At 34.6% G+C, this 288358-nt stretch overlaps 13 protein-coding genes and 1 pseudogene across 31 annotated transcripts in view; 8 read left to right on the plus strand and 6 right to left on the minus strand.

The window, feature by feature from the left end:
• The first annotated feature begins 12818 nt into the window (after nucleotides 1-12818).
• On the plus strand, nucleotides 12819-83719 carry LOC306887848 (M-protein, striated muscle-like; annotated as a pseudogene). The gene is made up of 34 exons: nucleotides 12819-12896; nucleotides 14709-14893; nucleotides 15059-15200; nucleotides 16150-16274; nucleotides 28247-28561; nucleotides 31788-31914; nucleotides 36453-36557; nucleotides 38950-39139; nucleotides 42248-42402; nucleotides 42966-43101; nucleotides 46769-46912; nucleotides 47001-47074; nucleotides 48337-48425; nucleotides 52456-52596; nucleotides 52804-52965; nucleotides 56123-56267; nucleotides 57834-58033; nucleotides 58123-58176; nucleotides 61990-62117; nucleotides 65032-65215; nucleotides 65626-65800; nucleotides 67139-67244; nucleotides 73791-73917; nucleotides 74721-74902; nucleotides 77079-77212; nucleotides 77278-77421; nucleotides 78386-78492; nucleotides 78822-78866; nucleotides 80967-81032; nucleotides 81900-81938; nucleotides 82027-82132; nucleotides 83205-83227; nucleotides 83321-83376; nucleotides 83453-83719. The product of its transcript is annotated as an M-protein, striated muscle-like (transcript).
• A 2411-nt stretch (nucleotides 83720-86130) lies between these two features.
• On the plus strand, nucleotides 86131-87040 carry LOC306887951 (fatty acid-binding protein 10-A, liver basic-like). Its single transcript, XM_079446011.1, has 4 exons — nucleotides 86131-86253; nucleotides 86424-86596; nucleotides 86770-86859; nucleotides 86942-87040. Exons 1-4 carry the CDS (start codon nucleotides 86187-86189, stop codon nucleotides 86990-86992), a joined length of 381 nt encoding a protein of 126 aa, XP_079302137.1. The 5' UTR covers nucleotides 86131-86186; the 3' UTR covers nucleotides 86993-87040.
• Nucleotides 87041-87836: 796 nt separating this feature from the next.
• Nucleotides 87837-96158, plus strand: srsf10a (serine and arginine rich splicing factor 10a). 5 transcript variants are annotated; one of them, XM_079445156.1, is made up of 6 exons: nucleotides 87837-87987; nucleotides 89071-89170; nucleotides 91271-91377; nucleotides 91570-91741; nucleotides 92417-92467; nucleotides 95418-96158. In XM_079445156.1, exons 2-6 carry the CDS (start codon nucleotides 89118-89120, stop codon nucleotides 95662-95664), a joined length of 630 nt encoding a protein of 209 aa, XP_079301282.1. In that variant the 5' UTR covers nucleotides 87837-87987; nucleotides 89071-89117; the 3' UTR covers nucleotides 95665-96158. The 5 variants fall into 5 exon arrangements, with proteins under 5 accessions (XP_079301282.1, XP_079301286.1, XP_079301283.1 ...); XM_079445160.1 differs by having other exon boundaries at nucleotides 87841-87987; nucleotides 89071-89184; XM_079445157.1 differs by lacking the exon at nucleotides 87837-87987 and adding an exon at nucleotides 88838-88979.
• A 1909-nt stretch (nucleotides 96159-98067) lies between these two features.
• LOC306887710 (E3 ubiquitin-protein ligase UBR5-like) lies at nucleotides 98068-150683 on the minus strand. 4 transcript variants are annotated; one of them, XM_079445681.1, is made up of 58 exons: nucleotides 150472-150683; nucleotides 145453-145497; nucleotides 145254-145335; nucleotides 143015-143091; nucleotides 141811-141930; nucleotides 140453-140723; nucleotides 139382-139541; nucleotides 139141-139290; nucleotides 137733-137926; nucleotides 135380-135499; nucleotides 135182-135292; nucleotides 134880-135034; nucleotides 134678-134795; nucleotides 132752-132936; nucleotides 132549-132658; nucleotides 131540-131652; nucleotides 131176-131319; nucleotides 129420-129531; nucleotides 129178-129332; nucleotides 128895-129092; nucleotides 127691-127901; nucleotides 126790-126916; nucleotides 126149-126300; nucleotides 125965-126063; nucleotides 125740-125863; nucleotides 125559-125656; nucleotides 124869-125023; nucleotides 124577-124668; nucleotides 122732-122878; nucleotides 122489-122607; nucleotides 121663-121789; nucleotides 121443-121572; nucleotides 121092-121252; nucleotides 119002-119241; nucleotides 117653-117776; nucleotides 117448-117559; nucleotides 116881-117012; nucleotides 114841-115098; nucleotides 113312-113580; nucleotides 111763-111974; nucleotides 110551-110784; nucleotides 109548-109621; nucleotides 109191-109357; nucleotides 108974-109087; nucleotides 108101-108303; nucleotides 107901-108021; nucleotides 107003-107348; nucleotides 106704-106791; nucleotides 105612-105756; nucleotides 105389-105519; nucleotides 104537-104597; nucleotides 104170-104348; nucleotides 103151-103235; nucleotides 102028-102183; nucleotides 101841-101954; nucleotides 100855-100999; nucleotides 99701-99786; nucleotides 98068-99141 (listed from the first exon to the last, which is right to left on the minus strand). In XM_079445681.1, the coding sequence occupies exons 1-58, from the start codon at nucleotides 150531-150533 to the stop codon at nucleotides 98929-98931; spliced, it is 8433 nt and encodes a 2810-aa protein (XP_079301807.1). In that variant the 5' UTR covers nucleotides 150534-150683; the 3' UTR covers nucleotides 98068-98928. The 4 variants fall into 4 exon arrangements, with proteins under 4 accessions (XP_079301807.1, XP_079301806.1, XP_079301805.1 ...); XM_079445680.1 differs by having other exon boundaries at nucleotides 126790-126913; nucleotides 137733-137944; XM_079445679.1 differs by having other exon boundaries at nucleotides 108101-108318; nucleotides 137733-137944.
• A 3820-nt stretch (nucleotides 150684-154503) lies between these two features.
• klf10 (Kruppel like factor 10) lies at nucleotides 154504-160270 on the plus strand. Of its 2 annotated transcripts, none has more exons than XM_079445374.1 (4): nucleotides 154504-154586; nucleotides 155262-155426; nucleotides 157162-157615; nucleotides 159084-160270. In XM_079445374.1, the coding sequence occupies exons 1-4, from the start codon at nucleotides 154566-154568 to the stop codon at nucleotides 159356-159358; spliced, it is 915 nt and encodes a 304-aa protein (XP_079301500.1). In that variant the 5' UTR covers nucleotides 154504-154565; the 3' UTR covers nucleotides 159359-160270. The 2 variants fall into 2 exon arrangements, with proteins under 2 accessions (XP_079301500.1, XP_079301501.1); XM_079445375.1 differs by having other exon boundaries at nucleotides 154519-154586; nucleotides 155265-155426; nucleotides 159084-159493.
• LOC306887545 (antizyme inhibitor 1-like) lies at nucleotides 160271-171638 on the minus strand. Of its 2 annotated transcripts, none has more exons than XM_079445373.1 (12): nucleotides 171415-171638; nucleotides 169467-169588; nucleotides 168751-168936; nucleotides 168484-168657; nucleotides 168142-168314; nucleotides 167669-167803; nucleotides 166723-166804; nucleotides 166491-166565; nucleotides 166211-166376; nucleotides 163116-163234; nucleotides 162040-162254; nucleotides 160271-161950 (listed from the first exon to the last, which is right to left on the minus strand). In XM_079445373.1, the coding sequence occupies exons 3-12, from the start codon at nucleotides 168877-168879 to the stop codon at nucleotides 161836-161838; spliced, it is 1383 nt and encodes a 460-aa protein (XP_079301499.1). In that variant the 5' UTR covers nucleotides 168880-168936; nucleotides 169467-169588; nucleotides 171415-171638; the 3' UTR covers nucleotides 160271-161835. The 2 variants fall into 2 exon arrangements, with proteins under 2 accessions (XP_079301499.1, XP_079301498.1); XM_079445372.1 differs by lacking the exon at nucleotides 171415-171638 and adding an exon at nucleotides 170458-170658.
• A 4632-nt stretch (nucleotides 171639-176270) lies between these two features.
• Nucleotides 176271-185156, plus strand: LOC306886933 (V-type proton ATPase subunit C 1-A). Of its 2 annotated transcripts, none has more exons than XM_079444313.1 (13): nucleotides 176271-176435; nucleotides 177498-177654; nucleotides 178376-178443; nucleotides 179856-179941; nucleotides 180022-180116; nucleotides 180388-180479; nucleotides 181180-181278; nucleotides 182358-182426; nucleotides 183072-183164; nucleotides 183269-183362; nucleotides 183457-183554; nucleotides 184312-184438; nucleotides 184545-185156. In XM_079444313.1, exons 2-13 carry the CDS (start codon nucleotides 177523-177525, stop codon nucleotides 184641-184643), a joined length of 1152 nt encoding a protein of 383 aa, XP_079300439.1. In that variant the 5' UTR covers nucleotides 176271-176435; nucleotides 177498-177522; the 3' UTR covers nucleotides 184644-185156. The 2 variants fall into 2 exon arrangements, with proteins under 2 accessions (XP_079300439.1, XP_079300440.1); XM_079444314.1 differs by having other exon boundaries at nucleotides 176298-176435; nucleotides 177521-177654.
• A 1954-nt stretch (nucleotides 185157-187110) lies between these two features.
• Nucleotides 187111-190453, plus strand: LOC306886881 (uncharacterized protein). Its single transcript, XM_079444236.1, has 3 exons — nucleotides 187111-187229; nucleotides 189123-189247; nucleotides 189944-190453. Exons 1-3 carry the CDS (start codon nucleotides 187115-187117, stop codon nucleotides 190013-190015), a joined length of 312 nt encoding a protein of 103 aa, XP_079300362.1. The 5' UTR covers nucleotides 187111-187114; the 3' UTR covers nucleotides 190016-190453.
• Nucleotides 190454-191781: 1328 nt separating this feature from the next.
• Nucleotides 191782-223661, minus strand: LOC306886882 (protein spire homolog 1-like). The gene is made up of 17 exons (XM_079444237.1): nucleotides 223547-223661; nucleotides 222175-222472; nucleotides 219572-219603; nucleotides 214986-215225; nucleotides 212023-212148; nucleotides 208630-208704; nucleotides 206873-207037; nucleotides 205709-205795; nucleotides 205417-205546; nucleotides 201053-201201; nucleotides 200876-200969; nucleotides 199539-199681; nucleotides 196395-196532; nucleotides 195543-195613; nucleotides 195416-195443; nucleotides 195084-195232; nucleotides 191782-194456 (listed from the first exon to the last, which is right to left on the minus strand). The coding sequence occupies exons 1-17, from the start codon at nucleotides 223577-223579 to the stop codon at nucleotides 194198-194200; spliced, it is 2217 nt and encodes a 738-aa protein (XP_079300363.1). The 5' UTR covers nucleotides 223580-223661; the 3' UTR covers nucleotides 191782-194197.
• A 200-nt stretch (nucleotides 223662-223861) lies between these two features.
• On the plus strand, nucleotides 223862-230730 carry LOC306887928 (centrosomal protein of 72 kDa-like). The gene is made up of 14 exons (XM_079445975.1): nucleotides 223862-223953; nucleotides 224030-224157; nucleotides 225306-225498; nucleotides 225594-225708; nucleotides 226340-226512; nucleotides 227227-227300; nucleotides 227705-227738; nucleotides 227865-227981; nucleotides 228139-228266; nucleotides 228340-228433; nucleotides 228509-228687; nucleotides 230224-230350; nucleotides 230427-230514; nucleotides 230592-230730. The coding sequence occupies exons 1-14, from the start codon at nucleotides 223881-223883 to the stop codon at nucleotides 230650-230652; spliced, it is 1584 nt and encodes a 527-aa protein (XP_079302101.1). The 5' UTR covers nucleotides 223862-223880; the 3' UTR covers nucleotides 230653-230730.
• Nucleotides 230731-234739: 4009 nt separating this feature from the next.
• Nucleotides 234740-250702, minus strand: LOC306887929 (tubulin polymerization-promoting protein-like). 2 transcript variants are annotated; one of them, XM_079445976.1, is made up of 5 exons: nucleotides 250580-250702; nucleotides 246498-246581; nucleotides 245235-245567; nucleotides 236291-236444; nucleotides 234740-235254 (listed from the first exon to the last, which is right to left on the minus strand). In XM_079445976.1, exons 3-5 carry the CDS (start codon nucleotides 245561-245563, stop codon nucleotides 235048-235050), a joined length of 690 nt encoding a protein of 229 aa, XP_079302102.1. In that variant the 5' UTR covers nucleotides 245564-245567; nucleotides 246498-246581; nucleotides 250580-250702; the 3' UTR covers nucleotides 234740-235047. The 2 variants fall into 2 exon arrangements, with proteins under 2 accessions (XP_079302102.1, XP_079302103.1); XM_079445977.1 differs by lacking the exon at nucleotides 250580-250702 and adding an exon at nucleotides 249764-249883.
• A 3295-nt stretch (nucleotides 250703-253997) lies between these two features.
• On the minus strand, nucleotides 253998-267894 carry LOC306887037 (palmitoyltransferase ZDHHC11-like). The gene is made up of 10 exons (XM_079444503.1): nucleotides 267629-267894; nucleotides 264855-265076; nucleotides 262495-262673; nucleotides 259000-259101; nucleotides 258751-258875; nucleotides 257681-257836; nucleotides 257495-257607; nucleotides 256366-256424; nucleotides 256225-256288; nucleotides 253998-254935 (listed from the first exon to the last, which is right to left on the minus strand). Exons 1-10 carry the CDS (start codon nucleotides 267635-267637, stop codon nucleotides 254645-254647), a joined length of 1320 nt encoding a protein of 439 aa, XP_079300629.1. The 5' UTR covers nucleotides 267638-267894; the 3' UTR covers nucleotides 253998-254644.
• A 1146-nt stretch (nucleotides 267895-269040) lies between these two features.
• On the minus strand, nucleotides 269041-279538 carry LOC306887889 (bromodomain-containing protein 9). 3 transcript variants are annotated; one of them, XM_079445900.1, is made up of 17 exons: nucleotides 279378-279538; nucleotides 278240-278457; nucleotides 277562-277651; nucleotides 277337-277472; nucleotides 276439-276496; nucleotides 276214-276358; nucleotides 275990-276100; nucleotides 274662-274780; nucleotides 274449-274581; nucleotides 272898-272970; nucleotides 272110-272205; nucleotides 271823-271955; nucleotides 271619-271730; nucleotides 270983-271033; nucleotides 270801-270897; nucleotides 270532-270702; nucleotides 269041-269236 (listed from the first exon to the last, which is right to left on the minus strand). In XM_079445900.1, exons 1-17 carry the CDS (start codon nucleotides 279427-279429, stop codon nucleotides 269136-269138), a joined length of 1896 nt encoding a protein of 631 aa, XP_079302026.1. In that variant the 5' UTR covers nucleotides 279430-279538; the 3' UTR covers nucleotides 269041-269135. The 3 variants fall into 3 exon arrangements, with proteins under 3 accessions (XP_079302026.1, XP_079302025.1, XP_079302024.1); XM_079445899.1 differs by having other exon boundaries at nucleotides 274662-274783; XM_079445898.1 differs by having other exon boundaries at nucleotides 274662-274954.
• A 19-nt stretch (nucleotides 279539-279557) lies between these two features.
• Nucleotides 279558-288358, plus strand: part of LOC306887890 (pachytene checkpoint protein 2 homolog) — a 9055-nt gene continuing 254 nt past the window's right edge. The window contains exons 1-14 of one of the 5 annotated variants that reach the window (XM_079445901.1): nucleotides 279558-279618; nucleotides 280390-280490; nucleotides 281126-281279; nucleotides 281435-281561; nucleotides 282523-282578; nucleotides 283265-283355; nucleotides 283461-283533; nucleotides 283615-283678; nucleotides 283759-283845; nucleotides 285253-285359; nucleotides 285680-285833; nucleotides 285920-286032; nucleotides 286111-286180; nucleotides 288188-288358. The exon at nucleotides 288188-288358 is cut by the window's right edge and continues 254 nt beyond it. In XM_079445901.1, coding sequence (XP_079302027.1) covers nucleotides 280408-280490; nucleotides 281126-281279; nucleotides 281435-281561; nucleotides 282523-282578; nucleotides 283265-283355; nucleotides 283461-283533; nucleotides 283615-283678; nucleotides 283759-283845; nucleotides 285253-285359; nucleotides 285680-285833; nucleotides 285920-286032; nucleotides 286111-286180; nucleotides 288188-288283 — 1275 coding nt within the window. In that variant the 5' untranslated portion in view covers nucleotides 279558-279618; nucleotides 280390-280407 and the 3' untranslated portion in view covers nucleotides 288284-288358. Of the gene's footprint in view, nucleotides 279619-280373; nucleotides 280491-281125; nucleotides 281280-281434; nucleotides 281562-282522; nucleotides 282579-283264; nucleotides 283356-283460; nucleotides 283534-283614; nucleotides 283679-283758; nucleotides 283846-285252; nucleotides 285360-285679; nucleotides 285834-285919; nucleotides 286033-286110; nucleotides 286181-288187 lie in introns of all 5 variants that reach the window. The other 4 variants (XR_013785704.1, XM_079445902.1, XM_079445903.1 and 1 more) reach the window with 4 other exon arrangements.

A 288358-nucleotide genomic window follows, 5' to 3' on the forward strand; every position in this document is an offset into this window, starting at 1 on the left:
GAACACACACACACACACACAGAGCAGTGAACACACACACACCGTGAACACACACACACACACACACACACACACACACACACACAGCAGTGAACACACACACAGAGCAGTGGACACACACCCGGAGCAGTGGGCAGCCATTTATGCTGCGGTGCCCGGGGAGCAGTTGGGGGTTCGGTGTCTTGCTCAAGGGCACCTCAGTCGTGGTATTGAGGGTGGAGAGAGCGCGGGACATTCACTCCCCCCACCTACAATCCCTGCCGGCCCGAGACTCGAACCCGCAACCTTTCGATTACGAGTCCGACTCTCTAACCATTAGGCCACGAAAGAAAGAAAGAAAGAAAGAAAGAAAGAAAGAAAGAAAGAAAGAAAGAAAGAAAGAAAGAAAGAAAGAAAGAAAGAAAGAAAGAAAGAAAGAAAGAAAGAAAGAAAGAAAGAAAGAAAGAAAGAAAGAAACCTAATGAAAATGGCAAAAAAAAAAATAATCTTAACTAAAATTATGAAAACAGAAAGAAATATTAGACAGACAGACAGATGTACAGATAGATAGATAGACAGACAGACAGACAGATGTACAGATAGATAGATAGATAGACAGACAGACAGACAGACAGACGGACAGATGGACGGATAGATAGAAAGAAAGAAAGATTATTTTAATATAGTTTTTTACATTACAGAAAATCTACACTTAACTCAGTTTTTTTATTTAATAAAATATTGTCACAAAAATAATCATTTTATTTCAATAAAAATAAAAGCAAAGATATATATTTTAATTTTCTAATTGTCCTATTATTGATTATTGTTACATTAGATTAGATTATCATTGCTGTAATAATGTGAAGCAATTTTTTACTTTTAAACTTTTTGACTGTAGTATTGATATAGTATTGCTAATTATTGTTTAACTATTGATATTAAAATAATTGTTTATATATATATATATGCAATTTATCGTGCAGCCCTAATATATATATATGAATAAACATACTCATACATACATTACAGAAAATGTAAATTTTTAACTACTTTTTTTTTGATTGATTACAAAATTATCACAAAAATAGGCTTCTTGTTCTTGAAGCAAAATACAAAGAAAAAAGATTTTGATGTGACCTCCTTTCAAGTTCAAGTCCTCAGTATCAGATGCACATCGCAGCACATTATCTCTCTTTTTATTATCTCTTTCTCTTTTTTCTTATTTGTAGATATAAGGTGAAATGTATATTGCATAGTTGCAGAAATAATGCACACACTCTTCCACTGGTCAGACACACAGATAACTTGGCAAAACCCATGCTATAATAACAACACGTTAAACTAACAGGTTGTAATTCCAGTGTTATGCAGAAATGACACACTTGACCTCCAGATCTGAGTTGAGCTGATTTTGATAAGACACAGCTTCAGTTGTGACTGAGACGAGGCTCCAGGTGTGTTTGTGTGGTGCGTTGGAGAAAAGTCAGCAATGGTTTTTGAGGAGCTCAGATCTCCGTCTCCTCCAGAGCTCGATGACTTCAAAGCTGCATCTGAGTCAGGACACGGTGGCTTTGAATCGTCTCAGTGACGGAAGGGGAGATGATCCACAGCCTGCAGATCAAACTCAGATCAAAACCTGATCTGAAGTCAGCACACACATTTGGCTTTTGTGTCATCTGGTTTCTTATGTTTCCGGTCTGGAGTTTACAATGCACTTAAATTAAATATGCAATTAAAACCTTGCAACATCTAGTTTAGAATGTGTCTCTTTTTATTGTTATGCATATAAAATAGTGCTTGTGTGAGCTCATATCTGCTGAATAGTGGACCAGGGTTATTATCGATAAAACCATTAAAACTATTTTGTTACTTGAAATAAATGTTATCTGAAAATATAAAATAAAATATATATTTTTAAAAACCTTAAAACAAAAAATTGACGTTGAAACTAGAAATAGAAGTAGAAACTGAAACAAAATGTTGTAGTACCAAAATAACAGAAATAGTGTGTGTGTGTGTGTGTGTGTGTGTGTGTGTGTGTGTGTGTGTGTGTGTGTGTGTGTGTGTGTGTGTGTGTGTGTGTGTGTGTGTGTGTGTGTGTGTGTGTGTGTGTGTGTGTGTGTGTGTGTGTGTGTGTGTGTGTGTGTGTGTGAGTGAGTGAGTGAGTGAGTGAGAGATTAGTAAATGAAGAAATCTGTTCTGTTGGTGTTTTTCTTTTCTTCCCTAATTTTTTTTTTTTAAGTCTGCGACCCTCATGGCTATAGAAATTAAATTGTAAACAGAAACTTAAAATCATAAATACAATTATATTGGAATTTATAGTTATCATAGTATATATACAGTATATATCCCAATCCAAAATAATGCAGTGCACCATATTCCTTGTTCTGAATTCTGTCTCATCACTGAGAATGTCAGATTATTTTCTGCTCATTGTCTGGACCTTTGCCGTTATCCCCTGTTTGAGATTAAAGCTTATAGTGATTTTTTATAAAATAGCTTGCAGAAAATGACAGATCTCGGTGAAAAAGGTGTCGTAAGGAATCCCATATGTCTCTGTGACAGAACTCAACTCGACAGCAAATAAGAGCTGGAATGACGCTATTGTTCAGATGGACATGTTAGCTGGCATGTTTTTCAATGGTCTAAAGCCTGGAACATACAGCTCTTCAAGCTTTCTTACATTGTTGTGTTCTGAAAGCACTCGTTGCATCATGCTGCAATGGTTATATGGCGTGCATTAGCATAAATGGTCTTCTGTGGTCATGGTCAATGTTTTTAAGGTTTACTAGGTTTTTGTTGTCTTAATTGGGCTTAATAGGATTGCTGTTCCAAAATCACATTACAATGGAAAATATAAAAATAAAAATGTTATACAAAGTATTAAGAAAAAAAATAGTATCTCAATGACACTAAAATACCATGCTTTATCATATTTTTATTTTGGTGGCATAATGTGAGGGATATTCTGCATGTAAACAAAAAACATGTTTTTCTGCATGTTTTACATTTATAAAAAAATATATATATTTTAAAATCATTTGAAATATAAAAAAAAATCTGATTATTGATATTTAATACATTGATTATTATTATAACCATTTTCTATTATTTTTATACAAAAAAAAAATATTTTTAATAATAGACTCACTTTTAATTAAGGGTTTCATCTTTAGAAAGCCATCTTTAAAAAAAGAAAAGAAAAGAAAACTGAAGTCATTGCATTTGGAAACAAAGATGAAGTTCTCAAGGTGAATGCATACCTTGACTCTAAGGGTCAAACAACTAAAGATCAAGTCAAGTGGAGAGTTTCAGTAGTCACGTCAAAGCAGTAACTAAATCATCATCTCAAAAACATTGCAAGAATTAGATGTTTTGTTTCCAGTCAAGACTTGGAGAAACTTGTTCATGCGTTTATCACCAGCAGGATGGATTACTGTAACTGTACACTGGCTTCCAGTTACATTTAGGATTGATTTTAAAGTTCTTTTACTCGTTTATAAATCACTCAATGACCTAAATATATTGCAGATATGCTCACTGAATATAAACCTAACAGACCACTCAGATCATTAGGATCGAGTCAGTTAGAAATACCAAGGGTTCACATAAAACAAGGGAAGTCTGCTTTTAGCTATTATGCCTCTGACAGTTGGAACCAGAGATCAGATGAGCTGAAACATTAGCCACATTTAAATCCAGACTGTTTAGCTGTGCATTTGTTGAATGAGCACTGTGCTACGAACTAACTGATTGCACTGTATTTTATGTATAATCATTTTCTATTTTTAACTGTTTTAAATACATTTTTATATCATTTCCTTGTTTTTATTGTTGTGATTATTATTTTTTTAATGACTACTTCCTTTTATGTAAAGCACTTTGAATAACCACTGTGTATGATATGTGCTATATAAATAAACTTGCCTTGCCTAGGTAATATAATGCAGCACATGCCAGCTGAATCCATCCACGTCCCGCCCGAAGGTGTGCTTCATTTCTCCCGCACCTTTCTGAGAAATGCTTCATTTCCAGTTTCAGTTTTTCAACAGATAAAACCTGAAATTCAAGATGTGTGTGTGGTGAGGAACCTTTATAGACGCCCCTAATGGGTGGAGGCCAACAGCAGAAAACAGGAAGGTGCCGATAAGACGCTCCAAAGTTCACCGGCACACCTGAGGAGCGCTAGATCTTCCTCCAGACCAGCTGCAGATGGACAACCGGGGACGGACTCTAATTGCACAAATGACTGAAATCAAAGAATGTCCCACCGTAATGTGATTTTTCTCATTTGTGGATATGAGATTTTAAGGAAGAGTCTCGTTGAAATAATGAGAGGACGGTGTCTCTGACCATTGGATTTTTATTGGAAGCTTCTCAATTGGAGATATTTTCACTCGTCTGGATATGTGGCCTCTGAGAGTTGCCGTTTTCTTGCTCTGCTTTACAGGTGAGTAATAAGAATCCACGTATTTCTTTAAAAATATATTTTCTTTTTCTTTTTTTTCTTTAAGTACTTAAAATAATAGTTTTTTTGTTTATTATTTTTTTAAACATTTTTTTTTTTTTTTATGTTTTTTGTTTGTTTTTGTTTTTCAAAATGACAATGAAATTAGCTTTTTCCTTGTGTGTTTTAAACTGTTTAGAAACTGTACAGGCCATAAATATTGTTCTTACTGACCACGAAACTGTATTTTCCATTGTATATCTATAAAAAAAATATTTTTAAAAACTAAAAGTATTTAAATAATGAAGTTTTACTTAATTTTTTTTAATGATTTATTATTATTATTATTATTAATTCAATAAAAAATTACAATGGGTTTGTGACAGTCAGCCAAGGTTATATTTATAATTAACTAAAACATTTAAAAGATTGAATGAGGCATTTATTGAATGAATGATTAAAACATTTTTAAAAAGAATTTCAGTCAATATAAATAAACTATAATGAAATTATTAAACTACAGCTTCCAAGCCAACATTTCTCATTTTTATTTAGTTTAACTTGATGACTAAAATAATATTAAACTACATTAATGACTAAAATAAAAAGACTGAAATAAAAAATTATAAAATATATATGCATATTTTAAAAAAATAAATAAAAAGACAAAAAAATGACTCAACCTCAAAATTAAAACAGAGATTATGAAAATAAAAATGAATTAAAATTATTAATAGAAACTGTAATAGTATCTAAATGACACTAAAGTGCTATTTAAGTCAAATTGTAATTTTAGTGGCTGAGTTTGAATATTCTGCATGTGAGAATCTTTTTCTGTAAACAAAAAGACTTAGAGTTAATAGAGTTGATAGATGATGCCATTATGTGATTTGCATGTGTTTAATTGTGAATGTTATGTCAGGCTGTACTAGATACGATCACAGATAAACGACTTCAGTTTACACCTTGTATTATGTTTCTGTTTCTAATTATATTACACTCCGCATGGCAAGTTTCATTTACCCATTAAAACCTATTTTATTCACATTTACTGTGAGAGTTCATTTTTCACCATCTGTAGAGGTCAATCTCTTAACACGAGCAACACTTTCTACAAAAATCCTGCTGGTGTATCTGGAGCCGTTCAGTTTTCCTCGAGGAAAATCAAAACGTGCAGAGATTATTCATCCAGGTTCATAATCGATGGAGAACCATGTGGATCATCATCTCGCTGTCAGACGTGCGTCAAACTCTGTCCATCGACCGCTCAAACTAGAAAAGGAAAGTTGGTCAAGAAGAAAGTTTGAAAAAGAGGTTATATATATATATTTATTGATTGATGTCAAACATCCTGAAGAACTTGAGCGGGTTTGTGGATGCCGTTGTTTCCTCTGCTGGTAGTGTTTTAAACCATCATCTGAAGAGTCAAAGCGCTTGAAGCTCAAAGACGGCATCAATCTTCAATAGAGGAGCTTCTGTCTATGTTTGTTATAGTGTGTTATAACAGTGATGTGCAGTGTTGGGGAAAGTTACTTTTATAAAGTAATGCATTACAATATTGTGTTACTCCCTAAAAAGTAACTTTTTAGTTACTTTTTATGGAAAGTAATGCATTACATAATGCATCTCATCTGGGATGTGCTTGCTAATTTGTTTTTACTATAAGCCTAAAAATGTAAAGGCCCTTTCACACCAAAAGTTAAATGAATAAGCCTCAGCCATTCTGGATTGCATGAAGCATCGAATGACGGAGAAGAAAGTTGAACACTCTTCAGCAATTAAAAAAAGAAAAACAAATGTCATGTTTATCTTAAGTCATTTTTGCTTATTAATATGGTTGAATTGGATCATCGAAGGTCGGCAGCAAAGATATTGGTTAATAAAATGTGATTAAATGCATAAAAGATATTTGTGTTATTTAATACATTTAATTATTGCAGGTTTGCATTGCACCGTTTCCATTCATCCATTCTTGTTACATACTAGTTACTTGAAAAAGTAATCTGATTACGTAACGTGTGTTACTTGTAATGTGTTACCCCCAAAACTGGTGATGTGTCGTTCATGAACGATTCATTAAATTTTAATTAATATTTAATATACATACACGGGAACATCGAGTCGTCTCAGCGAGGGATTCGTTCATTTCGTGTTGACCGCACAACTTCCTATTGATTCTTTACAGGAAACAGAAATAATTAGTTCCCCTCTCCAGTCTTCCTTCGTTCTTTTGTCACGTGACATGACTGCAGTATTGGATACAGAAATAATTCCCAACCTTCCTTACAAACACGTTTACAGTTATGGTCTCAAATTGTAGCTTTTTTTTATTTCTTACAATTTATACATTTGCGAATTTCTGTCTTGATGGTTAACATTGAATGTGGTAACAAAGAAGCTTTAAACTTTATCCATATGATGAGGAAAAATCACTTTGATAAACCAAGATACCTATATAATAACAGCAAACAGTAAATATGTCATTTTTGTGTTTGTTGTAAGATACTGAGTTGGGAAGCAGGCAAGCGACAAAAGAACGAACAAAACAGATCGGGAGGTGAGGAAACAGACTGCATTACCTGAATTAATCATTTCTGTTTCTCATTATTTAATTTGGCCGTGGTTGCATTATAGTTTTATTGCATTAACAGTCATTTTGTAATATATTTTGTCATTTTGATCAAGGAGATTCAAAGATACGAGTCAGTAGAATGATCCGATCTTCCTGTCACTATTATAAAACAGTTAGCTCGATTCTGATTGGTCAGCAGGTGTGTTTTATTCATGATGTAGCATGGCTATGACCGCTTCACCCAACGGTTTTGTGTATCACCGAGCAACATCCTTAGCAACATAAACAATCTATAATATAGCATCAAAACTGAATATTACTGTATTTATTAGTTTCTGTTTCAGGTATGTTACTGTATCAGTTTACACTGTAATGATGCTTCCTTGCACGGTATCGCGAATCGGTCTGCTTTAAACTAAAAGGAGGGAAACAGACATTTTCTCCCACATGGAAAGAACCTATATGAGGATATATGCGCATATATGAAACCTATATGCAGTATATATGCACATATATGATAATAACATATATGCTGCATATATGCGTATATATGCCACATATAGGCAAAATTGAGGTGCATATATGTGCATATAAAGGCCATATAGGTCTCCTGTATTGCTTCTTTATATCCACATATAAGCCCTATATGTACATGTAAATGTAAATTTCGACATTTCGGGCTTTTATTTATGTTGTCTAGCAGCTATGGATTTTAATAATTTTACTAATATATAGGTAAACATATAGGTGCATATATGCACACATATATATATACATGCATATATGTACCTATATAGGTACATGTATGCACGTATATGTGTACATATATGTACACATGTGTTCATATATGTGCATATATGTACATATATGTACATATATTATAGGAAAACGGCCAATTTTATATATGTCACATATATTAAAAACATATATCAAAACCTATATTAAAACATATATGTTTATATAGGTTATTTCCGTGTGGTGTGATATAAGCAGATGTGTGTGTGAGAAAACATCCTCCTTATTCTTCAGTGCAGAAGTAAGCCTATGGGCGAGACTTCCGGTTCATTAGCTGCTATAGGAATATAACCAGCCAAATTACAACGTACGGTAAAACTGTTTGCACTAAAACCAGTGTGTTCATAATTAAGATAATGCATTGAAATAATATGGTAAGACACATCAATTTGCAATATCAAGCAGTAAAAGGAGCAGTTTTGTACAGCTAAAAATAGTTGGAAGCGAATGAGACTGGAAGCAAGACCCATAGAATTTACAAACAGCGGAAGGTGGAATGGTATTAAAAAATAAATGAGACAGCGGATGAAAACAGTTCCTATTCTGTGTTTTTATTTGAGATCGATAAGATGAGGAATGTCACACCTAAATATTCTCTTTTTACATTCTCCGTTTACTGTTATTATTTTTTAGCGGAAGGGTGGCATTTATTGAATTTACTTCAAAGAAGTAACATCAATGCATACATTTTTGGTTTTAATATTTGCATTGTGTGGTAATCATTTCATAAAAGCAATAAGGTACTCGAGGCGTGCTGTATTGTGAATAAGTCACACCTCGAGCATCTTATTGCTTACTGTTGTAACCGCATCAGCTGTGGAGTAGCTATAAATGGAAAAACTTACCTGAGGGACAAAGTGTCCACTTTGCTTTTAGACAAAAGACATTCAGACCAGAACATCATTAGTTTATTTATATATAACTAAGATGGTCACAACACAAAGTAAGATGTCCACAGACCTCTAAACCATCTCACTTTTATTGTTCTGTCTTGCAGGTTGCTGGGGTCAGAGCTGTAACGGGACGAAGGCTTATTTTGAGTCCAGGAATTTCTTCAGCGTTCTCCGTTGGGATCCTGTTGAAGTTCCAGGTCAAGCGGTTCTCTACAGCGTCCACTACAACCTGTGAGTGACAGAGACGAGAGCAAAACAGGGCTGGACCTCTGCTTTTCCTTTTTTATATATATATAGCATGCTAGGTACAATTGCACAGATGAGGAGATTTTTAAATATATTATCATATTAATATATTAGAAGTACATTCTTATTATTATATTTCATGTAAATACATTAAGCTCTGTTAATATATATATAGAAAGAGAGCACTGATGCATTAATATATATTATTAAAATATAAAATTGATAAGAAAACATTAACAATATATTAAAAAGCTAATTTTATTTATATAGAGAGAGAACGAATGTTTGTTGTATTACATTATATATGATAAAATACAACAATGTTTCATATAATATATATTGTTTTTAATAGGTATTATATATATATATATATATATATATATAAAGAAAATAGATATATATATAAAGAAAATAGATATAGATATAGATATATAGATAAATTGAATATTGTGAAAAAGGTCAATATTTTTTGTCACTCATTTCAGGAAAGTGAAACCCAAATATTATATAGATTCATTAAACATAGAGTGAAATATTTCAAGCCTTTATTTCTTGACATTTTGATGATTATGGCTTACAGATAACGAAACCCAAAATTCAGTGTCTCAGACAATTAGAATATTACATAAGATCAATAAAAATTGATATTTTAAACAGAAATGTCAGGCTTCTGAAAAGTATGTTCATTTCTATGCACTCAATACTTGGTTGGGCCTCCTTTTGCATGAATTACTGCATCAGTGCGACGTGGCATGGAGGCAATCAGCCTGTGGCACTGCTCAGGTGTAATGGAAGCCCAGGTTGCTTTGATAGCGGCCTTCAGGTCATCTGCATTGTTGGGTCTGGTGTCTCTCATCTTCCTCTTGACAATACCCCATTCTCTATGGGGTTCAGGTCAGGCGAGTTTACTGGCCAATCAAGCACAGTAACACCATGGTCATTGAACCAGGTTTTGGTACCTTTGGCAGTGTGTGCAGGTGCCAAGTCCTGCTGGAAAATGAAATCAGCATCTCCATAAAGCTTGTCAGCAGAAGGAAGCATGAAGTGCTCTAAAAGTTCCTGGTAGATGGCTGCGTTGACCATGGACTTCAGAAAACACAGTGGACCAACACCAGCAGATGACATGGCAGCCCAAATCATCACTGACTGTGGAAACTTCACACTGGACTTCAAGCAACATGGATTCTGTGCCTCTCCACTCTTCCTCCAGACTCTAGGACCTTGATTTCCAAATGAAATTCAAAATTTACTTTCATCTGAAAAGAGGACTTTGGACCACTGAGCAACAGTCCATTTATTTTTCTCCACAGCCCAGGTAAGACGCTTCTGACGTTGTCTCTGGTTCAGAAGTGGCTTGGCAGCTCTTTTCCTGAAGATGTCTGAGCGTGGAGACTCTTGATGCACTGACTCCAGCTTCAGTCCACTCCTTGTGAAGCTCTCCCAAGTGTTTGAATCAGCTTTGCTTAACAGTATTCTCAAGCTTGCGGTCATCCCTGTTGCTTGTATACCTTTTCCTACCCAAATTCTTCCTTCCAGTCAACTTTGCATTTAATATGCTTTGATACAGCACTCTGTAAACAGCCACTCCTTTCAGTAATGACCCTCTGTGACTTACCCTCTTTGTGGAGGGTGTCAATGATTGTCTTCTGCATCATTGCCAAGTCAGCAGTCTTCTCCATTATTGTGGTTTCAAAGAACAAGAGATACCCGGAATTTATACTGTAGGGATGGTCATTAATTGAAACTCAAATGTAAATATTCTAATATTTTGAGATACTGATTTTTGACTTTAATGAGCTGTAAGCTCTAATCATCAAAATTAAAACAAAAAAACTTTTGAAAGGTTTTACTTGACATATAATGAATCTAAAATATATGAAAGTTTCACTTTTTGAAATGTTACAAGAAAAAATTTACTTTTTCACAATATTCAAATTTTTTTAGATGTACCTGTATATAATGCATATACATATTTTAATATATGGAGTAACAATATACTTTTGATATGTTAATCTTTTCATTGGTTTTCCTTTAAAAAAGAGACTATACTGTGATACAACAGACATACATTTTTTCACATCATGATATTAGATTTTGGTACTGTCGAGCGCTACTGAGAGGAATTAATAGGGGTTTGACACAGTCATTTGTATTAATGGCAGCAATTTATAGTAAGAAAAGCACAAGCACTGAAGTTCGCACTGAACGCACACTTTCGACACAGTACATTGCCTCTGATTTTCCTCTCTTTATGCATTATATTTCCATTCTTCTTGTACCTGTTTTTAATGCTAATGTCTTATGCCCCTGCTCACATGGCATTATCGTTTAAAAAAACATCTGATATAATCAGCAGTGTTTTAAAAATATAATCAATTATTTGGCCGTTGGTTTAATGCTTTCCTCTCAGTCCTTTGGTTTTCTGTGAACACTGTGAAGTCTGTGACTGACTTTGGTGAAGGACGCGCTGTGGTCGGCCGGCTGTGAATCTCTGAACTGCAATTAGAAACAGAGCAGGAAGAAGCTGCGTCTGCTGAATGTTGCCGGCCCTTGGCCTTGGCTCCGAATCTTCTGCACCAGTCACAGTTACGCTTTACAGAGAAACTGATGGGGAAAAATAAATGTGATGGGAACGGAGGGAGCAGCAGTGCATGCTGGGAGGGTCAGTGGGGCAGACAGCAGATGACGGGATGAGAGACGAAAGCTTCAGAAGCTCCAGATAATCCCACATCAGTCCAACCTCTTAACCTCTCTACCCATATTGAAGCTTTTGAGCTTTGAATGGTTTATTTTTGCTCAGTTATACAGTAATATATAAATGGTTACAGCAAAATAGTATTCCTCTGTCTACTTTTTCTAAATATTTATGATCAAAGATATACATATACATGCATATATGTGTGTGCGTGTGTGCATGCGTGTGTGTGTGTGTGTGTGTGTGTGTGTGTATATGTACATACACACACACACACACATACACATTTATGCATCTACAGAAACAGATGCTTCATCTGCATTACAGATGCTTCAATCCAATCCAAAGTGACTTCTAAATTCTATGTATAATTAAATTAATTAAATTAGTTAGTTAATTAAAATGAATTTAATTTAAAAAAATATTTAATTTAATTTTAAAATACATATAATTTAATTTTAATTAAAATAATTTAATTTTAAAATTAATTTAATTAAAAATAATTTATACTAAACTTATTTTTATATTAAATATTCTCTTTTTAATATTTTAAATCTAAACTTTTTTTCTATAAGTGCATTTTTTTATTTGCTAGAAATAATAGTTATTTTCTTCATTTTAATTTTAAAAATTATTTTGAATTAACTTGGCTGCATTTTTTACATGTCACTGACCAAGTTCAACGAAAACACTTTTCCCCAAATTCCCCAAAGTTCATTGCACTGAGAATTTGCATTTATTGACTTTATGACTTAATATGTTTATAACTTGATGAGTTGTTCCAAAGATAACAATAAGCATGCAATATCAGATACACGATGTAACGCCTGATATGACATATGCACAGTAAACAGGGTGTGTAATGATGTACCAGGTGAAGAGCAGGAGAACTATTATAATTAGAATCTGGTTAGTCTGGTCTATTTAAAAGAGTTTCTGTGTGCGCTCACTGCAACTATGATTAAACCAGATCTGCATTAAATGGGTGCTGATTCATTTCCTACAGAGTCTGTGTATGTGTCTGTCACATGCAAATTAATTTGATTGTGAGTATCTGCTGTTATTCATCTGACTGAAATCTATTCTGCTGCAGTTATGGGAAACCGTATGAACCAGTGACGTGGTGTCAGAACATCTCCACTCCTGTTTGTGACATGACGGATGTGATGACCCATGTGATGAGCGATGTGACCTCTAAATATCATGCCAAGGTTAGCGTCGGTGGATGGTGTCTGGGAGAGGTGATGTTCACTCCGTTTTGGGAAAGTAAGTTATTTTGGACTTTCATTCTTCAGATCAAATTATGTTTGTGATCAAGATAAAGGGAGAGTTCCCCAAAAATAAAAATGTGCTGTTAGTTTGTTCACCCTTAGGCCATACAAGATGTAATACATTTTTTTCTTCAGTAGAACAGTAAAGAAGTTTTTAGCTGAAACCGTGCACCTTGGTGATTCATAAAATGCAAGTCAATGGCTAGCACTTTAAGAGCACATCAGGCAACACAAAATGAATCCCTGTGACTCCTGACGATATACTGAAGTCTTATGAAGCGAAACGATCAGTCTGTGCAAGAAATTAAACATTATTTACAGCATTGTAATGCAGAGCCTTAGGTAAACAGTCTGTTCTGTACACACATGATTCACTAAAATATGGGAGTGACAACCGCATCCGACAACCGCATTAATTCCCAAAAAAATGCCAACCGCATTTACAGAAATTCTACAGTGTGTATGGAACTGAACTGAACCACTAGTTGTTAATGACGTTTTTGAATGTGCATCAGAAATGTGTCTTCATCTGTATGCGAGATGCAAGAAAATAACAATGAAAGAAGTCTTAATCTTAGCACATTTTGACAGGGGGCTAGTTGAGCTCACGAGCCCTGCGGTAAAGTGTCAGTGTTGCCAGATCTTCATAGAAGAAAAAATAACAACAAACAAGCACAAAAACCATTAAAACACCCAAATGCTTTGTTTTATAACACCACAAAATCTCATATCTGCAACAGACCACTCCATAAAGTGCCTGACTTTATGAGATAAGAGCAAACAACATGCTGCCTAAAAGCACTTGTAAATATAAGGACATGACAACACTGCAAGACATCGCTCTCTCTAAAGCAGCCTCCTGAGCATCAACAAAACACAGCACGTCTATAAGCGGTAGTTTAGTTAAAATCGACGGACAAAAAGAGTAGCAGATACCAAACAGTCTCTTATTCACTCCCGCAAACTGTTGCTATGGCTACAAATGCGAGAGTGACTGCTTCCGTACACACATACGATAATTTACGGTACTCACTCCCGCATTTAAGTTCAAGTTATTTGTATAGAGCTTTTTACGATACAAATCGTTGCAAAGCAGTTCTACAGGAAATTACGTTTCTACAATATATTTATATATTGCAGAACCTTAATATATTTAATTTATGGGAAAATGCGGATTTAAATGCGGTTGCCACTCCTGAAACATGCAGTGTGTATGTGGCTTCTTTTGAACCGGTTCTTTGTAGTGAACTAGATGAACCAGATCAAATCAAAACTCACTTTCAGATGCCTGACAGTCACTCATGAGCCAAAATACTGCCGTATATCTGATCCTGAGATGAATGAACTGATTCAAGGCTCCAGTTCCTCCAACAGTCATTGAACTTAGGAAACAGTTCGACTGATGAGCCTCTGATGCATGAACCGAGAGCTTGAACAAACATTTTTATAGTTTCTCATTGTTTCAAAGGTGAGCTTTCTTGCACAGACTGATCGTTTCGCTTCATAAGACCTCAATATATCGTCAGGAGTCACTGGTATTAATTTTGTGTCGCCTGATGTGCTTTTTTTGACTCTCAAAAATGTGCAGCCGCTGACTTGCTTTTTATGAATCGCTAATGATCACGGTTTCAGCTAAAAATCTTCTCTACTATTCAGAAATAAACTCATCTACATCTTGGATGGCCGTAGGGTGAGTAAATTAACAGCTAATTCTCATTTTATGTGAACTGTCCCTTATAACAACAACATCTTAAACAGCAAACATCATTTCTCAAAATCTGTCTCTGTTCTGTTTTCCTCGTTTCAGCCACATTCGAAGCTCCACAGCTGTCAGTAACGTCAAACCGAACCCATCTGAATGTGACGGTTCTGCCGCCGATGGCCGCTTGGAACTGCTCTATTGCGAATATTAGCTTTTGGGGAAAAGGTTTCCTGAAATCCTCCGTTAAGTACACAGTTCGTCTGACACATCCCGAGTCACTGGCTGGAAAGGTTATTATTCCTGCTTCTCCTTCAGTCGTTATTAGGATCCATTAGGATTCATGTTATTATTTACTTACTTAACTTTATTGTCCTTAAAAGCTATTTTTTATGTATTAGTTGCTCTCTCTATATATATACTGTATGTGGAAACATCTGCATTTTGTATTTGTGCAGGTATTTCAGGACACGTCTCGCTCAGTGTTTATTTGGCTTGTGGAGACAGACGTGCAGTACTGTGGTGAGGTGTTATATACGCTCACACATCCCGGTCTGTCCAGTCCCAGTCAAAACGCCTCCTTTTGTGTGACTGTCTCAGGTAATTCAACAGTTTGTGCTTTAATTGATGTGTAGAAAACTAGTCCACACTCCGATGACTGAATCTGAACACCCTTCATTTAGGAAAACAACTCATGTTTTCAATGTTGTATTGTTTCCCTTCATTGATACCCTACTAAAGCTACAATTTACACATTTATTATTATTTATTAATTCATTAATTTTTGTGCTTATTTTTTTATTTATTTAATTTATGAGCATAAATGGCCAGTATATAGAATGCAAAATAATGATAGCAAATGAGACAAAGTAATTTTCTGTTACGATTATGTAACCGAAAATGTGTGCTATATACGATTGTCAAGTATTTATTTATTTTTATTTATTTTTCCCTAGACATAAATGGCCAGTATATTTAATGCAAAGTAATAATAGCTAATGAGACAAAGTTACTGAAAATTAATGAAAACCTATTTCAGAGTGTTTACTATTATATATATATAACAGAAAAGTTGGATTATATAGAAATATCAAGTATTTATTTATTTTCCATTCATTCTTTATTTTATTTTATTATATTTTACTTTATTTTACATGAATTATCAGTGTATATAATGCAAAATAATGAAAGCCGTTGAGACAAAGTTGCTGAAATTAAATATTAACCTGTTTCACAGTATTTACTATATAATATTTACTATATATCACAGTATTTACTATATATAACAAAAACTGTGCATATATACAATTGCCAACAAATTATTTATTTTTAAATTTTTTACTGATTTATGTATTTATTTATTTATTTTCTTAAACAAAAATGGCCAGAATACGATGCAAAATAATGATAGCAATTGAGACAAAGTTGTTGAAATGAAATAAAACCCTATTTCACAGTGTGTTCACATCATTATATACGATTGCCAGCAGATTTTGTAAGTGACACCAGACTGAACTCTATATTCATCTGCAATTTCTGTGTCTTTCAGCACCTAATTCCTGGCTTCATATCTTAATATGGCCTGGTCTGCTGGCTCTGCTGTTGCTGATCATCCTACCCATCATGTTTTGCCAGCTGTCAGTAAAGGAAAAGAGCCCCTTACCGAAACCACTGGTAAGTGATTGTGTCATATCCACTGTGGGAAATTCCAGGTGAACATAGCTCCAGTCTTACCGGCAGTGAAAAGTCCTGTTTGACCAGAGTGTCATGTTTCTCTTGAGCTCCTGAAGGAATGTGTCTTATCTGCACATTGCTCTCGGCAACACAAAATGAGTTTATCATGACGATTACGGTAAGCACAAACATCTGCTGCCAGATCAACAGTCACAGAATTTTCTTGGAGCACTTCCGCGCTTTCATGGATTATTGACCCTGTTTTGGATTTTGAGATATTATAAAAAGTCTTATCCGTTTGTGAAGTGAAAAGATAAATCATGCATGTTGATATTTGCTCAGTGAATTGGCTCAGTTTGGGTTCTTGTGTAACCTTGTGTTGATTAATCAAGTCAATATTTGGCTTCATTGACAAAACATCTTTCACTTTTAAACTTCCCTATGGACTCCGACTCGCTTGATGAATCAATTCTGTTTCAAATACATGGAATCTAGAATCAAATATGATCACATGTGAATTTAATAAGTCAGGGATTTCCAAACATTTTTGTCAGCCAAATCTTTGACCTACAATATTTACTTGAAGTAGAGTAAATATTTCAATAACTTAATAGCACATTCATGTTCATGGTTCTCTGGTGTTCACACGACATGCTTTAACCACTTTTTTAGTGTTTTATTTGTATTTTTTTATTATTTTATTTTGTTTATTTTCAGGGTTTGATTGTTGGAAAGTATTACTTTGATTGTTTTATTTTTAAATTATTTATTTTAATAAAATTTTTATGGTTTCAATTGTTTTTTAGTAAGTGTTTAGATTATGTTTGGACATTTTATGATTTAATTAGTTTGCAGTGTTTAAATTGTTTTTATTTTGAAATGATATATTTAATTCAACATTTTTCTGATTTAATTCATTTTTAATTAGTGTTTCGTTTTAGTAAAAAAATTATTTATTATTTTAATTTTAAAATACTTTTATTAGGTCTTTTATTTTAAAATCGTTTATTTTGATTTTAAACAAAAGGAGTCAATGGGAACGAAGCGAAACTGTTAAAAAAAACTGCCCCTGGACATCAGTTTACTGGTTTGTTTCTGATGCTGTCAATGTTGTTTTTGGTTTTTGGTTACTTTAAAAAAAAAGCAGTTAGCTCAAAAAGCTGAGGGCACACGGCAGGCGCTGTTTGGATGAGCATGATTGATGTTCAATGCATGGCGTGTGTGTTTCACTAGCTTCGTTCCCATGGACACGTGTGATTAATCCGTATCTAAAGTGTGTCTACACCAAGAGAACCCATTATAATCAGTTGATGCGGTGACTGTCCACACGGGAAGTGGCGCGAGGCGACAAATCTTCTACAGTAACTGATGCCTCCTCCTATTCCGAATATTGGAAACATGCTTTGTAGGCTAGGCGTTGAAAGTGAAACTTAAAAAACAGCTATTGCACGCTTTCGCGAGCATCAGAAAATGCATGCGGTCACAGATTGCTCGCTTTAATAACCCGTGATATTTTAGCCATCTAAGTCATTCATCCCACACTATAAACATGCGCGTCATGTAGGCTACACTTCTAGTACTTCGTTTGGGCACCACAAATTATCACTGTGGCCTTAAAGCTTACCCCTCGACTACTCTGGCTCGATTGCTATTCCTGACGTAAAACACGCCCTCCTCATTACCCTAAAAATGTAGAAATAAATAAATACATAAATAAATGTATAAATTAAAAAAAAAAAACATAAGGAAATAAAATTATAAATTATTTATTTTTGCTTTTTTTACTTTTCTTTGTATATTTGTATATTTATTTATGTATTTATTTCTAATTACAGCAGGATTTGCATTCAAAGGAGGACAGCAGTCCTGCGTTTTTTCCAGGTCCCCGAGTCGACTTCTCTAAAGTGGAAGTGTGCTACGGATATGTTTCGCTGCTTGAACCACAGCCTGTTTTTCCTCTGCCAAAGTCAGAGATGACTTACATATCCCAGGAGTCCAGTGACCAGGAGTGGACACGCAATCAACCGGACATCCCCGTCCAAGTCAGCCCAGGGTCTTCTGTCCACTACAGCTTCTGTGTGCCTGACCAGATCTCCAAACCATCATCTGATGGCATGACAGATGAAACCCGCTCGGATTCATTTGGTCCAGAGTCCAGTTCGAGCTTTTTACTAGGCCGTTCAGACACTGAAAACAGCAGCGGGCCACTGGTGGTACCGGTCAGAACCGCTAAAAACGGTGCGCTGCAGATTCATGGCTGTTTATTCCAGTCTGACACTGGTCAAAATTCTCCAGCACCTTCCCAGGACTCAGAAGGTTTATCTGGAGAACAAACTCATTTACCATCTGACCTCGTTCAGAAGGACTCCGAGTGTAGCTCATCTTACCTGGCCATACATGTTTCTGACCCCGTGACGTCAAACTACAGGCAAAACTGGCTGCCAGGGATTCCTCTGGAGGGACAACGAGACCAGAGGACTTATGTTAAGAGGACAGACAACCTGCAGAACTCAACTGAACCTGATGAGAACTTCATAGATGAAGAGGGACCTAGAGTTGATGTGATTTCTCTGGACAGGTGGATGATGGAGATGCAGGAATTGATTTTGTCTTGAAACTAACCGGCGGAGCTTCTTCTCTTCTCAGAGCTCATCTTATTACGTCCATGTAAGATAAAAAGATGTTAAATGATCATCTGTTGGGTTTTGCCAGCTCATTGCGTCAGGTAGTTGCTTAGGAAGTGGCGCAAGTTTGAGAGTTCATACAAAAGCATTATAAGTTCACTAGCGTCACTTAAAGCAACACTCCACTTTTTTTGGAAATAGGCAAATTTTACAAGTCCCCTAGAGTTACCGTTTTACCGTTTTTGAATCCATTCAGCTGATCTCTGTGTCTGGCGGTAGCACTTTTAGCTTAGCTTAGCATAGATCATTGAATTGGATTAGACCATTAGCATTTGGTCATCAAAAATGACTAGTTTCGATAATTTTCCAATTTAAAACTTGACTCTTCTGTAGTTACATCGTGCACTAAGACTGCCGGAAAATTAAAAGATGCGATTTTCTAGGCTGATATGGCTAGGAACTATACTCTCGTTCCGGCGTAATAATCAAGGAAGTTTGCTGCCGTACCATGAGTGCAGCAGGTGCAGTGATATTAGTATAGAGTTGTAAAATGAGCCTATTGCCAAAAAAAGTGGAGTGTTCCTTTAAGGGTTTTTCCGTATGAAATCAACCAAACTTCAGAAACCTCCCCAGCTAAAATGCTTGATTTTAATTTTTTCTGAAAGACAAACATAAACAGTGATGAAAGCCAACATATTACATACCATAGATTAATGTACTGATAGACGATAGATAGACGTACTGAGTAATCCACTATTTTGTCAAAATGTGGGGTCAAAATGACCCTTTTTACCTCAGATTTGGAGCCATATTACAGGTGGGAAAAATGGCAGCTACATCATGTTAATTTTACACAGAGATTGGTAGGTCTATTAGTAAAATCCATTGACTTAAGCAGTCTTTGTTGCATTATGTGCCAATGGTGACCATTCAAAAATGGGAAAAATTCACTTTTTTGTGATTTTTTTCCAAAGTTTGCATGCCTGAAACTCAAGAAGTATTAAAGATATCTTAATGTTCTTTTAGATGTTGGTTCTTAAGAAAGGTTTCTTTCGTAAACTTCATTTTTAAGCCCCAGTATGGTTCAGTTCCAGAGATATTGGGGTCTCAATTTGGCTCCATGAGTAAATTGTTAAGCTCTACACATTAACAGTGGTCAAAAACCAAATACAAAATAGTGGATTACTCAGTAAATATTCATCCATAGCATATAATATTTTGGCCTTCTTTCACATTTATGTATTTCTCTCAACAGAAAAAATAAATAAAAATAATATATATTTTTTTTTTTTTTTTTTTTTTTGAGTTGAGTTCACACAAAATGACCCTAAAGGGAATTTCAAAAGCAATGAGTGTTTTCAAACTGGCGCTTTGACTGAAACTAATGTTATCTGTAGCATTGCCATTTTTACAAGTGTTATACCATTTGTTTGTCAATATGTCTGTTTTAACTTATTTGACTATTTAATTAATGCATAATACATAATGCATGAGTCAAAATGCAGACAAACCTGAAATACATGTTGTAAATGCTGTTGTTGCTGCATTTTCAGAAACATTTTTACAACATTGACGGTATTTGTTGCGCTAATCTGAATAACGTGAAGGTCAGCATGAAATACCATTGAAAACCCATTTAACTTCTGATGCATTTCTCAGGGAAACAGGATATTCGAAAAACGTTTGCATATCCGTTTATAATCGGATTTATGGCTCAGTTGGTTCATGTTCACACCTCAATCGATCTGATTGAGCTTGATCTGAATTAAAAGGAATAGAAAATTTTTAATAGCATGGAGTAATGAATCACTTACAGTAAGGCAATGGATGCATTAAGAAAGTTACATTTTGATTTCATGCTGACTTTTCTAAAAACATTTTAACAATAACTTTGAAGGGTTCGGTTTTATTTCATTGTGCAGCTCTATACAAACAATGATAGACCTGCAAGGCGTGTCTGCAGAAGCACGTTTTAAACTTAATGCTGGAAATTTCCACACTCGTGAATATATATTTGCATACCAGATAAAAGACTCTCATGTTCCTTGGAGTCGGCTTCATGGGGATTTTACAGTCTGCAGCTATGAGGAAGTTCTGAAGTGTGTTCGGTGCTGCAAAATACCTCAGAAACACTGACAAAAGCTCTTTATTATGGAGGAAACAAACATATAATTGCAAGTTGAAGTCACTGCTGTAATTCAGACTGTTGTTTTGGGGAAAGAAAATCAGGAAGAACAACCCTAGTCTAAATCTTCCATAATCTTATGGCGAGTCACTCAGTTACAGTTACAGACACTCGATCCTCAAACATGTCAATTGTGTTATTTAAATCATGTACTGTTCATCTCATATTGAACTAGCAGTGTATTGATTTGACTGGCATAGTAAACTTTTTTTAAATATATGTTCTTTCACTTTCATTTTTGATGTGTCATTGTGAATATTACAGTATATTGGTGCTCTACTGTAAGGTTTGTTGTGGTAAATTATGCTTTTGCCCGAAACATCACCTGTTTTGAAGCACAGATCTCTTCCACATTTACATAACACTGTACAGAGAGCAAACAATGCAAAGGTCAGAGTGATTTTTATTGCACACTCATAAACTGTTCACAGTGATATGAGAAAATGATTATCTAAAGGTGATAAAGTTCCTCTGTAGTTGCGTGATAAACAGGTCACGTTTCACCAGGAAACAGGAGGAAAAATATATGCACTGCTGTTCAAAAGTTTGGGTTCAGTAAGATTTTTTATATTTTTTTAAAGAACAATGCTGAATTTATTTAATCAAAAATACAGAAAAATGGTAATGGTTTTCTGTTTTAATATACTTTAAAATAAAATGTATTTCTATGATGCGCAGCTGAATTTTCAGCATCATTACTCCAGTCTTCAGTGTCTTCAGTGTCAATGTATGCTGATTTGCTGCTCAAGAAACATTTATGATTATTATCAATGTTGGAAACATTGACATTTTTGACATTGCAACTGTAATTTCTTTCTGATTCTCATTAGATTCTCAGTCAAGTGAAAGTTGAAGTAAACTTATATCTCTCATCAGTTCTTCATCTCCAGTGTCTCTCTGAGGCGTAATTAATTCAGATTCCAAGTGCTGGAAATATAATTTGGAAGATGATCTTATTCTTTCTTCAAAAACACACAGATTAGATGTAATATATTTTAATTTTCACAGCTCATTATGAAGTTGGTGATTGTTTTAGTTCGTGGTAACTTGTTAACCTAAAGTTCACGTCTGTTTCATTCTGTGCTTGGTAATTAATTTAATGTCTGTTTAATGAGCCATAATCAAATAGAACAGATGCATGAAGGTTGGAATGTTAATTTTTATTTTACTTTTTTTAGAACAATGTGTAGAAAAGAGCAGTGTAAAGCACTGTTGTAGAGCAGTGCATTGTGGGCATTAATTTGTGATCAGTGATTAAACATTCACTCCTCGCAGGTGTGTAGATTACAGGTAAACTGTGAGATGAAGGACTGGAGGTCCTGGCCCTAATGGATAGAGAGTCAGACTTGTAACCCCAAGGTCATGGGTTCGAGTCTCAGGTCCAGCAGGGATTGTAGGTGTGGGGAGTGAATAACCAGCACTTTCTCCACCTTTAATACCACGACTGAGGAGAGACTCTTGAGCAAGGCACCGAACTCCCAACCGCTCCCCGGGCGCCGCAGCAATGGCTGCCCGCTGCTCCGGGTGTGTGTTCACTACTGTGTGTACACTTGAATGTGTTAAATGCAGAGCACAAATTCCGAGTATGGATCCCCATACTTGGCCACACACCACTTCCCTTTGAAGCATGAGGGGGACTTTGCACAGCTCCAGTGATCTGTTGAAGATCTGTGTGAAGATTAGATTATATTATATTAGATTAGATTAGATTAGATTAGATTAGATTAGATTAGATTAGATTAGATTAGATTAGATTAGATTAGATTAGATTAGATTCAACTTTATTGTCATTGCACATGTAAGGTACAGGGCAACGAAATGCAGTTAGCATCTAACCAGAAGTGCAATAAGCAGAGGTACAGGATATACAGTGGCTACAATATGTTACATATGTACAGAATATACAGATAAGGCAGTAGTACTATGGACATAATTTACAAGTTTTTAAATACTATCAGCATGATATACAGATGGGTGATATGAACATACTATACAGATGGATTGTGCAGTAAATGTACACTATGAGCAAAAACTATGAACATAATTACAAATGGATATGAATAAGCTATAAATTAAGATATATAAACACTAGTGCAATGAACATTGAAAGTGCATAGAATAAAAATTTACAGTACATAGTACTCAGTGTGTAGATTGGTTGTTGTTTTTTTTTTTTTTTTTTAATCGATTTAATGATGGGGAGGGGTGAAGAGTTTGTAGTGGTGTGTGAGGGGGGTATCATTGGGCAGAGTTTAGTAGGGAAACAGCTGTAGGGAAAAAGCTGTTCCTGAGTCTGCTTGTCCTTGTTCGGAGGCTCCTGAAGCGCCTCCCAGAGGGCAGTAAGTTAAACAGTCTATGGTCAGGGTGAGAGGAGTCCTTAAGAATGCCGCGAGCTCGACGTAAACAGCGTTTTCTCTGGACGTCCTCAATGGCAGGGAGTGGTGTCCCTGTGATGCGTTGGGCGGTTTTCACCACCCTCTGTAGTGCCTTGCGGTCAGCAACTGAGCAGTTCCCATACCAGACTGTGATGCAGTTGGTCAGGATGCTTTCAATTGCACACCGGTAGAAGTTCCGCTGCATGATTGGAGACAGGTGGTTCTTCTTCAGTGTCCTAAGGAACAAGAGGCGTTGGTGAGCCTTCTTGACTAGGCTGGATGTGTTGGTGGTCCAGGTCAGGTCCTCCGAGATGTGGGTTCCCAGGAACTTGAAGCTGGAGACACGTTCAACAACCATCCCGTTAATGTGGATGGGGTCATGCGTTCCACTTTTCTTCTTCCTGAAGTCCACAATAAGTTCCTTTGTCTTGCTGGTGTTGAGGAGCAGGCTATTGTCAGCACACCATGCAGCCAGGTGCTGTACCTCCTCCCTGTAGGCAGTCTCATCATTGACTCTGATGAGGCCAATCACTGTGGTGTCGTCAGCAAACTTAATTATGGAGTTGGATCCATGCACAGGCCTGCAGTCATGGGTGTAGAGGGAGTAGAGAAATGGGCTCAGCACACAGCCCTGTGGTACGCCGGTGTTGAGTGTGATGGTGGTGGAGCAGGTGAGGCCTGACCTAACATGCTGAGGTCTGTTGGTCAGAAAGATGGGGGCCAGGTGGGGTACCCGTACTTAGCCAGATACTTTTGAATGCACATCAAATGAGAATGGTGACTTTACTGTGGTTAGGCTATGTAGCAGCAGGGCCTAACCCGATCACCTTAACCTGTCAAACCCGACCCGACTCGATTCTGTCTGATACAAGTGAATGTCCTTTCATTTTACAGGATGTTTGAACCCATTAAATCACTTGTGTCCTGCAAAATATAGCTGTAGTGAACACTTGAATGTTTTATTAGTCTAAAAGATCTGCAACAATGGACTTGCTGCTGATTATAATTTATTGGCTTTCTGATTGATGTTCTTTGTCGAGAGAAAGCGTTTGCATCCCATGCAGAAGCAGGACTCACAGATGCGTGAATGCATTTAATTAGCATGTGAGCAGATTTGCTTTCTCCTCTCCTGTGCACTTTTCCTCTATATCGCCAAACAGCTTGATAGATGCGTCGTTTGAGTTAATTGGATGCACATATGCGCACACACAAACACACACTCTCTCTTCCTACACTTTTGCATTTTAATGTGATCTTTGACTCGCTATTTAAAGGGGGGGGGGGTGAAACAGCTGCATGCAAAAATTAAATTTCATTATTTCCTCGCCCTCATGTTAATCCAGACCTGTATTCTGGTTTTTCCTCCCGTAGCAGCACAGAAAGGGACATTTTGTACCTCTTTCAGTATGCAAAAGTTCCTAGTGACCACGACAGTCAAACTGCAAGAGGACAAAAATAACTTTAAGTATTACCGTATAACAGTTGTGCGTTTCACTCCATGCACAATATTTAATATCTTCTTAACTCTGCTTTGTGTGAGGAACAAACTTAAATTTTGTAAATCTTAACCTCTACTAAAGCTTTCACTTTTGCATGTGTTCAGATTCAAAACTTTTGCATCAATGGACTAGGTTTGATTGCATTCTTTGCAGATTTTCAGCGGGGTTATTATTGTTAACTAAAACTAAAACCATTAAAAAAATTACTTGCAATAAAATAAACATTAACTGTAATAAAATGGTTTTTTTTTACTTATTTCAGCAACTTTTCTCATTTTCCATCTAGTTTAAGTTGAGTATAACCTAATAAAAAAAATTTAGTTAAATTGAAAAAAATATATATACATTAAAAATCACATACACAAATTAATAAAAATAAATACCATTAATAATAAAACTCAAAAAAATATTAAGTTAAAAAAAAAAAAAATTAGGAAATATAAAAATAGAATCTAATTCAAAATATTACCAAAAACTATAACAGTATATCAGTGATACTAAAATAACATTGCATAAAATGCATTTAGCAACAATGCACCAGGTTTGACTGCATACTTTGTAACCTTGATATTTTTGGCAATAACCAAACTTATAATTTTTAACTTAAATTAAAACACTAAATAAATATGAAATAAAATAAAACAAATTATAAAAAATTTTTATAAAAAAAACATTATCAGTTGAAATAAAATAAGCATTAACTGTAATAAATATATATTTTTAAATTTTCATTTTCACATTTTAATTTAGTTTAAATTGAAATACTAAAATAAAATTAAATAAACTAAAACTTAAAAACTACTTAAAATATCTATACATGTAAAACTTAGTGATAGTGGTATATAGTTAATAACTATTATTATAAACTGAAACTAAAACCATAAAAAATAAATACTTGCAATAAAATAAACATTAAGTGAAATAAAATTATTTAAATTTCAAATATTAAATAAAAAAATATTTGAAAAAAAAACAAAAAAAAATTTAACTTATTTACTCCAGCAACATTTCTCAGTTCATCTGGTTTAAGTTGAAAATTAATACAATTTTAAAAACAAAACACATTTTCATTACTTGAAATAACATTAGCATTAACTGTAATAAAATATTACATTTTCATTTATTTAAATTGAAATGCTACAATAAAATTAAATAAACTAAAATGTAAAAACTATAATAGTGATATTATAGTTAATCATTTTAATCAGTGTCAAAAAAATGAATATAGTCATATGCACTACTGTTATGGTTAATGCTGCATATTTTTGTGGTGTTTTTTGTCCTTGGCAATCCTGGCATGTTTGAGACCACATGAGGGTTAGTAAATAAAGTCATTTTTCATGATTTGTTGAGCTCTTTGTATAAATGTGTGTGTGATTGTGTGTGACAGCGGTCGGCCGCATTATCAGACGCAGTCAGACTTTCGGATCGTGCGTCTCTCAACAGGACAGATTTGAGCGCATGTTTCTGGCCTGTGTTTCATTCGTCACAATGGGAACAGACAAAGCTGGCCTGCTGTTGTTCTGGTCATGCAGTTTATTCTTAGTCTCAATGTCACAGATGAAACAGTAGAAGGGGTTGGCATTGTTTACAGCAGTATTTGAGCTGCAGGTGTGTCAGTAAATGCTTATAAATAACCTGCTGAGTCCAGCGCAGCGTTCACACACTAAACTCTACCTCTATCACATATATACTGTACACTCAAACACATCAACGTCTGCTCACACTCAAGCAGGTGACACTCGCTAATCACTGCTATAAAGTCTCTAAATTACACAAACTGCATTTAAAGCCACAGATAAACACACATGAAACAGTTATGACACATCGCTCACATTGCACCAGTGATAATTGAGTTATGTATGTTACATTCTATATTTAAAAAAATATGTATATATATAAATTATATTTCTATTCACTGTAGCTCTATTTTAAGTGTCAGTACTTTCTCAGAGGGTTTTTCTTTAGAAAACTTAACTTCACAACATTCCGAAGCATTATATTGCACTTTTTATTGCACTGTTTCATATTAAATATAAGTATAAGTAAAGTAAAAAAAGTAAAAGTAATTAAAATATATACTTAAGTACTAAAAAGTATTATATTTTTAATGTTAATTATTAAAGTTTAAAAAATATATATTTAATTTATGAAATATAGTGCAGTAAAAATGATGACATTATGCTTTGGAATGTAGTGAAGAAAAGTTTTCCAAAGAAAAACACTCTGAAAAACTACAGATTTTTTACTTTAAAGTAAAAATCCTTCACTACTGTCCACCTCTGACTATTATAGTATCTATTCATATTTTGAATACGCTTTTATTTTTACATTTTCAGTTTTCATTTTAATTTTAGTTTGTTTAATCTTATTTATTTTATATAATTTAAAACAATGTGCTTGTCATTTTCATCAGTTTGTTGTTTCTAAATTCTTTTTTCTCTATTTTTATTTCAGTATTAGTTCCACTTAGACTTATTCATTCATTTCAATGTTATTTGTGTACTATTATAGTATCTATTAATCATTTTAATCAGCTTTTGATCTTATTAAATTTTCAGTATTAAATTTAGTAATTTTGTTGCTTTTATTATTTTCATCAATTTGGATTATTTATATAGTTTAGCTCTATTTTATTTTATTTTAGTTTCAGTGCTAATTTCTAATTATAGTATTTATGAATATTTTGAATTACCTTTTATTTTTAAATGTTCAGTTTTCATATAAATTTTTATTTAAATTAGTTAATTTCTGTTAAGCTCTGTTTTCAGTTCAGTATTAGTTTTAATCATTTCCATTCTTAAACTTATTTAAATAAGTCTTTTTATGTATATTTGATTTTATTTCAGTTAAAAAATATATACTTTTTTTGAATGCACTAATTTTATATGTTGCTTGCCAGTCTGTAGTAACATTTTAAAAAAAATTATCTAACGTTTATTTCAATTATAAATGTTCATAAAGGCAACTTTATAGTGAACACTGGTTTTATCATATTACTTTTATTAATACTAATATTAAAGCAATAAGCCACTCAATACCATGCATTATAGTGATTTTTACCATGGCTTTTAACTTAAAAACAGACTTGTATCTTGTTAAATGAGCACAGTTTAAACATTATTGAGATTTCTTGTGAGAAAAGCTTTATCTGGGGTCATTTCCAAATCGAATGCTGTGACTGCAAACAAACGTGAGTGTCAGGATCTCATCTGATCTCTACTTCAAAGGCTTTAATGCAGATCTGGGCATGTTTTATTGCTGAGATCTTCATGTATTGTTTCCACAGATCTCTTTTCCCACAGCTCCTCTATCCCACAATGCAGCGGCCCATTGTGTCATTCCAGGTCTTCTGTCCGCTGATCTCACTGAAAGTCTATCTGGATGCTTTGAATTGATCGCTGCTCCTGCTGTCGCTCTATATTTACCACCTTGAGGAGGAGTATGTGAGGTCATCCTGACCGCAGAGACACACGGCCGGAGGAGAAGCTGGGAGAGTTAGAGGAGGTGAGACAGTAAGGAGACTTGAACAGAAGAGGGAGAGACAGTGAAGGTCGAGGAGGAGGAGAGACGTTCTGCTGATCATCTTAAAGGCCTGAAGAACGTGAGTGGATTTATAACTCCAGCAGTTGTCTCTCTGCTTTAGTACGTACTTGAAGATCAGTGCTTCTCAATCTGAAAAACGCTGCAAAATACTAATAATCACAAACTCAAACTCGCTGCAGATTCACTGTCACTTGCTAATTTAACTAATACTAGTTCAGTGTTTGGTCCATGTGTTCAGATGGATTGTGCATTTGCAAAACTAGTTCACTTTTTCCTGTTCACTTTGTGTCATGCTGAGTATTGCATGTGGAAAAGCCAATAAGAAAGGCTGTAATTGGCTGATATATTTTTCCATTTACAGCCACAGGTCATTCAAACTAAAGAGTGACACTTACAATATATAGAGTATGTCCAAATCAAAATCAAATGAAATAAATTAGAAATTACATTTAATCATTTCTTTCTTTAAGGCAGTTGAAAGATGCCGAGATTAAAAAACTTAAAGGATTTTCATCTTAAAGTAAATGAAAATAAGACACATTGCCTTGGTAACTACTTGAAGTTTTACTGTATATTTTATTTTATTTCATTTCATGTCATTTTATTTCCTTAATACCAAGTTATGGTCTAAAAGTGCATACTGCAGTATATTAATTCATTTATATTTCATTATTTAACATTTTTAGTGTTATTTAATTAAATATTATTATTATTTTATTTTATTTTACAACATTTCATCCCAATAATAACAAATTGCATGTAAAACATGCTTAACTTTCCTGAAAATAATGCTAAATAAATGTAAAATAAATAATGTCTCCAGTATTATTTTATCAATTTTTATTGTTTTTTATTGTTATTATTTTATTGTTGAAAACTTTAAATTCTGAAATTCATTTTTATTTTTTGTTTTCATTTTAATTTTAAATGGCCAAAGTTTTAATCATTTTATTGGGTATTTTCAACTTAAACTAAATGATCATAAGAAATATAGCCTTGATAGCTACCTTAAATAAAGTTATAGTTTATAAGTTATATTTCATTTAATGTTTATTTTGTACCAAGTAATGGTATAAATTGCATGCTCAGGTAACCCTTTAACTCGTTTGACTTGGGTGAGTAAGCAACAACCCGAGCATGTTTTGAGCAGCGCTCACGTTTTGTTCATAAATTCTAAAATCCTAATTAACACTTAGTCGTGCCTCTTTGCATTCCCGTCTCTCTGAGCTTTTGGCATTGTAAACCAAGAGTCTGGAAAGCAAAGATTTTATGGCATTTATGGAGTTATTTCTCATGAGTCTGTTCATCCATCACCTCCAGAGTGTTTCTCTGAACAGTCTGTTTTCATTGAGAGAGACACTGGCCTATATGCCATCTCTCTCTCTCTCTCTCTCTCTCTCTCTCTCTCTCAGCTGATGACAGATCAGTTTTAGTATGCTGCAGAGCAACCTTTGGTAGCCGTGTTCAAACAGACTCGTGATGGGGGTTGAGAGGGAAGGCCGCTGTTGTCCAGAGAGCTGTGCTGTAGATGTAATCTGGTTAAAGTGGAGGGGCTCTGATGGTAATGCAGGTGGTTGCTGTAGGTCTGGGGTAAATGAAGCCATCCTTCAAACGCGACCTGATTCTGTTGGGATGGGCGAGGGGTGATTTATGACTGCGGGACTCTCACACGCCGCATCCAACCGCACAACTAATGAATTATTATTCTCACAATAGCTCACAAAGGGACTTTTAACAGGATTCTGACACAATGTGTGTCCCTCTTCTCCTTTTCGCCTCTCACCTGCTGTAGTGTTTGGATGAAACTCATCAAAACATGACCAAGTCACATTTCACACAAAAAACTGAAGAAAAATAATAGAATATGTTTCCTTTGTTACATTTAAAAGAGATGTATTTATTTTTTATGAATCAATTTATATTTAAGTAATTCATTTTTATATGCACAAGCATTTTTTTTTTTTTAATTTATAATTTTATTAAATATTTATTTTTTGCATTACAGTAAGAAAAATTAGGTAGAAAAAACTACTTTCATAAAATATAGCTACAAACAAAAGAACAAATAAAAATTAAAAGGCCCAAGTTATGTTAGTATCATTGATATACAATAACTTTTTATTGTTTTTTTTTTATTTTTATATACATTTCTTAATATAAATGTCTATAAAATGTAATCTTCTTAATATACATTTCTATACATTTTCATTACATGTTTGTGTGTGTGTGTGTGTGTGTGTGTGTTTAATACATCAGCTTAAACTAAGTAAAAATTTTAACTAAATGAAGAAATGTTTCCTTGGTAACTATAGCTGAAATAAAGTTTTATATTTAATTTTATTTCAGTTAATATTTATTTTATTCCAAATAATGAAAATTTTTATGGTTTTAGTTTTAGCTGTAGTTTAATTTTAACTTTAGTTAACGATAACAACACCGAATGGCACTTTATTTTTAGTTAATATGTATTTTATTAATAAATTATTAATAATGTTTTTATGGTATTAGTTTTAGCTTTAGTTAAGAATAATAACTCTGAATGGCCCTACATCATTTATTTTTATGTAAAATATTATACAAATATTTAAATATATTCATATTTAAATATTAATCGTTAAATATTCATATTTAAATACAGTATATTAAAAAATATGTTTATATATCAAATGTATTTCTTTCTTTCTGTTTGTTTATTTATTTATTAAAAACTTTTCTTTCCTTGGCAACTACCTGAAATAATGTTTTAAATTTCTTATATTTCCATTTATTTCTGTTTTTTTTATTATTATTACAAATAATACATGTTTTGTTTTAGTTAATGATAATAACCCTGAATGGCCCTAAGCAGGCTTTATTTTTATGCAAAATATTTCTAAAATAGAAAACTTTTGTTGGTTGGTTTGTTGCAACTGCCTGAAATAAAAGTTTACATTTTTTATATTTTATTTAATTTCAGTTAATTTTTATTTATTTTTTTTAGTTAACAATAATAACCCTGAATGGCCCTAAAATAGACTTAATTTTTACCCAAAATCTTCTTTCTTTCCTTTTATTTGTGGGTGAAATGTGTTGCTTTCTTGACAGGTTTTGTGAGTCTCACAGGTCCACATGTAGACTGTGATATGTTGCATCAGTCCTTCATATTGCACGTGTACTGTATGAATATGATTTCTGAGGTCTGTTTTTGGAGAGGCGATGGAAATGGGCCGTGACTCGTCCTGTTGTGGATGTGATGGCTGTGATTCTCTGTCCTTCTGACAGCTGTGTGCTTCTGCTCCATGCAGGTGCTGCCGAGAGCTTTGCAATGGCTACCAAAATAGTAACGGAGCGCTGGCAGGAGGAGCAGATGGAGCAGATGTCTCACGGCATGCAGATGTCGTCCCAGATCAAGAAGAGAAAGTTCAAATCCAGGTAGAGCCGCGCTGACCCTCCAAACACGCCGCCAATGCATTCACACGGCTTCAGGAAACCAGTGTAAATCATCAGCTGAGTAAGCAGTGTTAATTAGTGAAGCTCAGTCTGCTGTGCCTCCATCAGAGAGCAGCTGTGTCAACACACAAGCTCTTATCAGCTCTTCTGAGGCTTGCTAAAGGACGCCGGTCTTAAAGAGTTTAGCAGAACATTCAACATGTTTTTGGCGTTTACTCATCCTTGTGCTGTTTTAACCTGTAGGATTTTCTTTCTTCCATGAAACACAAAAGATATGGATGACAAAATCATAAAAATATATGTAAAATATAAAATGTTGGGGTGAGCTTCTCCTTTAATGAATAACAGTGATTGATTAGCGTGGCACATGTTTGGGATCATGTGTGTGATCGTCTGTGGAGTTAAATGACATTACTGATGGGGAAGCAGCTGTTTCTGGCTCACATTCAGGACATGTGCTGCAGTTATTCTGAGCTCATTCCCAGCTGAACACCGGCGGCATTCAAGGCCAGATTTATAACAATAGACACACGAGCTCCTCAAAACCAACTGCTCTGAAACCTGGCCAGGACATTCATGCATCATTGCTCTATTGTTTGTACCTCGTGCTTAATTTATCTTGTTAAAAATGCACATTGTAAGCCAGTCAAAAGGATGGAGTAATTGAGACTTTTTTAAGGTTTATGAAAGAAGTCTCTTCTGCTCACCACGGCTGCATGTATTTGATTTAAACAAATACAGTAAAATTTGGAAATATTATTACAGTTTAAAATAACAGTTTTCTATTTGAATATGTTTTAAAATGCAATATATTTTGTTGATCAATGCTGAATTTTCAGGATCATTACTCCAGGCTTCAGTGTCACATGATCCTTCAGAAATCATTATAATATACTGATTTAAAGAGGTTCTTACTTTTATTCATCAAGGATGCATTAAATGTGACAGTAAAGACATTTCTAATGTAAGACGTCAAAATGTCACAGAAATAAATTACATTTTAACAGATAATTACATAGCAAACAACAATTTTAAATTGTAATAATATTTCATAATTTTACTGCTATCACTGTATTTTTTAACAAATAAATGCAGCCTTGGTGAGCCAAATAGACTTCTTTAAAAATCTTTTTAAAAATTATTACAATCTTTTGACTGGTAGTGTACAACAGAACTTAATATATCTTCCTGTTTTTGTTGTTGTTGTTTCCTTTCTTTTGATTTTGGGCTCAAATGTGTCGTGGACTGACGGTTTCATGAGATTCCCGCACTGTTGGCCAAATTCAGAGACAGCGTGTTTTATTTTTGTTGAGAATTCACTGCAACATACAGTGAAAAAAGCAACATTTTAACAGCATAACTCTATCTAGATATTTGTAGGCATCACACAGGCTGTTAACTGAGTTCATGCAATAATACAGTAATGTTGGCCAAAGCTGGTGGGTTTCAGTTACTTGAACTTCTCTTCTGGCTGATTTGACAGTCAAAGTGAAAACCGACAGTGTTTGTTGTTTGTTAAATGAATCTATCTCACGCATGCTATTCTTCACTCAAGATCATATTACACAATTAAGAGCAATAACTTCCCTCTTTTCTTTTTTGTTGGCTTGTCAGGACGCATTTGGATCCGCAAACATACAGATGAACTTCTGCTTTTGTCATTGTGTCAGTCGCATGTTCCTCTGAGAACGGGATGGACTTTAATAACACAGATTAACCTCAAACTGAGAGAATAAACACTAGTGTGTGAATCTGGATTGACTGAATTTCTGCATTGAATCCTGTTGAGAAGATTGTTTTTATGAGATCTCATAAATACCAGTGGAAATTTTCTTTGAGTTTTTGTTCATTTTAATGCATCTTTACTGAATAAAAGTATTAATTTCTGCTGTTTATCAGTAGTGTGTATTACATTGTAAATATAATACACAAGCAGGACTCTGAGCTGATGCCTGTATGAATCGGTGTAGATCTCATTTTGTCTGATAATCAGAGTCTGTCTGTGTCCATCAGCTGATAGTGGAACATGCAGTGAAGACTGAATCCAGGCCGTTAAACAGGGCGGCTCCTGTGATCCCCGTTAAACCCTCGCAGCGTTACAGCCACAAACATAGATGTACACAACTAGATGAGAACGGCTGACATTCACACCTGTTCGGATTTACATTTGAATATAGAACGTGAAAATATAGACATATTCATGACATTGGACAATAGTGTTGAGAAATAGGGCTTGTATTGTTAAAGATCAGAAACCACAATATTCCATTCAGTAAAATTCAATTCAATTAAAAAATTAAGTAAAATGTTCAAATTAAATAAAAAATAAAAAATGAAAAATAAATATGATATTATATTAAATAAATAAAAAAAAAAAAATAATTAATAAAAATATAACTAGATTTGTACATGTTCTGAACACAAATATATTCCAAATATTTCAGTAAAATTAAATTAAATTACGTTACATTAAATTAAATTAAAAATCGAATTATTTAAATATTTTATTACATTTGAATATACATATAAAATTAGATAAATCTGCATTTTAAAATAAATAATAAAGATTCATTCTATTTAATTAAAAATAAAATAAAATAAAATAGCACTAGATTTGTGCATTTTCTGAAAACAAATATATCCCTAACCTTTCGGTAAAATTTAATTAAATTAAATGTTAAAAAATACATATACATTAAATCTAAATTTTAAAATAAATAAATAATAAATAAAAAAAAGATTAATTTAATCGACTTAATTAAAGAGAAAATACAATAGGACTACATTTGTACATTTCCAATAAATATATTCCTAACCTTTCAGTAAAATTTAAATGTAAATTTAAAAAGCAAAATAAATATAAAATTAAATTAAGATTAATTTAATTAAAAATAAAATAAAACAGGACTAGATTTGTGTGCATCTTCTGAATATAACCTTGAGTGTGAGTAACAGTAATAGTGATGTTTAACTAAATGCAGTAGATGAGTACAATAGTGCAGGAAAGTCTCTGTGAGGTTGTGAATGTTGTTTGTAACAGATGCAGAGCTTTCAGACACTCTTTCTTTCACTCCATCTATCTCTCTCTTTTCTCTCCTCTCCGTCTCAGGGATGCTGCTTTAAACATGTTGCGACAACTAACAGGGTCAATTGTAAGAGTTATATTATTTACACATTTGCGGCTGCATAAAATGAAAGAATTGGGCATGAAATATGCTATCTGAAGGAAGCATTTGTTGAGGTGTGAAGCATTATTTCATCAGTTCCTGTTCAACAGTAGCTTTGGCATTTAGTGTAAAGACTGTACATACTGTAACCTCCCATATCAGTTACACTTTAATCTATATTCTACAGAGAAGAGACAGAGCTTGATTTGTGCTCACAGCGCCCACTACTGTTTACTGAATTACAGCACAAACCACAATGACTTGGATTTTGGGGTAAAATAACATGAGCATGTTCTTAGTAAAATCAAATTATGTAAAATAACAAATGACACAATGAAAAAAAAAGGAAGAAAAGAAAATAAAGGGGAAAAAGAAAATAGTTGTAAAAATACAGCAAAATATTAATTCGCTTAATTCATTTTATTTGCATTTTGGGGTGAAATATTACCTGAACATTTTCTTAATAATATCGAAATATTACCTAAAATATTTTCAGCCTTTTGGTTTATTTATTGTCACAATGCAAAAGAAAAAATAAAATTAATTTTGTGGCAAAAATATTTTTGCATTACTCATTTGGACAGTAGGTTTATTTATTTATTTATTTATTTATTTATAGTGTATTCAAATGTGTTTTGCTGTTTTAAAACAGGACAAATATACCGTTCAAAAGTTTAGGGTCAGTAAGATGTTTTTGAAAGAAGTCTCTTTTGCTCACCAAGACTGCATTTATTTGATCAAAAATACAGTGGAAACAGTAAAATTGTGAAATGTTACTCAAATTTAAAATAACTATTTTCTATGTGAATATATGTTAAAATGAAATTTAAAAATTGAGTAAAATTTCTTTCTTTCTTCCTTTTTCTTCATTTCTTTCTTTCTTTCTTGATTTTCACAATGTAAAAAATAGTAATAGTTTTTTTTAAATGTCGCTTACATTTCTTTAAGCAAAATGTAATCAAAAAATTATCTAAAATATTTTCAGCCTATTTGTTTGTTTATCCTCACAATTAAAAAATAGCAATATTTTTTTGTTTTTGTTTTTTGTAGTATGGCTTGAAATTCTTTAAGCAAAATAATTAAATTATTCATCATTCATTTTTTCCTTCCTTCCTTCCTTCCAATCGATTTTGGCGGTATATATGAGCTGAACTTGATAATGTTGTCAAAATATTATGTATCTTTATTTATTTATTTGTTTGGTTGTTTAAACATGTTTAATGCAAGAAGTGAAACACAGTAAAATGGTAGTTGAAAGTATATTGTGAATATTCAGTATTTGACCTGTGGAGGCTCATCAGAACAGCTTCAGTCATGAGCGTGACGACTGTTTTTATCTTTGTGTTTTATCAGTGATGAAACAGCTTCTCTGAGCGAATTCTATCCCATCATTCCCGGTGACGTCATGTCTGTGAAGGAGATACTGACCGGACCCAAGTTCCCACGCCACCGGACATGGTACTGACACACTCACTTACACACACACACACACACACACACACACGTTTGTTTCTGTGAATTGTTGGTACTTTTATACTTTTATTACTTTTATACTGACCAAACAATATTTTCTATCCCCTAACCCTAAACCTACCCCTTACAGAAAACCTGTTTGCATTCTTACACTTTCAGATAAACATCATTTATTATTTTTCCCTAGTAGGGGCCGCAGGCACACAGACACAGACACGCACACACACACACACAAATACACACACACTCACTCACTCACTCACTCACAAACACTCACACATACACGCACACACACACATTGTGAACAAGCTTACATTATTGTTTTATGGCTTTGCTTTTTTAAACTCTTGTGAGGGTCACAGCTGTCCTGCTGAACATCTGAAAGGTTTAAATATAATATGATGGAGTCACAGATGCGGTCAGGACATGGCAGGTTAAGATATGATTTACATGGCAAAGTGTTTTTATAAGCGGCGAAGTGAAGTTTTCCACATCACATCAACTCATTGCATCAAAATCTATCAAACTTTCAGCTGGAGATTTACAGAAATAAACACTCAAACATAAGCACAGTTTTGGGTTTCATTGTGTTAAAAATAGGACACATGCAAATTCATCCAGCAAGAAAAAACCTGCAGGAAAGAACAGCAACAAACACTCAAAACTTTGCACAATCTTTAGGGAAAATACATCAGCTCCCAAAACATCAGTTCTAAATGCCTAAGGCTGGGTATTATATTTTTTTAAAAATCCAAAAATATAAAAGTGGATGTTCTGGAATATACAATAAGTAAAAATATGAAAAAAAAAATTTTTAAGTGTCTAGGTCAAAATCAAAAGAATAAAATTAGACTGTATATTTTGCATTTTCACAACAATTAAGCAAATTTCCCTCATTAAATCCTCATTATTGCAATGCACAAAACAATGTTTTATTTACATTGTAAAGTATTTATGATATAATAATATAATTTGTTATGGTATAACAACAGTGTGGTATATTATGGTATAAGTTGTTGTGCTAACTTTAAATTATATGATTAAAATATAACTCAAAATCAGTATGTCTAGATGCATTACAGTAAATTTTGTGAGGAAGAAGTGTTTAATGGTCATAGAAACCAAATCACAAAGCAAAAATAAATACTAATAGTTCTAAAAATATATGATATGGTTTAACTGTGTCTTTATACATGTTTATAATTTATCTTTTACAGTTTTTTACAATCACTTTGCTACTATTTTCAGAACCTTGATGTCATTTTTCACAACTCTAGACACAAAACTCACAACCAATGATCAAAATGCACATTTTTCAAAACTCTAACCCTTTTCTCAGTTGCTTGGATACAATACACATCAAACTTAGATCATTTGACAGAAATCACCTGTTCAATATGACACAACTTAACATCAAAGTACTACTATTTCAAAAGGCAATTCACACATTACATTTCAAATGAGTGTCTATTCATGTCCTTACAATGATCTAACTATCAATTGATACAACTGCTCAAAATGATAAGTAACTGTTGCATTACTCTTAATGCATCGTTGTATGGAAACAGACAAACAATCTTCCATGTTTAAATCATGAAAGTTTCAAGATACTGTAACGCGATTCATTGTCACCAATTAGCGTGGAGCATGAACCAATTAGACTATAATATCTATGGATGTAGCCTAATATTTTATCATAATGCTTCATCAGACACTGTGTCTATGGTCCCAAATACTGTACCACATTTTCAGACTATTTACAGTATTGACAGTACTGCACTGTATAGATGCAGGCCCTTGTAATTGCTTGTCCAATTCTGCCAACTCGTTACTGATGATTGAGTGCACATTGTGGAATGAGTATATAAAGAGTTGATTGGGATCCAATTGCAAGAGCATAGTGTTACGTAACATGGAGCCAGCAGGTGATCCAGGTCACAATGGAGGTCAAGCAGTGGTGGGAGGAAGACGTGTTGGTCAAAGGAATGGCAGGGGACAGGCACCTCTTCTGAGAGGTGGTCGTGGGCCTCGTTTGAGAGGTGTGGGGGAACGTGGTAGAGGACCAGGCCACGGACCAAGACAGCGGCAGCAACAGCATAGAGTGTCCAATGAAATTCAGGCAATAGTTGTAGACCATGTCATAAATCATGGCATGACAATGACTGAGGCGGCTACAATGATACAACCAAACCTCAGAAGGTCAACCGTGGCCTCAATAATCAGAACTTTCCGCAATGAGAACCGGTAAGTTATCAGCATGCACTAAACATTATGCTACTCTCAATTGTCAAATGATTGCATACCAATGTGTATCACAGAATAGGTGATGTGACCAAGTGTCTTCTTACTCTAATGTTCCCTGTAGAATTGTGACCAGGCCTAATAGTGGAGGCAGAGGCAAAATTCTAACTGACCAACAAGAGCAGGCTGTGGTCGATTTGGTTCGGGCCAGAAATGATATTCACCTTACAGGAATTCGCCAGCATATCTTGGACAATGAAGACATGTTCAACAATGTGGGATCCATAAGTTTGCCGACTATTGCACGCATACTGAAAAGGCACCAGGTATCTATAAAACAACTATACCATGTGCCTTTCGAAAGAAATGCAGACAGAGAGAAGCAAATGAGGACTGAGTATGTTCAGGTAAGTTCAGTTTCAAGATGCTGTTGTAAAAACATTCCCAAAAATTCTACATTGTACAGTAATCTCTTTCCAAAATGTATTTTTAGAGGGTGATGGAGCTGGATGCTGATGACGGCCATCACAAATTCATATATTTGGATGAGGCAGGTTTTAATCTGGCCAAGACTAGGAGGAGAGGTCTGAATTTCATTGACTAGCAGGCAACCATCCAAGTACCTGGACAACGTGGGGCCAACATTACCATGTGTGCGGCTATATCAGAAGATGGTGTGGTGGGACGCAGACCTCATATTGGACCATATAATGCAGCTCTCCTTGTCACCTTTCTTGATGAGCTCGATCAGGTTTGTAGAGCTGAAGGTGTGATCTATGTCATTGTGTGGGACAATGTCAGGTTCCATCATGCTCATGTGGTGCAAGCATGGTTTCAGGCCCATGCACAATTTACCACCCTGTATTTACCCCCATACTCTCCCTTCCTTAACCCGATTGAGGAATTGTTCTCCGCATGGAGATGGAAGGTTCATGATAGGCACCCTCATGAACAAGTCACTCTTCTCCAGGCCATGGATGACGCCTGCAATGACATCACAGCAGACCAGTGTCAGGCCTGGATTGGCCATGCCCGAAGGTTTTTTCCAAGATGTTTGGCTGATGAAAACATCCATTGTGATGTAGATGAGAACCTGTGGCCAAATCCACAACACAGAGTTGATGACAATGTAGAAGTACAGTAATCACTCCTGTTTTGTTTCTTACAGTACCAGCAAGTTGAGGAACACTGCATTTGATGTTTTACAGTACTGTCTTTTCTTTTCTATTTCATAGCTAATTACTGTATTTTTGCTTTGATTCAAATAAACCTATGTTGTGATTGTACTGTAGTGTTTTGCATCAATATATTACAAACTTTGTTCAATAATTCCACTGTGTCTGTAGTATTCTCTCTACTACTGCAGTACTTTTACAGAGATGTATTTACTGTACATGTAGTACCATAATGAAACCTGTATCACCTATTTTGTTCTACAATATTTAATGATTGTATGAACAATGACACAGTGAAACTATCGGTTGCTTGTGTGTGGGTGATCTATAGTTATGTTTCAATGGTATTTCACAGTAAATTTGTTTTTTGAACCAATGATTGTGCAAGATTTCTTTAAAGATGTGAATGCACAATGCAATGTTTTGAACATTAGACAGCCTGTGTTACAAGTGATAACCGTTTTGAGTTTTGTGTCTAGAGTTGTGAAAAATGACATCAAGGTTCTGCAAATAGTAGCAAAGGGATTGTAAAAAACTGTAATGTTATGAGTCTTGTATTTGTATGTGCAAAACATTCATACACTCATCCATTTGATTTTGAGGTAACATATGACATGAAAAATAAGCAAATATTGTGTGTGTGTGTGTGTGTGTGTGTGTGTGTGTGTGTGTGTGTGGATTTTTGGATATATCATAAACATACAGTTTTTCAAAACCTAAAACTCTTCTTTCATGAGCTCCTGTGTACATTTCTGTACAAGATTGAAAGTAATCGGCAGAGAGATGTTGAAAAATTCACAGTAAACATGAAAATCAGATTGAAAGCAATTTTTTTTTACTGTAAGCATTTGTGGTTGTGAAAACAGTATGACACAGTACAAAAGAAAAGAAGCACATCAAGCATGTGCAGTTGTGTAGATGTGTGTTTATTGATTGGTTGGTGTTCAGTGAAGCACATGTGAGGAGTTAGTGATGAATTAGTGAGGCACTCTGATTGGTCGTGTTTGGAAAAGGAAATCAAGATACTTCCTGTTAGATTTGTGTGTGTTACATAGAGAAGAATGTGTTGTGTTTTGCAAAAAGTGATGAGTCAAACTGAGTCAAAGGCTGAGAATTAGTTTATGGTTTTGCAGATTTGGTGTGCTTCTGCTGTTTGACCCGATTTTGTGTGTAAGCAGACCTAGTCTTGCAATTCTACACAAGATTCTCTTCCACTCTTCTTTTGCTGTTCTTTTGAACTTTCTAACTTTTTATGGTGGCCACAGAGAATCTGCTCAAATTAGGGTGAACTCCATGCACAAGAACATGGTTTATCCCAGTAGCTCTAATTTAGTCTGAAAAGTTCTCTGTCTTGCTCTTCATCGTCCTCCTCTTTCTCCACCTCGTATATGCACTCTTCCTCTACCTCTCAGGCTTATAGAAACAAGTGTGAACAATTTTCAAGAGTAAACCGTGTTGCAGTTGTGCTTAACTTTTGCATTCTTGTGTTTAAGGTTTTGCATCACAAGTTCATCACAGTGCAAATCGTATTTTAGTGAGTGAGAATGTTTAAAGTTTTGCAAAAAAAAATGCATGAGATCTGCAATCACTGTCAGTTAAACTACCTCAACTTCTTTAAGGTTTTGCCGAAAGAGTAATTTATTTGACAAACTGGTTTAGGGGCTATTGAGAATTTGGTTCAGAGAATGGGGTTTAGTGTCTCAGCAAATGTGAAAAACTGTAATAATAGCAAAGTATTATCTGAAACATTTTCAGACTGTATTAATTAATTAATTGATTTAGTTTGTGAAAAAGGTTTGGTAGTTCTGTTTTTTAATTTTAATTTGGGGTAAAACATGAACACGTTCTCCATTTCAAAGTATTTATCTAAAATGGCATTTTTAATTTATTTTTTATATTTATCATTTATGAGAAAAAAGGCTTAATGCAAGAAGTTAAAGACAAAAAATGGTAGTATGTTTGCTTGTTTATTTAATCATTCATTCATTCCCATTTGATTTTGGGGTGACATATGACCTGCACCTGTTCTTGACAGGTTTGAAATATCGTTGAACGAACTAAAGCAGCTCTTTCATTTTACCTTCAGGCCTTCAGTTTTTCTCTTCTCTCTGCGCTGCTTAGCATTATGGGAAGGGCACGTCTGCTGTGTTCACCCCTCATGCTTAACAGGTTTACCTGCAATTGACAGCTCGCCGGCAGCCGCTTTAGTTTGGTGGCTGGTAATCCTGTTCAGAACCCGGTCATGCTCCTCCGGTGGAGGTTACAGCACAGGAAGAGCTCGGCAAAACCGCTGAGAAAGGTCACTTCAGTAAATCAAGCCTCAAACGCAGGCCAGATGATGTGAGGATGAGTGATAAAGCCTGTCAGGACCAGAATGAAGGTCGAGCGGAGTCTCGCTGTGCTTTTGTGTTTAAGTGAAGGTGAGACGAGAGACAAAAGTCAGATCAAGTGTTCATCTTGCTCATATGAAGTAGTATCACGCTCCGTCTCGTGTTAAATAATATCTCATAATATCCTCGTCTGAGTGTTTCATTCTGTTCGGCAGCAGAAGAAACGCAGAACATTGTGAAATGTTTTCTGATATGTGACCCTGGACCACAAAACCAGTCATAAGGGTCCATTTTGAAGCTGAATAAATGAGCTTTCCATCAATGTATGGTTTGTTATGATCGGACAATATTTGGCTGAGATACAACTATTTGAAAATCTGGAATCTGAGGGAGCAAAAAAATCTAAATATTGAGAAAATCACCTTTAAAGTTGTCCAAATGAAGTTCTTAGCAATGCATATTACTAATCAAAAATTCAGTTTTGATATATTTATGGTAGGAAATTTACAAAATATCTTCATGAAACATGATCTTAATATCCTAATGATTTTTGGCATAAAAAAATGTATAATTTTGACCCATACAATGTATTGTTGGCTATTGCTACAAATATACCTGTGTTACTGATGACTGCTTTTGTGCTCCAGGGTCACAGATGTAAACTGGAAGAGACTGAAGGTCAGTGAAGGGTTTGAGATGAAGGAAGAGCAGGATCTGATCAAAATGCATCATCTGCATCAGACGGATGAAACACACAAACTTCAGGCGGCGTCCGATGATCCTGTACAGACAGAAAACAAGACATCAGTCCATGCAGTGACTGAACTATAGAACTGAAGCTGCGAGAAATATTAAATCTTTTTTTTTTTTTTTTTTTAATTATTAGTTTTTGTTTTGGTTAACAATAACAACACTGATATACAGAGTGGTCCAGACGTCCACTGTTTGAAATGCTTATATTTTGCATCATTTTTTAATATGTAATTTTCAGGTATTTTAAAATATCATTTTATATTATCAGATTAACCATTTGTGCCTTTTTTTTTCTTCTTCTTGTTTCCGTTAATGCCAGCAGCACTGGAGCTGCATCAACAAAACCTGATGATCATGTTCTCGAAGATCCAGAAAGCATCTTGAACTTCAATGGAAGAAAATCTCACATGATCAGTGTCATTTACATACACTTGATTAGTCACAGAAAGAGTGCATTGAAATTGTGGTGCACAAAATCCTAAAACTTTCAGCTTTAATTAGGATTATATAATGATCGGCTGAATAGAAATAACAAAAGAGCAGAAATGAAAGGGAACGTCGTCTCTGCAGATGTGTTTTCAGTCTCCTGAAACTGGATTAATCCTTTTCACATTCATGTGTAAATAAATTGGACCATTATGGTGTTTTTCACACCTCTCTGTCTTTCAGGCTTAGTTTTTAGACATAAATGCATTCATCTGAGTCTCTGCACTCATCCGTCTGACAGCGCCGCTGCACTAAAGCAAAACTGCAAAGTGTCAAAGCCAAGAAAGACAACTTCTAATTGCACTCAAATCACCTGATATCGACCCCGAGGATAACTGGCATTTCTGCTGATCTCCTCCAAAGCGCTGATGTGACGGCCGACCGGTGAAATGAATTCTGACTTCAGGGAAAGTTCACTTTCAAATCATCCTTCGAAACCTTTTTTAGAAAGTTTGAACTTTTGTGCAGTGCTGAAAACCCTTTGACTCCTATGGTGTTCCCTGACAGAAAGGACCGGCCTTTTAAAAGTTGCTTGTAAATCAATATCACTAAATCTTTTATTTTGTACAAAATGGCATAAAGTACAACCTGTGGTGTTTCTGGTCAAAAATGTTGGATTCAATCTTTTTTTCAGCTTGTTTTGTTTCAGTTAGCATAGGTTTTCTGTTTCTTTTTGAAACTGATTGATCGTAGGCCTTATTGATCTGAGCTCATACACCTCAGTTTTCGAGTGGGAAAAAAGTATTATTTGTGGATCAATTTTGTCAATATTAAGTAAAATATTTTAAAATCGCACTGTGTTTTAATGTTTAACCAGGAAGTTTGGTTTGAAATGCTTTTATTGTGTACAAAATGGCATAAAGTACAATTTGTAGTGTTTCTGGTCAAAAATTACCAGCCTGCAAAAAAAATATATGTTTTGCAATATTTGTGATAATATAGCATAACGAGCAAATTATAAGCTATTTTTTGTAGGCTGGTCATTTTTGACCAGGAACACAACAAGCTGGGAAAAAAAAAATCCCTGAAAAAGTTTAAAAATTATCACAAAAAAAAGAAAAAAGTTGTTTAGCGATGTTTGAGAAAAGTCAGTAAGTTTTAGTCCATTAAACCTCTGGTGTTGTTCATTGGGGAGTCACACTTGTGTTGTTCGTGGTCAAAAGTGACCAGACAACTGAAATGTAACTTTTTTTATTTTCGGTAAAATCAATGTAATATATTTTTGTTCAATAATATTTTTTATTTTTTATTTTGAGAGAATTTCATGGCACTAATTAATATTTATGCAATAATTATGATACATTTTTCTCATTGAAAATAATCCCAAAAACTTTTTTTCAAATATTTTCTATTACTTTTCAATTATGGCAGCATTTCATGTTAAAATAGAGACAATGCCTTTCAAATCCAATTATTGAAGTCAGATTATTATCATCTGGTTGGAGTAAAAAAAGAAGAACTTTTTCAATTCTATGGTTTAGCCACTAGATTCTTATATAGATCTATATAAATGCCTTATAAATTCTCTAGTTGTTTTTAGACATAAATTCATTTTTTTTTTTTTAAGTTGTGGATTTGGATACATATTTAGGCATTCTCTTTTTTTTTTTTTTTTTTTGTGGTCACATACCGACTGCCATATAATTCATTGAGTTTTGTACCATTCCGATTTTTTTTTTTAAATGTAAAAATTTCTATCTTTAAAAATTTTTTCAATCTAAATTGACCAAACACCACCAGGCTTTTCACCACCAGGCTTTTTCTCCAGGTATTACGTCCGCTAGGGGTAAGATGCAATAAATAAATAAAAAGGGACAAAAGATTTCCGACAGGCCGTCAGACCAAAAAAGGACCCAAACAAAAATCACAATAAATAAGGTAAATTTATCATAAGTTACAAAGGGGAAAAACCCCAATAATTAGTAGATCTCCTTAAGGGACCCACAGTCCAACCAAAAATAACATTAAACTGGAGATCGGTGTGATCAGAAACCAGCGTGTCGTCCGTGAGCGCGTGGATCGATGCATTCACTTCAGTGCATTCACTTCCTAGGAATAATTTATCCCAAAATGAAAATTCTGGCTTCATTTACTCACCCTCATGCTGCTTCAAACCCTACAACTATATTTTTTCAGACTATCCTGGTTACTTGTTTCAGTATAGTGAAGGGAAATGGGGACAGAGCAAAATACACCATAAAAGCATGATAAATGAGCTGTTATAGAATTATATTATAAAGCTTTTTATAATACGACAGACTGAAATGTAACAGGGATATTTTAGTAAGCTAAAACCATTAAAAAAATCATATTTCATAATTAAAAAAATAAACATTACTTAAAATAAACTAGATGTTAAATTAAATAAAATTAAAGTAAAATATAAAGTATTTTTTTTATTTCAGCTATAGTTGCCAAGACAACATTTCTCATTTCAATCATTTAATTTACTTGATGTACTAAAGTTGCTAAAATACCTGAAATAAATAAGCTACTAAAAATGAACTAAAATGAAAGCAGAAAATATCAAAAGAATTCAAAGCATTAATAAAAACTATAATAGTATATCAAGGATACTAAAGTAATAAATGGGGACAGAACACCATAAAATCATTATAAATTAGTCCATATAACCTGTTATATTCTAAAGGTTTTTATTAGCGTTGTGTGAAAAACAGACTGAAATATAGCAGGGTTATTATAGTACACTAAAATTTAAAAACAAAAACTTACAAATATTTTATTATTTAAAATAAAATAAACACTACTTGACATAAAATATAAAAATATATATATATTTGTCATTTTCAAATCATTTAAATTTAAAACTAAAACTTAAATAAAAATGAATGAAAATATAGACAGTTTAAAAATAATAAAAACACACAACAAAATTACAAAAACATTAACTAAAAGTAAAAAAAAGGAAACTATAAAAATATGAAAACTAATTTAAAATTTTAAAAAGCTTACGTTGATTATTTTTCTTGTCATAATTTATCTTCCACTGCTTTTAAATGTCTTTTTCTTCTTCAGTTTCCTTCATTTTGTCTTTCCACTGTGTCAGTAATTTGTATTTTGTATTTTTTCACCTTTGAAACTGTAAAATAAAGAAATAAACTATATTACTATGTCAAATATAACTGAAACGTAAGTGATTTTTCAGCTTTGGAGTGAGTAAATAATGACAGAAGTGCTTGTTATTCTTCAGGCCGAGAGAAAAGCTTCGTTTGCACATGAAGTTTATTGAGGATCTGAGCATGAAGGCTCCTGATTTCCCCATCCCGCTGCGGCCGCACATGGATGTCAAACTCTCCTGCTCGGTTCAGGGCTGCCCGGTTCCCAGCGTCACATGGTGAGAGTCTCAGCACATCTCCAAAACAAAAGAGCCGAAATTCTGCAAAGACAGACGTGCATCATAAGCGTGTGAATGTTGTCGACAGGTTTAAGGATGACCCCTGCCGTGGAACTACAAGCTGACGCAGAAGTTCGGCCTCAACGTTTTAGAGATCAGGAGGTGAAGCTAAAACAGGAGTCTTTCCTTTACTACTTTACAATACTATTCTAGTTTTTATTAATATTTTTAATTAAATTTTCATTTAAATCATTGTGTTTTTATTATTATTTATAGTGTTTATTAGTTTTTGTGTTAGTCTATATAATGATTATTAGTTTTAATTCAGTTTTAGTTAACTTTTTAGTGCTGTCAAATGATTAATCGTGATTAATAGCATCCAAAATAAAAGTTTTTGTTTACATATATATGTGTGTTCTGTGTATATTTATTATGTATATATAAATACACACACATACAGTATATATTTTTTAAATATTTACATATACATTTATATATTTATATTCTTATATTTTATATTATATATAAATATATTTAATTTATGAACAACATATTTTTCTTAAATATATACATGCATGTGTTTGTATTTATATATGCATTATAAATATACACAGTACACACATATATTATGTAAACAAAAACTTTTATTTTGGATGCGATTATTTGTGATTAATCGTTTGACAGCACTAGTTAAATTAAACAAAAATTAGAAATGTTTCCTTGGAAACTAGCTGAAATAAAATATATCTTATCGTATTTTTGTTATTTTAAGTTATTTTAATTAGGCTACTCTGCCAGATTGATTTTTTTATTAATTTATTAATTTATTTGTTGTTTGTTTGTTTTCATTTGTTAAAACTTTGGTGTTGAAATCACAACAAAAATACAATAATAAAATAACAATTCTATTATTTGAAAGGTAAGCATATTTATATTAATATGAGATATAAATAAAATATATTACAATATAAATAAATAAATACATTTACAACAAAAATCAGAGAAACCAAGAGAGAAAATTACAATTATATTGCCTGAAAGACAAGCATCTTTATATTAATATGACAATGAAAGAAAGAAAGAAAGAAAGAAAGAAAGAAAGAAAGAAAGAAAGAAAGAAAGAAAGAAAGAAAGAAAGAAAGAAAATTATTTCCATAAAAGGTTTCTCATAGCTTATTTTATTTTAAATGTTTTGTAATGGTTTTAGTTTCAGTTTTAATTAACAACAACAACAACGAAAGAACCTAAATAACACATTTTATTTCTTCCATGAAACACGAGGTCAATTAAGTGTGGATGTTCAATAAATAGCTGATTGTTTTTAATTCATTGAAATGCACTCAGAACACATTGCTTTTAGTTTGTACCTCCTCAGCGATAAAAGACGTCAGCTGTCTAATTTAACTTTCTTTCTCTTTTTTCAGATGTTCTGCTGAAGATGCTGGAGAATACAAGGTTATGGTGAAAAGCTCCCTGGGAGAGGCGATGTCCAGCGCCAGACTGACAGTCAACTGTGAGTTGATGTTTATCATTTTATTTAGATGATTGCTTGACTTGTTCAAGGTCTACAAAGCTGCTGTTTAATTGATTAGTGCTAAAAACCCAACGTATATCCAGGTTCAGGAAATAGTCCTCCATAAAATGCGCTGCACACACTCTAATATTTGGGTTGAACTGTTCTGGAACAGTGTTGTAAATGCAACTTAACCACTGATTTCTAGTTGTGTCCTCTTTTGGAAGCCCATACAAAGTACTTTTCGCTTTCACAATGAAACACAGCGTCTCCAGGACATGGCGCCGGCGGCAGCAACAATACTACAGCCAGAATAATAGCTCCGCCTTCTTTCACTGCGTATACATTTGGGCGGAGTTATGCAAATCTTCCCACACCGTGACGTAGACGTGTGGTGGTGTGTTTAAATGAGGCGTTTTAGGACAGTGTGGACAAGTCTTAGCTTTTATAAAGAATATCTCTTTGGTTTTGAGACTTTAGTCTTTGCAACTTCAGCATCTTATCTATGCACAAACAGCTTGTAACACTCCAAAGAGAAAGAAAAACTTGAAATCGCATCATATGACCCCTTTAAATTGTAATAATATTTCACAATTTTACTGCATTTTTACCCCATCAACAATTTTGTATCAGGAGAGATGCACTCTTTAAAATTTTCCATACTGACAGTGAACCCACCCATAACAGCCTAGCACTGTTGCAGTGAGTTTTGCATGCAAACATACTTTTTCATGTATTATTGCAGCGCAGCACACATTTAGAGCAAAACGACTTCATTAGTCCATCCAATGTAGCTACAGCATTTTCAAAAAAATCTGAATTCCCATTACAGCCCTTCTGCTTGTATTAGAGAACATCACAGTTTATTTGCAAGCGTGTGGAATTATGTTGTCGAATAACTTCCATCACTTCCAATTCCCTGCTCCGTCACTGAGAACCATAGCTAAACAAATAGCACGTCTTCTCAGACATCGTCAACATCGGCCCTCTGTGACGGCCCCAGAGCGGGGCCGTGGCATTTGTCTCATTACACTAATATTTGTCCTCGTCCTTGGGATGGTTGTCGGTGCTATTTGCCGGGAATGGAAACCTGAAGGAAAACAGAAAATTTTTTCCATTACACTCCAGTGATTTTCTCTCGCTCGTACAACATATGCCTTAATTGAGTCCTTTCTTACATTCATTTTCACAGCCTGCCGAAGGCAAGGAGGACATGAACAAAAGCTACTTACTGCCTGTCACTTCATAAATGTAATTAAAAGTGACTGAATTGAAACATTAAAGACTTGATTCCTGTAGCCTAACTATGCCAGCAAGGCTTCATTTTTTCATTCTGAGTTAAAAGTGGGCGGTGTAGACAAAAAAGTATGAGTAGTTTTATATCAGAGAAATTCACCTTGAATTTTGAGAACACCCTTCCCTTGTCAACAGTGTTGCCAAGTCCACGGTTTTACAGCAGAATTGGGTCACTTTTACCTATACATATCAATGACTTCTACACTTTTTGAAAAAACGCAATTTGGCTGGTTTTATTTTGCTGACTTGGCAGCCCTTTCTGTCACAGAAGCTGTTTTCGTTTGGGAGAAACATTGATATGTGCGTTGAAACATATGGCTTCCGAAGTGTGGAGAGAATTTTATTTAAAAGTTTTCTGTTTCAGGCACGGTTCTGTATGTTCATCAAGTTACTCTATTTAATGACACTTCCTATATGCAAACTCACGCTATACCGCAAACCGGTCTGGTTTAAAGAGAGAATAGCGAATGTGTGTCAGAAGAAATGTCATATATTGTGTTAAAATAATTAACAGAGCCTGAGAATAGTTCCTGTATCTGTTTTTGTGTGAGCTGCATCAGAAGGCATCCACTGATCTATTATAATGTTACAAAAACATTCTATTACCGTTTACTGTCACTCTGCCAGGGACTATTTTTCTAGCAGAAGGATGTCATTTAATTGGGACAGGTGTTCTCAAAATTCAAGGTGAATGACTCAAGCATTAAATAAAACCATAGAGTAATTTTGTTGAAATGCACAATACATGGAATCGCAGCACTGATGTAATGAGGTCAAAGGTGTGTGTTTGTAGAGTAATGTACAATGGCTTCGTTACGTCTTTTGGCCAAGGTCAAAACTTTTTTGAATCGCTCTGACTTTGAGAAAGCTATTCATGCTTTTATCAGTTCAAGATTAGATTACTGTAATGCACTTTATGTTGGTGTCTCACAGTCGTCCCTCAATCGCCTTCAGCTGGTGCCGTCTTCTAACTAATACACATAAATGTGAGCACATCACCCCAATACTTTATTCACTCCACTGGCTTCCAGTTTCTTTTAGAGTTGATTTTAAAATTGTATTGTTTGTTTTTAAAGCTCTCAATGGCCTTGCTCCACTGTATGTAACTGAGATGCTGGCTTTTCATCAGCCAAACAGGGTTCTTAGGTCAACAAATCAACTTTTGCTGGAAGTACCGAGGTCGCGGTACAAACACTGGGGTGATCGGGCTTTTTCTGTAGCTGGGCCCGAACTCTGGAATAAGCTTCTCCCCGATTTGCGCACCATTACTGACCTAAAGCTAAGCTTAAAACTCATTTATTTAGACTGGCTTTTAATATCTAGCAATGTTGTGTCAGTTTTGTTGCTGGTATTATATTTTTGTTTTATTGCTCTCTTTTCATTGGAAAGCACTTTGGTTCACCTTGAGTGTTGTAAAGGGCTGTATAAATAAATGTTGATTGATTGATTAATGATTTAACTTTAAAAAAGTAACGTATTAACAGAGCTGGGTAACTGATTACATGTAATCTGGGTTACGTAATCAGATTCCAAAAACTAAATACTTAGATTATATTACATTTTAAAATGCTCATAATCAGATTACAGTTAGTTTTTATGGATTACATGATTACATATTCACACAATGGCATTACATTTTTCATAATTAATTGATTCTCCTTAATTCTTTGTTTAAATGTTCATTTCTAAAAATGCTACTGTGTGTCATACCATTTAGTTTTGATTATATTCCCAAAAACCGATATAAATATTTAAAGGAATATATTTTCTTTCCCTTTGCTTTTTTTATGTCAGTAAAAAATTGCCGTGATTTTAACGGTAAATAATCTGTGAAAATGGTACAGTAAAAACCTGTTAAATGGTTAACGGTAAATTCCTGTAAAATTTACAGGGAAAAAACGTAAACTGACGTTCCCGGAATTCCCTGCGTTTGTTTCTTTGAAATAACTATGAACTATTATCTAAATTAACGTTTAATGTTATAATTAGTTTAAATTAATGCATATTTCAGTTTAATGAGTCTCACCATGATGGTGTTTAGTGTTTGTGTGAATGACACTGTGCACCTTCTATATATGTTATTATTTAAATGTTGCTTGTGATGGGCTTTGGTTCATCATGTGACTTTTTCATCAGTGTATTTCAAAGGTACAAAACAGATTTCAATACTTCAATAGGTTGGTATATTAACATTATATCAGTTAATGAAATTACGGTATTTATTTGTAAATTTAAGTTAAAACCGTAAAACCTAAAATGTAGTTACCGTATTTTTTACGGTAGAATGCCGGCAACCACAGCTGCCGGTTTTTACCATAAATTTTATGGATTTTTTTTTACAGTGTATGTTTAATGGTAAGTTTAAAATACATTTGATAAAAAGTAATCTAAAAAGTATTCAGAATAATACATTAAAATGAGTAACCTAGATTATGTTACGAACTACAGTTTTTATCAAGTAATCTGTAATCAGTAAAGTACTACAATTTGTAAGTAATCTGCAAAGCTCTGCATATTAATACACATATTTTGCCTTTATTATATGTATTGTGTGGAAACCATTTTATAAAAGCAATAAAACCCATGGTTTACAGTGCATTTAGAACAGCTAACAGTGTATTAGGTCCTCTGCTTTGTCATGCCTAGCAAACCCTTTAGCTTTGGGTCTTCTTGCTTTAATGAGTTATGAGTATGAAAAAAAAGTTTTGCTACATTTTCCTGTTTTTCATCCTAGTCCCAGTTCCAGAGCCGGACGCTCAACTGGCCTCCACCTTTCTGCCAACGTTTGTGAAAGAAGGTGACAACTTGGTTCTGCAGTGCAGTTTCACCTCAGCTTTACTGCCGTTCCAACAAGATGTGACTTGGTACAGAGACGGTGAGACAGTTTTATATCTAGTGTAAAGCAATCATTCATTTTTAACCAAATAAAATTGTACATTTACAGTAGCAGATGCTTTTATCCAGAGTAACATCACAATAAATTTATTTTACAAGACTCACGGTACAACAAGGTGCCAGGTTTACCTCATAGCCACAACCTGGCAACCACCCAGAACACTTTAATAGCATCCTATGTGCTCAGGGCGGGTGTTGCGTCAGTCCAGTCGTGTGGCGCTGCAGACAGGTCTGCGATCGGCCAGTCTCACCCTGAATCGAGTGCACAAGGAACATGAAGGCCTGTACAGCGTCCGTCTGCGCACCTGGGACGGGACCGTCGAGCACAGCGCATACGTCTATGTCTAAGGTCAGATCCTCAGAAACTCTTAAATATTAGAGCATTACACAGTTTTTGTTTTATAACAATTACCCCGACTGATAGCTACCAGCAGCAGTGTAAGAATCTATCATAGAAAGTTCATAACTTCAATATAGATATCAAATTATGGAAACCTGTTTCCCTACTGAATAAAAAATGACATTTTATCTCACTATTCTGACTTTTATTCCCACAATAAAGACATTTTTTCTTACAATTGCACGTTTGTATCACAATTCTGACTGTTTTTCTCACAATTCAGATTTTTTTCTCACAATTCCAAGTATATATATATATATATCTTAATTCTGACTTTTTTCTCGCAATTGCGAGTTTATATCTTGTGAGATACTGTATATGTATATTGTCAGAATTGAGAGATATAAACTAACTTCTATAAACTAGATATAAATGGCAAATTTATATCTCTCAATTCTGATTATTTTTCTCATAATTCTGACTTTTTTCTCGCAATTGCAAGTTTATATCTTGCAATTCTGGCTTTTTCTTGAAATTCTGACTTTTTTTCTTGCAATTCAGATTTTTTTCCCACAATTATGACCTTTTTCCTGTAATTATGACCTTTTTTTCGCAATTGTGACTTTTGTTCTTGTAATTCTCACTTTTTCCTCACAATTGCAAGTTTATATCTCTTAATTCTGACTTTTTTCTCGCAATTCTGACTTTTTTCCTGCAATTGCGAGTTTATGTATTCCACAAAATTCTGACTTTTTAATTCTGACGAGTTTATATCTTGTGAGATATACAGTTGAAGTCAAAACTTTACATACACCTTTCAGAATCTGCAAAATGTTAATTATTTTACCAAAATAAGAGGGATCATAGAAAATGCATGTTATTCTTTATTTAGTACTGACCTGAATAAGATATTTCACATAAAAGATGTTTACATATAGTCCACAAGAGAAAATAACAGTTGAATTTATAAAAATGACCCCGTTCAAAAGTTTTCATCCCCTTGATTCTTAATACTGTGTTGTTACCTGAACAATCCACAGCTGTGTTTGTTTTGTTTAGTGATAGTTGCTCATGAGTCCCTTGTTTGTCCTGAACCGTTAAACTGCCTGATATTCTTCAGAAAAATCCTTCAGGTCCCACAAATTCTTTGGTTTTCCAGCATTTTTGTGTATTTGAACCCTTTCCAACAATGACTGTATAATATTGAGATTCATATTTCCACGCTGAGGACGACTGAGGCACTCATTTGTAACTATTACAGAAGATTTTACATTTTGTATGATCCCTCTTATTTTGGTAAAATAATTAACATTTTGCAGATTCTGAAAGGTGTATGTAAAGTTTTGACTTCAACTGTATGTATATTGTCAGAATTGAGAGATATAAACTGACAATTGCGAAAAAAAGTCAGAATTGAGAGATATAAACTCACAATTCTGACTTTATTACACACAATTGTGAGAAAAAAGCCAGAATTGTCAAATAAAAAGTACTGGCTGGACATGTAAAAAAAACACTTTCACATCACAGAATCAGATTTTTTGCACTCGACTGATCGTTTGTTGGCTGTCATCACTCCAGATTATTGGCGACTGAAGAAGTTTAGTGTGTTACAATTGCCGCCTGTCTCTCCTAATTGAGCAATGTAAAACTTGAACTCATCAGAGACTTAATTCTCATGAATCTGTGATGTTCTTTCCAGAGCAGAGTTCCCCTGTCAGCGTAAGTCCTTAAAAGCAAGACGAGGACATGAATTAAATTTCCTGTCTCATTAAAGGAAGTGGGCCGCTCTGTAAGCCTGCAGTGTAGTAATTAGAAAGCGAGCTTCACTCTGCTGTGCGTGACGTCCTCGCCTAATCTCAGAGGAAAGATTTGCATTACAAATCTGCCAGGTAACAGGAAGGAGCCGGAGGTTGCTCTTATGAGTCTGTTTCATCCTTGTTGGTGGCGATTGAACAAATAAGAGCGTGAGAAGCCCTGCAGCTGTCCTCTTCTAAGAAACTTACTGAAGTAAGCTTAACTCTGCTGCGGAGAGAAGTTTTATTTTTCAGAGGCTGCTCATTAATAGGTCAGGGAAACTTAATGGGGTTCCCAGTCATTTATTTTGTATTATGAAATAAAAATAAACATGAATGATTATTGTTAACTAAAAGTAAAACTACTTAAAATAATTTTTGGTATTTAAATAAAGCTTAAATAAAATATAAACAAAATTAATGGATTAATTAATGGATTAATGAAGGAGTTCCTGGTTATATCTTTATTATTATTAAGAAATAAAACCAACTGAAACTATTAAAAGTAACTTTAATTATTGAAGTAAAGTTGAAATTAAAAATATAAATAATAAATGAAACACTTAATATAAAAAAGTTTAAAATAGAAAATCTTAAATGAAATTAATGGAGTTCCCATTTCATTTATTTATTTATTTATTTATGTAGTAAGAAATAAAAACAGACATGAATGGCAGTTTTGTTATTGTTAACTAGAACTAAAACTATTAAAAATCATTTTTGGTATTGGAATAAATCTGAAATAAAATATAAATATTTACTGTAATGACAGTTTTGCTGTTGCTAACTAAAGTTAAAACTATCATATCAAATAATGTTTCAGTAAGTTAAATAAAGCTGAAATAAAATATAAATATTAGATGAAAAATTTAAACGCAAGAAAATTCAAAGAACACTAAATTAAACTAACTGAAATAAAATAAGACGAAAACTGCAATAAAAATAAGTTAAAGCTGAACAGAAAAAAAAAAAATATATATATATATATATATATATATATATAACAAATAAATCAAATCAAAGCTAACTTAAATATTACTAAATACAAAAATAATATAATAATAATAATTAAATAACACTAATGAATTAGTATATTGTTGACATGCATAGAGCTAAAATAAATGTGGATCGCAGCTCAGATCATTTGATCTTGTAAGAGTTTGATGAGTTCATACTGAGATCTCATTCTTTTTGTTGTTTTGACAAATCTGAGCTGAGATTTGAGATTTGAGATCTTCTGAAACTAAAGAGGAGATGCATTTGAGATTACAAGGGCCTTTATTTCAGGAGAAACATCTGAAGAACATGAAAACTCAAGCTCAGGGCTATATGCTGAATTGTTCCCCCTCTCTCTCTCTGTCTGTGTGTAGATGGACCCGCGGTAGTGCTCAGGGCTCCAGGTTCTCCTCTGCAGCTGCATCAGTGTTCTGATGTGAACCAGGATTACGTCTTCCTCTCGTGGATTCCTCCCAGCGCAGACGGAGCCGCTGCTGTGCAGGGTTACTTCATAGAGAGGTGAAGCATTATCTGTGATGTTCTTCTGACGGTCGCTCTCATCTTGAGAGAGATCCCAGCAGCTTCGTGCTGTTTCTGGGGATAAAACTTTAAATGAAAGACATCGCGGTGAGAGAGTACGAGTGCCTAACCTTCCTGTCTCCTAGCAACATCCTGCTTTACTCTACAGTGTTCCGTCCTGTTGGCTTGTGTTTAGTTTTTGCAGATAATTGCATCTTATTATGCATATTTATGGAGTCCAAAAGTCTGAGACCACCAGTGAAAATGCTTCAGTTTTTTATAACAGTTATTTGTTTCATTACGAAACAGTTATATAAGCATAATAGTTTGAGTGAAAAGTTGACTGTATTTCGAAATATCCTAGAAGTTTGTCCTCCTTGTATTTTAATGCCAGAGTTTTAGAATCAGAAAGACATTTATTGCCATTTATTGTTTTGTCACACAAAAATAATAGCTAAGTCTCAGATAATAAATATAAAGATACATGAATTAAAAATATATGATATAAAAATACACAAAAGACAAAATAGACAATATTTGTCGAACTTTATATAGACAAACGTTGGTCTAAATGGTTGCTAGAAGTAGTTTTAATGCATTGCTATGCTATTGCTTGAGTGTTCAGAATGGTTTCTAGGGGTTGCAAAATTATGAGAGGTCTATAATGCATTCTTATGCTGTTGCTAGGATGTACGGAGTGGTTGCTAGGGTGTTGCAAAGTTCCGAGGAGTCTTTAATGCATTGCTATGCAGTTGCTAGGGCATTGCTAGGGGTTAAAAAGTTCAGAGGAGTCTTTAATGGATTGCTATTCTGTTTCTGGAGTGTTCTGAGTGGTTGCTAGGGCGTTACTAGGGGCATGATCAAAAGTTCTTAGTGGTTTTAATTCATTGCTAAGCTATGACCGGTGTGGTTTGAGTGGTTGCTAGGGCGTTGCTAAGGGATGCTCAAATATTTCGGGTGTTTTTAATGCATTGTTATGCTGTTCATTCAGTGTTTTGAGTGGTTGCTAGGGCGTTGCAAAGTTATGAGAGGTCTATGCGTTTCTGTGTATTTCTATGCTGTTGCTAGGGTTTACTGAGTGGTTGCTAGGGAGTTACTAGGGGTTGCAAAGTTCTGAGTGGTCTTTAATGCATTGCTATGCTGTTGCTAGGGCGCTGCTAGGGGTTACAAAGTTCTAAATGGTCTTTAATGCTTTGCTATGCTGTTTCTAGGGTCTTCTGAGTGGTTTTAAATAATGTATTGTTATGCTGTTCATTGAGTGTTTTGAGAGGTTGCTAGGGCGTTGCTAGGGGAATTGCTCAAATATTCAGAGTAGTTTTTTATGCATTTTAATAATGTTGTATGATTGTTCTGAGTGGTGGCTAGGGCATTGCTACGCGGTGCTCAGTTGTTCAGAGTAGTTTTTAATGCATTGTTATGCTGTTGTTTAAATGGTTGCTATGGTGTTGCTAGGTGCTTGCTAAGGTGTTCTGCATGATTTCAACGGCAACTACAAATAAATCATTAAATCAAATAATCACTACAATAACTTCTGAACATGCTCACAGTCTCATCTCTGTCGTGCAGGTGTGACATCGGTGTTGGGAAGTGGGAACGCTGTAATGCTGCCATCCACAGAAAGTGTCAGTATCCCGTCATAGGACTGAAGGAAAACACAATGTATCAGTTCCACGTCTGCGCAGTCAACCAAGCAGGCGTGGGCCGCCCGTCTAATCCCACCGACCCCGTCCTGACCTCTGACCCCCTGGAGCCCAGCAGGACTACGGGTAAGAGCGTCTACATGAGTTCTGAATAAATATAGAAGTATCTCTCTGTGTCTCTGATCTCCTGCTTTCCTCTCGTCTCTGTCTGTCAGTGGTGAAGGTGGAGCGCGGCAGAGAGATTGTGATCACTAAGGACGAGCTGGAGGGTGAGTAGATCACAGAGCTCCTGAGTTCACACTGATGCAGTCGAGTGGAGAGATAAGAAGAAATGCATGCTTCTACACTCACAGACGAGCTCAGATTTACTGTACAGTGCGGTGATATTCTCTATCATGTGATGTTTCACACTGCAAAAAATGCTTTTCTTAGATTTTTTGTCTTGTTTCCAGCCCATCAAGAAAATCTAGAAGGATTTTCTTGACAAGTAAAAGTTATTGTCTTGTTTTCAGAAAAAAACAAGTAAAAATTAAGTGAGTTTTTGCTTGAAACAAGTAAAATAATCTACCATTGGGGTAAGCAAAATAATATTGTTTTCTGTTTGAAATAAGATTATTTTGCTTACCCCATTGGCAGATTATTTTGCTTGTTCTAAGCAAAAACAAACTTAATTTTGACTTGTTTTCTCTGAAAACAAGAATAATTTAATAGTTTTCCTTCTTAATTTAAGAATTTTTAGATATTTTGGCTGGAAACAAGACAAAATAATCAAAGTAAGAAAAGCATTTTTTGCCGTGCATTGCATCAACTCACACTGTCGGGTTGAACATTTCAAGAACATTTCTGAGTCACGTTTCACGCTAAAATCAAAAGAAAAAATAAATGGTATTTTAGTATATTAATGAAAATGTTTTTTATGGTTTGAGTGTTAGCTAACGATAATAGCCTTGCAGGATGCATTGCATAAATGAGAATTTAAGGGAAAAATAGTAAAATAGTAGTATCGTATTATATATATATAAATAAGAAATTATTATTATTATTTTTTGTCATAGAATTTTTATTGTTGCAAATTGCATTTTTACATTTTATACCACACCACCCACCATATAAAATCCTACCAGCCCCAACAGAGCAATCCCCAATTAGAACAAAATGACATCTGAAAAGGGGAGAAAGAATATTAAAGAAAAATAAAAAAAAAGATTCCCCCTACCTCTGATATTGTACTTAATTTTTTCAAGTTTTATTTTTTTTTTTTAAAAAAGGCCAAATCGTTGAGCTAAACTGAAATTAAATTTTTCATAAAGAAACAAAGCCTACGGTATTTTTGGGCCATATTTTATTTATTGTAAAATTATGTTCATTACAATTAAGTAAACCTTCTTTATATAAGAAAAATAAATATTACAGTGGGGAGAATCTGATAAGATTCACCATTAAGAATAATGAACATTTTAAAATATAAAAAACTAAAATTAAATATTATATATTATATTATATGTTAGGATACTAGTTTTGTTTAGGTATTATTGATTTACTATTATAGTTTTTATTGGTATTTTATGTTATTTATTTTTATATTTAATTTCAACTCATTTTAGTTAAAAGTTTTAGTACTTTTTGTGTTTGTCATTACAATTTTTATATGTTTATATAATATTTATTGTTGTTATTATTATTATTCTGTTGTATTTTATTCCAGTTAACATTTATTTCAAGTAATGAAAATGTTTTTTTTACGATACGATGATAACCTTGCGGAATACATCACATGAGAATTTAAGGGAAAAATTAGACTAATTGTCATGCAAATAATTTCACAATGCTTAATTTTCTTTATGCAAAGTTTAGAATTTCTGTTCTTTGATTTTGAGGGGAAACATGACCTGAACATATTCTTGACAAGATTTGTGAGAGTCACCCTTAAACTAGATTTGTTGCTCTTGCCATCTTTTCTGAGACGTATTTTTTTTTCATGAATTAACCACCCAAAAAAATGTACAGCGCACAGTTACAATGATGAATTTGCTCTGTTTTAGAGGGCAGATCTCATATAAAGCATTCGCAGGTGGTCTGCACTCCCCTGTACAGCAATACCTATAAAGACTGAGGCAGTTTTATTGGCACTCAGCATTAAAAAGATGATGATATGTGTCTGAAGCTCAAAGATTTAAATGTCGTATGCTGTGCTGCTAAACTGCCATGGCAACACCAGGGACTCGTGGGCCATTATGAGCAGCTGTAAAGAGCCGACATCAACCTGTTCTTTATAAAGCATGAGAGGTTTTACCGAGTACTGCGGTGTGTGTGTGTGTGCGTACGTGTGTGTGTGCGTGCGTGTGTGTGCGTGTGTTTTGCATTCATGCATAGAAATTTATAGAGCAGCAAGATTTCCCAATGCAAACCAGTAGTTTAACTCTAATATACATTGCATGCATCCTCATCACTAGATAAATGAGCTCTGTTCCAAACCCTAGTGAGCTGCTTTGCTGTCTGTGATCTACATAGGCAGTTGTCTTCTAAGGAAGCATCCTAACTGACTGTCAATTGATTTCAGTACAGTTTGGTGACAAAGCCATACATAAAAATGCATCAATATGCATTCATATTGATTATATATTTTCCTCATGCATCTTGGAAGCACTGTTTATGCATATTTTGTTTTGGCTATATTTGTCTATGGTTTACTGAAAAAGTTTGTTGTACATTTAAAAAAAAAAAAAACATTAAAACTCACTATTGCATTCGTGCAACATTGTCATTTCAAAAGTTTTGAATTTTTGGAATATCATTTTTATTTCACGAAAACATGATGAGAAAAATATTACAGGTCAAATACTGAATGTCCTTGAAAAGATATTTTAATGGCAAACTTGGTTGCTATGACAAATTTTAGAGTGCTATGTTGGTGTATCCCATATTTAATGAAACACAGTAGTCTTTGTATTGCCTTGTACAGTTTTTTCTACAGTGGATCTGAAGGGTTGATACAAAACAGTATTTTAGTAAGCATACTGACGATTTATTTTCTTGGCCCTACTTGGAAATGCATTAAGAATCCACTAATTCTAAAATAAAAACCATGCATGTTTTGTTTTGGGAATATTTATCTATGATTTGCTGATCAAGTCTGTTGTAAGAATAACATTCAAAACATTAAAACATTGTCATTTCGCAAATTAATTTATTATTTTATTTACTTAAATATTAATTTTATTTTATTGTTATTTATTATTACTATTATTGCATTTTTTCTTTCACTATGAATGTGGGGGGAGGGGAATATTACAGGTCAAATATTGTCTTTGATCAGGTCAAATAAATGTCCTTAAAGAATTTTTAATGTTTGTTTTATGTTGTTTTAACCCATATTTAGTGAAACATAGTTTGGATTGCCTTGTTGTGCAATGTTATTTTAGTATCATTTATATACTATTATAGTTTTGTTCATATTTTGAATTTTTATTATTATATTTTCTGTTTTCACTTTAATTTTAGCTAAAGTTATGGTAATTTTATTGGTGGGGTGTCATTTGTTATTAGTTTTTATATATATGGATATGTATGTATAATTTTTATTATTTAGTATCTCAAATAAGACTGAATATGAGAAATGTTGCCTTTTTATGTATTATATTATATTATATATATTTTTTTATTATTTTAAATTATAACTTAATATCTTTATTTCAGTTAATGTTTATTTTATTTCAAGTAATTAAATGTTTTTATGGTTCTAGTTAACAAAAATTACTCTGGTCTACACTGAAAAAAATTATACTACATTTTTAGTTAAGTTAAGTTGTTGTTTTTACAATTTATTTTAGCTACATTTTAAATAAAAAAAATTTGAAAGTTAGTCAACAAATTTTTTTTTAATTTATAATTTAAAATAAATTGATTGCAACCTCTTACCTTAAAAAAAAATGTAGTAAATTCAGTGAATATTTTTTTTCAGTGTAGCATGACCATGCCTTTACCCGTTCTCCATGAGTCCCTCGCTCTCCTGCTCTTTTCTGCATGCAGTATGTTGCCAGCGTTCTGCACCATTCTCAGTCTCTCCTCTCTGCCGTCCGCAGGTCAAATCCGAGTGCCGTTCCCCCCCACCGATGTGTGCGTTCGTGAGCTTAGCGACACCTACGCCGTGCTGAGCTGGACTGAACCGGATCCGCGGGGCAGAGAGCCTCTCACCTACTCTGTGGAGCGGGTGAGAGTTGACCTTCATCCCACGCACTGCTTGCAGTTCAGCTCATTAAGACCGGCCCTGCAGGCTCGTGCAGGCTCCTGCGCTCCTGCGCTTGTCGTTTTTACCCTCGACTGCAGGCCTTAGAGTTGCGTTGGCTTTACACACCAAGCCAAATTAAGGCAGCACTTTGACTAGCTGGCTAATTAGAGACAGGGAAAGCTGTATCCTGGGTGGCAGCAGGTGCAAAGCGAATGGTTCATTAAAAGCACAGAGACCTTAATGCAGCTCATCCGTGTTATGTGACGGCCGCATAATGAGTTTCCTTTCCACTTCAAAGCACTTGCTGTAGATGTTGCTTCGGTTTGCATGTGTGACTAGACCAAATCGTCTTTTTAGACTAGATGCATACATGTTTGCAATCCATGTACAAAATTTTTAGGCACTCGGTTAAAAAAACCAGCAGCCCAAAGCTGAGTTAATTGGACAGAGCTGGTTTGTTGGCTTGTTTTATTCCACATTTGTAAGTTTATTTGGATAAAGCATATTAATGAATAAATGTACCAATGTAAATGTTGGGTTTGATGGGTTTAGTGTTATCTTACTATTATTTATTTACTATAAATATTATATATATAGTATTTATTAATATTTTAAATTAATTTATGTATTTTAAATATTTTTATATTAATATTTAGAATTTGGTTTTATTTTTAGAGTTTGTTTTACTAATTTTATGTGCTCTTTTCATTTATTTTATTGGTTTTCGTTTTTAAAAAATTCTGTTTTGCTTTATGGTTTACATTTTTATTTCAGTAATAGTAATTAGTATTAGTAGATATTAGTAATTTCAGTTAATTGCCCAGACAATCTATAGTTTTTTATTTTATTTACATTTTTATAATCTAATATTTATTTTATTTTTGAAATAAGTTTTTTATTTCAGTTTGTTTTTCAGTCATTTTATTTTAGTTAGTTGTAATTTATAATTTTAATTCGTAATTTTAAAGTAATTGTATTTATTTCAGTTAGTTGCCAAGACAGCATCTCTATATTTTTCATCTGATATATTTATTTTTCTTTATTTTCTTTATTTTATATTATTTTTTTATTTTTTATTTTTCATTGCAATTACTCTGCCTGTTACAAGAATAAAAACTACATTACGTCATCTTCACTGTTGGGCATTAAAGTTTAGCTGTCAACACTGCAAGCATTCATGATTATTAAAATGCATTCTAGTATAGTTGCATTGCGTCACTATCTGTATGTACGTCTGCATTCTGTGCAAATCCAGTTACCCTAGCCGACATTAAATTAACTTGGAAGAAAGTTAATTTTACAGAGCAAATAAAATGCCCCAAGAGGCTTAACACAAAAAGCAGTTTTTAAGTTTAGCTCCCCGGTTTCTGATGTCCATGGCCTCCAGCACTGGAAAAGGTCAAGATCCTTCTGGTTTTCGAGGGCAGTTTTAAAGTTTCAGATCATCTCGTTGTGACTCAGTGTAAAAGTGCTCGGAGTGATTCGTTCACAGAGCTGAGGAGGTCGAATCGTCCAATATCAGGCACAAGAAAGAGCTCCAGCCGCTCGCCGACTCTGTAATGAGCAGGAGAAAGCACACACTGCCACAGGACATACACTTTATTGGACTTTTTATAAGAAGAACCATAATAAAACTGTCTAGTTCATCGGGATCATCTGAAATTGTGGGGGCAGAAATACATATATATGAAAAAGATTTAAATTCCCATTTACCACCGGGCACGTTTTACTATAGAGAATATTGCAATACTTTATCTTCATGGAGACTTGCTACTTTGTGCGAGTGTAATTTATAGTTAAGACATAAAATTATATATATAAAAAATATGTAATATTAGACAGAAATTCCTAGGTGACACAAAAACTGCCAAAAACCTATTTTTGTCTCATTTCTGGAGTATATATCTACATCTAATGTGTGTGTGTGTGTGTGTGTGTGTGTATGTTTATGTGGTTTATGAGGACACAAATTTGTATAATGACATGGGTATGACAAAGGTATTACAATATGAAGGTGGTTTATGAGGACACTGCCTATGTCCCCGTAATTCAAAAGGCTTAAAAAACATACTAAATGGTGTTTTTTTGAAAATGTAAAAATGCACAAAGTCTCCTGTGAGGGCTAAGTTTAGGTGTAGGGTTGGTGTAGGGCAATAGCACACACAGTTTGTTCAGTATAAAAACCATTACGCCTATGGAGAGTCCCCATAAACCACAAAAACCAACGTGTGTGTGTGTGTGTGTGTGTGTGTGTGTGTGTGTGTGTGTGTGTGTGTGTGTGTGTGTGTGTGTGTGTGTGAAATTAAATTTTTTAACTATAAATTGTGTGTATGTAGACCAGTATGGCTGGTGTGATTTCTTTTCTCTTTTTTTGTAATTTATAGTTAAAAAATATTTGTAATTTTATTTTTTTTATCTGTATTTTTTTATATGCAATTTTATTTTTTTTATTTTTTTTACCTATAAAATTACACTTGCATAAATTATTTATACAAAAATAATATATTGAACAATAATTAGACAGATATTCCAAGGGAACACACATACTACCAAAAACCTAATTTAGGTGTAATTTCAACTGTAAATTGCACTTACATAAATTATATATACAATAGTAAATATACACACCAAAGAATTTGACAAATTATTTATTTTTTAACTATAAATTGCACTTGCATAAAGTATTAAGTGTGTATGTACGGCTGGTGTTTTTTGTTGTTGTTATTTTATTTTGTGCAAGTGTAATTTATGGATTAGAATTAAAATTACATTAAAAAAACATATACAGACCAGAATTTAGACAGAAATAGATTTGAATCAATGAACACACATACTGGCAAAATAATAAATAATACATTAATGTAAAGATGACTGTTTTGATTGTTGCTTATTTCAGTCCCTAACAGGGAAGGAGAGCTGGCATCTGGCCAGTATGGACATGACGGTTCTGTCTACGAGATCTGCTGTGTTCGACCAGCAGAAGGGAAAGTCATACACTTACCGTGTTCGATCTGTCAACAAGTACGGCATCAGCGAACCGTCTCTCCCCAGCGAACCTGTCTCACTGGGACAACCGCTAGGTGACCATTTTCTTACAGAAACAGTGCACCATAAAAATTAATCATTATTTACTCACACTCAGGATGTTCTAAACCTGTATGAATTTCTTTCAGCTTTTGAACACAAAAAAAGATATTTTGAATAATGTTGGTAACCAAACATTTGGCGGTAGCCATTGACTCCCATACTTTGGAAAACAATTTAAATACTATGGAAGCCAATGGCTTCCTTAAACTCTTTAGTTACAAACATTCTTCTTTTGTGTGCAGAAGAAGAAAGAAACACAGTTTTGAAACAAGTGGAGGGTGAGTAAATGATGACAAAATTGTCATTTTTGGGTGAATTGTCTTTTTAAGTGCACTTATTTTTTACAAGTGTGTATGTAAACTAGTACAGCTGATTGTGGGTGTATTTTTTTTTGGTGTTTTAGGAGTTCCCTCTCCGCCACACGGCATCCTGCCCATCCGAGACACCAACAGCTCAGTCCAGCTGCAGTGGAAGGAGCCCAAAATAACAGAGGGCATTGTGGGATACTATCTGTACTGTAGTGAGGTTGGAAGTGGACAGTGGAAGACCATCAACAATAAGCCCATCAATAAAACCAGGTCTCTTCTTGTATCCTGTTTAAGAGGCAATTAAAGGGATAGTTCACCCAAAAATGAAAATGTGCTGTTAATCTACTCATCCTCAGGCCATCCAAGATTACTTTTTTTAAGTGTTTATTCAGTATTAACATGATAAATGTACAATGTGCTTTCCAGAAATACAATCATTCAGCAAATCTTTTAAGATATTATGACATGAATTTTACTTCAAATAGACTACAAAAGTAACGCATTAACAATAATAACAAATAAATAAACAAATCCAAAATAAAGAAGATTAATTCAGTAGTATTGTGAAAAAATATTTTTTAGCTGAAACCATGGTTCTTGGTCATTCATAAAATGCAAGTCAATGGCAACCGGATCTTTGAGAGTAAAAAAACACAACTGGCAACACAAAATTAATCCCCGTGGCTCCTGATGATATATTGAAGGTCTTATGAAGCGAAACGATCAGTCTGTGCAAGAAACTCAACATTGTTTACAGCATTATTACCTGTAATCCAGAGCCTCAGACAAACAGGGAAATCCATATAATTCTCTATTTCATTTATGCAATCACGCAATGATGTAATTAATGCATACACAATTATATTATTAAAGCACCCAATAATGATGTGAAACAAAGCATATGAAGTGAATAAACTAGTCTTCATCGGCTCAACATTTTACATAAACATCCTAATTGTAAGTCACTTTGGATAAAAGCGTCAGCTAAATGAATAAATGTAAATGTAATAAACAGTGAGAAACCATTTGATATGGAACTTGGATCCAAGCTCTCGGTTCACACAGACACATTCATCACAGGATCAGATATACAGCGGTATTTCAGCTCATTTCCAGTTGTAGTGACTGTCAGGCGTCTGAAAGTGAGTTTTGATTTGAACTGGTTCATCTAGTTGACTAAAAAGAACCGGTTCAAATGAATGATTCATTTGTGAACCGAATATCACTCCAGACTGTTGTCTGAGGCTTTGGATTATAGGTAATATTCCTGTAAATAATGTTGAGTTTCTTGCACAGACTGATCGTTTCACTTCATAAGACCTCAATATATCATCAGGAGTCACTGGTATTAATTTTGTGTTGCCTGATATGTTTTTTGACTCTTAAAGTGGCGCTAGCCAATGACTTGCATTTTACGAATCACCAAAAACCACGGTTTCAGCTAAAAATCTTCTTTACTGTTCTACTGAATAAAAAAGTCACCTACATCTTGGATGGCCTGAGGGTGAGTAAACTAACAACTAGTTTTCATTTTTGGGTGAACTGTCCCTTTAAGATATGTAAAAGAACCTAATATTCTCACTAAAGCCAGTTTTCTTCTTCGCTCAGGTTCACAGTTGATGGCCTGTTGACCAATAAAGACTACGTGTTCCGGGTGAAGTCTGTGGGACTGACTCCGATGAGTCTCCTGCCATTCGAGTCAAATCAGCGATATGTAAGAGTCTGACCCGCCTGAGAACCAGACCAGACCCTGCAGGACAGCGGCTTTGAATGTGACGCTGTCCTGTCTAAAGTGCTGCCGTCTGTCTGCATGAGCTTGAGAAAACTGTTTATGGTCTCAGTGTGAATTTGATCATTCTATGAATGAGCTTCTGCATGAACAGATACAGCTGGTGAATTCTTTTGACTTGGACCAGTGAGCAACCACTCAGAACACCCTAGCAACCACGCAGAACACCTTAGTGACTATCTAAAATACCCTAGCAACCACTTAGAACACCTTAGCAACCACCTAAAATACCCTACCAACCTCACAGAACACCATAGCAACCACCTAGCAATTCCGTAGCAACCAACCAGAACACACTAGCAACAACCTAGACATGCCCTAACAACCACCCAGAACACCCTAGCAACCACCTAACAAAGCCATAGCAACCCCCTAGAACATACTAGTAACCACCTAGAAATGATATAGCAACCAGACAGAATGCCCTAGCAACTACCTAGAAATGCCCTAACTACCACTCAAACTGCTCTAGGGACCACCTAAAATACCCTAGCAACTATTCAGAACACTCTAGCAACAACCTAGCAATGCCATAGCAACCAATCAGAACTCCCTAGCAACTACCTGCAAATGCCCTAACAACCTCCCAGAATGCCATAGCAACCACCTAGAAATGCCCTAACAACCACCCAAAACGCCATAGGAGCCACCTAGAAATGCCCTAACAACCACCCAGAACACCATAGCAGCCACCTAGAAATGCCCTAACAACCTCCTAGAACACCCTAGCAACCACCAACAAATGCCCTAGCAACCACCCAGAACGCCATAGCAACCACCTAAAAATGCCCTAACACCCTCAAAGAACACCTTAGCAACCACCTACAAATGCCATAACAACCTCCTAGAACACCCTAGCAACCACCTAGCAACCGTCCGGAATACCCTAAACAGTCAAATCAATTTTTGCCATAGCAACCACCCAGAACATCCTAGCTACCAAATAGAAATGCCATAGCAACCACCCAGAACACCCTAGCAACCACATAGCAATGTGCAAACAATTTCTCAGAAGGCCTTGCGCACAACACTCTAACACTGTGTTCAGTAAATGTAAAGTAAATGTAAAGTGTAAAGTCTGCTTGTGTTTACCGTAGTATTCTGCTGTCAGTGAAGTACAGATGTCGTTTAAGCTTCGTTATATGGAGCAGAAGAGTTGAGGTGAGGTGAGCACATGATGCTCCTGCTCCTCTCAGTCGTGACCAGAGACAGGCTTGTTACAGCACAGAAAGGCTCAGTCCTGACAGTAATAGGCTGCTGTCTGATGCTTCAGCTTTTCTCTTAGTAATAACGGCTGATTCTGAGTCAGATGTTTTTGAGATCAGGACAGATGCTCTGTCTGTTAGCATCAAACATGTTCCTGCAGATCAAACCTGTGTTTTTTAAATCAATGATCACATTATTCTCACAGAAAATTATGGAATGGATTATGGTTTTCCCCCACTGAAAAAAAATATATTTTTTTTAATCTCACAATTCAGACTTTTTTCTCAGAATTGCAAAATATAAACTTGCAATTGTGAGTTGTAAAGCCAGAATTGTGAGAGATAAGAAGAAGTCTTTCTTCCCTCAGAATTGGACTTTATAACTTGCAATTGTGAGTTTATATTTCAGAATAGTGAGAGAAAAAGTCTCTATATAAACTCGTAATTGCAAAAATAAAGTCTGTAACATGTAGACTTGAATTGTTTGATAAAGTCACAATTACCTTTATATTTTATTCAGTGGTGGAAACTAGCTTCCATATTAAACACATTAGTCGCTTTCATGCATTATTAGGGTGACCAGGAAGCTCCGTTCCATCCATCATTGGCTGAAATTGCATTAGATTTAATATTAAAGGAGAGAAATGATCTTTTAGTATAAATCACATTAGTTTTATATCTTTAGTTAAAGCTCAGTGTGTTTCTGTTCTTTAAACGCGCTTCTCTTCAGTATTTCTACATTGTTTTGAACAGAATTGAATAACATAAAATAAACTAGATTTGAATTTCCTGAAGGAAGTAGTCGTGCTTGAAAGTCAGTAAAAAAAGTTTTAGGAAAGTTTACGTTTTAGTCTTGGTTTCTGTGTAAATTTAATGCTGCATTGTCAAATCTGCAATGTTTGAATCTGCGTGGATGTTCAGTGGTTTGGGCTGAATTCAACATAAACATAAATATATAACAGTTTGTGCATGCATTAATTTAGAGTTAAAGAGTTGCTGATTTCATTAAATACATTTTAGCACAAACTAATAACCTAAAACCAAGTGCAATTCCACATATAATGTATTTGTCCTTAGTGAGCTGATTTATACCTCCGTGGGCGACAGAAAATGTATATTAAAATACCTCATTTTACCAGGTTCTTATCTTTAACTAAAACATTTTTATTAATTTTTATTCATTTAAAAGCTAAAATAAAATAGAAATAGATAAAAACTAGAAATGATAAATTTTTCCTTGGTAACTAACTAAAATAATAACTTTGTTCAAAAAATTGTATGGAAATAAATTAAAATATATTATTTAATATATTTATTATAACACTGAAATAAGACGGTGCAGTCAGGTGCGGTTTATCTGTCAGTCAGGTGTGCATAAAAGTTATTTAAATATTATTTTAAAAAATAATAAATAAATTATATATATATATAATTATATATAAAATAAAATAAAAGCTAATTTAAAATATTAATAAAAGCTGTAATACTATATAAATAATACTAAAATACTGCTTCATTTTTAGTCACCCGAAACTGGTGTTTTATGGACACTCATGAAACCGGGACATCTGGTCATCTTATTAATTATTTATCAAATTATCATATGTGACCCTGGACACAAAAGCAGTCTTCAGTCGCTGGGTTATATTTGTAGCAATAGCCAACAATACATTGTATGGGTCAAAATTATAAATTTTTCTTTTATGCCAAAAATCATTAGGATATTAAGATCATGTTCCATGAAGATATTTTGTAAATTTCCTACCGTAAATATATCAAAACTTCATTTGTGATCAGTAATATGCATTAAGAACAAATTTAAAGGTGATTTTCTCAATATTTAGATTTTTTTGCTCCCTCAGATTCCAGATTTTCAAATAGTTGTATCTCAGACAAATATTGTCCGATCATAACAAACCATACATCAATGGAAAGATTATTTATTCAGCTTTCAGATGATATAGAAATGTAAATTTCGAAAAATTGACACTTATGACTGGTTTTGTGGTCCAGGGTCACATTTATCAAACAATTACTTATTTAATTCATTAACAATTAATACCAAACATGATGTGGTTGACTTTTGCAGTAAAACCCAGCAGCCTGTGACCTCTGACCTTCCTCTGTATGACCTTTGACCTTCCTCTGTCCGTTACTGCAGATGTTCCATCCCGTCCATCAGCCATCGCTCTCTCGGCTTTCTCAGCTGCATTTAACAATTAAAAAACAACAATAAATATATAAACAAAATCTATTGACTAATTATTCAGTTAATTTATTTATAGAAAATAAATATTTTATATGTGTGTGTGTGTGTGTCAGTATAGATTTTCTTTTTTCATTTTTAATTAATTAAAACAATTTTATTTTATTTGCTATTTTATATTCCTTTTTTTATTCCTTTTTATTTTTATGTATTTATTTATTTTTTAGATTTTTGTAGTAGTTCAACTTGAACTTAGCAACATTTCTATGAATAAAAATAACCTCTAAAATAATAAAAAAAAAATTAATAAAAACTGCGTAGACATATTTAAAAAACTAAAAACAAAACGGAGCACAAAAAAACTATTAAAAATGCTAAAGTTTCTGTTAAAGATTTTTGTAATTTTCTGTTATAAAAACATCTGTTATTTTCTGTTTTAAATATAAAAACAGAAAATATAAAAATAAAAGCAAATATAAAATATTAATAAAAACTCAAAACGATATTAAAATAACACTGCCCTAAATCTGAGCAGTAATAATAGTGTTGCTTGAAAAAACAATATTAATTTTGACCTCTTGGTGAACAAACAACATCTTTCTGAAGGTTTACTGAACGTTTCATGGTTTTCCAGCCTTATTTCTGTTCCTGTGTGAGGTGTCATGAGTGCAGAGCGCCTTCTGATGGACTGAAACGGCATCGGCCTCGTGTCTCTTTCTATTAACATGTCCTCTGAAAAGAGTTTTTTGGAGAGGAGGATGAGGTTGTTTTGCACTGTTTGCTCATAGGATGCCTCAAAGTACATTATGTCAATTAGAGAACATTGATCTTGGAGGGCACTGTGGTCATAGCATGAAGCCTATGTTAATGGTTTCCGCTTCTCATTGAGCAGTCAGAGACACATACACCTGCCCTGCCTCATTACAGACCGGCACAAACCTTAAAATCCCTTCGCTGCTCTGACCTCTGCCAGAGATGACGCTCCAGAGATTTGAGCTCCCAGATAAGCCTCTGATTTGATAAAAGGATTCAGGCAACAGTTAATCACGAGTCTAAAGGCTCTCGTTTTCCTAAATCCAATCCCAATTACTTGTGACTAGGTGGCCACTCGCCGTGATCTTTGCTTCTCATCACAGAAACATCATCTAAAAGCAATGTTTATCGGATAAGTAGCTCTCAGGCCTAATGCTCCTCGATAATATAGACGTCAGCCGGCGGATCAATGCACTATAAAAGGCTTTTCTGGGCAGGATTATTATCGTCAAGTATAATGAGTAACATTTATTTCATTTCATTTAATCTAATTTAATTTAATGTAATTTTTCATAATAAATTTAAATGAAAACTAAAACTAAACCATTAAAAAATATATTTTTTGTTACTCGAATAAAATGAATGTGTACTGAAATGGACCTGCTGCAATAGCTATAACTAAAACTGAAATAAGAATTCATTAAAACTATTAACATTTTAAAAAAGCTAATGACAAAAACAACAAAATTACTAAAACACAAATTACGATAAAAAATATTAAAAATAAAAACTAAGTTAAAATATTAATAAATACTAAAATAGTAAAATGACACTGTTTCTTGTTTCTCCACGGATTTCCACCAAAAAAGAGCGTCAGTCATAATTAGTTATTTTAATTAAATAAATGTGAACTGAAAATAATTAACACAAATAGAATTACTAAAATAGCTAAAGATAAAAATGAATTAAAACAACATTGGCATTTTTAAAATGCTAATAAGAATGACAAAATTAATAAAACTTTAATTAAAATTAAAAATATAAAAGGCAAGGCAAGTTTATGTATATTCATGTATATTTCATACACAATGGTAATTCAAAGCTTTACATGAAAGAAAGTAAAATAGTCATTTAAAAAAATTATAATAATATTGATCACAGCAATAAATAAAAATTAAAATAATTGTAATAATAATAATAAAAACAAGAAACTTAAAAACAAACATTCTCAAGCTTTGTTCAAACTCTTCCGCACTAAGCGGGAAAACTATTCCACTACTTCACCCCCTACTTACTTTGACCATCATATCTGACCTATTCACTAAAACTCGGGGTGCACCCCTGTCTGTAATGGAAGGAATTTAGAGTTGGTCGAGCGATGCATGACTAGAACCTCCCTTCTAGCGTCTCACATTCTCTCGGTATTTATACCTTCAAATGCACTAATTGCCTCTAGGGCTCTTAGTGCCTTAGAGAATGCATTTTGTCCCTCCCGGACTGTGCACATCTCCCAATCTATAGATGTGCACTTGTACACCTTTAAAGAAAAACATATTTTAAAATATTAATAAATAACATAACTGAAAATTAAAGAAAAAACAACAATTTAAGTTCTAAAATAAACTAAAAGTGAAATAATTTTTTGTTAAAACATTGACAAAAACACAACAAAATTAGTAAAAAATTTACTAAAATGAAATGAAAATGGTATTTATTTATATTTTTTAGCATTTAGCATTTATTTTATTTTGAATATATTAATATAGTATTTTAAATTTGTTTTATATTTTCAATAGTAGTAAAAACACACAACAAAATTAGTAAAAATGGAAAATATAAAAACAAATTTAAAATGCTATATAATAATATATTACAAATAAAATAAATGCTATAAAAATGGTATGAATAAATACCATTGATTAAAATTCCACAAAAAAAATGTAGTATGTAGTAAAATTCCACTGCTTCTGGGTTAAAAATTCATCTGAATCAAAGGACTTGTCAGATTTGACAGAATTCAGTCATCCACAAAGTTGTTTTCAGTCTCTTGTGTTTTAGTTCATTAAATATTTGAGTTATTTTGAAGATGTTTGCAGCTTCCATTAAGAGTGTAATCCTCTCCTCTGTGGCTTTAAACACAGACTGAACATGTTAAAACAGATTCTAAGCCTGCTTGTATATTAACACTATATGTCTCTTTTACAGATGTTTTATTATTATTATTATTATAGTTTTGTCTTGTATTTTAGGTTTCTCTTCTGTCCTTCCAGACACATCCACTTATTCTCCATTATGTGTTGGTTTTAGGTGAGTGGCCTTCAGGAAGGAAGTTTTTACCAGTTCAGAGTCTTTGCAGCCAATATTGTTGGACTGGGCGACGCTTCTGAAGCCAGTGAACTGTTTCTGTGTGAGCGCTGGACGATGCCTGAGCCTGGTAAGATCATGCATGATCAAACGCCAATCATAAGGGAATATGCATGTTCCTTCATTCATATACTTTCATTAACAGTTCTTTTAGCGATTTTGAGGAAGAAAGAACAGTTGGATGTTTAGAAAAACTTCTTATTGCATCTACATAAACTTGCAGAGAGGAAGGATATATTATCAAATGACGTTTATATGCATATTTCACATTTATGTGCATATTTATTGCATATAAAGTGAATTTTTATTATTGCACTATTCGTGCATTTATTTATTTATTTATTGCACAAGTTGTACATTTTTTACACTTCATAGAAAACAATAAATTTGATTTGTTTCAGTCATCTTTTATTGAATATAGAGCATATCTGGCATGAACTAACATGCTGTTCTTCTTTCATTAATCTTTCATGTGTTTCTGTTCTTTATAATTAATGACTTTAATCGTTATAGTGTGTCTTTCTGGCACAGAGATACAGAATTCAGAAATCGATGAAAGTAGTTTTTCTTCCATTGTGTTTCTGCTGTTTTTTGCCATTTCTGAGGGTTATTTGACTTACAGCACATTCGTTGAACTTGAAAGAGTGAAGACAGCACACTACATTTTTCCTTTGGTTATCAGTAATACGTACTTCTTTTATTTTATAGTTTCTATGTTCAAGAAAATAATCACAGCTCATTTAGAAATGAATGCATGGAATCTAGAAGTGAGTCATTTCTTCTCTAAATGAAGGTCAAATGAGTTGCGAAAGCATGTTTAAAAAGACCGCAATGATGGATGATTGTATGAATGTGTTGATTAATATCTGGCAGGTTGTCCATATGATCTGGAGTATAGAGAAGTGAGGCGGGACTCTCTGGTGCTGATGTGGGCGGGGCCTCTGTACAAGGGCCAATCAGAGATCAGCGGGTATATAGTGGAGATCAGTAAGGGGGCGGAGTCTGAGGATTGGACCCCTGTGACGAGTGAGCCGGTGACGGAAACTCACTTAAAGGTGTGTTTAGTTTCTCTTTGGATTGCAGTACATTTATCAGGATTGGACCAAATTCAGAATTTAAGAATGTGATTTGAATTTCAGTCTAATCCTACATCCTTAAATTCAAGTAAATTCAATTGTGCATCAGGAATCAAATAACAATTTAAGGCAAGAGACCACAGGTAAATAGGGTTCAAATAAAAATGTATTAACTAATATATATCACCATACTTGATTAATCACAGTACATTAAGACAATTGTTTTGTATCACAAGTTTTCTAAAATGTCATGTTTAAATATGCAAATGATGTATTATCTAATTAAATATACATGAATTCTAAACAGAAATCTGAACCTTGGATAAAGCCAGGTTCAAATTTCATCATATATATTCAGATCACATATATTCTATAAAATGACATGTATTAATCAGAAATGACTGTCAACAGCCAGAAAAATATACATTTTAACCATGCTTTTTTAGAAATAACATTTTATATAATTCTGGTCCAAAATGATATACAAAAAAAACCCTCTGTAAAAATCTTCAAAATATAGATAGGAGTAAAACTGTAAATTTTTGTGTATGTACAATCAAAAATAAAATAAGTTGAGAGAATCTGCTGAAGCTGGTTGCCTTAAAATTTTAAGTTGGCTCAATTTTTTTTTTTTTTTTTACAGTGTACAATGAAAAGAATTTGGTGTTGAAATACAGTAATCTTTTATTTACAACTTCAAAAAAATATTTTTTACAGCATAAGTGCTGCTGAAGCACACGTCTGACTCTTTTTGAGAAAACAGCCTTTAAAGATACAGATTGTAATTTAATTCTACAGATCCAGACAGATAAACCCCCGGTTTCACAGACAAGGCTTAAGCCTAGTCCAAGACTAAAATATAAGTCTAAGCTGTTTCAATTGAAAGAAATTGCACTGATTGATCTTAAAACATGTCAGTAATGTTTTTTTTTCTAAGGCACATTTATAAAAAATTACTTAAATGTCCTAATTCTTCCAACGCCTCTTCGTCCTGAGACGGCTGAGGAAGTTTGGAATGAGCCCCAGCATCCTCAGATCATTCTACACCTGCACTGTGGAGAGCATCCTGACCGGCTGCATCACCGCCTGGTTTGGAAACAGCACTGCTGGCAACCGCAAAGCTCTGCAAAGGGTCGTGCGAACTGCCCGTCACATTGTTGGAGGTGAGCTTCCCTCCCTCCAGGACATCTACACCAGGCGGTGTATAAAGAAAGCCCGGAGGATCATCAATGACTCCAGCCACCCGTCCCACAGACTGCTCTCTCTGCTGCCCTCAGGAAGACGTCTCCGCAGCATCCGATCCCGCACTAGCCGACTGAGGGATAGCTTTTTTCCTCAGGCTATCAGGCTAATGAACAGTCGAAATTAATACACCCTACAGCACACTCCCACTTTACAATATACCACGCACTGCACTTTAATTCCATACAGTTCAAACTGGACTACCAGTACACTACTGCACAAATACAACAATCTTTTTGCCAGCACTGGATACCATCCAATGCACATCCATGACATTTGCACATCCGGTTATATATAATCTGCTGCATCTTCGCATATTACTGTGTGTATATAACGTAGAATGTGTACTACATACTGTGTATAATGTGTATCGGTAACTGTATGTCTGTCTAATAGTACACTGTGTGTACTGAGTATATGTATGTGTATATTACACATTGTCATCTGTATAAGTCTGTACGTATGTATGGTAATGTCTATATGTAAATTGTTTATATGTAAATTGTCTATATGTAAATTGTTTCTGCAGTGTCTGGAGCACGCTCTCAAGAATTTCACTCACGAAGGCACACGTGCTGTGGTGATGTGACAATAAAAGTGATTTGATTTTGATTTGATTTTGATTTTAATTGAACTATGATCTAATCCCGGTTTAGTCTAAGCTTTGTCTGCGAAACCAGGCCAAAGTGTAATAAAATAAACATTTAAAAGAGTATTTTGGATGTTTTCCTCCTGCTGGGTTGAAATAAGACTTGCTATGGAAACAAAATAGACTTAAAATCTCAAACATGACAAACCTGCAGTGTCTTGCCTTAAAAAGCGTCTCAGTTCAATTCAGATTAGTTACATTGGCATCCAGTCCCACCAGAGCTTTGAAGGAGACGTGATCTGATTCTGGATGATTGTTGATCAGGTTCCAGGTCTGCAGGCGGGTCAGACGTACCGTCTCCGTGTGTCTGCCGTTAACACGGCTGGAGTCGGCATGTCTTCGGTGGCGTCAGAGCCGGTGGAGGCGCAGACTAAAGCAGGTCAGCTGCCTGGAAATCTGCATAACTATTTCACGCTCATTTCACAGCCATTCGCTTTTAACTTTATCCCACGTTTGCCACCAGGAACCAAAGAGTCGATAATGACGGCTTCATCTTTCTCAGCTTTGAAGCTCCTGACAGCACTGATAAAGACGTCTTTAAGTGGAGTAAGAACTACGGGAAAGCGATTGATGCTGGACGAGCCCGACTGGAGAACAAAAACAACAGGTCTGGGAGCTTTGGATCTGGAAGTTATTTTCTCCAACAGTCTCTCAGTAAAGAGCCTGAAACTATGAACCAAACCTAGCAACATACAAACTTTGATTTAAAGCAAAAAAGAACTTGAAAAGAAAAAATACAGAAGACAGTTAACTTAAATTATTTTATGAGGAAATTATATACTCTTCTCATGATGCATTGCAATATCAAAAATCAATGCTGCTACAGTATTAAACTATTATCTTAAATAAAACATAAAAACAGTATATATTAACTTAATTAAAATATTTAAGTATTTTATTTCCATGAAGCGTTGCAATTAGGTAATCAAAAACTAGTGCTACAATATTGAACTATTAACTTAATATTATTTAAATATAATTTATATTATAAATTATACATTTAAATATTTTAAATATTATTTAAAAATATTTAAAAAATGTTATGTCCATGAAGCAATGCAAAGTACTCAAAAACCAAAGCTATGACGTTACAATATTAACTTATTGTGTATAAATATAAAAATTATATATATTATGTTCATGTAATAAAAATAAAATCTTATTGCCAAGTTGGGAAGCAGGCAGTAAACTAAATTTAATTTAAAAGCACTGTTTGTTTACCTTTGTAGTGATTATAAGAGCAGTAATTCATCAAATGATGGTCAAATAAATTATCATTTATATAAAATTTTTCAATTGTAAATAGGCACCTTAAACTTTCTTAAAGGGATAGTTCACTCAGCAAAATAAATATATTTATACATACATTTTTTGTGCGCGTGAACTATTCAAATTTATTTATTTTATTGATTGATTAATTGATTTATGTAGGTAAATAGGCACTTTGAACCTTTTTGTTTCCACCATAGTAATAAATTCAAAGAGTTTTGGGTTTGAGTAAATGATGAGGTTAGTTTTGGGTGAACTGTTCCTTTAAATGCTCTATAAACCTGTCTAAATGTTCATCACAGGTCAGTACTTACCTTCACCGATGCCTCGGAGCAGGATTTGGGTCTTTACACGGTGGAGCTGAGCGGAAACCCTGACCTCTCCTCGAGTTTCACCTTCACTGCGGAGAGTAGACATTCATTTCATCTCTGCATAATGCATTACCTCAACACAGTGGCATGAGGCCTTGTGCATCTGTTCAGCATGAAAACTTGATGCATAACTCATCTTTTCTTAGTGCATATTTTATCATCATTCAGCCGTTGATGAATGTTTTGCCAAGCTCCTTTGCCCTTAACCATGTTGTACACGATCTGTGTATTTTCACCCTGCAGCAAGTGTGACAGAACATGCACTGCTCGTGTCAGAAACTATAAACTACATGGCAAACATCTTCCTATAGCTTCAAACACAGCAAGATGAAAAATGACTTTGTGATTGTGCTATTTTCTTTCTCAGATCTGGAGAGGCTGACAGAACTCAGCTGGCATGTCAGAAACCCATGTAAGTGAAGCAGATACACGTCAGAAACTGTGTCACTGCTCAGAGAACCTGAGATGCACTGGTGTTCAAAAGTTTGGAATCGTTAAGGTATTTTAATGTTTCTGAGAGAAGTCCCTTCTGCTCACCTTGGCTGCATTTGTTAAATAAATAAATTTTATTTTTCAGGATTCTTTGATGAATAGAAAGTTCAAAAGAACAGCATTTATTTGAAAAAGAAATATTTTGTAACATTATAAATGTCTTTACTGCCAGTTTAATGCATCCTTGCTGAATAAAAGTTTATCATTTCCAAAGAGCAAAAAAATCTTACTAACCCCAAACTTTTGAACAGTATTGTATTTAAAGAAAGAGATTATTTCTGCCACAGAATAATAATATTAAAAAGGACATTGCAAGTTTACATCTCACAATTCTGACTTTTCTTCTTTGAATTCTGTGTACAATTGTTTTTTTTCCACCACAGAATACAAAATAAATTCTAAAAATGTTCTCACCGCTGTAGTTTATATCTCTCAATTGCAAGTTATAATTACAACTTTACATCTCAGAAATTCAGATTCCTTTTCCTCAGATTGGTGAATTATAAATTCACATTTGCACTTTTTCTCAGAATTCTGAGTATGCATCTCACAGTTCGGAGTTTAAATCTTGCGATTTAGATTTTTCTTAGAATTCTGAGTTTAAATCTTGCCGGTTTTTTTTTTCTTTTTTTTCTCAGAATTCAGAACTTTACATCTTGTGATTTAGATTTTTTGCTTTTCTCAGAATTCTGAGTTTATATCTTGCCATTTAGATTTTTTTTTTCCCTCAGAATTCTTCTAATGTTCTAAAGCCATATTAGGCAGTGTGTGCCTTTGGCAACTAGCTGAAATAAAATAAGTTCATTTTTTATATTTATTTCAAATAATGTTTATTTATTTGAACCTGTTAACTGTCACCCGTCCCCTCTGTGAAGTTTACTTCACTATTTTACAATTAAATCCTAATCTAATCATGAAAAACTATATATCATTGGAAAGGTCTAAGACTCCTAAATAGATATTTTTCCACCTTTTTATGTAGGAAAATTAATAGATAAATTTATGACAAGAGTGCACCTTAAAAATCTACATCATAACAGGAGTTCTGACCTTTGTCACAGTCTTCCTATCACGCTTTACAAAGAAATTATATATCAGTTGAAAACTTAAAATCTCAAAATTCATCCTTTGAAACCCATTTTAAAATCAGACATTGCATTACCATGGAAATGATACGTTAAAATCATGTTACAAAATTTTTTCGTTCATGAATTATAACAATTTAAGTTTGAATAGTGCTCTATAATGTCTATGTTCAAAACTGTGAGTGACAGTTAAGGGGTTAATTAAACAATGTTTATGTTTTTTATGGTTTTTATTTCATTATCGATAGTTATAGATATGCTCACAAGCTACTTAACTAGCATCACTTCCTTTAAAAAATATAGATATTAAAATTATATTAATACAAAACGGGGGTTTCTGCATCATTTTCACAATGTTTTCAGTTCTATTGTTTAATTTAGGTTTGAAAAATCACATAAACATTTCAAATAAATAATCAGGATCGGTATCCTATCAGTTCTGTAAAAAGTATTGGTATCATATTGAATTAAAACGGTATGGAATTGCTCTTTCAATAATAATAATAATGAGACTAGTGTGATAGACTTGTTTACTGACCTTGTAAATGACCATGTAGTGCATCACATATTATTACGTGCAGCAACACTGCATGCAGAACATGGGGAAATATCTACAATAATTATTTAATGTTATACAGGTGATTTAACATTAAGCTCCAAATCAAGCACATGTTTACCCTGCATTTCTTGGAATTGCTTTGACTTGAACATTTCTGCTTTTACTCAAATAAGAAAAGGGACGAGTTGAAATCATTTTCTACATTCTGCCACAAATGCTGTGGATAAATCGTAACTCGTACTGAACCCGGAGCACGGCGTCTAATAGAGGAGAAATCCATGCACTAATCTTCCGGGCGCTGGGCGATTAAAGGGCTATTAGGGTGTAATTGTGTCTGGAATCACACTGACCCGTGTTATTTGTCATAATCGCTCAGGTGACGAGGAAGGAGCTGGGTGTATACAGAGCTGTAGTGAACGACAGCAGAGGAGAAGACGAGAGCGTCCTGCAGCTGATAGATGACGGCGAGACTCATTATTACTGTATATATCAATCATATAAATGTTGTTCGATTATTGGCTAAAATAATAGCTCATAGTTACCCAAACTTAACTATATATATATATGCTGTATATTTTATTTATTTTATGTATGTTTCATGCATGTATTGAGGTGCATAACAAAAAATATTAGATTATTATTAATTTAAAAAATTTGGTATAGTATATAAGTATATAGTTTTTTTGCATTAGTGATAGTACATTTACTCAACATGTATGACTTTGTCTGTCATATAGCTGCCGTATAGTGATTTATTTTAAGTTACAGTGCTAACAATTATTACAGTAATTGTACCAAAGTTAAGGGGATTTTTAATTCTCTTACAGTTACAATAATATTTACTAATTACATTTTGCAATGTCATTTCATTTTCAAAGCATTTTCGTAAATGGTGTTATATTTGAAGATTAACAGTATATATACATTTATATGTATTTATGTGTATATACAGAAGCCTTCCTTACATCTCTAATTAATTGCATATATATAATATATTGTGTGTGTGTGTGTGTTTGTGTATACATATGCACATTATTTATATATATATATATTCTCACAAATTAAATTAGTTTAAATAGTAGACATTTATACATTTACTGTCTTTATTAGTATCTATGTCATCTTGCTGCCATTTTATTGCAAGTGATATATTTTTGTTTAAGTGCTTACAGTGATTTTATCGCAGTTAAGGGGTTTTAGGTTCACTCCGTTTCTTTAGTAAAATCACTGTAATAAACTGATGTAGGCTACTTCGTTTGATATCTAGATGTTCAGTAGTAATATGATGTTTTGTTGTTGTTTCTCTCAGAGTTCGAGCGTCTCGTGCAGCAGCTCAGTAAACAGTGCGGTAGGTTTTTGTTGTGACTCTTCAGACTCTCTCAGGCTGATCTGAGGGCAGGTTCAGTGAAGTGTGTGTTTGTGTTTGTGTTGTAAAGCGCTCTCTGCTGGTCCGGTGTGCATCCAGTGCACTGCGCAGGGATTCGAGCTCTACTGCTCCCTCAAATACTACCTGAGCTACATCAAGACCAGCTGGTACTTCAAGTCAGTTTTCAGAACAGTATCACCAAAAATACTAATTCATTTGAGATTTAAGGAAGGTTTCTGTTTATACATATATGTTTCTGTATGTATATATTAAATTAGATATTTATATATGTTGTTAAACTTCAAATATGACACAAAAAATGCTTTGAAATAAAAATGACTGCAAAATGTCATTAGTAAATAATAATAATAAATGTAAGCAGTAAATTATAAATAATATATTATATATATAGACATACAAAGTAATATATATTATTATATAGCATAATTTATGTGTGTGTGTGTGTGTGTGTGTGTGTGTATATATGTAAATATATAACTATAAATAATAATAAATCTAGGATATTAAATATAGCGTCACAGCTATCATTATTTACAAAGCATTAATTGAAAATAAAATGCACACACTGTATGTTTTTTGCTATATTAAAATAATATAAACAGCACATTTCATGTTGTATATAATTGTATAAAATAATATACATTATATAAATTATATGAAAATATAATACAATTATATTTAAAATAATAATCAAATATGTGTATTTATTAATTAAATAAAATGTAATTAACATTTATCAACCACTTATTTACTAAAATTAATTTAAAATAAAATGGCATTGCAAAGCACTTTATGCATGTTTTTGCTTTTTAAATAAAAAATAGAAAACATAGTCAAGTAATTGTATAAAATAATAGATATAGTAGTATATATATATATATATATATTATATTTTATGACTTATTTACAAAACAATTAATTAAAATAAAATAACATTACAAAACACTTCATGCACATTTGTTTGCAGTTTTAATTTGAGCAGTAAATTATATATAATTGTACAAAATAATCAACAAAAAAAATCTATATAAAATACAGTATTATATAAAATAAAGGTGAAATATATATAATTGTGTGGGAGTTTATGTGTGTATAAAAATGAACCATTTATCTTTTTCTTTAGATTAATTGAAAGGTTAGAACATTAAACTAAGAAAGTTTTGTTGGTGTTCAGGTGAAGGTTTGTAAGCTCATTCTCTATATCATGGTATTTTTACTCATTCACAGGCAAGTTGAGTTTGCTGAGAAAAGTAAGTATTCGTTTGTCACTCTTCTAATTGTGTTTTGATGAAGCGATTGCTTAATGTAGACGACACACTTCATCATAACCGTCCATCTGACAGATCGAGCCCGAGTCACAAAGGGTCTTCCTGATGTAGTGGCCATAATGGAGAATAAGGTACGTCTATCCATTACTGCTGTGTCTCATTCAGCTCACATCAGAGCAGGCACTGAACTATTCTCTTTCTCTGTAGTCTCTCTGTCTGACGTGTTTTGCTGACGGCGATCCTGTGCCGGAAATGTTCTGGCTGAAGAATGACAGAGAAGTCACCTCCACCGGCCGGTATAACATTAAAAACGAGGATAAATCCTCCACTCTCACTATAAATCATGTCACTATGGAGGACTCGGGGAACTACAGCATCTTCGTGCGCAATAAACACGGATCGCAGACGGTCCTCGTGACCGTCAGTGTGTATAAACGTGGTGAAAAGCCTCGAGCAGATGCAGTGCCAATGTAACTGTAAGCACCACAGTGATAGTGTGCCACATCTATGATGGGTGAATCTCTTTTTATTAAAGTCAACAATGGTTTGGCCTCATTTACATGGTGTGTGTTCAGCCTGTATGCCAGTGTCCAAAATAAAACTATAGTCACCCTCAGGCCATCGGAGATGTAGATGGACTCTCATTCTGACGGCACCCATTCGCTGCAGAGGATCCATTGCTGAACAAGTGATGCAATGCTATATTTCTCCAAATCTGATGAAGAAACAAACTCATCCTAATCTTGGATGGCCTGAGGATGAGCACATTTACAGCTAATTTTCAATTTTGGGTGAACTGTTCCTTTATTGGTGCTTTAGAAGGCAATGTCCTGAAGGTCAGTGTCCTGAAAGCCTGAAGCCTGAGTTGATTTGATTAGTGGTTTGTTTCCTCTGATTTATCTTGTGCCACTTACAGAATAAAGAGCAAATGAAACCGTTTTTTCAATTTTAGCTAAATTTGAGCATCAGGGAATGCAAGTGTGCAGCAAACTTTGATTAAATAAACTGTGAACACACTTTCCAGCTGCATTTTAATAGGGTCGCGATTGATTTTTATGCTTGTACGTGGATGGATGGATGTTTTATCTGCTGATATTTCATAACAGAGAGATCGAGGCCCGTTTCAAATATCATTATGCAACCCGAGGGGGATTCTTTTGAACACACAGAAAGTAAACTCCACAGTCCACATAGGGTCATTCACCCCTCATGCGTTTAAACAGGATAGTATTTCAACGGGTTTCTTTTGCATAACATATAGCGAGAAAAGGATCTAGACCAGGATTTGGCTACCTTTTTGACATGAAGTGCCATGTTTATTTTTTCTTGTTTGTTTTCTGTACCGCATCACTCACAGAATGTAACTGAATGCTAAACTCTGCATGCAACATGAATAAATCGTGCAGATTGTGTCTTGTGCATTATTAGCACTGGTGTTGTCATGTTTGTTTTTGTTGATAACATCAGTGCATCTCCTCTTTTAACTTTGTAGTTTTGAGCGTCATTTGAGCATTGTCAGATTAAAAATCTTATATATGTGTGACCCTGGACCACAAAACCAGTCATAAGGGTAAATTTTTCGACATTGAGATTTATACATCATCTGAAAGCTGAATAAATAAGCTTTCCATTGATGTATGGTTTGTTATGATCGGAGAATATTTGTCTGAGATACAACTATTTGAAAATCTGGAATCTGAGGGAGCAAAAAAATCTAAATATTGAGAAAATCTCCTTTAAAGTTGTTCAAATGAAGTTCTTAGCAATGCATATTAATCAGAAATTAAGTTTTGATATATTTACAGTAGAAAATTTACAAAATATCTTCATGGAACATCTTTACTTAATATCCTAATGATTTTTGGCATAAAAGAAAAATCAATCATTTTGACCCATACAAAGTATTTTTGGCTATTGCTACAAATATAACCCAGCGACTGAAGACTGCTTTTGTGCTCCAGGGTCATATATATATATATATGTATATATATATATATATATATATATATTGGAATCTGGAATCTCATACATGCTCACAAACCCCATCATCCATCCATTGTGTGTTCATTTGTGAATTCAATGAAATAGTTTGGTTAATCTAATTATGCATTCAGCTATTAATTTAGTGTTGTGCTTTCAGCAACATTGAACATGTTTAAGTCCATCTCACAGAATCAGTGCAGGAAAAACATGCAGATTTCATCCAAGATATTTGTGTGTTTTTGAAAGAAGTCTCTTCTGCTCACCAAGGCTGCATTTATTTGATCAAACATACAGTGAAATTTGTTAAATAATTTTGCCATTTGAAATAACTGTTTTCTATGTGAAAATATGTTTAACTGTAATTTATTTCTGTGATGCGCAGCTGAATTTTCAGCATCATTACTGCAGTCTTCAGTGTCACATGATCTTCAGAAATCATTCTAATATACTGATTTACTCAAGAAACATTTATGATTATTATCAATGTTGAAAATGGTTGTGCTGCCCGATATTTTTAGGGAAACTGTGATACATTTTATTTTTTTGAAAGATTCTTTGATGAATAGAAAGTTAAAAAGAACAGCATTTATTTGAAATAGAAATCTTTTGTGACTATAAATGCCTTTACTGTCACTTTTGATCAATTTAATGCATCCTTGAGGAATAAAGTCTCCGACTTCGCTGAACTTCACAGATTTCTATTTAAGATTTAATAAATGAATGGATGCAAGTCAAATGCTCTTTTTAAAGGAAAAGATTGTATGCCCTAATCAGCTGCTGCCACATTCAGAGAAGCATGAACCCCAAATGATGTTAGTGAACTCTGGGTTGTTCAACCAGCAGGGAAAACTGCCAGAACGTGAATGATTAAACTCCTAGTGAGTATAAGTACAGGTCTGGGATGAACGTCTCCTCACATTGTGTTGAGCTCTTGCCAGCGGTCAGATCAGCAGCAGACATGGCCTTCAGTGGAACGTGGCAGGTTTACGTGCAGGAGAACTACGAGGAGTTTCTGAGAGCCATCTGTGAGTTTCTGTCAAACGATCAGGGTTGCATTTCCCAAAGCATTGGATATTTTTATGCATGCAATGCTTTTGGGAAATAAACTGTGAGACATCTGAAGTCGTTTCATTTGAATTCCCTGTCATGACTGTAGGTCGCTCACTCACTGTCTTTGTGCTTCTGTTCCCTTCAGCTCTGCCAGAAGATGTCATTAAAATGGCCAAGGATGTTAAACCAGTGACTGAAATCCAACAAAACGGCAACAACTTCACCATCACATCCAAAACCCCTGGAAAAACTGTCACGAACTCCTTCACCATCGGCAAGGAAGCAGAAATCACCACCATGGACGGCAAGAAGCTCAAGGTAGATTTGATCTATTATAATTTTTATATACATTTTTACAAATATTTTGTAATATTGCATGCAAATAAAATGATGAATGATGCATATATGAATAATTATGATTAAATTACATGCAAAATATATTATGAATAATATTTTCTGCCGGACGATGCTTATATTGTCTTGTGTTTCAGTGCATTGTCAAGCTGGAGGGAGGGAAGCTGGTCTGTCAGACGGATCGATTCTCTCACATCCAGGAGCTCAAGGGAGGAGAGATGGTCGAGGTTTGTACTGATGATCTGCTCATCAGAGCTCAGAACGCTCTTGATCTGTAAAATATGAACATTTGCCATTTTCTTTTTCCAGACCCTGACAGTAGGAGGAACCACCATGATCAGGAGGAGCAAGAAGATGTGAAGAGTTTGATCACCGCTGGCTATTTAAATAAAGCTCTGAGTCATCATACTAGTGTGTGTTGCATTATTCGCTCAAACAAACAATAAATAAACAAACATTTCCATCAAATTTGCTGCAATATGAACAAAAATGTAAACAGTAACACACAGAAATACCAAACCATTAGGCCAGCATGTACTGTAATTAATACATTATATGAAATTAACAGATTAAACACACATGAGGAATAATGACATGTAAAATATTTTGTCATGAGAAATCAGTCCAACCTTTCTCGTAGAATGAAAAGTTTTCAAATTGTACGTTTAAAAAATGTAAAATATTAAAATATAAACTAAAAAATGTTAAAAAAAATTCTGTGATGAATCATTCATAAGAACAGATTATTTATGGATCATATATGTTGCTCTCCATGAATAAATGAATATTTGTTTTAAACATATTCATAAACAAAAAAATATATAACTGAAATAAAACCAAAAGATATAAATATAATAAACCTAAAAATATTAGGAAAAACACTAAAATAGAACACATTCTACAGCTTTTTTTTTTTTCCGACTCAATAATGTTTTTAGATATTATTGAGCTTCTGCATACAGAACTTTAAACGCTTATTTCCGTAAATATGTAATTTTTTAAAGATCAGACAAGACGTATGGTATCGACTGTAAAAAAAAATCATCAAGTAATCATTTTTATAAAATATAAAAATATGTCATTTTTATATTCTGCGATAAATATAGGCCTATATAAAAGAAAAAAAGAAAAAACAATTATGCAAACAAAAATCTTTGTCTAGCTCGGCGGTGACGACATGGCGCGCATGCGCGTGGCTGTACGTGAGCACGTCGATCAGGACTGCGGCCTGCGCGCGCTGCTTGTGTCTCTGTGGTTTGAGGAGCTAAAGGTTGCAGGTTTTTTTAAATCATGGCGAGATACATGCGACCTCCAAACACTTCTCTGTTCATCAGAAACATCTCCGATGACAGCAGGTTAGTGCAGCGGTCTGCGTCGCTAAAATATCACTAAATCTATCGTGTGCATTAATATACTTCATAGTTCGACGCTGAATTCATAAACCAGCATACAAGTGTGCGGTTACTACAGCTAAAATGGATTAAATGGTAAATAAATACAGAATTGATATGTTTATCTCATATGTATAGTGTTTTTAGTCTAATATTTGAAGCAGGATTGGGTTTCTTGTATTAGAAGCATGCATATTAATGAGGAGCACTGCATATTAATGAGGAGCACTGCATATTAATGAGGGACTTTCCGAATATCTTCAGATTACTGTATCTTTAACCCAGTTTTAGTATGAAATGCTTCAACTAATCGATTCTTGTTGAAACTCCTGAAGATTTTCATGCATGTAAAAGGTTATTTTTTTGTTTATAATGTCTGGTGAAACTTTGCCTGAATATATTTCCCAGAATATCTCTAATAAGATCTATCACAAATATACCAGAGTTTGTGTTTGGATGAAAGTAAACCGGTTTGGATCTGATCTGGATTTTCTAATTAGTGCTTCTAGAGTGTTTATTGAGATTTTATCAGTTATTTTATTCTTTATCACTTGTTTACTAAGCTTTTTTATATTTTAGTGTGTTTATTAAGCTTTTGTCATAAGTATTTTTATTTTATTTGATCTTTTTGTTTGTATTTTTATGCTTTTTATCATTCTATCGCTTCTAGTGTTTCTCCATGTATTATTTTTTTATATATTTTTGTTTCACTTTTAGTTTTTTTTTTGTTGTTTTGTGTGGATTTTTATTGTTATTTTAATAATAGTTCCATTAATTTATTTTTATTTCAATGTTAGGTTTTATTTATTTCCAGTTACTCATTTTAATGCTTCAACTGAAACTAAATGAGTTATGAATGTTGCCTAAATCTGAAGGATTGGTGAGTCTCTTCATGAATTTGGGAATCAAGCATGATTGTTTTCACGCTGCCTTGTGGCTTCAACAGAAGCAAATATGTGAGTTTGCATCATGTGATTTTCCTCAAAGCACTCTGGGAAAAGCTCTCAGAGACACAAATGAATGTCCTGTGATTTCATGGTACTTTAGGCCAGAGGATTTGCGTCGTGAGTTTGGTCGTTACGGACCTATAGTAGATGTCTACGTTCCTGTTGACTTCTATTCACGGCGACCAAGAGGATTTGCATACGTACAATATCCTTTGTAGGCAAATGTGTAAACGAAAGAACACATTGTGAACTTTTAAAGGGATGTTTCATCCAAAAATTCTGACTTTTCCTTTTGTGGAAGCCAAAAAGAGATATTGAACCGAATGTCCAAGCTGCTCTTTTCCATATAATGGAAGTGAATGGGGACTGGAGCGCCTGAACGCCATAAAACTTCCCCCATGTGACTTATTCGCTTTGTTCCCATATATGTCCTTCAGAAGACTTGGAATATGGCGCACAAGCCACATTGTTCTGGTGTTTTAGTCATTTTTCAAAGCTCCGCCGCTCCATTCACTTCCATTGCAATCGGAGGATAATGATTGTGATTTTTGGGTGTAAAGTCTCTTTAAAGCTTGATTGGCCGTGGACATGTCCGATGTTTGTCTCCTAACCGATATTTCCTCTGTTGTTGTCTCAGAAAATGTAAAGACATACAGTTCTGGAGACCTTCCCTACAAAGAATATTTAAAAGGGCCGATGTAGAGTAGATTCAAGACAAAGACAATAAAGAGAGAGTTAAAGCTTGAAGATTCAAAGGGGACCAAAATTGGAGTCAAGGCCTCGTTCTGACCAAAGAAAGAGGAAAAGACTAAAGGTTATTGGGCACAGACATCCCCAAGTCCTTCTCGGAGGTGGTTAAAGACAATAAAGGTCAAGCTGAAGGTCAAAGGTCAAGCATGTTAAAGGTAACCCGTTTTAATGCTGTATCCTACCATTACAGAGCACATGATTTCTGTACGTAATCCAAGACAGTTTTACAATCCATCATTTCTTTCCCTTTGCTTCGCTCCTGTCCACTTCAACGTTTAACTACAGGAACTCTGTTATCACATTCTCACTTAATCATTTCAACATAGCGTTTTTACTATTCATTTTATTTCAATGTTATTTTTTATTTTATGTCCAGTTAGCAATTTTAGTGCTTATTAAATTATATTTAATGTTTTAGTAACTTAGTTGTGCTTTTGTCACTTTTATTGTTCTTTTTTTAAATATTTAATGTAGTATTATTTAATAAAAATGATTAATCGCGTTCAAAATAAGTTTGTTTACATACTATGTGTGTGTACTGTGTAAATATAAATACACATAAATCTAACATTTTTCCTTAATATATACATGTATATAATTTGTATAAATATTTATGCATACAAATATTTTTTTTTAAATATATACGTGTTTATATATCCGTAATAAATATGCACAGTACACAGTATGTAAACAAACTTTTATTTTGAATGCATTTTGCAGCCCTAATAAAAATAATTTGTTTAATATTACGTTTTTTTTTTTTTCAATTTTAGCTTTTATATATTTCTAGTTAGTATTTTTCGTGTTTATTAATATTTGTTGTAGTAATAGTCATTTTTATTTTAGTGTTCCTAGTATTAATGTTATAAATTAGTAAATAATTAATTTAAGCTTTTATTTTTATATTTTCAAATTTAGTTTTTTTAGTAATTTACTTCTGCTTTTGTCATTATTTAAATATTAATATCTTAAAATATATATATATTTTTAAATAAAACATTTGTTTAATGTTTAAAGAAATTGTGGTTTTCTCATTTTTATTTTTTATTTAATTTATTTTAGTATGAATTTTTTTGTTTATATATATAAATATATATATATTATTATTTTTTTTTTTTTTTTAAATATCCTTTAAATTGTTTAAGCTTTTTCCTTATTTCTATAAAATATACACAAAACATTGTAGTAATGAATAAAATTAATACACACAATTAAATTATATTTTCACATCTTTTTTGCATCATTGGATTGGAAATGACATCATTAATTAATTTTTTTCTTGATTTGTTCACACACAAGTGCCTGAAGTTGAAGAAACACCCTTAAATACATTTAGGACATTTTGTGAATTTCTTTCATAATTTGAGAGTAATTTCATCAAACACCTTCCCCTGTTGCCGTTTATCACAATTAATTCGGATGATTATTTGTTTTGCTTTATGATCTGTAATGTTTTGGTGAATATTGAGATGGTGAGTTCAGTTTCTGTCATATGAATGTTCATCGGTGTGTGTCAGACTGGTACAAATGCAAAGCCTTAACCGCATCAGCATGTTCGAGGACGTTCGTGACGCAGAGGATGCGCTGCATAACCTGGACAGGAAGTGGATCTGTGGACGGCAGATCGAGATTCAGTTCGCTCAAGGAGACAGGAAGAGTATGACGCTGGTTTTCTGCATGCCAAAAATTAATATAAAGTTTTTTGAACTGCAAAAATGTGAATTCTCTAGTGTAAATGCATTTAAATATTTATTTTTGAAAGTATTTCTTTAATTTAATTTTTTTATAACATTTAAAATATGACTAAATTGCATGCATTTGTCTTTGTCGTTTGTGTTGTCACGTGCAGCTCCTGGTCAGATGAAATCCAAAGAGAAACACTCCCCTCGCAGCGACTCGCGGTATGATGACTATGAGCGTGACGGCCGGCGCAGACGCTCACGCAGCCGCTCTTATGGCAGAAGCAGATCTCGCAGTCCTTCATACGAACGCCGCGCGCGCAAATCAGGAAGCCCCAGAGAGTGAGAACAGACACATACTAATCTGATTTCACATCAGTCTAACATACAGACAGAAAAAGTAGGTTATATTCGATTAGAATTGTTCATTAAAAAATCTATATTGTGACACTTTACAGTAAGGTCCTATTAAGTCGTGTCAATGCATTAACATTTACTGATGATGAGCAATACAAAAATACCCCCCCCCCCCCCAAAAAAAAACACGTCATTGAACTTTTTAAACTTAATTTTTATTGCACTGCACAAAGTAATTTATTATATAAAATAATAATTATCTAACATACCCATAAACCACCCTCGTTAAAGTTAAGTAGGCTTCTATTTATATTTTTTCACTTTTTAATAATTTTCAATTATTTTTAAAAAATAAAAAATTTAATAAAAAAACATTTTAACTTAATTTATTGAACTGCACAAACTAATATATATAATATTAATTTTAATAAAAAAAATCACTATCAGTTATTTTACTGCTTAATTCTTTTTACATTTGCATGTTGCTTAACATATCCATAAACCATCCTGAATTTTCAAAATGTTTTTTTTTTTTTTACTTTTATTATTATTTAATTATAAACTTTTGTATTACATTTATTTTACTTGATTAAAACAAACTTTTCTTTTTCTTTTTTTTTTTTTTTTTTTCACGCTGATGTTTTGCATGTTTTTGAACAGCTCTCGTTCGCACGGCAGACACCGGAGGAGCAGAAGTCGTGACAATGACAGGTAAAGTTCAGTGCATTCACATCCAAGAGGCTGTTTCTAAACGTTTGTTTGTAGGGATGCATGATATTATCAGAACGTCATCAGAATCGTCCGATATAGGCTTAAAATATAAACGTCTTTATATATCACTTGTTCTCAGAGTGTGATAGTGATAAGATCACGTCAGCTGTGTGGTCAGTCTTGAAGCAAACTTTTGCCTGAATGTTGATTGGATTCACTATCTTGGATCACCACATTTAATTTGAGAATCCAGATACAAAAGTGCAAGAGAGTGAACAGTTTCTAGCTTCTCCACGGGTCCTAATGCTCGTCCGGTAAGGCGTTTTTTACTTAGTGGGCGCTGTTGTTGTAAAATACACAAATATCATTAAGATACTTGTGTTTCTAAACAAATAAAATAGTATCAGTGACACAAAATCACGAGTCTGTATTGATTTAAAGGTCAGAAGCTATAGTTCATAGGGATGCACCGATATGAAAATGTTGCCCGATACCGATAATTCTTTATATTTGAAAGCCGATAACCAATATGTTGGCCGATAAATCTAAATCCAATTTTTTTTTATCAAATTTTTGAGAGCCTGATTACAAAAAAGGTCTCATCATTAAAAGCCGTGTCCCAAACACTTACGTAAGCAGCAGTGTATGTTTTAAAAATAATTTTACTCTCCTATTACCAAATTTCCAACAATAATGAAATGATTTTAATTACTAAACCATGTTTTTGATGAAAATAATAAGAGAAAAACAAAAGTGGTGGTTATGAATAATGCATCAATGATTTTGATAAAAGTAACAATTTGCTACCACTTTAAATAGCAGCAATGCTGTTTGAGCTGCGTGCGCTGTAGCTGAAGAGATGAATGAACACAGGTAAACTTTAGTGCTTGGAAACGGGTTAATTAGGCTAGATGAGAATCACATATACAACATAAACATAATATTACAACTTATATGTACAAAATGACGCAGTAGTCAGCTATAGTCAGAATGTGTATCTCCTGTTGTGGACGCGCTCTTGGCTCTTCCCATAACAACACTCTGAAACACAGCAACTAAACCCAAAGAATTCACAACGTTTTATTATAATAATGTTCTCGTTAGAATGTTATATACATGCCATTCCCAATCATAGTTATTAATGTTATGTGCTGCTGTTTGAGCTGCGTGCGCTGGGCTGAAGATCAGCGGTAAACTAAAGCACTCTATTACCGCTCTATTAACGTATCCAAACACATTATATATGATAAGGCAGATATACATAAAATAAACAACATTACAACGTACAAGTTCACAAAAGGCTGCAAATGCTCAAACGAACTTAACTGCCGTGGAGGTGTAGCTCCGTTGTGGATGCGCTCAACGCACGCTCAAAACAAAGATTCCACATTATTTACAGTAATGTTCACATTATAATTGTATGTAGTCTTTATGACAGACTTGCCCTGCACATGTTGCACTTAAGTGTATTGTCCTTTCATATCTCATTTCAAACCATCATGGCAAACGGTGCGCATCTGAGGTGCCTCTGAAGGAAATAATAAATTATTTATCGGCTTTAAGATATCGGCAAAAAGACCGATACCGATAACAGTAAAAATGAACATTTATCGGCCGATACCGATAACAGTAAAAATGACCATTTATCGGCCGATGCCGATAACAGTAAAAATGACCATTTATCGGCCGATGCCGATAACAGTAAAAATGACCATTTATCGTCCGATGCCGATAACAGTAAAAATGCCCATTTATCGTCCGATGCCGATAACAGTAAAAATGCCCATTTATCGTCCGATGCCGATAACAGTAAAAATGACCATTTATCGGCCGATACCGATATAGTGGCTGATATATCATGCATCCCTAATAGTTTACATGAATAAAAATCACAAACATGACACTTGTAAATTAAATATTTGAGTAATAGGTAATATATTAATATAAGTATAATATTAAATATAAAGAGCTCTAAAAGATTTAAAGAATTTTTACAGCTCTTTTGCTTTAGACCATCTATTAATGTTAAATCCACAAATAAAATGTTAAGGTTTCAACTACATCTGAGAAAAAAACACAGCAGAGGTTGATTTTATTACAGTTATATTTAAAGCTTTCAATGTACTCTCATTTTAATAGTTTATTACTTCTTACAAATACATTTTTGCTCAAAACAATTCTAATAAATAATTAAATTATAATTTCTGCACAGGAGAGACTTGATGTTGATTCAAAAAGGAAAATATAAATGTGACCCTGGAGCACAAAAGCAGTCATGCGTAGCACGGGTATATTTGTAGCAATAACCAACAATACATTGTATGGGTCAATTTTTTTTTTTTGTAGTTTTTATTTTTATGCCAAAAATCATTAGGATATTAAAGATCATGTTCCATGAAGAGAGTTTGTAAATTTTCTACCGTAAATATATCAAAACTTCATTTTTGATTAGTAATATTCATTGCTAAGAACTTAATTTGAACAACTTTAAAGGAGATTTTCTCAACATTTAGATTTTCTTTTTCACCCTCAGATTCCAGAACTTTCAAATAGTTGTTTCTCGGCCACATATTGTCCTATCATAACAATGTATAAATCTCAATTTAAAAAAATTGACCCTTATGACTGGTTGTGTGGTCCACAGGCTTTCAGTGTACTCTTATTTTAATGAAGTTTATTACTTCTAACAAACAAGTTTTTGCTCAAAACTAACCAAAAATAATTTCTGCACTGGAGAGACTTGGTGTTATTTCAAAACAAAGAGAAATGTATATCGGTATCGGCCAAAATGATTTGAAAAATATCGGCAAAAATCTAATATCGTGCATCCCTAGTTTATTGCACTCAAAGATTAAAATTCATGGCGCTAAAACAATAATGCATTAACCTCAGCAGCACAGATGATTTTCCACGGTGGAAACAGTCAGTAAATCTCATGTTTTGTGCTCAGACACAGGTCACGTGATCACGGCCGCAGACGCCACCGATCAGCCTCGCGTTCTCCGTCCCGTGACTCCAAATACAAGTCCAAGAGCCGGCGCTCTCGCTCCCGGTCCAGATCGGCCAGTCCGCCGGCGGAGGAGCTGCAGGCGTCGACCGGATCCCGTGTGGAAGAGCCCCGCGTCCGCTCCGCCTCCCGCTCGCCGTCCCGCTCGCGCTCCAGATCCTGGGCCGGACGCAAGTCTGGAGGCCGCTAGCAGTGCTCTGCTTTTAAATATAGTATCGTGCAGCTTTTCATCCAATCTTTGTGTTTAATCATGACGGCGCAGCAGCTTCTGCCTGTTCTCGTTCTTATTGGATCCCAAACAAACGATGCGACTTGCTTGAAAGCTTATGTTGTCAAGGCAGTTCGTTCTTTTGTAAGAAACGTGCTTTGATGCCAGTATAAAGATGGCTTTATTTTTATAGTCAAAGACAAGCAGAACACCAGCCGTTTTCTTTCTTCGTTTGATTTATAGAAAGATGCATGGAGAAACAGTTAATAATGGGGGGGAACGGGGGATTTACCTACCAGTTTTTGTTTTAAAGATTTGTTTGGCGTTTGCTCTGAAAAGTCGCAGTGTTAAGGTTTTTTTTTCCAAAGGTTATAATGTATTTGAAACTCAATTTGTATTAAGTCTTGATTGTAGCATCTGTTTATATTAAAGACGTAGTATTTTTGTCATTGCAAAATAAACATGATTTAAACATAGTCTCAGTAATGCTTTTTTTCTTTATCGCATCTAGCCCAAAACACATCTTCAATGAAAAACACATTTTTAGCTGACATGTTTAGTTCTTTTTTTAAACCTTATATAAAAACTACAGAAAATATATTTAGAAATATTTGTGGGTTTAGCGATAAACCTTATGTAGCTCCGCCCCTTTTCAGCGCTGCGCTCGCCTTGTACCAATTTATAAATGAACCGCTCGTTTTAAAATCTTGTCTACTTTATAACCGCTGCGAATATTACAATGCATAAGATAACATTTATTCATTACACGAAACCAATGTAGTAATATTAATTGTGTTTTATTGAAATAATGTATTTTAAAAAAAGTTAATACTGTCAAAAAAAATACTTGTGCTTTAATGTTAATCAAGATCTTATTTTCTAATTGAAATGTTAGTAATGCTTTGCAATAAGAATGAATGTATGGTAATTGTAGGCTTGAGTCAGCTGGTGGCTTCATTTGATAAAATAACACCAGCTTTAATTAAACTGTTAAGATTTTGGTTACACTTTACTTTAAGGTGTCCTTGTAACAGTGTAATTATACATTTAAGTACTGAGTAATAATTACATACTTTATACTTAGGTTTAGGATTACTTGAATGTAATAATAATTGTTACCAAGTTTTCTCTGACGTTTGATGCACTTTGCTTGCTCAGCTGACGAAACATCCCTGTCATAAACGACCATCTGTTTCACTCCATAGCTTTTAAAGCAGTATTTAAATGTGCAACAAATGTTTCAAACTCTAGTTAGCAATAATAGTAACATATGGTAAACTATATGCTGCATGTTTAATTTAGCAAGTAGCATTTAATTGTCATCTTGGACTTACACCGCTACTTTGCATTTTTAATAAAATGTTGCATAAAGTCTGAACACTTGTTGGTCTGATTCATTATTTGACCAGTTCCTACCATTTCGCTCTTCACACTATAAATGTAAAGTCATTGTATTTTAGTGCAGCACATACAATAGTGGGTCACCTGGATCAGGCTTGTGATCAGATACAGACAAAAAAAGAAAAATCTGACCACGCCCCCAGCACTTATTAAAATATATATATATTTGCACATTAATAAGAATACATACTATTGTCCTGTAAAAATTAAAAGCAGCACTTAATAATCGTACTATAATATATTATAGAAGTATATAGAATTAAAGTACCTGCATTACAATGAATTATTCTGAAATAAATATCTTCTGCTTATAAAGGCTGAATTTATTTGATTAAAATAAACACAACAGCAATATTGTGAAATTATGAATAAAAAGTTTTCAATTTTAATATATAATTTTTTTGTTATTTCTGTGATGCAAAGCAGAATTTTCTTCATTGCTCCAGTTTTCAGTGTCACATGATCTTATAGAAATCATTACAATTTATTTGACATTTCTGATTATTATCAATGTTGAAAACAATTTGCTGCTTCATATTTTGTGGAAATGATGCACTTTATTTTTTGATAAATATAAATTTTAATGAACCGCATTTATCAACTAAATTAAATGTTAATGCATTTATTAAATAGAAATCATTTTAAATGTCTTATCTCACTTTCATGCATGAATACAATTATTTTCTCTCTTTTTTTAAATCTTATACAAATGTTTGAGTCGTATCATTGTTTCCACAAAAATATTAAGCAGCAAATCAGCATAGAGTGATTTCTGAAGGATCATGTGACACTGAAACTTCTTTGTAAACAATTTATAAATGTTTCTAAAAATTAAAGCGGCTCGAACCAAGGAGTGAATCGAAACTAAAAATTTTATGACAAAATGACTAACGTGACCAGACAGTGTAAAATGCAAGTTTTGCACAAAGTTTAAATACTGCATTTAGTATATTGCAAGTATGCCTTTTCCAACAGTGCCATAAATAGTGAAAAAGTGGGACTTTTATTTGTAAAACAAATTACAATTCAAATTAAAAAGCCTTTCAAGACAGTGGGACACTCCATACACTTACAAACGTATATATAGAAGTACTGGAAACACTTTACAATAAGGTTTCATTTGTTAACATGAACAACTTTATACAACATTAATCATATTTTGTGTTAAGTTCAACATTTATTAGAACATTACAATCAAGAATTGTGTGTGTTAACATTAATGCACTGCAAACATGAACATTATTAAGCAGCATTAACAAAGGTTAATAAGTGCTGTAAAAAATAATGCGTTAACTACCGTTAACAAATGAGACCTCTTTGTAAAGTGTTAACTTTGTACTCAAAAAGAAGCACAAGACTAGTTTGCATCCAAGTTTATTTTTGAAATTCCCTACTCCCTCTATACAAGAAAAAATGACTTTCCACAAAGGCAGCAGTGAACTCTCAGTGATAGTAATATTTATGTTTAGGGCAGGAAAAAAAATCATAAATCACAGTGTAAGCTTTCTTTTTCTTTAAATACTCCTGCTGTCATCTTTGGCTGGGTTTGGCGGACAGTTTACCGTCAGGCCAAAGTCACGGGACGTTACAGTTCAAGCCAATGGAGCTGCAGGCTTCAACTTTACAAAAGCCAATGCAGGAATGTTGCGTTATACTCGGATAACGGAAATAAAAATTAAAAAGAAAATAAGAACAAGCCGTCCAACGTTTGTAACGCAGACCAAAAAAAATGACTGCCAGGGATGCGACAGCACTTTTAAATTTCATAAAATTGTATAGACAAAAAATAAATCTACAAAAATGGAACTAGTAATATTACACAACGATTAAACGGGTTTCGTTCGACTACACAAAACCGAAGTTCTTGGTCTTGATGGCTAGTAAAAGTTTCTGTTTGAGAATCTGTTTGGAAGAGTAAAGTGGCACATAGAGGCGAGAGATGCAGGTGTTGGCGGTGGGCAGGTGCTGGTCGTCCGGCGGCCGGATGGTGATGGAGGGCATGGGCTGGAATCCTTCTTCACTGGCCGGCAGAGACGGGCTGGACGTCCAGAAGTACACCTGCGGGCAGCACACACCAATGTGTTAACATCTGGCACAGGTTTACGTGAATTCATATCGAATAGGGCTGGGACAATGCATTCCTGGATCGATTCGGAGTAGGGCTGGGAAATATAGCTAAAAAAAAAAAATGCATCAACGATATAATGTTACATATCATTCGAAATAATCGACTTTATAACATGCTTTTTAAAAAAGCAATATAAAAAAAAAAAAAAGGTAATTTAACCACTGTATTTTTTATTTATCCAATGTATTAAGACAACAAATATTGTTTTGTTTTAACAGTCAAACACAATAAAATTAACAAATATTACCTTTCTTATGTGTGGAGCAACAGCCAAAAATACATTGTATGGATCAAAATCATCCTTTTTTTTTAAAAATGCCAATAATCATTAGGATATTAAGATCATGTTCCATGAAGATATTTTGTAAATTTCCTACCATAAATATATCAAAACTTAATTCTTGATTAGTAATATGCATTGCTAAAACTTAATTTGAACAACTTTAAAAGGTGGTTTTCTCAATATTTAGATTTTATAAAAGTTTTTACCAGGTCCTGCCGCTCCGTCATGCTCATCTTCTCAACGATGGACCAGAACCAGCGCTTGAACTGCAGCAGCTTCTCTGCATTCTCCCCTGGACGATCAAAACAACACGATTATCAATGAAGAACAACATACAAACTGCTCATTCTTCAGTTACCAACATTTGAACAACTGGATTGGATTTATTTCATGCCATATAAGCAGGAAAATCATTGCATAATATCATGAAAAACAACAGGATATTCCAATAAAATATGCTTTGTAGTCAATGACGTCTTCCAAAAACTCAAAATTATATAGAATGTAACTATTTTTCTTAAAACAACAAATATAGCAAATGTGTAATAATGAAAAAGTGCTTTACATTTCAATAGTTATGCTTTCATCCAAAGTTGCAAATTAAACTGGAATATCCCATTAAAGATTTGCAATTAAAGCTCTGTTTGCATCCCATGTGTTGAAGTTATTTTATTAGTATCACTGAGATACTGTTAGTTTTTTTTTTTTTTTTTTTCTGTTCTTTTGTTGTGCTTTTGTCATTATTATTAATTATAGCTTTTATAATGTCTATATAGTTTTTATTCACTTTATTTCAGACATTTATTTTAGTACTTCAAGTTAAACTTAATTAGTAATATTGCCTTTTGAAATATATCTTTTTTTTAATGTTTTAATTTTAAGTTTTTCCAGTAACAAAAATTTTTTGTTTGAATGATTTTAGTTTTAAATTTCTCAGAAAGCAAGACTTGATATCTTCATTTTGCATTTAAAATGTATCTCGATTTAAGAATTTTTAGATATTTGTATTAGAAAACAAAGAAATATTAATTTTTTGCAGTGCGTGCAACATTTAATATCAAGCCTTAATGAATTTAAGACCTTCATTTTTAAGACATGCACAAACCTTGTAAGATTTCATGTAAGACTGTAAGATTTATCTTTGCCCAAATTGTGCATAAATATACAAGGATGGAAATGCTTGAAGTCTTACAAACAAATACTATAGTTTAATTTTTGAAAATTCTAATTAGTCACAATGTTATAATTGTTACAAGTGGAATAAAAATTCCAAACGGTAACATTTTCAATTCATTCTGAATTCAAGATCTTATGAAAAAGATGTTTCAGTTTCAAGCATCTTGGAGATCCAAAGACATACCGGACTCATCATTGAAAGAGGTGAAACTAATGAGCATCTGGACGTTGACTTCTCCACAGCCGTTGACCAGCAGTCTGAAGTCCTCAGCCGTCAGGTCCTCCAGAGCGTTCTTTGGAAGCACATCCAGAAGACCCTTCCGCATGGCCTGCAAAACAACATCCTCTCTTACACTTCTGCATGTTTCTCCTTATTTTTGACAATTTTAAAAAGCAATGGCACAGATGAGAGAACACGTTCTTAAATCTTTCCTAGAACAGTAAAAGATGGGTTCAATTCTCAGGTAATGCATGCACTGAGAAACTTTGCTTGAATGCAATGGGAGTCGCACTGGATTTAAAAGCATCTGCCAAATGCACAAATGTAAATGAGCATGCAAAAAAAGCTCCAGAATAGGGTTGTGAAGTTAAGGAAATTTTCCCACCGGTTAATCGACGTGTGACAGTTAGATGAAGTGTTTATTACGTTTGAAATATGGATATTTTTCTTACAAAAACGCATGGATTCACTACAGGAGGCCTTTACTCACCCCCCGGAGCTGTGTGAGGCACGTATTATTATGGATGCGCGCGCTTTTATTTGACGTGTTTTGAACTGTTGAACAAACACTGATAACACTTGGAAGTGCCAGGACAATTTTTAATATAACTCCGATTGGATTCGTCTGAAAGATACACCTAGGATGCCTCAAGGGTGAGTTAAACACAGGCTACAGGTCACCAACTGGACAGGGGTGGGATTTAAAGTTATAAATTACAATAGATCACCCTCAGAGTAATCTGTCAAAGTGACGGACAGCCTTCAGATTTTTCAGTCACTGCTAAAAAAAATTCCGTAAAACGACAAACAAAAAATTTCCGGTTAACACTAACTCTGGTCCCAGCCCTAGTAAACACCGACTACCACAGCAAGCCTAGTCCAGATTAATGTTCCAGATGGTCAAATTTTGGCTCTTTGAGCTCTAAAAAGCAGGAGTGAAGTGCACTCACATGCAGAGGCTGTTCTGCCACCACCAGCATCCGGTGCTCTGCGTATCTCCTCACGTACTCGTACACGTTCAGAGGCGTCACAGGCATGTTGACCCCGCCGGCCAGGAGCTCCACCTGCAGATGCAGCAGGAAACGTTCAGTCGTGCGCACAAACTACGCTCTAATACTGGGAGAATGCAGCCGTTACCTGTCCAGATCCTTCCTCCTTGCAGAGGTCGATAGCGAAGGCGAGGTCCATCGCTGCAAACACGGCCTCCGCCTCCTCGGTTTGAGAGTGACGGATCAGCTGCCGCAAACTCTCGTACATCACCGGGTCGAAGAACGCAAAGTCGTGCCAGTTGACCTGCAGACAAGAAAACGCAAACCTCAGTATGATTTCTGTGATGGAGAACAGTATCCAGTCAAACAAATTAAACTTACAGTATAAGTATATAGATTTTAAAAGGGGGAAAAAAAAAAAAAGAGTTTTAATTAAAAAAAAAATTGTGTATTCATTTGATTACCACAATTTTGGATAATAGATTAGTATTACATTATATAAGCAGACAAAAAAAACATTTCAAAACATCAATTGTTACAATTTTATGAATGCAATTGATTAGATATGCTTTTTATTAATAATATTTAATTATACCATTAAAAAACTTTTAAAACCTTGGGACCTGTTAAAATAGTTTTATTCTGTCTGATTAATTGAAATCATGAAACCTAAACTTTGAATAAATAGATGTTGAATTAATTAAAATTAAGAACTTGAAATTTTGAAAAAAAAAAACATGCATTTGGGGGGAAAAAAGAAGAAAAAAATGTATTAAATTAATTAAAACTGCATAAATTATTTTAGGGCCATGTGAAAACAAATTTATTTTTACTTAAATTGTTTGATTTTTTCCAAATTCTGCTTTCAGTTTTAATTAAATGTTAAAATCATGTCAAATTAATTTAGTTTAAGTTTCATGAGTTCAATTAATTAGACATGCTTTTTGATTATTAAAAGTTAACCATTTAAAAAAAAATTAACACAGGCCCTAAAAAGGTTATTTTTGTTAAATATTTTAATACATTGATGTTAAATTGCTTAACGTTTTTTTAGTTCAATTAATTAGACATGCTTTTACAAAAACTTTATTTAACCATTAAAAAAAAAAAAATAATAATAATAATAAATAAAAATTGAACCCAGAAAAATTAACAAAATTGGGGAAAAAAATGAAAACAAATTTCATAGGGCCCAACCTCAGTAATATCCTGCAGTGACATGAGGTTAAACCCGTCACTATTACAAAGTGTATTAACATTTAGATATTCACCTTCCTGCCGAGCAACACCTTGATGACGTGTCTGTTGAGTGTGATGGGGCAAAGTTCATTCTGCAACAGACATAGGCCAAGTATCCTGGAGGCAGGAGAATCAGGGTTATTGTTAGATAGTAGTATAATATAGCGGTTCATAGGGATGTAACGATATCAAAATCTTATGATACGATATTGTGATATTTAAGAAAAAAGAAGAAATGAAAAGTGTACATTTTAAAGTTAATTTATTCTAAGCTAATGCACTTTGTGAGTTCAAAATTAAGAGCTCCAACCCATGTTTCTTAACTAAGAAAACCTAAGCCATAAAGTCAGTGAATTGACTTGTACCTGAACTTTAAAGGGGACTCAACCCTTTTTATTAGCGATATACTGTCTCAGTCTAAAATACATTCACATTTGAGGAAGCAAAACAAATTAGAATAGAACAATAACAACAATGACAGCAGTAGCCATATATTGTAAAACAACTGCACTGTAAAATAAGTGAAAGTTAATATTTCATAGGTATATTATTTTTTTGCTTTACACTACAGTAGGGAAATTACAATACTTTTATGCTAATTACCACACTTCACAGAGATATTTTGAATTTGGATTTCATGCATTTAAACTGCTAGCTGTCAGCAATTCATGTTTCCGTCAAATTTAAAGCTTTAGAGCTTAAACAAGTTCACTGCATTCATTCACTGTGAACGAGCATGAGGTACGGAAAACACTGGATCACGAGTTGATCACCTGTATGAAGTGCGTGCTTCGCTTTAAAACAAGCAGCAAGAACAGACTTGATGAAGGGATTGTGCTTTTGGTTTTAGTTCGTTTGACAGATACCGTACCAAAGCATAATGGCTCAAAACAAATATATTTAAAAAACTACACTTTTTGCCCAGAAGACCTCTCTTTTCATATCGTCATGGGACCACGATAATATCGAGACAAGTTTTGCTATCGCGATATTGATAATACCGTTACCCTAGTGGTTCGGTCTCACACAGACGCTCAGGTGTGTCTCGTACCTGCCGATGTTACGGAAGCAGTTGAGCCTGGCCTCTGTGTTCTTGCCTGGACGGGGCGAGTAAAACCCCCTCTTGCCGGGTTGATAGAACAGAGGAGCGTTATCGTCCCCGTCATCTGGGTCGTCCAGCTCCATGTCCACCACACTGCGGGTCGAACCGTGCCTCTTTCGGTTCTCCTGCTGGTGGAATATGGAAATTACAATTAAAATCAGATCACAGATGTAACAAGAATTTGTTCATGTCCGAAAAACCACAGAGCAACTCACCCTAACCCTAACAGCCCAAAATGATAAGAAGAGTTCTACGCTGAATCTAACCTGATGCTAAGGACCAGGGAAGAGTCTTTGGGGTTTTAGACGCAACATACCTGTGCTTTTTCAGGAGTGTCGAGAAGGCCAAGGTCCAGTATACTGTCAGCGCCATTTTCCCTGTCAAAGAGAGAGAAGCTCATTAAATATTCCACTATAAACAAAGAGACTGGGTTTATTTCACAAAAATATCCAAGTCACCATAAAATAAAATGCTAAACAATAAATACATATAAAACAATAGAAATTTAACTAGTTTTTTTTTATAGTACTGAATTATATAATTTTTTTTTACAGCATTTAATAATTGTAATATTAAATGATAATTAAACTGTTTGATAATTAAATGTTAAATGTATATTATTAAATATTAAATACTATAATAGTCAAAAACTAAATTATGTGCATAATTAAATATAGTTTATGTAATTATAGTATTTAATTATTAAAAACATTTAACAAAGTATTTTATTTTATAAATATTTAATCATGTAAAAAAATAATACATTTAATAACATTCAATAATTATGTAACTTTAGAAATATCTTATTCAAAAATTATTAAATATAATAATGTTAAAAATACACTAACTACTAGTTACATAATTGCATAATTATCTACGTAATTTAACTTATTTTATGTAATTATTATAGTATTTAATTATTAAATACATTTAATATTTCATTTTACTTAACACTATTACCATAACACTTTATCCACTAATTAGTAAAAACTAAAATGATAGATATGCATGTACATAATTATAGAATACTATAATAATTTCATAATTATGTAAGCGGTTATGTAATTCTTCATGCAATTATTTACTTTTTAAAATTTTTTATAGATGCTCCAATATTCATCATAGCAAGGAATTCATATTTTTTGTGTGTGACATGTTCTTGATTCACCTTCCGTGAGTTATGAGGAGCTCCATGGCTTCTTCCACACGGGCTCTGAGCGAGTCCTCACTGGCAAGAAGCAGCAGCAGCTGAGCGGGAGAGAGCTCCAGCAGCATCCCTGTGATTTTACTGGCAAATGCCTGTAGAGAAAAGCACACATTACACACTAAATCAGCTTCTCAAAGCCACATGTTCCTGTGATATGAACGCTGATGGCTGCGCTGGTCTGTACCGGCTGCATGGCATGCACTCGCGGGTAAAGTCTCTCTCCTAGAGCTTGTCTATGAGCTGGCAGCGGCTCCGGTTCATCACTCGGGTTCCCTTCTGATGCGGGTCTGAAAGGCCGTGTGTCGATTGACAGCTGTCTCCTTGAGTCCCTGCATAAAAAAAAAAAAAAATCTCTTTCAGGCGATGGTGTGACAAAAATAAAGCTAGGTGATGTTTGAAAAAAAAAAAAAAAAAAAAAAAAGGTTTTAGAAGATGTTTTTAATTTTTTTATTTTTATAATTTTAAATAATGGCGTCTAAAAAAAAAAAAATCCCCCAAACGTAATGATATTGCATAAATTATTTTATACATGAATGAAATATGATCATTTACTTTAAAGCATTAAATAAATTTTAAATAATTATTCATCTTAAATTTCAGCATTTGCTAATGCATTATTAAAATCACGAGTTATGCTTGTTAACATTAATGCACTGTGAACTAACATGAATAAACAATGAACAACTCTATTTTTATTAACTAACATTAACATTTATTGTGCATTGTTTGTTCATATTAGTTAATACATTACAATAAGGTGTCATTTGTTAACATTAGTTAAAGTTTTACCAAGATGGATTTTTTTTTTAATAAAAAAAAATAAAAAAAACACTATTTAACATTTAAGGTGTTTTTTTTTTAAGAAATTCTCATAAAATTGATATTACTTAAATTTATTTACCCAGAAAATAAATGAGTATACCATGAAGGATGATCATTTATTTTACACAATTAGATTTTTAATAATGGTATTAAAAAAAATCTCCATAAAATTAAATGTTACTGCTTAAAACATTTTGCCAGAAAAGATGTAATTTTAAATAATAATAAAAAAAAAATAATAATAATAATGCTATTGCTTAAATTTGCCTGAAAATACTTAAATATTTCATAAAAATTATCTTTTATTTTAAATAATTATTAAATAAACATTTTAAAATAACGGTATTTAAAAAAATCCCCATAAAACAAATGATATTGTTTAAATGTATGTTGCCAGAAATTGCACCATGAATATGATATATATCGTTCAGTAGGTAGGTTCAGGTAAAGCCACCTGTCACGGTCTCGTCTGGATGCAGCTCTCAGTCCTCCGCTCCTCCTCTCACGCTCACGGTCTCGGTTCCTCAGCCGCTGCATAAGATCTGCAAACAAACAGAAGCATCATGAGCAAAAAAAAAAAAAAAAAAAAAAAAAAAAGGTACAAAAACAAAACAAAAAAAAAGTTATTGAAGATGAAAACCATCAAAGTATGATTTAAAAAAAGAAATGTTTAACCTCAAAAGTCTCCAATAAAATAGTAAGAGGGACTAAAAGTAAATAAATACAAGAAAACAAAAGGAAATGGACACATACTGCTAGCCTGCATTCCCTTGCTAACACTCTGTACGCAGTCCAGATTGGGCAGCTTGTCGTTGGAGAGGAAGGCCTGGGCGATAGCCGTGTAAAAGCTCCGCGCCACTCCACTGCCCTCTCCAGGTTCATCCTTGAAAGTCACTTTTACGCGGTGCACTGCCATGGGTGTAGTGGTGCAGCGGCGGCCGAAGTGAGCGTTGATCTGCCGCATGGTCTGCTGGATGAGCTGCTCCCGGTCACGGTCCACCTCCAGGGCCAGATCACGCGACTGCAGGTTCCTCAGCTTCTCCATCTCACGCCGGAACTTGGACTCCTTCACCTCGAAACCACCCAGTTCAGTCAGGATCTGCAGAATCAAAGTAAAGGTTTATTACTAGTGGTGCTACGGATCACAAAATGACATGGATCAGATATTTAACAAGTGATTTGTTTAACATTTACATCATGTTGACAACATGTGTGGTGCACTTGGAATAGAGTTCTCTTTAACTAGAGGGTTAATGCACGGACCTAATACTGACACACAGCCGGTTTCTTTCTCAGCTGTTTACATTCACTTAAGACATAACCGACTATGTTTAGCAGAATACTTGCCAAAATGTGCATTTAACTTTAAGAGAAAATGGCACGAGAGTCCGATTCGACTTTTCACATGAATGGTCTGAAGTTGCTTGTGTGTGTAAATTGGCAAAAAAAACATGCAAATGATAACCTTTCACTCTATGATAGTTAAACTTAAACAGTTAATCCGTGAATCACATGTGTGCCAAACCGTGGGGGCTGGTCTGTACAGATCACGGATCATCTACGAACCGTTGCACCCCTATTTATCACTGGAAATAAAAAGCAGAAAAAGTGCTTACTCTCAAAAGAAACCGCAAAAATGAGCTGTACTTACAGATCCCGGTTCTGCTCCCACGTCCTCCATGAAGACACGGCCGAACAGCTCCAGAGAAAGCCGCCAGCGGCCCAGCAACATATCGTGAGAGATCACCATCCCCATAAAGCTACAGTGTGGACTGGAGGAAACCAACAAGAGATGTCACTAACGAAGTCATTCGCAGCTGTTTTATTGAATCTGTGAGTGTGTTGACTTACATAAATGTGGGAAGCGGCGGGCCGTCGCTCTCTGTCAAACCAATCTCTGCGAGAAGGCTGCTCTTTAACTGGGCTGCCAGATCGTGAGGCGAAGGGCCTGGTTTGGATGCGTCCATGTCCTGCTCCGCAGCCGGCTGCTCCTCGCCACCCCTCTGCCGAGACTCCATACTCATCACGTTCTTCATGTTCGCCGAATACGACATCTTTGTGGGTAGAATCTGGGATGAGAATTACCCGTAGTAAAATATTGTAAAAATATTGTTTTATTGCTCCCTGTTGTTGAGAACTGCTCAGAGAAGAATTTCTGACAGCACCGAGAAATTAATTTTATATAATGTTTATATAAAGATTTATATTAAAAAAAAAAATTTTTTTTTTATTTCAAATACAACTAAATATAAAACGAAAAAACTAAATAAAAAAAAAAAAAAAAAACTAATTAAGTGAATAGGATTAAGTTAAAATAAAATTGTAACTACATAGCTAAAACCCAATTAAAGTAATACAAAAAAAATAAAAAATTAACAAAAGACTATAAACAGACAAAATGTAAAAAAAATATATATATAAAAACTACAAAAAAAAACAAGTAAACAACTAATGTGTGGGGGGTTTTTTGCAGGTGAATTTAGCTTGCGATGGCACTTAAAATGATTATGTCTGACTAAAGGTTTAAATACTTAAAACAAAAAACTGAAACCAAATAAAAAAAAAAAATACATTAGCTTGAGATGCCACTTAAGAGGATAATTTCTGACAAAATGTTCAAAAACTTTTTGAATTTTTTTTACATTTACTTAAAATCCCTTTTTAAAAATTAAAAAAGGCACCAATTATCAGTATTGTAAGCAAAAGTATGTGAGCCATGTTAACCTGCAAACAATTCATGTCCACAGTCAGATCCGTCAGGCCTTTACTGGCCATGTACGAAGACGAATACAGACCCTGACTTGGTCGTCCAAACAAGTCCTCTTTTCTGGCATTGGGCTGTGAGATGAAGAAGAACAGCAGTGTTAAGGATTCAACCTTCTGGAATAACGTCACAAACCACCTCTAACGGAGGACAGCGCAGGTAAAGGGCATCTCTGACCTGCAGGAGATGCGGCAGGTCAGCCAGAGGAATGGCCTCGGCGAGGGGCACTTCGAAAGGGTTGGGAGGGATGCATCCCAGGAAGGTCATGGAGTCCGAGCGGCGGAAAAACGGATGGTGCTGTCCAGTCTCAGCAGGGACCGACTCCTCGTCCTGCAGGGTGGAGCCTGTGGAGTCCAGAGTAACAAAGTGGTTTGATTGGACAGCAGCAAAGCAGCTCTGCAAACTCCTGACACCAGAGCCATGCTGCAATGCATCACTATCTGAACCTGTGAGTTTCACTTCAGCTTGTGAGGCTCGTGCACAGTGTGCAACTGAAACGACTCAAAAAATAAATAAATAAATAAAAATACTCACTCTGATTGGTGTCCTCATCGTTCTCGTGCTCAGAGTCCTCATTGTCAAGGCCGAGCTCCAGCAGCTCACGATTCCTGAAACAGGATGAAAAAAGTATTTAGAAAACTCACAACAGACAGCTCTGAGCAATAAGTGCCATTTTATTACCACTGAGATACTCATAGTTTTATGTCTTTCATTCAAATTTTATCTAGTCTTAGTAAATTTGTCATTTTTAGTACTAGTCTTTTTTTTATAAGTCTATATAGTTTATTAATTTTTATTTCAGCTTTAGTTTATTTTAGTACATTAAGATTAACTAAATTTAAATGTGAAATGCTGCCTCAGCAACCAGCAGAAAAAATGTTTTATACCCCATTTAATTTCTTAACGTAAATTTTAAGTAATGATTTTTTTTTTATAACCTATAGCAGCCCTGCAATATAAAAAAAGCAAAGATTAAAAAAATTAAAACAAAACTAAGATAATAAAATGAGTTAGAAAATAAATATAAAACAAAAAAAACTGGTTAACTTTGTTGGCAACAAAATTGATCAACAACGAGAAGTGGATGTGGTTAGTGTTGATAAATCAGTTTTAGTATTGAAAAGTTGTGCTAACTTTCAGGATGCTAACTATGACAACTATTAGCTTTTCAGAAGTTAATTTCACTAGTCAGTTTTTGAACAAGTCGACCATTGTAAAACAGTTCATATCAATATCAGTTGTTTCCATTGTTAACTAAAGCTTTTCATCAATTGAAAAACTGAAAAAATAAAAAAAATATTCAATAAAAAACTACTAAAACTGAAATAATCAAAGCTAGAGAAAAATATATTTAAAAAATGATTAAAAATGTCAAAAGCACAAAATAAAAAAAAAATCTTAAAGCGATTTCAAAATATTTGAAATAATATCAAATATTACAATATTAAATATTATATATAAAATACTAAAATATTGCTGTCAAATATCCACACTAAATGTAACTACTAAAATCATGTTTTAAAGTGCAAATATTTACCTCTTCCTGTCAATCTGAGTGGTGTCGAGTGTTGTCTGAAGATTCATGGCTTTAATCCAGTAGATGAGGGCCTGGAAGACATATGCCACGTGTTTGAGCGAACACACGTCCAGCACAGGCAGAACGTCTGAATGCTCGTCATTATGGGAACGCATCAGAGACAGAGCGTAGTTCAGGAAGTCTCCTCGAGCAGACATCATCCCCTGACGAGCCGTCAAAAGTGTTGCGGCGCGTCTGGAACACAGAGAACTAAATTATTTTAAGACTGTAGAGTGCTGCAGGAATGACGTGTTTTTGTAGGCCCAACCCCGTAAAGCTTCTTAGCACTTCCAGTGTATATATAAATACTCATACAGTATATACTTGAAAATATTTAAATGTATATACATTTATATTCTTATATTTTATATTATGAATAAACATTTAATATATTAACATTTTTCTTAAATGTACACATGCATGTGTTTGTATTTATATATACATAAATGCACACAGTAATAACACATTATATGAAAAAATAATATTTTAGATGCGATTAATCGTTTGGCAGTACTAATTCTAATACAAAATACTTCACATAAAATTAAAAATACTAAATAAATTTAAAGCAAAAATAAAAAAACTAAATAAAATTAGATTAATAATATTAATAATAAAAGCTAAATAAACTAAAAATTATAAAAAAAAAAAAAAAAACTTTAAAAAAACAAACTAAACGCAGCTATAAAAAAAGAAACCAAATAACAAAAAATTTAAAAGAAAAAAAGAAAAAGAAAAATGAATTTATAAAATAAATTAAACCAATAAAGCTGAAACTTAATAAAAAAAAAAAACTAAAAACTAAAATAAAAACTTTTTTTTTTTTTTTTTTAATGTCTGCGGGTGCGAACATGTGGCTAAATGGCACTTCAGAGGTTGTCAAGGACATTAAATGTGATTACACCAAACAGATAAACTCATCTACTCACTAGTCGCTTTCACAGCGTGTTTATAAAAAGTTACTTCTGCCGATAGTATTTAGGCTTCAAAATATATAAAATTGGTTAATTTGTAAAGATTATCATGAACAAAACGTGTAAAAATCAATCTTTATTTTCTGTAATATTCTAATATTCAATGGAAAAATCCTATTGGGTTGTTGTTGAGGGAACCACAGAAATGAGAAAACGGAGGGGTGAATTTATATCAATTTTAACTGCTCGGACATCTTACCTTCGACCTTCAAGGGTGCGGAGACTGGCCTCCTCTCGCGCCGTCATGCGCTCCCTGCGGCCTGCGTGCTGTGAAGCGTGCAGCGGGTGGCTTGGGTGACCAGGATCCCCAGCTGATGACAGAGCGGAGCCGTAACGCAGCTGCGCTTCAGTGGAATCCATGATGGACACCATCCAATTCCAGGTGGGGATCAACTTGTCCTCCACAAAGTTCTGCAAAACAGACACCAGAGGTTGCATTAACCAAAAAGTTTCCATTTACAAATTTTTTTTAGCAGTGACGGAAAAATCTGAAGGCTGTCCGTCACTTTGACAGATTACACTTGAAGGTGATCTACTGTAATTCCACCCCTGTCCAGTTGGCGGCGACTGCACTCCAGTGTGGCAGAAGAACACGGGATCATCAGCTCCAGAACAAAAATAAAACTGTCACCAGTCTTTTGCAATGTGTTCGATTACGCACAGGTGAGTACCCACTAGTAGTGAAGTGAAAGCACTTTGCGCTGCCGCTTCGCTTGATCTGAGGTGGCTATAGTAATCTATCATGCCACATTAAAGAGCACCAAAATGGTATTAATTGCTTGAATTTCCTAATAAAATGGACAGAATTTGAAATCTGAGACCGTTTCATATCAAAAGTAACAAAGCACAAAGCCTGGCCTATATATGTACAGTTCATTCGTCAACTGAAAACACAATCGATTGGGATTTAAGAATCGATATTGGTTCATAAAAATATCATATTTTGTTGTTTTTAGTGGCCTCCGCCGTCACTGCGGGGTGTTGAACATGAAAAGTGACAGTTTCTGTTCATCTGTTCTCTTCATAAATAAATAAATGCATAAGCCTATGTCCTCGCCCTGTAGGTTCATTATATGAAATGAAAATGTGAACAAAAATAAAAGCAATTAAATGTGTTGTTATAATTAAAATATGAAAATTAAAATAGTTAATAGATTGCATTTACACGACCCTGTCTGTCAAAATGACGGATAATGTTAAAGTCTAACGCAACCTCTGACTGACACGTTCCTGTTATACGCGAGGGATAATGCACGGCTAGCTCTGCATTAAAAGATTTTAATGCACAACGTGGAGGCCAAGAATTCACTGCAAAGTACATTAAAATAATGTTATGCACAACTAGCTGTGCATTATCCCACGTATATCTTGGTCATTTGCCAGCATTGACAACTTAAAGCTGTTAATGATGTTCGTATCGTAATATTTGACCGGATGGGTAAAAATGACGGTTATTTTCGTCAGTTAGCTCTAGCATTCTGCCCGCTTCAAATCAGACTCCGAGATGAAATAGTGCAGTAAGATCACATTTATTTGAATGAATTATAGCAGAGACAGCTCCGACTCTCGATTAAAGCAGCGAATTAATACGGAACGGTGATTAAATTGACTTGGAACTACCTGTGTATTAAACAGTTTTAATGCATACCTGCCAGCCAGCCAATCAGAAACGAGTATTCAGACAGACCATGGTCTAATTTGCCTTTATTACAGTCTGATTCTGTTCGGGTAAAGACCGAACGGCTCACCTGCAGATTGACGGCGTCCTGATAGGTGAGTTTGACAGCAGCGGGGTACTGCGAGTAGACCAGGTGGTTGTATTTGGGTATGAGGCTCATGAGGTCGGAGATCTGCCGGATGACGATGCTGTAGGCTCGAGCCAGGCTGCTGGCGGACGTCAGGTAGCTGCTGGAGTTACTGGCCTCCAGGGCTGCGGCGGCAGCTGCTGCGCTCGTGCTGATGGCGCTGCTCCGTCGCAGGTTTGAAGGATCGATGTAGATGAGGCCCGTGGAGCTCGCTGGAGGACACATCACAATTATTGCCACTAATAATTAATTACTTATCATATTTTCCAGCATATAAGTTCTGTTTTTATCAACTAGAGCATGCTGTAAATTATGGTGCGTTCAAGTCCACCTGGGAAGTTTGTATTTGAGTTTAACAAAATTCAGTAAAATTTCAAGTCAAAAAGAAAGAAAAGAAAGAAAGAAAGAAAGAAAGAGAGAAAGAAAGAAAGAAAGATCAGTGTCACCATTGTCAATGTTGAAAAACTTGTTCTAAAATTAAATGGTTCTAAAATTAACCAACACTAACTTTTCTTAAAATAATATAAAAATGATGAACAAATAAATAAAAGTTGACAAGTAAAATTTTTGGGTGAACTATCCCTTTAAATTTAAGATGAAGTACTACAATTACAAAAAAAATAAAATAAAATAAAAGCAAAAAAAAAAAAAAAAAAAACACTTACTAAAATTAAACACTGAAAATACACAAAATCCAATTCAAAATATTAATAAATACTTCTATATTACATAATACTAAAATAAAACTTTAAAACATCAAAAGGATGAACAATAGACTTCTTTAATGACTTTGGGTTGGAGCAATGTTGGGCGATGTACTTTCTACAAAATTCAGTAAGATCTTTTAACTCTACTTCTACAAAATAATATACAGTCATATGAATGAATGCACATCAGGTGTTTTTATTTTTTAATCCAATTTACTAATATAAATAACTATTATAAATAAAACAGTATATATCCTGTCATAATTGTACAGAACTGTCATATTCTGTACATGCAACTTGGATTTATAGTAAAAAAAAAAAAATCATTAAATTCAATCAAATTTACAGAAGCTTGCATTTATTACATCCACCATGTTTTCTCACTGACTCGCCACCAACTCGAAAGTTTCCCACTTTTGTACTTTGTGGCGTTCATGTGCCTTCAACTCAACATCTTTCTGACACGACTTGTATTCCAAAGCGACAATACAATGCAATTATCGTCAAGCATGCAAAACATGTGGAAAAAGCACACACATTTGGATTTTTAATGCCAGTTTATCAGGAAGTGATGATTTTGTTTTCTTTGACTCGTTGGATGGAAACGGTGCTTTATTTGCGAATGTTTTATGCGATATTCCAGTTTTGCTCATAAGTTAAATTCGCATCTTTGGCTGGAAACATAGCTATAGTCAGGAGTGACTTGTTTTCCCAAAAACTGGGTGATTTTTATTTTTTTTTGGACAGGTGGTGGGAGATACTGACCAGCAGGTGTGGATGAGCTGGAGGGGGCGCCGCCGGCGGAGCGCTGGCTGGGTGTCGTGCGAACAGCCCACTGCATGGACCGCGGCGCCTGGGCAGCACTGTTAGCATGCGCTGAGCCTGTGGTTCTCTCTAGAGGCTCGTCCAACAGGAAAGTCTCCTGATCCACATCGTCACTCTGACTGCTGCTGCTGTCCGAGTCACTAGAGTCATTCGACTGGGAGTCATCCTCAGAGAAGAAAGCAGGAACGCTGCTGGCACCTTCAGGAAAAAACAGAGCGGAAGGTTACGCTAAAGTTGGCATCACAACACACGCACAACTTATTTTTTACATTATGGTTTAAAGGTGAAGAGTGTGTTTTTCTGCACCATAGTGGCGTCAAACAGAATTACAACACAGTTGGTTTGAGTGACGTGTTCAACCAATAGCATGGAGTTTTGGGCGGGGCTACCTATTTGTTTGACCCATTGCAAATGGGAGGCGTTACAAAAATGTTTGAAAATGAATTATTTGCAATTCTATTTGATGACACTCCAGGTATAGGAATTAAACATTTGTGACCCTCTTTGTTCGCCGTTGTTGTTTGATTTTTTTCCTTTTTTTTTCTCATTTGTATTTCCACAACATCAGGCAAAGTTTCTTTCCTCGGGCAATCTACCTCACGAACAGTTAAATGTTCTCTCATTGTGCAAAAAAAATGTGCAATAACCTTATACTTATTTATCACACTACATCCTAGTACATCCCATTTTATTCTATTCATATTCTATTTATCTATAGCACACCTGTACATATTTATGTGTATTTTATTCATTTCTTATTTTCATTATCTGTGTGTTTTTGTTGTCTCTGTGTACTGGAAGCTTTCGACACTAAAACAAATTCCTTGTCTGTGCAAACATACTAGGCAATAAAGCTCTTTCTGACTTCTGACAAAACATCTGCCAACAAAAAAATGGCTTTTTGGATAACTTGGGTACATCAGGGGAGCCAACTCGTCAGGAGTGAAAAATGTGACAAACTAAACTCCACCCACCTCACGATACAGCGATTCTGCGATAATCGATATATTGCTAGACAATCATATAATGATACATCACGATATCTGTCTATGAAAACAAAATGGCTGTGAAAAGGTTAAGTGCATGTCAAGTCCAAACGCTTAGAAAACAGCAAAAAAAAGTTCTGTAAATCAATTTTAACATGTTAAGTATATTAATAATCATTTTATTCTTGGCCTTACACTTTCCTCTGCATGTAAACCAACACATTTAACTGCTTAACATATATACATACATATAAACACACTGAGGAGCATTTTTGCAAAGGGTAGCGAACTAAATGTAGCGGTAACGAAACTTACAATCTTCATATCTACCGCAACAACAGCCTCACGCAAAACAAAACAAACAAAAAAAACACAGCCTCACGCGATTATCACCATTTAAACTGGAACACTTTACAGCAGATAAAAATGCATTCCGTCCGAAATATGGACAGTTGCCTGCAGCGTCTAAAAGTTAGGCTTCAGGAGTGAGATTGGTTGGATGAGGGAAAGAACATTAAGGTAAGCCAATCAGAGGCAGAGTACGATGGGTCCATTCCTTTGCCAACAGGGGAGAAAAAAAACCCCGCTACAGGTGACTTGACAGATGACTCGCAGATACGACTATCAACACGGTCATTTAAATAAATAAATGAAAATATTAAAATTTAAAATAAAATAAAAATTACATTTGGGTAAATTAATCAAAGTAAATAAATCTAGATTTAGATACATTAGTTAGACTACTATAGACTAGTTAGTCTGTAATTTCTGCCAATCGTAGATAAAGGCATCCGATTTGATAGGAAAAATTAAAAATAGGCTGTTTGACCTGCTAAATATAATTCTACAGGTGCCACATGGACAAATTCAAAACAAAATGCGTTTTATATCTGAAGCCATAAAAAGCTTCCTGTACGCTCAGTAGGTTATGTGGAGAGCAAAACAAAATAGGAGAGAGCACCACAATTGCTGCAATTTTGATAAAGTGAAGCACCTGCTTCAGATCCAGCGGTGGCGGCGGTCACAACGCTCCTGCGGCCGCTGGCGTTGTCTTGGTTGCTATGGTTACTCTCGCTGTCACTCTCGGTCTCAGCAGCAGCCAATAAATCCAGCTCCATGTCGCTCCCTGTAAGAAAAAAGATTAGCAATTATTTGTGACCTCAGCCTCATTTACAGAAGAAACTGTTGGCTTCTAGACAAAAGGACAACGAGCACCAGTGTTTCGAACACATGTGTTTTTCTTGTAATACAAAAATTCTGAATAGCACAGAAGGAAATGCACTGCTTTGGCCAACATGGGCAAAAATATCACAGTATTTTCCCATTAACTTAATTGGAAGGAAATGCATCTGACATGTTTGTTAGACGTGAAAAATGTAAACACAACTTGTTTGTTTACACATGAACTCCACAGAGTAAACTACCTTTTAATTTAAGGCCCATGATATCAAACGAATGTAAATAAAAGAATGTAAATAACACCTTATGAGATTAAACTAATTTCTGTGTCTCATTTGTGAGTCCTGTTAAGCGTATAGTGTCTGTGCGATCATGTGGTTACCATCTTCATCGTGCTCATCATGCTGCCCTTCGGCCTCGGCGTTCTCCTCGCCCTGCTCCTCCTGGTCATCATGGTGATCCTCCTCACCTGCAACGCCCTCCACAACCTCCACCTGAACAATTGAACAGCCAGTGAGCATTTAGAGAAAGAGCTTCAGGCAAAACAAAAACTTTAAAACAAGTGAAAGAACAATATAGCGTCGCACCTCTTCTACGTCAGCAGAAACAATATCATCCTGCTCCTCATCGCGGCCACGGGCCGTTTGGGACTGGCTGCTGCGGCGGGGCTGAGGGTTCCTGATGATGTAAGAAGAGGCCGACTGACTGGAGCTGAGAGGCACAAGACGGCAGACAACACCAGCATTAATGACAACTTCAATAAGATCTATTATAGCTTCAGTGCTTAATCTACAATAGTGGTTCTCAATCCAGTGGCCTCAGCAAACTTCCAAGGTGGTGATATGATGACAAATAGTTTTTTTAAAGCTCTAAAATAGATTAAATAAAAAATATTTATCAAAAAAACTCATAAATCCAAGGCACTCGAATAGTGTGAAAAAATTAAAAAGCCTTTATTCACATGACTTCAGAATTTAAAAACAACACATTTTCAACACATCAGGACATCCCGATGAAGCGAGTTAGCCGCAACACGTCGGCGCACAAATGTGTTGTTTTTAAATTCTAAAGCCATGTGAATAAAGGCTTTTTCATTTTATTTCACACTACTCGAGTGCCTTGGATTTATGAGTTCTTTGATAATAAGTAAGAATCCTGCATCCAAAGAGCACCGATTAATGGATTTTTTACACCCCAGCAGCACTTTTTTTGCATAACTGTGAATATTTATTACTTTAATTCCCCCCCTCAAGACAGAATTACCATTGTCTTGAAATAACCGGATATATAAAGACCTACTTTTAGCCTAAAAATGTGATTTCTAGACTTGAAAATTTGTGTAAATGAATTAATACATTTTTTAATTATCCATTTTTCTAGTTACGCCAAGCTATAAAATGTTTTATAGGATAGAAAAATCTCTGTTTTAATTAAGTTTTAATAAGTTTTAATTGTGGGGGGCAAAATATAATATAATGACGATTTAGAGTTTAAAAACTCTTTAGGAGTTGAGGAAAAAACTAAAAAAAAATTTAATCACGCTGAGCCCTAAAATATTTTAATTGTGTAAAATAGTGTCAAGTATTTATTCTTTTTTTTTTTTATATCTTTAATTTTTATCCAGTAAAGCACAAATGACTGAAAACATCATGTAAATTCACTGGCTAAAAAGAGAAGAAACCCTGAAGAAGATCCTGCTCTTAAAATTTCTGGAATTCTGAAGTGCAATGATTATAATTAGAATTATTTTAGTTACAAATTTTAATCTATTGACACTCAATTTCTGTAAATTAGAAAAAGCTTTGAAATCAAACTTTGTGATTGTAGCAGATGTACCATAGGAAACCTAATAGTCTACATGGGAGGCTTGGAGTCAAAAACCACTGAGATGCAGGAAGCTACAGGTGAATTATCGGTCGACTAAAGCGTCACTCACCTGCTGGACTGATCCGGGGAGGGTCGTGGTGGCAGGGGCTCCACAGAGAAGAGCTCCTCGCTGCCCTGTACAGCGTCGATGCTGGTACTGGCCAGAGTGAAGGGCGCTGTAGGGCGAGCAATGCCCATCCGCACCGGCACGATCAAGGACTCGGCCACATTGCAGAGCTCTTCCACTGCGTACGGCAACAGAGCCTGGAAAACACGCCTGCACTTCCCAATGGGCTGCGGGATGAAGTTACTGAAGGAAAAACAAAAGAGACATGGTGAGCATGAGCACTTCTTCCGGTTCCAAATTGTTAAAAAGCCTTTATTCAAACATGGCTCACTCTAGAAACATTAAAAAAATAGCTAACACTGCACACTGATGTATTTCGGCCACCCAGCCTTCCTCAGAGTGTGTCAGATACAAAACTGATCACAGGTGTAGATAATCAATTGCTCAGTAAAAAAAGGAAGATACCAAATTAACCATTACAGGGGGGACCAATAATATCATAAACTGTTACAAGGTATAATCACATCCCTCCAAAAAAAGAAAAACAATAATACCAACAAGAGGCATAATGAAGAATCATTTCACAAATGTGGAGTTAAATCTAATTCCTCATTCAAACCAGGAAAGATGGTGCTTTTAACTGAAAAATCCAAAAGGCTTCCCTTTGTAAAAGTCTGTAGTCTATCGTCCTTTCTAATAGATCCAGTTACAACTTCCAAACCAATAATTCTTAAAGTAGACAGATTTGAGTCATGTACAGATGCATAATGTACTGCCATGGGGTAATCTTTGTTTCTAGTATGAATTGCATTTATGATCCCATAATCTATCATGTAGTCTACGTTTAGTCTGGCCCACATAGAAACCGTTACAGGGACATTGAAGCCTATAAATATATTCTTATCTCTGTAAAGCCTGACATGAAATAATCTAATTTTTTTAAATAGAACGGTTTACTAAACCTTTAAACAAAATAAAAATATATATAAAAGTTCAATATAATAAGAATAAAATGAATACAATAGGTTATATAATTATTATATAATTGCAATTGTAATGCTATGTTATATTAATGTACCAAATGAGAGAGGTCCCTGTATAGTTTACAGCATTAGTTGATTTTGTTTCCCACCAGGATTTTTTCCTTAAGAAAAATGTACATATACCTGAAATATTTACAAATTAATCAATATCAAATCATATTGTATACCGTGATGTTTTCTGAGAATATTATCATACCATGAAAATCTCATACCGTAACAACCTTAATGTGAAAAACATGATTTTCAGCAGTTTTGATCATTTAGAGATGTTGATCATTTACAAGCCTTAGAAACTTGCATATCATAGGCTTTATAGGGTTAAAAATCAACATTAAACATGAAAGACTACCATATTAGCTTTTAATGATAAGATATTGCATAAGAGTAATTCCGTGTCAAATCATCCAAATTTCAATGAGATAAACTCGTATAGTGATGAAAGCCAAAATATTAAATGTCACGAATTAATATTTACAGAGTAATCCACTATTTTGTAGAGGGGCTAATTACAAAGAGCCAAATTACAAGGGGGTAAAAATGACTTCAGAGAGATGGCAGCATCATAATAAAAAAAAAAAAAAAAAAAAAAAAAAAAAAAAACTTAAGTGCTGTTTCCCCATATTTGAATGGTCACCATTGGCACATAATGCAACAAAGACTGCTAAAGTCAACAGATTTTACTAACAGACCTACCAATCTCTGTGTAAAAATAACATCATGATGCTTCCATCTTTCTGAAGTCATTTTTACCCCCCTGTAATTTGGCTCTAAATCTCAGGTGAAAATTGCCATTTTTACCCCCCTCTACAAAATAGTGTATTTCTCCATCAATATTCATCCATAACCTTTAATAATTTGGCATTCATTACTATACATATTCAGAATGTTTTTTTTTTTAGCAAAATCAAAAATTGGACCCGGAGACCTCTGGTTGAGTTGAAACGAAATGACCCATAAAGCATTCGCATTTCACATTTTGCTTTTAAACTCAACATTTTACAAAATGCTTACGAAAACCTTTTCTATTCTCATAAGCATGAATGCAAATACTTTTTCTTCTTGGAAGACGCCATCTCCACACTGAGGATGACAAACACTCGGGCCACAGAGCGCAGGAACCTGCGTGTGACAATGATGGCCTCCTCCCTGCGGCCAGGAGTGTATTTATTCTGCAGCTCCTTCACCAGGGTCCCCAACAGCGTGTCAATAAACTGGAGAACAACAAGAGCAAGAGGAGACAGTCAGAAAAACTGCTGCTATAACACTGAAAAAATCATGTAGATATAAATAGATTTAAAAAAATATCATTATAAACTAAATCAAGGTTAGCTGAAAAAGAAACATGCAAAATAATTAAATATTCATGGATGTAAAAGCACAACTGCAGTTTCTTCGACTCACAGTGATGTCTGGGGCACACTTGACGATGAGGCAATGTGTGAAACAGTCCAGCCTGATGGTGCCGCTCTGCTGGTTCAGGTACATCTGCTCCTCTGGCAAAAGGTGAGCGATTCTGCTGCTGGCACTTAGTCTGAAACGATACAACACGTCATGTAAACAAAAATGTCTTGAAAGCTGAATCTGTACAATGAAATTTGCCAAAGTTCAATGTTCTACTCACGGGTCTTTGTTTTCCTGAGAGCCGAACATTATCATGGATTTCAGCGCGTTCCAGTCCTGCAGCACGCGCTCTAGAGCCAGCTGTGCGAAGCGAGGAGGCTCCAGGTCATGATCCGGCATATCTGAGTCTGAGAGAAAGACAGATACACAATACACATTAAAGAACAAAACCTATGTTCGCCATACATTCTCTAATCAATCTTGCACAATAAAACCATGAACATGTTACGAAATGAAAAACTTGTCTTCAAGATATTTCTCCAAGTTTAAAAGCATTACAAACAGAGTTTCATGTTGCCCCTAGGAATCCAGTCGCCAGATTTATAAAACATACCAAGAATAAAAACTGCTATTTTGCTACTTCAGAGAAAAAAATATGATTTTTTTAAGAATCTTCTTAAAAATTAACCTCCTAAATTTAGGATAACCTCCAACCTGTCTTAAATCCACAAAGTTAAAAATTTCAAATTTAAAAAAAAAATCATTTATTTTTAACTGTATTTATTGTTTCTGATTAAATGTTGTAATTAAGCATTACAACATAACACTACATATACATTTTACTATCAAGAATGTGCACAATTACTCTGACGTGTAAACAATGATTATCCAAAATAATGATTATGCATGAGACTTTTTACTGAATGCAAAATTCAGTAACAATACAAAAAAAAAAGACAAATTGGGGGGCCTATAATTTTCTTCTTAAGAAAATATTTAATAACTTAATTTCTCAAGAATCGCACTTAAAATAATTTAAGAATGTTTGTAAGAAATTTCTTTACTTCTTAAGATTTTTGTGAATCCGGCCCTACTCAAAGACGCACCTTCAGCGCTGGCGGCCTTCCGGTTCCTGTCCTCTCGTATGCGAGGTGGTCGATACTGGCAATGCTCCACGCTCTGCCTTGCAACAGTCTGCACCAGGAATAGCAAGATGTGCTCTCCCCTGCCAGACACAAACAGAGTTCATGACACAGAACACTGACTGGATGCTACCTTGATGACCCCATAATATGGTTTGACAACAGAAAGTTGGAGCAGGACTTAAAGTACTCATTCCTTGAGCATACCTGCTGTTAGGAGTGGTAACTAGATTAGTGGTGGTCAGCAGCCTGTAGAGCAGATCTAGACGAGCTGCTTTCTGGCCCGCGATGAGGGTCTTACATTTACACTTCTCCCAGCAGTCACAGTATGCAGTGGGCGACGTTCGCTTCAATCTGGAGATGAAACGAGAGATTACAGTTTTACAACCTAGTGATCTACCTTGCTGCCTTCTAGAAGTAAAAGTAAATAAAAGTAAATAAAAATGCATGCAGTCCACAGCTGAGTAGTAATTTTTTCTCTACATTTCAGTATTTTTGAAAAGTACAGTTTTGAGTAATAAATCAACATTGAGCTTGCATCACGTCATCTTGATTTTTTTTATGCAAAGCTTGAAGCAAATCAGTGTTTTTTTTGTATTATTTATTCTACTATAAGTATTTATTTATTTTAATTCGCTTTTATTTTTATAGTATATAAATTTATAGTTTTCATTAGAATTTTAGTAATTGTTACATGCTTGTCATTTTTATTATTTCTCATTTCATTTCTTTTTTTATCTTTCAGTTTTTAGTCATTTTAGTACTTCAACTGATTTTATTTCAGCTAGCTGTCAAGACAAGGTTTCTCATTTTCATTTAAGTTTTTCATTAAATATTAATATTTTCTTTCAGCTTTATTTCAAGTAATAAACTATTTGTAATAGTTTGTTTGTCACAATGCTAGGGCTGGTCCGAATACCATTTTTTGAGCTTCGAAGCTTCCATAGGAATCAACACCGAATATTCGAAGCTTCGGAGGGAGGGGCTGAACATATTCTTCTCTCTAATAAAGGCAGGAATCTCTGTGCGTCTGTCTGCCTGTTTGCATTTTTATTGTGTCGAGAAACGTTCATCCAATGACTTCACACGCGGCAGGTGTGTTGCTGCGGACCCAAGGGAGTGCAGTGTTGCATTTTGGTGCAATATGGACATGCAACACGTTCATAATTAATAAACATTTAATAAACTAACAGAGCGAGCCGGAAGCGAACAGCCATTTCTAGACCTGGAAAAGTTTAGTAAAAGTCATGGAATTTTATTTTACATATATATTTTTAATCTCTGTATAATAGAATTATATTTAATCAGGTCCTGAATTTGTGTGTAGGCATATCGCATAGTTTTACTCATTCCCGCAGCTTTCGAGTTTATAATGAGGGAAAATCTTGCAAACATTTATTAAATATAGCATGTAGGTTAGATGAATAAATAAATCCACACAAAATATCAGATTAAATCAGTCATTTGAAAACAGCGTGAGTGATTCAGCTGGACCGCGTCTTCTCTCTTTCACTCTCGTTGTGGTCTCAAAGCGGCTTCATATCGGCGCATCTCGTCTGCACTACAAGAGCTACAGCACGCTGACCCAAGACTTTCGCTCGCATCTCGGGACAGTTGACAGAAAGAAAACGCATGCATCGCATTCGGTTTTGTGATAGCAGAGGGTCCGTTCACATGTCGCGTCTTTTGCGCGCTTAAGTTCATTATTTCAAATGTAGATGTGCAGCAAGCGCACTCATAATATAAGCGGGCTCGTATATGCTATAGTTCAGCACGAACGTCTTTCATTGGCTGGTGCAGATGTTCAGCCAGGCGGACAAGTTGAGAACCGTTTCGCGGGGGATGCCAGGTGTAAAAAAAAAAAAAAAAGGATATTCGAATCTAAAAATTGAAGATCGAATGCCAACCCACCCAACGAATATTCGAATAATCGAATATTCTGGTTCAGCCCTACACAATGCATTCAAGGACTTTGTTCTTCCAGAAGGATGCATGTGGTGATGCAGAAAATAAGGTGTCAAGTTCAAATGTTTTTATAGCAAGCGCACTCACTTGCAGTCGTGACCCTTGTGACAAACTCTGGCGCATTCAGTGCAGCAGCACAGAGACTCCAGCAGGCCACAAGTTCTGCACTCAAAGATGTCCTGCAAACAGACAAGCTCAGTTAATCACACAGTGCATTCTATAAAACCATTTAGCTCAGCGCTTCAACAGGTTTTTTTTTAATGTACAGAATAAATATCTTTAAAACGATTTTGTGCAAAAAAGCAAGCTTTCATTTTCTTTATGAATAATATTATAAACTTTGAAAAATCTGAACAATTAATTTCACTGGAGTTTGTACCTGGTTGATGTGTTCAGCTCCAGTCCAGGTGAAGCTGCAGGTATCGTTACAGCACAGGACGTAGAGGGGAGAGTCATCTGGGTTTGTTCCTGAAGGACAGATCATCTCCATGAACACCGACGCTGCATCCTCTTTCTCTCCAAGACCTGGTTCACCTAAACCATATATGAGATCCAGATAAGATTTATAAACAAAAAAGACATCTAATGGTCTCTAAACATTTCAAAACATGGCAAATGCATCTCAGCAAGTTAGACCAAGGTTATTATAGTTAACTAAACCCATTAAAAATATTTATTACTTGAAATAAAATAATGTTAACTGAAATTAAATAAAATATTGAAAATATTTTCATTTAGATTAACGAAGTACTAAAATAAAAATGTAGAAAAAAAAAAATTAAAACCAAAAGAAAAAGAAAACTATAGACACAAACCCCTGAAAGAAACATTGGAAAAAAATAAAATAAATTTAAATCTCATTTTCGATGGTTTAATTTGAAATACCAAAATAACGAAAACTAAAATAAAAAAAATAGACATTAAAAAAAAACTAACAAAAAAACAAAACTAAATGACTTAATCTTTAAATAAAATAAACATTATATATAAAAATAAAATCTAATCAAAAACTATAATGGTATATTATTAATACTAAAATAACGGAGTTAAACTGCAGCCATATACTCACCTTTGGCTATCTTCTGTGCTGCTTCTAAAACAGTAATGGCTGCTGGGTAAGCTCTCCCGCTCACCGCCAACATGAATGGAGTCATTCCACGAGCATCCCTATCAAACAACAGCAAAACAAACACTCAAGCACTGCTAAAGAGAGGCTGGCTATCATTTATAGCAGCGGGAGTGTGACATACTTGGCAGAGAGCAGCTCTCTTAAGTGAGGTCGCAGGACGACGCTGTCACACATTAGCTTCAGTATCAGGTGTGCGTTGGCCTTGCGGTCTTTAGATTCCACTACTGATTGTTCAGAAGAAGGTCCTTGAGAAGACATGGGAAATATTGAAAACATGATACAAGAGAATTTTATAAATGATAGAACCACTGGTGCAGATTGTCCTTTGGGAGACTGGTTCACATACCTGGGATGGTGGAAGTGCTGGGTCCCCCCTGGTTAGTGCCCGTGGAAGCAGTAGTAAGGGAGCCCACTGCAGGGGCCAAGATGAAATCAATGTCACCGTCTAGCGGAGAAGATGGTTTTGTAAGACATCAGGCTATCACATGCATGCAATACATCTGTTATGAGCCAAAAACCGCTGAACTCACCAGGATCCATTGGTGGAGGGTCTGGTACCCAGCTGGGAGGTGCAATAGGGGGTGAAACGGGGTCTTGGTGGTCGCTGGAGGAAGGGCCAGATTCGTGGCGGCCCAAACCTGCAGCGCGGAGGGAGCGTCTCATCATCTCCCTCAAACGCAAGCTACAGAAAAGAGAACAAAGAACGTGAAACAACTGTACTGATAGAATTAAAATTAATGCATGGATTTATAACAAACTCATACAATCTCAAAATAAATCATGTACATTTAAATGAAATTTTAAAATACACAATACATGTTTTATTCAATATACACACGCCTATTAAAATTGGTCTATGAACTGATATAAATCAAAAGAATTACAGGTTGACTGCCATTGGCTTTTGCTCAAATGATAATGTGTTTAAAGAAAGGCATTTAAAAGACTGTCAATACTAGTAAAATCAATCCAATGAATGTGTTCAAAAATGGTCTTTTGTGACGGAGTCAGAGAGAAGCCACAAGGGTTTATGTTGAATTACATGCCCTACTGCCCTCTATTCTTCTTTTTTTCCTTAAATCTTTGGAGTTTGTATAAACTGCTAATTGTCTGTTTTAAATGCTCTTCAGGTGAAATGTTTTTCTGTATGCCAGTGAATCTGAACACTGACCCCCGGCTGCTGGACGATCCCGTGCGGTTCCCGGAGCTGTTGCTGGACACCACTGAAATAGCATTGGCGATGGCCTCAACGGCAGACAGCCTCTCAGCGAACGTGTTCCTTTCAGACCGCTCTGCTTCTGAAACACATCGCACATCACTCAATTCATCTCAGGCTGGGTTTGCAAAAACATCTAACATCTGTGAGCTGCCACCCTTGCCATCATCGAAAACAAGTACAAGATGTTTATACAGCTCCATATTCTGGTGATGGTCATCAATTTTGTTCCTTAAAAATAGAAGTGCTGCTGTGGCAACTAACTGAAATAAATGTATTTTGTTTAATTAAATTTTAACCATTAACTTGAAATAATAATTCCGATTAAGTACTAAACAAAACTGAAACTATACATAAAAAAAAAAACACTAATAAAAACAAAACGACAAAACTATCATTTGAAAACTATAAATTAAATTAAAGACAGAAAATATAAAAATAAAAACTAATTAAAAATATTAAAGGGATAGTTAAAATTCTGTCATCATTTACTCACCCTCAAGTTGTTCCAAACCTGTTAGAATTTATTTTAGCTGTTCAACTCGAAAATAAGATATCCTGAAGAATGCTGGTGACTGAACAGTTGACGGTAGCCATTGACTTTCATATTATGGGTAAAAAATAAAATAAAAATACTACAGTAGTCAATGGCTACCGTCAACTCTTTGATTACCAACATTCTTAAAAATAGCTTCTTGTGTGCTTAATAAAGGATAGAAACTCATACAGGTTTGTAACAAGTGGAGGGTGAGTAAATGATCACAATTTAAATTTTTTGGGCTAACTATCCCTTTAATAAAAACTGTAATAGTATCTCAATGATACTAAAATAACACTGAAAACACTGCATGCTTACCTTCCTCCTCCTTGGTTTCCTTGTTGCTGACGGGGAAGCAGACGGAGACGCAGGCATGGAGGACGTTGCGGTTGCCGTCACAGCGGTGACCCAGCAGAGCGTCCAGAGCGTGAGGGTTCTGCTCTAGCAGCATGGCCTGCTCCAGACTGATCAGGTACTGCCTACACGCCTCATAATCACAGCGCAGCACGTGCTGCATCAGTGTCTGCTTCTGAAACGCAGAGAGCAAACAATACATCAACCAGAAATACAGGCTCAAGCATTTCTCTTGCACTGGAGACTAAAAAAGTGCAAACTGTAAAATGCATTTAGTACACATGAACAATTCAAATTCAAATTAAAGGTAAGTGTTAATCATCACTTCAAGAGGTTGTAAATTTGATGTTACGATTTAATGAAATAAATGAGGGCACTGCAGCGTTTCAAAGTAAAAACGCAGCACTGTTCTACAGGCATGCAAAATCAGAGCAATTCCAATCAATGAATATGCACATTTATGCCAATAGATTACTTGTGATAGAATAGAATCTTCCTCTGATGAGGGTTTACTTTATGGTGTTTATATACAAGAAGTGAAGACATTTCAAAGTAAGAGTCTAGGTGTATTTCAGGATTGTTTAATTAAACACTTTTCTGGTCATTATTGGTATTTCAGTTACACGAACTGTATCTGGCATTTAGTTGAAAAAGTTAGGCGCGTATTTAAAAAAAAAAAAAAAAAAAAAAAAAAAAAAAACTTTAGGGGTGCAATGAAATTATCAAATAATCTGTTTATCCTTAATACAATGCATACAAGTAGACATTTACAAGCAAAAGATTTAGATAATTTTACAAAAATGTACAAGATTTAAATATTTCAATATAAAAAAATATAAATGGTATACGTTTTCAAATATCAGCTTAAGTGTTTTTAATTATGCAATTAAATATAGAATTTAGTAAAAGCAAATGAAAGCATATATAATAATTATTGAATAAATGCAGTTTGCAGCAGAAATATTTAAAAACCTTGTGTACTTTTTGTATTCATACAAACTAAATCATTTTGCGTGCTAATGTTGTCTTGTATCCTTTCATTACTGAAAAACATATATTTAATTTTTCCAATTAGAAGCACATGTGCTCCTTGAGGAAAAACTAGGTGTCAAGGGATTGGAAGAGCACTAACTAAATGTCTAATGTTTAGCAGGTTGGCGTATCATACCTCCACAGCCATGATGATGATGGCTGCTTTCTTTTTGATTGTGGAGTTACTGGGAAGGTTAACAAGCGAATGAACTCCCATGCCTAGACTGGCAATAGGTGGGAGGTCTAGCCAATCAGGGTCACGTATTCCACCCATACAGTCTTTAGCCATGGGATAAATGGTGCCGTTACCATCCCTCAAAATGATTGGGCTCTCCTGAGGATGCATGAGATGAGAAAGTTACAACAGGCAAAGAGAAACTGCAGTGCATGAAACATATCAGACTGTGTGACTGTCTCACCTGGCCAGCAGTAAAGATGGCCACGTTACGCTCACTCTGCCCCAGAAAGGCCAGATTACTAGTGGGGAAGTGATTCTCCTGCTCGGCTTTGCCGGTGGCCAAGTCAAAGACACAGTACCGTACCCAGCTGCCTGTTTTCAACACAGCATGAACTCCTGCAGGACGAAAGACAACAGAGCAGTTTACCAGATGCACAGGGAAAATTCAAAACAAAAAGTGAGATAAAAACAAACAATATTCACCTTTGGAGTCAACATTCACAGCTAAAATTTCAGCTTTTTCTGGGATACAAAGTTTTTTAGGAGTGCGCTGAAAACAGTCTGGAACTTTTGGCGTTCCACCAGTTTTAACAACCTGTTTAAAAGAAAAGAGAAATGTCTCAACTAAAAATTGAGCAATATTTTGTCCCAATATTTATAGACTAGGGGTTTTCAAACAAGGTGCAGAGGGGTTAAAAAAAACTATACAAAATGCAATTAAGTGTTCTCAAATTTAATATAATATATATTGTTATATATATACTGTAATATATATTGTTTTATGCACTTGCATTATATATTTAAATAATTTTATTTATATAATATTATAATGTTTTTTTTTTTAAACACACACATGCTTGACAGTGTATGCATTATTGTTATCATTCACCAAATGATTATATTATCATTTCATTGCTTTCTACAAACCAGTAAGAAATCATGAGATTATTAGTGATTATTTTATACTACTGGCAGACCTAGTTTCAGTGCAACTTCAAAGGGGTGTGCACGTTCCCAGCCAAGGAATAAAGGGCCTTATCTAGCGAAACAATCGGTAATTTTCTAAAAAAAAAAAAAAAAAAAAATTATATTTATACCAGGGCTGTCAGCGTTAACGCATGACCCCAACTTCTTGTCGTCATCGCAGCGCGGAAGGTAATCATTGCCTGCGTCCCAATGTGCATACTATCCATCCTAAATTCTATGTGATATTAGTAATTTTCAATACTATTTAGGGCAGACAGGGTGGATAGTATGCACATTGGGACGCAGGGATTGCGTGATTATGATACGCCGGGCTAGACAAAAGTGAAGCGAACGCCGAAAAAGAGACCGAGTGTGTCCGAGAGAGAGAGAGAGAGCGAGCGAGCGAGAGAGAGACAGTGCGTGAGAGATATGTATACTCATATGTGATAAAGGTACAGTGAACCAGTGTTGCCAGGGTCAGTTTTCCCGCACAATTGGGCTATTTTGAAAATACAGTCGCGGGAAAAATTACAGAGTTGCGGTTTTTTGGGCTACTTTTATAATGTACCGCGGCCGCAAGTGTATATACACGTGATCGCAAAAGTAAGTTATTACAAACACTCAATGGTGGTTTAAAGTGAGTTCTGAGTAAAAGTGTACTAGGCTGTAAAACTAGTCCTAGTACCGACCCAGTGTTTACAAAGCAAACATGCAAAAAAAAAAAAAAAGTCAAATCTACAAAAAACGTAAAACAAAGATGTCGGAGGATTTTAAAGTTGGAGAAAATGTTTTTAAACGAAATAAGACAAAGAACTAACCGTGCTTGACCTTTTCAACAGGAGTGCATAATGTGTGAAGACTAATTGTAAATTTTTAATATGAATACATTTTTTTTTTTTTTTTCAGAAAATGACCGATCGTTTCGCTAGATAAGACCCTTGTTCCTTGGCTGGGATCGTGTACATCCCTTTGAAGCTGCACTGAAACTGCATTTTGGACGTTCAAATCGTTGGCTACCATTGAAGTCCACTATATAGATAAAAATCTATAAAAAAAAGTTTCTCAAAAAAATATAATTTCTTTGCGATTGAAAACAGACAAGACAGACAGACAGACAGACATGAACATCTTGGATGACATGGGGTGAGTAAATTATCAGGAAATTTTTATTCTGAAATGGACTTATCCTTTAAGTAAACTCTTCATCAAAATGCCATCTTTAATTATCAATGTTTCAGCAAATGCAAAGGTTTCTGCCCATGTGTGCATTTACCTGTAGCTCATCTATTCTGAGCAGTCGACAGTCTTGCAGCAGTGAGGAGGGGTCAGAGTCAGTGGGAGCTGCGCTCTGGCTGCTCACGCTGCTCGACGTCCCTGGAAATTTCACAGCAACATATGCACCATCGACTTTTAGCACCTTGAGTTCAAAAGAGAGAACTGTTGCAAATGAGGTGTCATAGCAAAGCATCACACAATAGACAACAACATCACACATCAAGTAAAACAGTATACTTGTATAAAATGTCATCCATCGTCACTGGTAATTCTTATTATATTAAAACGTTGCAAAAATGCAGACAATAAATATGCTTGTAGTTTCGGTCTCTACTGGATCGACATTGTACGTCTGCACCCACCTTTCCCACGGGGACGTTTTTAACGTCCTCCACGAAAACGACCTCCCGTAGAGGCCACTGCTCTTCATTGACTTTTTCCTCCTCCTTTGGAGCCGGCGTGGAGCGCCTTCGCTCTGTAGCACAGCATAGGTTAGCAAAGGCAAAACACTGCAGCCACATCTCACAAAAGACCAAACAGGGATGTTTAAACTCTTCTAATTCAAGTCAGCTACTCAGACTACTCATTTAAAAACAAAGATGAGGATGTTGATTTTTTAACGCCATGCCAGCTTCCTTGGCTACTTTCATGGCGATTAACAAGCTGAAACAGATTAAAAATTAAATTCTAAAGGTTTTGCCTTAGATAAAAACTCTCAAATGGTTAACAAGGTTAAAAATTCAAGGGTGTTTGCAGAGTAATATAATTTCACAAGAGAATGTAAACCAGCAGAGTTTAATAAAAAAATTTAAAGATGTGAAAGGCCATGAATGGCAAAACAACAGGTATCACAAACAAACAAATCGAATCAATCAGTGCAGCACACATCCATTTGGCAAGTGACTACTTCATTTACACACTGATCCCAGGCCATGCTTATTGTTGCATCATGACTAGGACACTTATATTACGGAGAAATGTGTGAAATGACAGTAGAAATCCAGGGGGGAAAATTAAAAATTTTCACTCAGAAAAATAGATTGCACTTAAAATGATCAAGTAACATTGAATTAACATGAAATTGAGGTAGAAAAACTTCAATAGTCTTTGTTTTATTTACAACATTGAAAAATCTTTTTTACAGTGAAGGTTAGTTGTAAATAAAACCGATTACTGCAGTACATTTTACAAGACAGCACTATTCCATGTTTTGTACTTTAAAATTTAGTTCAATTTGTTACTACCTATTTCTTTGTAATTGTTTGACAAACTTACTTGCAATTTCTGAGTGAAAACTCTTTCTACGTCAAACTTTTAGGTCAATATAAACCCTATACAACTGTGGATGGGTTAGTGGTCCAGTGTACATACTGTAGGGCAGAGAAGCACTGCTGGCGATGGAGGAAGTGTCACTGCATGTGGACGCCGGTGAGGGTGGAGGGCCCATTTCCGTCTTCACCAGCTCTGGCTTGCTCTCCGTTCTGGCAACAAGAACAAGCTTAACTGTTAGCATATTATTTCTAGCATAAATTCCTCCATGCATGTGTTTGGTCATAGAAGAACAGTCATCTTACTTGATCTCCTGTGTCTTGGTGTTCTTCTCCATGTTCTTCAGACTCTCGGGCGAGCGGAGCTGGAAGCGACAGCTATCGTTCATGTTCCACACGGACTCCAGCAGAACGCCCACTTTAGGGATCCCGGCGTTAACAGAGAAGGCCACGGCACCAGCGTGATATAGAGGGTTATTCCTCAGGCACACCTACGGGAAATGAGATGTTATCACTGTAATCCTCAATTGGGGTGGGCGTTATGGAAAAAATATGTTTTTTATGATCCACAATCACTTATCACAATTCTGTAAGTTCATAAGACTATTTTGCATGTTTCTGAACCGTACCAAACTAATTACGCTATTTAAAAATAACAGATAATGTGTCAATTTAGGGATGGGTGATATTATCAAAATTCTGAACATGACAAAAATTCAATATACCAAATTCACTTAATGACTGAAATTAGGGCGGTCAAAATGGCTGAAAAACTAAATTAGAATTTTGTACTTAAAATATGATCAATATTCAAATTATATTTGAATTTAAAATGGCATAATTTCAGTTAGGAGGGGAAAAAGGAGACCACAAGAGGGCGCATCGAGCAAAATAGTAGTAATGCACGTTTCTTCAAAGCAATAAAATATCACGACTATCTTTGAAAAAAGTGGATAATTTTTAAAATAATGTGTATAAACCATATATAATTAAGTTGCTTAAACAATTAGAAACAAAACAACAATGCATGTATGTATAGTTTAATACAAAGGACCGAAAACCAATCACAAAGAGTACTTTTTCTATTTAAAAACATGAGATGCAGTGGGATCAGAAAAACCACCATAAATTCGACATGTTTTTAAAGTTGAACTTACATATAATTTTACATGGCTTTCTAAAACATGTCCTTTCTTGTGCGAGACGTGAGTGCAACGGTGAGATATCCCTATAGAAACTGCGATAAATATGCATTCTGTGTGAATGGCTTGGTTTCAGTTTTGCCGTAAACAAGATCTTCTCCGCATTAATGTTCTCTTTTTCCACAATATTTTGAATAAACAACGTAGCAGCGCCGCATCTGGTGGGTTCAACTGGATAGGCTAAAAAAAAGCATTAAAATGCAAATGCAAAAAAAAAAACGACACCTACATCTTGTGTGCCACTGATAAGGCTGCCTGATGCACACCTAAAATTTGAATGCAACGTTTTTTGCATTCGAATGTAGATTTTTATTTTAAATTTGAATTTTTTTTGACAGCCCTAATTGAAATGATTGAATAATTCACTGAATGATAGAATAATGATTGAAAACAGAACAGTTAATTATGTTATTAGAAATAAGATCAAATAATTATTGGGTTGGGTATTGTTTAATTTTTTTTTCAACTCCACACTCAAATTTTGGTTTTAATTGCAACCTTTTTTAAGATTTAAAAAAAAAAATTAGCTTCTATTCTTGGCATATTTAGGCTATAATCACTAAACTGCCAACTCAGCAGGTCTACTTAAGAGTAGCATTCAAGAACCACTCCAGTCTTCACTGCATGACTTAAATATAAAACTAATTTTATTAAAGCTACTAAAGTTATTCAGTCAAGAGCAATGACTCATTTTCTCTGTCTTTTGTTGTTTGATTAGCATTAATGACAGACAGCAGAAGATATATTAGGCTGCTGTCACTTTAAGATTAAAATTAAAAATCTAATATACTGAACACGCATCTGATTTCTTTCCCAACTGTATATGTTCAATTAAGACAAAACCGATTGCGTTTATGTGACTACTTGGCAAGTCTGGCTTTATTTTGTGTGTATCTGGCCATTCAAGCCCAATAATATATCAATTCACAGTTCATGTCATTGCCACAGCAACATATCATAAGATCACCCAGCCCTAATCATCACAAAAAAAGAAAAACGAGTTTGCAAACAACAATAGCAAGTTCCTCACCTGAGTTCCTACTGTGATGTTGGGTATAGAAGAGATGCCCGCACTGGACTTTGGCTTCTTGTTCTTGGCTCTGGCCTTTTCAAGCATCTTTTTCCGCTGACTAAAAGGCACAACACCCCTACAGGAAAAAGAAACTCAAGAATTTATTCACAGCTCACCAGCACAATGGCTCAAACTATCAGAAATGATCCTGCCTACTCACCACCAGTAAAGGCTGCTCTCCAGCTGGGCGCAGGTGTACAGGGCACAGCAGTGCAGAGAGATGATACGCTCTCCCTGCAGCTCCGGGAACGTTTGTGCGCCATGCTCTAATTTAGCAGCAACACTGCTCAGAGTTTCATCCACCCATGTCGCCACCTACACAATGCAGGTTAATGGAAATTTGAGATATGAGGACATTTTTAGGTACTGGAGTGTACAGCACTGATCTTATTGTTTCCGCCCACTCCTGTCCTATGATTTTCTTCTCTCCCACTCCCATGTAAATAAATAAATGTCTTTTACCTTGTTACTTTCAGTGGCCACAGTGGCTCGGATACTGTTGGCAGACAGGTGGGTGATCTTTTCATTGCTCAAGCCCAGGAAAGGGACACGAGGGTGATGTATAGAAGGATTCTACGAAAGCGCAAAGATTTATGAATTTTAATTCAATCAAATCAAAGTGACAGGAATTCCTTGCACGAGGTGTATTGCAAATCTTACTTGTGCGTTTCTGTATGGTTCAGGCTCATTCCACTTCCACTGGTACAGTTCACCTTTGGTACTGACGGCAACCATCTCAGAGTACAAAGCCCCAATGCTGACAAACTTTGTTACATAGTCCTAAAGAATCACACAACCAAGGATATATAGCAACTCATCAACTATACAAATAAAATATGAACTAAATGAATCCAAAGAAATTTGACTAATAACCTGAAGTGTAATCCAAACAGGCTGGCCATTAAATCAAAAGATCAAATAAGGATGTGCAAGATTAAAAAGAGAACTTACCAATAAATACAGTTTAAAAGACTCATGCCAAGTTCTTAAAAAATGTAATCTGATATTAGTTTCTGAAACTTGTTTATAAGACTTAAAAGTTGGTTGAATGACTATATAAAAAAAAAAAAAAAAAATGGGTTATTATTGTTAACTGAAAAAAAGAGCCTTTTGTTACTTGAAAAAGAAATAACTTAAAATAAAACTTGGTTAATTTATTTCAGCTGGGTGCCAATATAATATTTCTCATTTTCGTTTAACTTGGGAGTACTAGAATAACTAAAACTGAAGTAAAAACTATACTTTTAAAAACTGAAAAAAGATAAAACAACAAAATCACTAACTTTAAAATTAATTGACAACAAATTTTACATAAATACTAAATTTTAAAACCTAATCATCATTTTAAAATTTAAATAATCTTATACACAAAAAACAAGTTATGCCATTTAACATGTAAAAATTAACTAATCTCGTAATGTCATAAAAAGCCAAATACATTTATATAAAAAAATATATATTAAAAAAAAACACTTTCTTGACATCCAGTTATGAGAATCTAAATGGGTTTTATAGTCAGAACTAAATTTGTTGCAAACACCACACTGACTGACCAGTTTTACAAGTAATATTTTAAAGCAGAAATGCTCTACTATTTCTTTTGAAGAAATAAAACATTATACTGAACTATTTTTACCTAAAATATTTCAGCCTTTTAATAAGACAGGGACTCAAAGAAACAGGTTAATCATCATTGACCTGAAAAGAGACAGTCCACCCAAAAATGTTGCTCCAAACCTGTATGCACTGCTTTCTTGTGCAGAACTCAACAGAAGATATTTTGAAGAATGTTTGTAACCAAACAGTTTCCGTTCCCAAGGACTTGTCAATATAATGCAAGCCAATGGCAACCTAAACCAAATGTTTTGTTACCAACATTCTTCAAAATATCTTTTTAGATTCCCAGAAGAAATAAAGAAAAAAATACAGGTCTGAAACTAAATGACCGTATTTACATTTTTGGATAAACTATGCCTGTCAAGAGTATGAAAATGCACCACAAAAAATCTGAAGTAGTGATGCACTGAATATTCGGCAACTGAAAATATTCGGCTGAAAACAGCAAAAAAAGCTCTTTCGGAATAAGCAAAAAGACAATAAATTGTACCGAACAATGACGTGATCAAATAGAGGGGTGCAGCAAACATGTCGGCAGAGTGGAAGCATTTAAAACTGCAAATGCAAAAATCATTACGAGCACCGACAGCGAGAGACTGCTTAGTGCTGCATCTGCATCTCATGTCCCTGACGAGAAGAGGAAAGAGGTGGTTGATGCTGGTTACTGTATGATGATTGAAATCGCAAAATGGTCTTAAACAATTAGTAAATAAACTGCAGAATGTTATGTTTTCTAATACACACACAAATTGCATGTATTCAAACAGCGCTGCACAAGCTCGTGGCGCCAGGGTTCAAAGTCCAAAGCGAGAGGAAAATCAGCGCTGAAACAGTGTTACTCGTCAGTTGCTCAGTAACATTTTTATAAGGCATGGATGTGACGATGAGATACGTGCAACAAACATCTTCCCTAATTCATAATGAAAATCATTTATAAATCTGCTGTTGTCAACAAAAAGCAGCACTGAGGTCTTCCTGGGGGTTTTCCCCCAAAATAAAAGCTCCATCAACATTCATAAATGTTAGTATTGTAATTTTACAGTTCATCTGTATAATAAAATAAAGACAATAATACTGATAATAATAATAATTGCAATAGCTATATTAATACATTTATTATAACATTCACACAGTGTTCAAATCAGTAATAGATTTGTATCTGTGGGATCTGAAATATTTTCGACCAAACGGTGAAAAGCGAAATTTGGGTATTTAATTTATGCAATGGTGAAAAGAACTGGCAAAATACACGGGACAAAAAATAAATAAATGAAAAACAGTGTTCGGTATTTGGCCCAGTGTTTCACTTTGTTCGGCTTCGGCCAAGAATTTTCATTTCGGTGAATGCTTAATCTGAAGTCTCTCATTCTAGGACATTGAAGGCTGAAAAGCCCACCTTATCAGGCCACCACTGGAGCTCTTCGCCCAGAGTGACAGGGCTCTGCAGCGGCACGCTCTTCTTGTCAAGGCTGGGCTCTCCCTCGCGGCTGGTGGAGCCACGCTCTGCATCGAAGGAGGCTCCATCCAGCCACCTCCTCTCACGCAGCCTCAGGACCGACTCCCGTTCGCGGAGCAATTCAGAGTCTCGCTCTAGGGGGAGAAGGAGAACTGGTATGCAATAGGGTCACACCAGTGGGATAACAGTAAGCCACTCTCTGGGAAAGACCCTTGGAATAGTGAGATTTCATACAAATTACAATTAATAAGACTGTTTTAGTTGTGACACCAACCACCAAAAACAACTGACCATCATGTCGTAAATACGACACTGCGGGTGAAAAGGATTCATGACCATTTAGGTAATGATCCATAATTTATTCAAAGTAAAGCAGAGCTACATATGGATGCTGCACAGGCTGGCTTTGTCAGTTGGTGGGTTGCATTAGCAGCGGAAACATCTTGTAGACGGGGGTGTCCGGCATTAGCTGAGCTGTATGGGTATAAACTGCAGGGTTTTATGGGTAACTGTCTGCACTGCAGGGCCTTTCGCAGAGGGCTCACTAGGGGAAACGACGACTAAGACCATGCAGGACAACTGGACACGCTCTCAAAAGCACAGACACTCACACACAACACAAACATGCAGCAAGGCATCTTGAAGGATTTGATATCCAGAGGCTGATCATAAAGCACCCTGGTTCACAGATGCTGGTTTATGAACATGTAATTTGGTAAAGTATAATTCTGGTCTGCGTTATTTGCATGCGATTCAAAAATACACCGCAGGACCTGACACAAACTTGTTATTAAGTTAAGTAATTAACAATTGCATAGCAACATTGTAACCTGATGCATTATTATAGAACTCAGCTGGTTCCAATCAGAATTTGAACTCATTTTAAAATTAATTTTACAGTTTTGTTTTAAAGCGTTGTATAATGTGCATCTGTATTTGCAGGGATTCATTTATTAGGAATTGGTGCTGTCAAATGATTAATCACGATTTATTGCATCCAAAATGTGTGTGTTCTGTGTATGCTATTATGAATATATACATGCATGTGTGTGTATTTATATATACATAAGAAATATACACAGTACACAGATATATTATGTAAACAAAAATTTTCATTTTGGATGCGATTAATCGTTTGACAGCACTACTATGAATCATCTTTTGCTTGACTTCAAATCAACAGCATCTTTCATATCTGCATGAACGTGTTGCGAGTTGTGACTTTATATAATAAAAATACAGCGTTAACGATGAACGCCTTGGTTGTGGCACAAGCATTTCCACAAATCTTGCTGAATGGCTTCATGACACTGAGTGTATGCAAGCATGACTGTGTTTTAGCCTTTACCTCGTGAAGAGCCGAGACGAGACAAGGAAGAGCGTCGGAAAGAGGGGTAGCCGAAGTAGCTGATGTCCTCAGAGAACATGGCGTCCGCGTCAATGATCACGCTGGGGTGAGCAGAGTGAATGTCTGCGTCTAGCAGTGACATCAAGTCTTCTGTGGAAGTATGAAAGGTATTGTCAGAAAAGTTTGTTAAAATGACAGTCTTGAGCATCATAACCGTGACCCATCTTCTGTGTCTGTTTACCTCCAGGTAAGTAGGACTCGCTGGCCGTGTCGTCTCCGTCATCTCCATCCTCATCGTCTCTGCTCAGCAGGTTGTTTACAGCCAAGTTCACGTCAAGGTTTGTGCGCTGCAGCTCTCGAATGATGACACTCCTGGACTTTCCCTGAAGAACCACCTGGGCCTGGTTGGGGAAGCAATCAGTTACGGCATTACACAGCAGGTCACGTCACCCCAAAATGAATTGAATATAATGAATTAAATTAAGATTAAAAATATAGTATTAATTTTGTATATTCTTTTATTTTTTATTATTTGTTAACTGCATAAAGCCCAATTTTATTACCTGCATTATTGATTTTTTTTTTTTAATCTTTAGTTATTAATAAAATAATTTTAAATGCAAGCTAAACATTTTGAAACCAGGTTTGTAATATAAATACAATATTTTGCTTTATAATTTAAACTGTCATGTTTCTAAGCTTTTAATGTGAAAAGCTACATGAATTGTTTTGTAGTATTTATACTTCAAACCTTTACACATGTTTAGCATATATTTATATTTGTTAATATATTTTCTAAATCTTATATACTGTAGCATTTATATATCATACCTTTATACAATGATTGGCATGCTTTTATATTTGTTAAGAATATTTTAATACATTTGTTTTACTATATTGTACTTTTTTATATTATATACATATATTATAATATTGTGTTATGTAATATTGTAGTATTTATATTTCAACCTTTACGCAATGATTTGCATGCATTGTTATTTGTTAATCCTTTTAAATATTTTTCAATACAATGACTGTAGGCAATAATCAACATAATTATTAGTTGCAGCCCTAAGTGTATTGCTAAATGACCAACAAAAAAAAAATGTATTTCATTATTTCAGTCTGATTGTATGTCTAAAGCTTATAATGCTATGAGATTTTCAATTGATAATGAAGTTCTGTTATGTAAAAAGCTGAATAATATACACAAACATTACATGGAACTTATTAAGCAGAGCTAAGGCAAGCACATCCAACTTAAACAGTAAAAATCAGGAATGTGGAACAGGCCCGTGAAGCGAAGTGTTACCTGAGAGATGAGCTCCTCTGGGATGACGGAGGCTGGAATTACGGGCTGTGGCTGACTGCCCAGTAGGCCGGAGCCTCGATCTCTGCCAGTGCGGATCACGCGGGTCTGTCTGCGTGAATCACGGGCTGCTGTGGAGGACCGGCCTGAAGATCCTCCTCCTCCAGCGCCTCCTCCACCGCCCCCTCCGCTCCCGCTGCCTCCTCCTGCGCCTCCGCCGCTGCTGCCTCCACCTCCACTGCTGCCACCATTTACTCCTGAACTCCAGCGGCTCCTGTCAGGCACAGCGACAATCAGGATCAGTATACGGCCAACGAGATTCTCTCTGCATCTGATATTAAACTCCAACAGCCCACTTCTAAGGACTAGTTTCACATTCTTTGTCTTGTGAACATGAGAGAATTAAGATGGATGTTTTAATATTGATTCAGTGATTTAATCAGTTTAGAACAGATTTAACAATTCAAGCTCACTCAAACGCTAATTATGCATTCATATATTTTAATGTTTTAGTAAAACTGTATGCTAAATACTATGTACTATATATTACATCTAAAATGATAATATTTATAATAAAAATTTGATTGTTTATTACGGTGTATATATTTAAAAGTTGATAATACTGTGTGATGATAAATATTCTATAATATACAGTCTTGTTCTATATAATATAAAATTATATAATATATAAATATTTCTGTTTGTCACTATGCTTATTCATAGTGATTCATTAAATGCAAATTATGAAATATTGTTCCCTGTTCATTTAGTGAAAAAAATGTTGATTATGTACTTCAAACATTTTTCATTATTTAAAGCTACAATGGCTAATAAAACCATGTAATATAATAATAATTGTTGTAATTAAAATATACAATATATACAAATATTGCTGTTTATGACCATTTATTTTTGTATATTGGTTCATATTAAAATGCTTAAATATTTTTTCATGAAGAGAGATTTCTCTATATACACACAGATACACACACACACACTTAAACATACTTTGCTATAATAATTATTATTTTAATAATAATCATTGAAAAATACCACTTTATTTTATAATCATTGAAAAATACCACTTTATTTTTTAGATATATTGCACAGTTCTAACAAGCACACTTTAGAAAAACATCGAATGAGTTTAACAACTTTTTAGTAATTGAGCATCTCACACATAAAATAAACACGTTTCTGGAAACGTGTTTGTAGTGTGAATTTTTCATGCATTTTATTGCATGCAAACACAACTGCAAAATCATCTTTAAAAAGGTTTCTTATAACCAAAGGCAGCATTGCACATGTGCCTGCCAACGTTACCTGATGGCTGCATTTCTGATAGCCCTGCCACAACTTACCCAAGGGTGTTGCCTGCCAGTCTGCCCAGTGTGTCAGAACCAGACAGGAACCAGGGCGGATCACTAGTCCTGCCTGGCCTGGAGCTCCTTCCTGCCCCTGAGACACTGCTCAACTTTGAACTGGAAACAAAAGATGGGAGATCAGTTACAAACCTATAGTCCCACATGTGGGACCATCACAGAGCCTGGAGAGCCCAGGCCTACGAGCCAATGGGTCTCTTGTACCATGGGGCGACAAACATGGCAACACCCTTGGGAATCAGAACTGACTGCAGCTCATTCCTCAGGCAAGAGCTGTAGGAAAGGCTGGCAGGGAACTGCTAAAGATTTCCCCTAAATCATGTGCCATCATGCCCGCTGAATATTTCAGTCATATACAAACACTGAGGATTGCTTGAGGTTCACAAAAGGGGATTTGCACTGCTGCGACATTGCTTCGATCCCAAAAACACGAAAAGAAGCACTAGCCCACCTCCTCAGTTCAAACAAAAATGCACAAACCACTGCAATAAACAGTGGACAGCAAAGCGGTCATCATGAGCATAACCAGTCATTTTTGCAGTTTACTTTCAATAAATGGTCTTTTCGTACTTAGAAGCTTTGAATTGTAAGAGTAATTTATTTTTATGGCTTAAACTAAAATTTTCTGTACCAACAAATATTAAAGTGTTTATAAGGTAGTGTTGTAACATGCTTGCATGTGTATGTACTTTTCACCATTTCAGTAATAAAACAACACTGCTGATAAAACCAGACTACAAAAGCTGGCCACGCCTTTGTAAAATGTTCTGAGAAAGCCTGTAGATTCAGACTGAGTTCCTTCTATTTGAACCCCTTGATTCCAATCACTAAGAAAATAATGCAAGCACATTTTTCCATGCAACTGTAAGGCTACATCTTTGGAATAATTACTTCATCATATATAGTGTTCATATTTAAGTGTATTTACACAACTCTAAAATAAAAAATCATCAATATGTCTTCACGCCAAAGCCCACAACACAACCTTTAATCATACACTATATATATTGTGTATAAGGTGGGTAATGCTGGTGAAAATTCAGAGCACTTGAAACAGAATTAAGACAAACTTAATACATAAACCCAGAGCAATTATAACCAGAAGGGACAGATCTAGAATTATTTTGCATGCCAGCTCATACATACATTTTCCATGCATCTAACAGGGGTATTCATTTCTCACCCATCATTGCCATCGGGCTTGCCGAGCTCCAGTCGGTCGGGCTGGACGGCAAAGTTTATCCTGCAGATACGTCCATCCTGAAACAAAAGAGTATGTCATTTTCTGCATCACTTTGTTTTCATTAGACAAAAAAAAATTCATTATATATTCATCCTACTGTTGTTCCAATCCCATGTTTTTTCTTCAATGCAAAACAAAAGCAGAATATTTGAAGAAACTGTGCATTGCTCTTTTGTATACAACAGTTCATAGTGAACTTTTAAGCTTCAAACACGACAAAAAAGTTCCTTTAGAAGCTTAAGAAACAGTCACTGTGAAATTCAGTTTATATGGAAATTGCATTGAATTCAAATGTAAGTCACTTCAGATATAAAGGTCTGCCAAATGCATAAATGTAAATACAATGGATAAGAGCAAAAACAGTGAAGTGGTTTTGAACAACATGAGTACCAGCAAATGCCACAATATTCATATTAGGGATGGAACGATTACCGTTTTGATGATAAATTATGATATAATTCCCCACGGTTAGTATTACAGGTTTGATATTTCAATTATCATTAAAACCGTATTTGATCACCGCGATTTGAACAACTGAGGATAAATAAATACTGTCAAAAGATCTTCAGAAAAGATTCAATGGCATTTTGTTTTCATCGTTGCTCCATGTAATACCTAATAAGTAGTGTTCTTAGTAGCAGTGCTGCTTTGTTCACAGAGGTTACATGGAAACAGCTTAACGCCTGTTTCACACATACTCCGTCTGCAGTGCGTATGCAGTCCGTATGCGTTACGGATGCAGTGCAGAAGCAGAACGGACTCATTGTGCTTTCACACAGGACGCTCCTGATCCACGGCTGTTTACCACAAATACAACATTTATCCATTATTTTGATTTCAAATCCAAACGTTGTTAGCCTATACGGAAAGTGCCTTTTCAGCACTGTGATGCTCTTTTATCACAGTACAGTTACACAATCTTTCATAGACATTCACGTTTAAACTCAATTAATAACAACGTATTAAATGCATTTGGCTATAGATTTGTATATTAAGTTGCTCAAGTAAATGGAAACATTTAAACACAGCATATAGCCTATGCTGTGTTAGGCCATCACAAATATTTTAAATTAAAACTTACCACTGACAAAAACAGTCAGCTCTCGTGCCTTTTGCATTTAAATCTTTATTACAAACAGTCCCGCGGGTCTTAAAGAACTTTGTTTTTTACAAAGTTGCCTTGTTTATCTAAAAGTGCACTTTTCTTTGTTTTAAACCTAGCCAAAAAGCCTGTGAAACACAGTAGACTTTAATTATATCAATTTATTGTGAAACTACTACATTTCCGTGTCAATCCATGTTCATTTTTACTGCGAACAAAGAGCTGTCACTTTAACTCAGTGCGTGCAGCACAGCAAAAATAGACTGTGCGGAAACGATCGCTGCTCCTGGAACGACTGCTATACCGCAACCACATGCAGTGTGAACGCTCTGATCCGTTAACATGGGTGCAGGAAAAAATGTGTGAAACAGGCATAATTCTACTCTTCCATAAGCGCCACCTAGTGTCAGAGAGCGGATTTACAGAGAGTTACATTTACATTCAGCCTGTGTGCAATTTTTGTCTGGCCAAAAACGGACCGAATTTGCATGCTCTGCTGTAAATTTTGACTGGTTGTTGAAAAAGCGGATAAGGTATCTAAAATTATTTATGGAGCAGATAAAATACATATAATCATTTAATCAATCAATTATCATTTTGGCTTAACTTTTTATTTAAAGGCTGAAATGTGAGGTTTAGCATTTTATGAAACTTTTTCACAGCTTTATTTGAACATTTCATGTTATTAGATAAACTGTTGTCAGTCATGTTGCCATTTAAAATCCGGCCATCACTGGTAATGTTATTGATTTAGTGTTTATGCAAACTAAAAAGTAATTTTATTTATTGTTTGTTGATTTTAAATACAAAACTTGGTGAAATTATTTATGTTTCAGTACTTTTCAGAAACATTTCCAGAACATTTTAATAATACCGTGATGATACTAATAACCGTGATAATTTAGGTCACTATAATCGTGATAAGAAATTTTCATACCGTTACATCTAAATCATATTTAGAGTAAATTATTGCTTTAAAACACAATGACCCACATGAAAAGAAAAACAATTCAGGTTTATGAAAAAGCCTGAAGAAATGCATGATATAAAGTAACAGTGCTGCATAATAAAAGTTACCTCAAGGAGAAATCCAGCATGATTTGGACCAACCACACACTGCTTAAGTTTGGCCTGCTCCAATGGAATAAGGTGTGGATGACTACCGTGTGGACAGAGAAATGTTAGTCAAGTGTTTTCACAAAACTCAATACTTCATTGATGTGGAAAGAACTCTAAAACCACCAGGCTTAAAATGCAAATGCTTGGTAAAACATACCTGTTACAGTTGTATTTGTTGAGCTTTTCCGACACTTCACGGAGCCTGTAAGAAACATCAAAAGGCATGTGATGCACTGGGCTTATAAAACAGACTCAATAACGTTCATGCCACATTATCAAAGGCACAGCTGAATGTAGAGAGTCATCATTTATATTGGCTTGAGCAATGGCCAACATCTCTGAAACGAAACTGGCCAAAACCTTGGCAGGAGAGAGGATGACTATTATGGTTTGAATAGAGGAAAACTGTAGGAAACTAAGGAAAACTAAGCAGATCATGCCTCATGGTCAGAGAAAAAACAAGTGGCCTTGTGGGTCATTTTACCCTTCACTTTATTCTGGGCATTTTACACATATTCCTATCATGTTTAAATACTAATAATGCTTTAATATACATATGCAAAACACATTTGGAAAATGCTATTTCTAAAAACTTCATCAAATAATGAAATAAACCTGGAGGCTTAGTTTCAGTTCACAAACAAATAACTCCCAAGTCATCAAACATCTGTAATAAACATGCAAAGATTTTTAATGTTTTCACTCAGTATAATGGGCCTCATTCATGAAACTTGCATAAATATATGAGTAAATTCTGAGTAATTTGCACGTAAAACAGACCTTCCCGAAAACTCCCCTCCGGATTCACAAACGTCAAACGTTAAACATGTGTTTGTTAATGAATTACAAATAATCATTTGTAAATAGGGCGCTCATGCACGCTCATTCACAATTAGCATAATCCCCGCCTATGAATTACAGCTACGCAAATTACATGTCCAGGAACGCAGTGGAATATTCTGGTCTACTTTCTCAGGTTTGGCTCCAGTATATTGCATTAATACAAAAAACACTAATAGGCCATATGCCTATGAAATAAACAATAACGTGTGTCCACCAACGAGTTTTTAGCCAGCTGAAAAAATGTCAGGCGCTCTTCTTAAAACAACCAGCTGGTGGCGCTTGAAAATGTATTGGTGTTTTTCTAGCAGAGACGCTGTAGTTGCTATGATTTGGAATATCCACGGTGGCAACGTATTACTAGTATCGTATTACTTCTCCATTGTTGTAGGCTGTCGTTGTACAAGTAGGATGGTCGGTCGCTATTTGTCCCACCCATCCTCTATTTACGGCTGGGTAAGTGACCGTGACGAGCGCTGCGTTTTACAGTTATCAAATCAGCTGCAAAAAAACCTAAAATACTAAAAGAGGGCAAGGGCAAATGACCTTGTAATTATTATGGCAGTGCATCAAACTTCAGTGTTATCAGTATCAATGATTTTACAAGTTATCAGCAAAATAATTAGGCTAAATTAGTTATTACTTCGCAAAATTCAATCAATGTTGATTTATGATTCCTTAAAGTAGCTAAATGGGCTTTAAAACAGAGCATATTTATACAAAGACCAGTAAAAATCTCAACCAATACATATGCAATTAAATAATCACGCCGTGGAGGAGGATACACAAACTTAAAACAAGAGAAAATTTGGTATGAGACGCAATAATGAAAGGGAAAAACTAAAACTTATCTTCATTATGAATCATTTTATTTTTTCATGCCGCAAGATAACAGCCCTTAAAACCAATGACTAGGTATGAAAATAAAAGATTTTTAGGCCAAACAATCAGAAATAAAAACAAATGCATACAATTTCCACTAGGAAACCTTGGGTATGAGTGCACCAGGGACAAAGAACACAAATGGAAGGCCGCATGGTGTGCCGTAGCTTTCATATGAGTGAATGCAGATGCACAGCAGACAGCAACATATGAAGAAAGATGTGATTCTTATGGCAGCGTGCAAACGGTTTCAAATTGGCTGAAGAAAAAAAAGATTTATCTCAGATGTTGGCCAACTTTAGTCCTTCAAGCTCTTCTTGGACGAAAAGTGTCATAAACCAGCTGTAAAAATGGCTGCATACCATACTTATGAGGTTTCATTTCTGTTAGGATGCTCATTTTGTAGGCAGCTCACTAGGTTTTGGAACAGAGCCAATGTTTTCCTTGGCATACTTGGCACACTAGTACAGCAACAAGCCTACAGCAACATCTGAACAATTATAAGCGATGGAGACAACTTCTGAACCCAAAGACCATGATGTTTACAAACGATAAGTCATTTTTCAAATTACAGTCAAATTATTACATACAATCAACTACACCTATCAGTAAGGTCTTCAGATTCTCATCTCATTTCAATACAATCAATACTGAACCACTGAGCAGCTCCTCTTTGTAAACGACCTCTGTAGATAAACTCAGCATGAAAACATGAGTAAAGTCCTGAAAGCAGCTCCCGCAAAAAACCTTCATCCAAGTACTTAAAAAACAAATCAAAATCATCAATATGCTCACCCACAATATCATAACGCATGGCACATACTACTATATTGGCAAGGAAATATTGCCCAAATATTTGCATAAAGCAAACACATGCATACACAAGCTTTTCAATGCATGCACTTCATGATACTGACTAAAAAGCCCAAGAGCAGCGACATCATACTGCATTGTGCACAGAGAATATCCCTGCACAGCAGCAGCCTAAGCTACGGAGATCATGCTGAATCTAGCATAAAGGGGACACGTGTGCAGAAAGGTCCCTCGTTTCCTGTCAACGCAGCGCAGGAGAAAAGCCTTCAAGTCACGGCTCATTATTGCAGGACATATCAGTGGACAATGAAGGATGTAGGTCTCCATGTACATGCTGATATGTTAATGACTAGTGCAAGTATACATCCGTTCTGGGGATGACAGATAGTAATGAACAGGACAACCTAAACATAGTGGCGAGAAATTCAAGGACGTGATAACATGTAGGGCACTAAGTGGCTCAAAACTGCATTTAGTCTTGATGCAAGGCATGTTTTTCCCTTTGTTGGAAATGATTACCTTTTGATGCATAAAGTGACTGAAACACGGTTCATAACAGATTTTAATGCCATAGAGTAACATTTCCATGCAAAAATTAAATAAACGGCTTACGATTGTTTATTATCTAGACTCTCAATTGCCTAAATGGCACCAATTACCATAAAGAATGGCACTAAAAATATTATTACACCGCTGTATACTAAATTACTCTACTTCTGACAGTGACTCACTCTCACAGCCTGCCACAGTCTTATCTGTTCTGCCAGAGTTTCAGAACCAAAAATATTTTGGCACTGCTATTATCAATATAAAAGATCAACATTTGTTTTGTTTTTTTTGGGGGGGGGGCAAACTAAGCATCTGTCCATTTGAAATAAAATCAAAAGCACAATATGGCTTTGTGCACTTATCCAAACAGAAGGCTTCATCTGAATGATGTAGTCTCTTGCACTGCATGTTTAAAAGCAAAGCATGGCACTGCGTTTACAGAAGCAGCGTGATCTGATTTTGGTTCACAGTAAACTGCTGAGGTTTTAATAGGCATTTAGGAACACAATGTGCAGCTGTTACAAATTCACAGTATTTCCACCATTTTTGAGGACAGATTAAACCATTTCATTAGATTTGTAACAAGACATTTTTTTAAAACCTGTTTTCACAGAAGCTACAGTTCCCCGCCAAAAAAAAAAAAAAGATTGAGGGTTAAAAAACATTAAGACATAAGTATAGTAATTTTACAATAAAATACTTAACTGAAACTTATGAAATGGGAATCATTGATGACTAGTGTGGGTAGATTTATATAAAAAGTAATTAATATACTAATAACTAACATATATAATGCAACTTGTATACAATGCAGCTGTATTTCAGTAACAATAATAAGGTAAAATTATTATTATTATTATACTCAAATTTTTTGGCTTCCTAAAAACATCAGTGTGAATGTGGACACTATCACAACCAAAAAAAGAATGAATAAACTTCATAATCCATAACATTTTAAATTATACAAAACACTTTATAAAATATTAGACACAGCTGAAATCAAATGTGAATTTTTAAAATGCTGAACAAAAATTTGCAGCATATTAGCATTAAGTACTCAATGCATATACATATATATAATAAACATGCCTTATTCTAGTGTCAAAATACAACAAAAAAAACTATAACTTTGTGATGATTTATCCGTGTCACCCTTTCTTTGATGGCTTCCTCTGATGGTTGGTATGTCATGGTATCCATGACAAAATACGCATTTTAAGGGATTTGGGTGAACTACAGTGGGAAAAACCCAACACACAGCTTTAAAACCTTCTTTAGCCAACAGGAGAAGGCAAAGAGACACCCATTTTGTCCAAAGATGCTTTCAATGTTACTAGCCACGGACTCCTGATGCAGCTGTCACCAGACATAACCACCTCCATCACCAACTATCTGCAACCATTTTGACCACATTTAGTTTGTTTATAACATTTAAAGAAATGTGGAGTCACTAAAAGAGACTATGGTTATATTACAGCTTTTGGAATTGGATTTTTACGACATGAAAAAAGAAGTAACCAAAGCATAACATTGCAATTGTTTATCTAAACCATCTTCGGTTCAAAAGATCGTGTCTTCACGTTTATAGACGACTGTTAAAATTAATAGTCCAGCCCTGGATAATATGAAATAACACAGAAACGTCAAAACACATTTCACACTAGTTGTGATGTGATTTCCACCAACTTTATAAAGATAAATGAATTAAACGGATGAGCTCTCGCAGTGCTAAAAGCTAACCGGCTAACCTGAGAGGATTTTTATTCTGCAATTCTCTTCGCATTCAATCGGCGTATCATAATAAACACGAGTTAAATGTAATAAATAAATCGTATATTTAAAATAAAAGTCTTTATTTGACGTGTAAAGGCCTAAATTTATCGCAGTTCCCTCTCTTTTCAGCTCCCCATCCCCCAACCCGCATTGTGTCTCAAGTCAGAAGGGCCTCGTTATTTTTAGACCCAAATGTCCAACCTTGAGCGTTTGCAGCAGGCATAAAATACCCCAGATATTTTCTCTACAATCTTTGAATGCGCTTTCACCTCCTCCTGAGGTAAATACAGATCGCAAACCGCTTCTTTCTTATAAATACCTGTCATTTAGCTGGTCTTCGGTCCCGGGTAACGGGTGAACCACGAAGTGAATGGACGTCATGGGTTCGGTCCCGGGTAAATGATTTTGTGGGGGGCTTGTCTCTTTTCTTTAGGGGTTATGTTTGAGAATGTATGTTTTCTTCGCCGAAAGCAACCGAAGAGCTGAAATATACAACCTCCTCATCCACATGCCGCCATCTTAACTCTGTTTAAGCTTCTTTGGGTCTGTTGGGGAGGATGCGCGTGTAACGGCGACGCTGATTGGTTCAGAGCCCGCATGTGTCGGCGAAGCGGATTGGTTGGAGGGGATAAAGGCAGGGAAGAGGGCGGGGCTCATGGGTCATTTCCCATGTGTTGTCATTGTGTTGGCGACGACTGATCTGTGTGTGTCATTGTAGTAAATATACGACTCTTATCGGCATTCAGTCCTGATACGAAGCTCTTCTTTGGCTGCTTTGCAGTTTGAATTGATATTAAGCCCATGCCAGAGTTATCAGGCATTTCATACTTCTGAGGCACAAAATCTAGAACTTGATTGAGCCCCTGAGACATGTTTGCACCCATGGGAATAAAGCAATGACGTCATGCCCACCTGCCTCACACACACCTTTTCCACCTGTAACTGTGCTTTGCATGGATTCAAAGGCGTTCAATGTTAAGAAATTATGTTCATGTCAAATTTACTGTCATGAATTCACTCAGATAAATGTCAAAATTAATGTACTGTTTAGGCCTGTTTGAAGAGCGAAAAGTAATTTGATCAAATTTGGCTATCAAGAACTATGTTATAAATGCAGGTAACGTACAAACGCCTTGATGCTTAAAATAATAGCAAAGACTCTAAAGAGATTCTGGCTTGTATTGAAAATTGTGATAGAATTAGGTCATTTAAACCTTCTTAATGCAGATTTGACACCCTTTCTGTTGTTCTAATATCAATATAACACAGGGAATGCAACCATTAAAGAACATTTTCACTAGCACACTCAAAAAATCTTTACACATAAATTGAAGATGGATGTATTTGAATTACATATAAAATTTCAATTCATTTGGATTATACAGTTTTGTGATGGATAATTGTCAGTCATGCATAAATGCAATTAAATTAGTTCAGTTAAACATATATGAACATGGTTAAGCCAAGCTAGTAAATCTAAATATTTAAATTTTGATTTTAATCATAAAACACCCCCAAATTATTTTTATACGATAGAAAAGCTGTAAATAAATGCCAATAGCAGTTAGATCATTTGCCAGGGAACATGTGCAAATAACGTCCAGCAGGTGGCAGGTTTTGCTTCTAAATTACATTTCATCAGGATTATTATATTTATCTGTTTTATTTTACAAGATAACTGAAGAAAAGGCTCTCATCTTACCCAAACCTCTCTTTTCTTTTGAATGAAATTAAGACCAACAAAAATTAATCTTTGACATCATTCTTAAATACAGTTTCTAAAATCTTTATGACCAAATAAACAATTTGTAATTATATATTTGTCTTTATTATGCCTATGTCATGCACTTTCAATTGCCATTGAAATAAAATGTACAAACTGGTTTTTAAAAAGGTCAGTTTTCTACACAAAGTTCATCATTCATATCTGACTGAAACATGCCATGAGTCTTTTCTTTGTTTATTTTATTTCATTAAACCATTTTTTATTATTGGTAATATTAAGATATTAGCTCTAGGACAAAGGCATGAAATATCTGTGTGAGTTCATCTATTAGTGACATCAATACTCTCAAGGACAGTCAGTGTGGACAAGTTATTTTTAATGAGTTAAAGAGTGACGTTCTGTAAACACATCACATACTATCCTGGGAATCATGTGGCTGCTCGAGTTTAGTGCACTTTGTGCTCGGATGAGAATCTGCAAACATTCAGGGAGCTAAAAATAGTGAACAGCTCCTGCTTCTGACGCTTGATTGATCAAACACTGCATCTGCAGTCCAATATTGTTGTATGATTGAGCATTGACTCAAAATAATGGTAATTAAAAATCAAACACATGATCATGTAGCATCACCGAATCAACCTAAAATAGTCAAATTCATACCAACAAAACTCATTTTTATGTATTAATTCAGGTAAAAATGGCACTTTAAGGAGTTTTCAGTGATTTTAGCCTTAATAAAGGAACACACTAGAAAGAAAATGATGTATTATGTAACATTAGTCAATTTATTGATTTATACCAAGTTCTGATGTAAATCAAATAATTCATGATTTCATGTTTCGCTTCGAAACAGAGAATCATTGGTGCAATGGTTTAACTGATTTCTTTAAATTATTATTATTAAACGGTATGTTACATACAGATAATTACATACAGAGACAAAACAAAGCAAAGGAAAAGAAAAAAGACAGAAAAAAGTAGGGGGAAAACAAGGATTGTGTCATTTTTTTATTTATTTTTTTCAGTGAAACAAAAGTTAAATGTGTTCAGAAAAGTTATCACAGTTTTGGTTCTCCCGAGGTATATTCTCCACAATATTATTCCAATATTGTATTACATAAGGAATTGCTGTTATCTCTCTCTGGAAGAGAGCCCATGGAAATCTATAGCTTGCAACAGAAAAGGGAATGGCTTTGAAAACAACAGCATATTCATCAGCAGATACAGGGATATTATATTTCTGTAAGAAATCTGAATAATTATAAAGTCTGAGTTAAAAAGCTGACCGACTAAAAGAAGGTTGTTTTCAAACCAGTCATTGAAGGAAAGTGATTTATTCTCGTATGGTTTAACTGATTCAGAGTTTCTAAATGCTCTGTTTCACAGATTAGTTCATGGTTTTTTACAGTGCATGCTTATTAACATCTGCACACTTTACGTAGGTTGTTTGTGTGATCATAACATGAAGATGTGAGCTGACAAGTCACCAAAATAACTCTACAGATCATCAAACGTTTATGCGGTTGAATCATGTAAAGTACATGAGTGGTCGTGTATTTGGCCTCAGCGGGAGTGCTCTAGATTTACACATGCTCATGCACTCATACAAATCTAGGGCAAAGGTCCAGTCCGGGAATCCAGGCCTCAGATGACCCGCCAGTGCTGGAGAGAGAAGCCAGTGTCGTTTAACACTATCATCAAATATTATCAGGAATAGAGTTTGCGCAGAACAAGCTTCAGCAGAGAGAATAACCCCACGTCCCTGATAGACTGTCTGCTGCATCTTGGCCTGTTGGGTAACTGTTATTTAACAGCTTACTAAACCGAGTATGCAACCAAAATATTCAAGAACGGGGGGGAGAGGAGATGCAAAGGCTTAACAGTCAGCATTGCAAAACTCATACAGATGAAGCGCTTCTCTGAATACTGGAAAATATCTTTTATTTTCTAAAGGTTTGCAAAGTGAATGCATTTTATTCTCTCTCTTGCTCACTCTTTTTCTGCACTAATTTATGTGATAAAGTTTTTTTTTACTTTAAAAACTTTTGTACTTTTTACATTTTATAAGATCAATATATATATATATGTATATATACAAATTTTGTGATACAATTATTAAATTGTATATATTTTTAATAATTTTGTCTCCAGATGATTCATAAAGTGTAAATCTCTCTTCTCAGATACACTGCAGAATGAATCCATGGCATGACAAAAATAGGCGTATTACTGTATAAACTAGGTCAACATTGCTTTAACATTATTTTAATTATATTATGGTGCCATGATGAAGCAATGGAAGCCATTCCACAGCGATCTGAAGAAAACCAAGGCTTTTGAGGGGTCGCTGTTGTAAGCGTGAATAAAACATGTGAGTAAAATGCCAGAGCTGGATCAGGTCCAGCAGGGATCGTCTTAAATATCCGTCTCATGGACACTCAGCTGACCCACTGTGTACCACCCGCACACACCACGCGCATCAGCCGCTGATCACGCAGCGATGCGCGCTCCTGATTGGCTGCCGCTCCGCACAGCTCTGTCGATGATTGGCTGGAGGTGAAAGCACGGCCTCCACGGCTCAGCTCCAGCTCGGTTTTCTGAAATATGTGAATGAATCGAAGTTCCAGAAACAGAGACAGTATTGATCATAATGAGACTCCAGTCCAGAGGCACAATGCAGCATCAGTATGACATCCATATCTAAAAGTGTGAGTAAAACCATCTGCATTTAAGACTGTATTTTAATTTGATCTGCTATTAATATTATTTTATTTTATATTAATTTCACGTCTAATTTCCCGAAGTGCAGATTTAATGCATTCTTTTTCTTATTTTTCCTATTATATTTATTTAATAACTGATTTTTAATAATACTGGTCAAAAATTATTAAACAAACACGATGACCATAATGATACTGATACATTTTTTTTATATATAAAACTACTTTTTTAAAGTATTGAAAATAAAACTATTATTATTGCTATATTATAATTTACATATTATATACCTGCTATGTACAAATATTATTATTACATTTGTTAGTGAAATTATGCAAATTGGCATTTGAGGTTAGTTACATAATCCATTACATTTAGGTACACTAACCAGACTACTTTTAGATTACTTTTGAGCTAACTTGTTTATTATATTGATTTTAATATGATAATCTTGTATCATATTCATATAAAAATAAAATATATTCCATATAGTTGTTGTTAACAACATGAAGTGCATTAAACATTACATTCCTGTACAACAAGGTTGGGTTTGTGAGTTTAATGAAAAGCATATTATTAATTAAATCATATTTTTTTTTAAATGTAAAGCATAAAAATGTACTTTTTTAACTTAAATGTATTTAATTTCCTTTTGTGACATCTAGCAGCCTGATTCAGACGGGAGATATTCAGAGGCTGTGGAGGCCCTGATGTCTATGAAGATGCAGCAGGAGGCTGGAAGTGTCCAGCAGAGGGAGTTTTGGCCCTTGACTCCGTCCCCTGATGCCTGCGATGACCCCCTCTCTGCTGATTTCCACCAGTCCACCTTTGTGAGTGAGACGGCACATAAAGGTGATTCTCACAAACAGATCCAGGTCATGTTTTATTTATATGAAAAAAAAAAAAAAAAAAGCATATATACCTCCATAATTCTCAATACTATAACACAAATGTAAATCTCAACCTCATTATTGTAATGTAAAAACAAATTATATACTATTTAAACTGTAAGGTATTTATGCATATGTTTTTGTACTGCATTTAAATTTAAGATTTAAATTAAGGCAAGACATTTGCCTACATTTTATTCCTAAAAACTTGGTCAAAATGTATATATATATGTGCGTGTGTGTGTCTGTGTGTGTGTGTGTGTGTGTGTGTGTGTCTGTGTGTGTGTGTGTTTGTGTGTCTGTGTGTGTGTGTGCGTGTGTGTCTGTGTCTGCGTGTGTGTGTGTGTCTGTGTGTGTGTGCGTGTGTGTCTGTGTGTGCGTGTGTGTGTGCGTGTGTGTCTGTGTCTGTGTGTGCGTGTGTGTGTGTCTGTGTGTGTGCGTGTGTCTGTGTGTGTGTGTGCGTGTGTGTGTGCGTGTGTCTGTGTGTGTGCGTGTGTCTGTGTGTGTGTCTGTGTGTGTGTGCGTCTGTGTGTGTGTGTCTGTGTGTGCGTGTGTGTCTGTCTGTGTGTGCGTGTGTGTCTGTCTGTGTGTGCGTGTCTGTGTGTGTGTCTGTGTGTGCGTGTGTGTGTCTGTGTCTGTCTGGGTGTGTCTGTGTGTGTGTCTGTGTCTGTCTGGGTGTGTCTGTGTGTGTGTCTGTGTCTGTCTGGGTGTGTCTGTGTGTGTGTGTGTGTGTCTGTGTGTGTGTCTGTGTGTGCGTGTGTGTCTGTGTGTAAATACATATATATATATTATTTATATATATATATATATATATATATATATATATATATATATATATATATATATATATATTCGGCCTGAGATATTTAAAAACTCTTTAACTCTAATATGTCAACAAAATCAAACAAGAATTTTGATCCTGACTTTATCCAAAATGTTAATAATTTTTTATAAAACTGCCTTGATTTTTTTAGAAAAGTATTGAACATTAAACAGAGTTATTATAGTAACTACAACTAAAGCCATTGTTACTTCAAATAAAATAAAATAAAACAAAATAAACAACAACAAAAATCTAATTCACTTAAATAACTAAAACTGAAAAAAAAAATATATATATAGTCATATTATAGACATTATAAATAGACATAAATAAAACTAAAGTGAAAATGGAAAAAATAAAAACTTATTCAAAATAATAATAAAAACTATAACAATATCCAAGTGATTAAATGTCACTGATAAATATTCAGATTTATGTTCTGGAAATGTTTGCAAATTAGAGCATATTTAATTAGATGCCTCATTTGTATATTTAATCTTAGCTTTTCAGAGCACTTGTGATACAAAACAGTTGTCTTAATATACTGTGATGAATCAACTGGGGGGAAATGGTGAGATCTATTAGTGAAATATGTACTTATGTCGTAAAGCCATTATAGTATAGTAATATGGCAAATACAGTAATAAAAGGACTGCATTTCAGTTATCTAATTAGCCAAAACTAAAACATCAAGGTTACAATAACGAGAGAAGCATGAAATTAATGGCACAATATGACCTGAAGATGTTTTTGTGAGATTCACCCATAAATTGAAATAAGGTAATCTGGCCAAACCGGTTTCTTTAGTTAAGTTCTAAGCAAAAACAGTCATGAATTGGTTGTATTTTTCAGGTAAGGTCATGCATGACTCCACCGCACAGCCCTGACGGCGACCCGCACCTGGGGTCAGGGGTCACGGCTTCACCTGAGGCCAGATCTCGAGCGGTCAGCGTGATCCGACACACGTCAGACGCAGACATGAACCGTCATCCCCCATCAGCCCCTGCTGCAGCGGTGTCTGATTCACTCTCAGTCTTCCAGATGCTTCCAGTGACCTCTGCAAGCTCCAGCCCTGTGCTGTTTGTGGCCAAAGCTTCAGTCGTGGTGATTCTGCCCCCTAAACAAACAGCCACAGCACCTTCATGTGGTTTGAAGTTTACCGCCATCGCTCCCGCTCCAGCCCATGACTCGTCCGCAAACAGAGCCGTCCCGTCACGGCCCCGCGATCACGTCTGCACTCATCCCGACTGCGGGAAAACATACTTCAAAAGCTCCCACCTTAAAGCACACCTGAGAACACACACAGGTACAGAGGACCATGCTTCTCATACATTTGCATGTTTAGTGTTTGCGTGATCTAGATCACTGATTTTACACTGGACATAATGTAGAGTTTCTGCAGGTTTATGAAGGAAGAAAATTTAAGGAATAAATAGAAGGAAACACAATGCATCAATATATTTTCTAAATGTCAATGTCTACACTATGAGTATTGGAAACACTTCAGAGTTTGAAAATACAACTTTTTAATTTATTTACATATAAAAACTAAATAAATATGAAATAAAATAAATATTAAATACCTCGGCTCCCAAACACAGTATCATTGATATCCTATTAGATTTATTTATTTTTATTTTTTTTGAATGAATTATTTAGGGGTTTTTTTCACTTTAAGTTTACATTTTATGTGTGTTTTGGAGAATTTTATTAGTCTTTAATTTTTTTCTTTAAATATGTTTATATAGTTTTTTATTTATTAGTTTCAGTTATTTTAGCACTTTAATTTAAACTAAACTAAAATGAGATAAGTTGTCTTGGCAACTACATGAAATTAATTTTTTATATATTCAGTTCAGTTTACATTTGCATTATTTTATTATTATTTTTCTGGTTTTAGCTAACTATAATAACCCTGCCAGTAGACCTTCTGGTCACAATGATGCTCAAAAGTCTAAAGATTCTTAAATCAAGATGCATTTACTTGAAGCAAATTGACATAAGATAAGAAGTCTTGTTTTCTCAGAAATTGGTCAGAATGAAATGAGTTTATGATTAAAATAAGATCAAATATCTGCCAAAAGTTTTCATTCCTCATTAACAGATATTTGTTCCTGTTTCAAGCATACTCAATTTTGTTCTGTTTCACAGAAAACTAGACTTCATATCATTTTTGATATTTGTATTGGAAAATAATACAGAGGGATATATCTATATATATGTGTGTGTGTGTGTGTGTGTCCCTGCAGCACAAAAGCAGTCATGAGTAACACAGGTATATTTGTATCAATAGCCAAGAATACATTGTATGGGTCAAAATTATCCTTTTATGCCAAAAATCATTAGGATATTAAGTAAAGATCGTGTTCCATGAAGATATTTTGTAAATTTCCTACTGTAAATATCAAAACTTAATTCTTGATTAGTAATATGCATTGCTAAAACTTAATTTGAACAACTTTAAAGGTGATTTTCTCAATATTTAGATTTTCAAATAGTTGTATCTCAGACAAATATTGTCCTATCATAACAAACCATACATCAATGGAAAGATTATTTATTCTGCTTTCAGAACTCAATTTAAAAAAATTGACCCTTATGACTGGTTTTGTGGCGCATACATCTAACGCCATGTCTTTATGAATTTAAGACTTTCTGCTTAAATTTAAGACAATTAAATGAAAACACCTTATTTTGTGAAATGGCAAAGACCCACAGAAACCCCATAAAGTGAAACCTCATAGTGAAGTTTGGGTTTCCATTTGCTCCAACAGGTGAGAAGCCGTTCCGGTGCTGCTGGGATGGCTGCTTGCGGCGTTTTGCCAGGTCTGATGAACTGTCTCGTCATCGCCGCACGCACACAGGAGAGAAGCGTTTCTCCTGCCCCGTTTGCCACAGCCGCTTTGTGCGCAGCGACCACCTGGCAAAACACATGCGCCGCCATCTAACGACCAGGAGAACGCCGGCGTGGCAGAAGGAGGTTTACCGTCTGAACACCATCAGTGCTGTCTGTCACCTGCAGCCTCTGGCACCTAAAACCAAGAGCTGACAGAGAGTCCGTCACACCTGGACTCCTTTAACTGTTATATATACACATACACACTACTGCTCCAAAGTTTGGAATCATCAGGATTTTTTTATGTTTTTGAAATTAGTCTTTTCTGCTCACCCAGGCTGCATTTATTTAATAAAAAATACAGTAAAAATAGTATAATTGTGAAATATTACAATTTTAAACAGCTGTTTTCTATTTCAATATATTGTAAACTGTAATTTATTTCTGTGATGCAGCGCTGTATTTTCAGCATCATTACTCCAGTCTTCAGTGTCACATGATCTTCAGAAATCATAATATGCTGATTTACTGCTCAAGAAACATTTCTGATTATTATCAATGTTGAAAACAGTTGTGCTGCCCAATATTTTTGTGGAAACCGTGATATATTTTATTTTTCAGGATTCACAGATGAAGAGAAAACTCAAAAGGACAGCATTTATTTGAAAGAAATATTTCAGATCTTTAGGATCTTGTGACACTAAAGACTGGAGTAATGAATAAATTACATTTTACAATATATTCACATAGAAAAGTTATTTTAAATTGTAATATTTCACAATATTACTTCACAAATCATTCTTATATGTGGATTTGCTGCTCAAGAAACATTTCTTATTATCAGTGTTATCTTAGTAAATGTTGAAATTTATATATATATAAAAAAAAAATGTTATATCTAAAAGGACTGACATCAGATTGAACTGTTTTTTTGCATATATAAACAAACAAGCCTTTTTTTTTTTTTTAAATCACTTTTTTCATTACTATGAAAAAAATATGGGCTTTAGATTCAGTAACCAATTCCAAACCAAAACCAAGGGTTTTGTTTGCTCACTCATTTTTAATTGTGAACTCTCACAGTAAAGGCAATGTTGTCCCAGACATTAAAATGCAAAATGAATCCACAAGGCCATTAATACCATTTTATTGACGGCAAAACTTCAAGAAAAGGTAAATGCTGTAAACAGCAAACAGTCCATAGTTTATGCTCTGACACTGAACAAACATTTCATTTGTCTAATTCCTGTTCAGTGTTGCACAGTTCATTGCTTTCACTTGCCTGGATCTTGCAGGTAAAGGGCAATATAACAGCTTCCTATCACTTCAACCAGCAGCACTTGCTCCAGCCGTCTTCAACACATTCTCATACTTGCACAATACCGTCCTGGACAAAACACACGTGTGTAATGCTGAAATAATGCTCAGCACGAATAGGCTACTGCTTAGAAAAGACCTGAAACAAACAAAAGTATGTGAAAGCAGAAACTTCCCAATTTTGTGCATTACTGCATTACAAAATGCAGCCACACACGTCATCTTTTCATTTAAATGCAAGAACTTGCTCGTCATGGCAATGCAAGCATGTACAAATATGTACAACTAGACCAGACGCTTGCACTTAGTGTCTGCATTTTCATACTTGCATCAAAGGAATAGTTCAAAAGCATTGCACCACTTGCTCAGCAATGAATCCTCTGCAGTGAATGGGTGCCGTCAGAATGAGAGTGCAAACAGCTGACAAAAACATCACAATAATCCACATGCCTGCAGCTCAACATTAAGATGTTTTTAACTTTCAACTGTTTCTTCTGGCTAAAATATGAGTCCTCTATGCATAATAACGCTTCCTCCATTGAAAAGGTTGTTTTTATCTGAATCAAGAGAGAAATCAAAACGACTTAATGATGGATTTGTTTCAGCTTTTGTCTTCTCCAGATATTAACTGATGGACTGGAGTGGTGTGGATTATTGTGATGTTTTTATCAGCTGTTTGGATTCTCATTCTGACGGCACCCATTCACTGCAGAGCATCCAGTAGTGAGACACTGATGCAGCGACACATTTCTCCAAACCTGATGAAGAAACAAACTCATTTATATCTCAGTTGAGTACATTTGCAGCAAATTTTCATTTTTGGGTAAACTACACCTTTAAAGTGCATTTTAGGCCTAAGATTTCCAACAGTTTACAAAGTTTCCATTGTATTTTGTCCACAAAAACATACCACAGTGGTCTGCTGAACTATTCCTGCAACAGTTCAAACAGGACAAAGATCACAATTTTCCAGTTTAAACATGATATTCTTAATACAAATAGCAAAAAACAAGTGCATGTTTCTTTAAAAGCATCTGATGATGTCATGAAACTAGACTCGAGCTTTAATAAATAACGTCCCCTGCTGGGTACATGACTGATTCCATTAGAATACTATATGGGTATATATAAACAGACTTAAATATAATTAATTGTATCTGTAAACGCCAACAGGCCCATTTGTTAAAGCTAATCGCACCTATTTGCTGTGTATCCATCAGTTGTGATGGTTATGAAGTTGCTCTGGTCAATAACACTTCTCCAGCTCTGGTCCCAGCCAAACTTTTTCAAAGCGACTGAAGCTTCTTAGAAGAGTCCAGGTTCTTAAGTGCTTAAAGTCAGTCTAAATAATGACATTAATAAGTGGCTTTATGTTACGCTGGGGTGGAAATGGATGCCTTGGTTATGTTTGGCTGCAGGCAACATGGTACCAGAGAGAAATTCTTCATCCTCACATCCAAAGTGATGCCACAATTATGAAGCTCTTGCCTACAGAGAGGAAAAACTGATTAAAAAGCAAAACAAATGCACCAGGTTTGAAATACCACGTACAGCGACATCCAAGATTCACTCCGTACCAGTCGCGCTCAGTGATGCTGTAGAAGACGGGCGGTTTGTGTTCCTCTCCGTTCATGAATGTGGCCCCCAGACCGTTGGCCCCAGCGTCGCTGAAAAGCAGCCAGTCTCCGACACTGAGCTCCGGCAGCAGACATCGCTCCATCACCTGATCCAGATCATCAGCAGACGGACCCCACAGACTGCTGGAGAACAGCGGCTCTTCTGAGCTCACCTCCTGACAAAACCCCACATTACACATGATCACTGAGAGCATCGGCTTAGACAGCCTGTGATGGGCTCAATCACAAAAGATGACGTTCAAATCTTTTAAAATCTTTTTTTTAGTCCAACAAGTAGAGAAGCTCACACACATAATTGAGAACACTATCTTACAATGTGCTTTTATTCAGAGGCCAGAAAAGTGCTCCGTGCACAGACAAGGACTATTTTCAGTTCTCATCGTCAGTGTCACACTGGTGTTTTGGCCTCTGAATAAAAGCATATTGTGAGCAACTTTTCTACTATTATGTATGCAAACTTATCTATTTGTTGGGAGTTATATTTTTTGAGCTTTAGTGAAGTATTATCCATTTACACATTTTTTTTACTATTTAACGTGGACGTTTCACATCTTTCATATTTAAAAATCTTTCTTAGAAATGTAAAACTCACTGACAAAAAAACAACATCAAAATGAATTTCAGTTTAGTAATTATTAACACGTTCACTTTTAAACAGATCTCCTAAAACCATTGCATGTATGAAATACTGTGAATATTTTGAAATGTATTTTCATGCATATTAAAAAAAAAATATCCGTAAATGTTTGCTGATGTTTATACATTAGAGAATTGGTCTCAAACTCAATTCCTGGAGGGCCGCAGCTCTGCACAGTTTAGCTCCAAATCACACCTGCTTGGAAATTTCTAGTGATCCTGAAGAGCTTGATTAGCTAGATCAGGCGTGTTTGATTAGGGTTGGAACTAAACTGTGCAGAGCTGTGGCCCTCCAGGAATTGAGTTTGAGACCAGTGCATTAGATCAAGGTCACATTACTAATTTTTTTTTTTTTTTTTGAGAAAAATAGAAATATTTACCTTGTGTGCCAAAGGCATCGATATTGCATCTTCACACAGCAGCTTATTGGCAAAAGACCCATAAACCCCATCGTTCATGTAGTAGAGAAACTCAGGCTCATCGTTTGCAGACAGTGCTTCTGAAAAAACACAGTAAACACTGTATAATCAGTGCATCACCTATTAGACATGCAGTAGGATTTTGTTTAATATGTACAGTAAGGCTGGGCAATATTGCAAAATAAAATTTTATATAACAAGTATATGTAATATAAAATTTGTATATATATATATATATATATATATATATATATATATATATAAAAATATATCAGAGCATGTGAGCGAAGCGGAGCGGCGTGACGCTTTGTGGGTGTGTGCTCCGCTCAGTCGCTCACGACCAAACCATACGCTCCGCTAATGTTCCACTCACGCTCACCGGTAAACCAAATCCCGCTCAGGCATAACATTTCTCTGGAAGGCCTAATTGTGTTTTTTTCCCTGTTTATAATGAAATTTGTAACGGCAATGTTCTAGGGTGACGTTCAGCTTGCACTTTTTCAAATTAATTTAATTAATTTAAATGTATTAAATTAAAATTATTAATGAAGCCACTTGGCAAACCTTCCTAAAAAATGTAATAACTGAAAAAAGTAGGCTATATTTGATTTTCATTAGGCCTACTTTATTTCCATGAAAACACAGCTTCAGTTATTGTGCAACAGAACATTCAAAACATGCACACAAGATGAAATAAATGCGCTCATATCATGTGCGCGTCTTGTTTTTATATGCGCGAGATTTGACACTATAAACGCCATACACACCTTGCTTATCAGGCCCATGAAAAGCACACAAAAGATGAAATGCACATAAAGAATTATTTAGTTGCGTTAATAAAAGAAACACACTTTCTAAAAAAACAAAACTGCGGGGAAATGCGGTCTATAAAAATGTCTGTCAGTCTTTAAAGGATTTTAGAATTTACTTTTAGAAACATTAGACAAACTACTGCTTATTCCACAGATTCTTGAACTAGAAAATTACCAAAGTGCATTTTGGGTTGAGCGAGCGGTGCTGGGCGTATTGATCGTTTTCACGTGACGTCACACCCTTATAGGAACACCCACCTGGCGGGCAAAACGAAGCTTTGCTCCACTGACCACCAGCTATTTTTACGCAGATTGCATTAAGTAATAATGTAGTAAAATGCAGATATTAAAAGGCGAGATTCAGTGGACACCTTATTATTATTATTATAGGCAAGAGGAAGTCGTGGCCTAATGGTTAGAGAGTCGGACTCGTAATCGAAAGGTTGCGGGTTCGAGTCCCCGGCCGGCAGGGATTGTAGGTGGGGGGAGTGAATGTACAGCGCTCTCTCCACCCTCAATACCACGACTGAGGTGCCCTTGAGCAAGGCACCGAACCCCCAACTGCTCCCCGGGCGCCGCAGCATAAAATGGCTGCCCACTGCTCCGGGTGTGTGTTCACGGTGTGTGTGTTCACTGCTGTGTGTGTGTGCGTTGGATGGGATACACGCAGAGCACGAATTCCGAGTATGGGTCACCATACTTGGCAGTATGTCACTTCACTTCAGATATAAACACAATGTGCAAAGTTTCACATTAAATGGCTTCCCATAGAAAACCATTAGAAGGAAAACACTGAACCGTTAAGCGGACTGCATTCATGTTCCTGGCCTCATCTGCTTGCCCATGTAAAACATGCATCATTAATGTGGCGATTACGGAATTTTATCTTTTAATATTACTGTTTTAAATATATTAAGGCACTTTAAGTGTTTTTACAACGTTTTGTCACACGGTTTATGATTGAAATATTGCCGCGGATGCTTAATATGGATTGCAAATGGCCAAAAACATTGCAAATGTTTTATTCTTTTGAGAGGTGATCTAAATATTTGCGGCTGGGAAACAGATGAAAACTTGACATGCTTGTGCAGCAGTTCTATGGATGTTTTGCCCTCCAGGTCGCGCTCTCTGCTCCGAAGGAAATATATATATGTATATATGTATACATTAGGGATGTAACGATTACCGGTTTGACGATAAATCATGATAAAATTTCCCGCGGTTAGTATTACCGTTTCATATTTTAATTATCATTAAAACCGTATTCGATTACCGTGATTTAAACAACTCGCGATAAATAAATACTGTCCAGCATAAAGCAGAGTGTAACAGTGTCACGAGCGCACGGCAGCACAGTAGTTTCGTTCTGAGTGAAAATAGGGCGGAAAAGCTGGGAGGTTTTAAAAGAGTGCTAAGGGAATTATACAAATTAATCTATCAATGAATTAATTATATGAATGTACCTCTGAAGGTTCGGACTGTCTTCAGAAACGATTTGATGGCATTTTGTTCTCATCTTCGCTCCATGTAATACCTAAAGGAAGTGTTCGCGGAGTTCACAGGAATCAGCTGTAATTCAGCTTTTCCGTATAAAGCGCCACCTGCTGCCAGAGAGTGGATTTACAGACACTTATTTACATTCAGTCTGTGTGCAGTTTCTGTCTGGCCAAAAAATTGACCAAATTTGCATGACCTGCTGTAAATTTTAACCGGTTGATGAAAAACAAACTTATGTACATTTAAACAATTCAGATATGCTATATAGAATTATTTATGGAGCAGATAAAATACATATAATCATTTATTAATTATCATTTTAATTTAACCCTTTTCTTTAAAGGCTGAAATGTGTGGTCTACCTTTATGTTAAACTTTTTCAAAGCTTTATTTGAACATTTACATTATTTATTTGAACATGCTATTAAACTGGTGTCAGTCAAGTTGTCATTTAAAATCCAGACCTCATTGGTAATGTTATTGTTTTAGTGATTATGCAAACAAAAAGTCATTTTATTTGCTGTTTGTTGATTTTTAAGTATGAAACTTGGTGAAGTGATTTATGTTTCGGTACTTTTTGAACATCTCCAGCACATTTTAACAATACCGTGATAATACTGATAACCGTGATAATTTTGGTCACTATAATCGTGATGAGAAATTTTCATACCGTTACATCCCTAGTATACATACATACATACAAACACACAAATATATAATTATGAACATATGATGACTAGCACTCACTGTGTGGTTGACCACTGAAATCACAAGCCACTGTTTTCTTGGCGATTATATTCACGGCCAGCGTGAAGGCAGATGACACATAATAAGCTCCGGGTTCAGCGATGATCGTCAAGCCGGTCGAGAGAGGAAAATACATGTCCAGCATGGGTTTCAGCATCTGGTTGACCTGCACATAAAAACAACATCAGAAGCTCAGGGGAAATGCAAAAACAATTACATAGAAAATGCATTACATAGAAATGCAAAAACAATCTTATAAATGTACAGTAGAATACAGTACCTTGTCTAACTGCACCTCACTTCCATCAAAGCCACCGCCGACATCCAGAATACTCATCTTAAAGCCGAGCTCCTCCTAAGATCAAATTCATTTATAACACGTTACCAAGGGGGAAATAAATACTGAAAGTGACATTTAGATAAATAAAGATCATTCCCTCGGGGTTAGGTAGGGAAACTCATGGCACAATCAGATCAGAATTCGATCCATGACTGCATGAGCGATGACTCACCCCCATATCAAAGACACAGCGAGCATCAGAAACAGCATGAGAGAACGCTTGTGCATCCTGACAACAACTGGGAACGTTGAATCTGTGAGTAAAGCATGAAATTAAAACTCATTCACTTCCTGCATAAATGTCCTTGGCGTAACCATGCATGAATCATAAAAAAAAATAAAAAAAAAGTTAGTTCTGAGAATAGCTCGATCATTACTTCCATACTCACAAGCTTTAATATCTAATGCATCACATCGAACTCAATTTACCCTTAAACTAATTTCCAGAGGCAATTTTACTTTTATAAGGGCATTTTCTATCCTTATTAGATCTATGCATCATCTTTTGTGTCAAATCTTTCCATTTAAACAATAAATTCAATTAGAATAAGACTAAGCTATTGACTGTTACCAATCAAAAGAAATCAATATCAACAAAATCCATTTTTCCATCACAGAAATGGCACAGAAGCTGCATCTGAAACACCATTAAGCAGTATTTACACTGCAATTACAATTGCATAAATATTACTATGAGATCAATGTTTTTCAAATAAGATTTTGAATATTGAGCTTTTTTTTTTTTTTAAATTAAACAATAATTTAAATATTTTAAACTAAAATTGCCAGTAGGTGGGAGCAAGTCTCCGTCTTAATAAGTGAGCCATTTACTAAACCAATTTGTTCAAAGGCTAATTCATTCATGAACAAAGCAAGTGTCTGTCTTTATGAATGGATCACTGATTCCTTCAGAAACACGGTTTTGCTTGGAGATGCATAACGGTTCTGCTGCTGCTTTGTTTAGGACCATTTTAATTGGCAAAACAGAATAAAAAAACGATACATATTGCATGCCCCTACTATGACATCAGAAATTGTGATGTCCAAATAATGTTTGAGGCCACTGTGACTTCTAAATGACTCGTATTCCATATTCTCTCAAAACTCAAGAGACTCACTTGACTCCTGTAACATGCAGGCTGAGCTCTCTGGCACACTCCAGCAGATGTCTGCAGTCCTTCAGTGTGGAGCCGAACGGTATGGCCGTCTCCTCTCGGTCGCAGCAGCTCTCCGATGTCAACAGCAGCAACACCCTGTTGCAGAAAACCAGTTCAAGAAGAGAAGAATCCAGTGCATTAGTGTGAATGCAGCCTATTAAAGCTGCTGCTGTCTATCATCAGTGATTATCAAACAGCAATAACACAGAGAAAAATCTCTCACTGCCCTTGTCTGGAAAATGTTTAGATGGTAAAAGCACTTTTTGCTTGTGATATTATATACACATATATAATTGGATCTTGATTCCCAGAATCTGAATTGGATTGTGAGGTTTCTAAAGATTCCCACCCCTACTGTGATATTTCACTTTATTATTTTACATATGTTTGCATTGTGATAAGCCTAGTCACTGCAGTGTGACGACATAACTCACTTTGCTTTGGGATGGCATCGTGCAATCTTCCTCAGCTCCACCTCATTATCGCAAACCAGGAGGGGGATGTTGTGTTTGGCTGCGTATTTGATATGGGAGAGTTGTTTACACGTGCCGCCAAGAATGATGTCCTGAGACAGGACGCCAAAGCCCTTCACTAAGTCCAACTCATGCTGAAAGACAAGCACAGCAGCCAATACTGATGACACACATAAAGCAGCAAACAAAAGTAATAATACATTTCAAAAATAGTTTTAAGACAGACACAAATATAGAACCAGACTGTTATTTTAGGACAATGAATAGTCTAGTTTTAGCGAGAGAGGAGATATTTATATTTACTTTGTTTGAACAAACAAAGCCAGTTCCGAGGGCAGCCAAGATTTCAACGACCACAGGGCTGCTGTTGCTCTTGAGTGTGTAGAAAGGCCGAATCTGGTCCATTTTAGTTCTCCAGAGAACTTGCTGCTGCACAATCACCCCCAGGTCAGCAACAAAAAATGCACTCTTCAGTGCCTAAAGGAAAAAACAACTCACGTCATGCTTTGGTATAACAAGAAAAGGCACAATAAATGAAGCAATAAAGCAGAATTCCCTTTTTATACTTACAAGAGTTTGATCGTGGATGTGTTTATCGATCACATCTCGGAGAGCTGCGCTTTCTTCCAGCAGCTCAACAGAAAAGCGCGGTTCATCCAGAGTTCCCTTCATACTCATCCGTAATCTGATGACTGGCATAAAGCAGGTCACCTATTTATGAGAACCTTCAGAGCTCTTGGGTCCTAGCGATATCCACTGTAAACACAAGACATGCGGAAAAAAAATCAGTAAATTCAAGCTTATGTAAATTATAGGGCATAAGCAATTACAGTCATAAGATTTTCAGTCATTTATTTAATTAAATAGAGATGTTTTATTTACATATTAAAAGATTGAAAAATATCTACCTTATTATATGAAACAATAAGCATATATTTTGATATTAATGGATTTGCTTTGAAAGTGTGATTTTGAAAGGCATCATTGTTTCATTGTGTGAATTGCATCTATATTTATTGCTCTTTTGTATTCTAGGTTATTTAAACTGTACAAATAGGTATGACACATTCAATGTCATGTTAGACGTCGCAGCAGAAAGACTCCTGCAGTGCACATCGATCAGAGCAGCAGGTCAGAAGAGTCACTGACCTCGGCCATCCATTCTCAAAGCAGGTCTAAAAACAGCTACAGACTGAATCTGCTTAGTAAGGGTGGGCAAATCAGAACTTCCTCATGCATGTATACAGTAGCACACCATAAGTGAGGATACAGCAATGTCAACCTACAGGGACAGGTCAGAGGTCGACCTCTCCAGCTATCAGCTAGGATCCCAAGGGGGCTCTGCGTTGAAATCGAACTGCTCACGGTAGACACAAGTCCCTAAGCTGTTCTCGTAGTTCACGTGCACCTGCAAAAGACCATAAAAATCAGAAATGAGGGTGTGTCAAAGAATAGAAAACAATAACTAGAGTAGAACAATCAGCGGCACTGTTAAAGTATATAATATATATACTGATGCTTTTAAGCTGTATGGATGAAGAAACAGAAAAACTTTTCAAAGCTATTTTTTATTTATTTACACACACTTTTCCTAATATATTCCAAGGACACTTTATATTAAGTATACACAAAGAATGGGGAAAATATGCACACACACACACACAGACTGTTATTAGAAAATACATAGTATTAATAATACATATTACTTCAATTAGATGTAATATCATTTTAATGACAATAATTAATAATAAGAAGTGTTTTTCATTCTCAAACCAAATTTTAAACTGATTACACATACAATTTCAAGCTGTTTATTTTCTGAAAACATAACTAAATAAATATAAGTAACGTTAATTTATACAATGAATATCGAAATTAGATAACCGGAAATTAACGAGGCGCCAATTCCTCATGTTTTTTCATCTCTCATATAATAGAGATGGTCTATAAGGTCTCTCATATAATTTTTTTCAGCAGTTAACAAAAACTCCTTGGTTTATCAGTTGACATTGACATCATTAGTGTTTATTAGTGATGATTCGCGATAAGATTTATATTACACTGTAATTTATTGCTAAGCGTCACTTAGCCAGCTAACGCTAGCAGCTAAATTACCGGTATTCAAGCCATACGCTATTTATCTAAATAACATTAAAACATAACGAGTTAATTCAGACTGAAAGCAGACAAGTGTTAATAAACAACTCGAATATTTTCGTCAAATATGAACACGAGGCTAACAGACACACGTTAGCTTATAACCCCAGAGCTACTTACACGGGAGAAATCGCGAGAATTTGAGGTAAACAGTCTTCTCTTTTTTGGTGGAATTTTTACAGAATAATGCGAGCACCGATATGAGAGATAATGTTAATGTTTAGAGCCATATATCTGCGTACAATCCAATGAGCCTCGGACGGTTGTGAAGGTTGAGGGATGAAGCGCGTGAAGGAGGCGGGGCGATAATTTAAATGAAGTGGTGAAGGGCGTGAGGAGGCGGGGCTGTTATGTTAATTAGGCGGTGAAGCGCATGAAAGGGGCGGGCGTTCACCGCAATGCGTAGAAAAGTGGGTGGAGCTTCAGTTTGAATGATATGAGCGAGTGAAAGGAGCGGGGCTTAATTTATGCGGTGAAAGGGGCGGGGCTTTTGTTTAAATAATTTGATGAGAGTGAAAGCAGCGGGACAGTCAGACTCAAAATAAGAGTTTTGTTTTGTTCTTGTAATCCACTTCTGTTAGCTTTGAGTCGATCTATATGCTAGTGCAGCTTATAAGTGTTGAATAAAATGCAGTCAGCCAGTTTAAAACTAAACAACCTTATTTCTATCTGCTACGAGGTAATCTTTAGGTTTTTTTAGAGTATATTAACAAAAATAAAATTAACATTTCCAAATGAAATCACACTGGATGAATCAAATTAAGGAGCCTAAGTCAACAATGCAACAACAAAAAGTCACAATTTAAACAAATACAGACAACATGACATAATGTGCATGCATTATTTCAAGATTGTTGATAATCTTCATACATTAACAAGTGCATGGAGTTGCAAAGCATAAACAATGGCAAACGGTTAACTTATATGCATAACAAAACGTTTTATCTGAACTATTTTTTATAACTTCCTTGTATTGTATAATGCATAGACTACTATAATATATAGTATATTACATAGTATACAAATACCTTAAAAATACCATCATTTTTATTAAGAAGGAAGAGTGACATCTCGTACCTGAATGCCCAAAGAGCCTTCATCGTCTCACCTACAAACTTCCTGTCAGAACAATGTCCATTTTGCACTTTTATAGCGTGATTCCGGATATAACATGATAAATAATTCTGAATTTATTGCACTGTATGTTAATGTCTGGAATGACAGAATGTCCTCTACAGTATCTTCCTCTCTTCATATAGATGAGCTGCTGCTTCAGTGTCCAGTTTCTGATGAAATGAATCTAGTGACCACTCTAACATCCAGTTTATAGAGGGAGGCGTGTTTACTCTCTCTCTCTCTCTCTCTCTCTCTCTCTCTCTCTCTCTCTCTCTCTCTCTCTCTCTCTCTCTCACTCTCTCTCTGTGACATTCTTCTCAAGTTTTTCAGATGTCAAACTGTTTAAAGTTCTGATTCACCACATCCTGTAGAGTAAATGATAAACCTAATGACTAATTGATGAAGATGCTGACTTAAATAGCACGTTTGAAATAGTAACACCAAGTGTTACTATTACCAAGATGTAGATGAGTTTGTTTCTTCATCAGATTTGGAGAAATGTAGCATTTCATTACGTGCTCATCTGCAGTAAATGGGTGCCGTCAGAATGAGAGTCCAAACATCTGATAAAAACATCACAATAATCCACACCACTCCAGTCCATCAGTTAACATCTGGAGAAGACAAAAGCTGCATGTTTGTCAAAAATTAATCCATCAAGGTATTTTTACTTGCAGCTTTTGGCTAAAATATGAGTCCATAATCTATAATAACGCTTCCTCCAGTGAAAAAGTCCATCTCTCTCACATCAAAATCCACTCACATATTTGTTTCGATCTGTTTTGGCTTGTAAACAGTGCTTGATCTGTGCAGATTTCTCTCCTGATTCAGACCAGACCACTTTTTCACTGGAGGAAGCGTTATTATGGATTATGGACTCATATTTTAGTTTAAAAAAGTCTTAATGATGGATTTGTTTAATCTTTTGTCTTCTCCAGATGTTAACTGATGGACTGGAGTTGTGTGGATTATTGTGATGTTTTTATCAGCTGTTTGGACTGACGGCACCCATTCACTGCAGAGCATCCACTGGTGAGCACGTAATGAAATGCTACATTTCTCCAAATCTGTTCCTATGAAGAGTCAACCTAAACATTTCTGTGCCACGATATGTTCCAGACACAAATTCCTCTTTTGTGTATATAGTTCCCTTTTCTCCATTTGCTGAGTCCAAAAATAGTTTCATCAGAATGTCAAATGAGCCAATTGAGCTTCACAATAGCTCTGTTTGTTTTACATCAATGTTGTCAGTGAAAGTTTCTCTTTTGCAGCACACAAAAGCAGTTCCGAGTTTTGTGCCGACTCCCTCTTGACTATAAATGAGCGCATGGCATCTAATCTAACATAACATCTACAGCAGCTCGGAGTGAACGGTGCTGTTTGATAACCATTGTTCTTGGTATAATGGTGATCTGCTTATGTAGGCTTGTTGAAGGAAGGACATGTGGTTCGCCTGCCATATGCAATAACACTGCTATTGAGCAACAGGAATTCTCCTGAGCTTTAAGGCCCTAAATACAATACAAAATAAAGGAACTCTCCAATAACCTAAAGTATTTCAGATAATCTGATGGGAGAAAACAAAGGACATTCTTGTAACAAAAGTAATGAAAGTGATTTGCACCATTAAGTGACTGGAAACGTCAACAGTATTATATCACAGGTGAGACTGGGGCTATAGTTGCAACACTTTTTAGTCGAGTTAATATTTTTCATGCTGTTTTTTTTAGTTTTTTTTAGACACAAACCTAATATTTGCAGATGAACACTTACTGGACTGAAGCAGCTCGGCTTTACTTGATTCTCTTTTACTTGAATCTCAAATCTGATCATCAGGATCTTCAGAGGAGCGTTTATTTCTTCATCTCTCAATCAGCATTGCATTGCATTATATGTTTGGATCATTTCAGTCTCATCTTACTAAGACATGTTACTCGAGATATACCACTGATATTTGGATCATTTTATGTCAGTGTACTGTTATAAAGATTTAATTGATTTACATTACAGGCATCAGAATTTCAACACTTTTTGGCCATATTAATATCAGCATCTGCACCAAATTGCATATTTTGCTTAGTTTGAGTTTCTGAATAAAATTGAACTGTTATATCAGATTATACTATTCATAAAAATCTGATGTATCAAATATGATACTCCAAAAAAAAAACAGGTTTTACAGGGTTAATAAACATTTAAACAGTAATTATAAAAATGCAGAAAATGCTGGTTTCAGCTAGTTGTATTGTTAAAGATTGTAAGTAAATTTCAAGTAAGTAAAGTACATTTCAACTATATTTAAACACAATTTTTATGTGTTAAAAACACGTGAAGGTCATTGCCAGCAGGCTAAATGGATAGACAGTGAGTTTATAACTAAAACAATAGAGCTTATCTTTTGTTTTCCATCACTATCTGTCACCTGTCATCTCTCCACCCAGAACACAGCACCCAAATGAACTCACGCATTTCCTTGACCCTCTTTCAATAAATATTCACCCTTATCCTGACAAAAACAACATCAGTTGGATTTTAACTCTGTGGAATTTGATTAGTCTACTTGTGGGCTTTGTATCAGTTTGAGAAGTAGATTTGAGAACTGCAGCAATGTGGGCTTGTAAAAAAATTCATTTGACTAAAGAAGATTGTGAGTCATATTGACTCATATTGTCATATTACATGTTTTGTCATTTTGTAGCCTGACAAATGCAGACACTAATATAAACTGTCAGACTAAATATGGAAAAGTATGGAAGCCCATTTCCTTCAATTCTGAGTTTATATTTCACAATTCTGACTTTAATCTCGCAATTTTGACTTTATATCTCACAATTTTGAGTTTGTCTCACAAATAATTACTTTATATCTTGCAATTTTGAGCCTATATGTCTCACAATTCTGACTTTAATCTTGCAATTTTGAGTTTGTCTCACAATTCTGACTTTATATCTCACAAATTCTCGTCTCCTACAAATAATCTCGCAACTCCATCATGGAATGAAAATGAAAAGAAAACATAATTGCGACTTCTTTTTTCACAATTCTGACTTTTCTTCTAAGAACTGAGACTATATCTGGCAATTCTGACTTTATAGCACACAATCTGCTTTTGTTTTGGTTTTTACAGAAAAAATAGCAGCATGTTGAGAAAGAACGATGAGTAAATCATTTTGAAAATTTACATTTTGGAGATGTTCCACTGATGACAAAAAATTGTTATAATCAAAGGACCTATTATTTTTGGAAATCATTTCTCAATCACCTTGCTATCCTGTTGTGTTCCCCAAGTTGTGTATTTGCATGTTTTGTGCATATGTAGGAAACTAAGGAAATGGATGTAAAGGTTATAACAAAAAGCTTGGGTCAAATTGGAACCCTGGACTCTGGGCTGGACGGCCCTAGAGACTAAACAAGCCGTGTTTCTTATTCTCCAGGCGCTCGGGCCGGCGGGTGGGTGACTGATTAGAGCACGCGTGCCCAGACATGTCCCTATCGGTCTGGCCGCCGGCCAGTCAGTGGGCAGCCCACCCTGGTGTTTGATCTGGCGGTTTGGCTCCAGCCAGTCCCGGCATTGTATCCCAAACAATGCACCCCAGACCTACTGAACTCCATAAACATATCCCTTTGTGGGCTTTTCCTCGAACTCAGGGTGGGGGACACCCGCTGCCAGGAAGAGGGACTCCTATCCAAAAAAAGTCTGCTGTGCCTCCCTCGCCGGCTGCTGACTGGGCATTCCTGCCTTTAACCTCCAGGGAAAAGAAAAGTCAGCTTCATAAATTCACAGGCCGCTGGATCATAAAGGTGTGCAACTGCATGATGAACAAAAATCTGCATGATTTATTCTACATATAAATATATACAGAAATATATATGAACATGTTTTTTATTGTTTAAATATTTATATTATTTCTATCTATATCTTACTTATATACAATTATAAATATTTTGAAATAGCTTTTATTTTTTTATTTATATTTTTAGTATTATTTAAATATTTATATTTACATAAATATTTATATTTATTAGTGATATTTATATATTATATGTTATTTATGTACTATTATTAATAGGGTTAATAATAGTACTATTAGTAATTAGGATTTATTTTTATATAATATTTAAATTTTTAGTAATGTTATTATGTGTTTTTGCTAATTTATTAGTTTGCAATTTTTTTCAGTTTATATATATATATATATAAACTGAAATAATTAAATATTAAACATATACATATTTAAAAAATTATGTAATATTTTATTTAGATTAAGTTGAACTAAAATCACTAACTGGAAATAAATAGAAAATAAAACTGAACTAGCAATAAAAATAAATAAATGAAACCTAAATAGCAATATGAAACAATATAAATGATAAAAGCACATAACAAAATTACTAATTAATAAAGTATTATATAAAAATAAAAGCAAAATCTAAATATTAATAAATTAATAAATTATTAATAAACTGTAATAGTGCATAAAAATATTAACATTATATATATATATATATATATATATATATATATATATATATATATATATATATATATATATATATATATATTAGAATTAATAAAAAAAAATATTCATGTATTTAAATGTGTGGATTTCCCATTATGCAATGTAAAATTACCAAAACATAATGACAAATTGACAAAAATCACTTGAATCTCCCTGTATTACGTTTTTGTTACCTATATTTTTTCTTAATACTGTATATTCGTGCACTACAGAACAAACGTAGTGTTCTCATGCAAATCAAAGTTGATGTTTAGTGGAGAAAGAAGCTGCTCTAATGACTCCAGACCTGCAGGTGTCGCTGCGGCCTGCGGCTGCGCATGCGCAGAGGACAGCAGTCTATCAGCTGACCGTGAGTGAAGCCTTTGGAAACACTGGAGTGTGATTATGAATATCAAATCTTAACAAATATTTAGTTAAATCTACCAAGTCATCGTCGCTTCATCTCGTTCAGGTTGAAATCAGGTAAGCTCCGCTGGAGAAAGGACTGTTTTAAAGAGTCTGCAGATTTAGCTGTAGTGTGGATTAGAGATTATGTTTATGTGATTTATTATAATTAATAACTCGTGCTTTCAGGTTAAGAAACATCTCAGATGTGGCGTAATGCAGATTTGAATTTAGCCTATTTGTGCAGTTTTCTTGTACTGTATGTATGAAGTACTGCGTGTTTATGATGCTTTGATATAAAATAATAATAATCAGATCAAATATATATGATCAAATATATATGATCAATCATCTGATATCTGATGAGATTATTACTCTGATTGATCACTGATCATTCTGAGGCTTCAACTCGTGACTGTCATTCATTTTGAGGAAATGACCCAATCCATGTTCAAAATTAATATTATATCCTACTTATAATAATAATAATAATATATTGTTCTCAACTTCTCATTAGTTGTCAAATAACATGACAGTTTATTTAAAATTAAGATTTTCACTTTAAAATGTAAAGGGAAGTTCTGTATAACAGGGACCTACATAGAAAAACTTGGATTTAAATGAATAAATATTTATAAATGAGTCAATATTCATGTACAGGGCTGATTTTTCACAGTTTTTAAGTAATGAAAATATTAACGTTTCTGGTTATATATTTGATCAGGTGGATATTGATTGTTGTATATTCTTGTAGAGGAAAACCTGTCTGTGTTTGGGTGTTTATAGAGTCATCTTTACAGCAATAAGTAGAATTTGAATCTTTAATATCTGGCATACATGTGGAAATCAATGCCAGAAATCTCTATAAAATATAATCCTTACGCCGAAATACCAAGGCCTAAAATTTAAAACTACACGTTTATTTTTTCAAAAACATCTAAAATCAATTTTATTTGTTGGCAGGGCAAGTACAATTGTGCATTACAGAAAATAAATGACCATTGTTTAGGCTTTTATTAATGATGTTATTTTCTTGATTCTGTATTTATTTTAATGTCTGTAAATATCTTTGATAGAGTTGGTGGTGCAGTATGAAGTTTGTTCATTATTAATGAGTATATTAATGTGTTTCTGCTTTAGACTCTCCATTTCTCGCTCCGCAGCCATGACCGAGTTCTGGTTGATTTCTGCTCCTGGAGAGAAAACCTGCCAGCAGACATGGGACAAACTAATGACGGCCACAACTCGCACCAACAACCTCTCCACCAACAACAAGTTCAACATTCCCGATCTCAAGGTCACATTCTCTTCCTCTTCCTCTTTTTACAGTCTTGAGCTGAGCAGCCTTTTGAGCTCTGGCATTGCCGATTTCTTCTTTAGTTGTTTTAAATGGGGTGCCACAGTCAGTCATTTAACTATAACTTCTAAACCTTTAAAGACAAACCTGCTGTGATTTCCAAGGCTGTTAATCAATGGTACATGCTTTTGTTGAAACCACCCGTTCACTTATTTTTAAAATAATCATGTTTAACACACACACACACACACACACACACACACACACACACACACACACAGAGACACACACACACACACACACACACACACACACATAGGTGTATGTATATATATATATATGCATGTTTTGCAATAAACTTGTTTCTATAGATATAATCAATAACTCTAAATGAACAGTTTTATATTTTACCATTATTATGTCATTCCAAGGCTTCATGGGATTGTAGTTCTTTGTCGATTCCTCTGATTGCAAATAAAATTAGCCTTTTTCAGAGCAAATGAATAAGTCTTGTTCCTATTGCCCAGGGTCAAGTGACCCTGCTGGCCTGTGTCATCTTAACCAGTCACTTTCCGCCTGACAGGATGAGAACAGAGGCGGCGCCACTCTAAGCGCCGGCGGCCCCTGATGTCTCTACTGATCAAATCCAGCCTGGCTGCGTTTGTATTGCTTCATTATACTGGATGGTGATCAAAGTGTTTCTCTTCTCTAAACGCTGCAGGTCGGGACATTAGATATCCTGGTGGGGCTGTCTGATGAGCTGGCCAAGCTGGATGCTTTTGTCGAGAGGTAAAGTTGTTTTTTCTTTCCTTTTTTACACTCGGCACTGCAATTCCAATGTAAACGTTTACATATTCATGCAAAATTAATATTCATAGTGTGTGATTGTGCTTTAAGGATATTTTTTGTGTTTAATAAGATGCTTTGGGTGGTTGCTAGGGCGTTGCTAGGGACCTTGACTCCCAAGCCTTCATCTTTAGATCCTAGGCTTTCTAGGTCCCTCGTTCAATCTCAGCATATGGATTTTTTGGGGGGTTTTATTGTCCATCAGATGAAATTCTTAAACTCTAATCATTCTTATATGTAACACAAAATGTGTGGAAGGAGTTATGCACCAAACTTTAATATTTAGGGTTAGGGCTTTAGAGTCGCTCACCCTAAATATGAGCAGTACACTGTAAAAATAATTTTTGGTAACACTTTATTTTAAGGTGTCCTTGTTACACACGTTACATGTACTTACTATTATAATAACAACAAATGATGCATAATTACATGCAAGTAACCCTAAGCCAAACCCTAATCATATAGTTAGTACACGTAGTTAATTAATATTACTCAGTACTCAAATGTATGATAAAGGACACCTTAAAATAAAGTGTAACACATTTTTTGAAGTTGTAAATAAAACAAGGATTAATGGAGTGTTTTAACAAGAACCTACAAGAGATTATTAAGTATTTCTACTTCAAAATTTCATGTTTAATTCAATGTATTTACGTTTCTTTTTTGCTTGAGTCGTTTCTAAATGAAAATAGTTTCTATACCACATTTTTTCAGTGATGCTCGACTATTAAAAATACTAATTTTAAGGCCTTTCTGCCTAAAAGAATCAAATATCTTGCAGATTTGAGTTTTTGTGGTTTCTAGTGATGACGTATTCAGTCAAAACTCCTTGCGTGTGTTTCTTTACTCTTGTGCGGTGAGGAATCCTCATATAGGGGAGGTTACTGTAGCGTCTGCCTAAAGTGAGTTATTAGCAGTTTGGTGACACGCTAGCTTCCCTTTCTGCGATCATATTTAAATTGCATGACTTATAGCTCATCCGTAGATGTGAGATTCTATTATTTCCTGTTCGTTTTAAAGTAAAACATATTCCTCAATTTAAGTATAAAAGATGGTCAAAGCGTGCTTCGGTAATATTACTTCCTGTCAGCCTTACGTTATTTTAACATAACAGCAGGAATCAATCCTGAGTTGCATGCACAGAAGTCATTTTGGAGCATCTCCAGTCTGATATATTGCCTCTATTTTAATTTTTGCTTGGTTTGGCCAGAATATTCTCACATTTTTATTATGATGTTATCCAAAGCCATTTTGCTAAATGAAACAGTGTTCCTGAATCATCTGATATGTGTGATGTGAGAATGTCCAATCTAGAGTTTTCAGAGGGCTGTGATGTCTTTTGATGCCGTTCACAGTGTGCTGAAGAAAGTGGCTCAGTACATGGCCGACGTGTTGGAGGACAGTCGAGATAAAGTCCAGGAGAACCTGCTGGCTAATGGAGGTGAGAGTCACTGGTATCTGTGGCATGAAATGATCAGACGCTGTTTTGTTGCATTACTTCTCATTTTCTTTGTGTTTTAGTCGATCTGGTCACCTACATCATAAGATTTCAGTGGGACATGGCCAAGTACCCTATCAAACAATCCTTGAAGAACATTTCTGAGATTGTATCCAAGGCAAGTGATCTGATACAACCATTTCTATGTGAATTTTGGGACTAAAATCTGCAATGACTTTACTTTTAGCACTCGTTGCTTAGAGTAAAATTAAAGTCATTGCAATATTCACAGTGTTTCTTCATTTATATCACTCATTGGTAATATTTGTGCATATTTGATATAAATGTCAGCCTTATTTATTATTGATATGGAGTTAGGCCGTTCTGGTGCTTGAATGCCACCTCAGATGCTGTTTTAAATGAAACTCTCTCCCTCTGCGGTTCAACAGCAAGTCTCACAGATTGACAACGACCTGAAGGCTCGAGCGTCAGCATACAACAATCTGAAGGGAAATTTACAGAATCTAGAGCGGAAGAATGCGTGAGTAACTCTTATTTACAAGGGTTTTATTTCATATTCATTATTTGAGCTTTATTAATTTAGTTAGTAACCTGGAATCTAGTTATTTGATTTAGTGCATTGATTTCTTTTTTTTATTTATTGAGTAAGTACTGAATATATGATGCAACACTTACAAATTAAAGAGGTCATATGATGCGATTTCAAGTTTTCCTTTCTCTTTGGAGTGTTACAAGCTGTTTGTGCATAGATACGATCCCTGAACTCTAGACTAATGTCTCAAAACCAAAGAGATAGAGGAGCAACAATATTGTACAGTCTGTGGAAAATAATGTGTTTTTTGAACCTTAAACCGCATAAACGCATTGCATTACACCAAATAAACAATAATGTTCTTTTTAGTGACATCATATGACCCCTTTTGAAAAAAAAACAAAAAAAAAATTTTACAATGGAAAATTCAGGGGTTTTTTCATGGAACACAAGATATTTTTTTTAAAGAATATTTCTTAAGATTTTTAAAAAAGAATATTGGCAGAGCTCTTTTCCAGATAACAGTTTATACATCTGACAAATTGAAAAAAAGTCATCCTAAACAGTCATAATTTCAGTGTTTGGGTGAACTACTCCTTTAAGAAAATAAATGAAAGGAAAGACTTTGAGAGTCATGGTTAGGAAAGCATTTTCCAATGAACCAGTGTGATTTGTGTGGTCTCACCAGAGGGAGCCTGCTGACCAGGAGTTTGGCAGATATTGTCAAGAAAGAAGACTTTGTGCTTGATTCTGAATACCTCATTACTATGCTGGTGGTGGTACCAAAGTAAGTGACATGTTCCAGATTTTTCCCATTTTATCAATGAATTCAAATGTGATGTTTTATTTTTTATAAATCAAAGAATTAGAATTTTGAATAAAAATCTTACCAAATGTTAGAATTGGACACGTTAGCAATATACTATTGATAACAGCTAAGAGAACAATGATTCGGTGAATGTGATGAACTGTTGACGTGTGATGCACTCTATGAAGGACCATATGTATAACATATCACTAGGAGCTATTCACAGAGCGAATGGGGCAAAAAGCAAGGAGACGGGAGCTGAACTTCTTTTAACTTGAGCACTGTGTTTTTAGAATGCCATTTCATGCACTAGACCAGGGGTCATCAGACTTGATCCTGGAGGGCCGGTGTCCTGCAGAGTTTAGCTCCAACTTGCCTCAACACACCTGCCTGGAAGTTTCAAGTATACCTAGCAAGACCTTGATTAGCTGCTTTAGGTGTGTTTTATTAGGGTTGGAGCTAAACTCTGCAGGACACCGGCCCTCCAGGACTGAACTTGGTGACCCCTGCTCTAGACACTGCAAAAAACACAACACTCAAACGCCATCAAGCACATATTTACATAGAAAAAGAATGGAAAAGCAACGCAGTGGAATGAAAAACCTGTAATTAACTACTATTATATGTCTGATATTTCATGTTTGCATGCATTTATACTTTCAGTCGTTTCAAATTGCCTTGACTTTTTTTTTGCATTTTTCTTACATTATTTCTGAACATATGATATGTTTAAGTTTGTACAATATGTGCCTTCATGCATCGTTTTTACAAAGATATATAACAAGTGATTTGTTTTACATTTAATCCATGTTGAAATCATGTGTGCTGCAAACTTTCTTTAACTAGTTAGTTAATAAAGAAAATTTATGTTGAGAAGTTTAATGTAAAAAAAATTGAGAATTGGTCAAACGTTACAAAAAATAAATAAATAGAGATTTTACTTTTTGCCATATTTATGTCAATTCCAGAACATAAAAATGACTTTTTGGATGCACTCAAAGCTATTGCGTTGAATTTTTCTCATGCACATACTGACAGCAAGTTTTCTAACCCTTCAGAACAAATTATACTGACTGGCAGCGCACTTACGAGACTCTTTCAGAAATGGTGGTGCCACGATCTACAAAGTAAGAAACTTACAACAATTTAGATTTATAATTCTTGCTTGTCTCAGGAATCATGTACCTGGTCACAGAATAGAAATGAAGGAAAACTGATCAAGTGCTAATAAGAACATGCTGTGTTTTGCCTTTACATAATGGAATTATTAATTTAATAGTGTCATATAGGTGTTGTTTGTTTTAAAAGGTGTTCATTTAAAAAAAAAAACACAATATATGGGATTTGGGGAAAGCCTCTGGTTGAGGAGAACATGTTTAGGACTTAAGACAAATTAGTGGCATGCTGGTTACTTAGAAAGCCAATTAACTAATGCAGCATTTACCAAGTGTCTAAAGTGAATATGATAGGTGTTTTGTTAATCTCACTGGAGATTGTCATTATTGTTAGTAAAGTCATTTTTTCGACTGCATTACTGTTGTACTATTTTTTTTGTTTTTTTACTTAAACGAGTATAATTTAAAGGTAACCCAACAGTTACTACCATGATGTGTAAATGTTGTGCAATTCAAACATTTTTAATGCATTAGAGTAATCTGAATTTTCTTCATGCAAAATATCATTCTTATTTATTTTGAGTGAAAAATGAGTGGGACATTTGAGATTCTCCCTGCTAGCCAATACTTAATATAGTGTTATTTTCTTCTTGGCAGTTTACTTTTTGAGGACCAGGAAAGCGGCCTGTTTACAGTCACGCTCTTCAGAAAGGCCATCGATGACTTCAGACTCAAGGCCAGAGAAAACAAGTAAACAGCTGATTTCAGCTCCACCGTGTGGTCATGAATCACCGTTTAGCTGTCTGAGAAAATATCCAGTTAATGCCTTAGTCATCCCAGTGTCTGCTTCACAGGTTCACGGTCCGGGACTTCCAGTACAACGAGGAGGAAATGAAAGCAGATAAGGAGGAGATGACCAGACTCTCAACTGACAAGAAAAAGCAGTTTGTATGTATCTGCTAGATGGATCTTCAGAGCAGTTGGCATGTTACTTCATCAGTGTTGGATATTTTTAACTGGTTCATACATGTGTCCTCTGCAGGGTCCACTTGTTCGATGGCTGAAGGTGAACTTCAGTGAGGCGTTTATTGCTTGGATCCATATTAAGGCTCTGAGGGTCTTTGTGGAATCAGTGTTGAGGTAGCGACACAATATAACATCTTTAGGTTCTTAGAGAGCTCATATCTGAACTTCTAGCACTTGCTGATGTGAGCTAGATGAATGCATGAACAGTTTGAACGCGTCATCATTTGTTTGGTAAATTTCTTATCATATGGGATGGACAAATAGAAAACCTAAACAAAACTCAGCTTCAGTAAAAAATTATTTTGGTGTAATAATTTTAATAGAATTACACCAAAAAATTTAGTTTTGGATTCAACCAAGTGCATCTATGTGGATTCGGTTTTGGCCCAGAATTTTCATATCCGTGCATCACTTATTTAAATAATTTTTATATATGTGACCCTGGACCATAAAAGCAGTCTTAAGTAGCAATAGTCAAAAATACACTGTATGGGTCAAAATGATTGATTTGTCTTTTATGCCAAAAATCATTAAGATATTAAGTAAAGATCATGTTGCATGAAGATATTTAGTAAATTTCCTACCGTAAATATATCAAAACTTCGTTTTGATTAGTAATACGCATTGCTAAGAACTTCATTTGGACAACTTTAAAGGAGATTTTCTCAATATTTAGATTTTTTTGCACCCTCAGATTCCAGATTTTCAAATAGTTGTATATCAGCCAAATATTGTCCTATAATAACAAACCATACATCAATGGAAAGATTATTTATTCAGCTTTCAGATAATGCATAAATAAAAAAATTGACACTCAAGAGTGATTTTGTGGTCCTGGGTCCCATATATATTTTTAATTCTAAATAAACAGATATGGATTGCCTGTGAACTTCCAAGCAATGCTGCTGCAGCCCAACAAGAAGAACATGAAGAAGCTGAGGGAGGTTTTGTACGATCTTTACAAGCACCTGGACAGCAGCGCAGCTGCCATTATCGACGTAGGTTTACTTTTGGCCGTAGGCTATGTTTATGTGTTGTGTGGTTTAAATACAAGGAATTATTTTATATTTTATGTAAGTTGTTGTCATCTTTTTCCTGTTCCAGCAATCTGCCATGGATATTCCTGGCTTGAACCTCAGCCAGCAAGAGTACTATCCCTACGTGTACTACAAAATCGACTGCAACCTGCTGGACTTCAAATAGAAGAACTGCTTTTATTCACGTGCGCCTCCTTTTGTTGTGTCTCTGTGTATAAATCTAAGTGAAATGAAACTGTATATTGCTGAACTGTTGTTCTAGTCACCCCGCCATGCATGCTCATTCATATTCAGAGATACTTCTCTATTGTCGTTCAGCCAGTGACTGCAGGAGAGTATCTATATCTGCCGCCCCTAGTACTTTGTTTACATTTCTTTTTAAAGAATGCCATTGTGTTACCATATGTGCAGGTGAATGAAATTATGCATTTTAAGTCATTCCACTCATGTTTTGTGACGTGCAGCAGGTACATCTGATGTTAGTGATAGATATTACTGTGTGTGTTTTTAACCTTTATTCTTAAAATGAACCAGTGGTCCATTTAAACAAACACAATGAGAGAGAAAAGTGTTACAAAGATGCAATATATATGTGATGTTATGTACATTTGGTGTTTAAAGAGTTATATGTGCGAAATTGTGTCATGGAACCAAAATATAAAGTTATTATAAATGCATAAAAAATGTGTGGTGTTTGTTTTTAAAACACATTTACCAACTAAATGAGCATTTCCAGAAGGCCAGTCAAAATATAATGTGCAAATAAATGAAGGAAAGAAGGTCAATTGTAATTTAATTAGCTCATTGCTCACTGAATTTTGACAGTTTTAAGAAAGCAAGTTAGGGTGAGAGACTTTTAAAAGTATAATACAGCATAAAAAGTATGAATTTACACAAAACAAAAGCAAACATGCCTCGGTAATTATCATTTAAAGTAGAATCTGTACATTCAAAGTAGAACAAATAATTAACATTTAAGCAAGGTATTTTGAATTATTTGTTAAATTGGTTATAAGAATGTTTTTAATCCCATATATCTTGTCAAAGCCACATGCCAACTTTTTATTTCGTAGCCTAAATAAAATATTGCAATCTGTAAAACCATGTAAGGCGGGAACGACCCCTCAATCAATAACTGAGAATATATATAAAATAAAGAGAAATAGACTTTATAATCAACTACAATTCTCAGGGGGGAAAGTAATATAATGACATCATTAAAAAAAAAAAAAAAGCAAATTGTAAACAGATTCCAAATTAATCATATTGAAAATATGATTAAAAATATTTTTAAAATAGCCTAATTTTTATATATATATATATATATATATATATATATATATATATATATATATATAATATAACAGCCTGAGACCCAGCTATGGAGTTTTTGCCATTATATCGTCATGTAATTATCTACCCTGTAATTATCATTTAAATGTGATTAATTTTCAAATTGTCATAAATCAGCATCTCAGGAAAATGGGGTTTCAAATCAAAATATGACTTTCTGTTATGAAACAGGACATAATTTCACACATGTCCACTGTAGAGGACACCAGGACTAAACGCATGTTTATTACACATTTTGAGAGACAAACCAATTGACTAGTAAAATTAATTATATATCAATACTCCTATGAAATATTAGATATAATTATGAAAATCTGGCCAATTATTACTCCCATCTTTGTTCATAGATGCTCTCCCAACAGCATATTAACATGCAAATTAGACACAGATAGCATTGGGTTTAATGGGAAAACCATGGGAATTTCACACACATATTGCTTAAAGTAAAATACTAGACTATATCAAATGATTCTGTTAGATATTTTATAACATTAGAATCATCCTGAAACTTAAAAATTGATCAGTGATTAAAATTTTTTTTAAAAATGCCTTTTGTCTATTCATGTTTTTTTTTTTTTTAGTCCTGGTGTCCTCTACAGAAGACATATGAATAAAATATAATTTTTCAAAAATGTTATTTTTCCATATGTGACCCTGGAGCACAAAAACAGTCTTAAGTCGCTGGAGTATATTTGTAGCAATAGCCAAAAATACATTGTATGGATCAAAATTATACATTTTTCTTTTATGCCAAAAATCATTAGGATATTAAGTAAAGATCGTGTTCCATGAAGATATTTTGTAAATGTCCTACTCTATATATCAAAACTTCATTTTTGATTAGTAATATGCATTGCTAAGAACTTCATTTGAACAACTTTAAAGGTGATTTTCTCAATATTTAGATTTTTTTGCACCCTCAGATTCCAGATTTTCAAATAGTTGTATCTCAGACAAATATTGTCCTATCATAACAAACCATACATCAATGGAAAGATTATTTATTCAGCGTTCAGACAGGCTAATGTATAAATGTCACTAAAAAAAACCCTATTTTAAATAATTTAAATTGACTGGTTTTGTGGTCCAGTCCATTTTATTATGCTCCAAACAATGTAATGACATGAAAAAAATAATAAATTCATAAAGCTTTTTTTATGGGTTTCAGGAGAATATTATTAGGCTAAAATATTTTTGCAAATATGTGGTTATTGCAATGAATCGCCCTGATATGCTTTGTATGAATGCGCGTGTCTCCGCTGCTCCGCGCTCGCGTGCGTGAGGATGATCACGGTCCCGATGGGCTGCGGGGGAAGCAGATCCGCTGCGATCGAGCCCCGCTATTACGAGAGCAGAGACACCGAGTCGACCTGGCTCACCAGCACCGACACAGCTGCCGGTAACGGAACCGGCGACAGCGACAATACAGCAGCAGGTCAGACACGATCATCTTTATTAAATATATAACATAGAGAGAGATGCACACCCTTCAAATATTGCCATGGACGTATATAAAGCCATATGGCCCGGTTCTACAGGGGTGCTCAAATGAAATTAACTGAGGGTGCTATTGAAGCTGGAATAATGGCATTTCATTGCAGATTTTGCAAACTATCCAGTGCGTAATGGTTTGCGCTCTGGAGATCGGGTTCTATTCCGACGTGTTTTGCAGCTGTAGCCAATCACAGGCGTGCATATGATACGCATCCCTCATCCTACCCATTGCGTATCATATGCACGCCAAAGTCCATTTTGTTCCAAATCGAAATATAAACTCTTGCTATTGATACGCACTTTCATGTTTTTCTCTTGATTTCTTGTAGCAACACTCAATCAAAGGCATTCAGAGTTTTGCAGGTGTTGTGTTCAGATCATCTCGTTATTAACAAAGTGTAAACACACCGTTGATTTTAACGCAACTTTGTAAAATTGAGATGAACTAAAGATGAGAGACAGCTTTTAGTGATTATAATAAACTGAGCGCTTTTTGTGCAATGGACGGCACTAAAACCTTTAGCCTTTATATCCTGAACATATCAGCCATATCATTTATGAATATGGTAATCAAACAGTGTAATCTGAAACCCACACTGAGGCCCATAATGTATAATCCACAGATGAAAATAGCAATATATAATATTTCTAACAAATATTTAGCATGGTAACCATACAGCCCACATAGTTACCTTGAACACTGTGGCATTAGTCATCAAACTCTTTTCATGAAGCAGAAGCTTTTAGATGGAAACTTCAATTATGGTTTCATCAGTGGTTCTCAACCAGAGGCCATTAGAGGACCTCAACATGACTTAAAATGATTTAAAATAAGACAACCCTAGTAAAAAAGTCATATATTTAAAATACATTTGTGACCACAAAACCAATCATAAGGGTCAATTTTTTGAAACTGAGATTTATACATGAAACAAATAAGCTTTCCATTGATGGTCTGTTAGGATTTGATGGTGCAAAACAATCAAAATATGGAGAAAATGGCCTTTAAAGTTGTCCAAATGAAGTTCTTAGCCATGCATATTAATGACCAAGAGTTGATATATTGTTTTTTACATATTGTTTGAGTCTTACTGATATAAAAGTGATAATTAAACTTTATTTGGAGTACTGCTTGCGCACAATGTGCATTTCTTAATATTAAGCCTCAATGTGTTTTAATGTCATGATGAGGATTGTATGATCTTTGAATAATATTGGTCTTTAAATGCAAGATATTTAAAGTGTACCTAAAGTATACTTGCTCTTTAGCACAATCTAATATACTTCAGTACATCTTTAGTTGGACTTCAGCACTACTTCCACACATTTAAAGTGCATTAAGAACAAAAACCAATATATTCCTTATTTATCCCTCAACAGCTGTTTAGTGTCTTTGAGAAACAGGATTCCCGCTGTCAGCCTGGATGTAAGAGGGAGTTACATTGAAAAAGTGTGATTTTTATATATCTGGTAAAGTCACGGAAATGAATAAAACCTTAAAAAGCCACATAATAAATATACATGCAAATATATAACAAATATGCATGGTAAATTGTGAGGTTTTTTTATCCTTAATCCCAGTAAATCACGAATGACTGCAAATGTATTGGTTAAAAAGAACATTCCGCTCCTAAAACGTATATATATATATATTATATATTATTTATTTTTATTTATTCACAGAATCTAGGAGTGCCCATAGATTAAAATAAGTTTAAGAAAGCAAAACTAGGGAGTCACAAAGGTTGAGATCCCCTGGTGTATATCCATATGAAGTACTTCTGTTGTTGTTGTAAAGGTCAAAAGGAAGAGAAGCCCATGAGCAGAAGCTCTTCTGCCAAAGAGAAGCAGCTGGTGAACACCGGCACACAGTGTGGCAGAAACACCAGCAGCACCCAGAGGAGACCAGCGCACAGAGATGAGGTCAGATGGGTGAATAGTCACATGTCATATTTCTTTATCAATGGACTAGTTCACCCAAAAATGAAAACTTGCTACAAATGTGCTCATCCTCAGGCCATTCAAGATGTATAGATGAGTTTGTTTCTTCATCAGATTTGGAGAAATATGCCATTCAATCACTTGCTCAGCAATGGATGCTCTGCAGTGAATGGGTGCCGTCAGAATGAGAGTCCATCTGATAAAAACATCACAATAATCCACACCACTCCAGTTAACATCTGGAGAAGACAAAAGCTATCATTAACTTCAAATTGTTGCTTCAGGCTAAAATACTGTTTTAGTCCATAATCCTCCAGTGAAAAAGCCCATCTCCTGTTGTCTCTCACATCAAAATCCAGCCACATATTTGTTTAGATCTGTTTTGGCTTGTAAACGGTGCTTGATGTGTGCAGATTTCTCTCCTGATTCAGACCAGACCACTTTTTCACTGGAGGAAGCGCTATTATAGATTATGGACTAGTTAAAAATGTCTAAATGACATCTTCTCAAGATGTTAACTGATGGACTTGAGTGGTGTTTGGACTCTCATTCTGACGGCACCCATTCACTGTAATGGGTTATATAAATATGAGCTGGACCCTCATCCATTTATCTTCATATATTATGTCTTTTCACCATACAGTGCATTTTACAGGCTGGTCATTTGTTTTCTTGCAGGTTAAAAGTCAATCAAAGCAAATCCCGCAGACTGACGGGGTTAAAGGTGTAAACACGGAGGTGATGCCTTGATGTGTGAGTTCGTGGAAGGGCCGCTGCTAATGAGGGCCTTTCATTCTAATTAAATGCATATGTTAAATCAGATGGCAGATCTGATCTAATCGTCTGTTTGTCTGCATGAGCGCTGCTGTCTAACATGCTGCAACACATCATTTTGAACTGCTTTTGAAGTGTTATTTATTTCCCAACAGTTGTTAGTGTTTAATATTTTGTTGGTATTGTGTTTCCATCAGTATTGTGATATTCTAGTGCCTAATGAGTCTGTGTGATAATGCAGATATACAGATGTCTCAGGTTGTGATTAAGACACAATCAAACACAACATTGTCTTGTTCCTCTGAATGAAACGGACGCTGGTTTTCAGACTGCTTCATTTATGATTTAATGAAGTAGCCTAATATGTTTAATTTTAATCAGTTTGTTCATGATATTATTTAAAGTCTGGAAAGGATTTACATTTACATTTATTCATTTAGCTGACGCTTTTATCCAAAGCGACTTACATTCTGTGAGTAAAAACAGCACAAGAGCATTTTGATTTGATATTTTCAACTAAGGAGCTGATGAAAAAGCATAATAAAAATTATAAAACTGAAAGACTTTCTTGCTTCAGTTTTACATCTTGACATTTAAATTGCACCAATGTGTTTATTAAATGTAATGATTTACCTACCTTTAAGTCATGCATGGATCATATTTCACCCTAAAATCAGAAGAAATAAGCAATAAAAAAAGTACAATTTATTTTAATACAGTAAAAAAATATTAAAGAGAATCTAAATAATACATTAAAAAAAAAATTATTTTCATTATTTTTTGTATTTAGATTTTGAGGTGAAATGTACGGTGGCCGAGAGAGCTCAACGCGCTGCAACTTCAGAAAACACATGCAAATAGACAAAACACCAGCAAATCAAGAAAACATCTTCATCATTTTGACAACACATGCGCTGCAAATGCTCACAACACATGCAAATTGAGAAACGCTGCAAATCCTCACAACACATGCAAATGAGAAACGCTGCAAATGCTCACAACACATGCAAATTGAGAAACGCTGCAAATCCTCACAACACATGCAAATTGAGAAACGCTGCAAATGCTCACAACACATGCAAATGTCCTTTCTTTCATTAGCCTACTAAAAGAGCCTGAATAAATTTTTTAATATTATTCTTACTGACATTTTTATTTTGACCTGGTTTTAACAATTAATGAAGCATTGCAAATTTATTTTCATTAACCTTGAAATTATATTTAGTTGAGGATAAGTTAGCCATCTTACATAATAACGTTAATCGTGTTATTTGTCATTATTAATCTAATAATATCCAAAAGACAAAGAAATCATGCAATCAGGGTGTTAAAATAAACAACAACAAAAAAACACTCACCTTTCAGTTCACCAACAACTCAACCAATAGCCACTGCACAATAAGCAAATCCCAGCTGGTCCGTCACTTTTTTTGGGTCCCCTTGAAACATTTCCATTGTGGTCCATGCAGCACGTTTTTGTGAGGATTTGCAGCGTTTCTCATTTGCAGCGCATGTGTTGTCAAAATGATGAAGATGTTTTCTTGATTTGCTGGTGTTTTGTCTATTTGCATGTGTTTTCTGAAGTTGCAGCGCGTTGAGCTCTCACGGCCACCGTAGGGAAATGTGCCTTGGACGTGTTTAAATATGAAGCAGATATTATAGAGAATCTTCACTCTATAATGAATGACTTTCTATGAACGAGTCAAATTCACACTTCAACAATTATTATTGTATTTTTTATTCTATTGATCATCATTAGCTGAGAAAAAAGAAGAAGTGTTTCACATGCATACACATTGCAGCTGCTTTTGTTTTTTTTTTTACACTTCTGTTTACATGTTCTTAGTTTCCACGAGTTTCCAAGAGTTTAAAAATCTACAGCATTTGTGCAGATGTTAAAATGCATGTTATACTGCAAACAGACAGGATTTGGGACTTGATGGATATTGCAATGCTTAAAAAGGCAATGTTTCTAAAGCAAATAAATAATTGTTCAAAAGGAATCGAGAGAGATAATGAATAAAACATATTTCCACTCAACTAATGAATAAAACTAACAACATCCTCACAACGACATCTCTCATACACACTGATATCAGCCTTGCTTCCTTTCAGATCTTATTATTTAAGGAAAAAGGCAACTTTACAAGATCTTGCAATGATTTAACAGGTATAAATTCAATTCTTTCTAAAAAAAATTCAACACGGTTACATTAGCAGATGAATAAAAAAAAAACCAATTAGCAAAACTATTGAACTCAACAGGAAGAAGTTATATTGAAAACTTCACATGAATAAATATTATAAAACATTCTTAAGCTCTTTGTATTCATATCACAACAGTGCGAGAAATAAACGATCAAAGTAAGATGCAGTATATAAACCATTCTGAACATAAAAACACATGTACAATCCACAGATAAAAATAAGTTTAAAAATAGCTCTTTTACACTTGAAGTCTTGGCAAACGGCCCTTAAAAAGAAACTGACAGTAAATTAGTGTTTGAAGTGTTTTTAACATGTGACTGACAGATTAGATTTAATTATGGAATCAAGATCACAATGACCTTTGATCCAGATCCTGAAACAACACAATACTCCATTGTCCAAACGCTTGAGAAAATCTATTTAAATCATTAACAATTTTATAACGAGATTTTGGTACCATCATCATCATCATCATCACCACTAAACAAAAATCTGACTGACACGATTAAGTGCTGTACAATCTCAGGATATTACTTGATATATAATGCATAAATTATGTAAAAAGTAAACATTACTAAAAATAAATGCAACTCTTAATATTTATAAACTCAGCCTCATCATACATTTCAATTCATAAAACAGGACTTGCAGGAGCATAATTACTCGAAGTCAATCAACATACGCATAGTTTAGTCAAATCTCACCTAGATATGAGTAACGTGAGCTGTACAAATATATATATATATACACCGCCAACGTCATAATATGAAAGTCACAAATAAAAAATCAATTGCTATCTAACAGGATCTGAATGTGTTTGAACCATCACTGATTTCCAGCTTCTGCTAAGTGATGTGTTGTGCTTATTGTTTTAATATGACCGTATATGCCCATGAATGTGACACACATTTGAGATATTTACACATGTAAAGTCAACATGAACTCAAAACGAACTCTTTTGCATATTCCCAGTCTTATTGTGAATAAGGTCCTGGTGTGATATTTTTCTTGTTGAATATTCTGGTTGCAAGTCACAAGACAAGGAAGGATTGTAAAACTACTGAATATTCAATACATCGTCCAGCCATAACGTCATATTACGGAAGTACATCAGATTGTGAATGTGATTTCATGTTGACTTCAACAACTGCACCTTCTCCCTGAATGATGACAGCAGATACACAACGACAGGGCTTTTCACATTACGATTAACCCTGGGTTATTTTTATTCAAAACCCTGATAATGGAACATTTCATCGTTGGTTTGGGATTGGAACCGCCACTTTTGCGCCATTATACCCACTTTGCCATGCCAAACTTTCGCAGTTTAAAACAATGGTGTTAAAATATTACAGCTAAATGCAACAAAACATCCATCCACGTCAGTCACAGAAACATTGTGCCTTGTATGAACGTCTTTCAGAAGAATATCAAATGGCGACGGAAAACATGTTAATTGGATTAAACAAAAAAATTCTCTTGTTTTAGTAAAGATTAATTTGTTCCTCCATTTTAATTCAAAAAGAGGGAACAAATTAGTACAACGTGGCCACAATTTTACAAAATGAAAGAACAAATTAATAAGTCATGAGTACAAATTGTTATTTAGCTAAACTGAGGGAACGAATAAATACATTAATGTGTCATATATGTCATGTGCGAGACTCCGTACATCAAGTTTGTCACAAGAATTTACCGTGCAGACCAAGCGAAGGCTGCTTGAACAGTGGTTCATATTATTGACAAGGGACACATGTCATTATTGGCTGTGAAATTTCACTAATGTAACCACATCTTTACAGCACAGAATAGAAAACACCCATGTTGTGTGTGTGGAAGAACTGCTACACATCCAGAAGAGTTTATTGGCCCTGTATATCACGGTTGACTGACCCGTCCTAATCTACACAACTACAACAGCATCTGCTCCGGATCCAGACCCATCGGCGTCTAAACCTCATTGATAGTTCGCTCCGAAGGCCGGTATTCTGCGCCTGTCTCCGACGCCATGATGAAGGACTGAGTCTTGCGATTAAAGCGCGCTCTCTTGTTGGCTAGAGACAGGCTGCGCTTGCTGGAGGCGATGATGTCGGAGATGAACTTCTTGCAGTCGACACAAACCTCCATGGTGTTCCAGTCTTCCATCAGCTCTTTTGGGAGCTCAGTTTCCTCCTGAGACGAGGACGACTGACGCGTGTGCTTTGATAATCTTAGAGAGATAGGAAAGAGACAGTGACCAGTGTTGGGGAAAGATTCTTTTAAAAAGTAATGCATTACATTATTGCATTACTCCCTAAAAAGTAGCTAATTATGTTACTTTTTATGGAAAGTAATGCGTTGCGTTACTTTTGTGATACTTTTCAAATCTGGGCAGGGCTTGCTTGTTCGTTTTCAATATAAAAAAGTTCTGTTCTTGGCAAACGTAAAAGCCCGTTCACACCAAAAGTGAAATGATTAAGCCTCAGGCTGAAGGAAAAGTAAATTCACGTCTGTACAGTAGAATGCAGAAGAAGAAAGTTCAGCACACTTCAGCAATAACAAAAAATAAAGAAGCACAAATATTTATCTAGAGTCATTTTTGCTTATTCGTGTGGTTGAATTGCATTTCATGGTTTTAATTTATTTTGAGGAACACTGAATCTGTTGTTTTTTTTGCAAGTGAGATGAATTAATGCTGTCAGTCAATAAATGGGGGGAAAAGTAACTGCGTTACTTTACTAGTTACTTGGAAAAAGTAATCTGATTACATAACTTGCATTACTTGTAATGTGTTACACTGACAGTGAATATAAGCAGAATATATATCAGAGACGAGCTCTATGCCGGGTTATTGTACCTGGACATGGTGCGCTGTAGGCTGGGTCGATGGTGGCTTGTACTGGGCTTGTCTGGCTTGTGGCCGGCTGCATCCCGTTTCAGAGTCGACGTGGACGGACCCAGAGAGTAAATGGGGAGAGTGCCATAAGGCTTTGATGGCAGGCGCATCTAAAGCAACAGAAAAGGACTGTTATGTAGAGAAAAATAAATGAGAATAAACACAAAGAGCTGAACACAATGACATTTCCAGGCCCATTGTGACCGTGGAAATGGAGTCACGATGAACTCGCCATAAATAACATAAAACATTTAATAAAGTTATGTGAACATGAAGCACAGATCATGACTCACTTTTTTACAGCATTGTGAACAGACAGGCCTGCGAAAATCAAGAAAAAGATGATACAGCACCACTGCTTTCTATTAAATATCTAAAAACAAGTAAGACTAAAATGTTGAATGGCAGGTTATTTATTACCTTTTACAAAACTGACAGGTGTAGGACCAGGTAAAGAAGGAAAACCGTTTCGTTCGGCAGCAGAAGCACAGCTGTGAAAAGAGAAATATCAATACAGTCATACTTGATATGCACAATATATCTGCCTTGACTTTGCTGCCAAAATAAAAATAAAAGCTAAATAAATACGGCAATGATTTTAATCCATTAAACTTCCTAAAGATTGAATCATTAGCTTAAGACAGAGATGTGTTAATGGTGTCTGATTTGAGTTAGGTTTGATAAACATATGCAAGTATATGCATACCGTTCAAAAGTTTGGGTTTTTTAAATGTTTTTGAAAGACGTTTTGTCTGCTCACAAAGGCTGCATTTATTTGATCAAAAATACAGTAAAAACAGCAATATTGTGAAATATTAATATAATTTAAAATATGTTTTCTATATGAATATATAGTAAAATGTAATTTATTTCTGTAATTCAAAGCTGTATTTTCAGCATCATTACTCCAGTCTTCAGTGTCACATGATCCTTAAAAACAATCTAATATGCTGATTTGCTGCTCAAGAAACATTTCTCATTATTATATTTTTCATATTTTTGTGGAAACTGTGACACATTTTATTTTTCAGGATTCTTTAATGAACAGAAAGTTCAACAGAACAGCATTTATTTGAAATAGAAATATTTTCTAACACCATAAATACCTTGCTGAATAAAAGTATTAATTTCTTTAAAAATATAAATTTTAATACAATTTTTACTATTGTTTACTTCATGCATTATACCTGATTGATTGATATGATTGCAATGCCTGTTTTGTTGACATGCTGCTTCTGAATGGTTGCTGTAAATGATAAAAGCAGTTCTCACCTTCCCCTTCTTCATGGCATTGTAGATGTCTTTGTACTGCTGAAACTTCTCCAGTTCGGCTTTGACCAAAACCTGCCGGATGTGCATCACCTCCTCCACCGTCAGAGCCAGACTCTCCACCGGGAAACAAAACTCCTCCTGTCCAAACACATCGGTCAGACATCAGCAGAGACCAAACTACAGCAGCGATAGCATGCTAACATGCTACTCATACCTGTGTGTATATTGCAATGCAATGCTCACATCTTCAGACGACAGATGAAATAGAATTACAGCCATAATTTTTCACTTAAGAAAAGCAACATAAATGTTTTTATTTCCAAAATGATAACTAGATGCAACTGTCAATTGATGAGGTCTTTAAAAGGGTCATATGATGCGATTCCAAGTTGTCCTTTCTCTCTGGAGCGTTACAAGCTGTTCGTGCATAGATAAGATCCCTAAAGTTGCAAAGACTAAAGTCTCAAACTCAAAGAGATATAAAAGTTAAGACTCGTCCACGCCTTCCTAAAACGCCTTGTTCAAACACATGTCTACGCCACGATGTGGGAAGATTTGCACAACACTGCCCAAATTTGATTTATTTATTTGCATAATTGCTAGTCTTCCCGGGGTCCCCACAACACTTAACATTCATACATTATTACATGCATTAAAAAATACAACAATAAAAAATTTCATATATTCTCCACAGTCCAAAACATCTCTATAAACACATCTTCCACTTTTTAATATCTAAAACACCTACACCATAAAAAACATATTGGTGTGCCTTAACCTGCCTTTTAAAATAATTTTTTTGTGTTATCCTAATTAATGACACTGGTAAGAGATTCCACAATTTCATTGCCCTAAATGTTACTGTGCGTTTAAGAAAATTAGTTTTAGCATAAGGGAGTAAAAATCTACCCTCTGTTGCCCGTCTAGTAACAAATTCATGTGACTGAATGTTAAATTGTAATTTATTATACTGATCCAATGGCGTTTTAAAATGCAGAACCTTCCATGTTGACAAATGTTTACGCAAAGAAAGAAGCCGTAACTTTTATTCTCGCTGTAGAATTGTTGCCGCTGCCGCTACCATGTCGTGGAGATGCTGTGTTTCCAAATATGATAAGGGGCGTAACATTTCCGTCACATGCTTGAGGTATTCAGCCAATCACACTGGATAGCTGGCCAATCAGAGCGTACCGTGCTTTTCAGAACAATGAGCTTTGTAAAAATCGACACGTTTTAGAAAGGCGGGGCAGAGAGGAGCAACAACAATATATGAAAAATAATGCCTTTTTTCAACCTTAAACTGTGTAAACATTTCATTACACCAAAAACACAAAATAATGCTATTTTTAGCATCGTCATATGACCCCTTTAATGTTGCATTATGCTAATGACTTAAAGGGGTCACCAGATGCCCATTTTGCACATATTTATATGATTCTTTAGGGTCTTAATGAAAAGTCTATAACATAAAATTTCTCAATGGTAGTGTAAAAAACATGCTTTTTACCCTGTCAAAAACAGCTCTGTTCACAGCGACTTGTTTCGGTGCATGCCTCTTTAAATGCTAATGAGCTCTGCTCACCCCACCCCTCTCTTCCGTGGGGTGACGGACTTTGAGTTCTCTGAGAGACTGTAAACTTTAGCCGCATTCGTCGTGGAACTTGCTAACTAGCACATTATTAGGAAAGGTGATTTGCAACGAATGGTTCACGCGAACATCAATGCATTTAGGTAGATCGGGGGGCGCATTCACTTCAAAAACAAAGGTAATCCACTGCGTCTTCAGCGGCTCAGATGTCGGGAGTAAATGACGACTGCTATGTTCATCATTACATCAACAACAAAACACCTCAATCGCTTAGGAGACAATCTTGTCTATCCCTGCTCCAGCATTGAAACAATGGCGGACTGATGACAGCTCACTCAGGGCGGGTCTATGCTAAAACGCCAGTGTCAATCAACAATCGTGGGAGGGGCCTGTGCAGAACTATGTCACTCTGACAAAAATCTCAGAACAGCCTGATCTGATTAAGTGATCATTATTTTTGGGGATTAAAAAAAAATAGCACTGGGTGGATTTTTATCATTATAGGTTGGATGTGCACACACACACTGCCAACACACATTTCAGTTCAAACAACATATAAAAGCGAATTTTGCATCAGATGACCCTTTTAAAAAAAGCAACATAAATCTTTTAATTTCCAAAATGATTAATTTCCATGCAATTGTAAACTGATGAGCTCTTTAATGTTGCATTATACTAATGACCAGTGTTGGGGAAAGTTACTTCTAAAAATAATGCATTACAATATTGCGTTACTCCCTAAAAAAGTAACTAATTATGTTACTTAGTTACTTTTTATGGAAAGTAATGTGTTACGTTACTTTTGCGTTATATTTTAAATATGAGCAGGGCTTGATTGTTTTTAATGTAAGAAGTTCTAATTATAGCAAATGTAAAAGTCCTTTCACACCAAAAAGTGTAATGAATAAACCTCTGAAGGAAGAGTAAATTGACGTCTGTGCAGTAGAACGCAGGAGAAGAAGGTTCAACACTCTTCAGCAATAAAAAAACAATGAAGCACAATTGTTAGTTTATCTAAAGTCATTTTTGCTTATTAGTCTGTTTGAACTGGATCATCAAAGGTCAGCAGCAAAGACATTGGTTAATAAAATGGGATTAGATACATTTGTGTTATTTAACATTTAATTATTGCAGTTTGTGTCATATTCTGAGTTTGCATTTCATTTTGTTTTAATTAATTTGGATGAATAATGAATCGAGTGAGATGAATTAATGCATGTTGACATTTAGTGTAAACTACAGTAACAGCATGTTCACAGCACACACAATGCCTCTGTACTATAGGAGACTTGTCAGTCAATAAATGGAAAAACAAAGTAACTGACATTACTTTTTTGAAAAAGTAACTCAGATATTTTCTTATAAATTAAAAAGTAATGCGTTACTTTACTAGTTACTTGAAAAAAATCTGATTACGTAACTTGCGTTACTTGTAATGCGTTACCCCCAACACTGCAAATGACTTAAAGCTTACGACTGAACATCGTCTAGTGGGACGACAGCTATAGCGACACAGGATGAAGTTTGTAAATGCCAGCCATTACTTCCTCACTTACTAAGGATTTTGAACTGTGTCTGGAGGGCGGCAGGAAGTGGCGCACACTGGTGGGCGTTTCCTTCTCGATGGAGTGCCGGCGCTGGGCGACCTGACGTCTCTCCGGCTGCGGCGTGGACGAGATGGGCAGGAACATGGGCGGAGCTGAGAGAGAAGACGATAGAGACTCATGTTTTAACACCGTTATCAATAAAACTGACAGTAGCGGGCAGGCACTGCTTTAGTAACCAATCACATCAGAAACTGGACATGAATGACTGGTTTAATTCAGTGAGAATAGTTTTAGATGAACGCTTGCTTTAGTTTACAAGCCAGCAAAAAGGCCATAAAACATTTCTTGCCAGTCAGCTTGGTAACTTTATAAAGAGCTATAACATAATAAATGCTTTACATCTATTTGTAAAAACAATCATCTGGACCCAGACATAAAGCAGAGCCCTGTTGACTGACTGTACATCGTCCTTCACATTTCATGGCTACCTAGAAAAAAATAATAATAAATGGACATTAAATATTCATTATTATTTATTTTAAAATAAAAAATTATTTGACAATAAAGCTCAACTTGACTTGACTAAAAAATAAAGTGAATAAAAAGATCATAAAAGTACATGAGCAGTGTTATTTTAGTCCCATTTATATACTATTATATTATTTAGTTTGAATTACCTTTTATATTTTCAGTTTTAATATATTTTTTTATTTTAGTTTTTTCTATTTAGTTTTAATTAAATAAAACTAAAAAAATTAAGCTGATATAAAATAAAATATAAATGTGACCCTGGACCACAAAACCATCATAAGGGTCAATTTTTTGAAATTGAGATTTATACATCATCTGAAAGCTGAATAAATAAGCTTTCCATTGATATTGGAATATTGGACAATATTTGAAAATCTGGAATCTGAGGGTGCAAAAAAAATCTAAATATTGAGAAAATCTCCTTTAAAGTTGTCCAAATGAAGTTCTTAGCAATGCATATTACTAATCAAAAATTATGTTTTGATATATTTACGGTAGGAATTTTACTAAATATCTTCATGGAACATGATCTTTACTTAATATCCTAATGATTTTTGGCATGAAGGAAAAATGTATAATTTTGATCCATACAATGTATTGTTGTCTATTGATACAAATATACCTGTGTTACTCATGACTGCTTTTGTGCTCCAGGGTCACATATGACTAACACTGAATAATCAATCACAAATCAAATAGTGCAGACAGCCAAAACAAAAATAATAAAATAATGAAAAAAAGAAAGAAAGAAAAAGAAGAAAATGAAAGAAAACCGTTTCATAAACATAAATAGGTGTGCATCAGTAACGACTCACTTTTCTTGCCCAGGACGGATTCTGGCGACGTGTCGTCCACCATGGATGTAGAGATGCTGGAGCAGCTGGCTGACCTTTGACCTACAGTCTCATCCTGAGTGAGAGAACACCACTGAAGATAAATGGCTTACACTAAGGTTATATGGTCAAAAAAACGATGTGGTTAAAAATCCTCACATCTGAATCAGAGCTGTCCATTTCAGCCAGAGTCGGTGCTTGAAGCCTTTTCCTCTGAAAGCCGCCGGAGCCGTTCTGCTGAAGCGACATGCCATTGGCCAACGACAGCGTGCTAGAGGCCTTCCTCGCCCCATCCGAGGAGGACACATCTGTACAAAACAGCACAGCACAGTTACATAAAGAGCAAAAAGAGATACAAAGAAAATTAAGTGTGTTTTACAAATTTATTTTGACAGAATTAACACAGTACTACATCATATTTGCAGAAAGAAAAGCTTGTTTCTTACTAATTTTGTGCTGATACCAAAAATTGTAGCTTTTATTCTTTCACATCACACTTTCTCACAAAATATGCATTTTGTACATTTTTGTTTTTGACAAACATTTGTATGGTGAGGAATCAGCAGAAGAAGTCATGAGTCCTGTCTTCATCTCAGCCACTTTACAACTATCTGTTCAATTCTCATCACATTTTCACATGCATGACATTATTTTAAGCCTAATCCTGATTTCAAGGTTTGAATTATGGCCCGTGACAGTGAAAATGCAAACATGAGCCAGACGTTTTCTGTTTTTACAACATCCAAACAGTCACAGAAAATGAGAGATTTTGTAAAAAATCTTTTTGTAAACTTATTTTGTAAAGATCTTTGGCATCAGACTATTTTAATATATTTTTGAAATCCTTTGCAGATTGTAAATTGAATTATTCATGTTCAATATTTCTTTCCATCATTAAACTTTTGACATTTAACTTTTTGTTGTTGTTGATATTTTTTAAGTGCATTAAAACGGATACATATATATATGATTTTCAAAATCTTCATTCTAGTTTCGTGAAAAAATATGTGATGTAAAGGTTTTATTGATATTATTGAACTCAGCATCATCAAATTAGGTAATAAAGCCTTCTTTTGCAAATGATCAGAAATGTTTTGATACAGCAATGTGTTATGATTACCAAAATAAATCAGCTGTAAAGTAAGAAAACAACACTTTTTACAGTACATTACACAACCGTCAGACATTAAAAGGAATCTTACTTTTTAGATTTTTACGTCTATATTTTTGCCTTTTTTGCATAGTTTTGCATTTCTACTAAGTGTGCACATTGAAAATACATTCAGAAATTATTATTGTTTTGATCAGCTCCTAAAATACAGCACTACCAGAGTCAAAAGAAACAGTGTAATTAGCACAATCTGCTTATCATTTGAACATGATGTTAAAAGTGTTTCTCTGCATGAGCAGTGAGTCAGGTGTCAGAAACACAACAAACATGAGCAGACAATGAATGTGTGACGTAACGACAGAATATCAAACACCAGCATATCGCTTCCAGTGGGGTCCAAACCTCTGAGACCACTAGTGAAAATGATGCATTTCTAGAAACATTTGGTACATTATGTATGTCTCACTGGAGCTTCGTGAAAATAAACCCAATGATCATGTTCTCCAGAATGATTTACAATCCAAAGAGCATCTTGACCATCTCTACAGTCACATGATCAGTGACACACTTCTTGATTAGTCACACAGAGACAGAGCACAATCCTAACTTTCCTTAATTGACCATTTTTACATGTTCCAATAAAGAAACATTTGCAACATTTCCACATGGTCTCTGACTTTTGGACCCAATGTGAGCATTTCTTGAATACATCACTGCATTTGTCTTTAGCCGAGGGAATTTGACACATTATAAAGTGTTTACCTCTATCTGTACAAGCCAGTATTGATAAAATGGCATTATAGACACTAAGATGTTCATGGGTTTTTGGTATAATGGTTGTACCTTGGATACAATGGGATATAAATACAGTAATCATTCAGTACAGTGAGTCACATATAAAAGCAAATGATGCACAAGCTTTTCTCAGAACAAACTGCACTTTTCTAAACGCGTACTTTCCTTCCTTAAAATACATAACAGCTGCTTTGACATTTTGTTTCTAATGCAATGAAATTCAGACATTTGAAGTGTGACTGAAGTGTCAAACACTATGTAAGCCATACAACTTTAAAGCCTGGCCAAAACTGAAGAACACAAGCTTTCCTCTGTCTGTAGATCCTGCAAACTCTGTTCTAACCTCAGATCAAATTATGCACGCTCATCCTCAGATGAAAAAACCTTTCTATGAACATCTGCTGTGAGCTGCTCTCAGATCAACATGCATTACATCTAAATAAAACGTTTACATTTAGAAATTACATATCAAAAGATAGTTATTTTAGTGTAAATATGAAATAACCTTCTGAAAATGTCAGCTCTTTACTGATCCCATACGGAAATGTAATAAATGACATATTGCCCAACATCAAGAGCGATATTGCCATATATGTTACCTATAAGGTGATTTTTATAAACGCACATTGAAGATATGTTAATAATATCTATACAGTGATTATATTATATGAATTATATGGTATTATTTGTAGCAAGCATGTGTCAACAATGTATATTCTATTTATATATGCAAAATTCTGTATGTTTATATGCATTGTAATACATTTTTTAAATACATGTGTTTTATATTTACTTATATAATTAATTTTAGGATGGATAAACATGTACATGACATATATGTCCAAAAATGTCTTACACATACACACACACATATATATATATATACACACATATATGGGCTCACACAAATTCTAATAGGTTTCATATGTTTTTACTTCATATGACAATATATTTAATTTATGGATTCATTTATGAATTTAATATATGTACATGCATTACATTTGCGATTAGGATCAGTCAACACATCACATGAGTAAATCACATCTTCACATGTATTAAAATTCATGTGAATCAATAATCTTATATTGAGTTGCATAATTGATCGACCTTCCCTTGTTTCTATGATCATCAATCTAATAATAATAATAATAATCAGTGTTAGAAAGATGACATCAAAATGGATTTTAAATTGGTCACATTTCATTTGAGGGTCTATAAATATTACACAACATTTAAAAAAATTAACTCAACGAATTAATAAATAGCATCCACAATCTTCATTATTGAACCCTGAAGCATTTTTTATCTGAAGGCATTATGAAAAATTCAGTATTAAACACTTTAATTTACAAATTTAAAAGACCCTGAAATGAACGGCTCCCAGTGTTACAGATGAAATGACTGGAGACTAGGTTCTAAATCATCACAGACGGCACTGATGCATCATATCACGGCTTTACCTGATGAATCAAAACTCTGAGACATGCTAAGAGGCCGAATGACTGCAAGAAAACAGGCAAGGGTTTAGATTCACAATCACAACAGCAGAAGATCATCCATTCAGTAATAGTTATTAGCAAGATCAGACTTGCAATTTCATTCATTTCCAGTGTACGCGGATGGACTGAATAATACGAGACGGTCGTGATAATATCAGCCATGTATGAAGCAGATATACGCCACACAGAGAAGCTGCTACTTGTGTGGCTGCTGCGTTGCAATCAGAGCAAACGTCAAGGCGAGTTTGTTTCCGTGATTGTTCATCGTGAACATCACCAAGTCTGATTACAACATCCAGCAGTAAGCGTGTGCAGTGACCTTCATACATGATCCATGATGCACATTCAGCTGCTCTACATGACCTGCTGTGTATGTCCATCTCTAGGAGTAAATGCATCAGTCAGGGTTCCTACACATTTTCCATTTCAAAATTCCATACTTTTCCAGACTCACTTTTTTGGACCATATTTAGCATAGATGGTTCATACAGCACTATTTTCAGCTTTATATTTGGTATATATTATAGTCATCTGTAAATATTTGTATTTTTTCAGGGTTTTTTACATTGAGAAACAGTTCACATGCGCATGGGAATTTTTTGCATGCTTACACGTTCCAATTTCTAGTTTTATATAACCTATTTCCTTTCTGCATCACTGCCATCTTACTGTGAATAAAGTGAGAGCATAGATGCACATGAATTAATATAGATCTACTTGCTCAAAATTTGCATTTCCTTATGGTAATAGCTCTAATATCAAGGCCTAATGTCCAATTCAGCACATCCTCTGCAGCAGCAGAAAGAAACCATGACACGAAAATTAAAAAGTTCACCTTGAATTCATTCAGTCGTGTTTGACAATGACTACAGAATCATTAATCAGCTGCCATGAAACCACACTTATTGTATGATAAACTTATTTTCATTAAATTCTTAATTTTCTATTATAAAAAACTAAATGGGGCAAAAATGCAAATGCAAATATTTTTCCATACTCTGCTTTTTTCCCCATACTTTTCCAGACCTGGAAATTACTTAAATCAAATTCCATACTTTTCCAAACCTCATAGGAACCCTGTATAGTACTGTAGGCATGTGTGTGTGTTAAAGTCTCACCAAATCGACTTCTACGGATCATATCAGGCGACACGGGCCTCAGCTTCCTCTCTGATTTGATCTCCTCCAGAATGCGCTCATGCAGGGTGGGAGGATGTTGAGCCTGCGGTTTGAGTTTACGCGCCGCCACCTGAAATCACACAAACATATCTTTGCATGAGCCAATTTCATCTGTCTTGTCACAAGAATCATGCACTAAAGCACCACAGACAGCACATGCAAATCAGCGCATGCAATTGAGTCTCAGTAAACTCCCTCTTAAGTGTGTATGAAGTGAATAAACAGCACTCACGGGGTTTAGAGGGGGTCTGGACCTGATAAACTCCAGAATAACCTCATGAGCGCTCTTCTTTAACCTTGGAGGAATATCTCCATTCACCTGAGAGAGAAAGAGACAGACAGAGATCTCATCACACACATGCACCTACACTGTAAATAATTAACGTAATTTTATTTTAACCACAAAGACTAAAAATGTTACGGTTAAAAACCTGTTTCAACGGCAAGTTCCCTTATTATATATGATGCAGAACTGTAATAGATCTCATACGACATTTCATGTACTTTTACATAAAACACTGGTAAATGTACAGATTTTGGAGGCAAAAAAGAACAGTCATCTTATAATTTAGAGTGAAAAACCGTAAACTGACATTCCCATTTTTCCCTGCGTGACACTTGATGGTATTTTGTTTAAATAATCATGTTTCTTTTTAGTTTTTGTTTTTAGTTTGTTTTTACTTGTGTTGTTTTAGTGATGTATATTAAATTATTTTAGTGTTGTGTGTTACCATGATGGTGTTTTGTATTTGCTTTATATATTAGTATTTATTTATTATTATGGTGGTTATCGGTAAATTATACAGGTTACAAAATAGATTTTTATTACTTTAGATGGAATATTAACATATCAGTTAATAAAATATAGCTTTTTTTTTTTTACTGTAAATTTGTTTGAACCTAAAATCATGCAGCCATATTTTTCATACAAATCTCACATCATTTTTTACAGTGTAGTAGAGGCTCATTTTGGGTGCAAACATCATTAAACCCCTTATAATTGCAGCCAGTCTATTAATATAGTTCAGATATAGTTTGTCGTGAACAAGCGATAGATATTTGGCAATTTGTTTTCAATACAACTTCCAAAAATGTTTTTGATGATTAAGTTAATGTGTAGTATTGTGTAGTTACATGCATCAAACGAATTTGATCCCACAAACCCATTTTACCCAATATTTTTGTTGCTCAAAAAGTAGAGCAAGACATGAGGCCATGAGGGAATGCATGAATTAAATAATGTACAGCTTGAATGCAACATAAGCCACTTTGGATAAAGTGACCAAATGCATAAATGCAAATGTAATGTAAATGAAATATGTTCTTACAAATTAATTGGTTGAGATTGAAATAAAGTCTTCAGATGGTTGTAAATAGATCCACCAGGGAAGCTCACCATGACCTTGCGTAGCTTGTAGCGTTTGGAGCGGATGTCATCCATGAGCATCTCGTACGGCGTGAGCTGGAACTCGATGGGCAGCGGGTTATACTGCCGCTCCTGCACCTTCTTCAGCTTCACGCCGTTCCTCAGATCTCGCATCACCTGCACCCAGAACCACGCCTGACCGCAGCACACATGCGCCAACGCGTTAGACAGACTATTCCAGAATGTTCCAGGGCATTTTCAACATAATACACATCATAATATTCCAAGGGAATGCATGAACATGATAAAATGGATCATTCTCATTTGTGAACCTGGACCACAAAACCTGTCATAATAATACATTTTTCAAAATTGAGAATTATACATCATCTAAAAGCTGAATAAATAATCTTTCCATTGATGTATGGTTTGTTATGATAGGACAATATTTGGCTGAGATACAACTATTTGAAAATCTGGAATCTGAGGGAGCAAAAAAATCTAAATATTGAGAAAATCACCTTTAAAGTTGTTCAAATGAAGTTCTTAGCAATGCATATTACTAATCAAAAATTAAGTAAAATTTACAAAATGGCTTCATGGAACATGATCTTTACTTAATATCCTAATGATTTTTGGCATAAAAGAAAAATCTATAATTTTGCTCCAGGGTCACATTTATGTTTCTTATTAAGTATCAACATCCCAGCTAACAAAAATGTGTTCTAAGAATTTTTGCTAATGTACCCATTACGCAATGAAAACATTATTTTTGATGTTTAAAACGACTAGTATTTTGAGTGTTTTAAAAAACTTTAAGGGACCGTTAAAGCCAGAGAATCGGAGGAAAAATCTTGTCGAGCACCTTAATCGGTCCCGATGTTCGGTGCGGATTATCTGGTAATGTGAGGCGTTCACAGATCGAACCTTGCACCTCCCGATCTGCTCGCACACAAATCGGGGCCACCCCGATCATATCAAACATGATAATCTTAATAATATCTTGTAGTGTGTGATGCGCCTCCATATTCAAATCTTGTAGTGTGTGCATGATTTGAAGGAAGAAAATCGGCGAAGATTCTCCTTATGTGTGTGTGTGCTGCAGCCAGATTTAATTATCGGTTAGGATTTTAAAAATCCTGTAGTGTGAGCCAGGCTTCAGGGAACTTTCCATTCAATCATTTTGCAAACATTATGGGAACGTTACTTTTGAATGTTCTCTCAACGTTCTAAAACAACATTTAAAAAACGATACACAAACATCCAACTGAAATATTTCAGACAAAAGTTCCATTAAAGGATACGCTTTTGTGCCAATATTTTGAGAACATTATCAAACACCAAATAACTTTGAATGAACGTTCTTTAAAAGAACGTTTGTTCATAACTTTGAGAGATCCTTGTCAGATAGTTCCCCGTTAACTGGGATCATCTCAGATGCTTCCCCTTGAATTACATCGGAGAAATAAAAATAAATGCGTCAACTGTTTATAATGTGGATAGCAGCTCAGATCAAGTCACGTTTATATATAATGTTGCACAGATTGTTTCAAAGCAGCTTCACAGTACCTAATAAACAGGAAAATAAAAGTTAATGTTGCAAAAGTCATCAAATCCACTCTGCAAAGACATTTGTGTCATTATTCAGCTCATTTCAAGTTTTGTTCACATCCAATCGCTAGTATTTATGAATTTTACTGAATATTAATTGTCTTTTAAACTAAATTGGATGGGGAACAAATAGAGCCAATCAAATGTCTCCGTTCTTTGAATGGCAGGCCACTTACCCAATCAGCATTCTGCAGCTCGTTTAGCTCCCTGCCAGGTTCGTCAACAGTGTTTCCCTCCATCTTACGCAGATTCTGTCCAATCAGAGTGAGACAAAACATTTCAGAGAGCAGCTGAGTCGAGCAGAATCCTCTAGAATCAGTAAGCAGTGCATTTCATTGCAGCTGCTGCATGTGACCAAGTCTATTATTACAGCCGACAATTAGATGAATCTCACCAAAGCTATCAAGAACATGTGCAGGTCTTATTTCACCACAACATCAAAAGAAACAAACAGGAAATTACATTTTGCATTAGGAAACTGAAACAGATTTTTTTTTTTTGCATTTTGACATTATTTTCCTGACAATTAATGCCTTTTGCAAACGCACATTTGTTTCTTTTTATGAATTTACAGGTGAGATAAATAAAGGAAAATATATATTTTTTTGCTACAATTTTCCACTGTTTTAGGACAGGACATCAGAACTTCCACACATTCACTTGTCATGCATGTTTAGTTTTGTCATTTTAAGTAATTTCCCAGAAAATATGAAAATATTTTCAATCAAGTAAAATATAATTAAAAATATTAACAAAAACTACAATAGCATATCAATAATACTAAAATAACTGATATAAATAGTATATATAATATTGAAAACTAAAATTACGGTCCCACTTTATATTAGGTGGCGTTAACTACTATGTACTTACATTTAAATTAATAATTTGATACACTGCACGTATTGTGTTTTTTAAAAATACCTATATGTAGTTACATCTGTAATTAATTTCTGTAATTACATTTATAATTACACTGTTGCCCGAACCCTTACACCTTAACCAACCCTTAAACCTACCCATAACCAGCAAACCTGTCCCTAAACTTACCCGCATCCCACCTCAATAGCAGCAGAAGTGTTTTGCAATAAAATATAACCACAATAAGTACATTGTACTTATTTTCTGATGTAAGTACATAGTAGTTAAGATCACCTAATATAAAGTGTGACCAAAATTACTAACAGGAAATAAATAAAACTAAAACTGAAATAAAAATAAATCCTAAATAGTACTAAAAAACGAATAAAATGATAAAACACATGACAAATGAAAACAGAAAATAGAAATTAAAATGAAAATAGAAAAAATATGAAAATAAAAAACAAACTCAAAACATTATAAATTATGATAGTATATAGATAATGTCACGGTGCACACACGAGGAGGATACAGGAACATGGAGACGAGGATAAACTCAAAATAATAGGCTTTAATAACTCCAAACAAGGCAGGGCAAGACAAGGCAAGGCTGACACAGACAGGAACACCGGGGAGTAACGAGCTGAACAGACCAAATCAAACTGAATAGACAGGACTATGAATACACAGGATAATCACAGATAACGAGACAAACACAGCTGGACAAGAATCAACTAATAATTACACTAAACAAGGACAGGAAACAAACCAAATATGGACACAAGAGGCGGGAACACATGACAGAGGTCTGACAGATAATGCTAAAAAAGAAAGAAAAAAAGAAATAGGAAATACATTTTGCAAAAGGAAAATTAAACCTGTTTGTTTTTTTGCATTATTTTCTTGACAATTAATGCCTTTTGCACATGCATTTATTTTCTGTTTATGAATTTGCAGAGTAATGAATTTACAGGTGACATAAATAATGGAAAATATATATTTGTTTGCTATGATAACTGTGATGTATCTCTGATTTACTTTGATTAACACAAAGAACAGGATAACAGAACCTCCTCATATTCAGTTGTCATGCATGTTTAGTTTTGTCATTTTATCTTAAGTCATTTCCCCCTGCAGCTGAGCCCAAACAGTGGCGTCATTTTTAGTTTGGAAATAAAAGGCTTTATGGTGCGGTAACAGTAAACCCTCATGGGAACGAGCACTGAGGGAGACGGTTTGTGAAGGCGGAGTGGCTCGACTCATCTTACATTCAAAACCCCATAAAGAGGTGCTGCAGAGCCACAACAGGAACAGATATACAGAACGTTAGAGGATGATATATACAGAATAGCTATTATAGCCCAAAGCATATAAACAATTAGGACTTGAAGGCAGGCTTTAAAAAGGTCATATCAGACTTTTTTCTTAAAGTCCACATATAATGTTAGTCAAGGTTTCTTGCACCAACAGCTGTAATTTAGTTTTTCATGATCACTGTCCATCCTCTCTCAGGCCGTTTTTGCTGCTGTGCCTTTAAGACTTCTAGGCAAACAACCTTTTTCATGTGAAATGAGATCAATGGAGACAAATTAGATAAAATAAATTTCCATCTCTCCCAGGTCTGGGTTTTATGTTTCCAGTTTTATATAGGCCATGATATTTGTCTAACACATTATATAGGGCACAATCAAAGGAAATATGGAAAAGTCACCATAACATCTAAGGTCAAGCCAGCAATAAAACCAGCTGTGACCCTCTTCCACATATGACATCATTACATTTATTCAATCATAAATAATCTTATAAGAGCAAGAGCAAAAATGTCAAACCACATATCAGCGATGTTATCAAAAATAACATATATTTTTTTTAATTATTACAAACATTTTTGCAAATACAAATAAAGCTGATATTAAATAAAATATTATCATTACCTAAAAATAAAAATAAACCATAAAGAAATGTACTACTTGAAATAAAATGAACATCAACTGAAATAAAAATAAAATATTTAAAAATTTAAAAACTTTTTATTTCGGCTAGTTGCCAAAGCAACATTTTTTCATTTCTGTTATACACTAAATAAAATAAAACTAAGAAGTGAAACTTAATACAAACTAAATAGATATATTTTTAAACAACAATAATAAAAAAACACAATTAAATTATTAAAACTTTAAAATGGAAAAGAATAATAAATAAAAACCTAAAATTACTAACTGGAAATAAAAACGAATAAAAATGACAACAAAATTACTAAAACTTTGACAAAATTTAAAATGAAAACAGAAAATATAAAAAATAACACCTAATTCAAAATATTTACACAACCTATAATGGAATATAAATTCTACTAAAATAATACTGATGCAAATATTAGATGAAAAACTAAAATTACTAACTGGAAATAAATACAAACTAAAACTGAAATGAAACAAAAAGAAATTAAACCTATATAGTAAAATTTAAAAATAAAATAAAACTAAATTACAAAACAAATGCTACAAAATAAAATGACAATTTTTTTTTAATATAAATAAAAGCTGATTCAAAATATTCTTTAAAACTATAGTAGTATATAAATAATATATGTCTCAGATATAAATATGTAAATCTATTGAGAGGAGAATGGGATGAATCTCAGGAACATATCATTAAGAATTTAGCTTGATTTTGGGCTGAAGTCTAACCTGTGGATCTGCTCTCACCTCTTTGGCGCTCTGGATCTTCTCCAGGAAGGTGCGGAGCTCTTTGGTCTCGGCGTACAGAGCTCGACACACGGCCTGGTAGTGATTGGGTGCATCGGCCGGCATGTGCAGGTGAAGGGTGCACAGCTACAGACAGAGAAGAGAGCAATTCATTCAGCTACATTCAGTTTCACACTATAATGAAGTTCATGGTAAATTATTCATCACATAGATGTCCGTGTTGGGAATAAACAATGAATGTTTTGAACAGGTCAAGAGGAGACACATTGATCTGTAGCGCGGCATACGAATGTGTCATAAATGAAATAAATGGACAGTAGGTGTGCGGTGAGTCACTCTTGGCTTCCTCCTGGCAGCAGAACGTCCGTCTGCAGCCCATTAGTGCGACAAAAACATCAACACGGCACTTAAACACACACTCATAAACACTCACACTGTGATCAATTGATCACAAAAAAATGGTCTGTGAATGAATGCATGTGTACCAGAGAAAAATAGCTCAGCCCACACTGAGAGCTTGTGGGATACAGTTTCAGTCAGTGATTAATAAAGGCACATTAAAGTAAAGAAAACCCATACATAATGTATATATATAAGGGCCTTTAGAAAAAGTTTCTATATTTTCATAATGCATTTTTATTATCAGAATCAGAATCAGAATGAGCTTTATTGGCCAGGTATGTTTACACATACAAGGAATTTGTTGTAGTGACAGAAGCTCCACAGTGCAACAGAAAGACAGTAACAGGACAGGATACAGATAATAAAAGAATAATATACAAATATCCAAACAGGCAATGTACAAAACAGCAAAAACACAATATATATTATAGACTATGTATGTACAGGTCAAGTATGTGCAAATTAGAAATGAGAAAATAAAAATAAATAAGTGAGTGTGGTGAATGGATAGTGTATTATAGTTGTGTGTTCCACGTTTATTGAGTGTTCATGAGATGGATTGCCTGAGGGAAGAAACTGTTCCTGTGTCTGGTCGTTCTGGTGCTCAGAGCTCTGTAACGTTGACCAGATGGTAACAGTTCAAAGAGGGAGTGTGCTGGATGTGAGGGGTCCAGAGTGATTTTACCAGCCCTTTTGCTCACTCTGGATGAGTACAGTTCTTGGAGAGTGGGGAGGGTTGTACCAATGATTCGCTCAGCAGTCCGGACTACCCTCCGTAGTCTTCTGAGGTCAGATTTGGTAGCTGAGCTGAACCAGACAGTTATTGAAGTGCAGAGGACGGATTCAATGATGGTGGAGTAGAACTATTTCAGTAGGTCCTGTGGCAGGTTGAACTTCCTCAGCTGATGAAGAAAGCACAACTGCTGGGCCTTTCTGACAATGGAGTCTATGTGAATATCCCACTTCAGGTCCTGGGAGATGGTGCTGCCCAGGAATCTGAATGACTCCATTGCAGTCACAGTGCTGTTCATGATGGTGAGTGGGGGGAGAGCAGGGGGGTTTCTCCTGAAGTCCACGATCATCTCCACAGTTTTGAGCGTATTAAGCTCCAGGTTGTTAAGACTGCACCAGACAGCCAGCTCCTTAACCTCCTGTCTGTAAGCAGACTCGTCACCGTCCTGGATGAGGCCGATCAGTGTGGTGTTGTCTGCAAACTTCAGGAGCTTGACAGAGGGGTCTTTAGATGTGCAGTCGTTGGTGTAGAGGGAGAAGAGCAGTGGGGAGAGTACGCAGCCCTGAGGAGCTCCAGTGCTGATGGTACGAGTGCTGGATGTGAATTTACCAAGCTTTACTAACTGCTGTCTGTCTGTCAGGAAGCTGTTGATCCACTGGCAGACGGAGGTGGGGACGGAGAGCTGCGTTAGTTTATTCTGAAGGGTTTCTGTGATGATGGTGTTAAAAGCGGAGCTGAAGTCCACAAACAGGATCCTCACATAAGTCCCTGGTCTGTCCAGATGCTGCAGGATGAAGTGCAGTCCCATGTTGACTGCATCATCCACAGACCTGTTTGTTCTGTAGGCAAACTGCAGGGAGTCCAGTGATGTCCTTGAGATAAGCCAAAACCAGTCTTTCAAATTATTTCATGGCTACAGACATTAGGGCCACAGGTCTGTAGTCATTAAGTCCAGTAATTTTGTGTTTCTTTGGCTCTGCCAACTACAATGTCCAGCAAAACATCCGAAAAATCTAAATCCGGTAAAAGATTTTGTGGTGTGTTCTGCCGAATGTTCAGCAGGTCATCCCTGGTAAAACTGATCATATTTGAAAAACAAAAAACAGGAAAAACAAACAAAAACAGTACAAACACTGAAGAGCAACGCACAATAGCTGCCATCAGCGGCGCCATCTTGGTTTATGCATAACAGCAAACGATTAAATGTTAAATTAAATCGCCATGACATGAATGGCAAATTTACGTTTTATATTAACCACCTGACATTTGAAATCTTTTATGGAACTTGTGTTTATTTAAAAAGTTCTGCTGTTACGACTCTAATTTTAAAAAAATTGTTATATTGTAACATTAATATTTTAAACCATTTTTGCACACATAAACATACAAAACTTTTAAATACTTAAGATTTTTTATGTTTTGGAAAGAAGTCACTTCTGCTCACCAAAGCTGCATTTATTTGATCAAAAAAAAAATAACAGTAAAATTGTGAAATATTTTTACAATTTAAAATAACTGTTTTTATGAGAATGTATCGTAAAGTATCATTTATTTCTGTGATCAAAGCAGTATTTTCAGCATCATTACTCCAGTCTTCAGTGTCACATGATCCTTCAGAAATCATTCTAATATGCTGATATTAAATCAACTTAATTTTGCACATTGCACAAGGACACTGAACTGGTCACTGAATATCTAATTAATCAATTATTTAAAGATAACGATTGTCAGATTGAGTGATTATCATAGTAGTTGTTAGTTGCAGCCAGTCATGTGACATCCCTGTTGCATAATGTCTACAGTCACTTTCTATAAAAGCCTCTGATACCTTGATGATGTCCCGGTAGCCGCGGATACGGCAGGGGCGGGCGGGATCCCCCTCGCGGTCATCCTCGTCTTCCTCAGTGGCGGCATAGCCTTCATCGGCACAGGAGTCGCTATCTGTGTTGGCCACGTTGGTCATGAGGTCGATGAGCTGCTCAAGCGGCGGACTCAGCTCTCGCTCCTCGCTCTCCTTCAACCCGTAATCCAGAGCCTTATAGATCATGATGCCCAGAGACTCGATCACCTGCACACAAACACAACCCAACGATGCATTAACTGCAAAAAAAGCATTTTAATAATCAGTATGTTTGTGTTGTTTTTCACAAAAAATATATGAATGTGCTTCAAACTAGATATGCAAGAGAAATTAAAGAGATAATTCACACAAAAATGGAAATCTGTCATCATTTACTCATTTACTCTTGTTCCAAACCTGTATGACTTTCCTTTTTCTGTTGGACACAAAAGAAGATATTTTGAAGAATGTTGGTAACCTAACAGTTGACGGTAGCCACTGACTTCTTTTTTTTCCCATTCTATGGAAGTCAATGGCTACCGTCAACTCTTTGGTTGTCAACATTCCTCAAAATATCTTCTTTTGTGTCCAACAGCTGAAAGAAATTCATTAAGGTTTGGAATGTATGGTGAGTAAACAATGACAGAATTTTCATTTTTGGGTGAACTATCCGTTTAAGGCTTGCGTTAGAGAATATAACTTAAAATATCTTGACAATATTTCTGGTCCATACAGTGAAAAGTTGGTGAATTTTCGCACTAGATTCAATTCCAGGGATTTTAGTGCACTGGAATGAGTCTGAGTTCATGAGAAGTGCACTTAATACTCAAATAGGGATATTTGAGACACATTCTTAATCGACACAGATGCACCAACCTAATTGCAAAGCCTTTCTTGGTTTATTTATTTATTTTTTACATAAGAACATCAAATAGACTTAACACATTTCGTGCCACAAGAACCCTAATGCCTCCAACAACAGCAGGTTTCAGGTTTTTCTTTCAGTCAATCCTGATGCAGTGAAACTTCCTCTGTGACCTGATATGGTGAAACTAGTCTGCTTATATTGTGTAAGGCCTGTTAAAACACCTGTAAATGGCTGTAAGGCGTCAACAAACCTTAAAAGGGTTTGGTTTCTTATATCACACTTAAACATAGTGTGTCCTGACTCTACTTTAGAACCCAAACCTGTAACCTGGGCTCAAAATAATATTGGGTTGTATGTTCTTTTACCTTGTGCAGCTTTGTTCTAGGTTTTGAAAAAGAGTTCACATTATATTACAGTCAAACTGGAGTCAAAATACTGTTGAGTTTGACTGGACACACAATCTTTTGATATCATCAAAAATATATTTTCTTCTCGCTTATACGAGCGGATAATCAGAACAGTCCTGTGACCCATTTTTTGGGCTGTGATGGACCAGTTGAGAACCACTAAGATAACGGGATAGAGATGAGATCTATTCGGTCACATTACTGAATGACTGTTAGTTACAATTGTTAGGCTATTTAATGTAAAAACAAGCTCCCAAATTAACAGTCCTCATTTCCTTTCCAAGCAGTTACATGACTTATTGTTTATTTTCTAATATGCAATGAAAAAATGTAAAAGTCACACAAACACGCACTACCGTTAAAAAGATTGGGATCAGCAAGATTTTTTCTTCTGCTCACCAAGGCTGCATTTATTTGATCAAAAATACAGTAAAATCAGTAATATTTTGAAAAATTATTACAATTTAAAACAGCTGCTTTGTGTGGGAATATATTATAAAATATAATTTATTCCTGTGATCAAAGCTGAATTTTCAGCATCATTACTCCAGTCTGCAGTGTCACTTGATCCACTGTTCATCAATTCAATGCATTTTTGCTGAATAAAATGAGTATTAATTTCTTTTAAAAACTTTTAAACAGCTGTGTATGCAAAATGAATTGGAATCATTAATTAAAATGGATCAATACTAGCTATCACAAGAGAGATGTACAGTTCTGATGGAGTATTTGATAATCACATATACCAATGAGCACCACAAATAAAATGGTCTTTACACTGGTTTATAATATAATAAGATGTTCCTTCCTGTATTTTATTCAGAGTTTAAGCATCTTTCCACATGGTTAATAATAAAATCTTTTGCCCTTAGATGGCCTGTGATCAATACTCATATGCAACTTCCATCCTGGGGTCCGTCCAGTCATAAAGAGCGCTTTGTTACTCTTTGTGATGTTAATCAGACCCCAACAGTTTACCAACAGATTCTTAAGAAGAATTTCATCCAGAATGCAGGAGCCTGCAGTGAAGCAGACAACAGACTCATTCACTGCGATGTCCAGCAGCCCATTACATCCACAAACACAACCACTGTAATAACTGCTTCAGTTTAGAAACTGATCATTAACCCTGAGACTCTCATAAAGAAAATAATCAAGACCGAGGTTATGAAGAGCAACTGATGCTCTGTCTAAACAAAAGATAATAACCAAAAGCAAAGAGTGGAATATGGGAACTGCATCTAGTTCATGTGTCTGATGGATGTCAAATAACCCAGTCCAGTGCAGTATGCAGATTACTCTGCACTACTAAAACAGAAAGAGACCGACTGAATGAAATAAAAAGCAACTGAACACAGAAAACCCAGCAGAATACACGCTTCTGCTTCTGGAGCTCTAGTGCAGTTTGATATTAAATGCCTTGCACAAAACTCTGAACACTTCTTGCTGTCTGTCAGAGAAAGCTTCTGGAAAGCTGCTTAACAGGGATTTGACTATGGACTGAAGTCTCATACACACATAAGATGGGTGTGTTTGTGTCCTTATACACCAGCATGCAGTGCTAGACCTGTCACCGCTTCTGTCAGGGACACTTCCTATTAAAAACACATTAAAGTGACAATTATTCACATTACATAAGAGCACTGAGCCTAAACTACATTCAAATGGACATATGTTTGCTGGACTATTGAATGATTGATATATACACTACTGGTCACAAGTTTGATTTATATAATTCAGCAGAAAATCAGCATTGATCAGCATGATTTCTGAAGGATCATGTTATACTGAAGGAGTAATGATTCTGAAAATTCAGTTTTTATAACAGGAATAAATTACATTTTAACATATATTCACATAGAAAACAGTTCTTTTAAATTGTAATAATATTTTGACTGTTTTTTACTGTATTTTTGATCAAATAAATACAGCCTTGGTGAGCAAAAGAAACTTTTAAATAAATTGAGATTAAGCACCTTTCTTTAGTAAATTATTTAATTCACAAATATGCTCACTGCCACATTTATTTGATGAATGCCCTGCAAAAGAGTCCATAATCCATAATAACGCTTCCTCCAGTGAAAAAATCCATCTTCTGTTGTCTCTTACATAAAAAGTGTTATTATGGATTATGGACTCAGATTTTAGTTTAAAACATCTTAATGATGGATTTGTTTCAGTTTTTGTCTTCTCAAGATGTTAACTGATGGACTGGAGTGGTGCGAGTACTATATCATGACAAGTATCGGCCATTGACTCACAGCGACTGAATTACGCTGAGCTGAGTTACGTGCATATATAAAAAATACTCAAGTCCGTTACGCAGTCAGCTCTAGTCGATCTACTGAACACATCATAAACCTGGAAGGTCAAAGATGCGTCGGGTCTATATGTCTCTAACTGGCCTTTAAAATGTCACCAGCTGCCGACATCAAATTAATGAACTTGTGGAGTGGCAAGCCAGCCGAGAGACCAGAAAACATGACCTGCTGCTGAAAGCTCACATCTGAATATAGAAGAACACAGATGGGCTGCAAACGTAAATAAAGTATACATGTGACCCTGCCTGGACCACAAAACCAGTCATAAGGGTAATTTTTTTTAAATGTTTGAAATCATCTGAAAGCTGAATAAATAAGATTTCCATTGATGTATGGTTTGTTAGGATAGGACAATATTTGTCTGAGATACAACTATTTGAAAATCTGGAATCTGAGGGTGCAAAAAAATCTAAATATTGAGAAAATCACCTTTAAAGTTGTCCAAATGAAGTTCTTAGCAATGCATATTACTAATCAAAAATTAAGTTTTGATATACGTACGAAATTTACAAAATATCTTCATGGAACATGATCTTTACTTAATATCCTAATGATTTTTTGCATAAAAGAAAAATCTATAATTTTGCTCAAGGGTCACAAATATTAGATGAAAAACTTAAAAAGCAATACTGAAAAAATTAAAAAATAAAATAAATGAATAAAATTGACAAAAGCACAATACAAATTTTCTAGAAATTAAACTGAAATTTAGACAAAAACTGAAAATATTAAAATAAAAACCTATTCAAAAATATTAATAAAACTATATCAAACTCTTTTGTTTATAGCAATACCCTGGCAATCACCCACAACACCCCAGCAACCATTAGCAACAGCTGGAAACACTTAAAAGGAGTTAAGAATTTCCACATGTTACAGATCCATTTCAAGACTGAACTAACAAGCATGTTTCTGCTCATTCACAGATGCTCACGCTGTCATGAGGAATGAGCCGTGGCGTTACTGTGCATCACTCACCTGTGTGGAGGATCGGCTGGGATTACGCACACCTGTGGGAGAACAGAAGAGATGACAGTCAGCAACAGATGAATAAGAAGTCACACTACATCCCTTATGTAACTGACTGTACAATCCGCAGCGCTGTTTGTTCTTACATAAAACAACTGACGGCTGCAAACGGGATGCAGATAATCTTTATGCATCAGAGGAATAGTTCACCCACAAATGAAAATTTAAAGATAATGTACTCACCCTCAGATCACACTTCATCAGATTTGGAGAAATATGTCATTCCATCACTTGCAGTGAATGGGTGCCGTCAGAATGAGAGTCCAAACAGCTGATACAAACATCACAATAATCCACACCACTCCAGTCCATTAGTTAATGTCTTGAGAAGACAAAAGCTGAAACAAATCCATCAAGATGTTTTTATCTCATTCTGACGGCACCCATTCACTGCAGAGCATCCATTGCTGAGACACTGATGCAGTGATACATTTCTCCAAATCTGATGAAGAAACAAACTCATCCTAATCTTGGATGGTCTGAGAGTGAATACATTTTCAGCAAATGTTCATTTTACTGCCAATATCAAACTATGTCAGTTGGTTTTGATTGAATATGCAAAAACACATGACAATTCCGAAATCCACTTAATCTCACACTATTTTTTGCAGCAGGACAAGGCAAATTCAGCAAAGAAACAGATCTCTCCTCTGTTATTCTGCAGTCGACAGCGAAAGAGTAACATGTTCACCACCGGCACTTTTGACAAAGCAACAACTCTGCCTGGAAGCTGCAAGACATATCGATCTTGACAGCATGTCTCATGCGAGAAAACAAAAGGCAAAGTGAGCACCTCTTCTCTAGGAATATCTCAGAGATCTGCAAAGTATGCAATGAAAAGTCATAAATCTCAATACTAACTCATGCATTTGTCATCAAACGATCTGTGCTGCTCCACATTCATTTTATATCTCTATACTCTTACTGTACGACAACTATGGAATTATTCTCCTATAGTGAAACATCTGAATACACATAACTGCAAACTCCATTTAGTCTCCTGAGCAATGAAAGAGAAATATTGCTCTGAGCAATAAAATCATCCTCTGGAAAGGCATCAGTTAAATCCATCTGTAATAAATAACTGTGGATAAGCTGCAGTGAGCACATTTCATTATTATCAGCAGCACTTCAACACATGAAACGATTAAAGCATTAGGGATATAGCAAGGCCTAAAAAGATTTTAACGTCATTCTCCATTCAACACAGGTGCCTAGCAGGTCAGTTTTAGACCAGTGTTATTTTAGTATCATTACTATTAGAGATAGAGATACTATTATAATTCCTATTAATATTTTGATTTTTTTTTCTTTTTATATTTTCATTTTAGTTAACATTTTAGTTATTTTGTTGTGCATTTTTGTAGATTTTAAATATGCATATACATTTTTTTATACATTTTTATTTCAGTTTTAATTGCTTTTTGTAAATTTATTTTAGTTATTTTAGTTTAAACTAAATGAAAATTAGAAATGATGCCTGGGCAACAGGGTTACTATAGTTAACTAAAACCATAAAAAAAAACTTTTTGTTTTGGAAATAAAATAAACTTTTACTTTAAAAACTACTACTTTACTCTTAATTATTTTATTTCAGCTAGCTGACAAGGCAACATTTTTCATGTAGATTAACTTTGATGCAATAAAACAACCAAAACTGAAATAAAAAAACAAAAACTAACAAAAATAACCAAAACACACAAAAAATTTAAAAGAAAACAGAAAATAAAAAATGTAATTAATATATTAAAATTAATTAAAATATTAAAGAAATGAAATGAAATAAACTTAAAACGTTTTCAATTTTTTTATATTATTTTATTTCAGTTAATGTTTATTTATTTTTATTTTTTTGTGGTTTTAGCTTTAGTTAACTATCATGACTTTGATATATTTTACACATACCCTAAATACCCTAATCATAAATAGGTTTCTAAATATCATGGTCTGCTGGGTAGTGTTAGTACATAATGTTGATAAAGTCATACACCGAGTGGAAATAGCAGACATACAGTATTTCATCTGAACCTGTAGTGAAATAACATTATGAATATGCAGTTTCTGTACAGAACAGGCCCTGACCAGGAGCTGTGTAGTGTTTATCAGCATGTGCATCAAAGAGCATCTAAAACTGTAAACAACGGTGACTGTGAGCACTTCCATTGCTTTTATGCTTCATTTATTCTGCCTTGTGTTTATTTTAGACTCGGTACTCAATTTAGTGCACAGATTGTACTGGCCTGCTAATAAAGGCCTATTTCACAATCTCATGTGTTACATAATACATCAGTGCTGTCAAAAACATACAATGCACAAAATGTGAAATACAAGATATTAGGACCATGACATTAATGCACAGCATTTAACATCTAATTCTTGCACATAAGATGATGCATGCATATTTTGTAATGCAGAACACTAATGGATGCAACTATAGGCTATAGCCTATATAAGCTGTTTCAAAACATTTCAGTTAACACCTATTAGGCCTATGCATGGAAATGCACATGCGGATGTGTGTGTAATGAATGCGGAAGGTGTTGATTTGTCACCTGATCTGTCTCCGGAATGAAACCGCACCGATCCGTCTTTATAGATCCTGACATGTCCTGCTCCTCCGGTCCCAGCAGAATCCTCCAGAAAAGAGCGACAGCACTGGTAACACACAGCCCACGCCTGCTCCTCGTTGATGGGCTGCTTATAGAGATGTAAAATCTCGTCCAGGAACAGATGGTCCTCATCCTCACTGTCCATGATGGGACGCGCATCATCATCGTCCTCCTGCTCCTCTATCAGCCTGTGTCCGTCATCATCATCATCTTCATCTCTCCTGCGAGCCATCGTCTCATCCTATCATCCAGAGAGGAGACGAGTGCTGGAGATCAAGCACCTGCGCTCGGTGTGATGCTGATGATGCTCAGAAACGCGAAGCTACGTCTAGCGAGGGTCTAAAAGTAGGCGGGGCTTATTTTAAAGAGTTTACGTTTGAAAATAAATGTATAGCTGCTATGTGTTTATCAAAGTATAAATCATCTACTTTGCATATCGAAGCAAATTATGATACACAGCACAATACAATACAATAATGTACAATTATTACTCAAGTTTTACATTTTAAATTTGACATTTTATTCTCAATCTTCATTTGACCCTCTAACTTTAGCACTCTCTATTCTAACTCTATTAGTTTTCTTTTTTATTTATATATAAAAAAAACAATACTTGCTCCTTTAACACTTCTATTTCTATCCTAAATACTTGTTTTCTTTAAAACTGACCCTCTAACACTAGCGTTCCCTATTATTTTAAAGCATCGATGTCATGCATCGCTTGTTACTTTTCTCAGCGCTGGCCAGAATGGACCAATCAGAGTGGTTTGTGATAACAGGTACGTGTTTTTACTAAATACATTTATAGAAATCGCTGAGGCGAATTTTTATTTTTATGTCAGATTAAAAAAACGTATACATAATAGATTTAAAGGATTATATGTTTTAGAGTATAAAGATCTCGAGTAATATATAAAGCGTCCTGAGCTCTTCAGCGGAAATAAATCAGTATGGTATCAAGAATAAATTTTAAATTTCACACCGTTTTGACGATCAAATTACATATCAATTATTACAACTCCAATTCTATAATATATTTATATAACACATGCTCACATTCAGTTGTTTTGGAAGCATTTAGCTGTCTGTGGGCTTCACAGATTTCATATTTCATATTCATTATAGACCGAAACCGGATTTGTCCTTCTTTCTATGGATGTGGCTGGAATTATTATTATTATTTTTAATGATGATCGCAGTCATATGTGATTTGTTTTGGGGAGAAAATCTAAATCTGTGGCCTGAGGTGGCGTTGATTTGCCACCAGAGGGCGATACAACATTTCTTTACATACTTTCTCATTTAAGCGCTTTACCTGTTTAATGATTTGTTTAAGGAATATTTCCATAACTTCAAGCTGTCATTAGATGAAATATATTTCTGGTGTAGTTTGACAGCGTCCTCCTCTCCTGTGTTGACAGATTAAAACTGTCGCTGTTGCTTGGTAACCATCCCCAGACAAACGTTCAAACACGCAATTAATATTCATGAGCTAAACCGTTACCAAAGTTTGATTGGCTAATTCACCAACTGACTCGCCAACGTCTGGTTTTCAGCGAATCAGACGCGCCTGCGTCACATTACGTATTTAATATTCATAAGGCTATTCTAGTTCTGCGCATGCGCTTCTGAAATCCAGCTTCAAAACAATGGCGGTGGACGGTTTGATCACAACAGAGCAGTGGATCAGAGATAAACTCAGCCTTCAGCACAGCTGTTTAGGTAAAACACATGATATAGTTACATATATTATATAGTCATTATCTGATTAACTGATACTTTGAATCATGTATCGCAGCGGATGTCCGATCGTTGACTCTTCCAGGAACATATGAAGGGAAAATCTGTCATTTAGGAGCATCCCTGAAGAACTTTGTTCGTCTGAAATCACTGGATCTGTCCCATAATGCACTGCGCACAGTCCAGGTCAAAATACATATTAATATAGTTCACACAAACTATTGTTTATGTGCTTTTGTCGTAGGTTATATTTTATAATAACTTTATTATTTATTAATTTATTAATAATTTACAGAACCAATTATTTTTCTGTTTTTATATAGATTATATTTTATAATAACTTTCTTATTTAATAATTTACAGAATCAATTATTTTTCAGTTTTTTATGTTATATATTATAAAAACGTTATTATTTATTAATTTATTAATAATTTACAGAATCAATTATTTTTCAGTTTTTTTATAAGTTATATTTTATAATAACGTTCTTATTAATTTATTAATAATTTACAGAATCAATTATTTTTCAGTTTTTTTATAAGTTATATTTTATAATAACTCTTATTTATTAATTTATTAATAATTTACAGAATCAATTATTTTTCAGTTTTTTTATAAGTTATATTTTATAATAACTTATTTATTAATTTATTAATAATTTACAGAATCAATTATTTTTCAGTTTTTTTTATAAGTTATATTTTATAATAACGTTCTTATTTATTAATTTATTAATAATTTACAGAATCAATTATTTTTCAGTTTTTTATATAGATTATATTTTATAATAACTTTCTTTATTAATTTATTACTAATTTACAGAATCAATTATTTTTCAGTTTTTTATATAGATTATATTTTATAATAACTTTCTTATTTATTAATTTATTAATAATTTACAGAATCAATTATTTTTCAGTTTTTTTATAAGTTATATTTGATAAAAACTTTTATTTATTAATAATTTACAGACTCAATTATTTTTCTGTTTCTTTTATAAGTTATATTTTATAAAAACGTTTTTATTAATTTATTAACAGTTTACAGAATCAATTATTTATGTGCTTTTGTCGTAGGTTATATTTTATAAAAACTTTCTTATTTATTAATTTATTAATAATTTACAGAATCAATTATTTTTCTGTTTTTTTATAGGTTATATTTTATAATAACTTTCTTATTTATTAATTTATTAACATGACTCGGACAATACATATCATAGCGTGAGTAAATGTTTTACTCGTATATTCAAATGTGAGTATACATATGACACTATATATATAATTGACTGCAGATTTATAGTGTTGTGTATCTGTCGTGCTGATGTTTGTAGGGGATTGAGCATTTGGAGCTGCTGGAGAGACTGAATCTGTACTATAACAGACTGGCGTCTCTGCAGGACATCTTTTCTCTGCACAAGCTGCAGAATCTGAAGGAACTGGACTTGCGGCTCAATCCTGTGGTCAAGAAACACCCGCACTACCGTTTGTACCTGGTCCACGCAATGACCAAACTCCGCAAGCTCGGTGCATCATCTGTCTTCTCTCTGTTGCTGTGATGCTAGGATCAAACACATCCGTGTTTAGAGTATGAACATGTGTTTTATGATCCTCTATTGCAGATGAGTGTCCGGTGCGAGACAGAGAGAGAAAGGCGGCTCTCATGCATTTCTCATCAGAGGCAAATCTAGACACTAATCATAAGAAACATGGTTTAATACAAGACACACCGTGCAGGTTATGATCCTATAAGCACTGCTGTTATCGTTAACTACAACTATTAAAAATGTTTTTTCAGTTGAAATAAAATTAAATATAAATATCGGATTACAAATTTAAACATAAAAAAAATGAAATGTTTGCCTTGGCAACTACTTAATAAAATAAGTAAAATGGAAATAAAAATAAAGCTATATAGAAATATCTAGACAGGGATATTAAAAAAATAATATTGAAAGTTTTAAGTTTAATTAAAAACACTGGCTTTGCTCGTATGGTTATGTTTTTATCATTATTGACTGTCTATTTTATATTTTTTATATTTTTTATGTTATTTTTATTTGTTATTCTATTTTTAATATCATTTGCTTGTTCTTTCCTGTAAAGCACTTTGAGCTGCATTGATTTGTTTGGAAAAGTGCTATATAATTACAATTTGATTAACTAATTGATAAAAAAATGAAACTAATTCAAATGGCATTTTACTAAAAATAGATGGAAACTGAGCATATAAAAATAAAAGCTAATTTATTTTATTAATTTAATATAATAGTATATACAAAATCGATCTGAACTGACTGTTTATAAATTGAAGTCACACACAGTTTGTGGTTTTCAGAGGTCATTGAGTATCGGCGCTGTTTTGCAGAAGTAGTGAGCTCAGAATAAAAGCGATGCAGAAGATGATGAAGATGCTCTCGCTTCTTGAGGGGAACGAGGAAGCTGCGCTGAATGATGTTTCTAGAAAGACGTGGAATAGCAGGAGACCTGAAACTCTCTCCGTCTGCTTTGAGAACGAGTGCAGCCCTCGTCTGTTACAGCGTAAAACACACTGCGTGATCATCACTGACTCAAACACTATACACTGCATACTTGGCTAATATTAAATATATCACCCAGCCACGCAGATAAACGCATAACACTCCTGTATCATATTTAATAATACATGACAAATACTATACTTTAAAGTGCCTATTATGGGTTATGAAAGGTTCATATTTTGTTTTTGGGAGTCCCCATAACAGGCTTACATGCATGCAAGACCAAAAAACACTTTCATTGTCTTATAATATGCATTTATTTTTTTACCTTAATTGCTCAATGACTCCCAAACGATTAATTTTTCCAAACCGCTAATTTGCGGTGATTGGTCGATTTCATTTAAAGCAGTGTTCGTGAGCTTTTATTGCTCTGAAAGCGGCACCTAGTGGCAAAGAATGAATTAGCATTTTCATTCAGACCAAAGCGAAAAGTTTTCCCAGGTTTGGACGGGCAATATGCTAATGTTTCATGTTGAGGTCAAAATGAAGCGATTTGGGATTCGTTTTAAAAACGATTCATTTCAATGATTCAGAGTCGACTCTTTCTTTTGAGAAACAATAACTTTACACACGGAGCACTTTCAGATTTGAAACTGTGCAGGATATTTTTATTCATTTAGAGCTGTTACACACTGCAGAAATCCATAGTAGGGGCACTTTAATGTTTGTGTACATATTATCTATGTCTGTAATTATTTTTCTTTTTTGTATTTAGAAAATCCTTCCGAATCAGATATTATACATATAATCAATGATCCTGAGTGCGAAAGGATACCGAAACAAAACAAGGTGCGTCTATTCATTCATTAAATAAATTCATTCAGAATTAATTCAAAAAGCAAAAAAAACCCCAATAAAACAAATAAACAAACAAAAAATTTAAATATTAGCATTGTATTTGTAAGTGTATTATAAATGTATTTATTTTTATTTAACACTCACTTATTATTTTAAAATATAATAGTATTATTGCACTTTATTATTTTATTTTTAAAAATCAAATAAAGTGCAATATTTATTATTACATTTTTTCTAGTTATATTTAATTGTGCACTCTATGTGCACCAATCTAGACTAAAAAAAAACTTATGTGCACCCTTATTAATATTGTTATATTTATTATGCTATATTACATTATTATTAGTAAATTATATAATTAGTTATATACATATATTTTCCTGTCTGTCATGTAGGAGTCAGTTCCCAAGAGCTCGGATTATAAAAAAGGTGAATATTGTGTTATTCCACTTCTGTCCACAAGGGGTGACATTTCTTTTATTTCTACCTTCAACCTGATATCTACTCAGCATTGCTGTGGAATAATTGTATTTTTCTGATTTTTGACAATATTAGAGGCTCCTGCTGGTTCTCTGAGAGTGACGTTTGAGAGCCGGAGTCAGACTCACGCTACGGTTCGAGGAGAGAGCGTCTTTACACCACATCCTACAGACATGCGGTCCGCTTCGCACGGTACTTCAGTACTAGTCTAGTCACTCTATGGATTAATTTTAATCTAGCTGTCTCATAAACCATGCATATTACAAATATTGTTGTGCCTGTAACAAATAGTTTTTGTTAAAATGCCAAATGTAAATAAAAATAACACACTTTTTTTTTTTTTTTGCAGAAGATGAATGCACAGCCCTTAGATGGCGAAACCAGCTTCAGGACAGAGCAAATCCAGTCCTGCATCCTCCCAGATTAACCTACCAGATCACCTCATCGGCATCAGAGAGAAAACACAAAACACAAAAGGTTTGTAGGCTGCAGCTCCTCAAACACAAACAGCTTTAAAATCGACTTATTTATCTGATTGCATGCTGCTTAGGGTGCCTACAGGAAGCCCATGGAGCTGCTCCTCGGCATGATGGAGGAGCTCTGGTCTGAGAAGAAGGAGAATCAACAAAACAGGACGTTCCTCAGTAAGTGATTCTTTCCATAACAGAGCAATCCATAACTAGTGAACTAGTCTCTCTAATCCAGTGCTTTCTATCCAGTGAAGATGGTTCAGATCCTCAGCATGATGGAGCAGGAGGTTGTGGGAGGAGAACAGGAGATACAAACTCTGAAAGAGATGCTCAAAGCCTTGAAAACACGGACTGAATTACAGGAAAAACAGCATCGGTCTGAGACTGAAGATCTCAAACTCCAGCTTCAGCAGGCGCAAGAGTCCATCGTAAGATCAAATCGATTTTTGTGTCTTATATTGAGCACAAAGGGCGTTATTAGCACATTAAGAAAAGCCCAGTGAATGATGTCCATATGACTTTTCAGAAGAAATCAGTGAATATGGCACAAAAAGCTATCGCAGGACTTCAGAAAAAGAAGGGATCTTAATGTATAAACATTATATATGCACAAACAGCCATTGAAACGCAGTGTTGGGGGTAACACATTACAAGTACATAATCAGATTACTTTTTCCAAGTAACTAGTAAAGTAAAACATTACTTTTCAATTTACAATGAAATATCGGAGTTACTTTTTCAAATAAGTAATGCAAATTACTTTTTCTCATTTGTGACCCTCAAGCACAAAACCAGTCATAAGGGTCAATTTTTTTTAATTGAATAAATAATAAATAATCTTTCCATTGATGTATGGTTTGTTATGATAGGACAATATTAGTCTGAGATACAACTATTAGAAAATCTGGAATCTGAGGGAGCAAAAAAATCTAAATATTGAGAAAATCTCCTTTAAAGTTGTTCAAATGAAGTTCTTAGCAATGCATATTACTAATCAATAATTAAGTTATGATATATTTACAGTAGGAAATTTACTAAATATCTCCATGGAACATGATCTTAATATCCTAATGATTTTTGATATAAAAGAAAAATCTATCAGTTTGACCCATACAGTGTATTTTTGGTTATTGCTACAAATACATCACCATTGACAAAAATAAAACTTTTGGGTTTTTTGTTATTAAAGGCAAATAAGCAAGCCCAGCCCACGTAATGCATTGCTTTCCATAAAAAGTAACTAAGTAACACAATATTATAATGTATTACTTTTAAAAGTAACTTTCACCAACACTGTTGCATATCATGATTTATAAAAACTAATATGGAATATTTGAAATATGACATGAAAATTATATGCCCCTTTATATTATATGTAAACTTGCCCCTTTTAGACTTGCACTCTATTCATTTACTTATTGCTTGTTTTCTTTAAAAAAAACTAACACTAGCTTCTCTATTCTTTTTGTTTTCTTTTTATTTATTATACAATTAACAAAAAAGGCCTCTAACACTATCTTGCTCTATTCTTTTTATTATATAATAAAAAAAAACCTGCTGTGCACTTGCATATTATTGCTCTTTTGTTGATTTTGATTGCTTCCATTGTCCTCATTTGTAAGTCGCTTTTGATAAAAGTGTCTGCTAAATGACTAAATATGCAAACGAGGTCATGCATAGTAACAGTAGGCATTGTTAGCTCCATATATGGCCATTTTGGGGATGAGATGAGGTGGGGATGTATCTGAATTTTGCACAAGTACAGTTTTGCAAGTCTAAAAGATTGCACAAACCTGCAGACTTGGGATGGAATCTACACCAAGTTTGGTGGGTTTTTTTTTTTTGTCTTTTGGCCCTTTTTTTCCATTTGGAAGTAAATAACGACAAGAGCTTTTTCTCTTTCGTACGTCACACAGAGAAGTTAAATGCGTTGGCAGTGATGCCTGCTGTTGTCTTTAATACAGCAAGCCCTTAATGAACAGATGAAGAATGTGCTGGAGGAGAACGTGTCTTTACAGAAGCAGCTGATCAAAGCAGAAAACAAGCTACTGGCGTCTCGGCTGAAGAAGATGCCAAACACACTGGACAGAGGTCAGTGTCTCAATACTTAGTTTTCAAGTTGATGAAATAAAACAGGTTATTAATGTTTGTGCTGGTGGATTTGTAGGACAGCAGACGGCCTCTGAGGAGTTAAATGTGAAAAGACACTCAATTCAGGAGGGAAACAGAGCGAATGATCCGCAGGAGAGCTACAGGTCTGTGTCAGGACGATCCAAAGGCTACACAGCTATAAAAGCCACCAGCCTTTGTGTTGATTTGGTCTTTTTTGCAGGTCTTTGATTGCCAGAAACGAGCGTTTGCTGCAGCAGCTGGAAGAGGCTCTGATGAACTGACTGCTGCAAATGAAGAACGCTCCTCCAATAGACAGCTAGTTTTGATTTACTATAAATAAAGATGGTATATACAATTTTACCTTGCATGTAAATGCCTTTTGTTTTATATACACTCTCTAAAGCAGTATGGCTTCTGTTTATTTCCACATCTGAGAATCAATCACACATGCATATCTTGAAGTTGTGCAAATTTGCTTGTTCAACCAGGGTAGTTTTCTATTCAGACAGACCTTAAACAGGATTTCTGTGCATCCTAATTAGCCCTTCCACAAATAAAGTCCTTAAAAAATCTTAAATCAGGGCAGAAAGTCTTCTATTCATGAAGTCGTGGCATTAATTGTCACATGCCCTGCAAAAAATGAATATCTTATTTTCCAATAAAAATATTTAAACATCTTTAAACCAAGATACATTTACTTGAAATGCTAAATTAAGAGTTTGAACAGAAGAGAAATTGAACAAAATGAAATGAGTTCATGCTTAAAACAAGAACAAATCATCATAAACCTCATTCATTTTGAAATATTTTCTCAGCAAACAAGGTTTCTTATCTTGACATTTTGCTTCTAAATGTATGTTGATTTAAGAAACCCTTTGATTTGGGCCTTCAATTTCTTTAGTTGGTCTGACAAATGTCTTAAATTGACCTTAATAAAACCCGCAGAAACCCTGTCTCAAATCCAGAAAAACTTCCATGTGACAACTAGCCCCGATCTCCACTACTGCAGAACACAATCGCTCGAGGAAATAAAGAAGAACCAGGCAGTTTTTTTTATTCAATACGATGCTACAAAACACTGACATGTTAAAATCGCTTCACCATCATATGACATGCATATCAGGATACTGCAGAACATTAGAAAACATTTTAAAAAATATGACAGTATTGTTCCTCAAAACGGATGGTTAACAGTATTTGGCATTAAGCACACAAAACATTAAAATCATACGTTAAATACAACAACATATATACTTATTTGTGGTTTGTTATCATAAATATGAGTCACTTTCTGCGGGAGAGCTTGACATTTATGATCCGTAGCCACTATTCTTATCTGAAAATAGATGTTCTGTAGAAGAATATGTCTGTACACTCTCACTCCTCCCTGCTTCGCTCCATAGACATGGACAATATCGTCTATTACAAAGTTCAGGGTTCCCACCATCACATAAATATCAGGGAGTTCAAAACATGTCATTTTCAGATCTGGAAAAATCTTAAATGCTCTTTTAAAAGTATGCTCTATTGGCTCAAGTAAAACCCTGGAGCACAAAAGCAGTCTTAAGTCTCTGGGGTATATTTGTAGCAATAGCCAACAATACATTGCATGGGTCAAAATTATACATTTATCTTTTATGCCAAAAATCATTAAGATATTAAGGAAAGATCATGTTCCATGAAGATATTTAGTAAATTTCCTACAGTAAATATATCAAAACTTCATTTTTGATTAGTAATATGCATTGCTAAGAACTTCATTTGCATAGCTTTAAAGGAGATTTTTTCAGTATTTAGATTTTTTTTGCACCCTCAGATTCCAGATTTTGAAAATATTGTCCTATCCTAACAAACCATACATCAATGGAAAGCTTATTTATTCAGCTTTCAAATGATGTATGAATCTCAATTTTGAAAAATTGACCCTTATATGCTGGTTTTGTGCTCCAGGGTCACATATGTGAGTGAATCATTCTTTTGAGTCATTTTATTTCCCAAGTGAATCAGTGATTCACAAATCAGTTACATTTACATTTATTCATTTAGCTGACGCTTTGGACTTACAATTGCTATATATGTCAGAGGTCGCACGCCTCTGGAGCAACTAGGGGTTAAGTGTCTTGCTCAGGGACACATTGGTGTCTCACAGTGGATTCGAACCTGGGTCTCTCACACCAAAGGCATGCGTCTTATCCACTGCGCCATCACCACCAAGTTAATCAAATAAAAAATGTTAGGGAATTCTACATTTGTGTTTTCCAGATTTGGAAAAGTCATAAAATCTTTTAAGGTCTTTAAAAAAAAAAAAAATGAATATAGATTTTAATAGTAATGCACTGTTTAAAATGTTAAGTAACTAAATATTGTGCTTGCATTGAGTAATACTTGTTTGCAAGCCATAAAGTGGCCTGATTCACAAATCAGTTTGACTGATTCATTAGTGAATGGGAATAATTATTTTTAAAAATCCACATCCACAGTATTCACAAGCGACTGGAAATCTCATGGAAAGCCACTGAAGTGTGGGAACCCTGATGGTTGGATCTCGTCCAGCGTGTTCAGATGGCAGTGCGTTTATAAATAAATCCGAACACTAGTCATGGTAAAGGGAATGTAGTCATTTAGACGTATATCATGCCAGCGTTAGTTACAGCATGCCACTTCTCTTGTAAACATTGTTCTGTAGGCAGAAACACTGCACGTACGAAAAAAACCCAGCAAAGTGCCTCGATATGACATGTTAAATATAACAACAGTGCTTTTCAAACTAAAACCACAGCAGAATACAAAATACCTTTTAATATTTCATTTGCAGCTTGATCTATTGCTGATAAACAGGCCCAGACACAACCTGCAGGCTTAATGCTGCATAATGGATTTTAATATGGTAAAATGAGCTAATAATAAAGCTTAGAGTAGGCAGAAAGATAATCAGACTAGCCAAAGTATTTCATAAACAAACATGTAATTTGCATGTTCAAAAATAATTCAGCGCTGCAGATTCTGTGTGGGTCTGATCATACGTGTTAAAATCATTAGAAACCTCAGCCAACTATTTGTTTTGGTCATGTTTGGCCAGAGCTTTTAGTTCAGATGCCCAGAGGAGTCTTGTAAGGACGGTCAGCCGTGTTTCCTGCTGGTTTGACATTATTCAGTCCATATTGAGGTATGATAACGCATGGGTCAGATATTGTGATCAGAGCAAATCCTGAACTTTTGCTGATGGGGTTTCTTTTCACATACTATAGTTAATCATTCCACAGTTAAAACACACAGGCAGTGTTTCATATTATGCCATTAGAAGCATTAGAAATACATAGTTATGCCATCAATACAAAAAACATCGACCAAACTACTAGATATACAATCTTGAGCACCAGCGGTCAGCTCTTTATGCATCAAACAATGAATTACGATAGTTTGACTTTTGCATCTGGTTGTTTTAAAATATATATGAAAAGTATTTTTAAAAAACTTTTTTTTTTAAAGTTTAAAATCTAGGTAAATGAGATGGAGAAGCAGAACCAATCGATTATCAAGTCAGTTTTTTTTTTAAAGCCATTAATGCATTCACCAAAAAAAAAAAAAATTTGCAGAAATTATCCTCACCCTCAGGTCATCCAAGATTAGGATGAGTTTGTTTCTTCATCAGGTTTGTAGAAATGTGTCTCTGCATCAGTGTCTCAGCAATGGATGCTCTGCAGTGAATGGGTGCCGTCAGAATGAGAGTCCAAACAGCTGATAAAAACATCACAATAATCCACACCACTCCAGTCCATCAGTTAATATCTGGAGAAGACAAAAGATGAAGTCCATAATCACGCTTCCTCCAGTGAAAATGATGGATTTGTTTCAGCTTTTGTCTTCTCCAGATGTTAACTGATGGACTGGAGTGGTGTGGATTATTGTGATGTTTTTATCAGCTGTTTGGACTCTCATTCTGACGGCACCCATTCACTGCAGAGCATCCATCGCTGAGACACTGATGCAGAAACAAACTGAGGGTGAGCATATTTACAGCAAGTTTTTATTTTTGGATGAATCCATCCTTTAAATTATGTGTAAATTAGACAAATACATTTAAATATATTTTATCTTGGGCCTGAAACATACTCTAAATGCATGACCTCGGAATGCCAAAGCCATGGCATTGATTCCCTAGGCAATGCATGAACTGATCAAATTTAGACCTGAAATGTAATGCAAGTTGCTTTGGATAAAAGCATTTGCCAAATGCATTCAAATATAAATGTCAAACGTGGAATCTCAGTTTTGTGTGTTGTTGGGATCCTGCACTTGCATTACTCCAGCGTTTGCAAAGTAAATTTCAGGCCTGATTCTACTGCATCATTAGAGAAGCCACAAAATGCCAAATATTCATTTAATGTCAATATTCACGACAGATGATCAGCAAAAACCTTCACTAGTAGAGCGTGCAATACTGTAGTCACTTGTCTTTCTCTTGGCATCATCGTGTTTGTTAGGAACGTACCAGCTGGTGATGTCGGCGTTTAGATGTAAACAGCGTTCCAGTTAATAGAAATAAAACACTTAGAGGAAGAGGAACATACACTTAATGTTATTCACAGAAAAAGACATACCCTCAATGGGAAATCTGTTTGTGCTTTATAGAGTCGGGTTTGTCTTCTGTCGCATTCACTGCTGGACGGAGAATCTCACATGGGTTTTTGTGGAGGTTTTGAAACTTTCTTCTCGTATGACCCTGCGTGCTTGTATCCGGAGACGTATCCGGACGTGTCCACCACTTCCACCCGCCCTGCCTTGCCTTTCCCGCGGCCCGTCTGGTCGAAGCGCTCCTTGTGCGATCCCGTGAACTTGGTGGTGTCGGTCAAACGGGACACAGTCGGGGAAGCCACGGCTCTCTGTGAGTCCAGAAAGAGACGCATGATCAATTCCGGCTTTTTAATGTTTTTGAAAGAAGTCTCTTCTTCTTACCAAGGATCAAAAATACAGTAAAAACAGTAATATTGTGAAAAATTGTTAGTTTAAAATAACTTTTCTATGTGAAAATATATTCAAATGTCATTTATTGCAGTTATGTGCAGCTGTATTTTCAGCATCATTACTCCAGTCTTCAGTGTCACATGATTCATAAATTATTCTAATATACTGATTTACTGCTCAACAAACATTTCTGATTATTATCAATGTTGAAAACAGTTGTGCTGCCCAACATTTTTGTTTAAACCGTCATACATTTGATGTTTTTTAGGGGTCACAGATGAATAGAAAGTTCAAAAGAACAGCATTTATTTAAAATAGAAATCTTTTGTAACATTATAAATGTCTTTACTGTCACTTTTGATCAATTCAATGCATCCTTGCTAAATAAAAATATTAATTTCTTTAAAAAAATCTTACTAATCCTACTGTATAAGCTCAGGATGTCTTCATATTTATAAATATTTATCATCACTGCCATATATTCATCATTATTATTACATTTAGAAATCAGCAGATGGTTTAGTTATTTAACTGTAAACACACTTCATTCGTATAAATTTAAAACCAATAATAAAGAAATAAGTGAGTAGATTTCATCTGTATACCACAGCAAAGACTCCCAAACTTTTTTGTCAGCCAAACCAGTCCCCTTGAGATTTTAAGTTAATATTTCAATTATTTAACAACAAATTCACATGTTTTGGTTCGCTGATGTTGGTAAAGGGTCACATTAAATGCAGGTGATTTTTAGTGTTTTCTTTTTATTATATAAATTAATTATTTTAGATTTTTATGATTTAATTATAGGCTTGTAATCAACTCATGACCCCCGGTTTACATTTATGCATTTATCAAACTTTTCTCCGAAGCGACTTATAAAAGTTTGAGAAAAGCAGGATGCTATCAATGCTTTTTTGTTTAGAGAAAGAACAGCACGTCTGCTGTGGGCTTTACCGTAACTCCAGATATAACGGGCGATTTCCCTTCTATCATTCTGTAAACCTCTTGCTCGGCGTCCTCGTTGCTCTTATCTTTGCAGCGTTTCCTGGCCAGCTCTGCCAGCGCTTCTTTGAACTGGCTGTATGTAATAGTGCGGGCAGATTTGTTCCTAGAAAACAATGACAAACGGATGATAAACTCGTCAGTATATTTGGTGGCATCAAATATAAACACAGAGCAGAGCAGAAACATGCAAGACCTGATTAAAAGAGCTTCTGTAAACACATGAGAAATGCTTTGAGAGACACTGAAATGAAAATATCAAACACAAATAGCAACTTGGATGCTGTGCTTTTGTGTTTCACATGAGAAATAACACAGGGTCTGAACAACATGAGGGTCAGTAAATGAGGATTTTTGCATGAAATATGATTTATAGGGATAGTTCACTCAAAATTGAAAATGTTTACTCATCCTCAGGCAATCCAAGATGTAGATGAGTTTATTTCTTCAGTAGAACAGTATTTTTAGCTGAAACTGTGGTCCTTGCTGATTCATAAAATGCAAGTCAATGGCTACCGGCACTTTGAGAGTCGAAAAAACGCAACACAAAAAAATCACGAAAATCACGCAACACAAAATGAATCCCAGTGACTCCTGACGATATATTGAGGTCTTATGAAGCGAAACGATCAGTCTGTGCTAGAAACTCAACATTATTTTCAGCATTATTACCTGTAATCCAAAGCCTCAGACAAACGGTCCAAAGAGATGTCCAGTTCATGAACGAATCATTCTTTTGAACCGTTTTTTTTTTTTTTTGGTTGAACCATCTATAACAGTTTGCAGCTCAAGCAGCACAGATCTACAAGTTACTCAATGAAAACTCACTTTCAGATGCCTGACAGTCACTCCGACTGGAAATGAGTCAAAATACCACCGTATATCTGATCCTGAGATGAATGAACTCCAACAGTCATTGAACTTAGGAAACAGTTTGACTCGGACCGAAGAGCCGCTGAGCCGCGCATGTGTGAACCAAACACATGAATGAAGGGGCCAAATTAACTTTTTCATGGTTTCTCATCGTTTATGTAACAAAGTGAGCTGATGAAGATTAGTTTATTCACTTTATATGCTTTAGACACATAAAACATGCACGTTTCACACCATTTTTTGGGTGCTTTAATAATATAATTGCGCATATGTTATGTCGTTGCGTGATTATGTACACAAACTAGTGAATTGGACCAGTTCATTGAAACGAACTGTCCAAAAGAATCAGATTTCCAATTTGCCTGAGGCTCTGTATTACAGGTAATAATGTTGAGTTTCTTGCACAGACTGATCGTTTTGCTTCATAAGACCTCAATATATCATCAGGATTCATATTGTGTTGCCTGGTGTGTTTTTTTTACTCTGAAAGTGCCGCTAGCCATTGACTTGCATTTTATGAATCACCAAGCACCACAGTTTCAGCTAAAAATCTTCTTTACTGTTCATCTACATCTTGGATGGCCTGAGGGTGAGTAAATAACTCTCATTTTATGCGAACTGTCCCTTGAAGTTTGCATGGTAAGTGCTTGGATAAAGGCCACTGAAAGTGTTGCATGAACTGAGAGCAGACACGGTGTAAACAGCTGTGTGCGATCACACAAACATGTCAGTTCCGAGAGGCCCGTTTCACAGTCTTTCATTTCAGAGGAAGAAATGCACTTCTAATCGTCTTTAAAAGAGAGGAAATGCTTCCCGTATCTGTAGTTGTTACCATCAAAGGCCGAGCGTCCAATCAAATTGCACAGTATTTAGTTTACTTCAGTACAATAAACAGTTTTGGTACTGCGTTTGCTCGCCAAAATCAGCGTCCCAAAGCAGAACCAGTAGAGAATGGCTGATTTATCTGGTCTTGAAGCAGGATTTGCATTATGACTCCAGGCAAGCACTTACAGCGAATGCATTCGGCTCATAAAGCGACACTTGAAACGGCGCATAGTAACACAAACAGCCTTTACCGTGGTGATCGAGAACCTAAACAGAAGCCCATAAAGCCCGTCGTCTCCCCCTGCTGTCATAGCAACAAGCTTGGGTAAACACGCCTCTTTGGCTTTATAATTAATTTGACTTCTTCGCTGAGCAGTTTTGTTTGTGCAATCCTTCAGCGTTGCGACTGTTCCTGCTGCCTAATGTCAGCTGCTGTCCTCTCTCTCTCGCTGCTGACCTCTCTAGTATGAGCATGTGCTGAATGCTTTCATAATTATACATATTCATAAACATACATATGCTGTTATTAACACATAAAAACTAGTGCTGTCAATCGATTACAAAAAATTAACTAATCGCATATTTTTCTAAAATTAATTGTGATTAATCCCATCTAACATTAAAGTTTTTAAATATGCTTTTATATTGCAATAATTTCACATTCGATCTTCAAATGTACAATGTACAAACAACACAGTATATTTTTAATATTTCTTTAATGGCATCTTTTTTTATGATTGAAGGCCAGCATCACTGATTTCAATACTACTGATGTCTATATTTAACCATTGACTGTAGCCATTCAGCATTACAGTATTGAGAGCTATCAATTTTAACATTTATTAGACTTAACTACTAATTTAAGTGAACTTAAAACAATCTTCACATGAACCCATTATAGTAAATGACTACTTTAGCTAATTGTGTACTTCAGCAGAAATATACAGAAAATTAATAGTTACCAAACACTAAATTAAATATAGATGAAGCCCTTAAAGCTATAAAACTTATTGATTTCCTCTTTTTTTCTTGGATTAATATCACAAGCAACTGGTTATTAATTTATTTGCCTGCTATTGCTTTAAAAGCTGCTGCTGCTGAACGGGACGCGGATCTGACATGCATCTTATTTTCTCACAAATCTCTTCACCTTTTCTGACCCACTTCAGGTCTTAAAAGTCTCTACTAATGAGCGGACGAGTTGAATCGGGTGTTTTAGATGAGGGAGACAGTGCTGGGGTGCCTCAGGACAGTTTTTAAAACCATTTCAGAGACATGTACTTAAATGTGACTCATATATAACAAATTGCATGCATGCACACCGTTTTAAGGCAGCTTTAATCGCCTTTTTGGTAACTTCATGCCTTAACTGATGGCATCACAATGACATTGCATGCACGTAGTTTCTTTCGCTGTTTGATACGCACGCGCTACGAGCACAGTATCTTTTCCACGCTCGTTTGACTCGGAGGCTACGTTAGAGCGCGCATCTGAAACGTCTCCCATTTGATGTGGTCATAAAGACATTCTGCATCTAAATAAACGCAATCCTTTTCAAGAAAAAAGAGACAGAGGCAGCAGTTGCGAATGGGGTGGCCAACCCTAGCCCCGCGCCTGCGTTAAATATTTTTAACACGTTAATCTGCAAAAATTAAATCGCATGCGTTAACGTGCTAATTTTGACACCACTAATACAACCGCTCTGCATCATATTTGCTGAATGAAACCCAATACTTGTTTCTCATTTTGAGGTGCAGACTCCAAAATCAGTTTGAGAGCATCACATTTTTTACAAAATATGATGCATTTTGTAGCATTTTTGTTTTTGACAACCATTTTAAGGTGAAGCAGTCTTGTATTTTCATACATGAAATGTATGATACATTTTGAATGCTACTTTTTGTCATTAAAGCCAAAAGTGCATTAAAGTTGACATACTGTAAGTATAATTTGATATTTTTGAACTCAGCATGATCAATTAGGTAATATTATAGAGGCAAATCATAGGAAGTCTTTTTTAGTCTTTAATCAAAATGAAACGAGTTTATGATTAAAACCAGAACAAATATCTGCCAGTGGGCTCAGAAAAATTATTTACTTAATTTTAAGTAATTTTCATTCCCCATTGACAGATATTTGTTTTTTCTTTTAAGTATAAACTTGTTTAATTTTGTTCAGTTTCTCAGAAAACAAGACTTATTTTCTTCAATTTGCATCTCAACTAATTGTACAGTATCTTGATTTACAGATGTTTAAACATGCTTTGGAAAACAAAAATGCTGTGGAAGATATTTTTTTGCAGTGCATGCAACATTTAATGCCATGACTTTATGAATACAAGACTTTCTGCACTGATTTAAGACATTAAAGCATTCATTTGCGGCAGGGAAAATTAAAACCTTTTCAAACCCACAGAAACTCTGTCTGTAATGTGGTATTACGTGCTGAATGGAGGAGTATTGCAATGTTTGCATTGCTGTGTGCTGCAGCTGTAATTGTGCCGTGGCTTTATCAAGCATCATTAACATCAATCGGAGGGGTTTTAATCTGTCACGGGCCACACTGATTAAACGAGACGCGTGCCTTTAGTTCTGATGCTGTACGACTGCAATCTTGATCTTTGGCCTGAGCCTCTGCACACAAGCTCTGTTTGGCTCATGCAGTCAAGCTCAAATAGGTCAAAAAACCTGTAAAGCATCAAAATTTTTGCTAAAATAACCTACATTTTACTTGCTTTAAAAGACCTGGAATATAACAGATTTGCTTGGACTACTGTCACAATATTTTCATGTTTTTTTTTTTTTTTGTCTGTGAAATAATAATAATGGTCTTATAATAGCATACAGGTTTGGACTGACTTTCTTTTCGGTTGCATTTTTCCTTGAAATGTTAATGTATGCCACATATTGCATGCATTGGTTCTTTCTGCCTCTCGTTTCTGCTCAGCCACGTTGTTCTGACGCTGTCTAGAAGAATAATCTTCACTCTCGCTCAGTCAGGGTCAAGAATCTTTTCACTATTGCAGGCTTGATTAAAGGCAAAGAATATCTTCTATGCATAAATACTACAAAGATTTTGATAAATTCTCCTATTTGAAGAAACCAGCACTGTTATCTAAACATCTGAAGACTGGATGTTTAAAGGCGAGATCAGTTTGTATGGTGCTCTATATTAAGGGCACATTATTAAAATCTGGCCCTACTGAAGCAGTGACGACTCTTTCTGTCCTGCAGTCATCAGGATTAATCAGCATGAGCCATCATGGCCTGTGGCTGTGGGGGAAGAACCAGAAAACATCAACACAGCACAACTCCTCTTCACCACACAGTGCTATTTTACTTTCATTGATACACTATTATACTATATAGTTTTTGTTAATATTTGAATAAAATGTTATATATATATATATATATATATATATATATATATATATATATATATATAAAATATATTATATATTGTTTTTTTCCTTATATATTTTCATTTTAGTTTTAATATTGTGTATTTTGTCAAAAAAAGTATATTATTTGAAAAATAATATTAAGTAATATATTTAATATAAAATGTATTACGTAAATATATAAATTATTTATTTAATAATATATTCAATAATAAATTATTAAATAAATAAATACATTCTTAATTTAATAATATTAATATTACTTCGTTTTAGTTATTTTAGCACTTAAACTTAAATTAAACAAAAAACGTTTTCTCTCTGTTAATGTTTATTTTATTTTAGGGCTGCAGCTAACGATTATTTTTATTGTCGACTAATCTATCGATTATTTTTTCGATTAGTCGACTAATCTATTATTTTCCAATTACTCCATTTATATTTCTTATCAGTTGATGAATTCTTTAGTTAAACTATCAATAAATAATTACAGTAAATTCTGCTACACTGTAAAAAATGAATCATGAGTCTTGTAATTTTCATTAAAAAACTTAAGGTGATAATTAAAAATAGTGAGTATTTCATTAAAGAAATTGTGATTCAGTGTTGTATAGAAAATATTGAGGACTTTTTACTAATAAAACCAAGAGATGCGTTTTCCTCATTTTTATTTTTAAAGGAAACTTAAGCAGTTTTGAGGCTTGAATTGAGGAACTTATTAAACTAAAAAAAATAAAAGGAAAGAACGTTACCTATTTATTTTAAGAGAATTAGCGGTTTTATTTTAGAGGTGATTGTTAGTTCCCAGCATGCTTTGCATATGGCTGGATATGGAGCATAAACTTTGAAATTAAATGCTATTTTATGTGTTTTTGAGTGAAGGGAAACATTTATTAATGTTTAATGTTCAGTTAGTTTTTGACATTTGAAAGAGTTTCTGTTACATTGAAGTTTCCATTAAGCAGTGCAATCGTTACTATTGTGCAGAAGAGTAGAGCTTATGGTTATATACTACATTACTATATTATGCTTATACTACTCCTACTCCTATAAGCCATTAAGCCTTGTTCAGTGAGAAGTAGCTTTGCTAGTACTAGTGCAGTACTTTCCAGTATTTCTCAAGTATTTTCCCACTTGAGCTGTTTGGCTGTATAGTCTTTTAAAATGTACAAAATAACTCAAAGTCAAATAAAATACAGGCCTCACTCAAAATGACAGACTTTTGAGAATCAACTTAAAATAAATGAGCACATTTCACTAATTATATTAAATTTATTGTGTCGTAGATTAATTAATTTAGGAGATTTTACATGATTTATTCAGGTAGATTCCATTAAGAAATCAAGCCTTAAAAACTACTCAAAAATATTGAGTGTAATATTGTTACCATATTTTTTTTTAAGTAAATAGCCCGTTCCATTTTTTACAGTGTATTAATCTTTTATTTTATTCAAATGTTTTCTCATGATTAATACTTTACAAAAAATAAATAACAACAAGAAAGAAAATAACAACAATAAATAAAAAATAAGAGAAAAAGAAAAATAACAACAACAAGAAAGAAAGAAAATAACAAATAAAAAGAAAAGACAGAAAAAGAAAAATAATAACAATAAACAAAAAATAAGAAAAGAGTAAAAGAAAAAACAACAGCAAGAAGAAAGAAAGAAAATAACAAATAAAAAGAAAAGACATAAAAATTAAAATAATAACAATAAACAAAAAATAAGAAAAAGAAAGAAAGAATAGCAGTTGCTTACCGGTGAGAGACTTGAAATGTTTTATTTATTCAGCAGATTAAAACATCTGCTTGAATACAAATCTGTATGAATGAACAGCTGAAGTCACAAATGCATTCAGGACACTAGAGCAACAGAATCAAAAATGGCGTCATAAAACAGGGAAGTTTTATCACAGTTGACAGCCCGTTTTTAATAAAGGAGCCCAGTCGAGGTTTGTCCAATTCAACACACAGTTAAACAACTTTAAATGCTTTGTTAGCGAGTGCAGAGAGCATGTTTGGTGCACGCGATCGCGCCAATGGCATTGACAGCAGCTCCAGTGGATCTTAAGATGAACGCGAATCATTTCTCCGTCTCTGCGGGTGAATTAAACCCTTCATGATTATATAGGCAACTCGATGTGCCGTGCGGTTCCGTTCATTCAGTGCAACTTTGAATGCGGTTGTAAATCCTGACAGTGTAAAGGGGTCAGTTCGGCTATATGTGTGCGGTTCTGACTGTCGTATAATAATAGAATGCTCTATAAAAGCAACTTTATGAAGTGATATTGACATACTAGCCTTTACCTTCTGCTCTAGAGTCTTGTTTGCGTTAAACATGGCAGAAAAACGGTCTTAAGTAGGGATACCTACAGGCTCGTGCAATGGGCGTGGCTAAAGGTGCGACGAGTCGACGCACTCCATGTTAATCAACGTATTTTTTATAATCGGCGTAATCGATGATATAGAATGCATATTCAGAAGAAAAAAAAAATTGTTACAGAAAATATCACTGCTACATTCAGTAGCATACACCAAAGCTTATTGCACTGATTCAATATTTTGACGCACGCAATTCTTTTTTTTTTTATCCCATCTGTAAACATGCACATATTGCATAATGCACAGATCATTTAAGAAATTACATTTTGTCCCTCAGTTGGAGCATTTGTCCTCTGACACAGCTTGATAAAAGATTTATGATTTAATTTGACATGCACATGTGAGCAACGAATAAATACATGCATATTAATCTGTCACTCACTTGCATGATTTGCTAACCTGACCTGAACCTGCTGTGAAAGATTGGCGTTAAGAGGAGAATCGGATGCGAGTGAGTAAAGTGGGTCAGATGACCAGATGTGATTTAAAACCCCAAATCAGATCTCATAGTGTTTTTGCCGTTTACACGCATGCAACATCTGTGTTTAAGTGTATGCGACACACTGTGCCAGATGTCTGCGAGAAAATCCTATTGGTTGACAGTGTAATCACATCCTACCTAGACAGCACTGAGCATTTCAAGCACAAAGTTTTGGCCAAAATCAAAGACAGCATCGCATGCATGCTTCATAGGCAATGTAATCCCAGGATGCACTGCAACAAACTCAAAGTGAATGATGCAAGAAGGGAGAAGGAAAGGTTCATTGCTGCTCAAATAGTAGAGCATGGCACTAATAATGCCAGGGTCATGGGTTTGATTCCCAGGGAATGCATGAACTGAATAAAAGTGTCTGGTAAATGCAAGATTGTAAAACGTAATCGCACACTGAAAAAGTAGTAGATCAGATTTGTAAGTTCATCTAATTATGCATATCAAGTCATTAGCTTTGCATCAAGAACAAAAAAAATCTATTTATCCGTGTAGAAAATTAATGTGACTTTTACTTCCATAACCCGCCTGTTGTGCTCTAGTCCTAAACATTGTTGGGTGTAACATATTACAACTAATGCGAGTTGTGCAATCAGATTACTTTTTCAAGTAACTAGTAAAGTAACGCATTACTTTTTAATTTACAAGGAAAGTCACTTTCAAATAAGTAATGCCAGTTCCCATTTTTTGTTGAATTTACATTTATATCAGCCTTTTATATATGCACAACATAACTTAGTAATATAAAAACAAACAAGCAAGCCCAGCCCAGAAAAAGTAATGCAAAAGTAATATAATGCATTACTTCCCATAAAAAGTAACGAAGTAATGCAATTACTTAGTAACACGATATTATAATGCATTACTTCTAAAAAATAACTTTCCCCATCACTGCTCCTGAGTAAAAGTGGTGCAAATGCTGACTTACTTGACTTTGGAGAAGACTATGTCCACGTCAGTGAGGGTGATGTTCTTGCCATCGATGACGCCGCAGTCTTTACACAGTTTAGACCAGTTCTTGCCGTTCATGTCTTTGCCGGTGGCTCGTGTGTCTCCGTGGACGGCGAAGCGGCGGAAGGACTCCTCCAGCGCGGTGATCTCCACAGGCGTTTTGGCTCCCGCTCCTCCGTCACTCGTGCCATTGGACGCGGAGGACAGACGTTTGGCCGCGTGATCTTTTGAGTGTTCGCTGTGCGGCCGCATGGGTGAACTGTTGGGTACGGGGTGTTTGGCGGTCTGAACTTTAAACTCCTCCATGTTGCTGGTGAAGAACGTGAATGTTAATATTGCTGCAAAAGTGTGTTTGTGCATCTTCCTTCATTATAAATGACACGATTTGATGGTATGTAATACAAAGACAAAACTAATTATAATTCAAGTAATATATGTGAGCCTGAAGCACAAAAGCAGTCATGAGTAGCACAGGTTTATTTGTAGAAATAGCCAACAATACATTGTATGGATCAAAATTATACATTTCTCTTTTATGCCAAAAATCATTAGGATATTAAGTAAATATCATGATCAAGATATTTAGCAAATTTCCTACCGTTAATATATCAAAACTTAATATGCATTGCTAAATACTTCATTTGGACAACTTTAAAGTAGATTTTCTCAATATTTAGATTTTTTTGCTCCCTCAGATTCCAGATTTTCAAATAGTTGCATCTCAGACAAATATTGTCCGATCATAACAAACCTTACATCAATGGAAAGCTTAATAAAAATGTATATATATTCATAATTGAATGTAAACATGAGAATGGATATTTATATATAATTATAATATATGATATAATTATTTTATAATATTAAAAATATAATGCACATTTTACACACACACACACACACACACACACACCTATATATAGCATATACATTTTATATAGTAAATGAATCTCCCATAATTCCACACATTTAAAACATGCAGCAGCTTTACAAGATTTTTAAATTCAAGTTTACAAATACATAAACCTGAAAAGTCATTTTACAGGAATTTCTTTGAAAATACATTCCTCTTCCTGTCATAATCAACATCCTGTGTCTCACGGCCAAATCAATTCAAGTTCACAGACATTTCAGGCGTCTTATCTTACATACTCTATACTCACAAGCATGTATTTTCGCATCACCAGTAAAATAGCGAGTAAAAGTATGACACAGCTTAGCTTAGCATCTCAAGTCTGACCTTTGCCCTCTGCTGCCCCTCCAGAGCTCTGATCCCACGTCAGCGTCGCTCGCTCCCAGTCGCTCTTCGTTTTTCTTGATGCAGCTGAAACCACAACAGGAGTTTTGTAGTGAATGAGGGTATTAGATGCTTAAAAGAAAAGAGCAAGGCAGCAATAACATGAATATAAGTTTGACAGTTTTGAACTCGAGTGTTTTATGCTTTAGCGCAGATTCATTCGGTCTGAATCATCTCATCTTCTGGTTTGAGTCCAACGACTTCCAAATAAATAACCAGATGAAGCATTTCTGTAGCAATTCACTGGATCACTAAAAATAGGCATTATCTCATGATTATGTAATCATGCACTTGGGTTGAATATCCAACAAAAATAACTATATTATGACTATGTATACATTTAATATGATATAAAATGACTATAATATGATATTCTATTTTAATGTATTGTATTCTTGCACACAGTTTGCTTCAGGTCAAACATTATGAAGATGAGAAAAACATGATGTAACCGTCCACAATTAGACACAAATGCTCCGCATTACTCGCTCACGCTGGTTAGTTCATGTTTAAAACTTTCACAAGAGCAAATTATCAAGATTGAGTGATTAACAAGTTAAAATTCAAGCTTCTTTACATGATTAAAAATCAAACAAAGCAAAAGATGAGATTATTCTTAGGAAATCAATGCAGAAACATCTCAATCGTTCAAAACCACAAGTGCACAAAACCCCCCAAAACCAACCGTGATTGGTCGCTTCACACGTCATACGGTCTCTTCCTGTCTAAGTGGGCGGCACTTGGTCAGAATAACACGCAATGTGCTGATGTCAAGCACGATTTCAGTCACGTTTGTCCTGGTATTAACACCAGAGACTATTTATAATAGCTAAAACTACATTAGACACTCAATCAGGCGATGCTCACCTCCCAGAGGCTCCCATAATGCACTGCAGCAACCGCATTAGCCCTGCGATGTCATGGCAAAGCCAAATTCAAATCCGAAGCTTTCTATGTTTCAAACCACTAAGTCAAACGTTATAAAGCTCAGTCTGAACCTTCTGTCCCGAGTCAAGCGTCAGGCTAAAGGAGCTGGATCTGTCTTTATGGTTGCACAACAGAGCTCTGTAGGCCAAAGTGAACTCCTCGAGTACAGTCAATGTACAAGAGGACCCTCAAAATCCACTTGAAGATGTCCTTATTCAAGAGCATTGTGTTTTACTTGTCTTTCAACAGAGAAACAAACCTTTCTGAATCACTCTCAATAATGTCATTCAGCTCTATAGGCCCATTGTGCTGTCCAGTGTACTACACACACTCGCGACATCGCCACTATCGCTGGCGTTAGCGGGGCAGAGTGAATAAATGATAACATTCTTATCTTTCTTGCTAAAACAAAGAGTGACCGAGAAACATGGAGGAATGCAAACATACGATCAATGCAAATCTGATCTTTTGCTTTGGGTCCATCGAGTTGAAAATAAAGAGAGAAAATAATAATTAATTGCATGAAGTGTGTTTTATTTGTAAAGTATTTGAATCGCTGGTTCATAAATTTATTATATAGTTCAATAAATTATTATATTTATATAACTTCTTTCTACTCATTTATTATTATAGGCCCCCAGAATGTTAACAGGTCATCCTGCATTTTTCTGTAAAATAAAATGTATTACTATAATTATTATCATTATTCTTAAATACTTTACTTTTATTTTGTAGTAAAATTGCAAGTGTAGTCATGTTAACAAGTTACTAGCAATAAAATATTAATAATAACAATAGTTGTTATTTTAATATCTGTAATGTAGTAATAATAATAATCATTATTATTAGTCATATTGAAATTTCTGCAGCCCTACAAACAACAGGTCTTTTATTTTTTTTTATTAAATATTACATTTTAAAATTGTAATAGCATTTTTTAACCAGAAAAATTGCAATTAGACTTCCCCCAAATCATGCAGGCCTATAATGCATATAATATATTAATACATTTTATTCCATCTTGAGATATGTAACATTACTGTGATATACTGTAAAAGTGACACGTTATATAGAAAGTATAGGTCTAAAATACTCTCATGAACACACCCAGTCAATATAATTTCTGCAATCATCATTACCATCATAAAACTAACAGTGCTAATAAATGAAGTGATAATAACAGAGTTCATCATGTTTATTATATGATGCATGTGTTAACAAAACTATGTAATCTAAGCGAGTGTAATTTGAGTGAACAGGACAGACATCTGCTGCTGTCTAATGCTGGAGGAGATTCTGGGAACTTCACAAAAGAGCAGGGATAATGATGGAGCGTCAGAGAGGAGAAATGCTCGTTTACATGCTCACGGACCTCAAGAGAATCTGTGATTGGTGGAGCGCATGATGACATGCATTCGCCTTCTGGTCATGAGTTGCATAGATGAGAGCACACAATAAACTGACCTATTTTAAACAAAAAAAAAATATTTATATCTGCCAAAAATAGACATGGAATTCAAAAAATTAAAGTGACAAAACACTGAGGACAGAAAGAGGATATGATGTAAAAAGGAAAAGGTAAAGCCCTCAGTAGTTAACACTAAAAAAATATATTACACATGTTTAATGGAATTGAGTTCACAAAAAAAATGCAATAACATGTTTCAGTGTTATTTTTATTGTAGTTTTTTATTAATGTTGTGTTTTTAATTTCATACACTCCTTTTAAATTTTAAAGTTTTAGTAATTTCAGTTTTTTTAATTAGCTTTCAAAAAACTTTTGAAAAATTATTTTATTTTTCACAATTTTCATTCGTTTTTTTATTTATTTATTTTATATATATATATATTATGGTTTTAGTGTCAGTTTTAGTAAACTCTAATAACCCTGACATGATTGGACTATTCAAATAAAAACATTATCACAAAGAAGGAATGCATGAACTGGTAAAACACCTTGAATGCGATGTAAGTTTCTGTGGATAAGAGCACCTGCCAGATGCAGACAAACATGTCTCCATGAGTGTGTTGACAGATGCCCTCAGATCACCCTGCTGCTGCTGATCAGGTCAACTACATCTTTATTACATCACACATCGCCTGTCGCCCGTCTAGTGTCAGTCACTCAATTATACAGACATGTGTCTGTCCCGTCGTCAATGTCCTTACACTCACTGTTTCTCCAGCATGAGAGTTTCTGCATACAATGCACTAATGATTCCAGCACAACTGGAGCTATGGCATGTGAGATATACAACACAGGTCTTGTTTCAGGGCTTCACCTTTAATCTTAAGGTCTGTTCGGGGTGTTGGGGTAATGCTGAAGTCAGAGGCCAGTGCTCGTCGGACACAACCTAGAATGTTGCGAATGCCTGCATCCTCTGTTCAGGCGAAGATAATCTATCAACATATGGACAAGACACCTGTGATGAGAGACAAAAAACCTCCAGCATTTCTGCTCCTCTGAACAACAATCTCAAATATATGATAGATAGATAGATAGATAGATAGATAGATAGATAGATAGATAGATAGACATAGATGGATGGATAGATAGATAGATAGACAGATGTAAGAATGGATAGACAAACAGCTGGATGGATGGACAGACATAGATAAATGGATGTATGTACAGATAGACATATAGATTAATGGTAGTATAGATGGATTTATAGATAAATGGATGAACGGATGGATGGAAGGATATATAGACAGATGATGGATGGACTGATGGATAGATACACATGGATGGATGATAGACAGGTTTATGTAATCTCTCAATACATTATCAGTATCACACAGGCGTTATATAAACTCAGCAGAATCATTGTTATTGTCATCAACGCTGTGTGCTTCTCAACAAACACAACAAAACCAGCACGGAATTACGCAACGAAGCAAAAATGAAAGTAAATCAAACCGACTTCCGTGACAACGATCAATAATGAAGCGCAAAATCTGCTCGGTTTGTTTTTGAGGTAAAATGAGAAATACATAAACGAGCTCGAGATCAATCAGCGATATTTGAGCTTCAAACGAGATTAAATCGGACGATGTGAGGGAAACGCGCAGCTGTGACGGACAAAACACAGTCTTACCTGAATGACACCTCTGTCGATTTCGTCTTTCTGTCAGTATCTAGAAGAACTTGTTAATATTAGACATCCACGGGAATGAGTCGCGACGCGACACTCGCTGAGATCCACGCGGGAATGCGCGCTAAGCGCGCGCCTGAGGACGAGCAAGCGCCGCGCGGTGATTGGCTGCCCGCTTGAGTCCACATGAGATTTTTTTTTATTATTATTATTAATAAATAACAACGTTTTACTTTGAGCTAATAGCCTATTTATTTAAAATCACCAACTACAAAAAAAAAAAAAAAAAAATTATTTATAGCATATATTGGCCTGTTCAAAGTCTCCAATTGCTTATATTATGATGATCGTCAACCCTGTTACCACTTAACTATCTAAAAAGTAATTAATTATTCACAATGCCATAGAATGGAAGAGTCCAGATTTATTACGATTGACACTAAACATGCTTATAAACACACATTAAAATGAGTGAAGATGCATAAAGAGAGTGTTTTCAGTAGTCTGGATAATGTTTTTCCCAGGAAATAGCTGCTTCCTTTCACAGTAATCAAGATGAAGCTTGTTAATGCTGGAATGCAGGAAAGATGAGTAAATAAACAGCAGCTCTGATGTCTGTGTCTGTCCTGCAGCGATGCATCTCTCCACAGGGATCGAGAATAAAGCTTAAAATCCACGAAATGTTACACAACTAGGGTTCTGGACCAGGATTACATAACAGGCCCTCAGGATAATATAAGGGAGACCAGGACTAGATGTCACACTTCTCAGTTTGGGCCAGGAATTTCAGACTTTCCAAAAAAATAAATAAAAATAAATATGGTGATACTGGAATTAATTTGTAGAACAGAATTCAGAAAAAATACTCAAATTTCAGTTTTAAGTAGATATTTCAAACCACCATTCAAAGAGAAATGATGCAGTGATCTTGTGCTGTATTCCAGCCATAATGTGAACATCATCACTCAACCAGTGCTGCATCAAACACATCTACAGGCCTTTATTTCAAAATATAAAATTCATTCATTAATCTTATAGTTGCAACGGTGTCATACAATTGTTTGCATTTAATCCTTAATGAGTTATTACAAATCATCTAAAAATAAACCAGCTGTACAATGTAAACAACATACTGTATGTTACAGAAACAGAACTTTAAATTCATCAGAGAGTGCATATTTGTATAAGCCCGTATCTGCCACAGAATAAAAAAAATATACAAAGGTAATTGCAACTTTATATCTTACAGTTCTGACTTTTTTTTGTGGTATGTGTGTCTCTCTCTCTCTCTCTATATATATATACATACATGCAGGTTGTACAGATTATTAATTAGTTTATATTAGTTAGTTTATTAATATATATTATATATCAGTTTATTAATTTATTTTGATTTTATTAATTTATTTTAGTAACTATAGTACTTACATATAAGTTGCAAAAGTTTTAATTTTCACTTCAGTTTTGTTCTTCATCTAATACTTTATTATATTTTATTTTAATTACTGAATTCGGACTTTTCTTCTCAGAACTGTGTTTATATCTCATAGTACTGCCTTTATATTTTGAAATTCTGAAGAAAAAGTCAGGACTATAAGATAAAAAGTTGCAATGATTTTTTACTTTTTTTTGTACAATGTTCAAGATTTCAGTCATTTTTTTGTGTATTGAATATGTTTATGGTGCAAACAAATAAAAATGTTTATTCTATAAAAGAAATTGTGCTTCTCAATTTACATTAAAATATATTCAATACACCATACACAATATTGGTGAATCCAGAGATATGTTCTTTCTCATCACCTACTTATATATCCTCACAATTTTTAATCTAATTAATTACACGATGTAGCGATTAATTAATTAATTAATCGCACATCATATTTGGTTGAGAAATTACTTCCAAAAGATCATTTAAAGTCATTGTTGTGTAAAGCATCAAACAGACATTACAAAAAGTAGCTTCAGTAAAAATATTTTGTTTGATAATATGTATTACATACTCTTTTGGACCATGAGGGTGAGTAAATGATGACACAATTGTGATTTTTGAGTGGGTGAACTATACCTTTAATCATTTATTATATTAATTTTATTATTATTACTATGGAAATATGAAATTATTTCTTTATTGAAATGATACTCTAAATAATAAACTAAAACTGCCAGTAGGTGGTGGTAAATGTCTTAATGATTAAGCCATCGAGTACTTTTTATTCATTCATTTGATTCGTTCAAATGGCTGATTCATTCAGGAGTGAAGTAAATGGTTCTCTTTATGAATGGTTCACTGAATCATTAGGCTTGTTCGACTTCACGATCAGTGTGTGACAAGACAAGCTGAATAAATAATCTTTCCATTGATGTATGGTTTGTTAGGATCGGACAATATTTGGCTGAGATACAACTATTTGAAAATCTGAGAAAATCGCCTTTAAAGTTGTCCAAATGATGTTCTTAGCCATGCATATTACTAATAAAAAATTAAGTTTTGATATATTTATGGTAGGAAATTTACTAAATATCTTCATGGTGTCATGAGTCCGGGTCCTGCGCTTCTCCCTGTCGCCACAGGAGGCCGCCATCTCCCGTAACCACATACACCTGTCACATCACACACACCGGTCACATCACACACACCGGTCACATCACACACACCTGTCACATCACACACACCTGTCACATCACACACACCTGTCACATCACACACACCGGTCACATCACATACACCTGTCACATCACATACACCTGTCACATCACACACACCGGTCACATCACACACACCTGTCACATCACACACACCTGTCACATCACACACACCTGTCACATCACACACCTGTCACATCACATACACTTGTCACATCACATACACCTGTCACATCACACACACCTGTCACATCACACACACCGGTCACATCACATACACCTGTCACATCACACACACCTGTCACATCACACACACCTGTCACATCACACACACCTGTCACATCACACACCTGTCACATCACACACACCTGTCACATCACACACACCGGTCACATCACACACACCTGTCACATCACACACACCTGTCACATTACATACACCTGTCACATCACACACACCTGTCACATCACACACACCTGTCACATCACACACACCTGTCACATCACACACACCTGTCACATTACACACACCGGTCACATCACATACACCTGTCACATCACACACACCGGTCACATCACATACACCTGTCACATCACACACCTGTCACATCACACACACCGGTCACATCACATACACCTGTCACATCACACACCTGTCACATCACACACACCTGTCACATCACACACACCTGTCACATTACATACACCTGTCACATCACACACACCTGTCACATCACACACCTGTCACATCACATACACCTGTCACATCACATACACCTGTCACATCACACACACCGGTCACATCACATACACCTGTCACATCACACACACCTGTCACATTACATACACCTGTCACATCACACACACCTGTCACATCACACACACCTGTCACACTCATTACACCCGCAGCTGTTCCCCATTGCCACGGACTATATAGTCTCTCCTCTCCCACCACTCTGCCTGGTTGCATTATTTGTTATTTGATGTGTTTTGGTTTGTAGTGTTTGCTCTGGTCTGGGATACATGCACTGCGTTGCCGTTCGTATCCCAGTCCGTTACTACTTTGTTTTTTGCCGTGTTGGCATTTTGTTTGCATTAAAAGAGAGCCTTCCTTGCACTTGGACCCTGACTCTGTCTTTTCGCGGCGCTTCCTTCGCCGTTCCGTGACACATGGAACATGATCTTTACTTAATATCCAAATGATTTTTGGCATAAAAGAAAAAAATATAATTTTGACCCATTTTGTTACAATTTTGTTACAATGTATTGTTGGCTATTGCTACAAATATACCTGTGCTACTTATGACTGCTTTTATGCTCCAGGGTCACATACACACACATATATATGTATATATCCCTACTGAAGTCAGTCAATCAGATTTTAGGCAGATCTTGCTGTGTGCATCAGTTTGTGAGATTTGACTCATGGCATCTGCTCTTTGAATCCTAAATACTGCGTCTGCGCCTCCGTCATCAGCTGCTGATGAACCACGGCTGCGTCCATGATGGAGCTTCCCAGCGGGTCCTGGATGATCGGCCTTCCCTCCGCAGGCTTCACCATGCTTCGTCCCGGGGCTTGAGGGTTCTCTATCCCGCTGAGGGTCCTGCCCACAGGAAGTGACATCACAGGTTCACCTGCAGCTTTACCTGGGATCATTTGAGTTGGTGATTCACAGCTGTATTCTGAATGTCTCTCTCCATTCACTTCCTCCAACTGAAAAGACAAATACTGGATAAAACAGTCCATGTTTAATTATATTAAATGATTATTAATGATACTTTTTGACACTGAATGTCTTATTTATTCTCCTTTCTCATTTAGCCATTAGTTCAACAGATACATCTAATGCTGTGTTGCTTTAGTACTATAATAAATAATGCTAATATAACACTGCATCGATGGTAAATTGAATAAATATTATTAATAATAAATAAGTTAATTTATTAATAAAATAGTACTGCTGTCAAACGATTAATTGTGATTAATCGCATCCAAAATAAAAGTTTTTGTTCACATAATATATGTATGTGTATTGTGTATATTTATTATGTTTATATAAATACAAACACATGCATGTATATATTTCAGAAAAATATGTTTATATATTAAATATATTTATTTATAATATAAATTATATGAATATAAATATAGACATGTAAATGCATGTAAATATTTTCAAAATATTTACTGTATGTGTGTATTTATATATATATACAGTAATAAATATACACAGAACACACATATATTACGCAAACAAAAACGTTTATTTTGGATGCGATTTATCGTGACTAATCATTTGACAGCACTAATAAATAGTATTTATAAATTATTAATTGTAATTTATTAATAATAGTGCAAGTTTATAATATTAGAAGTAATTTATTAATAGTATTCATTAATATTTTGCTTGTATTTATATAATTAAAATGTAATTTTAGTTTAGGTTTTAGTGTTTTGTTATGTCTTTTTGTTATTTTTTTGTTTATATATATATATATATATATATATATTGGTTTCTGTTATTTATTCATTTTCATTAATTTATTAAAACATTATTTTTTTATTTCAGCTTTAGTTTTAGTAAAGTATTTGCAAATGCTAATTTTTTTTTAATATTATTATTTTGCTTATGTTTAAGTTGAATTTTTTGTTTTATTTGAAATACTAAAAATGTAATAAGGCGACATTTAAAATTTTCTTCGTTTTTCATATAATATTTATATTCTATTTTAGCTTTACTTCAATCAATGGAAATGTTTCTATAGGGTTAGTTTTAGTTTTTTAGTTTTACTTCAACTTATACTTTTTTTTTTCCATTTAGTTGCCAAGGCAAAATTTCTCATTTTCACTTAAGTTTTTTTATTTCATGTAATATTCATATTTTATTTGCCTTTAGTTTTTGGTTAACAATAGCAATACTGATTCAGTGCTGATTATGCTGCATAAGTTGCTTCATCTCTGATGCCTTTATAGGCAGCTCGCTATGTAGCTGGTCTAATTACCTCAGCACAGATGGGTTCTGGCAGTCCAGCGGATGTTTGTCCTCTGTCTTCCAGTTTAAAAGTACTAGGAAAAAAGCAGCAGAACATCTGAAGTGATTGCCTAAGAAAAGATCTAACATACCTATCTGTCTTAAAGCTTACCAAGACGTGCTGGAGAGCGGAGCGTCACAGTTCACCGGTGACCCCAGCGGCCCGAGACTCTGGAAGAGAAAACACAGAAGTAGCTGAAGTCTGTGCAAATGTGCATGATGTTGATGGGTGGGACCTTGTTTTGATCTGAATCAAAGCTTAAAAAGAGTCGACAACTTCCTTTCTTATCCCATGAGATGAGATGATTGAACATTCTGAAATGAACTTTTGGCCACACTTGAACTGAGAAGAAAATTCAGCACAATCAGTGATGAAACCATATTTTTCATCAGTTATTTAGCATTTTGTTGAATTTGCTTTGCGTTATTCTTTATATCAATATTTATTCATATTCTGAATGACCTTGTAGCTTGGTTAAACTTGTGGCTACACCTGAACCGAGAATAAATGCCTTGAAATCCAGGAAACCGTATTTAGCATTAATCTTAATCCAAAATATTTTTTCTCCATTAATTATTTAGTGTTTTGTTGTATTTGCATATATCTGTTATAGTGTTTTTTTTAGCATTATTTAAACATTTCAGACTTATTTTGATACAGAATACAGAAAATGCATGTTTCAAATATTATAATTATCAATTATTATAAAATATTAAATTGACTTTGTAATTGTTAATAAATAATAGTAATAATAATTTAACTATTATAGCATTTATTAAAATGAATTATGAACTAGCTTACTTAAACATCCTACAATTAATTCAATTAAAAAAAAATTAAAAATATTTATTTAGCATCAGTTTTAATACAAAACATTTTTTCCCCATGCAAAGAAGTTATTTTTTGCATGGCAAGTGTTTTGTACCTGTGCTGTTATTTTAGTAATATTTAATTCAGTTCAATTTAAATTAATTGTTTATTTGTATAGTGCTACATACCATTTCAATGCAATGATCTATTAATAAATCTATTAATTAAATAAATTATTGCATTTATTGATATTCTGAATGAGCTTTTAGTTTGGGTAAACATCCTAAGATTAGCTTTTATACCCATGCTGTATATTTTGCATAAATTTTAATGCTAAATATTTGTTTTACCCCTATGCAAATGAGTTATTTAGTTTATTTTCGAAGTTGCATTGCATGATTTGTATTTATAGTTTTTGTATTGTCTGTACCTGTGCGGTGGCTCCGTTAGACGGCAGCGCCGGAGGAACCTGCTCTTTCTCTTTAGGATTCGGCGACTGACGCTTCCTGATGATGTACTCGTAAGTGCTGATGCCCTGAGACACTGAGACACGACACAGAGTGAACAGAAGCTGGTGTCTGCCTTTAAAGCTGGGTAACACAGGGCTCAAACTCACATAAGTAAATGTGGAAGCACAGTAAGTGGCAGAGCAGCAGGAGAGCAGCCAGAGCCAGCAGGACGGTGATGAAGGCCAGCGCCAGCAGACCGATGGAGCTCGTCTCTAAAGGAGCCGCCGGCAGGAAAACCAGCCACGTGCCGTTGCCTTTCACAGCTGCCAGAGAAATTACCCATGACAAAATGAGAAATTAGAGCCATACACTGCAAAAAAACCCATTACTTGCTCACTATTTCAGTCTATTAAACATCTAAACAAGATACATTTACTTGAAAATCAAAATGACTGTAGATATTTAGTCTTGATTTCTGAAAAAATTAAGTGAGTTTATGTTTAAAACGGGAAAAATATCTGCCAATGGGTAAGAAAAATAAATTAAACCAATAGCAGATTTCTTGTTTATTGCATTTACAATAAATATAAACAAATTTAAAGCAAAACAGAAATATAAAAAAACTAAATTACTAAAGGCTAATTCAAAATTTTAATGGTATTTAAATAGGATATAACAATATACAAATAATACTAAATCCAGAATTGGAATGAATATTAGATATTTAGTCTTGTTTTCTGACAAATGTATTAAAATTAAGTGAGTTGGTGTAAGAAAAATCAACTTAAATAGACCAATGGCTGATTTTTTCGGTTTCAAACATAAATTTGCTTACTTTTTTTAATAACAACATATTTAATACAAAGGAAGAAAAGAGTTTTAATAAGATTAGGTAAGATTTTTAAAAATGTTTTTGAAAGTAGTCTCTTCTGCTCACCAAGGCTACCTTTATTTGATCCAAATACAGTCAAAATATTTAAAAAGTAATAACAACTGTTTTCTATGTAAATATATATGTTAAAAAGTAACTGATTTCTGTGATGCATATTCATATTACTCCAGTTTCAGTCACATGATCCTTCAGAAATCATTCTAATATGCTGATTTGCTGATTTCTGATTATTATCAGTGTCTTTACTGTCACTTTTGATGAATTCAATGCATCCTTGATGAATGCAAGTATTAATTTCATGGGTTGATGAACTGGAATTGAGTCCGGAGACACGGCAGGTCTTACTCTGAAACTGCGGCGCGGTGCGCAGGACAGCGGGATTCACATAGTGCTCAATGAAGACAAACAAGACCACAAGAATGAGGAGGATCATCCCAATAACAGCAGAGGAAATGGTTATGAAAAAGAACCTGGGGAAAAAAATACAATGTTTCCTATAGGAAACCTCTCAGCCACTGTCAAACATCTTTAAAGAAGCAAAAATATGCAAATGCTGCTTCTACATTTGTGTTATCAAATGGCACTTCTGCTCACCAGTAGTTCCTTCCTCCCACACAGTTGTTCAGCCATTTGCAGTGATGGTCGAAGTCTGCGATGCATTTGTTGCAGGTGCTGCAGTGTTTGGCTTTAGGTCCGCTGTGAAGGGAAATGCTGATTATTCACTAAAGCAAACCGTTTGGACGTTTATCTGGACAAAAGACATTTATATATCAGAGCTGTGTCACATTCACAAATAAACTGAGAATTTCAAAATTTTAATTGAGGTAGAAAACAAGATTATGAATAGAATTTCAGAAAATAAATCTAAAATGGAACATTGTTGTCTAAAACTATTGTTTTTGTTAATAAAATAAAGCTGAGATAAAATATACTATATGATAAAACTTATAAATGCCTTAAAAAAAACTGTATAAATGCTGCCTTGTCTACTAAATGAAATAAACGTTGGAGTTTACTCACTAAAATACAGAAGCGTATTGCATTCACTTGAGGAAAAAAAATCTACTCTGTTTTTCTGAATTAAGGAGTTAATTATATCAGAATTACGAGATAATTTTTAAAGAAAAAAACTATTTTTGCTCTGTTTTTCTGAATTACGAGATAATTTTTCATTAAAAAAAGTTTTTGCTCTGTTTTTCTGAATTAACGAGTTAATTATCTCAGAATTACGAGATAATTTTTCATTAAAAAACGTTTTTGCTCTGTTTTTCTGAATTACGAGATAATTTTTCATTAAAAAACGTTTTTGCTCTGTTTTTCTGAATTAACGAGTTAATTATCTCAGTATTACGAGATAATTTTTAAAGAAAAAAGAAGTTTTTGCTCTGTTTTTCTGAATTACGAGATAATTTTTCATTAAAAAACGTTTTTGCTCTGTTTTTCTGAATTAACGAGTTAATTATATCAGTATTACGAGATAATTTTTAAAGAAAAAAGAAGTTTTTGCTCTGTTTTTCTGAATTACGAGATAATTTTTCATTAAAAAAGTTTTTGCTCTGTTTTTCTGAATTACGAGATAATTTTTCATTAAAAAAGTTTTTGCTCTGTTTTTCTGAATTACGAGATAATTTTTCATTAAAAAAGTTTTTGCTCTGTTTTTCTGAATTACGAGATAATTTTTCATTAAAAAAGTTTTTGCTCTGTTTTTCTGAATTACGAGATAATTTTTCATTAAAAAAGTTTTTGCTCTGTTTTTCTGAATTACGAGATAATTTTTAAAGAAAAAAAGTTTTTGCTCTGTTTTTCTGAATTACGAGATAATTTTTCATTAAAAAAGTTTTTGCTCTGTTTTTCTGAATTACGAGATAATTTTTCATTAAAAAAGTTTTTGCTCTGTTTTTCTGAATTACGAGATAATTTTTCATTAAAAAAGTTTTTGCTCTGTTTTTCTGAATTACGAGATAATTTTTCATTTAAAAAAGTTTTTGCTCTGTTTTTCTGAATTACGAGATAATTTTTCATTAAAAAAGTTTTTGCTCTGTTTTTCTGAATTACGAGATAATTTTTAAAGAAAAAAAAAGTTTTTGCTCTGTTTTTCTGAATTACGAGATAATTTTTCATTAAAAAAGTTTTTGCTCTGTTTTTCTGAATTACGAGATAATTTTTCATTAAAAAAGTTTTTGCTCTGTTTTTCTGAATTACGAGATAATTTTTAAAGAAAAAAAAAGTTTTTGCTCTGTTTTTCTGAATTACGAGATAATTTTTCATTAAAAAAGTTTTTGCTCTGTTTTTCTGAATTACGAGATAATTTTTCATTAAAAAAGTTTTTGCTCTGTTTTTCTGAATTAACGAGTTAATTATATCAGTATTACGAGATAATTTTTAAAGAAAAAAAAAGTTTTTGCTCTGTTTTTCTGAATTAACGAGTTAATTATCTCAGAATTACGAGATAATTTTTCATTAAAAAACGTTTTTGCTCTGTTTTTCTGAATTAACGATTTAATTATATCAGTATTACGAGATAATTTTTAAAGAAAAAAAAAGTTTTTGCTCTGTTTTTCTGAATTACGAGATAATTTTTAAAGAAAAAAAAAGTTTTTGCTCTGTTTTTCTGAATTACGAGATAATTTTTAAAGAAAAAAAAAGTTTTTGCTCTGTTTTTCTGAATTACGAGATAATTTTTCATTAAAAAAGTTTTTGCTCTGTTTTTCTGAATTACGAGATAATTTTTCATTAAAAAAGTTTTTGCTCTGTTTTTCTGAATTAACGAGTTAATTATATCAGTATTACGAGATAATTTTTAAAGAAAAAAAAAGTTTTTGCTCTGTTTTTCTGAATTAACGAGTTAATTATCTCAGAATTACGAGATAATTTTTCATTAAAAAACGTTTTTGCTCTGTTTTTCTGAATTAACGATTTAATTATATCAGTATTACGAGATAATTTTTAAAGAAAAAAAAAGTTTTTGCTCTGTTTTTCTGAATTACGAGATAATTTTTAAAGAAAAAAAAAGTTTTTGCTCTGTTTTTCTGAATTACGAGATAATTTTTCATTAAAAAAGTTTTTGCTCTGTTTTTCTGAATTACGAGATAATTTTTCATTAAAAAACGTTTTTGCTCTGTTTTTCTGAATTAACGAGTTAATTATATCAGTATTACGAGATAATTTTTAAAGAAAAAAAAAGTTTTTGCTCTGTTTTTCTGAATTAATGACTTAATTATCTCGTAATTCTGAGATAATTAACTCGTTAATTCAGAAAAACAGAGTAGATTTTTTTTCCTCAAGTGAATGCAATACGCTTCCGTACTAAAATGACTAAAATTTAAATAAAAAAAAGCTAAACAGAAATATAAAAAATAACAAAAATTATTTAAGCCCACAAAAAATTGCTCTTTATTTAACTGCAATTAAAATTAACACTGAAAATATAAAAATAAATTATAATTCAAAATATAAATAATTACTACAATAGTATATAAAATACTAACACTGAAATGGAATGAAATTTATTAAACAAAAATGAGAAATGTTGATTTGGCTACTAACTGAAATAAAAGTTTAAACTGAATCACTAAAATTACTAGAACTATTAATAAATAAAAATAAAAATAAAGTTAAATAGAAATATTTAAAAAGAATAATAAAAATGACAAAAGCATATTAAAAGCATTACTAAAACTTTGACAGTTTTAAACAAATTGTAATTAAATTAAAAATATAAAAATAAAAGAAACAAAATGTTAATAAATATTCCATTAGCACACAAATAATACTAAACTAACACTGAAATAGAATTAAACTCCTGTAAGTAGTTTATTATATTATATTATAAACTGAAATATAAAAATAAAAGATAATTCAAAATATTAAATAGAATGTATGTTATATTATAAACTGAAAATATCTAAAATATAAAAATAAAAGCAAATTAAAAAATATGAATAAATACTGTAATAGTATATAAATAATGCTGAAATTGAATGCAATTTCTGTAAGTGTAGTTTATATTATAGTTGAAAGTCAACCACTCATGAATTAAAAGGAAGCAGATTCCAATTCTATTGTTTCTCGATGGGTTTCAGTACGTACACGTCCACCTCACACAGCGTGCAGTGCAGATTGTGGATGACGTGCTGATGTTTGGTGTTGTCAAACACAGGCATAGGGCTGGAGTAATCCTTCCTCCTCTGAACGCTCAGATCTGCGGGGTCGATCGTCACCGCCGTCACGTGAGTCACCAAATGCAGAACAAACGCTGTGCCGATCAACTAGACCTGAAGTGTGAAGGTTCAACAACAGTGCAAACAAACACCACACTGATTCAGATCTCAGCTGTCTGTCTGACTGCATCCTCCAATTATCTGCACAAACACACGCTGCTGACATCAGCCTGTAATTGAGCTCACGCTGCTGTCTGAAGAGGCGCTGAGGAGGCCTGTTTGCTCAAATGAAGAAACCATGATTCACTTGTTCATGACTTGGATAAACTCATCTCATTCGTCTATGTTTGGGTCTGCATGCAATCGGCCGAGACAATGCAACAGAAATAATGTCTATTTATTATCTTTGTACATTCAGTGTTTTTGCAGTGAAGTGTTTGGGAAACCCTCGTTATTTTGGCAATGCAAAAATTACACACTTCTGCTCAGTATAATTAGATTTTTATAACAGAACTGGCTGTAAACTTTTAAAAGTTTTAAAATTCTAAATATTAATAAATATTACAATAGTATATAAATAATCCTAAAATATAATTGAAATGGAATGCTGTATTATTGTATTGTATTATATTATAATTAGTGCTGTCAAACAATTAATCGCATCCAAAATAAAAGTTTTTGTTCACATAATATATGTCTGTGTGCTGTGTATATTTATTATGCATCTATAAAAGCACACACATACAGTATATATTTAGAAAATATTTTACATGTTTATATTTATATTCATATAATTTATATTATATATAAATATATGTATTATATAAACATAAGATATTTTTCTAAAATATATATATGCATGTGTTTGTATTTATATTTACATAATAAATATGCACAGTACACATACATATATTATGTAAACAAAAACTTTTATTTTGGATGCGATTAATTGTTTGACAGCACTAATTATATTATATTATAAACAAAAACTATAAAAATAAAAGCTAATTCAAACAATAAATAAATATCATATATAAATAATACTGGTTGCCCTCATTATTTTGCCAGTGCAATATGGCGCAACACATTTCTGCTTAGTATAATTGGATTTTTATGGCAGCACTAAATATAAACTTAAAATAAAATTAAAACGAAAATTAAAAGTTCATTCAAAATATTAAAACATTAAAATAGTATATAAATAATCATAAAATAACACTGAAATAGAATTAGACTGCTGTATTTATTAACTGTGTAGTTATTATTATATTATATTATATATAAAATACACAATATTGCCAAAAGTATTGGCACCCCCTTCTAATGAACTGGTTTGACTACTTTAGTAATTTCTAAGAGTACAAATCTTAATGTTTAAGCATATAATGATATTCTTGGGAATTGTGTTCTAATTTTATAGCAATTGTTTGGACAGAACCCTTTTCTATTCTAACATGATAGTGTCTCTGTGTATAAGACACGGTTCAAAGACATGATTGATTGAGTCAGTGTGGAAGAACTTGACTGATCTGCAGAAAGCCAAGTCCTGATCCCAGCTGAACACTTCTTGTGTGACTTTATATGCAGACCTTGAGCCAGAAAATCATCACCAAACACCAATGACTTGTACATGCACTATATGGACAAAAGTATTGGGACACCCCCTTCTTTGGAACAGAAGAAGGCACTAACAAAACTGTGGCAACAAAGCATAATTCATGCATTTAAAAATTATATTTCTATCTGTTGCAACAGTTTTGGACGTGTCTAAAATGGATGTACCAATATGTGTTATAAGACCCATAAGTCATTGTACATATGGGTACAGTCCAAAATATATATATGGGTACAAACAAAAATATATAAAAATAAAAGATATAACTATTAATAAATACTACAATAATATATAAATAATACTGGTTGCCCTCATTATTTTGGCAATGCAATGTTATGCAAAAATTACACACTTCTGCTTAGTATAATCAGATTTTTATGGCAGAACCGAATGTAAACAATGCCAGTACTCGGTAAAAATAATTTAATTCAACATAAAAGTCAGTTTTCTGCCTTCATTTTTTTAAAAGTATAATCAAATTGTCATTTCAACTAATTTTTTAAAATCTTCCCTAGTTGAAAAAATAATGTTGATACTGGTTAAATTATTTTGAAGAGTTAAAGAAATGGAAAAAAATTCGACACTATGATCTCATGATGTTTTACAGTGTGTTTTGTGATCAGAATCACTTCCATGAAACGTTTCTGTTTTTGTGGATTGTTTGTAAAGGATACGGCGTACGCTGCAAAGCTCCACGGCGCCGGCAGAAGAGGCACGTAGATGCCGAAGCCGACGATGGCCATGAAGCTGTAGACGAGCCAGGCGAGGAGCTGGAAGCTGTGCAGTGGCAGAGACCAGCCATTGATCCTGGAGTGAAGCGACAGAGAAAACAGCTCATTTCTACTGCCGGCGCTCTGCGGGGCCGTCCGTCTGCGGTGTCGCCCGAAGCAGTTCAGCTGCAAACACACACAAACAAACACTCTTCATCAATACAGCTAGATCATATGTGACCCAGCACCACAAAACCAGTCATAACGGTCAATTTTTGGAAATTGAGATTTATGCATCATCTGAAAGCTGAATAAATAAGCTTTCCATTGATGCTTGCTATAAGTTTGATTCCAACATATAATCATTGCTGTTAATAGTGTTCACCGTCTGTTTGATTACATGACATTAACTAACTGCTTGATTTTTACCGTACATTTCTGCCATATGGACATTAACTTGAGATGGTCACCACTGATAAACCATTACTAAATATAATGTAGAAACTTTAATTTTCTATAAAGCTGCTTTGCAATGATTTGCATCGTGAAAAGCGCTATACAAATAAACTTGAATTTAATTGAATTGAATGTATGGTTTGTTATGATCGGACAATATTTGGCTGAGATGCAACTATTTGAAAATCTGGAATCTGAGGGTGCAAAAAAATCCAAATATTGAGAAAATCTCCTTTAAAGTTGTTCAAATTAAGTCCTTAGCAATGCATATTACTAATCAAAAATTAAGCTTTGATATATTTAAAGGAAATGTACAAAATATCTTCATGGAGCATGACTTTTACTTAATATCCTAATGATTATTGGCATAACTGAAACATGTATAATTTTGACCCATACAATGTATTGCTGGCTATTGCTACAAATATACCTGTGTTACTCATGACTGCTTTTGTGCTCCAGGGTCACATTTGAAAAAAAACAAACAAACAGAACTGTTCTGTAACCGATGCATGAAAGGCTAAATCATTGTGCTTCGAGTCTCTTCAACCCGAACAATGAAACATTTTAAACCACTCTGCCTGACATCATTATGTTTGCTTGACAAAGCTGCTGCTGTCAGTAGCCTCCTGCCCTTGAGTTACAGTTTCTCTCCAAAAGCCCCAACCTGAGACCAAAACGTCTAAATGCAACTCCTACACTAGGATTTCCTTTGAAACGAACGGCTAGTGAATTTCACATAAGATTTACAAAGAAACAGCAAGTAACACATTAAATTAAGCAAGAAATCCTGAAGTAGAAAGACTGAAATAGTATTTTCTCTTAGTAGGCCTATTCCATCTTTGGTTTACTTACGAGTTTGAAAAATCATTTTGACACCTAAAGCATTCTGCCTCTTATCTTATAAAATCCCATTTATCCTATTATTTCATTTAATCCTATCCATCCAATGTCTGTCTGTCTGTGTATCTATCTAGCTATTGCCTAGCAACACTAAAACACATTTGCAACTGCCTAGAGACCACTTAGCAACCGGTAACCAGCATCAACATCACTCGGCCAACAAGAACCCCTTAGCAATAACTTGCAAGCAGTGTTTAATTATATTACATTATATACTGAAAACTGAAAATAAAAGCTAATTCAAAATATGAATAAACACTAGAATTACTACTGTTAAAATAGCATTGAAATTGAATGAAACTGCTTTAAGTGTAGTTTGTATTATCATATATATATACACACACACACACACACACACACATATATATATATATACATTATAGTTAAAAAGTAAGGGTGGTAATATATCTAGAAATGCCATCTGACTAACCAATACAGAAATACTCACTAAAACAATACTACACATCAGTAACTGCCTAGCAACCACCTTATCAATCGACTAGAACACCTTAGAAACGATTTGCATTCAGTGTTGTTATATATTACTACAACTAAAACATTTACATTTATATTTAGTCATTTAGCAGACGCTTTTATCCAAAACGACTTACAAATGAGGACAACAGAAGCAATCAAGTCATTTAAAATCATTTTCGGTAACTGAAATAAAAAATATTCCATCAAAAACTTTTAAAAATCTTAAGGAAATGTAATGTTGCCTTGATAACAAACTGAAATAAATAAGTTGAAGTACTAAAATGACTAAAACAGCAATAAATAAAATTGAAAGTTAAACAGAAATATAAGAAGACTAATAAGAATGTCCCGAGTTCGAACCCCCCCCCCCCCTCACTTCCTGTCAGCTCTACAGGGTCCTATCATAATAAAAGCCAAAACGCCAAAAATAAATAATAAAAAAAAACTAACAAGAATATTGAGCATATAACGAAATAACTAAAACAAAACATGAAAATAAAAGCTCCAAATATAAATACTAAAATAATATTCAGTGCTATAATATTAAAACAACACATTTCCCCAAAAGCTTTAATAAACCCCAAATTATCCCTTGTTCTGTCTTCAGGCTTCAAAAGTCAACATTTTGTGTTTGTAAAGAGCTTCTCCTGTTGAACTCGAACAGATTTAATGTGTTGCAAATGTCATCATCATAAATGTAACCCGAAGAAGCTCTGAGGGACTCAAACATTAGTGAAAACAGTCTAATAATTACACAAAACCAGTGCTATTACCTTTTATACACAGAATAAAACCACTGCTACTTTATTTAACTTTTAATAACGCCACATTTAATACAACGTATACACATATAATAAAAATCAATAAATTTTCCACACAAGCATGAATAAAAAGCCACTTACATTCGTCATTGAACAGCTTCCAGCAGTTTTCTCTGAAAGTCATCTGCTGTTGATCATATGGATCTGTTGATACAGTTCTTCATCTCCTTCACAGTCCACTGTACAGCAGCAAAGCCTGTCTTAATATCCTATTTTAACGCTAACATATCTCACGTACCATATCAAATCCTTACAATATTAATTATTCGCCAATAAATAGGATAAAACATCTTCCCACGGCAGACGCGCATCTGACTTGAGCCGAATAAAATACAAACCACTACTGCGAAAGCGTATCTGTTGAATATTAATTATGTCATGCGTACGTCACGCTCAGGAACCTTCCAATGGCGAGCGGCAGCTCATGAATATTAAATGATCCAGCCGCACTTGGCGTCAAACAGCTCATGAATATTAAACAGAATAAATATGCGACTCGGCGCGTTCACTGTGGATACTGAAATGTGAACGCGCTTTTTACACTTTATTTGACGCTATTTATTAATTTTTTAAAACGCATATAAACAACAAAACAACGCTAAAAACATTTAAGAGGAAACTCAATCATGAAAGTGGATTTAAAACTTCTAAAAAGTGTGAACCATTGTTTGACTGTAATTTGATACAAGTCCAAACAATGTGAATACAATAAAACTACAGAACATGGAAGTTGTCAGGGGTGGAAGATTTTAACTGTTACCTAGTGACCACTAGGCCATGCAAAGCCAAATGCAAATGAGAGCTGTCCATGAATGCATGTGAGAGTTCAGCACATTTTAAGAGTTTTACACTGAAGGCAAATATCCAGAACATTTTCATATCTTAATTTAATGCATAAAATACTAAACTCCCAATTTTTTGCTTTTAGCTGTGCATTTAATGAATATGCACTGTGCTGCATAACAATGTAACTTTTTTCTTTTCTTTTTTAACATTTTAAATAAATTTGCATTTATATATATTTTTTTCATATGCATTTTTTTTTTTGGAAATCCAGTTTGAATCACTATTGTGCATGAAATGTGCTACAAAAATAAGCTTGCCTTTTATCACATCACAATGAAGTGAACATTGTGAATTTTAAATCATTTTTGTCACATCCCTCCTGCATTAAGCAATGACTTTAGATATTTATTTCCACCCTGTTCATTTTCTTTCTCTGTGCAAACTTAATGTTTGGCTTTTCAGTTTTGTGCACTAAGCAGTTCTGTCACTTTGTTGCGTTGCTGCTTGTAAAATGACTCCTGAAGCAAAACCATTTGAGAACCATAGTGATATTTGGACAAAGGGTTTAGAGGATGTGAAGTGCTACTTCCTAAAGTTCACGAGGTAAAAAAAGAGAAGCAAACCTACACATTAATGTGAGTTTAAGGTAAAGCACTGCTGCAGATCAAAGCTGTGGTCAGGGGAAAAAACACTTTTAACAACCATATAAAAAGGGAATCAGATACAGAGCTTTTATTTAAAAACAAGCACGTGATGCAGTGAATCTGTACAAGCTTACAGCACATAATTACAGCGTGTCACATCAGCTGTTAGCCGTGGATCCAGGCTCTGGAGACTGAAGAAACTCATACGGGTCCTGAACCATCTCTGTCTGATCTCCAACACCCAGATGAGGTGAACTTCCTGATCACAGTGAGCAAACAAACGAGGTTAATATACAGAATATTAAGATCTCTTTTAACCCTATAATGCTACTGTATCATATTTGATACACATGATGACCCCTGGCGTATGAGCAAAACGTCACACGATCTACTGCATGCCGTCTGTTGTCTGATTGATGGAGTTTTTATCCAGTAAAAGCTCTTTTAGTGTAATTGTACAAACGTCCAGCTTCTCATGTCTTTTTGCTGTCAAATCTGATTTTTATCAAGTAAACATCAGAATAACTGCAGTAATATGTCCAGATGAACACTTACTGGACTGAAGCAGCTCAGCTTTACTTGATTCTCCATCAGTCATTTTTTAGAGAAATCAGTGCGTCTCAAATCTGATCATCAGGATCTTTTGAGGAGCGTTTGTTTCCAGAAGCTGTACTTTCACTGTTCCTCAGCGGAGGAATGATCTTCACAAGCCTCCAAAACATCTCACATCTTCTGAGGAGCGTTTATTTCTTCATCTCTCAATCAGCATTGCATGTTTGGCTCATTTCAATGTCATTTTACTAAGACATATTATTGGTGATTTTGAGTGACAACTGATATTTATATAATTTTATGCCAATATCTGCTGTACTGTTATAAAGATCTCAATGATTTATATTACAAGCATCCGAATTTCATCATATTGCATCTGCAGCAAATTGCATATTTTTGCTGTTTTTTCCTCTATTCTCATATATGAGCCATAAAAGCCCGATGGATCAAATATTATCAACAAAAGTACATGCATGCAAACATTTGGGATTAAATTTTTTTTTTTTTTTTATAAAAGTTGAATGAACTGTTCCATAAAAAATATTAAAATAAATAAATAAAAAAATATTTTTCTGACTATTATTTCATAGAACTTACTTTTTTGGTCTTGTCAGGTTTTGCACAAAATTACCACACAAAATAAATTAATTAATGCCTGTGATGCATAAATTCTAAATATGACTCATATTTTTGCTCAGTTTGGGCCTCTGAATTAAATTAAACAGTTTTTGCTTCATATTCCCACTATATCAGACTATATGATCCATAAAAGCCTGATGGATCAAATACGATACTCAAAAAAAACAAAACATGCAAACTTTTGGAATTAAAAAAAAAACTGTTACATTAAAAAAAAAAAGAAAAAGAAAATGAATAATTTTTCAGATTATCATTTCATACAACTGACTTTTTGCTTTTTGGTCTTGTCATGTCTTGCACAAAATTATCACCTCCCAAAAAATGAATGGCTGTGAAGCATAAATTCTAAATACGACTCAGTACCTAAGTGGTGGTGATCCCGCTCTGAAGTGTTTGACAGAGACGAGAGATTGGAGGACGGTCGGGAGCCGACTCTGTCCACCGCTGCGTCCTGGAACTCCTGTAGGAGTTTGGCTGCATCGTCAAAGTGCTGATGACCATCTTCATGCTCCGGCTCCTTCTTCACACATTTACCTGCAGATCAGATAGATGATCAGCTAGAGCATCAGTAAACCAAACACAAGCAAAGCCCTGCACAGCCAGGAAGTTCTGATGTGTGATATATGACTCACCTAATGTGTTGAGCATATCTAGAGACACGTCTGGGTAGCTCTTCATGGACATGAAATCCAGCACTGAACCAGATTCCATGCCACTTCCATCTGTTCCCTGCAGAAACAGAGAAAATGTCATCAAATGGCACTTTAAGAGGTTTGAAACTTACAGCACGAAAGATAATAGATAGAATTCTTACCGGCATGTCACATAAACTAGATTTAGTGTCATCAATCGGCAAGTTTCTTTTCTGAAATAAAAAAACCCATGATATATTAATTTACAGTATATCATATTTCACACTGCTGTTTAAAAGTTTGGAGTGGGTAAGATTTTTTAAATGTTTTGAATTAAGTCTCTTCTGCTCACCAAGGCAGCATTTATTTGATCAAAAATACAGTAAAATTGTGAAATATTATCATATCTGCAGTCTTCATTACTGCAGTCTTCAGTGTCACATGATCTTCAGAAATCATTCTAATATGAAGATTTGCTGCTCAAGAAACATTTCTGATTATTATCAATGTTGAAAACAGTTGTGCTGCTCAATATTTTTAGGTAAACAATGACATTTTATTTTTCAGGATTCACAGATGAATCGAAAGTTCAACAGAGCAGAATTTATTTGAAATAGAAATCTTTTGTAACATTATAAATGTCTTTACTGTGACTTTTGATCAATTTAATGAATCCTTGCAGAATAAAAATAGAAATTGCTTTCATAAATAAAATAACAGAAGTGTTGCTGATAGTCAATGATCACAAAACCCTAAGAATGTTAAAAAAACCATAAAAAGTAGCAGGTCAAAAGAGACATTTTTGTTTATTTTAATACCTGTCGGATTTGGATGATGGCTTTCGAATGATCGCCAACCGTCATTTTATTTAGCAAATCATCCACAAGCCTTTTGGTAAAACTCCCACAACCCTTGACAAACTCCTGCAGACTGAAGCACACGCACACACAGAAAATCCCATCAAACAACAGAGTCCAATGCAACAGTGTTATAATGCTGATACACGGGTCTGATCTAAACACCTGAGAGCGCACTGGACCCCGGTCTCGTCTCCATAAGCCGAGTACAGCATGTCCATCTCCTCTGGAAGCAGGTCAGGATAGACAGAGTTGTTCTGAAGGGTCTGAGTGTTGTACGCGCTGCTCAAGAACGTCACTGAAACAAAACAACAGGACAAATTTGTTGGAGAGAATTTCTGTTTGTGATTTCTGATAATACTTAATGATTAAATTGCTGACTCTTCTAGCATTTTAGAGACAGTAATGTGATTCACAACCCTACAAATAACATAAATGCTTGAAAATGTTACCTTTGTGTCTCCTGTCGTCTTTAAAACCCAGCGAAGTCAGTCCAGGTATGAGCTTATTTGCCAAAGTGCTCAAATCTATAGGATGAGTCTCTTCCTCTGTAAACAATAATCAATATATACTTCAGACACATGATATGATTGCTCTACATAAACTTTCTACAACAAAGTCAGCAACCTTTCTGACATAAAGTGACATTTTTAAGCCTATTTGTTTTAATAAAAATGATGTTCAAATGTGAGTATCAAATCTGATCATCAGGTGTTTATTTCTTCATCTCTCAATCATCATTGCACTGCATTATATGTTTGGATCACTTCAATCTAATCTTAGTTAGACACATCATTGGAGATATAGAGTGATGACTGATAACTATATAATTTTATATAAGTATCTGCTATACTGTTTTAAAGGTCTCATTGATTCACATTACAAGCATCACAATTTCATGATTTTGTCAATATAAACATCATCTGCACCACATTTTTGCTTGTTTTTCCTCTGTACTGTCATTATATCACACTATGAGCCATAAAAGCCTGATGGATCAAATATGATACTCAACAAAAAACACACATACAAACTTTTTTTTAATATATATTTTGTCTAACAGTTCATTAAACTGTTTCAATTAAAATAAAAAGTTTTTTTCAGATTTTTTTATTCATTTGTCAGACTTTACAGGGTTGATTTTCTAAACACTGTGGATAATCACAATTATTACCACTTCAGCTATTTTTATACACATATATAGTCCGCTATATACAGTAGTAGACATTGATGCTCATACCATCTGCTTCAGGATCTTGATTTACCACATTGTAGATGAGGGAACCTTCAGAGTCCTTTTTAAGGTACCCAATCTACATGCAAAATAAAACAAATGTTCTGGTTAGGGGTAATAATCTATGGTAATATTGCAATAAACATTGCTTCTACAACAAGTCTACCACATTACACAAGTCTTGATTTGGTCGAGGGAACAACATATGGTACAGACCAGACAGAATCTGCTGATTGCTTATTGAATATTTAATTTAAATTTAATTTAAACTGAGAATATTATCTTATTATAAGATGAAAGCATTAGGAAATTATATAAATTATTAATTTTAATCCTCAGTTTGACCCACACTTGATTTAATCTTGGAAATAAACAGTTATCAGAGTTAAGAAAATAATAATAAAATGAAAAAGAAATATTTATGATTCTGCTTTTTTAATATTTCTTGGTCACGAAAGGGCAAGATTTATTCAATGCAACATTATCTTAAAGTACACTATTAAATTAGAATTTTAACATATTTAATAGACTTTTACATCACTTTTGATGATTTGATTATATGTTAATCAATTTTCCAGGCTTTGAAATCACAATTTTTAAATTCTGTGATATTTCTGACAATGGGAATCCTAAAAAGCTTAGACGTTCTTGCTTGCATTCATGAACAAAAGATGCTCTTTGAATCATGTTGACTTTAATCCTGATCACATAATTTGTAATGAAAAGTGTTAAATAAACAAAAGCACACTGCGTGCTCTCGGATGTTCATTTAAATCAAAGCTCATTTTGAACATCAAAATCTGTGAGTCAAATTGAGCTGTAACAGAAAGGGAGGAACTTTTATTTATTTAATACACAACAGGAGTTCATCATTTTTCATATTTAATATTGTACAAGTCTCTTTTGCTTTTTTGTGTAGTGTTGGTTTTTTATGGAAGCATATGGGTAGCAATATTCATTTTGAAAAGTAATATGCAAAATGGAAATATATTTCTATATTTAAATTTATATAATGGCAAATGTAAATTATACAGCATAATTTAATTTTCATTTTGGCATGTTCTGCAAGATTCCCCTTTCTGTCAAACATTTTATTGGACTGTCCAGCTTTTAATAAATGCAGAAAACTCTTTTATGAAGTGACCTCACGTAAAGAGTTATTTAGAATAATTTTGGCAGAAAAGAATTTGTATCATATGTTAATGTAAAAAATCTGTTTTTATTGTATTTGTTATACTTGTATTTTTTAATTGTTTTTGCAATGAAAATAGCCTAAGATGCTGACATGGCATTAAATAAATATATACTACTATTACTACTACTACTCATTTTCATTTTGCACTAAACATTGCACATATGCATGGGAAAATATCAATTTAAATACAAAACCACATTGCCATTTTGCATGTTACATTTCAAAATGAATATTGCTACCCATATGCTTCCATAATTTTTGGCAAATTGCATGACCCGCAACTCAAAAGTTGTACCCCGATTTTCAGCACACGTGTAAGACTTTGTGAGTGTAAGAAACGTGAGGTTATAGCTCGGCTGCACCTTAGAGTTTGGCATGAAGCGGTTGATTCGATCCCGCGCTTCATCCGCGGCGTGCTCCACCAGCGCCAACACATGCTCCTCCGCTGTGCTGTCCGTCACACTGCAGGCGTTGCCCTCCAGCTCATACAGATCACTAGACGAGCAACACATCTGCTCAATCACACACTCACAAACACCAGAAACATGCAAAAGCACTGCAGATCATCGCTTTACCTGATGATAGGCTCTTTTACAGGCTGCTTTTTGGACTTTTTGGGGTACTCTGTGTGGATGGGCAGGATCTCCGTCACCGGTTCCTCAGGCGTGATGTCGTCATCTCCCAAAATGGCAGCCTGCTGAGAGAAATCCATGTCCTGCATAAACGACATGCTGCGCTTCAAAGCTAACAGCCGCTCCTGTGAACAGAGCACAAATAGAGCAACACAGCACCCATTTACTCCTCCTGCGGGAGCCTCCTTAGGTTTGCCATGAGGATGGGAGACGCGGGACACCCAACACGGGATGGACTGAAATTAAGAAAGTGATTGGATGGTGGAAATACTCTCTGAATCCACAGAGCACTCGAGAAAAATTGATCATGCCACATCTCACTAATGCAATAAAATAACAGCGAGGGGATTAAAGTCTAAACTATTAAAGCATCCCACCTAATACTAAAAACAAACAGTTTTAGGATTTTGAAAAATTATTAAATTAGGAAGAAATAAGAAATTTTGCTTTAATATTTCTAGGTCACAAAGAACAAAATAGATACAATTATGTATCATCTTAAATTATATTTTAATGTACAGAATATAATATATTTTTTGCAACTACATAAGATATATTATATTGTATTATATATTCAATAACAATTTTAATATATTTTTCCACCACTTTTTGATATATATTTTTTACTTTTGAAGATTTTTAAATTAATTTTATATAATTTATTAATTTTGTCTATGAAAGTTCCAGGCTTTGCAATCACAACTTTAAAATTCCCTAATATTTCAGATGGTGGGAAAAAGTCAGCTTTCAGAACAAAAAAATGCTCTCAAATCATATTGACTATTATCCTGATCCTATAATTTGTAATGGAAAATATTGTATTTAACTTAAAAAGCATACAAAAAGAATAATTTTTACTAGTTTCATAGTTTTTGTATATATTATGAATCAGATTTTATTTTGATATTTTCTGTTTTAATTTGAATTTTAGTAAAAGTTTAGTAATTTTGTTGTGTTTTTGTCATTGCTATTATTATTATTTTTTTATTAGCTTTAGTTTGAGTTATTTTAGTACTTCAAGTTAAACTAAACGAAATTTGCATTAGCAGCTAGCTGAAATAAAACATAACAAAAAACATTTTTGTATGCTTTTAGTTAACTATAATAACCCTGTACCCCACTGCATATAAATCACACTAAGTTTTACCCAAGTATTTAGATTACTATAACCACACGCATCCGAATCGAATGGGAATGATGGCACGGATGAACTGGATGATGAACAACAAAGGCAGAAAATAACCAAAAGCAAACTGCATTAAAAATGTTACTTTGCTCATCATTTTGAATCCTGTGTGGAGAAGTTTCTTGGCGGCCTTGTAGTAAACGGTCTCCGGTCGGTTATAAACCATGGCGTTGTCACACATCAGCTTGAAGTCTGCCTGGAGAGTCACACATCAGATCCAAATCAGTTACGCTTTTATAGTTAAACGTCTTTTTAGTAAAGCCTAAAATAAAGACAAATGAAGATCAAAAGAGCAGGACACTTGCGTACCTTGAATTCTGTGATCGTTTTGTATTCGTTTGCATCGATTTTGTCCTTCATTGTGCTAAAGTCCATGGGATGTTTGATTATCATGGAGTATCCCGGTGCAATGGCGTCTGTCACCGGGAAGGCGAAGAATCCGTGTGGATCTTTCCTGTTGAGACAGAAACACTGTCCTTATATAATGCAGATATGAGGAAAGATTAGAATTACAATGCTTTTTCTGAGGCTCACCTCTGAAGCAAACGCAAGAAATGCTCCAAGAGCTGCTGGCGAGGGGTACATTCATTTTCTAGGAAAAAAGACAAACATAAACACAAAAAAATCACTTGTAGGTCATTTGTGACTCGCTTTGATGGATATCAGGGTTGTGCATCGTTCAGAGCTGAACTGATTTATTTGAATTTAAGGAATTGGAAACTGCTGAAAGAGTACATTTTACAACACTTTGTTTAAAATGGAGCCAAAAAATACTTATTTTTTAACTAAATTTAATGATTAGAATTTTATTTTCAATATCTCTTTTCATGGTAATATGGTTTTATTTTTTATTTATTAGTTGACTGCATTCGTTAAAATAATGGAAAATATTTCTAAAGCATTTATCGATCTTAGTTCATTTTCGACATTTACTAGTACATTATTAAAATAAAACATCATTAATGTACATGAACTAACAATGAACAGTTGTGTTTTAATAACTGTATTTAATGGTAACAGATAATAAATACTGTAAGCACTTGTAGTGCATTAATTAACATGAACTAAAAGTGAAAACTGGTGTCAATTTTAGTATGCTTTGTTCAAAATGGAGGCAAAAAATACTTGTACGATCATAACTCAATATTCATCATTTAACGATTTAAAATTCCATTTGTTAACATGAATTAATAATGAAAAATTCTTCTAAAGCATTTATAAATCTCAGTTAATGATTACATTTATTAATACATTATTAAAATAAAACATCATTAATGTACATGAACAGTTGATTTTTATTAGCTAATGTTAACAAATGAATAAATACTTAAAAAAATGTATTGCTCATTGGTTAATGCATTTACTAATGTTAACTAATAGGCCCTTATTGTAAAGTGTTATCATTTTCATAAGGTTTGGTATATAGTTGTACCTTGTTGAGTTCGACAGGCTCGTACGGGCCGATCCGCCTGCTGCTCCACTTCTACTTTCACTCCAGGATGAAATTCATCTGCTTCTGATTCCGATTCGAATTTGTCCCGCTTCCGCTTCTTCTCCTCTGGAACCACCTGAGGCACAACGTTCCTTTAGCAACAGCACTCAACTAACTAAGTATCCTCTGGATCATCATCATAACGCAGGCTTTTGATAGCTTTACCTCCACAGGCTTCGGCAGAGTGAACGGCTCCACTGGTGCACTGGCAGCGTTTTCTGACTGCTCTCTCACACGCTTTTTCTTTTTCTCCTCCTGGATCAAATACATACAGCATTTGTAAGATGAAAGGTAACTAGATTTAAAAAAAAATTTAATAAAAATAAAAAGTGAGTGGTTTTTGTCTTTGCAATCCAGTGTTATTTTAGTATAATTTAGATGCTATTACAAAATATATATTTTTTATATTTTTTTAAAATGTGTTAAATTTTTAGTAATTTTGTCGTTAATTTTTTTTTTAAACATAAATGTTGTTTTGGCAACTAGCTGAAATAAAAAAAGAAGTTTTATTTATATTTCAATTTTATTGTGTTATTGTTGAAGTTTATTTAAAGTAACAAAAATGTTTTTTATGGCTTTAGTTAACTATTACATCCCTGGTGGAACATTAAATATTATAGTTTTATTAATAGTTTGAATCAGCATTTGTTTTTAGATTTTCCATTTTCAGTATAATATTTGTTAAAGTTTTAGCAATTTTGTTATTATTGTTTTTAAATGTCTATATAGTTTGTATATAGTATGCATCTTGAATATTCTCATACTGTGCACAATATGGACTAAACAATTTGAGGAGCCATTCATGTCTAAATATGAGTGTTTAAGAGTTGATCTTTCACTCACCTTCCTCCTCCTCCTCTCCTCATCATCTGCATACTTCTTCTCCTTCTCCGATTTCTTCTTCTTCTTTTTTTTCTTCTCTTTGTGCCGCTCCCACTCGTGGTCAGAGCGGTCGTCATAGTAACTGGAGTCGTGTCCGGATCCGGAGAGCTCGGTCACTTCACTTCCGCCCACCTTGAGCACCAGCTTCAGGGGTTTATCCAGGGGTTTGTCCTCGTAGTCTGAAAAACGACACACAAAGCCATCAAGAGTCAGTTCGAAATTGAAGATTTTTTAGGTACATGAACAGACTTAATGACATTATTCTGCTGTTCTGGAGGAAATGTGCTGTGATGTCACTTCTCATTTACCTCTAGTAATAGACTACAAGGAGCATCACAAGATCAAACACACTATCTAGTGTAAATACAACAAGATACCCCCTGATAGTCCTGTTAAACTAACTACAGCAATAAAAACCCTCCAGAGGTGTGTATTTCCTACAATAATCATTTAGACCAGGGCTTTTCAAAATAGGGAACGGGGATAGGGTAACAAATGTAAAAATAATAATAATAATAAAGTAAATAAATAATAAAAAATAAAACAATAATAAAATAAAAATATAACAAATTAATAAATAATTTATTTAATTTAAAAAATATTATAAACTAACTAAATAAAACATTTTAAATAATAAATAAACCAAAATTATTTTAACTAAATAAATAACAGAAATAAGACTAAAATAATAATAAAAAAACATTTTGAGCAAAATAACAAATAAATTAATAATAGAAAATGTATTAAAGTAAATAAATGCTACATTTAACAGTACAGCACAGAGAGTAAATAAAACTAAACGTAGTATGAAAAAGAATGGAAACTAAATATTTTCCCAATAATATTCTACACATCTATAATATTATAATAGTGTCTTTAAACACACAAATATTGTAGGATGGAGGTCCTTAGAATCTAAAAATTGATTTAGAGAACGCCCAAAAGAAATAACCATGAATCCAAACGTATTATTTGTGTGTTTTTGTATGAATAAAACAGATATATCATGTATTTATAGACTGTTTGGAATAATAGACAGACTTGCAGAGCACTTCGAATGAATTAAAGCGATTTTCATGCATATTTAACGTTATTTTACCTCCTTCAACCTTTCTCCACTCGGGTCTGTGTTTCTTGTGCTTCTTGCCCATTTCTGTCTTTATTTATGTGGAAAAATCAGGTTTAATCTTGTAGAATTCGCGTATTTCTGTCCCGCTGCTACTCTTCGACACAACAAGCGACAACAACATTAGCAGATCCGGTTAACTTCCGGTTTCAGGCGGTGTCGTTTCCGGGGCAGGCGGACGTCAGAGCGAGCGCGGTAAGTTCGAGTTTGTGAGGTGAGTGTGTTTACTTCTACTGTGCGTTCTTCATTTACTTTATCTGTTAATAAACAAGACAGCTAACAAAATAAACATCAGTAGACCCAAGAAATCAGAAAACTATTTTTCCGTTCGTTATTTGAGTCGCGAGATCCTGCGTGATGTTTAATAAAGGCTCCCTAATTAGACAATGCCACACTGTTATTGTTACGGTGGGGTTAAATATAGCTTGCTAATTAATTAGCTTTTTGCGATGTTTGCTAGTTTCTGCGAGGTTACCAAAGGCTTTATTTATAAACGTGACCCTGGACCACAACAAAACCAGTCATACGGGTCTTTTTTAAATTTATACATTATATGAAAGCTAATAAACTATCTTTCCATTGATGTATGGTTTGTTATGATAGGACAATATTTGTCTGAGACACAACTATTTGAAAATCTGGAATCTGAGGGTGCAAAAAAATCTAAATATTAAGAAAATCACCTTTAAAGTTGTTCAAATTAAGTTCTTAGCAATGCATATTACTAATCAAAAATTAAGTTATGATATATTTATGGTAGGAAATTTACTAAATATCTAAATGGAACATGATCTTTACTTAATATCCTAATGATTTTTGACTCCTACAATGTATTTTTGGCTATTGCTACAAATATGCCCGTGCTATTTAAGACTGGTTTTGTGCTCCAGGGACACAAATGTGATATTGTTTATGTCACCTGGTTACATCACATTTATTGGCATTGTGTAGCTTGTTCTTTGTTGTCAGATTGTGTGTTTTTCAGTCTACAGCAGTTTCAGTAATGGACATTTCTGACCATAACATGACTGATGTCTGCGTCGTCCGCCCTGATGTGCACATAGAAGTTCATGTTAAATCTCAGAGGTAAATCATGATTTAATGAACTCTATAGACACCGATTTAGTTTCACAATCATTCCAAAAGAAATGAAAATTTTGTCCAGCAAGGATACATAAAAGTCGACAGAAGAGATATTTGTAATGTTACAAAAGATTTCTATTTCAAATAAATACTGTTCTTTTCAACTTTCTATTTATCTGTGAATCTTGAAAAATAAAATGTATCACGGTTTCCATAAAAATAGACTGTTTTCAACATTGATAATCAGCATATTAGACTGATTTCTGAAGATCATGTGACACTGAAGACTGGAGTAATGATGCTGAAAATACAGCTTTGATCACAGAAATAAATTACATTTTAACAGATATTCACATAGAAAACAGCTATTTTAAATCGTAATAATGATTCACAATTTCTACTGTATTTTTGATTTTAAAAAATGCAGCCTTGGTGAGCAAAAAAAAACAATAATTATGTTGATGTCACAAACCCCTGTTATTTTTGCAGACACTTCCCTCATCCAGTTGTTTCTCACCCTACTTTTTTTCCTCATTGAATTTCCTTTTCACTTTTCTGAAGTGAAATGAGCTGTCAACACCGTTTCTAATGTTTGTACTTACCTGCATGTTTTAAAGGGTATGCATTTGTGTTTGCAGCACAGCTAAGAGGTCTGAGGTGAGGACGCATGTGTTGTCACTGCTGGATCGACACAGCACCGTTTTAGGCTCCTACAGATGGACGGAGTTTGATGATGAATTTCTAACCAAAAATGTGGAGTCGGTCGCTGTAGCGGATTTAACTGGTCCAAAAGTAATTACAGATTTTTGTTGTCATCTGTGAACATTGTGCTTTATATTTCATATTCTGAATTTTGGAATGTCTAATGCATCTGTTTTGAGGAGTTTTTACATGTTATGTTTTTAGTCTGAGGTTTATGGGTGTGATATTTCTTTTATATCCTACAGCTTGTGGATCTGAAGGTTCACAACCTTTGTATCTATATTTTCTCTCTGAATGATGAGAGTCCGAGCATGCTTACTCTGGAAGAGGAGGAGGAGCTTTCTGCTGCCAATCATTGGCTCCTCCCAGCAGGTGATTACGCATGACACGCCCCTTTTAAAGCAATTCACATTCACCGATTCCTTTAATGGAATTATTCACCCAGAAATGAGAATTCTGTGATTATTTACTCGTTCCAAACCTGTATGCTGCTATTCTGTCTGTAATATAATGCAAATAGATGTTTTTAACACTTGGAATATTGTGCATGGTCTACTGTTATGTTTTTTGTCCTTTTTAGAGCTTGGCAGTTTAAATCTACATCATTTCAAATAGAATAGAATTGAATAGAAAATAGCAGCTTAAACATTCTACCTAATATGTTATTGTCTGTTTCACTGAAAAAAAAAGATCAAAACGATAAAAACAATAACAAGGTTTGGAATGACATGGAGGCATAAAATAATAACAACAGAATTGTATTTTTTACATGAACTGTTCCCTTAAAAATAGTTCATTGATTTAATGCTCTTCTGTGTCAGGGTTATAGTTAACTAAACCTAAAACTTTTTTATTTTCTAAAAAACATTTAATCTACCTGAAAGGCAACATTTCTCATATTATTTTGATGAACTAAAACTGAAAATAAAATAAAAGGATATAGACGTGTAAAGAAACAAAACTACTTAAAATGTCGAAAACACAACTAAATTACTAAAACTTTAACCAAAATTAAGAAATAAAAATGGAAAATATAAATAATAAAAATATATTTTATGGGATTGTAATATTTCTACTTCTCTGAGAATCTTTTTATTGTTTTGATAGCATTGAAAATGTTTTTAATCAAGTTAATCCAAATTTAATTTGAGATTTTTGTGGGACAAATGGGTCTTAATTAAATTAATTAAAATGTTAAAGTATGGTTTTCACCACAAAAAAGGCATGAAAAAACAAACACACTATATACAGTACATTGTTCCAGAGAGCTACATAGTATGGACTACATCATCATCATCATCATCATCATCATTTTCTTCTTCATGTCTTCCAGCTGAGTTTCATGGCATTTGGGAAAGCTTGATTTATGAGGACGGCATCAAAACACAAGTAAGACAAGCATATTCATCTTGTCTTACTTCATAATTCATCATAATTACTTGAAATAGGCGGTATAACCAAAAGCCTGTATCACAGCAGAGGTCATTTGAAATACATGTTTGAAATATATATATATATATGACCTTGGACTACAAAACCAGTCTTAAGTGTCAGTTTTTCAGGTCAATTGAGATTTATACATCATCTGAAAGCTGAATAAATAATCTTTCCATTGATGTATGGTTTGTTATGATCGGACAATATTTGATCGAGATGCAACTATTTGAAAATCTGGAATCTGAGGGAGCAAAAAAATCAAAACATTGAGAAAATCTCCTTTAAAGTTGCTCAAATGAAGTTCTTAGCAATGCATATTACCAATCAAAAATTATGTTTTTATATATTTACAGTAGGAAATTTACAAAATATCTTCACGGAACATGATCATAACTTAATATCCTAATGATTTTTGGCTTGAAAGAAAAATGGATAATTTTGACCCATACAATTGTTGGCTATTGCTACAAATATACCTGTTACTTATGACTGCTTTTGTGGTCCAGGGTCACATATATACTCACACACACAGTGCTTAACAAGTTTATTAGACCACCACCATCCATTGGTCCATATTCCTTTCTATCTGTTGAAATTTTGAGCCATAACATCACTTTTGTCTTCACTTTTGTCTCCAGCTCTTGGATTATGTTTCGACAACAATTTTCTTCTCTGACAGAAATGTCGACAGCAATTTGATTGCCTGGAATCGTGTTGTGTTACTTCACGGTAAGACAATAAAAGCTTGTTTGAAAGCTCAGCAGTTTCTGTCTTCATTGAACGGCTTTATACATGCCATGTTTATACAGTTGCGTATCTCTCCTAACCCCTCAGGGCCGCCTGGCACAGGGAAGACGTCTCTGTGCAAAGGACTTGCCCAGAAACTCTCCATCAGACTGTCTAGCAGGTGAGACACCTTCATAAAATCAAAAAGGCAGCTGATTAGCGTCCTGTGTCATCATTATTTGTGTGTTTCCACCCTAAACAGGTATGCACACAGCCAGTTTGTGGAGATCAACAGCCACAGTCTCTTCTCCAAGTGGTTTTCAGAGGTACAGCTGGATCCATCTGCTCTGAAACGCTTTCTCAGATCCGTGTCTGAAACCTCATTAACATCTGACTGCTTTTACAGAGTGGAAAACTGGTCACAAAGATGTTTCAGAAGATTCAGGAGCTCATTGATGATAAAGACGCCCTGGTGTTTGTCCTGATAGATGAGGTTCTCTGTTTTTTTTTTTGTACATCGTTAGTGTTCACTCATGTCTTTTATTTTGTTGCATTTGACTCACGCTTGCTTAACAAAACCACTTAAACCAGTCTAAGGTGGTTTGTTGGCCAACAAACTGCTTTCTGCTCTTAAATCTGGTCTAGATTGATGGTTTTAGAGGGGTTTTGGGCACATAACAGCTGTTCAGACCAGTCACCCAAAACCAGCTAGAGATAATCAGACACTTTAGACTGGTTAATAAAAGCTATAAACCACTAGAGCCCTTGCTTTACAGTGATATTACCACAAGCTCATAGCCTCATTAACCCTGGTGAAACATTGTAATTCACATCCTCTAATGAATCATAATTTGATTATAATTGAATCTGAATGAAAATCACTTTTATCGGTTGCTTGATTTCAATTCCAGCACAATTGTTCCAAAACAGCTTTGATATTTTGATATTCATAGTTTTTTTTTCATCCATTAACATCTTTAACAAAACATTAGTTAAAAAAATCATTTTGTTTCGGCAAAATAATTTGGAAAAACATTGCAAAATTGCAGCTCTGGGTATTTAGTACAAGTTTTCAGAAATATTTTGTTTAAACAAAATTTATATGAATGAGGCATTATCTTTGCGCTAATTTGTGCATACATTTACACAACCTATTAGATATGTAAGAGTATTTCAGATATCTCTTTTTATCACTCTATAAATCACCAGAAAAAAAATCACTGTTTTTAGAAGTAAATAATATATGAATATGCAATATTTCACCACAATTTTATAGACACAGTAAGTGAAAGTTTTAAATTTACAACACAATTGAGCGCAAAAATGTATTTGGAAAATAATCTATTTCAACCAGAAAGGATACAGTCATGAAAAGTTTAGACATTTTGCTATTTGACCATTGAAATACTGTAGTAATGCATTATTAAAGCATATTTTAAATAGAATATAGTCATTTCAGTACCACTTTAATGTAATTTAATTCAAAAAATGCATTTGTTGTTATATGAATGAGCTTGGAAAACAGCCTAAAAATGTGCATAATTTTTGTGCCATTCATTGAATTAAATCATTGTGTCAGAACAACAGAAATAAAAAAATGCATTTTTTTTTTTTTGTACAATTTGAAAAATGGTCTCAAATTTCTGTATGTTCAAAATTTTATTGCATTTTTCCCATCACTAGATGTATAGAAATAAAAGTAATAATACAAATATTGGGATAAATCAATAAAAAATAAATAAAATATTATTAAATGTCAAACACTTTCTTTATAAATGTATAAATTTTTTCCAAACGTGTTAAAAATCGTGCCATTTTGTGACTTGGGGAAGCTGTGGCATTTAATATGTTTTACCCATATTTAGTGAAATTTAGGTAATTAATAATGTGTGTTTGTCAGGTGGAGAGTCTCACAGCCGCGCGGAGCGCCGCTCAAGCAGGAACAGAGCCGTCTGATGCTATTAGGGTGGTCAATTCAGTGCTGACCCAGCTCGACCAGATCAAACGGTCAGTTTCTCTTCATCTGTTCTGCACCGCTCACTTTCATCTACAAAGGCATGCTTGAAATCAGAATGACTAGTTACTTAATGCACGTTCCTGCTCTTATTGCGCATGATTCATTGTGGAGGATATTTCAGTAAATAAAGGTTTATTTTTGTAGTCTTTCATCATAATATAATAACCTATTCCACCACTTTTGCCCTTTTCGTCTGATGCCATCTTGCCCTCCTTTTTATGCAAAATGCATGTTGAAATACATCATATAATGGAAGTGCAATTTTTTTTTCCATTCATAATAATACAAACCTTGTGTTTCACTGATTCAGGCACCCAAATGTTGTCATCCTCACTACATCCAACGTCACAGAAAAGATCGATCTGGCCTTTGTGGACCGAGCTGATATAAAGCAGTACATCGGCCCCCCGAGCGCCAGCGCCATATTCAACATCTTTCTGTCCTGTCTGGAGGAACTCATGAAGGTGAGCATGTTTTCAGTTCCTTTAACTATCGAACTTCTCTGTTCTTCTGCTGGGCCCCACAGAATAGATCTGAACTTTGCCTGCAGCGTCTGATCATCTACCCCAGACAGCAGCTGCTGAGTTTGGAGGAACTGGGCACCATGAACTTCATGGAGAGTGACGTGACGCATCTGAGCTTAACCCTGAGGAACCTCGCCCAGTGAGTGTTTGCTTTCAATGCAACTAGTACTGAAAGTCTCAGTGAATAGATGTTCACAAGGAGTCTCTTTCTGCACAGGAGGAGTGTGGGACTCAGTGGAAGAGCCTTGAGGAGAATCCCATTTCTGGCTCATGCGCTCTATGGAAAGGTACTCGTCTTTGTACAATGTTATGTGGTTTTTTACCACAAATGAGTGGTGTTTTTAGGATTAAAGCATGGTAAATCACTGCAGTGCATGACCTTGAGTGGGTTATTGCTGTGATGCAAGAATGGCAACAGCATTTATTATTAATAATAATCAGAATAAACAATTCTTCAATAAGTTAATTAGTCTAATTCTATCAGGCTTACGGTTGACAAGCAAGGCAAGTTGATTAATCATAGTACATTAAGACTATTGTTTTGTATCATACGTTTTCTCAAGTGTTATATTTAAATATGCAAACAAAGCATTATCTAATTGAATATGCACTAATTTGCAGACATTACCAGAGCACATTATACAAATTATATCTTTTTATCCTTCCAGAAGTTTTTTAGAGATAAATTATATATAAATATGCAATATTTCACCATTATTTTTGGATACAGAAAGTGAATTCACAACATAATTCAGTACACACATGTATTTTAAAAAAGAATATATTTCAACCAGCGCAAATACAGTCACATGTTAGAAATGTTACTATTTGATCATTAAAATACTGTCATAATCAGTGTTGTGTTGTGGAAAGTTACTTTTAAAAGTAATGATTACAATATTGCATTACTCCCTAAAAAAATAACTAATTGCATTAATTAGTTACTTTTATGCAGGGCTCGAATTGAGGGGGGATGCGGGGGGATGGCATCCCCCTGGTCGAAATAAATGACAAAAAGCATCCCCTCTGTATCACCACCATCCCCCCTAACCATCCCATATGGATTATTAATTTTGTGTATTACGTAAAACTTATGCACATGAAATGTTAAAATTCTCTATTTATGATATACAAACTAAATAATGGCGATTGGCCAATCAGAACTTGGTACTGTAAGAAGTTGTGCACAAGCGGAAGCAATTTCGTCATTTTTTGCGCAAAATGGTTCAAGCTCAACTTTTGAAGTTCTTTAAAAAGAAGACGTATGATTTTTCCTTGATTAGAAAGACATTCTCCTGACATAATGTATGTGTGACTGTGAGGGACTGAGAGATGGTAGGAGAGCTGACATTATCCAACTTTGAGAAAAAAGAAAAAAAAACACATCTTGAGAGTCCAAAAGCATTCTCTGCACGATGAAGCCCATTAGAATACAGTTAGAATGCCCTTTTAATTAAAATACCCATGTATGAGTTTTTACGTTTTTATATATAAAATATTGTTTAATTATCAATATTGACCAAAATTCCAGGCCCCAGAAGAAAAAAAACATAGAAATAATAGTTAATTTAATAAGGCTATTTTTTCATTAAATAGAAGCCTTTTTAAAAACGAGACCAATTTTGTAATCATTGTGTAAAATTAGATTTTACACAAAAAATAATGTTACATTACTAGTTACTTGGAAAAAGTAATCTGATTATGTAACTCCGCATTACTTGTAATGCGCTACCCCCTGTACAGGTAATAATATTAATGTAGGCATTATCTAATGAAATATGCACAAATCTGCAAACATTTTAAGTACAGAAATCTGAACATAGGATAAAGTCGTTCAAAATTCTTCTCATTTTGTTGAGATAAAGTCAAAGATATTTTCAATGTCTCATATTCATCATTAAACAGAAAATACTGTCAACAGCCCCAAACAAAATCAATGTTTTATACATTAAAAAAATCCCACAGCATTTAAACATATGTATTGGAATTTAAATCTACAGACACTTATAGATGAAGTGTAATAAAATAAATACTTAAATGTGTGTTTTGGATGTTTTCTTTCCTCTAGTCTGAAAGAAGACATGCTATGGATTGCAAAATAGTTCACAATCTCAAAAATTGACTAGTGCATGCAAAAGCAGTAATTTTGCTTCCAGTGTCTTGACTTAAGTTTATGCATTAATATACAATGTGCATCACAGACCACAGATTTCTTTCATCTTTTTTTACAGCAGAAATTACATATGCAGTTTAGTCTTTGTTTGTTGTAATCACATCAACTCTTCTGTCTCCAGTCCTCCACAATGACAGTCGAGGGTTTTCTGAAAGCGATGGAGCGTGCCGTGGAAAAACAGAGAGAGGAACAAGCGAGTTTGGTCAACTGTGTTTGAGCGACTGACGTTCTGCTGTTGTATCATAACGATTTCTTCTTGTTTTGTTTGCTAATTCAGCGTTTCTAGTCTGTT

Source organism: Barbus barbus, assembly GCF_936440315.1.
Source record: "Barbus barbus genome assembly, chromosome: 21".
Taxonomy (NCBI): Eukaryota; Metazoa; Chordata; class Actinopteri; order Cypriniformes; family Cyprinidae; genus Barbus; species Barbus barbus.

What these genes read in the sequence shown, in the direction of transcription:
- LOC306887929 (XM_079445976.1), bottom strand. Translation starts at nt 245,563, where the DNA reads ATGGAGGAGTTTAAAGTTCAGACCGCCAAACACCCCGTACCCAACAGT. An exon ending in ATAGTCTTCTCCAAAGTCAA is followed by an intron (nt 236,445 to 245,234) that starts GTAAGTCAGCAT and finishes ATTGTTTTCTAG; the next exon opens with GAACAAATCTGCCCGCACTA. An exon ending in CCGTTATATCTGGAGTTACG is followed by an intron (nt 235,255 to 236,290) that starts GTAAAGCCCACA and finishes CTGGACTCACAG; the next exon opens with AGAGCCGTGGCTTCCCCGAC.
- LOC306887951 (XM_079446011.1), top strand. Translation starts at nt 86,187, where the DNA reads ATGGCCTTCAGTGGAACGTGGCAGGTTTACGTGCAGGAGAACTACGAG. An exon ending in TGGACGGCAAGAAGCTCAAG is followed by an intron (nt 86,597 to 86,769) that starts GTAGATTTGATC and finishes CTTGTGTTTCAG; the next exon opens with TGCATTGTCAAGCTGGAGGG. An exon ending in AGGGAGGAGAGATGGTCGAG is followed by an intron (nt 86,860 to 86,941) that starts GTTTGTACTGAT and finishes TTCTTTTTCCAG; the next exon opens with ACCCTGACAGTAGGAGGAAC.
- LOC306886881 (XM_079444236.1), top strand. Translation starts at nt 187,115, where the DNA reads ATGATCACGGTCCCGATGGGCTGCGGGGGAAGCAGATCCGCTGCGATC. An exon ending in CAGCACCGACACAGCTGCCG is followed by an intron (nt 187,230 to 189,122) that starts GTAACGGAACCG and finishes GTTGTTGTAAAG; the next exon opens with GTCAAAAGGAAGAGAAGCCC. An exon ending in GACCAGCGCACAGAGATGAG is followed by an intron (nt 189,248 to 189,943) that starts GTCAGATGGGTG and finishes GTTTTCTTGCAG; the next exon opens with GTTAAAAGTCAATCAAAGCA.
- LOC306887928 (XM_079445975.1), top strand. Translation starts at nt 223,881, where the DNA reads ATGGCGGTGGACGGTTTGATCACAACAGAGCAGTGGATCAGAGATAAA. An exon ending in CAGCCCTCGTCTGTTACAGC is followed by an intron (nt 226,513 to 227,226) that starts GTAAAACACACT and finishes TTTTGTATTTAG; the next exon opens with AAAATCCTTCCGAATCAGAT. An exon ending in GAAAACACAAAACACAAAAG is followed by an intron (nt 228,267 to 228,339) that starts GTTTGTAGGCTG and finishes CATGCTGCTTAG; the next exon opens with GGTGCCTACAGGAAGCCCAT.
- srsf10a (XM_079445160.1), top strand. Translation starts at nt 87,923, where the DNA reads ATGGCGAGATACATGCGACCTCCAAACACTTCTCTGTTCATCAGAAAC. An exon ending in CGCTCAAGGAGACAGGAAGA is followed by an intron (nt 91,378 to 91,569) that starts GTATGACGCTGG and finishes TGTCACGTGCAG; the next exon opens with CTCCTGGTCAGATGAAATCC. An exon ending in AAATCAGGAAGCCCCAGAGA is followed by an intron (nt 91,742 to 92,416) that starts GTGAGAACAGAC and finishes GTTTTTGAACAG; the next exon opens with CTCTCGTTCGCACGGCAGAC.
- klf10 (XM_079445374.1), top strand. Translation starts at nt 154,566, where the DNA reads ATGACATCCATATCTAAAAGT. An exon ending in TGACATCCATATCTAAAAGT is followed by an intron (nt 154,587 to 155,261) that starts GTGAGTAAAACC and finishes TGTGACATCTAG; the next exon opens with CAGCCTGATTCAGACGGGAG. An exon ending in ATTTCCACCAGTCCACCTTT is followed by an intron (nt 155,427 to 157,161) that starts GTGAGTGAGACG and finishes TGTATTTTTCAG; the next exon opens with GTAAGGTCATGCATGACTCC.
- LOC306886882 (XM_079444237.1), bottom strand. Translation starts at nt 223,579, where the DNA reads ATGGAAATATTCCTTAAACAAATCATTAAACAG. An exon ending in CCAGCCGATCCTCCACACAG is followed by an intron (nt 215,226 to 219,571) that starts GTGAGTGATGCA and finishes GTTTGTGTGCAG; the next exon opens with GTGATCGAGTCTCTGGGCAT. An exon ending in CTACAGCGCACCATGTCCAG is followed by an intron (nt 194,457 to 195,083) that starts GTACAATAACCC and finishes TATCTCTCTAAG; the next exon opens with ATTATCAAAGCACACGCGTC.
- LOC306887710 (XM_079445678.1), bottom strand. Translation starts at nt 150,533, where the DNA reads ATGACGTCCATTCACTTCGTGGTTCACCCGTTACCCGGGACCGAAGAC. An exon ending in GGAAACCAAGGAGGAGGAAG is followed by an intron (nt 126,917 to 127,690) that starts GTAAGCATGCAG and finishes GATGTGTTTCAG; the next exon opens with AAGCAGAGCGGTCTGAAAGG. An exon ending in GAGCTGAACACATCAACCAG is followed by an intron (nt 124,669 to 124,868) that starts GTACAAACTCCA and finishes GTCTGTTTGCAG; the next exon opens with GACATCTTTGAGTGCAGAAC.
- LOC306886933 (XM_079444313.1), top strand. Translation starts at nt 177,523, where the DNA reads ATGACCGAGTTCTGGTTGATTTCTGCTCCTGGAGAGAAAACCTGCCAG. An exon ending in GAACCTGCTGGCTAATGGAG is followed by an intron (nt 179,942 to 180,021) that starts GTGAGAGTCACT and finishes TTTGTGTTTTAG; the next exon opens with TCGATCTGGTCACCTACATC. An exon ending in GTGGTGCCACGATCTACAAA is followed by an intron (nt 182,427 to 183,071) that starts GTAAGAAACTTA and finishes TCTTCTTGGCAG; the next exon opens with TTTACTTTTTGAGGACCAGG.
- LOC306887037 (XM_079444503.1), bottom strand. An exon ending in GTGCTTCCACATTTACTTAT is followed by an intron (nt 257,608 to 257,680) that starts GTGAGTTTGAGC and finishes GTCGTGTCTCAG; the next exon opens with TGTCTCAGGGCATCAGCACT. An exon ending in CTAACGGAGCCACCGCACAG is followed by an intron (nt 256,425 to 257,494) that starts GTACAGACAATA and finishes TTTCTCTTCCAG; the next exon opens with AGTCTCGGGCCGCTGGGGTC.
- LOC306887889 (XM_079445898.1), bottom strand. Translation starts at nt 279,429, where the DNA reads ATGGGCAAGAAGCACAAGAAACACAGACCCGAGTGGAGAAAGGTTGAA. An exon ending in AGCCTGTCGAACTCAACAAG is followed by an intron (nt 276,497 to 277,336) that starts GTACAACTATAT and finishes CTTTTTTCCTAG; the next exon opens with AAAATGAATGTACCCCTCGC. An exon ending in AAACGATCACAGAATTCAAG is followed by an intron (nt 276,101 to 276,213) that starts GTACGCAAGTGT and finishes GTGACTCTCCAG; the next exon opens with GCAGACTTCAAGCTGATGTG.
- LOC306887545 (XM_079445373.1), bottom strand. Translation starts at nt 168,879, where the DNA reads ATGCCAGTCATCAGATTACGGATGAGTATGAAGGGAACTCTGGATGAA. An exon ending in GCTTTGTTTGTTCAAACAAA is followed by an intron (nt 168,315 to 168,483) that starts GTAAATATAAAT and finishes CTTGTCTTTCAG; the next exon opens with CATGAGTTGGACTTAGTGAA. An exon ending in GTGAGGTGCAGTTAGACAAG is followed by an intron (nt 166,377 to 166,490) that starts GTACTGTATTCT and finishes TTTTATGTGCAG; the next exon opens with GTCAACCAGATGCTGAAACC.